The sequence below is a fragment of the Fringilla coelebs genome (assembly GCF_963513975.1).
Source record: "Fringilla coelebs genome assembly, chromosome: Z".
NCBI lineage: Eukaryota > Metazoa > Chordata > Aves > Passeriformes > Fringillidae > Fringilla > Fringilla coelebs.
The window spans coordinates 56,597,869-56,841,661 of NC_140031.1; the positions used below are offsets into that span (position 1 = coordinate 56,597,869).

General features: G+C 42.2%; 1 protein-coding gene across 2 annotated transcripts; it reads left to right on the forward strand.

Moving 5' to 3' along the window:
• Positions 1 to 112,519: 112,519 nt before the first annotated feature.
• On the forward strand, positions 112,520 to 239,315 carry LOC311165717 (paralemmin-1-like; the record flags this gene model as incomplete). 2 transcript variants are annotated; one of them, XM_084225971.1, is made up of 7 exons in its annotated part: positions 112,520 to 112,639; positions 161,828 to 161,908; positions 177,756 to 177,886; positions 223,004 to 223,118; positions 223,731 to 223,752; positions 231,825 to 231,926; positions 238,567 to 239,315. In XM_084225971.1, the coding sequence occupies exons 1-7, from the start codon at positions 112,595 to 112,597 to the stop codon at positions 239,313 to 239,315; spliced, it is 1,245 nt and encodes a 414-aa protein (XP_084082097.1). In that variant the 5' UTR covers positions 112,520 to 112,594. The 2 variants fall into 2 exon arrangements, with proteins under 2 accessions (XP_084082097.1, XP_084082098.1); XM_084225972.1 differs by lacking the exon at positions 231,825 to 231,926.
• Between the last annotated feature and the right edge of the window lie 4,478 nt (positions 239,316 to 243,793).

Consider the following 243,793-nt stretch of genomic DNA (forward strand, 5'->3'; position numbering starts at 1 on the left):
AGACTGCATGCTGATTGTAGCCAGGCTGAAATATCTCCTTCAGAAGCATGTGCAATCCTATCTAAACATTAGTCTCATTAGCCCTCTTGAACTGAGTTTTAGTGACTGAGCATCCCACTTTTTTCCAAATTCATGACTTCTGCTCATGACGGCTGGGGATACAGCTCAGGAGAAATCCGGTTCCCAATGACAGGTTACTCCCTGTCCCTCACGCTGCTGCCTGCCTGCAGAGCAGCACAGCAGCAGCAGAACCTGCTCTGGCTGCATCTCTTCCTTCAGAGGCTAAAGGGGAGGCAAAGGACGACAAACCTCCAGGTCTTGTCAGTCCAGGGCCTGAGCATCCTGCAGCAATCAGTGGCAGCTTTGGTTGGTTCAGTGCAAAGCTCTGGTGCAGGGCTGCAAGGTTCTGAGCAGGCAGCACTTGCCCTTTGTGGCTGAAGATGCTGTGGGCTGGAGTCCTGCCCTGACCTAGCTCTTCAGCCCAGCCACTGACCAGCCGTGGGAAACGGCACCTGAACCTTCACATGCAGGCATCGTTGTCCTGGCATTCTCGCAGGGACTGTGAACTTCCCTTGGTGTCAGATATGCGGTAGCATGATGTCCTTGAGTGCTACTGGTGTGAAAGTCAGCCCCTTTGAGCACGGAGTCTGTGCAGGCTCCCTGCTGTCAGCAGAGACAGAGGTCCCAAGGCGCAGTTCACAGCCTTGTGGGGTTCAGAGGAGCCACAGTTGCCTGCAGTGACCTATCCCTCTCCACGCCCTATCTAGGTAGCTACAGTCACTGCTTGGGCTGCACCCTTAACTTTGACATGACCCAAGTTTGTTGAGAACACTCCTGAGCAGCTCTGCCTGGCAGAGACAAGGTCTGTCTGTGAAGGGCTGCAATGCAGTTCCTGTTGTTAGCTGCTATCTAAGGCCTGAAATGCTGAGGGGAAGCCAGTTGACCGTAGCTGAGCAGGGAAATGTTCCCTGCTTCTACTCAGACACTTCCAGAACAACTCCAGGGTTAGGGTTAAGACACAAACACCACATAAATGCCACATGAACAGTCCAGCACAGCAGCTTTTGCCTTCAGGTGAGCTGTGTCTCTGCTTGCTGCTTCTGCCAGCCCTCAGGAGCAAACTTCCCTGCTCCTTATTGCTTGTTTGTGCTTTTTCCCTGCCCGTTCCTTGCAGGTCCCGCTCGGAGAGGTTCTTGCCAGTCAGGACTCCTCAGGCCAGGCAGGAAAGGCGGAGCGGCAGAACAGCACGGATAGAGTGCGCGGCGCCCGGGAGTTCAGGTGTGTGTTAAGCTTTTTCGCTTTCTCTGAGCAGGGCAGGGTCTTGCTGGGCTCCAGTAGGCCCAGTGACAAAGAACAGATTTGGCTTTCTCATCCTTTGACTTGCTCAGCACTGATGGGGGAAGGCAGCCCATGGCAGGTCTGGCAGCCGACCCACCGAGAGCATAGCTGCCACCAGGGACTCATTTCTTAAGACTTGACAAAGAGCATTCCAAACTAGAGCAGAGTGAAAGCAAGGGAGGTTCAGGCTGGGCTTAAGGGCAGCAAAGCATTGAACTGCAAAGGCAATGATGAGGCAGAACAAGCGCCTCAGAGAGCTTGTGCAGATTCCACCCTGGGAAATTTGGAAACCCCAGGTGGATAGAGCCTTGAGCAGCCAGTCCAGATGCTGACCCCAAGTGCTTGGAATTGAAGACTGGGCTAGAGGCTTCCTGGAGTCTCTGCCAACCTAAACCGTCCTTTGAGACTTGAATTGGAAAATCGTATGAACCTCCTCCCCAATCTGTAGCTTGCAGACTCTTTTCTTGTTTCACTAGTGAAAGCAAGAGGACTGGTGGGAGTATGGGAGTACCCATCTGGACTTCCCAAGTGTTTCTTAACATAAGAAAATCTTTTGCAAGTTCGGTATCCCGTGTAATCAGAAAGGAGCAGGCAGGAAGCTCTGTAATCAGCAGGCAGGAAGCTGTTAGGCTGAGAGTACCTGAGCTTTCTGGAAATGTTCTGTGGCTTCTGGAATCTTGTTTGACTTCCTCAGTGGTGACTTTTTCACCCGCACCGAGGACAAAGAGAGATGCTGGTCTAGGGAGGGAATTGCAGCATTGTCTTGAGGTGGAAGTAGAGGGCTATTGGAAGCCCCTGAGACGGCCTTATGTGGGACATGGTGTGTAGTGCTGGTTTTGCAAGGAGACCGTGTTGCAACTAAAGGCTTGTTTGTGTGTCTGCTTGTTGTAGACGGAAGGAGTTGGCTGCATTTGAGAGAAAGCGCCACTCCTCACTAGAGAGGGCGTCTGCAGTGGCGGCACAGACAGCGGAGGAATGGCAGCCTGAGAGCGATCTGCTGAAGGAAGCGCTTCCTCTGGCAGTGCCAAAGGTAGGCTCACCTTGCTCCTAGGCAGCACCTGTGGGAGAGGGTTTTGTCCTAGCAAGACCCCCCCAAATGCTGCTTCTGGCAGCAAGCTAAGAGCAAGACTGTGCTGCTGCTGCTGTTGGTGGTGGTGTTGTTGTTGTTCGTCTTGAAAAGTGGTGCCCCCGCCCCACTTCCAGGTTTACCGCCTGCAGCGGCCAGCCCGCAGAGGTCTGGAGAAACTGCTCCAGGAGTTCTCTCGCCAAGGGCACACAGTGTCGCAGGTGTGCAGAGAGAAGGCGGTGCTGACGCAAGAGAACGCTGCCCTGGAAGCCCGACTGGCAGCCGCCGAGCGGGACCTACGAGACCTTTCAGAGCAGCTGGCAGAGGCCAGGTAAAGGCAGGGAAGGATGAAAGTTTGATGAGAAAGGTTTGCAGATACGTTTGCTTAGCAGAAAGAGTTTTGAATGTAGAATCTGAAGAAGGAATAGATATGGAAGCAAGTATTAATGTAGATGAAAAGAATTGGTGAGCCAGTCTTACTGGCTTACTAAGAGGCAAAGGCTATAGAAGTTAGAAGGGTTTTTTATGACTTAGAACAAATGCTAGACTCACTTTGAGCCAGAAGGTATTTTTACCAAGCAGAAAAATAGCACAAGCAAACACGGTTGCTGATGTTGCAAGTAGAAAGAAGGTCTCAGAATTTTTCACTGCAAAAAACTGAAAGACAACTTCTAACTAAAACTGTAATATTCAAATATTTAGTGATTGGAAAATAGTAACATGAAGATAGTAATTCTAGTAGTTATGAAAAGCTGTAGATAAAAGTTAAAGTATAAATTAGGTTTACTGTATTAAAGTTCTCAACAAAGAAAAGTATATAATGCATTTGTGACTTAAACTGAGGGTCTCCAGGCTTGCTTGCATCTGGAGCTGACAGCTGTAAATACAAGCTCTGTTGCTCACTACTCTGAATTACTGTAACAACTTGGATGTAAGAAAAACTGCATTTTGAAGAACTGCTTAGAGTCTCTTCAGTAAAGGCAGGGAGGAGACCCTGGGCGGGACATTATTGAAGGTCTGGAATTACAAAGGTGCTGGGCATGTTGTCGGGGTTTACTGCCTGCTCTGTGCTCTCCAGATGTTTCTCAGACTGAGAAGCAAAGAGACATGAGCAAAAAGGAAAGGAGGCTGTGGTCTGAATGTTATTTTTCTGCCAGCTCAAGCTCTCAAAGCTCTTTTTGGGCACATGCTTTGGACCCCTTGTAGATTCCTGTGACAAGTGCAAAGCAAGCCAGCTTGGCACTGAAGTACCAGGGAAACCGTGCCGATGTTTGCTGAAACCAGAAGTTTCCCTCTGGTTTTAATTTCCCCTTGGGTGCATCCGACCATCAATCTATCCTTGCCAAGTAGTTTGACATGGGATTTCGGAATTCAAGGCTTTTCTAAGTGAATGGTTTGAGTAGGGCGCTGAGGCTTCAGGTGAAGCTGGAGGGTCATGCTGACATTCTTGAGACCCTTCAGAGCTCACTCTTGTGAAGTATGGTGTAGGACCGTGAAGTGCTTAGAAACAGCAGCAGCAGAAGGGAAAGGTCTTGTGACTTCTTGAGAGCGTCTGGGAATTCTTGCTGAGCACTGATTCTTGCCCAATTGTCCTCCCACCTCTGTAAGCTGTCAAGGTCCCTTTGGCTGCTGCTTCTTCCTTTTTAAAGAGTGCAAAGTTATTTGGGAACTGCTGGCTTAGTTGGCCAAATATAGAGCTACCAAGTGGTCTTGTTCATCAAATTCCAGTCATTGAAATGGCAGGAAATGGTGGCTACCCTGAGATAGTCCTTCTTCAGATAAAAACCTACTTCTGCTTTCCTACTCATGGTGCTGGAAGCCCGAGGTTTCACTGTATAATTTGTGAATTTCCTTTGTCCCTTTTACTCAGAGAGTGCCTGGCAAACAAAGTACCGATATGTTTGCTATGAATGGCATGAAACATTGACTAGTCTGCCAGGAGAGCACTGTTGTGTCCCCCTGCAGAGTGACTTGGAAGTGCTGATGAGCTCAGGGCTGTGAGCAGAGGCTGGGCTTTTGCTCCTTTGCAGATACTTGGGGGGTGCACCCATGTGTGATAGGTCAGGCAAGAGCAATGTGAGCTTTGGCTGCTGAGATCAAACTCAGTAAGGCTAAGTCACCTGGAGGGGCTTGCATTGCAATGTAAAGTGGCAAAATATTCCAGCTGTTTTTGAGTTTCTGTGCAAGCGGTTTTCCATACGAAGGTGTAGGGATCTTAAGCATATCTTACTGGAGAAACTGGCCCGATGTGCCAGGAACAATTGTTCTTCATGTTCACACCTTGTAGGTCAGAGAAGGAGAGCCTGCAAAGCAGCCTGCTGGAGGCCCAGCAGCACATATCGGAGCTGGAGATCGCCAGGAGCTGTGTGCAGGCCCAAGTGCTCACAGCCACGCAGGCCAAGGAGGCGATACTCGGTGAGAGCCTCGTGCGCTTTGTTGCTGCTGATGGCCCTGCCTAGTGCGGTCACTCCCAAGCCAGCTCTGTCCGCAGGGCTTCTGAGGAGTGAAGCAGCTGAGGGCAGGTCCCTCCTTGCCTGAAACTGAAAGGGCTTAAGGTCAGCAGATTGCTCTGCTTGTGGAGTCTCTGACGCTGGCTGTGTGTCCTGTTTGCAGAGGATGTGAGGGGCCTTCGTCGTGAGCTGCTAGCTGTAAGATCTCTCAGCCAGCAGCAATGCCAAGACATGGCTCAACAGCTCCGCTGGGCAGCTGAGCAGTGCGGGAAGGCTCTGAGACTCTGGCAATCTGCTCAGGAAGAGGAAAAAAGGCAGCTTGTGCAAAACTTGGTAAGAAACATAATGCACCTGAAGATTCCAGGCAAGTTTGGAGGGCTGGCTTAGCAGAAGAGCAGCCTGAGCATGTGACATTGCCCCAAGCATCAGCTGTGGGCTACACCTTGCTGAGCCAGGCAGCAGGGGGCTTCCAGGGTTCATACTTGAAGGCCTGTGAAGACCCAGAGGACAATGGTGGGACAGTATTTGCAGCCACAGGTTCAGGATGGGCATAAGCCAAGTTCCTCAGGAGGCTGGGTGGTCGCCACCTAAAGCAGGGCAGCGAAGGGGCAGGATCTTCCGCACAGCCTCGTGCCATGCAGCAGATGGCTGCTGACCTTACTGCTAACTGCAGCCCCAACCACTGTGTTCCTTGGTTTCTGTCCTTCCATGGTGGACTGAGGCCTCCCCTTTGAGCCTGAAGCAGATGCAACAGGGCCCATGTTGCTGGTATTTCAGCTGGTGGCCTGCCTTGGACTGGGTCATGGAGGTGCTGGCCGCGTCCTTGTCCTGCAGTCCATCTGCAGCTCTTCCTTGATCAAGGGGCAGGGGAACTTGGAGACCAGAGCCTCTGAGAAGAGGCAGAAATCTTGAGGAGAGAGGGGCTAGACGAGAGGTGGCCATCAGAGAAGGGGAGGGAGGTGGCATCTCCTTCCTCCACCGGCTGATGCTCCCTCTAACTTTTGGGTTACAACGGCATTGCTGGAGGGAAGCAAGTCACTACTAATGTGCCCTTTTCAGGTGGGGGCGTTGTTGGAGGGTTGAAGCTCCTCTTTATTTCTTTGTGGAGCGTGGCTGGGACTTCATGTGGGTGTGTCTCTTCCCCTCCTTAGGAGAAACAACTGGCACGGCAGCATTTGGAGGCACGCGAGCAGCTGGAGGAACGGGCAAAACTCCTGGCACAGGTACAGAGGGAGCAGGAGAAAAGGCTGCTTGAGATGAAGCAGGAAATTGCCTCCATGCAAGCTGAAGAAGAAAAGATACCAAGCAGAGCCAGTCAAGGGGCACAGAGTGTGGAAAGAGAGTTTGTGTACTGTTTTGGACTGCTCTGGTCTCCTTATGAGCACTGCTTCTCTGGACACTGTCTGCCTGGATGGGGTTGTCTCTTAGCTGGCCCTTCATAAATACGAGAATGAGAACAAAATGCTTTAGGAAAGCGTGAGCACATCAATCTTGGTTGTCAGAAGAGTGGTGTGGGGGAAGTGTAAAGCTGCCTTCTCTTCATTTGTGTGCAGCTCCTGCAGGGAGAGCAGCGTCAGAAGGCTGCTGTCTCAGACAGGGTGTAGCGGCTGCAGAGAGAGCTAAAGCAAAAGGAGCAGCTGGGGCAGGAGCTGAAGGAGGAGCGGGAGAATGGGCAGCTGAGGCTGACTAGCCAGCTAGCAGAGGCAAGGGCAGTGATGGGGGCACGAACTGGACTTGTCAGGCAAGGGGAGGCAAGGACTACGGCAGGCACTGGAAGCACAGAGCCTGGCAGGCTGCAGTGCTGAGCAGCATGAAGAACAGCTAGGATGGAAGGGTTAGAGCTGGGTAGAGAAGCAGAAGGAAGTGGCTGAATAGAAGTGCTTTTGGGACTGGAAAAAGAGGAAACCTGAGCGTGATGGCAGGTGCCAGTAAGATTTCTCTTGACCAAATATCAAGGACAAGCTGCAGGCAGAACTGCAGGAAGCTCAGAGGAAGATGAAGGCAATGGAGAAGAGGCACCAAGAAGAGATGGAAAGGATGCACAAGGTCCTGCTGCAGTACAGGCTGGCTGAACAAAAGCAGGTGAGTGAAAGAGCCAGGAGGCACTGCGGTCACGCAAGGAGTGGTCTCTGCCCTTGTTACCTTTGCCCTGCAGAGCAGCAGGTGGATGGGGGCAATGTCTCTGACCACCACGCTCTGTGGTCTCCGTGGCAGCTGCTCAGAAGGACACTTACTGGGCCACTGAATCTCAGCTGCTGCCCAGGGCAGCAGGGCTAGTGCTTTGGCCAGTGGGTCAGCAATCCTGTGAATGTATTTCTGCTGGCCTCTTAGAGCTCCCTTTGTTTTTGGAGGGGTTCATTAAGGTGAGCATGGGCACCCACAGAGATTCTGAACAACTTGTCCCTGTCCATGGGGAATGCAGTCCTCAGAACGGCATGAAATGTACAGCTGTCCCTTCCCTTTCACAGTCTCTACAACGTCTGGCTGTGACAAGCTGTAGTCTCTGACTGCTGTTTGGGTTTGACTTGAGGAGGAAGAGTTGACAGCTCAGCTTGCAGCCTAACACCAGTGTTGTTCCTAAGGGCTTGCCTTTGAAATGCTGTGTCTGGGGCATCTCTGCCAGGAACCTTTCTGACACAAACATATTTCTTGTCCCAGATGAACGCAGGATCTGCCATCAAAGCTGCTGCTGCAGCAGCATCCTCCGAAGCAGCCTCCTCTCCACAGCCGGAAAACGGGAGCATGAGCAGTTCAGCCCGCTCAAGCCAGGAGAGAGAGAAGCAGTTCCTGAAGCTGCTGAGTACGTCCTGGGGATTTCTTGTGCAATCGAGCAGTGTATTATAGTGTGTGTGCCTCAGCATGAGCTGTAGCACATGTTCCTCCTAATCTCGGTTGTCAGACAGACCTTTTGGACTCCCTAGAAAAGCCAGTGTTGTGCTTGGGGGCAGCCAGGGAGCACTTGGGGGCGTTCCTGTTAGCTTTGAGGCAAAAGCTGGAGTGGGTGGGTTTTGCCTGAGCTTCCTTGTGCAGTAAAGACAAAAGCAGGGATTGTTTTGCGAGCAGCACAAGGCAGCGACCTAGGCAATGACTCAGTGAAGGTGTGTGTGCTAGTCCGGCCAAACTGATCAGAGCAGTTTCTGATCCCTCGGCTTCCATGATTCCCTTTAGACTCCTGACTCATCACCAGTCATTGGAGACAGAATACTTCAGGGACATTGATTTCTGTGTGGCTGGTTTATTGCCAGTGTTGTTTTTATGACTGTTAGCACTTCTACTATTTCTTCTATGGTTTGATTTCATATGAATTCTACATTTCAGTTAGCCTGAGCTCCTTGAAGAGAACATCAGGCAATAGCACCAAGAAGAGAGGAAGAGGTTTTTTCAGTACCTCCTGCAAGTTAAAAATTTACAGGCTTAGAACAATCCCGAGGTATCAGAGAGGAAGAGGTGTTTTCCAAGTGCCCCAAAAGAAGAAAACCAGGACACTTTTGTTACAATCACTCTTTGATGTTTTAGTTGTGTGCTTAAGAAGATACATCAGAGACACACATCTGTGTGGTATGGTCAGATAAAAGTGCCCTGCAGGCAATTTTAAGGAGGAAGCCTGCAGCCCCTCTGCTGCATGTTCCTCCAGTACCAGGCACTTTGTCACTGCTAATGCCTGGCTGGAAAATATTCTAGGAATACTGAGCATTGGCCTCAATCCCTGCACAGATTCCTGCACTCTAGGAAAGCACACCAAGGCCTTAGTGACTCTGCAGTGGAACGGAGTTGTTTCTTACAACTAGGAAGAGCTGCCAGTGCAGTGCTGTCAGAGAATATGAGGTCAGGTTATTCAGAAGAGAGCCCAGTTTACTCAGTGTCTGCCATCAGCTGTAGGGACAAAAGGTGGATTGATGAACTCCTCCGTGGGGCTGAATTCAAAGACAATCATGTTCTGTCTTGAGTGGGGTCAACTGTAGCAGCGAGGGCGTTTACATGGTGGGTTCTGCTTCCTATTTCCCAATAAGCATCTCCTGTGGAAAACCCCCTTGGGTAAGCATTCAGGAAGGCAGGCAAGTCCACACACACCACACCCACCACAGCAAGCTCAGCACACAGAGCCAAGCGACAATAAATTGCTCAGAGCCCCTGAGAGCGGAGCTGGGTTTCAGATCTCCTGGAAGTCAGGATCTCTGTTTTAAAATTTGCTTCTTGCATTTTGTTTCTTTCAGGACGTGTGGTGAGTGTGGGAGATCCTGGGAAGAAGTACAACAGATGGAAACGTATTGGCAGTGGGTGAGTGCAGGCACTCTTACTTCTGCAGAACCATGGGCCAGGAATTTTGGTGGTGCAATAGCACATGGGCAGTCAGGCAAGCTGCAAGTATCTTCAGACCCTGGCTCCAGATTGTCCTGTCTCAGTGCAAAGGCAGTACAAAGCATCAAAGAGAACTGGATGCTGACAATGTCTTGGCTGTCTCAAGGAGCAGGACCTGGAAGCCCTCCTGTCCCTCCCAGATGTGGCACCAGTTTGCCTGTTTTCCCAGAAGACATGGGGTTTTTGTATGATTGAAAGTAATATGGCCAGACTCATGAAGGAAGAAAAACCTGAGAGAGAAGCTTCCCACCTGATAGCTGTCAGATAACAGCTCTCAGTAGACTTTCTAAGTTGTATTGTGCTGGAAACAAGATTCAGTGGCCAGGAAAATTAGAAAGGCTGTGTGGCGTTGCCAGAGCTTGGTAGGTAGGATCAAAAGAGAGCGGTGAGAAGGCCCAGCAGGACTGTGTGTCTCATTGCCTGGAAAGGCACGCCACAGGCACCGACAGAAGCAGGAAAAGGCAAAGAACAGCCCCACATGCATCATCTAGTGTGCACATTTGAGATTTGTAGCAGCCCTTGTTCTTCCTGTTGGAGCCAGCCTTTCTCTTGGACACTCTGCATGGCAGAGGGCTGCTGGGCTGCTGGGCCATTGGCTGAAGAGCAGACAAAGCCCGGTGTTTTAAAGGCACTGCAGGCAGCAGAGAGCTCCTGCCTGGGCTGTCTTTTGCTTCTCAGCACTGAACAACTTCTCTGTTCTTGCCACTGCTCTGTTTTCTAGGGGTTTTGGCAGTGTTTATAAGGCCTTCGACGCTGCCACAGGACAAGCGGTAAGTGCCCATGCAGATTTTGCAGCTCTTGAGTGCTTTCCCTTGGGATGAGATCTATGGCTGGACCTTTGGGCTGTCTGCAAAGGATTTGCTTCAAAGGCTGTTCTGCAGAAGCAGCCTGTCTAGAGGCTGTCTGCAAAATGCATTTTGGACAGACTTTGTCCTCCCTACCTACATGAACGAAGGCAAGGATGGCAGTGGTGCCTTTCAGAGAAGGACACCCTAGCTTGGACCTACTGCATAAATATGCATAGATAAGCTGATGGCAAGAGCTGTCATTCTGGTCCGATTCCTCTGAAGCCCAGGATCAGCCAACATGATGGATTTGTTTTTTCATCATGTGGTTCAGTTGGAAAATATAATGCAAGACCTAAAGAAGGAGAGATCTGGTGTGGAACAGTTTTGCCTTTCAGTCCTAGGGAACCTAGTTCATATAAACACACACACATATTGACACACACACACTGACACACACACCCATGCATAGATCAATGAGAAGAAGTTGATGAAGAGCCTGAAATAATACAACCTTATGTTGATCCTGTGTCGGTGACATTCCACTATGGAGATTCTATTTGTACTGAACCGACATGGAGGTGTCTTGGACAGTCCCACTGCTCATTGGGGCTAAACGTTCAGAGTCGTGAATTCTGGTTTCTGGCTCAGGGAAAATTCAGCTCCATCTTTCTGATAGTTCCTTCTCCACCTGCATTGCTGAGCTCAGGAACTGCACTTGGAGGGAGGGAGGTCCTGGAGGTGTCCGAAATGCCTAAGCCCTGTGCCTATAACCTGTGGCTCATCAACAGTTTACCACAGAAAGGGTTATTCTTTTTTAAACCCATTAATTAATTCCAAGTCTAAGCAATGTTCAAGATTGTTCTTTACAGTTGCAAAACCCAAACTGAAGAAGTTAGGATGTGCTAGGATTGTAACTTTACTTTGAGTTGCTTTGGAGTTCTTTTTTGGACAGCATTTTCCCTGTCATGTCTGCGTGTGTTTAATTTGGCACACAATTGAAATGGCAGCCGTCTCTGAAACGCTGGACAAAGCCCCTAGAAATGCTGATGTATTTCCAGTGGTTTCAATTTGTCTTCACATAAACAAAATTGCTTTTGGCTTGCACAACGTGTATAAATGATAATGATAGTGCTAAACACACAGTCTATTTGAGAAGTCAGTGGGTGCAGAGCGTGCTGTTAGTGCTTTGTGGTTGATGGTTTAGCGTCCCTTTTGACCGTGGTGACAAGGCATCCAGGCCCCTGAGTGCATGGATAAAGAGGCTCTGGTGATGTCTGTCCCTAACGGCTTTCAACATCATCGTAGGTGGCCGTAAAGCAACTTAATCTCCAGCACCAAGGCTGTGAGGACGTGGTAAAAGAAATCCTGGTCATGCGTGAAAATAAGAACCCCAATATTGTCACCTACTTCAAAAGGTAAGTAGTTCTGGCAGAAAATGGATCTTTCAATTAACATTAATCCACACTGGTACGAGGCATGGGAGGAGATTGCATTTTGTATCCATGAATGGTTCCTGACATAAAGAGCTTGAAGATTGATCTCAGCAACCAGGCTCTCTTTCTGAGCCAGCAGCCTGTATGTTCACTGGCTGCATGTTGTTTTACACTTTTGGGTTATGATTTTTGCAAGTGTCAGTGGAGAAGTGCTGAGAAAGCATCCCAGAGATGATTGCCCTTGCGCTGTTACCACTATTTTCCATTGCCTTGCATGCCAAAAGACTAGGCTAGGAGGCACATTGTTTGCCAGGTTTGAATTAGATTTTCCTGTTTGTGACTGTCCTTTCTGCCAAGTTTTCCAAAGGGTCTTGGCAGTGCTGAACACCCACCTGCCCTGAGTAAATGCTGTGAAAACTGTGTCTCCTTACTGCTGCAGGAGCAATGGTGCAATTTGTGTATGAAGATGATGAAGCAGCTGCTGGGATGTGTCTGCTTCCAGATTTATCTTTGTCCTCATAAATCTGCCTTTTTCCCCTGCTTGCCCCACAAGCTGTCTCCTTTTTGGCGGATGTGCCTTCCTCATTGAGGCGGCACAGTGGGCAGGCACTGGATAGCCTGGCTGGAGTGTGTCTTCATTTGATTCCGTCTTCATTTACCAGTGACCTGGAAACAAAACTCAGTTGTAGTCTTTTCTTCCATACGGAAATTTAAGTGTGCACATTCAGCTCCACACTGTTGCTTTCATCTTGCAGCTACCTTGTCAACCAGGCTGTCCTGCTGGTGTTGGAATATATGGATGGAGGCTCCTTAGCTGATGTGGTCAGCAAGAGAAGGATGGCTGTAGGACACATAGCAACAGTGTGTCGGGAGGTAAGGGGTCCCGCTTGTGCTTGGGATGGCTTGGACGGGCTGGTCCTTTGAGAGCGTTGCTAAGGGAGAGATTCCATGTTCAGAGCTTTCTTTCTGGGTTGTTCTTCTGCTTCAGAGAAGAAGGAGCATCCGCACTGAACTGCCTGCCAGTGCCCCTGCCCTTCCTCTAGTCTGTTCTTTACACTTATCTACCGTTGTTGAACTCCCTGTCTCTTTTTCATTTTTATTTTCTGTTCTGCCCTGTGCCTCTCCAAGCGTTTACCCAGAACCTTTCTGCATTGCCTTCTTTGTCTGTAAGCGCAAGGGGGCTGATGTGTGAGTTATAAAGCAGCGGCAAAGCCAAAGAGAGACTCATCTGTCACAGGTCTCCACAGGATGGCATGGCACCCACCATGGTGCTTTTTGCAGAAAACTGACAAATGAGCTACTTCCAAGTCTTCTCTTAAGGCACCTGTATAACCCCTGTCCTCCAGTCTCTCACCCAACAGTGGTCCCCTTGCTACCCAAGGCAGGGACTTTTTCTCTTTTGGCAAACCCTTGTTTGTCCTCCAGATGGGGAGAGTGCATCCGCTGCAGCAACGGTCATTGTGACTGGCTTTGCAGGGGACACTCTCAAGCAGTTTTTCCCCCTTAAAAGCTAATGTGCCTCCTTTGGAAAGATCTTGCTCTACTGGTATTGCAGCAGCCAGCTCTTCCTCTTGCCAGCACTCACTGCTCCTTTGAGATCTGTGAATCTTCAGGAGCAGCCTCCTTTTGCATATGATGCAATCAGATCATGCTAACTTTTGGCCTCCCGTTTCTTTTTTCTCTTGCAGTGCCTGCAAGGCCTGGCTTTCCTTCATGCCAACCAGGTGATCCACAGAGACATCAAAAGTGATAACATCCTTCTGGGCCGGGATGGCTCCGTCAAGTTGGGTGGGTATTCCCGGTCAGGTGCAGTGCTCTGGGGAGGCAGTGTGGGGCTGCTTGGGAGTGGCTGCCGGGTGCCCAGCAGTGGCGCTGGTGAGAGGGCAGGGAGCAATCTGCAAGTCCAGGGCACAGCTGTAAGGTGCTGAGTGGTCTGAGGAACAACAAGGTATCAAGAGTAACTTTGTTTTGTGTGTGTTCCTTCCACGGGGAGGAAAAGCCACTGTGGCAACCATGGATGGGTTGTTAAGTGGATAATTGCCCACGTCCTTGTCGGCAGCCTTGAGGCATGAGAGCACAGCTGCTTTTCCAGCCCCATTCAGCCCTGCCTTTTGGGACTGAGAGTGAGGAACCCTTTGCCTTGGTTTCCTACTTGAAGCAGTGTTTGTTTTTCTCCTCAGCTGATTTTGGCCTCTGTGCTGTGCTCAGCCCTGAGCAGAGTAAACGGAGGTCCATGGTCGGGACCAGCTGCTGGATGGCACCCGAGGTGGTGAGAGAAGAGCCACACGGCCCCAAAGTGGACACCTGGTCTCTTGGCATCGTGGGAATAGAAATGGCCAAGGGAGAGGCTCCTTATATTCGGGAAACCAGTGACAGGGTAAGGTGCAAATAGGCCCAGGTAGCCGTGTCCTTCTGGTCCCTGTCCATTAGACAAAATCCCATTCGCACAGCTTGAAGTGCTTCCACCAAGGCCCACTTCTAAAAATTTCCCTGGGGCTCACATCAGCTGTCAAGGCAAGACTTGGTGCAGCTTGGAATAGCTGTGGCTGCACAGGGACCTTTCTTTGTTTGGGAGAGAAGGCTCATCTCTAACCGTCTGCAAAGGCAAGAAATTGCCACTGCAGACTGCAGCTTAAAAGATGGGGTCTAGGTGAGCACTGAAGGCTATGGAAGAATCACGTAGAGTCTCATGTTTCCTTTTGCTTCAGGCTAACTACCTGATAGCCAAGCAAGGGGTGCCCAATCTGCACAAGCTCAGCCTGCCCCCTGGCTTGTGTGAATTTCTGGGCTGCTGCCTGCAGATGGATGCGGACAGGCGAGGCTCTGCCAAGGAACTTCTGCAGGTACAAGGCAAAGGGGCTGCAGGCCAAACAGCTGCTCCTGTCAGGGTTTGCTCAACGGCCAAACTCCAGGGAACCAGCTGGGCCCCCCACATGGAAACCTCCCTTCTGGGTGCTTTTCAAATGGAAACCAAGTAGGGTCCAAGGCTGCTTGAGGTTAGAAGGGACCAGTGAAGGTCATCTAGCCCAAAACCACAGCCACCAGCAAGGACATCTCCAAGCAGATCCAGTTGCTCAGAGTCCCTTCCAGCCGGACCTTGAATGTTGCCAGGCTTGGGGCTCCTCCCAGCTCTCTGGGCTGCCTATGCCAGTCTTCCAGCTCTCTCCTCATAAAGAGTTTCTTTCTTAGAGCCAATCTGAATTGAGTGTCTTTTAGCTTAAAAGCATTGTCCCTTGTCCTCTTGCAATTGGGCCTGCTACAAGATATGTCCCCATCTTTCTTAGAAGTCCCTACAACTATTGAGAGGTCTCCTTGGGGCTTGCTCTTCTCTCGGCTAAACAAGCACAACTATCACAGCTGTTCCTCAGAGGAGAGCTCCCACCTTCTGGTCATTTCTGTGGCCCTCTTTTGCTCTTGGCTGCAGTATTCATGTTTACCTAGTAGTAATGGAACTGAAGTATGGCAATGCTGGGGATGGGGGCTTGAGGAACACAATGAAAGCAATCCCTGCCAAGCGGTTTTAGATTGGTCTGTGAGAAGGCAGGGGCTGTGGGGGAGCTCACTGGGAGCATTGGAGTGCACCCAGCTTGTCCCTCCCAGCCCACTCTTAGGGGTTTCTGTCAGCCAAACAGGGACAGCTGTGCAGGATTTGTGCCAGCCCCATGTGCTGCCTGGCCCAGTCAAGTAGATGAGAATTGCTGTGGCTTTGCTGCCAGGTTTTGTGGCAGACAAGGAGCTGGTGACCGCACCGCTTCCTTGGCTGTGCCTGCTGTGAAGGAAGATGCCAGCCAGCACAGGATGGGGGCCTTACCAAGGCAGACACTGCTCTTCCTGCAAGCCAGAGCTGAGCACATCTGTGCCCTGCTGCTTGTGTCCTTGCTCCTGCCTCACTGCTGAAAACCTGCATGTCCAACGGTCCTGAGAAAACACGTGGGATCAATATTTTTCAGAGCTCTTGGGAGTCTCTTGAGGAAATACCTTATGCCCCACATCTCTCTAGGACACCCAAATAGCCCATGTCTCAAATAGCAAAGAGGAGTATAAGAATAAGTCTGTTGACTTTCCTGAAAGGAACAAATCCTTTGGACAGCAAGCAGCAATCCCACAGTGATATCAGGACCAAAATCCCAGATAGTGATGATGCCTTGAGGAATGGACTAGTGCATTTCTGGGCCATGTTTCCTGCAATAGCAGCATCCTGGACACGAAGGCAGATGTGCTGGTGGTGCCCTCATTCCGACGTCTGTGTATTTCTGGGTGCTAGAGGAATCCAGCTTGACCCTGTTAGGAACTCAGTTTGGAAAAGAATGGTTCCTTCTTCCTTTGTCTCTTTTCATTTAGTTTCTGTTATTTCTTCTTCCCTTTGGGCAGCATCCATTTCTCCAATTAGCGGAGCCTCTCTTAAGCCTCTTCAGGAAGAAAAGGAGATGACAAGGAGACCACTTCAGCACTTGGAGAACAGAGCCTCTGAGAGCAGGTAGAAATCCTGAGGAGAGAGGGGCCAGGAAACAGGCAGCCATCAGAGCAGGAAAGCAAGGTGGCATCTCCTTTTCTCCCACCTGCTGATCCTCCTTCTGAATTTCTGCTTAGGACAGCATTGCTGGAGGGCACAAATTCCCTACTGATTTGCACAGGTGGGCGGTGGTGCGAGGCGTGAAGCTTCCACTGATGATTGGGGGAGCTTGGCTGATTACTGGGACTTCATGTGGAAGTGTCTTCCTCCCCTCATCAGGAGCCAGAAGGGCAGCGTTTGGAGGCACAGCAGCCGGTTGCAGAAGGGGCAAACTTCCTGGCAGATGTACAGAAGGAGGATCAGGAGAAAAGACTGCTTGAGGTGAAGCAGGAAGTTGCCAGCATGTGAGCTGAACAAGAAAAGGTACGAAGCAGAGCCAGTCAAAAGGCAAAGGGTGTGAAAAGAGAGCTTGTGTGTTGTTTTTGACTCCTGTGCACTCCTTATGGGCAGTGTTTCTCTGGGCACTGTCTGTCTGGGTGGCCTTGTCTCTGAGCTGGCTCTTGGTAGAGAGTGCTGGAGAGACCTTGGTGCCAGGAGGGAAAGGACCGGTCAGGCGAGAGGCTACCAGAGAGCAGGTTTGAGGAAGGCAGGGATGGCCTTGCAGGCCCAAGGAGAATGGGAAAGCCAGAGCTTTGTCTCAGAAGGAGGGAGGTCCCACGGGAAGCCTCCTGCAGAGCCAGGCTAGAGCTGTGGGAGCAGGCTGGCTGTCAGGCTGCTGAGGAGGTGCCTGAATCTGCTGAGTACGAGCTGTGCATTCTTTGTCTGATCGAGCGTATGGTGTGTGTGCCTCAGCAGGAGCTGTAGCACATGTTCCTCCTCGTGGCTTTGGTGTTGGGAGAGACATTTTGGACTCCCTACAGAAACCAGTGTTGTGCTTGGATGCAGTCAGGGAGCACTTGGGGCATTCCTTTTGTCTTTGAGGCAAAAGCTGGGAGTGGGTGGGCTTTGCCTGAGCCTTCCTGCGCAGCAAAGACAAAAGCTGGGATTGTTTTGCGAGCAGCACAAGGCTGTGGCATAGCCAATGACTCAGTGAAGGTGTGTGTGCTTCTCTTGCCAAAATGATCAGAGCAGTTGGCTTCCATGATTGCCTTTAGATTCCAGACTTGTCACCAGTCATTGGAGTCAAAATGCTTCAGAGAAATTGATTGTCTATGGGACTGATTTAACCCTGGTGTTGTTTCTATGGCATTTTCGTACCTCCTTTATTCCTTCTCCAGACCACATGGGCCCTCTGCCACCTAAATCCCCACTCTGAGGCCTTTCCCATGAAAACGAAGGAAACGTGCTGCAAAGCAATGGAGGAAGCAGAAGAGATGACCAGGACCACTTCAGGATTACTTTCTGCAACAGCAGCTTGGAGCTGGACTCACAATAATAATCCTATTCCTTGTCAGCCAGGGCATAAGGATCTATATTTCCTTCTCAAGTGGCCATTCTTTCTTAAAGATGGAAAGTCCCTCCTAAGGGCATTCTAGTGTGGCTTGGAATTGCAATGGTCTCCTTCCTTTATCAGCTCCAACCAACACTGCCTTTGGAATGCTGCCCCTTGGCCATTGTTTGCCCAGCCGTGGACTTCTGGACAAGGAAGAAAGTACAATTGCGATTCCAGCCAAAACCCAGTGAAGAAAGAGCAGGGCAGCCTGTGAGAGACGGTCTGAAGTTTCCCTCCTTTGCCTCACAATCATCTCATGGACAGGCATTGGGACTCTGAGGAGCCTGATGGGAATTCTGGTCTTCCGGTGGTGGATGAACACCAAACATCCTGAGGTCCCTGAGCAGAGTTCTGGCCTGCCAAGGGATTGTTCACAGCTGCAGTGTCTACAGTGACTGCTCCTGGCAGGGCCTGTCAGCGGTCAAGGTGCCGCCATATTCTTGCATCTGCTTGGTGACAATAGCCCAGGAATTTTCCCACCTCTTGGCCTGGTTGGACTTTTCCAGGGTTACTTTTGGTGGTCCAAGAAAGATCCCTCATCTGCTTTTCAACCACCGTGACGGACGGACTGAGTTGGAAGAAGCCTCTCTCTCAGGGACTGAGACATGAGAGCCCTATACCAAGAAGCTCCCCACTGCCAAGGACCGAGACTGAAACCCCTAACACGAGGGAGGTGTGTGGGGGAGCCCACCTGACCAAAGCGAGATATTTGCCTGCTAGTGTAGCCATTGGACCAAGAAGCAAATGGTCCTCACCTACTGCTGAGAACATGGACTACTTGTTACATCTACTCTTTACTGTTTCTTTTTCCTCCTCAGCTATTTCAATAGACTTACTTCAAAATCTGTTTCCCTCCCCTCAGCAATGGACTATAATAGAACCTTGAGTTAACCAGAATCTTTGAGATCTCCCTTGGGAAGGGGAAAACAGTGGGCCTGTTAGCCAAAAGAGCGAGAAGAAAGCTGAGAAGGAGGAAGAAGGAGATTAGGAGCTCTCTCCTAGGCGTTAAGCAAGGAGACCAAGAGAAGTGATGAATTGAAGAAAGATAAAAAGAGAACTTTGCAGCTGGACAAAGTATTTCTAGAAAGTTAGTTGAAGTCACTGTATCTTTTTACGAATAGTGTTATGTTGATTTATTGTAGCCAATAGTTAGGGTAGAAGAAGTATAAATAATTGAAAAGTGTATAAAAGGTCAGCCATGTTTGATATTAAAGAGTTGCCATCTGAGACTGCTTGTGGTCTCTGCTTTGTGTCATGACTTCCTTGACAGTGACACACCCCAACGTGACTAGGCAAACTCCATCGGCTGGACTACAAGGACTTCGTCTTTCTGTGTTTGCTAGCTACATCCCCTCTCTTGTTTCTCTCTCCACCTTTTTTTATCTTTATTCCTCTCCCTTAATCCCTCTGTCACATTTGCTGTGCTTGTTCAATAAAGGTGCATTTATTTTGATTAATACTGAAATCCCAACTGTGTTGTGGTTTGCACTCTGAGATCAGTAAAACGAACCATCACAACTCCCCGCTCCTATGAGCGGATCATGACACAGCCCAAAGATCCTGTGCAGATTCAGGCTTCCAGCTGTGCACATCGATGCTTTGGGTTCCTGCTCAGTGTAGCCAGCACATCTGCCCTGTGACTGCTCCTGCCTCCCAGATGGCCATGGCTAACAGGTACGAGGCTCTGGAAGTGGAACGAAGAAGGTGGGCACGCCTGCTGGCAGTACAGGAGAGCAGAGAGGAAAGTGCCTGGCACGACGTGGCCAGAGAGGCAAAGCACCCGCTGTACCGGCTCTTTGTCAACAGATAAGGACTGGAGGGTGAGGCCACGCTCAGGGTTCTCTGAGGTTGAGTAATCATGAAAAGTGTCTGTGTGCTTCAGTGGCTTTGTCCCTCTTTCTGTGCCTTCTGTTGTCCCTGTGCTCTGCAGTGTCTGCCCAGAACTGTGTAGCTGTGTGGCACAGCTAAAGTGCAGGAGAGCTTCGTTTGTCTGCCCTTTGAGGTGGCGGCTCACAGCAGCTTTTCAATGTGCAAGCTCCATCTGGAGAGTGAGTTCCCTCCGTCTTTGGTACCGGAGGCCAGGGCCGGTCATCTGCAGTCACAGGTGGCACTTAGGGCTGCCCGGTGCCTCAGGCTGGTGTGATGCCAGCACAAACAACAGGAGACAGTGGCAGCTGCTTGTTTCCAAAGTCACATTCTTCAGGGACAATGTGCCATGTGTGTCCTTTCTCCAGGCCATACCCAGACGTGCTGCTGCCGCTGAAGTCAGCGAGGATTTGGTGGTTGGTTTCCATCCCAGCAGAACTGGTCACTTATGAAGCCAGCTGCAGATGGTGCCCTGCAGATCTCTGGGCTGCACGGCTGTGAGGGAACTGTCCCTTGTTGTTATTCTCCATCAGGGAAAGCCCTGCCGGCCAGGTTTGCGTCAACAGAGCAAACAGGGAGTGCGTCAGTCTCTTCCATCTGTGTCTGCTGAGAGCGGTGACCTTTGAAAATAAGCAACACAAAGCTTGTGTTGCTTCTGTTTATCTCCGTGTTTGGTAAGGCTGCTTGTTTCGTAAATCTGCCTGTAACACAGCAGGGGAAAAAGCCTCTCCAATCTACAGGTGCAATAAGCTGCCACTGATGTACAGAAAAACTGCCTTTTGTCTTTATGAGGAACACAAGAACTGGTTTAGCAGCGAGAGAAGGTGGAATGATTCTTGTCATCTTTCCTTCTGTCTCATCCAGGCAGATCTCTGTGGCTCACAGGTGTGCCCCTGACTAGCAGCAAACGGGGGAATCCCTGGTGCCATAGCCAGGTGGGGCCATGAGACGCCAGGACCGACTAGAAACATGGCTCTGGGTGGGCTCACCTGCAAAGTGTGGGCAGACTGTGTCTTGGAGGAAGGTGCCACAGGCAAATCCATCAGTTTTGCCCGTCTGGTGGCCAGGTCACAGAGGATGTTCTCCGGTTTGATGTCCCGGTGCAGGGCCCCACAGCTGCTGCAGTGATGCACAGCCTCAGCACCTGGAGGAACAGCCCCTGCACCACCTCCTCCGACATGGAGCCCCCATGCCAGAATGAAATTAACAAGGATCCTACGATCACTCAGGGCACTCCATCACCAACAAGAAGTTGTTAGGGAGCTCACACCAATCCAAGAGCTGAACAACACCATGGAACCCAGTGGACGCCTTGTCCAGCAGCTCCATCTCCCTGGGTATGTTCTATCGGGCTGCCAGAAGACCACAATGCCGTCAGTGGTGCTGATGCCGTGCCAGGGGTCTGGAACCCCTCACCCAGCCCAGCATGCTCTGAGCCCTCCGCCGAGCTCACGCCCGCTCTCCCTCCAGGCGTCCTGGCGGCTTCCACTCTGCCAGGTTTCGGCTGACCCCGCCGGTCCCGTGCCGCTTTCTGTCCCTGGCCCCGATCACTCACCAGCTCACCCTAAAGACGGATCCAATGCCACGACACGCTTGATGGCCACCGGCGAGCCAAGGGGAGCAGAGGGCTGAGCTCAGATCCCGCCCTGCTGAGCCCCGTCCTCCACTCCTCCGCCCTCCACCTCCTCCGCCCCCCGCCAGCTCCTCTGTGGTGTTACATTTTACTTAAATGGTATGGCTCTGTCTCACCTCTTGAAAATGCACAATTTATTCCAAGCCTGTGATTCCTCCCTTGAAGTATCATGCATCGGTAATCCCATTGGCTCAAGTCTTATTCCACTCCCAATTTGAATCTCCCTGTTAAGATGTGCGAGGGAGACGAGACATGCTCTTGGCCCTTTTTCTCCCTAGGCTCTCCGTCTCTCCTCCTCCCTTCCCCTTCCCCCCTTCTTTCTCAGAAACCATGCTGCTCCTGGAGGAGGCACCCCCAATAAACGCTCATCTCATAAGCACCCTCAGAAGCCGAGTGGAGTCTCCTTGCCTGCCTGCTGCTACCAGCGAACATACAGCTTAGGGGATGCCCCGGGGACTCCGCATGGATCCTCAAATGAACGGCAACACCGCTCTGCCCACCAGGGCCCCGTCCGCCGGCCACGTCCCTGACTAGACAGTGCTGCAGGCGCTGCGCAGCAGCAGAGAACCCAGCGGAATCGCTATTGCAGGGCCTCCTGCTCTTTCCCTGCGGGTAAGACACGGCTGTCAGCATTCGGGCCGGGGTCGGGAACGGTCCCCGACCTCGCCCCTGCCTCCCGCCAAGTGCCCCGGGCTGGGCATCCCCATCGGAACGGGGCACCCACAGCTCGGGGCAGGCGGCCGCTCTGCAGAGTGGGGGAGCTCGGTCCGGGGAAAGCGCTGCTGACTCCTCTATGGACTCGCTTCATCATTTCAGCAAGGCTGCTCCAGTCCACAGACCATGAAACAAAAAAGGAAAAAAAGGGGAAAATCCCCCACTTGCAAGAATGCCCACAGTGTGCAGTGAAAAGTGGAATAAAATGGACCCATGCACAAGTCCCAAAATTAGATGCAACTCAAATGGAAAAATAAGGACGGTTGCACGAGTTTGCACACTGTGAAAAAAAATGAGAATGAAAAAACACTTGCATGAGTTCTTGGACTGTAAAGTAAAACAGGGGGGAAAAAAGGGATTCCTGCAAAATCCACAGCCTGTACAAGAGGAAGGAATTAAAAGGCACACCTGCACGTGTTTGTTCTACAACTGCAGAGAACAAAAAAAAGGATGCCTGCACACACCGTGCTGGGCAAGAGACATCCCCTTTTTAGCTGCAGCTCTTGGCAGGAGCTGGACCAAACAATTGGCATCTTTATGCCATTTTTCTTTCAATATGCTGCCCCAAATAAAAAACCTTCTACTTACCCATCGGACCATTAACAACTCTGCAGGATCACACCTAAGAGAAAGCCCTGCCAAGCGCTCAATGGATTCATTCCATTATTTGATCAGTGCTGCTCGTGTCTGCAGGCCAGGAAACAAAAATGGAAGAAGAACCCACTTGCACAAGTTCCCAGACTGTGCCAGAAAAAGGGGGAAAAAGGCACACCCACAGCAATTGGCTGACTGTATAAGAAGAAGCCAAAAATGAGAGACAATCACACATGTCTGCAAACCCTACAATTGCAGAGGTGAAAACACCAGATGCCTGCATTTGGACACAGACCTTACAACATCAGGTGATAAAAAGGACTCCTTGGACAGAGCACACACTGTCCCAAAGCAGCACAAAACCCGCTTGCAGTGCATAACCCATGGCTCAAAGGATCCTAGAGTAACACAGAACAGGCACCAAGCCCACACACCCTGTACTTTGGCCACCAATGCTTCTGACTCAAACTAGTTCCCTAAATTGGAACGCCTCTCATTCCTGCCCATTTCCTGCATGGCTAACATCAACCAGCACATCCTAGGGTTCACTGAAGGAAAAACCCTGTTTTAGTGAGGAAAAATTGCCAACTAACAAATCACCCGTATGTTGTTTGCATGACACTGGAGCAGCGTTTGTGTTGTCTATATGGCAGGGACACTCCCTCTGCACGGGGCAGTGCCCATGTCCTGTGCATGGCAGTGGATGCCCCTGGAGCAGCCCTCACAGTGTGGGTGCAGCCATGGGTGCATTTGCCCGTTCTCTCCACTTCCACCAGCTCCCAAGGCAGCCCTTCTCTTGAAAAAGTTCTCTGTCCAACACTGAGCTCCTGGTGCCTTTGCAAAAGCCCACTCCCTTCAGCTTGTGGGAAAGTTGCAAGTTCAGATTCCTCTGTGGATTTGGCTTTGAAATCTCTGTCATGCCCATTTTGGATAGGTGCTGCACAGTACTGCATTTTTCAGCCATTTGCTGCACTCTCATTTCTGGCCTGCAGGAACTGAGAAAATTGATCCTGGTTTTCCCCAGATAATTTCGTCATTCTTTTCTGGGCCGCAGAGCTCACTGAACCACAAACCCCACGTCTGCTGCAGACAGTTGCAAGCACCAAACGGGGCAAACATTCCAAAGTGCAGGTTCCCTGCCATTCTCCTCCGTCATTTCCTTCTGGACCTCCTCAGACCATGCCTCAGGTGCCAGCCTGACGGGCGACAGGAGAAGGCCGCAGGTCAAGAACAGGAGCTCACCCAGTGGCTACAGGAAGCAGAGGAATTTGCAAGGCAGCTGAGTGCTGCAGATGGTGCAGGCCTGCCAAGCTGCCTGCTCTTGTCTTGCTGCTGAAAGCCTGAACTGCAGTGCTCTTGAGAACAACACTTGGGCCTGAATCCCGCTGGAATCAGCATTTCTTAGAGGGATTGGCATTTGTTGAGGAGTGGCTTACACTGCTCAACCTCTTGGCAGCTAACCTATGCCAGGTGTTAGAAAGGAGGAAGCTAAGTGAGTCTCTGGAGTTCCCTGTGGCAGCAAGCAGCATTCTCAGCTTTGGTTGGTTCAGTGCAAAGCTCTGGTGCAGAGCTGAGCTGCAAGGTTCTGAGCAGGCAGCACTAGCCCTTTTCAAGGGCTTGGAACTGAAGACTGGGCTAGAGGGTTCCTGCCAGCCTAAACCATCCTGGGATCCATATTATTGGATTGGAAAATTATACTTATCTCCTCCCCAGGGTATAACTTAATTACAAAATCGCAAGAGCTCCCTGATGCAGTGCTCAACTAAAAATCAAAAAAATAAAAGTAATTTTATGTGTGTAGCCCAGATATAGGCCCTGAAATCTCAGGTCATCTGCCAGACACATCTGCTTAAAATAATGTTAAGGCAAAACCAAAAAAAAAAAAAGAAAAAGTAATGGCTTGTATTAAATAGCTTGTGGTTCATCTACATTGCCATCATTGAAATTTGGGTGTCTGTAGTATTTGCTGTTGGGATTTGAATAGCCCCAATGCCTGTCACCAGATTCTGAATAGCTGCACTGCTTATGGCAGGGATTGGATTAGCTAGAGTTTAAGAGACCTTTGAGTAATTGCAGTGCATGTTGCAGGGACAGAAGAAGGCAAAATGCTTGTCACCAGAATTTGTGTAACTGCAGTCCCTCTCCTTTTCCTTCAAACTGTGCTTGTCTGTGGATTGAGGTAAACAGCAATCACTGCTCAACCCTAAACAAGATCTCAACCATACGGAAGCCCATGCTGATTCCCAGCAAAAGAAGCCACGCTTGTTTCAAGGGTAATTGAAAGGACATTTGAAATCTTTAAAAGTCTCAAATACTTCTGCAGTTAGCCTACAGGGCTTACAAAGGGAGGGAGGGAGGAAATGGCGGAAGGAAGTGGCGGAAGGAAGTGGCGGAAGTGGCGGAAGTGGCGGAAGTGGCGGAAGTGGCGGAAGTGGCGGAAGTGGCGGAGGGAGGGAGGGAGGGAGGGAGGGAGGGAGGGAGGGAGGGAGGGAGGGAGGGAGGGAAAGAGGGAGGGAAAGAGGGAGGGAAAGAGGGAGGGAGGGAAAGAGGGAGGGAGGGAAAGAGGGATTTGTCCTATAAATTGACTCCCGGAGGTGGATGTGAAAGGTGTAATTATGGGTAATTCCCACTGTGTAGTATCATATTTACAGGAAAATGGACCTGCACTAAATGAACCAGCCTAACCTTATGGAACTAATGAATGAGGTCCTCTTTGTGGATGAAAAATCTGATGTTGCAAGAAGAAGCAGAAAAGTTGCTGACAGACAAAAGGGTGTCAAACTGAGTAAAGTGATGCTTACAGCATCTACCAATTAGATTAGGAAAGAGATGCATGTTTGTCTCGTGGACAAAGTACAGTTTTGCTGCATACAGCACTCCAGGTGAGGCCTCGCCAGGGCTGAGTAGATGGGCAGGGTCACCTCCCTTGACCTCCTGGCAATGCTCTTCATAATGCACCACAGGATACCACAGGCCTGCTTGGCCAGTGATGCAAAAACCACAAGTATTACAACCTTAGTCGAAGCTCTACTGAGAATAAACATCACAACATACAACACATACAGCAAGAATGGTATTACATAATGAATGTCTGAGTACCCACTCTCAGAATCACTGAGAGAGAATGAAATATAATGATGACCAGAGCCTATTAAACTAATACAACAAGTGCTCATAACAAATTTGTTTTAACTTAACCCTTCAAACCCCACGATAGATACCAAAAGGGACTGTCGCGGTTTATCTCCCAACTAGCAACCAAGTATCATGCAGTTGCTCACTTACTCACTCCTACTTACTCACTCCTCCCCAGATTCCCCCATCTGGTGAGGAGATCTATGAAGAAAAAATAAACCACGTGAGTTGAGATAAGAACAATGTAAGAATTTAATCAAAGCATAATAGCAATAATAATAATAACAACAACAACATCAATAATAGCAATAATTAGGAGAGGGAAAGACAGACACAAAGATAAGCAAGTGATGCGCAATACAATTTTTCACCATCTGCTGATCAATGCCCATCCCCAAACCACAACCATCCCTCTTCTGGTATCTCCCCCCAGTTTATATACTGGGTCATCAAGTTCTACAGAATGGAACAGCTCCTTGGCCAATTCACATCAGCTGACTCAGCTGTGCTCATTCCCAGCTTTTTGTGCGGCTCTACGTTGGCAGGCCATGAGAAACTGAAAAGTCCTTGATTTAGAGTAAGCAGTACTTAGCTATAGCCAAAACATGCGTGTGTTACCAGCGTTATTCTGATACTAAATCCAAAATCACAGCACTCTGCCAGTCCTAAGAAGAAAGTGAAGTCTGTCCCAGCTTAATGAAGGACAATTGCCTTCTTCCCTTACACAGGACACATGTCAGAGACTGAAATATTATAGTTTATGACTTAAATATTATCATGAAAGACTTTCCCCTATTAAAGTAATACTGTGTTACAAAAACTGCAGAGAAAACCACCACACCCTGAACAGACCTTCTGACTGAGGCAGTGACCTGCTCGCTGATGGAGACAGGACGCAGTAAACTCAGGTCATGGAAAGAAGAATACATTCACACAGAACTCAAGCTGAACGCCTGCGGAGCGGAGAGCGCAGCCCCAGGGCTGTCAGCTGCCAACCCAGACAGGCCCTGGCCCCAAAGGCTGGGGGAGGAGAGGATTTGGGCGCTGCTGGAAAGCCTCTGGGGCGAGGCGGTGCCCGCCCATCCTCCGCCGGGCAGAGGAGATCCCCGAGGGCCCCTTCCCCCGGGCAGAGCTCGTTCACGGCCCGGGGGCGTCACGGCCCCTCCGAGCCCCCCAAAGGGGTCCCCGGACCCCGCCCCGAGCACCGCGGAGGATGGAACAGACCCTCGGTGTCACAAGGGACGGCGTCAAACCGGCCCCTGCCGGGGGCACCGGGACGTTCCCACCTGCCCGAAGTGCGGACGGACCCACGGAATTGTGAACTCTCCGGGTGTGGCGGCGACAGGGGACCCTCACCGCCGAGAGGATCAGACAGAGGGGAGCAACGAGATGTCTTTGGGACCCTCAGATGGGTGACATGCTTCCCCTAACCCCTGTCACTCTCCCCCTGTCCCCCCACCCCCCATGCACACCTCTTTTTCTATTTCTTTCTTTCTTTCCTCTTCCTTTCTCTTTGCTTCTTCTACTATTAAATAAAATACATTTATTTTTTGGCACCAACATCTAGCCTTGCTTGGTTTTAATTTGATTTTGGGGTATACTTTGAACCTGCAAAGTTCTTTCTGTTTTATACACAGAGACTTAATTTTTTTTTTTTTTTCTCTTCTGGGTTTAAAGAGGATTGCAACAACACATACAGCCAGGAGCAGGCTGATACAATCCCCACTTTAGATTAAAAACACATCAGTCAAAGCCTAGCAAAGAAAAGTGAGAACTGTGGGAAGTTGTAGATCCCCTGTGTCATGTGGAGGGCCAGATGCATGATGATTATGGTGAAGGAAATTGTAATCTTTGCTCTACACAGGAAGGAAAGTAACTCATACACAAAGGCAATGCTCTTGAGAACAAACGGAAAAGTTTTTGTGATTTTTCTCTCTTTTGGGAGGGAATGCGATATTTGTGTATTAATTTTTATTTTTGCATCCAAAAAAGAAATCTCGCAAACATTCCCACTCCTAGTTTATAAGTATTTTTTCATCTCATGTTTCTAAATTCTTACTTTTTTTCAGCCTGTGAGAATAAAGAACTCTTATCAATGTCATGTATCAATTAAAATGAAACATGCAGAGAATGTGGAAGCAGGAATAAAGGCCAACCAGTCCCTTTTCCTGAAGAACAGGGTTTAAAGAATGAGAATCAGGTCCAATCACACACAAAATAGGAGGAGGAGGGGCTGCATCATATTTTCCAAAGTGCTCTGTTTCACAGAATCATAAAGTCATAGAACTTCCTGATTTGGAAGGGACCCACTATGTCCAAAGTCCAGCCCATCAAAATCCATCTCCTGACCTGAACAGGACAACCCCAAGAATTATATCATGTGCCTGAGAGCACTGTCCAAATACTTCTTGAGCTCTGTCAGGCTAGGTGCCACAACCACTTCCCTGGGGAGTCTGTTCCAGTGCCCAACCACTTTTTGGGTAAAGAACCTTTCCCTGATACTCAGCTTACATGAGAACAAAAAATCCTCGAGGAGTCACATGGTACAGCATAGGAGAAAAAAGCAGATATGTCTTAATTTTAAAGCTGGGATCGGAGTTTTCTAATTCTTATTCTGGGAAGGAAGGAGGTGAAAAAAGAAAGTTCCTGCAGAAACATGTGTCTCCCTCAGAAAAGAAGCATGTGTCCACTTGCAAATATGTATATTTATCAGTGTCCAGAAATGACAAGAAGCAAGAAAAATCCCCAGCCATTACTTTTTATCTGCTGTGATCTGCTGTCTGGCTTGGGCTGGATGTTGCAGGGCTGGAAAAAGACCAAAGGCAAAATATATTTAAATGCAAGGTATTTTTAGAGACTGGAGCTGAACTCAGCATACCTTCCTAGCTTAACTTCAGATAGATGTATGACCAGATAGAAAGTGCAAACTGTTTTGATCTTACCTCCTCCTTCTATTCTCAATTCATAAGAAAAACTGTCTAACTCAAATCATCAGAACCCAAGATTATCAATGAGGCAAGTTTGTGCATGCAGGGTAATGTGGGGACCATCCTGTCACCATTTCTGTGATGTATTCACCATGGGATGTGGTGAGGGAGACACAGGGAGATGACTTTTCATCCATGGAGGGATCTGTTCAGCAGAGCAAAAGGTTAGGCAATAAATTCACAGAAAGGCACATCACCGCTTTAAGTTCCTGCTGCAGCACTTGGCAGGGCAGCACTGGGGCAGCCCTGGAGCTCCCATGGCTGTTTCAGTGCACTGAGTTGCTGGCACGAGCAATACCCTGGCAAGCCCTGCAGGCCCTGCTTCGCACCGTCCCTCTGCCAGTTGTGCCAGTTTCCAAGGGCTCTAGTTACAAAATGTATGTGACACGAAGAGTACTTTATCAAGAGGCAGGTATTTCTTCTCATGGTGGTTATTCAGTGTCCCCACTCCCTGATGTGAGGCTTAGTCCGTACATGCAAAGAGCAGAATATCCTCTCGCCTAGGAGCTGTGCTACTGGTGTCCAGCTCCCAAAATGCCCAAGTGCCTTGGTTCTGTCATTGATTTTGGTTATTCCACATCATACTTAACTCATTGACAAATTTCATAAGAAAGAGCTCATTTTAGTACACTTTCTATTTATGGATAACAATCAGAATTAGAAGATGTTGAAGTGTCCTCCTCAGAATTCAAGTGAAATGCTTTTTTTTAAACTTAAAAATGTTGCTATTGATACATTAAATGGATCTATAATAAAAATGAATAAAGACTCACTTGAAGGGAAATGTTCAGAATTAGTTTTTCTTCATTTGGGCAAGTCTGTATTTTTCTCCTTAAAAGAAATTTCTTTGTGTTTTAACTTTTAATGGTGATTTTAGACAAATGTTTTTGAACATTGTTCAATTGTTGAATTGTTGAGGTCAGAAAATATCTTTTTTGTCCTACTACCATAATGTGCATTTTGTTGTTCCTGTCTGAAATAAGGATTGTGTACATATGACAACTGATGTCATCACTAATATATCACACATCACACATCAGCAGAGCTTCCATTTTGATATCAAAAACTTATTTTCCTAAACTTTTACATTATTTTGCACTTGGACAATATACCAAACATAAACTCTTCTTCCAGTATGTGTCATGGAAAACTGCCCAAGGATTCCTACTTTTGTGTCATGCCATCAATACATGCCAATAGCTGAGTTTATGTAGTCAGTTCCTATGTATAGCAGACTGCATTCAATGACTTTGTAGAGATGAACTCAGATGAACTTATGGTTATCAGTTTCCTCAAAAATAAGATGAAATTAAATACTAACTACATTGGTGTCCAGCAAGATATTATTGTGGACCTGAACGCCTCTAATATGTGTTTTCCCTCAGCATCAGATCAGTCAAATAACATGCAATAAACTATCACCTAGGACACCATGCTACAGGAACAGAAGAAAACTTAATCCAAACCCTAACCTTTTTAGATGCCAGAGATTAAAATTTGCCATGATCACATAGTCTGCCTCACACAGTTGATTGTGTCACCCATTTTCATGGCTATATGTGATCCAGTGGAAGTAAGTTCTGTCCTTAGTAACTAATCTCATTTATATTTTCACAGTGGTGTTATATATGAGTGATTAATTCATGCTGTTAGTAAATATATGTATGTATAAAATATTACATTGATCCACCACATGTCCTTGACCACTCCGGCTGGGAGCATAGTCTCATTCCTATTCAAGCAGTTCCCGGAACATGCTAAAGATAACACCAAGTCTTTAGCTTATGAAAGGAGTCTCCCGGGCCATGAACGAAGCACCACCGAATACACCACCAAATACATGTGAAAGACAGCCATACAGACATGAGGCACACCTTTTGCATCCACATGGACTCAGCCATCCATGTGAAAAGAACATCCAGGAAGGACCAGAGGACTGTAGAAGCACCGGGAGTGACTCTTTGCATCCCTATGTTTGAACTCTACATATGAACAAACACAAGAGACATCCTGTGCTATGCAGGCCTCGGGGAGAATATAGGGTATATAAGCGGGCAGTACGAGACAATGGGGTGAACCTCCGGGGAAATGCTGGCACTCTGTCAGTCGGACCCAGGTTCACCCAGTGCCAAATTCCGGAGCTGACGCTGTCTTGGCTGTGGCGGATTTATTTTTCAATTTGTAATTAATAAATCTTTGTAAATTTTTTTTTTAATTTGGCTGCGAAGTCAATCATTTGTAACAGTGGTTTCTCAAGGACAGGAGAAGGGCATGTTCATCACATCATAGACCTTGTAGTGATTTCTGCTACATAAACAACAGAAAAGCATAGGTGCAGGGAAACCATTTTTAAAGTTTCTGATTTTCTGAAATGTTAGTGTAGGCGTTATCTGAAATGTACTGCCCTGGCAATAGCACTGTTCATTAGACAAATCTTATAAAGAGACCCATTTCAGATGTGTGAATCATTCTGTAGTGATTTTTTTTTTTTACATTTTTGTCTTTGTACAATCAGATATGAGACATGGGGTTAGGAACTAACTTGGGGTACAAATCCATTTCACCTTTAGGTGGAGTGTGCTGTTTTGAGTTATTTAGTCTGTAGCTTGCTCTCATAGATGAAGTGTGTTGTTTTAACTTGTTTAGTCCGTTAATTTGCTGTGTTCACAAAAGCCTGTGCTCGGAAAAAAAGCCTGTAGCTTGTAAAACTGCTTCAAACAAGGCGAAAGGAATATGAACTTCCAAGCTAAGGAGAGATAAGAGGGGCCTCTTGGACCTTGAAACAAGAAGTAAATCAAAACTGAGTCTCCCAAGATACCAGGGGGACAACCAGAGGGCAGCCTGCACGAGGACTGATAGGAACTAATTGTAATGTGAAACAGGCTGGTAAAGGAATATGCATAGACCTATTGCCAAACTTAATGCATATGCAACAGGTTTGGAGAAAAGGGGGGTCTCCGGGGGTGCACACATGCCTTGGGAAATTATTTGTGCCCAGTGCTATAATAAACATACCACTTTTGGACTTTAATTATTTGAAGAGGCTTTAGATAGTATTCACAGCTTTATTTTTTGCATTCTAATTTGTTTCTCAAGCAAACTTTGATATTTGTCTGGGAAATCAGAGTTTCAGAATGGAGCACAGTGGTTTCTGTTTTCATTTCTTCCAGTGTGCAGCTGATGGGCACTGAGGCAGCAATAGTTTGGCAAAGGTACTTACACACTGTGAGCTAGAAGTGTCTTGGGAAGGACCATCCCAGGCTCTGGGATCGGGCATGGTTAAGACACTTGACTGATGATTCTCACCTGTGAAAAATGGTCGGTCTTAAGACAAATTGCTGTAGTGCTTTCTGAGCAAAACACCCCTGGGAAAGAGGGCAGATTAAACAAAGCCACATGACTTCAAAGAATTTTTGATCTACAGGCTACCATCAGAAAAAACCTTAGAAGGAGGAAAACTCCCATTTATCATCAGCATGTCGCTGAAGTCTTGCTGCATTTTCAGCAGTGATGTCTGGACTCTAAACCCTCAATGTCTTTCAAAGCAGAGTACTGAAATGAGTTACAGTCTTGTCAATTTGTTGATTGCGATGCATTATGCATACACAGATTATGAGAATTCCTTTCTGTTTTCTCTTGAATCCTGCCTGCTCTTGAATCTAGTTGATAAATCAAAGACAGGACTTCCCTAAGGACCCTGGCACATTGTGGAACAACCAGAGTGCAGAAGCAAAAGTGCTGTATCATGATCCTCAGAGATTGTGCCTAATAAAGACAAAATGGAACAAATCTAGAGCATGATAGAAAAGTTATGCAATTGTCATAATTGTCATAATTAGCCCAAGCTAATGCTGTCAGTTCAGTTTATAGCATATTTTGTAATCTCACCCATAAACAGCCTTGTCTATCAGGCTGGGAAGTAGATTGCTGTCATTTTCTTATCTAGTGATAATTCTTATGGAGGAATTTTAGAAATAATTTTTTCATGTGTGTATTGTACAACGCAGTGCATTTTCATCCCCAAACAGCACAGTGGTAAGGTGATGGAAACAGATTGTTATCCATAGAAATATTTCTAAATTTACAGCTGACTAAGGCTCCTGTATTTTAGAGTGTTAACCATAAAATCAACTTGAAGACAAAACTACGTGTTTTTTCCCCTTTCCACTCAACAGAATAAATACTGGGTCAGCTGTCCTTGTGCTTTTTGTTCATTCTACTAGACCAAAGGGGAATAAAAAGGAACTTTAGTAACTATGAAAATTTTTGCATTAAGATATGGTAAAATCACACTGCTGGTGGGATTCTGATCTTTGACCAAAGATTTCATTTGCAGGATCTTCACCTTTCAAGGTAGAAGTTCTTCTGTGTCCCTCTCCAGACTGTAACATCCCCTACACAGCAAGATCTGCACTACTATTTTCTGCTGTTTAGGCCCTGGAGTTTCCAGGGGATTGATGGGTTAACAATGCAAAACACAGCATTGACATTAGCCAGGATACTGCTTTCCTTAAGTATAAAAATATAATGATATTGGGAATACCATAAGAGGTATCTGAGCCTAAACCCAAAGAAAACAGACAAAGAAACTGCAGCGATGCCCTGGTTTTTCCTTGCATACGGAGCCGAAAAATCTCAAATTCAAAGGTTTGAAGTTCCACTGTTTTGTGGACTAGGCTTTCATTTTTAATATCATCTCCCATGTCTGAAAGTAAATAGCGTTTTAAAAGTAATGCTGTGAGCAAAGAGATTCACATCGGCTTCTGCCTCATGCTGCCAGTGATACTGGTAAAGTCTGTACAACAGAGTCCTGACTCTTCTTGCCTCCAACACTTTGTCTGGCCCTAGCACAACAGTGTCCCAGGTAACCAAAAAAACATGTATTGTATTCCAGATCCATCCTACACCAATCTGCCAAAAACTGTTAATTTTACATCCAAGGGCCGGAAGAAGAACCGGGTGTCTTGCCCGGGTTCTTGAGGCAAGGAGTGAGTGCCAGAGTCCCTTTAAGAGTTTGGGAACACCCATGCAGAGCCTTTGTCTTATTCGTTCTCAGGGGTAAAGCTGGGGCAGCACAAAGCAGGAGAAGCAGGAGAAGCTCCTGTTTGTTTTTTGGTGTTTCCCCTCCCACCCCCACACCCCCCCCCCCACCCCTGTTGGAGCATTTGGCATCATCTTTTTGGCCACAGTTGCCATGGGGAACCCCTGTTCCTGGGGTGGGGGAGGACATTTTTAATCGGGTTGTTTTTTTTTTCTCCCACTTCTCCGGGGAAAAGGAAACAGCGCTGGTCCATACGGTCACCCCAGCTCGCCAGCAGTGCCTGGTCCATGCACAGAGCACACAGTCCGAGCTGCCCTGCCGGCTGGCTGGCGGCTGCTTTTGCTGAGGAGAAGGTGAAGTCACTCCACAAGTTATAGCCTCTGGCCCCGTTCCAGCCACCACTGCCAGAAGAGCTGCCACCCCACAACGGGGAAAGACCCTGTCAGGTGGCATGGAGCAAACAGATCAGCAGCATTTGCTGGTTTTGGACGCCAGGTTTCTTTTGCTTCTTGTTCCCTGTTGTCGTTTGGGGGAAGAAGGAATTTTGTAATCGTGGAAGTTCAGTTGCTATGTTGTTTCTTCTTCCTTTTGTTCTCTCTCCCCACTAGGTGCTCAGGAGAAGTACCTCCTAGCGTGCCTGGCCCGTGTGGTGTTTTGTGGGGCCGCCAGCTTGGGGAGGGCCTTCCCTCCATCTTGTGTTTTTGTTCCCGGGCAGTCGGAGGCACTCAATGCCCTTGTGTCTGGTGGTTATTACTGTTACTGCTTCCTGCTGCTGTTCCCTTTGTTATAGATGTATGGTTAATTCATGCTATAAGTAAATATGTGTATGTATAAAATATTACATGAATCCACTGCATGCCCTTGACCACTCCGGCTGGGAGCATAGTCCTATTTTTATTCAGTCAGACCACGCTAAAGATAATATCAAGTCCTTAGCTTAAGAATGAAACCTTCCCAGGCCATGAACCTCAGGCCATGAACGTTGTCTTCCTTGAGATGATTAAGCCTTTCAGGAGAAACGGTGTCAGGAACAGATTACATCAGTTATCCCGAGGCACCGGCACCACCCGAGTACATGTGAAAAACAGCTATACCGACATCGAGGCTTGCCTTTTGCATATGAAGAAACACAAGGGACATCCTATTATTCAGGCCTCAGGGAAAATATTTGGGATATAAGCAGACTCTACGAGATGGTCGGGGTGAACCACCAGGGAAACGCTGGTACTCTGTCAGTTGGATCCTGGTTCACCCAGCGCCAAATTTCGGAATTGACGCTGTCTTGTCTGTGGCGGATTTTTGATAATTTGTAATTAATATAATAAATCTTTGTCATTTTTTTTTAATTTGGCTGCATATTCAGTAATTTATAACACCTTTTCTGCTAAAGTGTTGTTCTTTCATTTATAGTTCCTCACATTCATCTCTCTTTATTGGTGAAAAGGGGAATGGCTAGACTTAAAAGGGGAGGTAACTTATTTTGAAGTGTCCACCCCATAAATTGTCTTAAGACAAAGACAAAAGGCTATTCTGCAGATGTGCAGCTGTGACTGCAGTTGTGCTTAATCCCTGAAATCCTTGATCATTGCCTTGAACAGGTTGTTGTTTACCTTAGTGACTGGGCATGGTTTTTTGGGTTTTGTTTGTTTTGTACTTTTTGCAGAAAGAATCTTTATCTGCGTGAATATAAGGGTATTAACTTAGAGTCAGAAGTACTCTTCAGTTACTGTTCCAAATTATTTTCTTAAATATCTCAGCAACAAGAAATATCTTCATCAAGGCGACAATCAACCATCACACAAAGGAAACACAGAGTGTAAATATCTCGTTAGTTTCAATTGGAACTGTACTGTACCAGAGTAGTCAAAGGATGCAAACCAGTCAGAGACTTCAATGGGTGCATAAGATGCGCAGGGAGCTATACTTAATAATAAAATTAAAATTACTTGGAGGTGTTTGCAAGACTCTTCAGAAACAGAAAAATTTGGATTGTGTCTCATGTTCATAATGGCTAACTCAGCTCTCAACCACTGCAAAACTTTAACAAGAACTTCCTATGCTAGTTTCTACACAGCAAGTCTGAAATTCAGACCATATATTAAAGTACTGTCAGAATCCCTCAAACATAATTTATATATAATTCCAGAAACAGATAGGAAAATGAGACATATCAGCATAGATTCCTCTTGATTTTAATGCAACTCTATGGAATACCCAAGTGTGCTCTTTTCCCAGACTGAACCTTTTTCAGTGAACTGCTTTTCAGTAAATATTTAATAATTTCTAATGCATACAGTACATAGAGTAGCTGCACAAAAATTAACTCTGCAGCTCCACTTCATTACATTTCCTGAGAAATACATAGCAGTTTACTTCAAATAACAATTTTTTATCTTTAACTTTCTTGGGTCCTAATATGTCCATGTAAATTCTAACTCTGAAGTGGTGTTGTGTGGCATAAAAATACTTCAGATCACTGCTATCAAACATGTTCATGCTATATTTGATGGTAGTGAATCTATGTGGTAGACACTGCAGTCGCTACACCTTCAGAGTTTTGAATCTTTATGAGCCACACTCATGACTGTCTTCAGCAAGATATTTCTTTTCCCTCAAGGAAGTCTGAGGGTTTTTTACTTTTGACTTAATGCTGTGACATGAACTGAGTTGAGCTATGTGAGTTGCAGAAAGCAGCACACAGCACAGGGCCAGGATAATTTGGAAGCAAGTTTTACAAAGGGTAGGTAGGAACAGTAGAAAGGCCCTGACTCCATCTCTGTGCTGAAAGGACATGACTATTCTTGCTGCCTCTCTCTGTGATCCTTGAGGGTCCTTCAGCAAAATTTTTGTTTTGCTTTGCATCAATGTTTGCTTTGCATCAATAGAGCAAACCAGAAAGAGGGTAAAGCAACTTTTTTGATGTCCAACACCAGAATAAACACCACGAAACTGCACCCTCTTGGCAAAGACAGTATAACCAGGAATGAGTAGAAAGTTTGGCGCATGTGCAATAGAACTGAACACCTGTAATTATTCTGAATAAAAATACTATCTTCTTTACTGCATCCTGTGGCAGCATGAACCTGAAGTCTTGCCACTTTTCACACAGGAGCAGGCTGGTGAAAACATATCCTACATTTATAAAAGTAGGATGTCAGTAAATGGCCAGCTATTGAGCTGTTCTCCTATTGACAAGATAGCTAGTACACTGCAGCTTGCTTGCATACATACTCACTAGGAATCCTGTATTTAAATTGCATTCCTGACCTGTCACCTCAGATACATTTTCCTCTTTTAGCACCAGAGCCAGAGCTGGCTTACACACAATGCTAAAACCCAGTCTACTCATAATGCCTCGTGTCTATGAAGGGAAGTCTGAAATGGCACTTCTCAGTACGTACACTTGTGTGTATTTTGGGCAGTGCATGTTCTTTCTTGTCATTCAATAGCTGAGAAACCTGAAGTATGAAAAAGGTAGCCCTCTTAGCTAGTACAAGTAACATATGCCTTGAAACAAATATATAATAATCTGCGGGAAATTGCTCACCCACATGCATAGAACACAGACGTTTCCCCACAGAAAGGAAAAGAAAAATGTGTCCCAGGAGCAAGATCCCAAGAAGAAATGATTGAGATTTGCAGTTATATACAGATTTAAGGTGTAACTATGATAACTGTTAAAAAGGCAAGAAATTCACCTTTCTGAAGAAGCTAAACCATTCTCCTTACTGTATCATGTGCACAGCCAGCCTTTATCAAAATCAAAGGGTAAAAAGAGGGCCTGGTTATCCTAAGAGGTATGAGTTAAATCTAGTTCTCTGCAAATTTCTTATATGAGTTGGGATAAATTACTGCTCCTTTTCTGTGGCCTTGCAAGAGGATCACATGATGATGATGATGATGATGATTAATATTAATATTAATATTAATATTAATATTAATATTAATATTAATTATATGCACATTAAATTATGCATTAAAGATGGAGGTACTTAGATAATCAGGCAGTATTTGCAATTTATGGACTATTGATTCCATACCATGTTTGAAGGAAGTATCTTAATTCTGTTGCAATAACTTTTAACTGACATGGAATGAAGATTGAGTATTGCCCTGATTAATTGTGTGAACTTACTTAGGTTGCACCACCAAAATGGAACAACCATTTTGTTTAAAATGAGATATAAAGTACATCAAACTTTGAAAGACAAAGATGTTTTGTCATTCTCTTTTAGGAGAAAAATTATTCTCAAAATGCTGTTTATTAGGCAATGTAAAGGTGTCCATTTGGATACACAAAAATTTAAAAGTCAGCTCCATTGCAACAACATATTCATTCAAATACTGGTTTAGGGAATGTTGCTACCTTAGTGCGTCATATATAACCATATTAGTTAAAAGTCAACCAATAAATGAATGCAGCTTTAAGTTACCATACAACTGCTGTTGTATAATTCTAGCAGGATTTTATTTTTCTCCCATTCTGCTAATTTTTTCTGGCACTTGCTTTAGGACTGCTATAGCAGGATGTTGATGGCAGCTTCTAGGATTCTCGGCCTGGCATGCCTTCCCAAAGATAAAGCTATGCTTTTAGGTCCTGTGTGAGCCATTCCTTTGCCAAAAATATCCAGTTAGAACATCATTGACAAGTCTAAATATGTGCTTATTCATCAGTACCTACACAGAATTGTTTCCTCACACTCCTGGAGTATGTGTGTATACAGGGCGAGCACAATATATATACCAGTGACTGCACTGAGATGGTTCCAGCACTGGCACATAGGAAGTACATATCTGTCACTGTGCTGAAGAAAGTGAGGAATGCCAAAGGCCTTATGTCTGGGCTGCTCAAAAACATATGGCCCAACCACCTTTGTTAGGGAGAAAGCCAATTGGGAGTGGAGGAGTAACAGAAGCTTTTGAACCTTCATTTCTTTCAGTCTAGTCTCCATGAAATGTCTCTAGGAAAAGTGCATTTGTTTAAACTCCAGGACAATGGAACAGTTGAACCAGTGGGAGACAGGCATGGTTGAAGAAATATTGCAGCCTTTAGCCTGGAGGAACAGTCTTGTTGACTGTAAGGTTTCCTTGTGACTTCAAAAGCAACGAATTTGCATAGGCTAGCAATACTTTACATAATCCTGCTTTGTGGCCAATAGCAGTGCCTGCACTAGATCTCCTTTTGAAATAACCTAATATTAAGCTAACAGCAGAAATCTGTTGTAGTCTCTAGGAAAGTGTGAAATGCCAGACTGCAAGCATTCAATTAATCTACATGAACACTGATCTCTGCATTGATGAGGAAACAAGATCATGAAAGCCGGGACAGTCTACTGTCTAGAAGCTAGAGGTACACAAATCTGTAAATAACAGTTCCAATTTTACTAGGGATCATAACTAATCATGAAAGTACAGCTTAGAATTGAAGTCAGGAGGATAAAAGTGTTTTGTTTGCACATTTGCACAGGGGGTGCTGAGCTGGTGACTGTGATCAGGTCCTTAAGCACAGGGTGTAGCTGAAATAAAAGCAATGGCCATGATGTTGGAGTTGAGTTATATGGAGTATGCTGTACAGAGGTAAATTGAGAAGACAAAGATGGTTTTTTTCTGGGAGATTTTCTGTTAGTTGAAATGTCTGACACCCAAATGTCCTCTGCCTTAGTCAGAATTACCAGGCGTCATGCAGACTCTGCTAAATGAAGATGTATGACAGTATTACAGAGGTGAACAGATCAACATCAAAAGTCTTTCCAGTACAAAAATCTATTTAACCTGTGTGTCTAACCTCAGCAAATGAACAGCTCTGACCACACACTTTCAAACACTTGAAATAAGTGTTGTAGCTGTGGGCTAACTGCTTTAAAAGTTCTTCAACTTTCAGAAAAAAATACGACAGGGAGCTGTAGGACAAAATAACAACTAGAAGAAAGAGGAATATATAAAAGAATCTTTTTCTTTTACTGCTAAGCAGTAAAGTATTGAAATTAACAGAAATTTATCCTAAGGAAGAGACTGTCCAGAGCGGGTGAGGTAGTCACCTCTGACTGGATGTGAGACTTTCTGTGGCTCATACTGTAACAGAAGTTCCTAAACTATACACCTGCATGTAAGGAACTAGAGTTACTCATACTCTAGAAACTCTATTAACAGTGTGATACAGTTTGAGATGTGGTCAGCTAAGTGTGGGCAATATTGAGGTCACAGGGGGCTTGTCTGATTTTGCAGACTGGGGCAGTAGCATGAAGAATCAGGAGAGGAGAGATTGTATATTCTCTGTTCACATAGTGGCAATTCTCCATCGAAATGCTGTGTCCAGTTCTTACAGCCAGTTGTGGTAGGATGTCAGAAAATGGGCTACAGATCAGAGAAGAGCTTAAAGAAGAGACACGTCAGTGAAAAGACTTGAGGAAGTAAATCTGCTTACGCAGAAGAGAGGATAAGTAGGTCAGCAAGAGGTTAATGAGTGACTGCAGCAACTTAATAACTCCTCTTAGGAGTTCTGAAAGCTATGAAAGAGAAGTCAAAACAAGAGAAGTTTTATATTGATTCAGTGATAGATAATGCATCGGATTGGCCTGGGAATGAGAAGTTACTGCAACATTATAAGCAGAGTTTCAGCACCAATACAGAAAATTCTAGCCTAATCCACTGCATTTTTTTTGCTACAGGTATTCTTACTGTCAAAAGCCAATTATGGAGATGAAAGAGGAAGCAAATTTGGCTACAATTTAAAAGTCTCTGAAGAGCAAGAGGCAGTGCAAGGCAGAGCAGGGGTAGGAGACATTTAGACTTAATGAGAGGCATAGGCAGTGGCACTCCAGCTCCAGGGCTGCCCCCAGACAGAAGCTGACTCTATTAGCAGCCTGACTCCCCATAGCACAGCTTGCAGAAAAAGCAGTGAAACAAGAAAGGCCACGTGGTTTGTCCTTTTCCTCCAGTCTTTCAGTAACTCAGTCGATGGACGTAAGCAAAATAACAGTCTTGGCATTTGTCCTTGCATGGTGCAAATCATGGCTGCTGACATTAGAGGAACTTTAATACATTCAAGTCTCCTTTCTGCATACATGTGTTAAGGGTATCTGATAATCACCAGTGTGAGACACAAGAGCTTAGTATAAGGTGAAATTAAAAGCATGCTTCTGAATGAGATAAGCTTGTGACTTCCAGTTTTTGTCATTCCAGTGAGAGCATCAGAGTTCAACCGTGCAGTAGTTGGGATCAACAAGGAGTTTGTGGTGAGACAATGAGCTGTAGCAAACATCCTCATGCAAGAGTTAGAAGGCCAGGGCTGGTGGACGAGCAGCTATGAGCCTCTCACCAAATGGTCTCTTTTTAAAAGAGATCCAGAAGAGGTAGTACTTAAATATACTATGCAGTAAGTTAAAAGGGCATGACTGTGCCATGAGCAAAGGTCTGTACCCAGTCTCTTTTTTCAAAAATGTGTCTACAGAAATGACCCCCCAATTTTTGTGATTTCTGCATCAACTATGCTCTGCAGAATTTACTTAAATTTTATCCTGGCAGTTCTGGTAGGGAAAACTTGCCCCTTTCCTTCTAGCAGACTGGAAATCAAACACACTTCTCAAGAAAATGTATTGCAACAAAAGTTCCTTTTTGAAATGGCCTTAAGTTTTACTACCAGGCATTCCAGAAAAAAAAGTCTTTTAATTTAGTTTTCATCTACATTTGCATTCTGTTGTAGCTCTTAATTTTTTGAAATCCATTTTCTCTATTTTTAGCTTTGATTTTTTCAAAACTAAGGAAATATCTACTTCTCTATCATTTTGCACTTTGAAGAAACAAAATAAGAGAACACAGGAACAGCCATTTCTTTCAAAAGTCCCTTCTTATTCTTCTTTAGGAATAAGTAAATAGAAGGAAGAACTTGAAAGGAAACAAAGTAAAAGGAAGCAAAAAGATGAGACTTTTTCAACTGTAAAAATTTATTTAAAGCACTCATTTTGAAGCACAAAAAGCCTCACATTTTTTACTTTTAAAGATGAAATATATTTTAAGAAGAAATAATAAATGTTTTCATTCTTGCCTGATATAAAATCCAAATTGCAAAGAGTCTGGGACATTTTTGAAAAATATTGTGGTAAAAAGCATATGCCAGTCCTGCTCTCTGTCAGTGGCAATAGCGGCATAAATACCTCTGAAGGCCAATAACATTTCTGTAAACTTATTATCTCCATGTCTTTCGATCCTGATGTATATATGACCCTAGTTCCTTCAGTTGTTTTCACAGATGTCCTTAACAGTAATTTACTTTTCTGGCTGGGGACCACCACTTATTTTTTTGTGGCACTGCTGGTCCCATTGTGTCAACAGTGCTTGTTTTTGAACTCTGCCACTTGCACTGACAGATACATTGAGTAAGAATGATATTTCAACATTCACTGAGAGCAACATTTGTGATGAGTGCAGATTTCTCTTAATCTTTATCATTCTTTTCTTCTGTCTCCCTTGGTTCTACTGTTGGAGAGGAAAAACTTGCTCTGACTGCCTACGAGTCTCATGTGCAGGAGCAAATTCCAGGATATTTGCTCTCATTTGTCTCTCTGTAGCTGCATGAGCTCATCTGCATAGTACAACCTGTGTTTGACAAAAGCAGAGTTTAAAAAACTTCTGTCAATATTTTTGATAAAATGTTGACGTGGTATTTTATTTGAAAAACAATTCCCTTTTTTCTGTGTCTGTTGAAATAAGAATAAATCTCTCTGATTAAAAGCCATTGGGGTGAAAACCTTTACTTTCTTGGAAGCATTTTACCAGTACTCAGCACTTTCCCAGTGCTTTCCCACTTGCTGAGATCCAACAAGAAGGAAGCCTTGTTTTGCACCTCCTGATAGTGTGCTGTAGGATATTTATCCCATGGTTGCCTGTGAGAAGTCAATGGGACTACTAATGTCACTCTAAGCAATCCAGCAATCCACATCATAAGGTGAAGTTGGGAAAGAAGTGGTGCTGTGCCATTAGTGTCTCCTGTCAGCACCTATAGGAACAAAACCCCTGTGTGGCCAGCACTGGACCTTGGGCACCAGCAGCCCAAAGGCAGAGGATGGTCCCTGGTGGTTCCTGCACCAGCTGAGGCTCAGCCACTCCAAATGAAAAGCCCAGCTCTGCTGTCAGTTGACAGAAACAACTTTTGAGGGTGCCAAAGGTTTATGTCTTGTCTTGAAACCTCATGATTGAGCAAACTTTCCAGCATGGAAGGGGTTTCTGTTGGTAACCATGGACATGTTTTTCAGCATTTATTTTTATTTATTTTTATCCTCCCCATGAAATGTCTTGCCTGAGGCTTTGTGCATCCCACTGCATCCACATCCATTGCAAGACAGAAAATAAAATATTTCTTCTTTACTTAGAGAGGATGGGAATTTTTTTTTGAAACAGGTCCAATCCTAATCTCCTTTCCACCCTTCTCCTTCATAAAAGGGACCAAAATATATCAAGTAATAAGAAATCCCTGTATGTGCAGAGGGGAAGGACAGAAACCCCCCCCATCCCACAGCTTCCTAAACACATAGCAAATAAAACCAGTTCCATTCAGTTACTGGTATCAAGCTGCCCATTACTCTTTGACTTGAATAAAACTGAAATGGATCAAAATCACCTTATTTCTCCGGCATCAGTATGGCACAGATGCCTTCAGATCCCTGTTGAGGGCAGAAGTTACATTCTCCCCATCATTTGAATAAATGGCAGCAGCCACTGTTCCTCAGAGCTAGATACAGTTAATTGCTAAGATTAGACTTTTCCAGACTGTGTTAATGCACACAGTTCTTTTTCATGAGATGTAGGTAAGAGCTGTATCTAGATCTTACTAAGCTAAGAGTAAGGTACAACATCTCTGTTTGAGGTCTACAATAATACAATGTTACTGTTGATTTTTTTCCAAATTTGCATGGTGCATTCCTGGGTCAGTTTTCCTCTTTTCTTTAGGTCCCTTCGCTTGAAAACTGCTTCAGGATCTCTTCAGTCTCATCTCTCTTCACTGTAGGGTGCTATCTAAGTCACTTCCTTGAGTCTATTCAATGTGCGCAGTTGATTAGGCAGTGCCCCAAAACAGCGCCTGGAATGAAGTCAGTTGTCAAATGTCCACTGTTTCACTGGGAGATATTATTTAAGAATTCAATTTAACTTTTTTTTGTAAGGAAGATTTTGCACCATACTATCATTTAAAAAGAAGAGGAGGCAGGGAAAATACAGCCTGCATTGTTTGTTACAAACAAAACTGCTTCTGAATGTAAAGTGCCTCCTAAGGTTTATCCTTAGATTCCTAGGCAGACACTGAATTTCGGAGATTATAGGAAATTGCACAGTCTAAGTTCATCTTTATTTAATAAAACTCTTAAGCATTGCTCACTTTTAAATCCAAGCCTGCTTACTTGCACACGGAATGTACTTTGTGTTACTGGAATTACAGTCAGAATTTACTTTGTATGAGCATGGGGCTGGAAGGTCTTTGAGCATACTTCTGCCATGCTCAGTGCAGAGGAGCTGCCTAACAGAGCCAGAAGAGTCTGGAAAATTCTGTGGAATGTAGCAAAGGGCCAGTTTTTTTAAACCTCAACCCATCACAGGCACATTATTTCTCTAAGTTGTGTTAATGCCTATCATTCATGTATTCAGTACTGTTCAAATCAATTTGAACCTAAAATGTTTTGGTTCTATGGTAACTTCTAGAAACTATCTCCTTAAAGGCCTGATAATGTCAGTGGAAAAAACGCACAATGTCTGTGTCTATAAATCCTTGGCTCCATCTCAGAATGCAGCCTCCTTAAATAGATGGAAAATGCCATATTTTTCACTCCAAGATTTTTCCATTACTTTTTCCCTCTACCCATGTCCATACCTTGTCTGTCATTAGGTGGACATAGATTTAAATGCAGAACAGAAGGGTGACCACGTAATGAAGGCTTTTAAGATTGAGTTAGACATGAGCACTCAAGTCAGAAATCTTTCCATTTTTTTAGCTGATTCTGCCTGGCAGCACGGAAATAGACCTCTAGCCTCCAAGATCCTTTTCTGAGCCCTCCCAAAGTGTAAATGCTATGCTTCTGTGTTGCCCCTCTCCATCAGAATTCATATATTTTTCTCCTGAGCAAAACAGTGTGTCCAATGAGCCACAGCCTCCTTCAGGAAAGTCTGCATGTTTTGCCTCCAGACTATCTCCAAAGAAATAATCTTTAAGCAAAGCAGGCGTTTGATGCTGTCATCTGTCTTGCAGAGAAAAAAAATCTATCCCTTGGCCTCACTAAAGCCACTGATCTTTGGTCTTTGCTGCCAACCACTGCATGCAGCCTTCTGTGTGATGACAGGTGACTGCCGACTCAGGGATGTAAATCCACAGGAAATTATGTAGGAAGAATGATGTGCTTGTGCCTCACAGTCCTTCTCATGTGCTAAAACAGGTGATTGTTTCCCCAACCCCTGCAACAGCTTGGGTTATATGCTAAATAGGTGTGGCTGGGTAAAGGATCCAATTTTCAGCAGTGCAGCATCACTGTAAAGTGGTGAGAAAGAAAGAAGCACTCACAGTCCACATAGCCAAGGGTGTGGGGTGTCTGATTTTGGACTTTAAATACATTCCCTGCCTAGGGAATTGAGTCATAGCATGGCAGTCTACTAATGAACAACGTAAGAAATCATGAATCTATGTGCCTGTGAAGATTGTGACCCCCTAATTTTCCTTTGGTCTTTGCTTTTAGACATGTGAATTGTCTAACCCCATGTCCTTCAGATGCTCAGACTCAAATTATGAAGGTCCCAGGTTACCTGTGGAATCCTGAGGCTCTCCCTTTTGCCCTGAATAAGACACATGGGGCAGTTTGCAGAGGTCTAGCATCAACTTCCATACTAATGCTTATGAAGGAAGTCTTGAGCCTTTTTTTCCCCTTTCTTGCCAGAGAAGGGATATAAAATACCTTCCCTCAGTTCTACATTCAGTTGAAAAAATCTTTTCTACACACTTCATCTCAAGCTGCACTGGTCTGAATTTCTGGAAACCATGGGCCTGATGTGAACCAGGGTGAAGGGTCAAAGGGCAGCCTTTGACCTTCAGTTCTTTTCCTGGTAGCCATAGGTGCACAGTAAAGGTCTGGTAAGGCAGCTGGACATTCAGCTTTTCAGAGAAATCTCATAGCTCTAGCACATTTCTTCTTCTTTGCTTTCCTTCATACAATCCCCATTCCTGCTCTTACTCAACATTTCGGGGCTGTTCACTCACTTCCCCTCCAGGCACATGCTGTGCTGTGCCCTCTGCTCACCCTGCTTCTGCCCCTCCTCTTCCCACAGCCTGTTTCAGTGGCATCACAACAGGCATTTTTGGCAAGAGTGCAACCAACAGAGCAACAAGGAGCATTCCAATTCTGCACAGTTCCCACGGTATTTTCTTGCTGGTGCCTCACCATGGATCCTTTCAGAGGCAGAGATGGTAGGCACAGGCAGTGCGGTGTGGGGCGAAGAGAGCAAATGGACACAAACATTGGACAGCAAGGAAGAGAGAGGATTGCAGCAGAGCAGGAGGATCCATCCATCCATCCATCCATCCATCCATCCATCCATCCATCCATCCATCCATCCATCCATCCATCCATCCATCCATCCATCCATCCATCCCACTGTACTTCCCAGTGCTGCCAACCCCTTCTTGTCTGGATTGTATGTTACTGCTAAGCCTCCTTGCAAGCCACAACTTGGTGACTTCAAAGAGACCATCCTGCTGCTTCCTTTCGTGAGGCGAGTCTGTGCCTAAACATTGATATTGCAATATAAGGTCTTCCTGAGTGTTCAGCTGGAAAGCAGTTCAATCAGAGACTCAGACAGGAGTCAATTTTATTTGGAAATGATACAAAAGGTTGTCCTTGCTTTTAAGCTTCTATAATGCACTCAGAAGGTTTCATTGATGGTGTAATTACTGTCCACACCAAAGAGTGAAAGCATCATAAAATCCTTGGGCAGTCCCCTGTCTCACCTCTCCAACCTTTCCAAAAAGTAACCAAGCACTTCTTGCAGCACAAAACCCCAAGAGGTATGTCATCCTTTCAAATCAGCCTTTGAAAGTGTGGGAAACAGCCAAAGATTGCTTAATATGCCTGTAGAACAAATCATTATCAAAACAGACAAACAGGAAATTCCTGTAAATGAAAAATGAACAGAAACAAGCAATATACGTATATGTCTCCTTTTGTGCTCATGATCAATATATGTGTAAACAGTATATGTTTAAACATGTGTATGTACATATCTGTTTCTATATCACAGCTTTGATTCATGAGCTTTCTGGCTGTCATCCCTCAAACTGTGTTTGAAAGACAAACTGCGTGTTTTTCATGTGTAGCATAGCAGCTTGAAAATTGATTTTTTTAAGCACTTTGAAAAGGGCAAAGAAAAAGTAAGAACAGAGTTCATCATGACTCAGCAGAAGGATACACAGAGCACCAGAGGTTTTGACGGAGCATGTTTGTGCCATGGTGCTGGTGTCCTTCCATGAGCTCTGAGAAGCTGGGAGGTCAAGGTTTGAATACCTTTAGAAGGGTTATCTTATTTGCTGTGTTCTGCAATTGTTTACATTTAGGATCTTTAACCTTTCTGTATAACTTTCTATCAGTTATGTTGGCAGTCATTCAAAAATGGAAAAAAAAATTATAAAGTACTGTATAAAAAAAGGTAGTTACTGAAAGCACAGCATGGTCAACTGATGTGCAGTGCTCCGGACCAAAAGATAGGTGCACCCCTTTTTGCCCTGCATGCTCCCCACATGGACAGGACTCAGTAAGGGAGTGTCTTTCTGCCAGAATATCTTGGAAGAGGTTGGGGAGGGGACATGGGCAGACCACGGAAGGTGTCTCTCTGGAGGCAGCGGGTGTCAATGTCAGAGGAGTTGAGACAGTTCATCACATCAACTTCTCCTATTCTAGGAAGACTGTTTGGCTGGAGTTATTCAGACTCTCTGTGTAGCTGGCCAAAATCTGTTTGTCTCAAGTCATCTGGAAGAGAAAGGTGATTTTACAAGCTTTGCAGTGTTTAATCAGATGGAGAAACAGCCTTGCTATTTCTCTCCAGGGAATTACTGCAAAAAGAATGTTGAATATGTGGACTGTAAGGAAGTAATGCTAATCACTAACCCAATGACTGTTATTATGAGGATTAAATAATAATTTTCTGTAAATTTGCTACAGATATTAATTATTGTTAATCAGTATAATTCTTAATACTGTAGTTCATTGTGAAATCTCTTGCAGGTTTTATACTATGAAAAGCTGTATTTAGCTTTGCTTTGAGAAGTTCTCAGTCACATGAATATTTTAGTATAGTTTCTTTTTGGTTCAGGGAGGTAGTGGCTTTACAAGTAAATGCATGAATGCTTGAATACCATACATGACCACTCTGATAGTGGGACTCATTAACAGTGGGCCTGGTTTCTCTTCAAATCTTAGTCAAATTTTTATCTGTTCATTACTATAAAAATATCCTGGATTGTGTTTTTCTCTCAGATGGCAGTGGCACTAGTTAGAAGGCTATACCTCAGTGATGATACACAAATTAAAATAATAAATTGCAAACACTACAGGACCTGGAAGAAACCATTACAGTCTATTAGTTGCAATTTAGAGTGCTAATGACATGCTTGCATCAGGCTTATTGGGAAGGACACTACTTGACTGCATTGACAGCCACAGTGCCTTAGCAGCACAGGTGGATGCTGTGAGCTCCTGTCCCAGACAGATCAAAGCCTCTGTTGGGCAGCACAGGCTACTGCAGGACTTTATTCCCTGCTGCAGGTGGCAACCAATCTCCTTATGGTGCTCTACTCACATTGGGCCCCAGAGAATTCGGTGTTGGATATTGAATGTCACCTCTGTTGTGGTGGGATGTTCCCACCACACCTCAAGTGGTGGGACTGCACAGGGACTGCTCGCAAGTTCCGTCTCTGCTGAAACTCCAGTGTTGCACAGAGGTGGACCAGCAGGAAAAACAAGTTCATGGAGGTTAAAAACATATTGGATGATTTTGGACCCTACAAGAAATGCAGCATCTTGCTCAAAAAATCCTTTTGGAGTGCCCAAAGACAAAAGGAAAGAGCAGGAGAATCAAAGACAGTCCAAGGCTGGGGGCAGAGTCCACAGGTGGATTGATACTCCCACCAGCTTCAGTTACAGTGGCAGCGGCTGCCCCTCCCAGCCCTCACAATTTAATCCCGAAGGATGAATGAGGTAAGTGACAAGCCTCTCCTGGAAGCACTGGTTTCCTGGTCTCCACATCAGCTTCTGTCTCCCCAGTCATAGGCTGGGAAGTTCTGGCCTTTACTCTCCCTTTCTTAACTAGGGGAGGCAGCAGGTGATACGCAAGTCACAGAAGGCTGAAGAAAGCCCACACAAAGCACAGCTTAGAGAGCTAGAGATGGGCAGGACATAAATCATCCTTGCAAAATGTGAAGGCATATATGCTACATAGTTTAGGGCTGTTACACAGGACAGACACATGTATTGCAGCACTTAAAAGCACTTCCTGGAGGAGACTGCGCTGGTACTATTTCTGCATGCAGTGGTCTGCTCACAGTGCAAACACAGTGCAGTATCTTGTCTCTGGCTGCCACTGCAGATCTGAAGTGCTTGAGCCTGGTGTAGCTACCCGCATGCTGTACCTGGGGCAGGAATTTTGTTAGAGTTTCAAAGAAAGCACTCCCTTTCTGCCCAGAGCAGCACTGAGGCATCCCTTCACATTCAATCCTCACAGCCTTCAGAGAGAAGGTTGAAATCAAAAAGAAGAATCCAAATAAACGAAGAAGCCGGGGAACTCCACCTCACAAAGCTTTTTCTGACACAGATGGGAGGAGATGCGCAGCATTTGCAGCTTGTGAACCTACAGGGAAACATTTACCTTGAGGGATGAGGGGCCTCCTTCTGCTGCTGGCTGCTGCGACAGCCTTTGGAAACGTGGTGAGGCAGAGCAGGACGTGGAATAGAGAAAAGCCTGTAGCACAGCATCGTTTCCACTGGGTGTCACTGTGACCACGAGGTTAGCAAAACTGAAGCAGTAAGCGTTTCTTAACATTCACAGCAGAAATATTCCGGCTTGTGGAGAATCACGGTCTTGGTAGCTTCTGATTTAGAAGTCAAGCCCTCAAGGGACTTATCCTATACTTCTTATATGCCTGCTGTTTGTCCATAGAACTGGGGGAAACAGCAGAATGATGAAGCACAGCACTGTTCTTGAACATGGCCTATGATTCAAGTGCTTCTTGTTGTTCTGCAGCCTTTTTAGAAAGTGCTGTGAGGCCCAGGGAGATCTTATAAATGCTGTGTCTCCTTTTTGGCCTCTGGGAGACGCATTCTATCTCTTAGTTACTGTGATTGTAATCAGGGGAAAATTCAATGTATCTAATATTTGCCAGTATTCTGGAGAGCTGACTTTTGCAACGTTCCAAGATTGTGAAAGCTTCTCGAGTGTTGTCTGAGACTGATTAAACCTGCTTAAATTCATGAAGGGGAAATGCTATGAAACTGTGATCCAAAGTGAGAAAGGGCATGGGACAAAAGCACTGGACTAGCAGGAGCCAACTTTGTGTATGAGGAGTAGGTCACCCTGGTGTCCCTAGCCACTTTTTTCATCACTGGTGTAGCATGCTGTATTTTCACCCATCAATGCTAGTTTTCACACCAAACAAAAACACCACCCCTAAAAATTTAATATATCACATGTGTTCCAGTGGGATTAACAGCATCAGCTCCTTGCTGCACAGCAGACCTCTGAGAGGTTTTCTACGCTGGTGTAAGAATTTCTTTTCCCCCCAAAATAAGGAGATTTTCCATGTCAAAATCTCACACGCCAATCAAGCTTGGTGCAGTTTTTGTGAGATAAGCTAAGAGGAGAGCTTGGTATGAGAACCCAGCTAAGATAGCAATCACTACTTTGAGAGATGGGATATAGTAATGTTTGCTTCTCTGTTCATTGCTCCAGCCAAGCCTCACTCCTGTGTCAGCCCTGTGTGTGCCAACATACAGCACCCTGGAATTGGGCTGCAGACCCCCAGTATCACTGTCTGGCCCTTTCCCGGGACCTGTGGCCCTGCAGCTACTGCAGCTGCGCTGTCCTTGCTGACTGCCCCCATCATTCGGCTACTGGAGTGGGAAGCCAAGGTGGGGGAGGAGTCCAGTGGCTTAAAAGTGGCTGAGAAAGAACAGAAATAGGCCAATAATGGACAGGAGTCATTTCAATGAAATTATGTTACTTGTTTTCAGGGTCAGTACTTAAATAATGGGCTGCGCACAGTGCTGTAAATCTCTACTTAAGTATAAGCATGTGGAAAGTATTTTGGGATAAATTAACTTCATAAATTATGGTTTCTCTGTTTTCACTCAGTCCTCCCTTTTCTTGATGATTACTGCTTCAGTTCTACCTCATTTCATGGGCTTTCTGTCTTGCCGCACAGAGGACATGACAGCAATGCATCTCAAAGGACTCAAATTCTTCTGCAAAAGGACTTTTGAGCTTCCCAAGTATCATCAAGAAGAGAAAGAGACCAAAAAGCTGTGCTCAGGCAGACACAAATGGCAATGTTGTAAGAGAAATAGCATATGGTAATGTCTTTCCAGAGGCTGGACTTGTGCTTTGCTCCTGCACCAGGGTGAGTGAGCAGGGAGCTGGATGTGTGTGTGGTGCTCCCAGGGAAGACCTCTGCACTTGACAATAAATGCAGCCTTCATTCTTTCATGGGCTTGAAAGAGTAAGTAGATGCACTTTTGTCTTTTGATCTAAGGTACAGCTCTGAAGTGCTTTGCCTTCAAGCTGCCACAAGGTCTCCAGCTGCCATTTTGCATCTGCATAATCTTTCCATTCTCCTCATCAGGGTGTTCAAAGGTGCAGCCACCTTTCCACAAATTTTGAGTATTTTGAAGGGTGTTGTCCTTATCTGCTTTTACAAAGAGTCTTTACTGTGATTCATTCTATACCAGGGCTTACAGTCCTGCTTCAAGATCTCCCACCTAGAACTGGTCTGAAAGATTTCTTGTCCCAAGAAAAATATCAAGATTTAAATGTTTATATTGTAAAGGAAGCCAGAAGAGCAGTTTTATTACTTAAGTGGTGTTCCAAGGGATATTAGCCCAGCTTTGATCCTCTCTTTTTACACCCTTTTCTCCTTTTTATCTTTTGTCTTTTTTTCCTTCTCTGTTAAATAAGGAATATATCACTTTGAATGATACAATAAAATTATCTGTAAGAAAGAACTTTGATTTTGTATATGCACATTTGATGTACTTTTGATGGTAAAGCATGCAAGTGGTGTAGAATGTACTCTTATGTCGATAAAGAGCTGTCTCCCTGAAAAAAAAAATAAAAGTTTTTAAAAATTAAAAGCTCAAACCCTTTCTAGCATGCACTTTGAGAATAGAGGCTAGCCTCAGTTTGTGTAGGAGCTGCCTTGCTGTCGAGCTGCGGCAGAACATGAAAGGAAATGTTGAATCTACCTTAGTTTGACGAAACCACTTTTTGTTTGTGACCAAGATGAAGGCTCAGCCTTCCTCCCATCAGAGACAGAGGACAGAAACGGATAGAAGGGAGAGTGAAGATGAGTTGTGGGATTTTCCCACTGCAGTCCCCAAGTGGCATATTTTTGTAGCCAGGATAAGTTAAAGACAGAATGTATCTGAAGACTGGGATGAATTTTTGAGGTTTTTCCTCTCAATAGTTTCACATTTTCCATGCGGAGAGACATGGTTGGAATATTTTCCTTTGGAGATTTTTGGGTCCTTGAAGTGGCCTCTTAAGTTTAAAGCAGATAAAAGACGGCATGAAAAAGAAGTGACTTACACTATTTCCTTTAATATGACAAATTAATTTTAATAACTAATTGAAGCATCAATGCTGTTTTTGACCAGTTCTGCCATATAAGGGTTTTGTCTATTAGCTTTTAATACCACATTATTCTACACTCTCAAGTATATTTCTGATTCTTTTTTGAAATACTGTATTTTTGATTCTTTTGTAAATGAGCCTCAGGCTTGGCATATGGACAATAACAAGGGGCGGAGAGACTGCTTCAAAAACATTTGCTTTTCTGAATGTTACATGTGATTTAACAACACTATACCTAGCACAACTATTGCGCCTATCAGGTGGCATTATTTTCACAGCAGTCACTGAACTATCTGTAGTAGCAGAAATGAAGGTCAGTTATTTTTCTCTGTTACCCCTGAATTTAATTTAGTTTATCAATCAGGTTTTTGAGACTCAAATAGCTGCCCTGCAAGTAAGAAAGGTGTCATGCGAAATTTTGGCCTCAAAGTTTATGCACTCAAGGTCCAAAGCCATCTGGTTTTGTCCCAATACATTTTTCCATTTTCATTTTTCAGCTGAAAGACCTGAACACCATATTTAAATCCAACAAAACATTTCTACATTATGTAGAAAGCTTTGCCACTTTTGCTGTCATGAACACAAACACCTCTGTACTAGAAAGCTTGATAACATGAAGATTTCCTCTTAAAACTGAAAGTTTTGTTTTCAAGTATCTACCTCTCATTGCATTAAGCATCAGCTATCTGCTGGATACAAACTTGACAGTTCCCTTGGGATGTGTCTCATTTGGTCTCTTTTCTCCAGGTGTGGGACTGACCTTTAAAACTACATGTCAAACTGTATCTTCCATCATTTTGCTATCGTAGGTATGAGGAAGGATTGAGAAAGGATCTGAATTTGTGTTCTTTCCTTTCTTCATTTAAGTGGCAATTTGTTGAAAACATGAGGGCAAGAGTTAAGGAGTGAAGAATAAGGGGTTTAAATTGCAATTTTTAACTGTTTGCTTTGGTTTTTTTTGATGCTGCTCTTTATTTACTTTCAGTGTAACTAGAGTACATGGGGCAAAAGAAGATTGTATTTGCTACTTTCTTCAATAAGATGCAATATCTCATTGACAAATATATCTGAGATTCCTAGTAAATTTTCCACAAAACCTTAGATAGTTCCTGCTTAGCAGGGTTTGAGGGAAAAAAAAGTAAAAACCCTTAAAAAGCAATAAAAAACATTTTTAGATTTATGGAAAAGTAAAACACACTAATTTTTTTAAAGTTAGGGAAAAAATATGCTACACAGCATTGGCACCCTCAGATGCCATGAGGGCTTTCAATCTGTTGAAGAGAATTGTTCTTAATTGCTTTATAGACATAACAAGGTTTCCCCCCTTTGTCTTATGTTGCATGCATATTCTTGTCAGTATCAGCATAGTCTCTTGTCTCCTTTAAGAGAGAAGACGAAAGCTGTACAAATTCATGGCCATGTCACTTTATACTGGTGACAAATGGACCTTTAAATGTACGACAGTCAGAAGAAATTGGCAGACTATTTGAAGACAAAAAGAGAAGGAGGTCAGGGTTAATTTAAACACAGAATTTAAGCTTCTAACCACATTTGGTCTCATCTTGAAAGAAATTATTTAATGTATTATTGCATGGAAATGGAAAGAGCTGGAAAAACCTTAAAAGTCATCTGACACAGCATTGAATTTCCAGCATATTTTTGAGCGTGTGTCTTGGAAAAAAAGGAAGGACCTACAATTCCAGCCCTGCTTTCCAGAAGGAAAAAGTATTTGCACAGAGGTTTGTTGCTGATGAATGAGAACTACCTCAGAAAAAATTTACTGTGTACAAATGCCTTGCATGTAGTAGAGTGAGAGGAGAATTCTTCAGTACATACAGCAAAACAAGCTTTTAATCTGCAGTGGGATATTGATGAGACAGCCAAGGCTGATTTTGTTATACATTGGCTGTGCCAGAACACCCAGTGAATTGGCATCTTGCACAATTCTTTCTCTTTTTGGCTGCTCATGACACTTACTTTCATCTTGGTTCATAATCATATGGTTACTATTCATCCAGTATTTTTCAGAGCCTGAAAGTGTGTTAAAAGCAGATACACAGTTGTGGAAAAATTCTCTAGGTTGTATTGGACTAGCTAACTTTGCTGGAGATTGAGGGTCTACACTCTTTGCTGGCTTAACAATGGTACTCAATACCTAAATCTTCCAAAAGCTTGAGGTCTCCTGTTTCCCACTCTCACATAGGAGGTGGTCAATCATTGACAAGTTATCTTTTAACTGACAATTTTTCCTCACAATTAAATATTGCAGAATTACGTGCACTACCTAATATTTCTGGAGGAGAAGAAGCATATATATATATATATGTGAAAAGACATGCATATTCCCTCTTTGCACCTTCTCTAATGCACAGAGCAGAGCACAGAGATCTGGAGCAGCTTTACAGTGACTGAACATTGCTGCCCAAATTGGTACCCTGCCATCCATTTCTGCTTACACCCTTTCTATTTGCAGCCATTTCTATATGGGCCTTCTTGTGTGTAGGAGGGTGTAGGAAACTTTTCCCACTTTTCTCCAGTTCAGCCGTGTTATACAGGCCAGTTCTGCAGGGAGGTGTCAAAGTACCACATAACCATGACTCAAAAACTCACTTAAGGCTCTGTCAATGTTTCTGGTAATTTTGCTCATTAATACACAGAAATTAAAGCCAGTAGGTTTGCTTGACTTAGTTTGTTGAAAATTTAGCCTAGACCTTGTAACTATGTAATGCCATTAAAACCTTAACAGCAGCATGCACTGAATTAAGCACATTTTCAGTGATGGCAAAGTTGTTAGTTAGATCTTTGTCTGCAGACTTGGGTTAAACTATGCAAACTTTAGGTTCCCCCTGAATTTTCTTATGATTTTGATATTTCTGCACTGTATAGCCCTAAATATCTTCTAATATTCTGTTTGAAGCTATATGTTTGCTGTCTGCCAAAGTACATCTAATGTCATATGAGTGAGTAGCTGCTAAAATTTCTTGACTAAAAAGTGACTTACAGCTAGATAGAACTCTTTTAGGAAGAGGAAACTTCATTAGCATTGGCCTTGTGTTTTGTCTGTGGCATAAAGTAAGTTTGAGCTTAGCCCCAGAGAGATACCGGTTTTAGGTATGGTAGCACACTGTCAATCTCCATGTATTAGTACGGAGGGATCACTAAGCTCTCTGGGTCTCAGAAGTGCCCTGTGTCACTATAATCCTGTCTTACTGGATGGGGTTTGCTGCCCAAATTACATCAGTACACAAACCTAGTCTTTACCACTACAGCTGTACTGGCAAAATGAGCATTTACCCTGCTGTGGAAGGCAGAATTTTAGAGGCTCTTTGGATATAGTTGCTGCTGAATGGGGAGTGGGAGAAATACTGAAAATCAGATACTAAAAACCTCAAGAGAGAAAGACACTTTTAGCTGATCTGCTTAATTGTTTTCTGGATATATTAAAAGCCATTCCCTGTTCACCAGATAGTCACCCCACAAAAAAAAAAAAAAAAAAAAAAAAAAAAAAAAAAAAAAGCATCCTTGTCCTTTCTTATTTAAATGTCAGTGCTTGGAATAAATATGCCAAGCACATTTTTCCATCAGTCTCTTCCAGTAAAATAAAACCAGGGCTGTGATTATTGATATTTTGGAAGTGGCAAATGGCAGAAAAAGTGACAGCAATGGTCCAAGAACATTTTAGCCTGATAAACAAGAAAGAAGTTTTACTTAAAGATCTTCTTTTACTTACATTATTAGTGATATAAATTGCATGACACAATGGAAGCCAAGAAGCCTGTTTCAGGTGCTTCTTGAGTTAGTCACAGATCAAAACATTTAGTTTTCGAGTTTTTTTCCAATTTTAAATTGAGGCTCTAGTGTCCTTTTTGTGAAGGTTGCTTCTTATTCTGACTGCCTTTCAACTACAGCATTATTTGCAAATTACTTAGTATAACCAATGCCTGACTCAGTCTGGCCTGGTAAACTGGGCAAAGCACACTCTGAGCATGATTAGCAAACACAGGGAGGCCTTGGGGTTTTTAATTTGAAAACATCAAGAACTGTAATCAAATCAAAACAGTGGATTTTTTTTTCATCCATTTGATACTATTATAAAACATAAACTATGAGACCGTGTTAGGATATATTTCTTTTGGAGCTCTCCAAGTAAGCAGCAGTCCAAGTAAGAAGTCTGCTTTGAGTAAGCAATCTTTTTAACAAGAATGCTCACCAAATTGTAATTGTGCAGTTTGTCTACACCTCCTAGAGTGCATAAACCATGGTGTTGGATACACAGAGGGCAAAAAACCACAAGTTTGTAAAATGTTAATTTGCATGAAGAAAGAGACTTCCTGATGTAGACTTCATCCACTTTGGCAAAAATATATAGTTTTTTTTTCACCGTATGCTGCTGAGAGCCTGCATTTTAATACCTCAGATGATGAAAAATTTCATCCTAAATTTATTGGTAAGAAATTCTCAGCAGTCAAAGATTTCATCTAATGATTGCCTTACTAACAGAATATTGTAATGCTACATCTCCTAGGACCATACCGTGATATTTTAGGCTTCTGAATCTTTGATCTGGTATTGTAATAACCAAACATTTGACATTTTTTTTTAAATACTAAAACTCTGAATAACATCACACTCTTTCCAATTAAGATGAATGCTTATGGAAAAATACAATTGTTATTGATATTGTGTATTTTAAACAGTAATTATTTAAGTTTCAGTTTTTTTAATGAAAGATTCAAAAATTGTATTTTTTAATTTTGAAGGCTCTTAAAACCTCACAAATTCCAAAAAACCTCATAAATTCCAAATTCTTAAAACCTCCACAAATTATTATTTTAACAATTAAGAAGAAATAGAAATCAGGAAGAAAAATGTTTTAAAATATTCTTGTTTAAAATTAATTTATTTTTTAAAATAATTAGTGGAATTAAACATTGGTAGATTTTATGGCAAAAGAGTCAACTACGCATCTACCTGCAACTCTCTTTATCTTGGTATTTCATGAGCATAACACACAAATAATTTAAAAGAATAGTACAGCCTTTTAATATCTAAACCAAAATTTTTATCTTGCAACATAATAGTAACAGATGCAATTCAGGTAAGGTGTGGATTTGGGGTAATAAATAAAATAAATTCAATAAACTCACTGTCCTATGTTAGTGTTAAATCTGGAAGAGTAATACTTTCACCTGCCACAATTTGCTTTACCTATCTTTGCATTTCTTCCCCAAGTCTGGTATACTCTACATGTTTCTGTAAACCCCTTCCAGTTGCATAGCCAGAGTCTCCACTTACTCTCTTTCTTTGGGATTAAGGAACCCTTATCCAGTTCAAAGGGGTCTGCAAGCCACATCTGTCAAGGAGTAATCCTGGCAGTGTCGAACAGGAGGTTGCATGGGTGGTAACCTGTGTGGACAGCCCTGCCTTCCCTGCCTTTCAACCTCATTTACCAGGTTAGCTTGCCTGAAATCAGTTTGCACACACTGGATCTGCTCCATCCATGAAGGCTCTCTGGTGTTTTCCTAGGTGGGTCTTACTCCATCTCCTTATATTAGATACACATCCAGTACAACTATTGCTGGATGAGTCAGCATTCCCTGAAACTTAAGAGTAAATGTCCACTCTGATGCATAGAGTAGTGGGTGACAGGCAGTACCTCTGTTGTTATGGATCAGCAGCAGGGAAGTGACTTCAGCTTTCACTGCATCCACAGCAGGATGGCCACAAACAGCTGGTGCAGTGCAACCCCTCTGCTATATGCAGTATGGCATGGGTGGGAAGAGAGGCAAAGGAGTGGGACTGGGCTGGGAATGCAGCACCAAACCCTGTTTCAGTTTCTGGAATATAGATTCACAGAATCACAGAATCATTCAGGTTGCAAAAGGGTTTTAAGATCATTGAGTCCAACTGTAAACATATACATTTTAATTTCAATGTTCTAATTATCCACCACTTTAACCTTGCTAAGACTCCAAGCATACAGTAGCTGCATCAACATGGAGAGTGCCGGAACGAGCGATTCTTGTCAGCCAACACATTGCACATGTCCTCATAGATGTAAAAAGCTGCACAACTACAAGGTCAGTGCGTGAGCTTGGAGTGTAAAACAGGCCATTAACAGAGAAGCACACCTGCTGAAGGATCATGTCTCTGTAAGGTACGTTTCAGTTAAGGGTATCAGACAGAAAACTCAAAACCCTCCTGCTCACAAAGTTTGTATAACCTGTACTGCTGAGAGGAAGTGAAAATGAGCAATTTTTGTGAGCTAATTTAGAGAAAAAGCTATTTAAGAATAATAATTAAATTAATATATGCTCTTTAAGGAAATCTATTTAATATATTTATAACTGTTTTGTCAGCCATATCAGTATTCGTTTTATGGTGGATTATCTACTGTGGGATAAAGAAAAACTTAAAGAAGAAACATTTAAAATGCAATTCCTTGCTTGATATTGTCCCACTAACTCTTCTTACTAGTAACTTTTCAGACAACCACTGCTAAAATATTTTATAGTGCACTGGCCGCAGAATTCTCCACGAGTGTTTAGCTTAAAACTGGATTTCATACTCCCCAGAGGTAAAACATGAGTGTCCTGTGCCTCAGACAGGCATCTGTATTATGTCATCAATAACACTTGAACTACCAATTCCCACAGAGGTAAAAGTAGACTCTTAACTAGATGCAATGTGAACAGTCCCACTGCAAGGCTGGGGATAGCCCACAGTGCAGAGTTAAACTCAATTTGCTTAGCAGCTGCCTTTTTGTGTATGTGTCATGATCCCTGCTTTTCCCACAGACAGAAAGAAATCTTTCCATCCTATCCCTCTATGCATCACTTCTGCCAGGAATTCTGGGCCTGTCTTATTTAATGATAATGGCCAATCAACCTGACATTTTATATTGGTATGAACAGTGAGTAAGCCTAACACTGCAATTTCCCCCCGCCCAAAGTTGTTTTCCAAAGCTCCTTTTCTAAAAAAACGGATTAATGACATTAGGTAATCCAATATTTTTTCTGCACACTGTTAATTTCTTTCACCCACTTATTTCAATTAAATGCAAGTCATTAGTGCAATTGCTCATTTTGTTGTAATGAGGTATGTATTGATTTATAATGGAGATTATTTTGTTTAAGATTAAATGCATTTTGGGATAAATGGTTAGAAATCCTGACAGTACACTAATCTTTGTCTCATTTAGGCAACATATTCCCTTTTTCTTTTCCATGGCCGCTATAAATGTCTAGAAACATACCATTGATGATTAACTACACCATCACAATTTGACAGTTGGATTTGCATGGCACTTTATCAAAGTGAGGGTCAGGATCAGGCTTAATTTTACAGCATTTTGAGTCAGCCCAAACAGAGGATTCCTCTGAAGTTGTTTTCAGTGCATTTGAAATGGCTTGATGTGAGAAACTCTTTCAACCCCGAGGTCTGATCCATGTGCAGAGCAAGGTGCTCCTTTAGCTTTATGGTGTGTTGCTGGTCTGCGCACATAGATCATGATGCCATGTTACCTAAAAAGACAGAAATATGGGAAAGCAGTTCTGTGTTTGCACAAGCACTTATCTCAGAACCTGGGGGGGAAGAGAAACCAGGGGAGTCTTGGAGTGCCTGCACACACAGACACTGGCATTCTGTCTTGTTTCTCAATGAGTCCATTTTCAAGGCAGATCCAAGAGCTGTAATTTCCATCTGGCAGGTCACAGTTGCTTTCCAGAGTAATTTTCAGGTCTATAGAACATGCTTGAAGGTTTTATTTGACAACATGTGACATGCTTGGTATGTATTTCAAAAATACCTTCCCAACAGCCAAAGCCAATAAAAATATTCACAATGACCTATAGCAAAATGTAGGTATGTAACAGAAGAGTTTGAAGAGAAATTCCCTTCTCAGTTATCTTGGGTCACAGGTTTTAAAATTGATAGGGGCAAGGAATGCAGTCTCCTGGACAATAACAGTAACAAAATCACAGTTTGAAAAGAGATTGAGTTGAAATCATCATACCCTTGGTGTGTCCCGGGAAATTTGCACCTAAAGAGAGCCAGGACATGAGATCTCTGCCAGGACCTCCATCCTAATGTAATAGAAGAAGCCCTAACTCAGAGAAATGTCTGCAGGCTGAACAGCACATTCTCATTCAGTGAAACATTTCCCAAGAGAAGCAGCCCTCCTCCCTAATTCCCACTACTCCCTGGCCCAGTACCTCTAGTCTGTCTTCAGACTGCAAGACACAGGTACTTCACATCAGACCAAACACAGCCCAGCTTCAGTGGAAAAACTCAGGCTTGGCTCCACCACAGGGCACAGAGGGGACCCATTACTCCAGAGCTCTGGAGAAATTCTTCCTCTCCAGTCAGCAAGGTAATTAGTTTTAACCAGCAATCCCACTCCTAAAATTACGTAGAATCCAAGTACATTTCAGAGGTGAAATTACTGTCAGCAATCAGCTATTATTTTTGCCATTTTGCATAAAAAGGAAGAGGAGGAACAAACTTCAATTTTTAGCCCAGTTCATCTTTGCTCCTCTCTCTTTATACAGGGAGCCTGCTACAAATTGCCTCTGGAATTAACTTTAAATCTTTCTTGAGTATCCACACAGAGAGCAAAATTTCTGCAAACCTGAGGAATATTATATCCTCTGAAACTGAAAAGAAAGACGGGAAAAGTGTGGTGGTGGTATTAAGGCTAAGGCAATCCTACTTGCCAGTGAATTTCCATCTCTGTGCAATTTCTGGCAGCTAAACTTCTGATTTTTCCTAGGCTCCACCTTAAGCCTCTAATAGTCAGTTTCACTCTCTGGCGCACTGCAAACTTCAGATGCAGCTTTAAAATCTCCTGCTCCTGGTGTCTGAGCTTTTCTAAGTTTCAGTGTGTCTCTACCAGAGGTCTTATGAACCGTTGTGGTTTATTAATAAGAAGGCACTTTCGAGCCAGAACTTCAATCTGGAGCTACATATCAACAGGAAAATTGTACTACCCTCTGTATTTGCAGAAGTATGAGTCATGAGAGATGTAGGTGACATCAGTCCTATGGAAACTTGGCTTTCACTTTCAGGAAAATACACATATGAAAAAAGTTGAAAGGTTTTCTTCACTTGCAAACCACAAAATTTTGTACATCTCTTTCTAAAATTTTCTTTTATTTCAAAATTACTATATTTAAGAATTTTCCTGTGGATAAGAGATAAAATATTTGCTGTTTTCTAAAAGACTAGAAGTATTATTTCAGTCTTAACTCTGCTCTTACTAAGAATGTTTTTTCACTAGATAAAAAATAAATAGAATTAATTTGCAGTCAGTCTTGTTTGCATTGTTTCGTGAGCAGAGCTTGGCAAATGGCTCTGAAATTTAATCATAGTTTGGTTATCTCTATAGCATTTAAACAAATCAGCTTCATCCTTTCTCCACCACCAAGAAAAGAGAAAGCAAAACAAGCAAAGTCACCTAAAGCTTTCTTGCCTTCCAAAGGGGTGTGTAATTCCAGAGTACTTAAGACACTGTAACCATAATTAACTGCTGGGCTTTTAAGAGAAGACTGCTAAAATGTCCTTAATAGAAAATATATGTATATACTTAGCATTTTTCTAGTCATGCTTTTCTACCTATACCATACCATATCATATTACTATATTATACTATACTATACTATACTATACTATACTATACTATACTATGCTATACTATGCTATACTATGCTATATTATACTATACTACACTGTGATAATAGTATGTAATTTTACAACTATTACTATAGAATACACCTCACAGTATGGCAGATTTAGTGCCTAGTAGTACAGATTTATGTAATTGGTGTTTAACTTATACAGAATCTCAAGCAGGCCAAACCCATTATCTTAAGCTCTTTTTGAGCTTAGTAATTGAGCCAATATTCAGTCAGTGCCAGATATATATGTGTCTGGCTGAACAGGCCATCTACTCTCATGCTGACACACATATTCAACAAGCCAAATTTCACTCCGAAGAAACCACTAGAAGCAGGTAGCTATTTATAAATTTTGAATTCCAGAAAGAGCTTTTATGATCATGCATCCAAATTTCCATGCAGCATAAGATGTTGTACCTAAGTAATTTCTCCATCATGTGTTGATTCATTTTTGAACTATATTAAATCTTTAGAAAGATACATAATGTAGTGACTTCTCTCAAAGGGATTAACAACAAGAAAAAAGACATGTTTCTTTCCAGATGTTGATATTTTCGCCAGATATTTTGGCATATAAGTACTGAATTCACAGTAGCAGTTTTAACTCTTTTCAACTTTTTTTTTGCTTTATGTTCCTGGACAATGTAAAAGCTTTCTACATGTAACTCAAGAGGGGGGAAATGTATATGTTTTATCTTTCCCCCTCTCCCATACTTTCCCCCACCCCGAAAAAAAGGAAAAAGAAAAAGAAAAAGAAAAAGGAAAAAGAAAAAGAAAAAGAAAAAGAAAAAGAAAAAGAAAAAGAAAAAGAAAAAGAAAAAGAAAAAGAAAAAGAAAAAGAAAAAGAAAAAGAAAAAGAAAAAAGAAAAAAGAAAAAAGAAAAGAAAAAGAAGAAAAAAGAAAAGAAAAGAAAAGAAAAGAAAAGAAAAGAAAAGAAAAGAAAAGAAAAGAAAAGAAAAGAAAAGAAAAGAAAAGAAAAGAAAAGAAAAGAAAAGAAAAGAAAAGAAAAGAAAAGAAAAGAAAAGAAAAGAAAAGAAAAGAAAAGAAGAGAAAAGAAAAGAAAAGAAAAGAAAAGAAAAGAAAAGAAAAGAAAAGAAAAGAAAAGAAAAGAAAAGAAAAGAAAAGAAAAGAAAAGAAAAGAAAAGAAAAGAAAAGAGAAAAGAAAAGGAAAGAAAAGGAAAGAAGAGAAAAGAAGAGAAAAGAAGAGAAAAGAAGAGAAAAGAAGAGAAAAGAAGAGAAAAGAAAAGAAAAGAAAAGAAAAGAAAAGAAAAGAAAAGAAAAGAAAAGAAAAGAAAAGAAAAGAAAAGAAAAGAAAAGAAAAGAAAAGAAAAGAAAAGAAAAGAAAAGAAAAGAAAAGAAAAGAAAAGAAAAGAAAAAGAAAGAGGGGAAACTAAAACCATTTAAAATAATTACTAATTTCCGATGGGTTTGCAGTCTGAAATGTGTGATAATGTGGAAAGTATTTGAAGTCATAAAATGGGGCCAGCTTCATAGTAGTTCAATTAAAGACACGTTATACACTATTCTATTTAATATAAGGACTTCTTCAACCTATGCAGACATATAAAATTCTGTGTAAATCACAAGTGTGATACTTTAAGTCAGTGCCAGTGAAAGCCATTACACTGACAGCTCTGGAAGTCCATAGCCTAAATTTACCTGGAACTCTGGTATAGTTTGGTCTAAGACCATGAGAACCACATCATTGAAGGAATTATAACCTGGGATCTGACATGTGACAGGCTACTGCCAGGAATACAAAAAGCTAAAATAATTTCCAAATAAGTAACTGGAGACCTGCTTCCTCTTCCTTACTGCAATTTCACTCACTTTCCTTTCTGGAAGCACATGGCAAATAGCAGCTATTCCTTTGAAGAAGGTCACATTTATGTATTTTCTCCCATTTTCTGTGCCTTTTTAGGTGTAAGACCCTTCTTGAGCACATAGCTAACCTTTTCCTGATCCCAGAGCCTTAAAAAATATGCTGTATCATACATACAGCACCTTCCTCCTCACTTAGGTATGAAGACCAGTAGCCTTCTAGGGAATAAATTCTGATTCTCTACAAAGAGACTCTGCACATGTCAAACATGACAACAACCATCCACAGCATCCACCTGTGCTTTTCTCTTCCTGAAAGTTATTCAATAAGAGAAAATTCCCTACATAGATTTCACCATTTTGCCACTAAGCCTGATCAGTCCAGATTCTCTGATGGGCAGTTTTCATCCACCTGTATTTAGGTCCCTAAAATCCAAAGGCCAGAATACCATGAGGGTTTTTACACCCTTTCTGTGAAAATCTGAGGAATTGGTTCTTCCCATCTTTTCTCTCCATGGGACACATCATCTAGAGTAGAAGACATGACACACCACTGGCCTGGGCAGAATTGATTTAGCAGTGTCAAAATATCTCCCCTTTCATGCTTTGTGACAATGTTAGGATGTTTCCTTATGGAACCTTTGGAAGGTTCAGTTTCAGGCTATAACTAATGAATGGATGTTTCCCAGACAGACTGCCTCAGAGGAGACAGTCTGCCTCAGAGGTCTCGCTGTTGGCAACACACCTGTGCTATGAAAGAAGCCTCACCAGAGTATCTGTGAGGCTTCCCTCAAACTTGAAGTGAAGTTGTGAGATGCACACAGATAGTTGAAAAACATGGTTTTTGAAAGCTGGTGGGGTTTCAGGGCAGATTGGAAGCTGTTCACGGTCCACAGAAACAGAAGATTTACCACAAGCAGAGAGTTTACATGTGACCTGAACTGGAAGTAGATGTTGCCTGGGAGGCTGCTGTGGTAAATGACCTTCCTCCTGTATTTGTTTTCACTCTTACTTAGGCTCCCACTGAATGACAGCAGAGTAGATGGACCCTCAGTCTGATATAGTCCAGGCTCTCCTGCACTCCTGTGTTATGACCTCTCCTGGAATTTAAAATCAGAGTAGGTGAGATGTAGGAAAGATAGAAGATTACATCAAAGAAGACACAAGTCCAAACTAGGCGCACGTACTTTAAAAACTAGACAAATATAATGCTCCTCTTTTCTTCACTGGTCTGTTTCAGCTTCCAATACTCAATATCCATGTGGCTTTTCTTTTGCCCAGTAAAGTTAGCTATCTCTGGATATCTTCAGCTACATACTAGTATCCAGATATATACATGTTTATAGGTAAGAAAGACACAGTCCAGTCCTGGGGAGGACCCTGAGTCCCAGCAGACCAGCAGTGCAAACCACATTGGTTTCTGTGACAGCACACCCTGCTCAAGGTCCTTCCCTTTGATGTGTCTTACGCATTTCGTAGGAAAAAGATAACTATTATGGTGATAATAATAATAACAATTTTCCTAGGGCAGGAAGCAAAATTTCTTAATATAAGGTAAAACTGAACTAAAAACTGGGGAAACACTGATACCTAGGGAAACAAAGCTTTCGTAGGAGGCCATGATGGGAAAAGAAATATGGAAATACCCGAAAAGATCCATATTTTCCATTTACTTCCTCCTGAGTTCTACTGGGCTTCTGTCTGGTTCCTTCTATTGCCCGAACTGAAGTGTGTTTTGACAGCTTTTAGAGAAGTTGATCCAACCAGTCCTACAATCTCACCTACCCAATAGCCTGAATCTAGCCAGTTCTGGGAGGCTGTATCTTAACAAAGGACAAATGACCTAGTCCTCCAAGGTCTTTTCCACATTTTATAATTCTACTGAACTTGTGAAAAAGAGATGCAGAAGAGAACAGAGATCACTGACTCTGGTGATGGAACTCACCACTATGCTAATGCCTGCAGACATCTGTCTTTGCAGTAGTACTCTTTTTGCTCTATAAAGGCCAACTTAGATGTGTGACAGCCAAACTGATGCCTGCGAGAGAACCAGGTTCTCATTTTTATATCTTATAATTTAGTACCCAGGAGTGGTGCTGCTGGAGTGGCTAACAAAATGGTTGCATGCTTCTGTACTGTGTTGACAGGCTCCCTGGGCTGGAAAACTCTTAGGAATCATCAAATCCTTTCCCTGCAGGTTATTTGTTCCTCTGATGACCACCCTCCCTCTGCTTCAGAGCTTTCCCTGCCCACCAGGGGACAGGTTGCACTGAACTAAGGATGGCTCTCAACACCTCTTCTGCAACTTAAAACACTGACATGACTTGTGCTATAACTCTTCAGTCTGGTCACTACACAAGAATTTAAAACAGCTTTACAACTTTTGGATATGCTCTTAGAAGTAAGTGAAAGTGAACTAGTCCTTTCCTTTTTACTTCATTTTTGCAAAAAAAAAAAAAAAAAAAAACAACCAAAAACCTGTATACTAAAGGAAGTCTGTCTGCAGGTTGTTCAGCTCAAAACCTTCCCCTACTCCTCCCCACTCCCCCACTATTTGTCTAAATCCCATAATCTCTTTGTGGAATTACTTCTACCACCACTAATTTCCAAGTTTCAAGGACAGTGTTTTTTTTATAATTGGACATCAGCCAAAACAACAAGTGTATCTAAGCCTCTCAACTGTGTTCCTATTGCCAGTTTTACTGCTGCTTAACCTCAAGGAATTCAGCTTTGCTTTGAAACAGTTCATTGTTTTGAGTACTACTTACTTCTAATTCCCTTTTATCATTTAAGGGAAGGCTCTGCCTGCTTTATAAAGCTGGTGAACAGCATAATTATAATGCATGAATGTATCTGATTTCCTAACTTACATCCACATTTTCATGATCATGACCAAAATTTTATAATGTCCAAATTTAAGGTGGCCAAAGTCCTTACATTTAACACCCTGTAAAGAATCTTAACTCAGAACTAAAACCACTTGAGGGAGTAGGTGTTTACAAGAGTAGGGTTGGGGTGCTGAGATCAGTGAAATCAGTAGGAGTTCTTGACATTATTGGCTGTTCAATTAGGCAGTGGACAGAAGCAAGCATTATTGCATGAAAACCTGCGTTTGTCATCAGGATGAGCAGTGTGAGATGTGCTCAGTGTGAGAGCTCTAAATTCCACTGCTTTTAGCATAAATGGGCAAAGGAAGACAAAGGAGATATTAATATCCCAATGCAGACACATTGAACTGTTTATCCAACTCAGAAAGCAAGGGCAACTGCACACAAAGATCCTTTCAGGGCTGTTTTGGTTTTTTTTCAAGCCATTATGTGTTGGTGCAATATGAAATCAGAGCGATTTCTCTGACAAATGTTGATAATGATCTCTAAACATTTCTTTCCAAAGTCAGTAGGGGGGAGACAGCCTAGAGCACCACGCCTTCAAGCCAGTTATTCCTCATGTACACCCGGTGTGAGATGAGACTTTCACTCCAATGTATCCCATGAAAAATCTCCTTGAACAAACTCATGGTGACATTAATATGATCAAAACTTGGGTGAAGCTCACAGAGGAATAATGCTCAGACACAGAAGCTTTCTGTCCCTCAAGGACAGCACGCCCTCAACATCAAGGAGTTCCCCCGGTAATACATTGCAGCAGTCCCGTGTCCTTGCTCCTCTTCAAGGCCTTGGCTTCAGTGGAAAACTTTGTGCTCAGGCAGCTGTTTGTGCTTACAGACTCATGACTGTACACACAGGGATCTGCCCAGGCATGTCTGTGATTTGATTGTGCTTTCTTGCCTGATGAAAAAGAGACACGTGTTTTCCTGATCACCTAGGAGAAACACTTATTACACCTGACACCGTCTCAGTGTTATGGTAACCATCTCCGTGGCATCTAAATGGCTTCTAAGATTAAAATCTTCCTCACTTCAGAGCTCCTAGAACAACATGCTCTTTTTCCTCATACTTTTACTCACTGTGCACTTCATTTCAAGCACTATAGCTCAGTGGAACAGGTCAGATCACAAGAAGATAGAACATGAGTTCATTTTTCTTTTAAAAAATGGGAGAAATTGCTTTCTTTTAGATGAGTAAAAAAAGTATCTATCTTTGAAAAATATGAGACTTTTCCACTTCCATTCCTCTTCCAAAATGCAGTATTGCTGTAATATTTTAAAGACTACACTTGTACTCTTTTACTGAACTCAAGTAAATAAAAAGGGAAAATTTGATTGTTTTATTAGTGACACCTGAGCAAACAGCTATTAATTCTTTGAACCAACAGCAGTGAAAGCTGACTGATTATGATTATTAAAATTAATATTAATTATGTGAGTCTCAAAATGCTCTTCTACCTTTTGCTTCTGTGTAATAAGCATATCCAAATATTCTGCAATCTTTTAATGTTAAAAAAATCTAATTCAACAGAAAGAGCGATTATTGTTCTGTGATTATTTCTAAAGTGTTGAGAAAAGAGGAATTGAAAAATAACATTTTTGTCCACATGCATACATTTTACAAAAGTGTTTGCCACTACTGTCTTGATTCAAGTATGATGAAATTAGTAGAGAGGGAGAATCCTGTAAGTGGCAGAACCAGGATGGGAATACAGGGTGAATGATTTTCCCTTGATGCTTCTGCTCCTAGAGGATAGCAGTGAAAGGAAGAAAAACACAAAGGTGGAAAAGTCTTGAGGGAAAAGACACCGTGCCCATTGGCTTGATGAACAAAATAAGGTCTCAGTATCAGATAATGCTGTGAAGTTCACCAATAGCATTAAGTTTGATCTTGTCTATAAATACGTACCTTTGGCTAACACCACTATTCCAACAATAATGACAAGAAGTCACCCAGCACAAAACAGGAATTGTTATTGTATCTCTGCCAACAGAAGGCACTTCTTGTTTGCTCACCTTGTTCTGTCTGAAGATATCCCTCTTTACCAGAAAAAACATCTCATGCCATGCCTTGCATTCCCAACAAGGAGCTGATTGTACAGCTAAGCAGGCCAATCACCTGAGACCAACTTCTAAGCACAAGAAATCCTTGCACAGGGCTGCTATGAAATGGCACCATGGACAGTCATGGTTAGTGACAGACTTGGGGCAAGGGGGAGTTGGGGAGGAGGGGATGCACAGTCAGATGGGCAGAAACAGCTCTATATGTTTTTCTCGAAAGTAAACTGATTGTGGTTCTAATTTAATTAGCTGATACTGGGGTTAATTCAAGTTTTAATTAGTAAAATGTTCAGACTAATTATAATTCATATTACCATGGAAGGCTGTTAATTGGTGTAATTAACAGTGTTATTAATGTCCCTGAATGCTATGGAAAATAGTTTCCATGACTAATGGGAGTAACCTCTCCTTGGAATTGCCAATCCATTATCTTCTGACTTCCCTTTCCACTGCCATGGCAGCATTGCCCAAGTTTGTTTGCTGGCATGACATCTTGCGGGCTGGATTACCTGACAGTGATGGGAGAACCAAAACCCTGCACAGGTGACTTTCCAGCTGGACACAGCACGGGCATGAAGAGGGCATTAGCAGGCAGTGACTTTGCCAGCACAATCGAAGGGCTGACCTAGTCCCATCCTCGCAGCAAGGCAGAACACTATCATTTTGTTTTTCTCCAGCTAAGACTCAGGTGTCCTATAAACTCCTGGAGATTTCTTTTCCCTGCAACTGTAGCTGGCTGTTGACCCACAATCTGCTTTCAAAATCATCCATGTAAGGCTCCCTTTAACTCAGGCGGTTGCATTCCCAGGGGTTTGCAATGATTTGGAAGCTGCGGATTTGCTGAGGCTCACAATGCCTGGAATATGCTTCCCCCTTGCTGTATTTAGTTCACTCCTTTCATAGAAGTGAAAGAATGTAGAAATATAAATAGCACTATCCCCCTGGGGAGTACTAGCACATGCAAAATGTATTCCTCAAACTAAATACTTAATTGATGATCTCTGTAGAAATTAACTAAAATATCCCAAAATACACATAAAATATCCCAAAATACAAGATGCAAACACAGAGAATGATTATTTTCTAAATACTGGTTTCAAATTCTAACAGAATTGTAGCCCTTGCTATCTTACTCAGGCTAAGTGTGAATGCTAGAGGATGAAGTAAATCCACAAATCTTTACATTTTTGCCCTTTTTAATACAGTCTTGATGACTTGAACAAGCCAATGAACAGAAGGGTGGAGTTTTTAAACTTTTTCTAGTTGAATCCTTGATCCTGAGTGTTATTCAATTCTTGCTACCAACAAACATTTGCACAATTACTTCTTAATAAATTTTTTATTTTAAAATCTGAGTCAAACTCTAAATGGACATTGCCGCAGTTTTGTAGTTTTCTACCTGGTGAATGAGCACCTTGGAGTTAGGATGAAATTAGATAAAACACAACCAGAAAGCATTCCAGTCTTCTGATTTGTAAGGTTTGCTCCAGAATCTTGGAAGATCAACTGGGTTAAAATCCGCAGCTTGACTGTATATCCCACAACAGGAAGAAAGAATCAAATTCCAAGCATACTGGTCATGGAAAATAAACCCTAAGATGTTCATTCTGCTAAAGAGTATCTGTGCAAAAACCCCAAACAGTGGGGTGGCATTTAACTTTAAAGTATCAGTGGGCAAGAAAATAATAAGCTAAATCTCTTTTTCTTGGGATTACCCAGTATTAACTGGAATGCAGTTTCTTATGGAGTTTCTTGTAAGAATACATTTTGTTCTTTGCATGTTTTCTCTTTCCCTTATTCCACTGCATTTGCTGTGAATAGTTTGGAGTATGTCAGCATTTCCACTATAAAAGCTCCGCTCTCCAAAATATATTTCTGGTGCCTAAGTGTGTGCTCCAGCTTAAGTATAGCCAGCAGATTTTCAAGATATGGGTGGAGATCTCTGTAGAGTGTGAATAAAAAAAAATAAAAAGAATAATAATAATGAAAAACCGTGGCTGTTTTCTCTGTTTAGTAAAAATAACTGAGAAATTTACAGAACACATTCCCTGCTAGTGTAAACCTGCAGATCTCTTCCAGTCTTAACCAGGAGGAGGCCTGACCCTGCATTGCTTAAGTTTTGTTGACTTGTATTATCAAAACTCCTGTTTCCCAGATAAGTTTCTACCGCTCCCAAATTAATTTGACTTGTTCAGAAGAATGTGCCCAGGTTCTGTAGGTTGTAGTTCCATAAAAGCTATGTTTTAATAGGACAAAAATCAGCCGTAAATTTGAATGATCTTTTAAATTAAAACACAGTTGTTTCCTGTGCAAACTTAGAGAATTGACTGGTTTTTACTGAAATAGAATTGAATTCTCCTCAAAGTGGCCATTTCACATTAAAATTTAATGTGTCTCAGAAATAATAGCTTAGATTCATCCTCACAGTTTTCATACTCTTCTTGTAGTGGGATGCTGGAGCCTTGTTAGAAAGACTGACAGAGTGTGAACAGAAACAGCAAAAAAAAAGCAAATAAAATAAACAAAGGGCTTCTTCAAAAATAATTATTCTAAACTGATAGAGTTTTCAATATAATTCCTACTCAAATTCTCATTTGTCAATCAAGACACCTTCTAGACTCCTAAGCTTTTTGGTTTGTTTCTTTATCTGATAAATAGCTCAAAAGCAAGTTTCATCCTTTTATATTGGACATACTGCTGAGATAACCATGCAGTGACAATAAACACAGTCCTCTTTGTGCACACTCCAGTGAGCATCTGGGATTCATCTGGAGTCTGTAGTTTGCATCAGGAGGTAGCAGTGGTCCCTCCACATGACTCTGGTTTGGCCAGCATTTTGTTTTCATTTAAGATGTACATGTCAACATCTGTAATTTCTTTAATCACCAGAAGAAGAATTCAATTACTATTTCATAAATGAACATTGACAAATAATTTTCTCTTGGGCACAGCAAGAAAAGGGGGGAAGTAAAGGCTGATGCATCTTCTTGCCTGTAGAACAAAGCAGAATAGCCTCTTAGAGGTTTGCCTCATAAACTATGCGTAAGGAGTTTGTGAATTGTGCTTCAGAGTCAGGGATGGTAACAGCCTTGCCACATGGCAGTGGTGACTAACAGTAGAGATTACAGCCTTAGGGCTGAAAAGCCTTCCACATATGCTTTGCAACTGTCCCGGGTTGTGATCATTGCTCTCTGCTTCTGGGTGAGTGGATGGGCTATAAACTAAACAGGAGGCCCATTAAATCATCACACATGTGTGCCGCAGATTAAAGTCACGAGCCCAAGTATTCACACAGTGGGAATCCTTTCTTGTGTCAATGCACAAAATCAAGAACATACCTGAATGCAGTAAAGAATTCTCAGGGCGAATGCTTCCCCGCTTTGTTATCTGTATATTTCTTGATATGGGAAGCTGCTTTGGCTTTAAGCTACAAAACCTACTGTGAGGCTTTCATATTCAGAATTGATGCTGCTGCTTTTCAGCAAGGAACTTTTCAAAGACTCAATGCTAATTAATTTCTGACTTATTCTCTGAATCAAACAAGTCCAAATGCTTGGTAGTACATATATCTTCACAGAGCATGAAGCACAGGAAAAAAAGGAAGTGGGGCTAGATTTTGTGTGAGGTTCCCTGATAACATTTTTAGCTTCACAATACTCTATTAGAAGAAAATTGCCATCTGGTTTTGAGGCATTTGGATTTATTTGGTTTCAGAGAAACATACAGATACTGAAGAAACATTCTCCCTGAGAATTCTATACTGCATTCAGGTATGTTCTCAATTTCATGCATTGACAGAAGTAGGAATTCCCACTGTGTGCCACAGGGCCTTTGGAGGTCAGCCTTTGGTGAGCTGCCCCTTGAATTTCTTGGTTCATTTTAATTTCTTTCTTTCTTTCTTTTTTTTTTTTTTTTTCTGAAGGATTGGGAAGTAGGCCACAGAAAAAGTGATGATTCAAGTGAAGCTCAAAGTGACTCCTGCTGCTGCTTCAGACAACACAATCCTTACCAGAGGCTGAAGGCATCAGCAGGTCAAGAGTTTCCTTCCCTTCTATTGCTGTGCAGTGCTGGGGACATTATATATACCAGTGCTGATCCTCCCAGCCAGGATGGACTTGGGATCAGTGTGGGAGTTTGCTGAGTTTTCCTAGCCCATATTGGTTTTGGAAAATGCCACGAGGCTTTTGGAGATCAGGATTTCTGTTCATCATTCTTTCTCTCATGAGTCCATGCTGAAAAGGATTAAAGATGGAGAAAAAAAAAGGAAGAACAAATAGGAAAAAAAAAGAGAAAAAAATTCAATAGTATTAAATTTATATTAATTTAACTAAAATGGGACTCTTGCTTGTCTTTTTTATTCTGAGGGAAGACCACTTCAGAGGCAGAATCACTGTGCCATTTCAGCACTAATACCACACCTCACCTTCAGGTGCTGTTGTACATGGAAACCATCCCAGTATTTTTCACAACACTTCATTTACCCAGTTGTCATTCCAGCAATGAAAAGATGCATTTTTGTTATTAGTTAAGCAAAAGCTCATAAACATGGTAAAATTACAATTATCTGTGTAATTCCCTGCCAATTCAGAAGTTTTGGGGAGTAACTTAAATGTTTCTTCTACTGCTTTGAGTCAACTGTATGTTCAAGGCTTGGCATACTATGGGGCTGAACAGCAAGCTTTTATTATTATCAGTATCAGATGCTCCTTCTGCTAAAATAATTGTAAATGAGAAACCGCAATATTGTACAATTTCTTTTGTATTCTGGAATGAATTACTTGCTTTGAAAAAGTGTACATGTAAAGAAATGAGTTATAAAATCAGGCTTTTTTTTTTTTCCTTATTTCCTTTTTTTTTTTTCCTTATTTGAATTAAAGGAGGAAATAGCTTTCTTTAGCAATAAGACATGTCCCCAGTTCACCATGCTCTTGGCGCATTGGCAATTGAATCACAATTAATTGAAGGAATAAACTTGTCCTTTGGACCATGGGGGTTTTGTGGGCAAATGGTAAAAGGCCTTCGGCATTGCAGGAAAAATTCTTCCAGTCTGAAATTTCTTGGGCACAGGTTGGGACCCTAAGAGATGTCACTGTCACCTGGGCATGGCTAAACCTTGCCCGTTAGGAGACAGGTGGGGGCAGGGAGCATGGTGACACCGTGAAATGGGAAAAGAGTAGACTTTTTAGAAGAGGGGGATATCAAAAAAGGCGCAAGGGTGTTCTGCCTTTTCTACTGTCAGAGTATTCTCCCCTGCAGGAAAGAACACAGTGTTTTCTTTTCACACTTTTTGCATCTGGCTGTCTTTAAAATAGAGTGTGGGCAAATTCTGTATCCATGAGAAGCCATCAGCACAATCAAAATCAAGGGCATATGATTTCTGTTACTGGCATGTGATAGCATTTAATATTTACCATTGTAGTTTGGAGCTGGATCTTATAAAGAATTAAAATTTTAAAGAGTTGAAGGTCAACAGACCAGCAGTAATTTTTAATGAGCTCATAGATTTAAAGAGAATTAATATTGAAAATAAGAAATTTTAAAATTACTTTCATGCATGGTTTCTCCATGCTGGAAAGAGGGAATATTTAGAAACAAGCATTTTCTTGACAGAACAATTGGCATTTTCTCTGCTCTTAAGCCTGAAACTGGAGGGGGATACAAGGTTTTGTCACCCCTTCTGAAGTCTCCTCTATTGCTCAGTCAGTTTCCAGAGAAATGAGTGTGAAACTAGAAATTCAGATTCAGGCTTCACAGGAGAATCTCATAAAGGGGAGCCAGGGGCGAAGAATAAACAAACTGTGAAAGGTACATTTTCTCACATAAGGAGCATTCATTCTGCTGACTCCAAAGCAACCAAACAAATTCATGGTGAAATCCAAGGGCTGGGTCTTAACCGCATAAAACCATTTTCTGGAGGTAATCAAGACAGGGCATTAGTAAATTTAAATTGCTGCCCATACTTAAAGCTATATATCCAAAATAATGTTTGCGTATTTGGAAAATATAAGACAAATCTTGAATTTTTAAATTTTGATAGCAGCTCTTTATTAGACAAAAAATATTGTGGATGTCTCAGGCTGAGCTCTCACCAAAACAATGCAAGGAGGGAGTGTTAGCAGGACAGTGTTAAAATCAAGTGTTTGATGTGGCAACATGTCTTTTCTACTGACTTCATATGGCTGGAGGAGTTTTGTCTGTATAAAGCAGTGGTGGGGAATCAGAAGATTAGCTGACAAATTGGATTTAATTATATTCTATCACAGGTTTTTTTAAATGGTTTTTCAAGAGACACAGAGTTATAACTCAGGGGAGCTGACTTCCACAATATTCACACACTAAATTGTACAGGAGTGGAAGCTAGTTTTGACAAAATCACAACAACATTTCCAGAATTAAAAGCTCGATAGGTTCTTTTGCTGGAAAGTTCAAACTTCAAGAGATAAAAAGGAGTCCCAGTCTTTCTGGATAAAAACTGCGAAGAGAAAAATCTTAAGAAAAATCTAAACATTGCAAATTTTCTGGATAAAAACTGCAAAGAGAAAAATCTTAAGAAAAATCTAAGCATTGCAAATTTAAATGACACTGGATTTTCAAAAACATACATTCAAAAGAAAGTTTTAAAAGAGGCCTATTTGTTTATTGCTGGTTTGATTTTTTTCCCAAGTTTTATCAACTTTTTTCAAGATTTTAATTCTCAGATGACTATATAAGCAATTCACCCTTGCCAGGATTAGGATCAAGGCTGTCTTTGCCCCATTTCCCTCCAACCAGGAGCAGTGCATTTTACCCTCTAAGTGTTTAGTGTCATTAGCCATGAGAAGCATTGCTAGCGTCTGCTCTGCAGATTGCTTGGTTTAAAAGACAATGATGTAATGCAGCAGAGAAAGAAACAGCTACTTTCCCTGCAGTAATTTTACCCCTTCTCTGTGAGAGGGCTACTTTTAAGAGATAATCTGTCCTCATCACCACCAGCACTGCTTTGTGCCTTTTTATTTTATTTGCCTTGATGTCCCACTCTAAAGGTTCATTCAATTTCAGGACTGGGACCAGTCAGCTCTCAAAGTGACATCTCAGCTATTCAGGAAATGGAGCCAGTTCAACATCTGGCTTTTATTTGAGAGTAGCTCTGCATCTGAATGGTGAGCTCAGAGAGTGGAGACAGCAGCAGGACTTTGATCTGCCACTGCTTAATTTTGCTTGGATTACTGAGGTCATCATTAATGTCAGGAGGAATATGACAGCAGCCTTACTCTATGGGCTTCCTGACTGAAATTCCTGCACCTTTACTGTTCTTGTTGGTCAAGAAGCTCATATGCAGACACTTGAAGCAGTTCCCCTAAGAGCTGCTGGCACAGTTAAATGGCTGAAATTAAGACTAGGAGCTACACTCTCTTCTTCCAAAGGCTTCTGTAGGCAGAGAGGTGAGGAGGTTGCTGGAACACCTGTCAGTGGGCTTGGGATCTGGCTTGTTTCTCACCCTGGTCCAGGTCTTCTCGATCCTGATGAATGCAAGTAAACCTCTCTTAAAATGGAGTGAATGAATGGTGCTTTGGGGCCACGCAGTTCTTTAGCTGGAATAAACTGTCTGCTTTCAGCACTAGCAAGGAACGATATCTGCGCTTAACATCTGTTGATGGTGAATATGTACAGCAAAAATGGTTTTCCCATGAGCCCTTTAAGCACTGGTACACTGCATTTTTTCCAGCATTCATGTAATCTAGTTGTCTACTGCTGCTCAATCACATTTAGAGGCTCTTGTCCCAAAAATTTAACTCTGGAGGGCTTTTTCTTCTTTGCTGAGTAGAAAGCAAACTGATAACCCAATTCTTCTTATTGTTACACTAGTTAGGTATTTTTATTTACTTAAGTAGCTCTGAAACATGCATATGTAGAAAACCTGAAAACTATCCGCTAGTCACAAAAAAAATGTTTGATCAAAATATAAACATGTATGCAATATACGTCTTTAATCACTGACCTGAGTGCTTCTAATTTAAAAATGGATGAGAAATGTCTATCTCAGGACAAGGAGACAGTCAAGGATGGTTGAGGATGCTGGCAGTACTGGTGACAGAACCATAGATTTATTTAGGCAGGAGAAGACCCTTCAAATCATCCAGTCCAGCAGTAAATGGGGTCTGGCCCAGACCTCTCAGTATCACAGAACTATCTCTGGCCACAGAGGAACATTTCCTGGACTGCAAGGAGGAGGAGGGGGCAATAGACAGCCCTTATCAGATCATAACAAGTCTTAGTCTGATGGTGTAACAGGGCCTGGAAGCTGAGCAGGATCCCTGACTTCCACTGGGTGACAGAGTGCAGCAGAACAGAGAATAGAAGAGCACAAGCAGCCCCTTGGTTTCGGGAACTATCAGCAGTCGTCATGCACAAACTTTCTTGTGTGGGCTGAAGGAGGGTGGATCCTTGCTTCCCTTTTTAGGCAGTGCTTCTGGTGCAGATAGAGCCAAGCCCTCCTTTTTATACTGGGATGTGATGCAATGCCAGCTGTTACCAAAAGCAAACACTGAGAGGCCAGGAAATTAATAGATAAAGCATTACAAATTTAAACAGTTAATTCATAAAAGCATTTTGCTTTTATTGAGTTGTTAAGAAACATAAGTTTTGTCACAGCATACATGGAACAATGGAAAGCAGGAAAGAATGGCTCATCAAATTACTAAGTTAAAGGGGAAAAAGGTTTTGGCCAAATTAATACATATTTATTTAGTTTATTGTTTAGATTTATTTAGGGGGTTAATAAAAACATCCATCCCAGTGCTCAAGGCACTTTTGCCCAATATTAAGGCGAAAAGAAATAAACACAGCTGTCCTCCTTAAAACTAAAATAAACCCATTATCAGTGTCCTGTTCTAACATCAGCTTAAAGTTGAGCTTGAGTGCTTAAAGTTGAGCACTTTTCTGGGTCTATGACAGAATTAGACTGCTGATTTTCTTGAACAATGCTTATCTATTTTAAAGCTATCCTGCTTTAAGTCACAGTCTTCATATATAATTTAAAAAATATATATTTGTTCATTATTATATCAGGCCTCAGATAAGGATTTTGCAGTATATATTGCCTTTGGAATTGTTTTCACCTGTTTCATTGATTTATTAATTTTTGCCCACAAAGGGGACAATAAACATCCCGTAGCTTGTTTCAACTTGCAACAAGCTCATGTTTGTGAATACACATCACCCAGGAAGAACTTGTTCAGTCACGTGGACCTAATCAAGAAACAGAACTAAATTTAACAAAAAAAAATGGAGCAGAGAGCAAAGACAGGTTGAGTCTTTCACTGGCAGGCAAATCAAAGAGGACTTTGGAACAGTTTCAGAAACTTTCCATTAAGAAACAGCAGCAAGTACAGAAAGGTTGTTCACCAACATCTTTTAAAAGCATTGTTGTAAAAATGGATAGCCATCATAAATAATGGGGAAAGGTTTGCACAAAGGGAAATTTAAGCAAAAATCTCACACCAAACTTTGCTGTGTGGAAACAGAGGTGAAACATTCAAGAATATCTCACTGTTGCAAACTTCCAGCTAACGTGATTTAGCAGCAGAGTAACTGTCTCACAGTGGCTGGGAGGTGCTGCCAGACATTCAGTACTTTATGTTTTTTCTTCATGCTATTGAGAGGGAATGGGTAGACAGAGACAGGGTTTATAAAAAGCAGACTTTGCTCCAAATATTTTGTTTAACCTTCACATAATATCCCCAACTTCAGGGATCCCTTCAGAATCAAGGGACAAGGAGAACATAGGATGGATATTTGCATTTAATTTAGCATATTAGTACATTTATTCTGGCTGAATTAGGCAACAGAAAAGTTTTCATTTGGATGCAACACAGCAATAACCACTGCTTTATAAAGGCAGTCAATCAGTGTGGTGTAAAACAATATTCCAGGCTTTTCAGAGCTGAGGTGACATTGTTATTTGTGACAGTTTTGTAGCTTGTCATACATAAGAAGAGGTATTTGGTTTTTCTATTGCCTCACAGCCCATGATGTTTGGCCACAGCAACCTGCTTTAGCACTTAGGCAAGCAAAGTCACCATAATCATAAGTGAAAAACAGTGGGTATTTCTGACCTGACACTGAACATTTTCTGTGAAAAAATAATTGAAATGACAGCAGCACTTCTATTTATTTTTTTTCTTGTGATTATTGCCTGTCCAGGAATAGCTAATTTATGGCACCCAAGTGAAAACAGATTGCTGGTGTGTTATTTTTTCATGAAAATGGTATCATTGTAATATTTTGAGAATGAAGCAAATATTAAATTGGGTCAATGAATTTCCCTCCAGAGGAGGAAAATCTCTTCTTATCCAGAAGCCAGTATCTGTGAGACAGGGGAGACAAGAGTGATTTGGGACAAAGGAAGGAGAGGGAAAAGTGAAGACAGTTCTCTGGCACTTCATAGCAGAAAGAGGAAGGAGCTGTGCTTTGTTGCAATTCTTCACCTTTCACCCCTTCCTTTTCAGGCCCCTCCTGCAGCAAGTGAAAGCTGTGCCCTGTTTATTTTTGCTGGTCTGATTTATAAGGAGGTGGCATATAGATATGTTCAAGCCAGAAGGAAGGGTTTGAGGCTTAGATGCACTGAGAAACCATATATGGTAACGGGTGAAGACTTTTCCAAGCCATTCTTAATATCTAATTTGTTCTCATTAGTAGTAATAGTACTTATCATCAGACAATAGATACATATAGTGTCACACTAGATATAGTATTGCATTTATATACAAATAGTATCAGACAAAGTCTTTTTACTTCTAGGGTTTGGGGAATGAGGAAGCCCTTGGGCTGTGAGGTGTTATGAGAGGAAATGCAGCAGGTGAGAAGGGCACCGGTATGTGATGTGAACCCACCACTGCAACACTCACATGGTAACTTAGACTAAACACTCCAGAACAGAAAAGGAGATGAAACTGACAGAGAGTCTTAAAATTATTTAACTTGGAGAAACATTTTCTATTTTGGGAATGAAGCTTTCAAGACTTGGCTGTAGCCTTTAAGTATAAACTATCGCAGAAGATTTTTTCCCCTCCAGTTTCTCATAGCTGCACTCATGTGCAGAGGCAGAGGATGGAAGGGGTAGTAATTAAAGAAAAATTGCACTAAATTTTCTCTTAGGAAGAAATTTGATTATAAAGTAATGAAATGAGCATTACCTCTGAGTGATTTCCTGACAAATTTTACAGGTTATCATTATTTCCTATGAAAATATTAGTGATTTTGTGCCTAAACCTATAATAGTTGGAAACTGGGAGACACACTTGCATGCATTTCTCTTGCAACTTCATAAGCCTGGGAAACTTCAAATTTATAAGGAGCTGCCTGCATATAATTTCAGTTTTTTTAACCTCCATGTGTTTGTTAGTAGGAGGAGGGGAGTGCATTCCCAGGGGCATCTTCCAATGTAACAAATAAAAGCAGAAAAGAGAAAAAAATAAGATGGACTCTTCTTGTAGTGTCTAGTGGTTTATGTTTTGCATGCATTGCATAGACTCATTCCACCCCCAGCCTTCAAATCACATCTCAGTTTACCTTCCCCTCCACCCACAAAGCCTAAAGACTGAAATTTTTAGTTCCCTTTATGACATTTTCCTGCATTGCTTGCTGATTTCTTTCCCTGTCTGATGCTTCCATCTTTACTTTGGATGTTATTCATTGAATGAATCTGGTAATCATTAAAATCAGATATCCGTTGTTGCAGGACCTGCATAGTGTGTGGTGAGAGCTGGCCTGCTTCAAGCAGTTGCTTCTGAGTGAGACAAGTGAAGACAGTGTGAAGGGAAAAGACATCCTAGTGGGTTCAACTAAAAGTGCATGATAGTTAAGAATATAGCTGAGGGTCATTTGGAAAATTATAGCAGAGCCAGGAACAGAATTCATGTTTCCTTATTCGTACTAAAAAACCCATACTTCCTTCTCCTTGTTAGCAATTTTCCCCAAGCTGTCTTGTAAAACAAATGAAATGTGTAATTAAAAAATGCTGGAGGAACTAGATGTTTAGATAATGTCCCCATGTTAATTTTTTTTCATTAAATGCAATAAGAAATATTAAATTATACAGAGGTCAATAACTTGTTCTTTACAGGCCTCTTCTATACCACTTCTTGAAACCACTTCTTTTGTATCCAGTACTTAGAAAGACGTAGTTACATGAATTTATACTTACATCAGAGAACACAAATTTGTGATTTACTTCCAGAACCCTTGAGTATCTTTCAAAATAGAAAAGCTTAGTAACAGACCTTCTTTATAGCCACTCAGTGTTTTCCACTTAAGAAAAACAAAAATTACTGATTTGATAGTGAGCTATGAGATTATTAATTTGGAAAGGCTGAGAAGGGATTATGCAGCAATTTTGACCTTTCATGTCATTCAGAGGATTTGCAAATGGAGCAAATGCTTACTTGCTGGCAAAGCAAGGACCTACCTCACTACATGTTTAAAGAAAACAGTTGCAGAATAAATATCAAGGATTTACACTAGACAGCCAATCCTCACTCAGCATCATAATGTAACTTGAGTTAACTAAGGCTGACTGCTTTCTTGGTATACTGAGCTGACATTTACAGTTCCCACTCCAGTACAGAAGCCTACATTTCCTGCTACATTATCCTCCTGCACCCATATAATCTGGTAAACTTTGCTTTTGTTTAAAGGTAAAGGTCTTCACCTGATCTGAAGACATTCTGTTGAAAGAAAGAACTAACATCATCCCTCTCAACAGGCTGTGCTAATTCAGACTGATGCCTTGGGAATTGGTAAAAATTTATTGCCAACCTAGTTAGATCAGCTTGACTTCTGGCAGGAGGGTAAATGCATATGTGTTTTTAATTAATCCCCTGCCTAAATCAAGGGAAAGGATATTGCATTTTTCAGCAGAATTGCTCCACGCAGTGCTGACTGCATATATTTAACAATTTTTACTCATGTAACTGAGAAAAGCCACTGGAAAGCTTCCAAAACACATTAAGTTTTTGCCTTGTTTGAACTCTCCTCCACCTGATACAGGGCTGGGGATCTTGAACTGGCAGCACCAGCAGGAGTTCAATACCTGCAGTCCTGGTAGAAGAGGCTTGTCCAATGAGGAATTTGCATTCAGGGAGCATGTTCCCCTCAATATGACCCTGGTGAAATCTATGCCTGAACATTAAACATCATGAATAATCCCATCTCTTCTTGTCAAAGACATCAAACATATGCTTAGTTTTCAAGTAAGTCCTTGGTAGGAAACTTTGGATGAGTTACACCAAGTCATTGAAATAGTTACCAGGTAAGTTCATTGCTCAATGATAGCAGAATGTATACATTACTTCCTTCTTTTTTTAGGTCTGGGTTTGTAGTCTAGAGATCAGTAAACACATTTGGCCTACAATTCCCCTTCCCCCCTCCCCCTTTTATTTCGTTTTCCTGTCCTACTTATTTTCTTTTGAAGGATTTGGTCAGATTTTGGTTTCTCCAACTTCCTGATCTGTTTAGGAATCAAATGGCTCTTTAAACATGAAGCCTTTCAGGCCTTTTGATTTGGCTAACCACAGAGGTCAGGTTTTCATTTATAATTTAAATTACTCCAGATGCTAGCACAAATGAGAATTGCAAAGAGATCAGTTTTGACATGCTCTTTAATACAACATGTGGTTACAATTTATAGTCAAAAGTCACCTTTCCCAGGATAGCTTGGATTTTGGAGGTCAGAGCAGGTGAGATATTTATTTCTTGGTTAAGACACTGAGAAGTGCTAAAGGCTGATTTTGCAGAGTATTATAGTATATAAATCTATAGATAGGAAGGAAAAGAAACATAGTCATTAAAAAAGCAATAGTCCTATAAGGATTATTTTCACAAGTTTCTCCACTGTTACTAAATAGATTTCCAGAAGAAGGATTAAAGGAAAGACAAGTTTGCCAGACTTTGTGTAAAAAAAGTCTTTGAGAATAGGAAAGGTGCTCCCAAAGGACAACAGAGATGCTTGAAATACCTTTTGTCAAGCAAAGGTCAGACTGAACTACCGAAGTTACTAAGTCCTCACAGTCTTTGCTTTATCATTTTACCTTTACTGAACATTGATAAATAATAGTTTCTGTACAGGAAACAGTCCTCTCACCTCAGTCAGCATTCACTGGATGAGCAAAGCATAAACCACTGACCAGACAGGCCTTCTCCCTGGCATTGCCCCTATCCCTTGCACATGGTGGGACAGATGCAATTGGAAAACAGTAATTTTTCTTTGCAAGGTTAACTCACTGATGCATCAACTCCTTGGACTGCGTAACTGCCCTCTTATACAGACTGATGAAAGATACTGGGAGGGAAAACCTTATGTTCAATAGGTGCCCAGAGAAGCACCTGGAAGGTGGATGCCCCTGGAAATGTTCAAGGCCACTCTGGGCAGAGCTTTGAGCAACTTGCACTAGTGGGAGGTGTTGCTGCCCATGTCAAGGGGTTGAATGAGATGATCTTTAAGGTGTGTTCTGACCCAAACCATTCTGTGGTTCTGTATGGAAAGACAGTACAGCATGTGGCAGCAGCAGCTGGGGTTTAGACTGACTTTATGTCTGTGAAAGCAAATATATGGGTGGTGGTGTTTGACAGCAGTGCTGCAGAGGGAAAAGCTTGTGTTAGATATCTCTCAATTTTCCAAAGCCAACATTTTATTAGTGTAGAAGATGCTGCATAAGACATTTTTTCATAAACACAACTCTTTGTGGCAACTCTTGTTTGACCACAACTCTTTGTAGCAATTCTCTTCTCCTTCAGAGCTTCCTCCTCCCTGTCCCCCCCAAGAAAAAAAAAACAAATATTCCTTACAGGAAGTGAAGTTCAGTATAAACATAGAGATTAATAGGCAAGATGATGATGTGGTTAAGTTAGAGGCAATGCACACCCTGTCATTTTTCAAAGTATTTTTCTGCCTTGTGCTGTATTGTTTTGCCTCAAGCAAGGAAGTCTTCACAAGAAGTGAAGAGAGAAATTACTGCAGATTACAATATTTTTAAAAAAAAAGTCAAACAAGAAAAACAAAACTTCTGTGTTGTCATCACAAGGATGATTACAAGAAGCTTCACCTAGTGAGACAATTCTCCCTCCCCATACTTCAATACTATTTCAGAAGTCAGGAACATACAGAAAAGTACCTCTTTGCTCTTTGCCATAGCTGGCATATTTAGAGGCATTATTTAGAGAGTGACATACTTAAGGCCGTCCACACTGTGATATACCAAAGATCTAACTTGTTCCTTATCCTGCTTCCAGCAGTAATTTTAGAGCAGATACCTGGGAAACAACATGTACAGGCCAAGAATATATGGCACTTCTCTTTAGCACTCTGTCAGCCCCCAGGTATTTCCACTTCAGGGAAATTCCTGCATTTGTATTTGTTTCTGTGTGTTTAGTTAACCTTAGTGGCCCCTGGGCCATATAAAGCTGCACTATGGCAGCATTCTCTGGCAAGGAGTTTAACAGATCAGTTGCCTGAATAATCATTTTGCATTGTTTTCAACATTGTTCCCACTCCTTGAATGTGAAACCCCTTTGTTGCAGAACTGGATGACAGTGAACTCAATCAATCCCTCTCAGGTACTCACAATTTAATAAGTAGATCCCTACAATAACCCCTATACTTTTTTCTTTTGCAGGTTGAGGCATCCCCACCTACTAAGCAGTTCCCAGTACAGAAACTATGTCTGCTCTTTTAATATCCTTGAGTTATCCTGCCTCACCTCCTTTACATCTGCTCTGAAATTACAGTACTGAAATTACACACAGTATTCTAAGGATGAGGAAAACACAGTTATTCAGTTATTCAGTGGCAGTATGACCTCCTCTGGTTTGTTCTTTGCTCCTTTTACCTTGCCTTTTTTTTTTTTTTTTTTTTTTTTTTTGGAACACTACTTCACACTGAGATGACTTTTTCTTGGCAGCATCAGTCAGAGTCCCAGCACGTCTCTCTGAAGAAGTCATCATCCACTCATTGTCCATTATTTTATGCAGAAAGCTCAGATATTTTCCCTTGTGGAACACCTTATGTAAGATTTCCCTACCCTGAATTTCATGTCAGTATCTCACTCAATCACTCAGATATTTCTGCAGCTCTTCACACGTGACTTTTCTAGCTGCTACCCTTAATGCCATCATCCCATAGCTCATCTCCTTTCCCAGATTTTTATGAATACACTGGGTAACACAGGTTCCTGCATGACTTCCAGCAGTTTGGCCTCCCATTTAATAACTCTTGCCAGAAGTTTCTCTTACAACATGGCTGCAGAGTTTCCTTGAAAATTTTGTAAAGATTGTGAAACAGTTGAACACATTTATATGAATACATGATGTCCCTCAGCTCACCCAGTTGTAATGAACTTTCTGGAGTTCAAATTATTTTAAGTATTCTTGCTGAGCCATAGTAATGAAAACAGAAATAAATTGGATTCCTAGCTGACAAAAGCTTTTGTGTTCCTGTTGTGTATGAAAATTCCCCTTTTGACAAAGTGTTTATAATTTCTGAAAAATTTTAAAACAAGCTGAATGGTACAGCGCTATTCAAATATAAAAATAAGTGGTCAGTCTTTACTACCAAGAATAAAAGATACAAAGATCTGGAGAGTTCATGGCACATCCATGGACTGAGCCTGTGTGCTGACATTGTTTTGGTTCTATTTTAATTTCCTTATTTTTCTGTAAGCTTTCACACACTTCTATCACAGTCTGTGATGTTTGCAATGAGGGCACAAAGCTCAGCTAACAAACCCAGACTCAGTAAATGCAACTTTGGATCATTTATATCAGAAAGGTGCCATAAAAATTACATAATCTGAGCTGAAAGTACTGTAGAACTCCTTCACAAATTACATCATCCTTCTCTGTAAATTTGTTCCAGACATAAAGCAAAGACAAAATAATTTCTAGGGCACCCCAAGGCTGATACTAATAAGGGAGATCAAATACAGTCAGCAGATCAAAACAGCATCTGGACTCGGTGGCTAATGGAACATTTCAGTATGGAGATATAATGCAACATAGTGCAGTAATGTTAGTTGATTTTTCACAGACCGATAGTTATACAGCTTTTTATTAAAGCTTTTTATACCCTGATCAACAGCTCCGAGTGCTGCTCCTGCTTGCAGACAAGGATCAGCCATGAATAAAATTGTTTTTAACATCTTCACTGAAGAAGTGCATTTTCAGAGGATACAAATAAAAGCTAAAATTGAAAATACTAATTTTGCTAAAGCCTTACTCTAACCATGCATGACACCACAACTCAGCTATTTCTGCTTCCAAAAATAGCTCTCTTGAAAGGTGAGGCTTTTCCTCTGGAATAAGAATCTATCAAGAATGATTTTAAAACCCCAAGCTTTTGTTTGCTTGGTCATTTGTCCTGTTGTGAGTCATGTCTCAGAGCAGCAGAGTCCAAGGCTCTGCCTGAACAACCACTGCTCAGAAAAGAAGTCTGATATGTGTTGCTGCCTATAATCCTCACTGCTTTACAGAGCAGTATCACTCCAAGTACTGCCTGCAGACAGCCGTGGCAGATGCTGTGGAGATGTTGTTTCCTGTTCTGTGACGATCCTGTGATGAAACACCACCAAGATGGACTTGTACCGTAATTTTCCTTTAGAAGAGCTGCTTGTTCAGGGGTACCTTCATCCCTTGAAGAAGTCATCTACCATTTATGCATGTTCATGCAACAGTTCAGTACTCCATACACTTCACACATCCTTTCTTTGCCCATATTTAGACCAGCAAGTTAGTGCCAACAGTACTCTACGCCAAGCCCTATGTTGGGTGGTGAAGAAGTGATGAGAAGAAAATTAAGAATTGTTGCTTTCCAGTATAAAATGCAATCCCATGAGCATTATTATCTCCAGAGATATTAATCTTGCAGAGATTTGCAGAGATTGCAAAAACTTCTGGTTTTTTAACATACCTGCAGATGTTTAAAAGTAGGACCTTAAGGTAATATATGAGGCTGCTGATTCTCTATTCTTTATTGATCTTACATAAATTTGGAATAAAAACTGTAAAGTGAAGAAGATGAGTTTCTTCTTGCTGAAGGGAAGGATTTTTAGACTGCTAAGTCTAAAGTGATTCAGCCAATAATACTTGTTTGCTGCAAGCAAAACAAAATGACCCTAAGGAATGTCTTTCTCAGCAACTGTCCCTTTATGATAATACTGGTGCTTTACAGTGAGACTGAGCCATGTGAGAGATATTATAAAAGGAATATTTTTCTCCATACAGCCCAGAAGGTGCTGTTCTTGAGTACAGAAAAGAGTGTCAGGCCTCAGGACAATTACTGCTCTCCTTCAGGATTTCATGGTGACCAGTTTTTCAAATGATTCTTAAACCTTATAATGAGGAGCGTTGTATTACCATGGGATTCTCAATGTGAATACAGCAGTTTAATTTCATATAGACCATAGGAAAGGGACACAGACAAGGCAGGGTGGGACAGCAGGGGCACAGGGTGTATCACTTCCAGGCAGTGTCCTTAGGGTAGTAGTGTAGCTCCACATCCTCTGTAAGAACTGCATCACACGGCCAGGATGAAGGATGAATGCTGCCCCGCACCAAACACACCCTCCTGGGTCTGACATGCACCTCTCTCTAATGGGATTATTTACCCCTTTTTAGGTAAGCATGAAGCAAAAGGAAAGCTCTGCTGCCCCAGAGCCTGAATTAATTTGCTTTCATACTCTAGCTACAGTGTAATGGGAAAATTCAGCACTTTGAAGAAGCTACTCAAAAAGAAATGCAAAGATCCCATGGCACTTTTTTAAAAGATGTATGTAGATAACCTGTGGTAATGAATTAGAGAAATATTAGCACTAATTGGAGCAGATTAGGAGAAGGCAGAGAAAGATGACACAAGGATGGAGTCATCCTTTCTTGCAAGGGATGGTTGTAAACTGAGATTTGTAAGCCTGGAAAGAGATGAACTGGGGGAAGCATGGTAAAGCATTCATGTGAAGCATGAAAGATTTGAAGAGTCACTTTTGGCTGAAGGATGCTGTGGATGATAAAGGGCTACTTACTACGGCATGTGTACAAGCTGGGGGCAGCAAAGTTCCAGGAGCGTTATGTCCAGCTCCAGAAATCTCTGAGCCTCAAATGACTGGAAACTGGGAGGAAGCATCTTCGATACAATTGCTCTTTTTATGCATACCTTCCTCCTTCAGGATCTGTTTTGGCCCACTAGGCAACAGCTCTTCAGTCTGGCACACCATACCATGGTGTGACTCCCTTGGGGCTGAGTAATCTGTCTAGATGACCTGACTGTCTTTTCCTCCATCAACTGCAGAATAAAGAATAGGAGTGGCAAGTAATAGTTGTGCTGCATTTAATGTTGCAGCTACAGGACACATAATATTTAATTATTTATTAGGTACTATGCCTTGTGGCTGTTGTTACATGCAAAGCTGTAGATAGAACTAAGTCTTATTTTACTGAAAATAGGTCAGGGAAACAGAATTTGACCTTTTAAATAATTGGATTCTATCTGTAATAATATTTTTTGCCACCAACATGTGTTTAAAGTGTAAAGAACAAAATGTGTCCTTGCAAATTGACTAATTTACAGTTAAAATTGACTGTCTTTATTTCACAATGCAATAATTTATTTCATAGAAGAAGAAGAACATATTTGTTGGAAATAAACACTGGTATATTGAGCTAAAGGGTCTACAGTGAAGATAATAGATTTTGTGTGGCTAATCTGAGACACCACAGATCATCGCTTCAAAAATATTCTGTCTGCCTCAAGTTACATGTTTCAATTCTGCATACCCTAAAATACTGTTTTGTCTGAAGGAGAAGGAGGAAGAGAAGGAGGAGAAGAAGACAGAACTTTATTTCCTTTGTGAAAGATGGACGCCAGACTATTTATACACAATAATAGTTCCTCCCCTCATTACAAAGCGTGTGTTGCACTAGCAACCACTTCAGAGAGACTGATGAACTAAAGCAATTAAACATACAGGCATTAGCAAATGCAGCTGACCAAAAAACCCCTCTACTATGCATTCAACTTCAGAATTCCAGTGTCAATGATGCTGAAGTAAACAGACGTAAAGATCACAAAAGTATCTTGCTTCTCAGAAGATAGGAAGTGATGGAATTCAGGAAAAACAAATGAATAAGTTTCTCTAGTAATTCACACCTTTTTTGTCTCTTTCATAGAATTGCATTTTTAGACATCACAGTATGTATGCTTTACTAAAAATTTCTTTAGTACTTACTAATGGAAGGAAAATCAAATAGTGAGATACTGTAGCAAAAAAAAATCTTCAGGTCACACCACAGGTAAGTAGCCCTGCAATGCATCAGACTACCCAGTTTTGCATCAGATGCTGATAGAAAGTAGGAAAGGAGCATAAGGACTTGGCTAATGGGATCATTCCTTGCTTACTTACATTTCCTGAGATATTTAAAGGGATTGCATACATTTAAAACTTGAGTCTCCTACTAACACTTACTTGTAGTTACTCCTAACTAAGGAGCCGTTGTGTTCAACAAGAAATTAGGTAACTGAAGTTTCTTTGATGTTTTGATGACCTAATGGAAAAGGACTGAGGATGGGAGGGCAAGACATCCTCTACAAAGTACTTGTACTAAATCTTGCTCTGAAGTGAAACAATGATGTACCTATATGTTGTAGCAGGGGCCTATCACCCTCTGCCATCACAAAAAAGAGAAACCCTTGATGCCAGAAAAAGATGGAGTCTCAGTTTTATAAAGTGTAAGAGAAATTTTAGGGGTCAGATGGCCAGAATGTGCCATCAAATGTCATCATCTGGAACATATAAATGATGGGGAAGGAAGCTTTTCACAAGTATGGCTGAAGAATCCATATAAAACACTGCCAAAAGGACAAGTAATAGCAAACCACTCTACCATAACATCAGCAGGCAATAGTGATGGAGTTCCTACTCTGGAACTCCTCACTGAATGGTGGTGAATTAATTTTAAAAAGCCTAAATTAGTGAAAGCAATATGAGCTAACACAAAACAGCAAAATATACCCAGAGAAACAAATAAACCTTTACCAGGTTACTTGCAAAGTCACGTTTACATCTGAGAAAGAGGCGTACATTCAGGGAAAGTTCTGCTTATCTGAGGATGAAACACCGGTCTCAGTAGATGCAGTGATTTACAATGCTCTATAGGAATGCTAATGTTCTGTCATTAAATAGATGACTCAGTAGAGAGGTTTCATTGGGTTGACCAAGAAGGCAGGGAGATACATAATAATACATTACATGACAAGAGCCAGAATAAAAAAATTAAGGGGAAAAACCTGTAGAGTGCCAAAAGTGCCTTCCTTGAGCTGGACTAGTACTGCTGATGTTTCAGTCACTTGGCTAGCCACCAAAAGAGCATTAACTCTTTTGAGGAACTGAACAGATTTTTGTTTGCTTTTTACTGCAGCCATTTATATTCTTATTATCTCCATTTGCCTTTAATCAGTCCTGACCGTAGAATATTTTTGTGACAGAATTTTACCTTAAAAACTAGGAAAGTTTTATACTTCCTTTTGTTGTTTGACACATTTCTGACACTGTTGGATGCTGTGCCCAGGGAGGACATGAGATGACTTCTCCAAATATTAACATACCTTCATAATGCTTTCTCACTGGATTTCAAAAAGATATTTCACCTTTGTCTTTTCAGAGGCTGTAGGAAGGAAATTGAGTCATTGAGTGAAATAAATGCCATGACAATCACCTGATGCAATTACACTGTTGAGCTGTGGGATTGGCTTTTCTTGTGAAGGCCATTTTTCAATGAGAAAAGCTTGCGATGAGATGTTGATATCAAATAACTGGGCCCTGACATAGCTGAAGGCTGGGCACTCAGTTTAGGCATAAAAAAAGAGGGTAAAAGCTAGTTCCCTTATCATTGGGATTAAATATGTATGAATGTACTGGGAGCCAAGGCAATGTATTTTTCACACCACACCTTCCACTTTAGATGATATGTGCACATTTACACAAGTTTCATAAGTTTTCAACATCTGCATTCAAAGTATAATTTATACAATTTTACATGCAAATTAAATCCTTCAGTTAGCAATCTGAAGTACTTTGGAAAAATGAAGGTTTTCTGATTTATTCTTTGAAGATTGAGGTAAAACTATCACTCCCCTTTCCCTTTCTTCTTACATTCCTTCCTCCTGCCCTATCAAACAATATTCAGGCAATAACAGAGCTGGATAGACACGACTTAGCTTGTGAAAATGTTGAAGCTATCATGAAAATGGAATAAAGTGTACCCTTTAAAGGAATTAGGGCTAGGTGGTCTGGCAAGAGAAATATTGCAGCAGTGCTCTGTCTGTAACAGATACAGTTGCTCTGCACAACTGCTGCTCCAGCAAAAGCCCTTGTGTACTTCAGCTGTTCTTACTTCATGCAATTATACTGGTGCAAATTCTGCTAACACGGCTTGCCAGCACAGACACTAGCTCTAGAAATGGTTTGATGAATATTAATCAAGTATATTAAATATATAAGTAAACAAGTATACTAACAAAACAGTTCTGATGTAGGCTTGTTAAGACCTGGCAATGCTTTAGGATGCTGATCCTCTGCTGACAACATGTTTTATTCATTACCATTCACATCAAACTTACTGACAGCTTGTTTGAATGCTGCCCTTGATAGGCTGCTGAGTCCCTTTTGTTGATCTTCACTGCCTCCCTTACGGAAGAGTTACCTGATCTGTAGCTGGAAAGTGGGACCAAGCACCCAGTAGCTTTGTGTTAGCTGCCCTGGACAGCACCAGAACATCTGCACAAATTGCAGCCTGGAAACTGAATTGGATGGCTAACCAACAGTCCATTTCGTATTGCAGAGGCCCCCTTACATTATTGACCAAATTAGATGGATTTAAGCTGGCATAGACACGTTTCCCCTTTCTGCTGAGGAGTCTTTGGATCCTGCAGAGGACATCCTTCAGCTGCACTTCATTCAGCATTTGTGCAGTGCCTGCTGGGCATAAAGGAAGTCTTTTATCTGTGGCCAGTCTGCTACTGAAATCCAATAGTGACAGTATCTTTTTCAAGGTAAAGGATGGCATGAGCTACATTTACCACGGCAGTGGAGTTTAGAGATGGTCACTATTCCCTTCCCTCCCTAGTGCTAGTATCTCCTCCTCTCCATTTCTCTCTCCTCCTCTTTTCTTATTTCTCTCCCTTCACAGCTTTCTGAAGCAAGGTACAGGTTAAGTTGCAGTTTGATAGTGAAATAAACACCTTCAGGCTGTATCTGCAATCCCTGCTGGATTTTGAGGAATATTGCATAATTTTTGTCTCACTGGGCTCAGTCTTCAGTTGAGTCACCAGTGGCACAAGGGAGTAATGTCTCTGTTGCAGGAACAAAACAACCTCTGTATACTGCCTGTAGGAAATTCAATTGGTGTCTGTCTGTCTGCTTCCCTTTCTTCGTGGGGACACTTCTCAGGCACTATAATTGGCTTAGCTGGGGAGATAAGTGACAATTGTGGATGGGAGGAGGGAAAACAGGAGGAGGAAATCTCTCTATTTTTTATCTGTCTATTGAGATGTCAGTGTCAGCCAAGAAGCACTTAAAAGAGATCTACTCTTATCTGTCAAGAACAAGGACACATGGAAAGATCTAGTCATGACAGGAAAAGCCAGTTACAAGGATGCACATGCCTAGGGCTTTCTGTAATGTTTCCTGATGAGAGGCTCACTGGCGTACTCAGGGCTGGATCACTGCTTTGGGAGACAACAAGAGGGAACTAATTCAAACCTTTGGGTTTTGACCAGCCACATGCGTCAGTTCATAGCCATAAACATTCGTCTCTTCTGGGATCTTTGCCCACATTAAGTCAGTGCAACTTCACTGATTCCCTTGATCTCAAAAGCAGGCATGCCTGTTTCCTATATGGCTTCCAGCATCACAGGCTGGTTTACATAGACTGGGCAAATTTGACCTAATATGGATTTGCCTGCTTTTCTTAAGAAAAGTGCCTCTATGTGTGAAGGAGGAAAATTTGGAGTCTAATTACATGCAGGTTGATTCAAATGGTACCAAGCCATACAAAAATGAGAGAACTACTGAAGCTCTGAGAGCCTCTGTGTTTCCTGGTTGTGTACAAAAGACACTGCAGCAAATTGTTTCAATTGGCATAATAAGATGAATGAATCATAAAGCAGACAAGCAGCAATTCATCCCTCCATGCAGCTTCTCCCTCTAATAGTATTGTAGTTACTCAACTCAGTAATTATACTTTTACTAGCATTTTGCTTGCAGTCAGGTTCCTGTGCTCTTACTGACCAAAGAGGATACACACATTCACAGGTTTATCCCAGAAAATAAAATGGTTTTGTAGCTCCACAGAATTTAATCCCAGGTGCAAAGATCAGAGTTCCTCTCACCAGAAACACATCTGTCAGTAGTCTCTGAACCAGGGTAACCTTGGAAATGAATGTTCAACTCATTTTCACAGGCCAGACCAGTGCAAATCCAGTTTAAATAGGCACAGGCTACAAGCCGCTCATCAAGAGAGCAGAATACAGCCAAACTTATTTTCAGTTTTTGCAGGACCTAAGTAGGCTTAGCAAAAAGTTTCTAGTCAGACACCAAAGCTTTCTTTGATATCTTTTTAACATTGGGCCTCGGTTGGTAGAGGCTTCACACAGAGGCACATTGTAAAAATGCCTTTCTCATTGCTGAGTTTCATTGCTTGACAGTGTAAATATAAAATGCTAAATTCTATAACACTGTTCCTCTTGCCTTCACAGCTATTTGTAGGAAAAAAACATCAGATTTAGGAATCATCTTCTGTGTCCAAAAGTAGGCAGTAGAAATTACAAAATTATACTTGGCTGCGTAGGCACTTTTTTCAAAGCATGTAAGTGTCAGGTGTTAGTGTTTGAGCTTCTGGATCATTCCTGATTACACTGTCTTGACACCAGTCAAGGGTAGCATTATCTAAGATCTGTTCTGAGTCACATGTGCAATGCTGAACTGCCTAGCTTACCTCACTGGCACTCTTTATTTGTAAATATTAGGGGATTAAGCAAAGTCAAACTCCAGCATCCATGTATTACTTTCTGATTTCAGAAAATTCCATATATTTCTAAAAGATCTGGAAATCATTAGAGTTCTTTTTTTTTTCATTATTAATGTAGAAAATAATTCTGAAGATTAACAAAAATATGGGTGTGTAGATAAAAAATATAGAGGAGAACAGAAAGAAGTTTCCAGCATCAGCAGTTAATGGCAACCCAAGATTTATTTCATGCCACAAGAGGACTGCTTCAGAAGACTGGTAAAAGCTTTGCAGCGCCATTAGCTAGTGGTGTGTTCCACTCTGGAAGACAGGGAAACACGAAGACACTCATGGTCAAAAAGGAAAAGTAAAAGTCAGAGGGTCCAAAAAAGTTGCATAGTTTTATTAGTAAATGATACACTTGGCATAGAAATTGGTATATGTTAGTAGTTAGTCCCTTATCTTTCAGTATAAACACATGGTGGTGGATTTTAAGGCAGATGGGAAGGGAAGGAGGGAGGGAGGGAGGGAGGGAGGGAGGGAGGAAGGAAGGAAGGAAGGAAGGAAGGAAGGAAGGAAGGAAGGAAGGAAGGAAGGAAGGAAGGAAGGAAGGAAGGAAGGAAGGAAGGAAGGAAGGAAGGAAGGAAGGAAGGAAGGAAGGAAGGAAGCTGAGGAGGTGTTTTAGGGTCCTGGAGGCACCATCTGGACTTCATGGAGGTACATTTTATAGATAACTTTGCCCATCCTAGAGCTAAGTTTCTCAGTTTCTCACTTTAAATGCAAATTATTTGTCATGCACAGTTTGTTCTTCTATACCTTTGTGAGAATGGGTCAGAGGGTTTCAGGGGTCTTTGGTGATCTCAATCCCAACTCTATTGGGTTGACCTTTAGTTGACAGTCTGTGCCTGCCTCTTGACCTTATTGCTGCAGCTGTGCTGTGCTGTGTTGCGCTTATCTCCAGAAGCCAGAACAAGGGTGTTTGACACAGAAAAATACTGCCCTACCTCTGTCTGGTCCCCTTCTCCAGCCACATTTTATTCTATTTTCACAGCATGTTCTTACTATCACTGCTTTGTTTAGCTCCAAGCTATCTGGCCATCAGTGTTTGGGACATATATGTTATCCACTTATCTCCTGGGCTTCTACAGCTAGATGCAAGCAGTCATATATGTTACACATCAAACTGAGTCGTTCTTCAAGTCTCTGGCCTCAACCAACCATAATAACATGTCTTGGCCCGTTTGTTATATCTAATTCAGGAAGTGAGAATTTTGTGTTCACTTCTCTACTTTTACTCTTCTGACCCTCATCTTAACTGATTTAATATCCCCAAACTTGGTTCTGATTTGAGCAAATTTTTTTTTTCATAGTATTTACTTTCACTGCTTTTCTCCATCAGTTGTTTTGGTTTCTTTTTCTATTTACTTGCCTTTAAAACCAATTTTTAAAAATAACTATACTTCAGTTCAGCTCTTTCTGGTCACCAGCTGCTGCTATTTGGTAGTTTATAGAGAAGGCATTTCCTAGAGATTATGTGTTTTCATTGAGAATGCTCTTGTGCTGATGGATTTCAAATGTGATTTTCTGAAATATTCGTTTAATTCTCTGTCTTTATGGAAGTGCCTTCCCATTCAATTAGCTGTCCATATTTAGAAAGCAATGTGCAGAATGGTGGGTTAGTGATCAAAACTAACTTGCTGAGGTTTGAATACTTACAATGTTTTTGGGTTTATTACAGTTACAGGACAAATGGCGCTTTGTAAGCCTCTCCAGTTACTGTCAGTTATCATCTGCAGATAACTAACTTCCTATCAGCTCTTCACTCAGTCACAGTTACTTTATCGAGCTGTTGATTTCCATATTACTTTTGGGGACTGATTAACAGGTATGCTTGTATCTTGCTATCCAATCCCCCGCCAAAATCCTGGTAGGATCTATCTATCTTCTGATGAAGATGGCTGGTATTATGTAATGAAGATGTGTGAATAAATCTTTTGCATCCATGACAACGTGTGCATCACTGCAACTGACCAGGCTGCAATGTGTCTGAATTTGTCTTATGACAGAGGTGAATTACAGACATGTTCAACATACTTCTAATCCTGTTTTTGGCATCCAGGAACAAAGTACCAACTGCAAATGCCAAATGTGTTGGCAAGTCCTCCTCACATGGATATGCATGTCTTAGTTTCAGCAGGACAGGGTTAATTTTTACAGTAGTTGGGAGGGGGGCATGGCCAGACCCTAATGTTATTTAATGCCACCTTGCATCATTGCCAGGGGGAAGGAAAAGGAACTCTTTCCCTTTTCTGAGAAGGGTGTCCTTTTCTAGTCTGGAGAAAAGGAAGGGTGGGGAAGAGCCCATCAATATTTGTCAAAGGCTATATGTGTTAGTGGTTTCTTTGTCTTATACCTTTTGTTATTGATGCTGTTGCTGTTATGATTTGTTTCCTTATCTCATTGCTGTTTCCACTAAATTCTTATCTCAGCCTATGATTTTCACCTTTTGTGTCTCAAATTCTCAATTCCATCCCACCAAAGTGGGAAGAGGGAGGGGAAGGTGGAAGGGAGTGAGAAGCAGTGTGGTTTGGACTCTCTTGGGAGAACTAAATTGGGAAGTACCCATCCTAAATCATGACAATCTATTAGACACTGTATGAGGAGTAAGTGGATATCCAACAGATGTCCAATTTTCTCCTCCTCAGCTGTACCACCTCCATGAATCTTCCTTTGAGGAGAAAGAAAACAAGTCTCAGTTTAATGGTCTTGGTTTCTGACAGTCATTTCATACTGGCATTCACAGCTTTCTCCTGCTTTTATTGTTTACAGTGCTTTGAACAACCACACTGACTTTGGAGAAGTGAATAAGCATGCTTTTTCCTCTGGATGCCCACGTAAGTTTTAGGTCAGCACCTGCATAAACAGGCAGTTGAGTAGAAACAGAATTGGAAAGAATTTATTTTAAAATATCAGAAAATAACAAGGAAAGGGCTTGAACAGTAAAAAGGCTTGAGTAAGAGAATGCAAGCAACAGAAGAAATAGAGAAGAGATTAAAGAAATTACCTGTGAGTGGGCATCAGCTATTAGAATTGCAGCAGTTTGCTCTGGCTTATGGGGAAAAAAGATGGGCCATATCTTTCTGGTGCAGCTGACTGCTTTGGGAGTGAGCACCACAAAGTACCACCGAATCACAAAATGGGTCAGGTTGGAAGGGATCATAACGCATCTTCCGGTCTAACCTGGGCCATTCTAGAGCAGATGGCACAAGATTGCATCCAGACATTTCTTAAGTCTCTCAAGTGAGGGAGTCTCCACAACCTTTTCCACAGCCTTTTCCAGTGCTCAGTAAAGAAATTTTTCTTCATGTTCCTGTTGAACTTCCTATGCATCAATTTCTGCCTTTTGTCCTATTGTTTGGTACCACTGAGAAGAGCCTCAATCCATCCTCTTGGCACTCTCCTTCCAGATACTTACAGACAGTGATTAGACCATATGCCAGACTTCTCAAGGCCTATCTTCCTCAGCTTTTCCTCATAAGACAGATGCTCTAGTCCCCTTATTGCCTCAAGGTTGTTCTTTTAAAATAACTAGAAAAGAAGTCTCTGGGGTGACCTGATTTGACCATACTGTGTCTTTTTAGTACCTAAAAGGAACTTGCAAGAAAGCTGGAGAGAAACTTTTTACAATGGTATGTAGTGAAAAAACAAGAAGAGGGAGGGTAGGTTTAGATTAGCTATAAGAACAAAATTTTTCCAACAGGGGTGCTGAAACACTGGTACAGATTGCCCAGAGTGGTGGTAGATGTTTCACCCCAGAAGCATTCAAGATTTGGCTGGACAGGGTTGTGAGCAGTCTGATCTATTTGGGGATGTTCCTGGTCATTTAGGGGGTTGGAATAAATGACCTTTCAATGTCCCTTCCAACACAATGTATTCTGTGATTCTGTGGTGTAGTGGAAAGTGTCCCTGGCCATGGCAGAGAGGTTGGAACTGGATGATCTTTAAGATCCCTTCCAACCCAAACCATTGTATAATTCTCATTATCTTTGTAACCCCCTGACGGACTTGCTCCAGGCGCTCCGTGTCTTTCTTGTACTGAGGAGCGCAGAGCTGGACACAGCATTCCAGGTGAGGCCGCACCAGGGCTGAGCAGAGGGGCAGGATCACCTGCCTCAGCCTGCTGGCACTGCTGTCCATGATGCAGCCCAGGATGTCCCTGGCCTTCTTGGCCACCAGGGCACCGCTGGCTCATGGAGAGCTTGTTGTCCAGCAGCACCCCCAGCTCCTTCTCCGCAGAGCTGCTTCCAGCAGGTCAGCCCCGGGCTGTGCCGTGCCTGGGGTTGTTCCTCCCCAGGTGCAGGACCCTGCCCTTGCCTTGGCTGAATTTCAGGAGGTTCCTCAGTGCCCGTCTCTCCAGGCTGCTGAGGTCCTTCTGAAGGGCTGCACAGCCCTCTGGGCTCTCGGCCGCTCCTCCCAGCTTCGTGCTGTCAGTGAAATTGCTGAGGAGGCCTCTGCCCCTTCAGCCAGGTCATTGTGGATAAATTAAACAAGACTGGGCCCTTGCAGGACACCATTGGTGACAGCCCTCCAGCTAGACTCCGTCACTGATCACAACCCTGTCGCAGGTAGGCATGTGGTGTTTCTCCTGCCGGTCAGTGATGAGGGTGCAAGGCAGCTGTGCCTCAGCTTCACCTGAACCATAGCGGCACAAGAGGAGGGGCTGGAATTCCTCACACCTAACTGACTATCAATGAGCTGGATTGGTTTACTGTGAAGATTTCAGGTGCAAGGTCTGCTCATTTTGTCATTGATATTGACTACTGCCACTGATCAAATAGATTGGTTTGTCCAGTCATGAGCTCAGAGAGACCTCCAAATAAGTATTCTGCTGTGGAGAGTATATTTCCAGAAGAGGACTTAATGTGTAACTTAATGAAATCCTAAAGACAGATTTAACAAATGACACTCAGCTTTTCTCACTCACTGCAGTAAAATGAGGGGGACCTGATCTTAATTTTCTTGCTGAGACTAGCCTGCAGAGCCTGAAATTCAAAGATACAATATCTGCTTTGTTACTCTATGAGCTTGCTGTAAAATATGCTGTAATCTTTGCCAGGGATATGTTGTGCATTCCCTGGAGGTTTTTCAGCACTGAGGAACACTTCAGACTGCTTAACAGTTTGTTCAGGCTTTGCCTTATAAGGTCTTTTAACTCCAGCACAAGCGCATGACAGCCCCTCCAAGTGTCAGGCTGTTGGGAACAGATCACAGCAACAGTTCCTTTGCTCAGAGAGCCACATTTATCCTGTCTATCCTACTGCCCTTCTAGCTCCTGTCCTGACAGGCAGCATAGAAATGGGGGCTTAGGGTAAAGGGTGGGAACGGAGGAATTTAACTCTGCCTGTGTGCATGTCCTTACAGAAAAGACTGAATGATTTTGAATAACTAAAGATCCTTTTGTTTTACACAGGCTTTGATTACAGCTGTGGTGCCCTGGGAAGACTGGTGGTCTACCACTTAACACACATTCTTTGGTGGTAAGGCGTGGGATCTGCTGCTCTTGGGAGACATCTTTCCTGCTGGTGAAGCTGAGAGCCATGAGTTAAAACTTACTCTCAGTTCATTCCCACTCTGCAATTTCAACAGTAGCAGCAACTCTATATCAAGGCAGCAGAAACATTTCTCTTCTATTCTCAGTGTGTCTGTGTCTAATTTTAGCAGCTCTGAAACATCAGCAGATAAGGCTAAAGTACTGAAACGGGGAATGCTAACCACTGAAAGCCAAACATGCTTTGCTTTGACTTAAAATATCCTCTGGTTGAGTTCTAAGTCATGGGAAACAGACACTGGGGGAAATTCAGGAGTACTTTCAGCCTCTCCTGTAGTTCCCATCAGCATTCCCATCACAGCTTGGTCACACTGCACATTGGCAGAAACCTCACTGGCCTTTTCTGTCCTCACTGTCCAAGTGTTTGGAGTTGCAGGAAAAATCAGCCCAATGTGGGGGCACCACAGGGGGCAAAAGAGACAGGAACAAACCGTGGACTTCCTTCACTCCAATCCCTTGTGAGAAGGCTATCCCATCTCCTACAGGCAAAATCCCACTCCTTAAGCTCCCTCCAAGAGAGCCTTCCACATTTCAAAAAACTACAAATGGTAGCAACTTTGACCAGACAGACTCAGTAGCTGAGTAAATCCAGGCTGCCTGGGGCAAATAATTCAAAAGAGGACCCATAGAGATAGGGTTGTGTGACTTCAGAGGATCTACCTTTGAAAGCAATCTGTTCAAAGGCTCTGAAACAGAACTGTAACCTGCTTTGAGGGCAAAAAATACCAAGACATCTGTAGCCAGCATTTGTCATCATACAGCACTTTATCTAGAATCAAAATATCACAACTTAATTAAACATTAAAACTGCAATAACCACAGTATCCATGGATCTTAAGTTGTCCAGAGTTAGGCTTTTCAGAAACAGGTAACAGAACTGCCTATGTTGTATGTTGAGCTCTGTATATTTATAGGGACATTCATATAAAAATTTAAGCTTCATCTGCTAATCTCCAAAAAACCTAACTTGTGATTTTTTTTTTTTTAAGTCCACATTTTAAGGACTTTTGAACCAACATTACAGTCCTATCTAATGTGGGCATTGCTGAAAGGTTTTTCCAGTTTCCTACTTGCAGCAATTTGACTGTCTGGCATTGTAGCAGCTGAAATTGCAGTTCACTCAAGGCAAACAAAATGCAAGCTAATACCTTACTGTGGAACTTTTAACACAAAAGCAACAGACTAAAATATAAGCTCTGCTTCCCTTAAATCATCATTTTAATTTGAAAATGCAAACCAGATCCCCGATTTAAAGGCATCCTCTGTTTTTCCTGACATTTTTACATGATTAACTCATTTTTCTCAGTGCACTCTTTGTTTCTCTTCAAAGTATCAAGAAAGTTCCTTTTGGTTTGCATCTTTTTTCCTCTCTGCCTCATTCCAGGAGACTGTAAGATACCCTTTGTTTCTTCAGCAGTGGATTTTCTGTGCTCTTTGGGAAAACTGTGCTCAGATCAATTGCAGAAATGATTCTCCCTACAAAATTTCACAGCTGGTACACTTTCATAATGAGATGAGACAGGCAGCCTAGAATACTGAATCAAAACTCTGATAGCTCGATAACAAGTGTAGTAAAAACAACAAAAAATGGCTATTAAAAAAGAAGCTTTTTTTTGGGAGTTGATTTGTGGAACTCCTTGCCGAATTACTGCCAAGAGTCAGAACTAACTATCAATCAGACACCAGAGGACTAGCATCTTAGGCTGATAACAAATGCAATGTGGTTTTTAACCAGTGCATTTTGAAAAGGAAATCAAGTCCAGAGTTACTTATCAAGCTGTGATAGTGAACTCCCAGGCAGAGCTTTATTATTTTGAAGGTACTAATATGAAGGACTTCAAATAATTTTTTCAACCAAAAATAAAAACACATCATATAATCTGTAAGTTTTTATGTATAATGAAATTTTACTAATCATCCTTCATTAGCAGCCACACAGCAACCAGTCCCAGTACTACAGAGTTCACATTAAAAGAACATGAAGATGACAAGACAAGAAGACAGGCAAAGAAACACCTTCTTAGAAGGATGGTTTGAAAGTTGTCAGGGCTTGACCAGTAATGACATCTACAGAACGTCTGCTTATTGATCTACTCTATGAAATAAATTCATTTAACGTGTTTAGGTTAGAGTTTGTTTTGCAAGTAGTGTTACCGACTCACAGATATTTTGGGGGAGAGGGAAGCAGGGAGGGGGTTGGAAGAGAAATGATGAAATTCCTAGACAGATTGATATGTGAAAACTCAAAATACAACTTTAAATATCCCTTCTTCCATATGGTCCCTGTTTTCTGAAAAGTGCCATCATCCTTAAATGGGACTCTCATGTCAACATGGAGATATGTGCTTTCAGTATAGTTGAACTGTGGTTTGGCAGCTAATAACATGTACAGTAAAAGATATATTGAAGATTTTGCTTGAAACAAACATGTCCAGGGCTCTTGTCACTTCATTGTCATTACACACCAGACACAAAATTGACATCTGGTGTGGACATGCATAGGTAGGTTTATGCTTACTTGAAGTACACTGAAACAGCTATAAAACCACACCATGACCACCTTTCTTGATTCTAGTGACAACCTGGGCACTAGAATCAAAAAACACCTTTGTCTTTTGACAACTCTCAACTGGAGTTTTATTATTTTATCAGTCTTTAAAAGGTATCAGTCTTTAAAAAGTATATTTTTCCACTATAGGAACAGTCTAAAATGTGGATAAAATTAATTTGTCTGAAAAGATCTCATGCATCCACTCTCTCCATACTTTTGTTGGGTGCCCAAGCTACAAATGTTGTAATGCCCATAAGGCTAGAAGACCAAATAAATTGGTCATTTAAAGAAATCAAGGAAAAAATGTAGTAATAGGAAGATGATTTTTCTTTTCTGTGAGCAAAGAATAGACAATCTTGTTGAGAAACATCATGAAGAAGAGATGCATTTTTTCCATTAGTTGTATCTGTTTGTCTCTTTACAATTTTATAAGGAAAGCAAAGTTCCTCCACCATCCTTACAAAAGATTCTCAGACTGTTGTGATGTGAAGAGTGGTCTGTGGCAGAAGCAAACCTCAGCTGAGGGATTTTTTCACTTCAATAATTGAACCTCCTAGGGGAAATCTGCAAGATTCTAATTCTGCACAAGAATAATTCAAGAAAAAGTAGTTTTATGTTGTTAAATTAACAACCTGACATGCTGCCTTCTTCTCCAGTTGTGCAGATGGCCCTGCTACATGGTTGCTATTATTTTAATGCATGATGGACAAATACATATAGCACAGAGCTACAATATGCTCTCTCACAGTAAGTGCCCTTCGTAAACCAGTTTCAGCCTCTTAGGGAGCCTTTTTGTTTTCATTCCTGACACACCTAGCAGTAACTAACCTGACTACCTGAGAACACTTCAGACCTGAGAGAGGGTTGAATTTATCATGAAGTTGAGGATATCTGCAGCCTTGCTCCACACATTATTCTCTGGTACAGGAGACATAAACCAGAGAAAGTTGGAGAAAGATGAAAAGCCTGCTTAAGTACTAAATTAAGACATAACTGGAAGTTTTCAAAGTTAAAGCATTCAACCTCTTCCCAAATACCTTTATTTAAAAGGGTGGGTGACTGCTTAGTTTTGAAACAATTATGTCTTGTATTCTCTTCCAGGTTTCAAAATTGAAATACATGCAAAAGCTTAAAATGTAGACATGTTGACAGGGAATTTCAAAGCAGTCTAGAGGTTTGAGAATCATTTTTAACTGAATTCAGTGGAAGACAATGTCAATCATTAAGACTTTGTAAATCAGCATTTAATTTCACCCTAGGAACTTCTGACTACTAGGTTTAATGAATACTATCTCTTCTGAATGCCACTTACCAAACAAGACCTTTGTACATTGGAGGTGCAAAATAAAGATGATTTACTAATTAGATGCACACCAGAGATACCAGTTTAATGATCATGTCATCTTGAGTTAGGCTTGTATGTGGTATGCAATAGAAGCATAGAAAGCTGTTCTATAGCATAGAACAGTTCTCCAGTTTGTACCTTACAGCATTAAAGCATAAAATAATGCCATTAGAGTGACACAAATAGGAAGTTAGTGGAATTTGCATCTTCCTTTGGAATTCTGATTAAGATTTTTTCAGCATCTGCTGTCTGTAGTACTAGTTTTGGAAAAGCATTAGAGGGAATAATATCTTCTGGTGATGACCCTGAGCAAGGAACCAGTGGGGATACCTTTCCTATGAAAGAGACTTGAGAGTGTGCTTGTGTGCTTGTGATTGTAGCACTGGAAGTGTGACCACAAAAAAGGAACAGCCTTAATGATCCTTGGGAGAAATCACTTTCACATGTGCAATGCAGGATGTTCACTTAATACCTACCTGTGTTCAAGGCAAAGTCTTGGCCCTTTGTTGGCTGCCTCGGGCTGTGAAAAGCTTAATGAATTCTTAACAAAAGAAGTCAGATGTACTAATTTGAATGTGGTGTAGACTGATCCAAAATTCACACTGAACTTTCAGCATGTGTCCAGAAAGTAGCCAGCTGTTTTTGTCTCTTCTTGGTGGCTCTGCCACTGTCTGAAGTGGAGGCCAAAAGGCCAGGAGATGATTTCTGTGTGGAAGGTGTCCAGTTTTTGTCAGGTCAGAGGACCAGAAATGGCATAGTGTCCAAAAATACATAATGTCATTTTGATTTTTGGTTTATTTTGGTTTTGGGTTTATTTTGGTTTTGGGTTTATTTTAGGTCTGGCACCATTGACTAGCAGGTTCAAAGGCTTCGTGACAGGTCTTAGGAGGATTTCAGAAAGATGGACTGTGATAAATAGACCTGACTCTAATCTGACTCACTCTTTCAAAGTACTGTTAAGGCCCTTTAACAGTAGGAGTTGAATCGATGCATTTAACTCCTCTTTACCACTGAGATAAAATCAAAATTTTAGTTCTTGTGTTCCCACAATGTACTGAAATTGAGGAAGACTGGTTTAAATGCCCACTGTTAAATTACAGCTTTGATGCAGATAAGCTGTAGAGACCTCTCTGGGCAGCCCCTTCACTGAGAAGGGAATGATGTCATAATTTTCCTAGCTATTTAACTTAGCTGAAAGCTTGCCATTAACAAAAGCTGCCCCCATAGACTGGAATGGACACCTCAAAACTTTTTTGGCATTGCAAATCCAGCGCCAATCCAATAACCCTTCTTCTAGGAGCTTAAGGATAGGAAACAAAACTGAGAATGGTCTAAAGGATCTGGTAACAAAAGGATGTTTAAAAACTAGGTATTAGATTATCTTCATATGTGGGGGAAAAAATAAAACAAAGATCCCAGTATCATCACAGCAGTAGTAAAAAACAAATATGCAGATTCTGGCCCCAGTTACATTATGGAACATTCATTTATTTTCACCTTTCTACAGCTTTTGTCTTTTGGGCTGCAGACAACTTATTTATTTTCTTTACAATCTCACTTCTGAAGTAAAATCCAGTGTACTAACCCAAACCTCAGCAGTAAATATTTTTGCGTTTTTTAAGAGAATATCATTTCAGCTATATGTGGAGAATGATCAGAAGGCACAAGAATAGAAATAAATACCACTAAAAGCAGTTTTCCTGTTGCAGTCTGAGTTGTTTGAAAAGAGAGAGAAATGCCAGAACCTACAGGAAGCAAGCTTTAGTTTTAAAATCTAAAGTGAAAAACTGTACACTTTTTCCTCTTTTTCTTGGCAGAATGAATAGCCAAGTCAGTTTAAAGGGACTGGAGAGGCAAGAGCCTCCTCTGTATCAGCATTACAGTTGTCAGGAACAATGAAACTCAGCACCACAAAATGTTTTCAATGGAGTGGATAACACAAGTCCTCCACACACAATTCTCAGCTCATTAACAGCTACAGAGAGATGCACAGCTAAGGGGTGGTGACCTATTTTGGTGGCATAATTTTGCTGATAGAATTGAAATTCAACAAAAATTCCCTTTTTAGTGAAGAGAGTTGTCCTATTCACGGATATGTCTCTATCCTGCCCTGCAATGCTGGCAGTATTACTTGTTCTCATCATTTCTCTCTCTGCCTCAGGTGGATGTTGAATGTCAAGGGAGGCACTGAGAATAGAAAGGGGAAGGTAAGGACAAATCAGAATTTTCTTTTTGTGTAATTCAGAGACTAAAGGAATTTGGGAAAAGTTGTCTTACATTCCTCCTCTGCACGTCATCCAATCCCACTCTGCTCCCCAGGAGCTATCACTGGGCCAGGGGCAGAATCACAGAACCAACTAGGCTGGAAAAGATCTTCGAGGTCGTCAAGTCCAACCTATTACCCTTTCAACTAGACCATGGCAGTGAGTGCCATGTCCAGTCTTTTCTTTAAGACCTTCAGGAAAGGTCTTCACCTCGCTGGGCAGTCCATTCCAATGCCCAATCACTCTTTCTGTGAAGAACTTGTTCCTAATGTCCAGCCTAAACCTCCTCTGGCACAGCTTAAGAGACTCTGTCCTCTCATCCTGTCTCTGGTTGCCTGGGAGAAGAGGCTGACCCCCACCTGGCTAAACCCTCCTTTCAGGGAGTGGCAGGGAGTGACAGGGTCTCCCCTGAGCCTCCTTTTCTTCAGGCTAAACACCCCCAGCTCCCTCAGCTGCCCCTCACTGGGCTTTTGTCCCAAGCCCTTCACCAGCCTTGCTGCCCTTCTCTGGACATCCCCCCTGAACTGGGGGCACAGCACAGCACACAGAGCTCAAGTTGTGGCCACACCAGTGCTGAGTACAGGGGAAGAACAACCTCTCTGGTCCTGCTGGCCACACTGTTCCTGATACAGACCAGCATGTCGTTGGCCTTCTTGGCTGTGTGAGCACACTGCTGATTCTTCAGTCTGCTGTCAAACAGTACCCCCAGGTCCTTTTCTGCCTGGGCACTCTCCAGCCACTCTGTCCCAGCCTGTAGCACTGCAGGGGGTTATTGTGGCCAAAATGTGGGACCTGGCACTTGGTCTTGTTAAATTTCATGTTGTTGGACTCAGCCCATCTACCCAGGTCCCTCTGCACAGCCCTCCTACTCTCCAGCAGATCAACATTCCTGTCCAACTCAATGGCACCTGCAAATTTGCTGATGGTGGGCTCCATTGCCTCACCCAGATCATCAATGAAGACATTAAACAGGACCAGCCCCTGCACAGACCCCTGAGGGACACCACTGGTGTCTGGCCCCAGCTGGATTCAGCACTGTTCACTGCCACCCTCTGAGCCCAGCCATCCAGCCAGTTCCTAACTCAGCAGAGTGCTCCTGTCCAAGCTGTGGGCTGCCAGCTTTTCCAGGAGTGTGCTGTCAAAGGCCTTGCTGAAGTCCAGGCAGACACATTCACAGCCTTCCCTGCATCCAGGTGGGTCAGCTGGTCACAAAAGGCAATCAGGTTGGTCAGGCAGGACCTGCCCCCCCCCAAACCCATGCTGGCTGGGTCTGATCTCCCGGCTGTCCTGTCGGTGCCATTTGATCACACTCACGATGATCTGCTCCATGACCTTGCAGGGCAGGTTAACTGCAAGGGCAGGCTGACAGGTCTGTAGTTTCCCAGATCCTGCAGCTGGGTAAGCAAGCTGCAGTACTAGCAGCCAGCACTGAAATCCCAAGAGGAGACAGACTGCTTCCTCCACATGGGAATCTTCAAACAACCCAGCTACCTGGCAAGGAAAAAATGGAGAAAAGATAAATGCATCCATAATTTCTTCTTCCTCCCTACTTCAAGGAAAATCACAGGAAACAGCATCTTCAGGGCTGCTCATCTGAGGCTTTGGCAGGGAACTGCTCTGTAGCTCACTTCTTAAGTTACTGCCAAGGACATTAGTAGCTGTCAAGTTACTGCAAGGTGTTGAATAAACCTCAGGCTACATGAGGCTGTTTTAGCACGGTAGTGGGACTGGCAGAACAACAGGTCTCAGGAAAACAATTGCTTCTAATCCCTCATTCCCGCCAAATCACCCACAAGCAGCTGTGGACAACAAACAACATTTGTCCAGATTTCTAGTCTGTGGAGTCTGTCAAGGGCCCCTACCACTCCCAGCATCTGCTGGTCTGTTGAGAGGAGGCGTCATGAAGCTTTCATGACTAAATGGAGATCTAGTCAAAATCTAGTCAGAGGACTTCTCAATGCAATATTCCTGTGGCTTCAGAATGAAACCAAGCAAACACGGAAAACTTCATAGACTTCATTTATTAATAATTTATGGCTTACCTGTTCATACGCCTGCTGTCTTGGGAAGGTTTAAAACAAAGCCCTGTGCTCTAGGTTTTATTTCTTAAACAATGCTATCTCCTGCTGTGGCTGTGTATGTTTCAACTCCATGTCTTGATAGCAACTGGCACACAGAGAAAAAAAGAAAAGGGGAGAAGAAATAATTTCAGTTACTCCAAGTTTGATTAAAAAGTTCTTTTCAATGAAGAAAGAATGATCTTAGTGTGCTTAGAAAACTGGACTCAGAGGTATAGGTTGAACCCTGGTTCTGCTCTCTTGTTCAACTTCAGATGTATAACTAATAGTTTCACCATCTGCATTTTCTAGGTATAAAGTGCTGTGATAGACAGAGGGCAGATTTCCAAGCCTTTGCTTGTCGTTTTGCACAGACTGGTTTTCCCACCACCACAAACTGCCTGGGGACTGTGCCCATGAAAACCCATGCAAGGGGGAATGGGGAATGAAGAAAGTGTACTGGTGGTAGCATCTGCTACTCCAAAGAAGGGTGAGGGCACATTTTTGGGTGCTCAACTTCTCACTTTCACCATCACAAGTAATGAGTGACAATGTATTGGGCACCTCCCTCCACCAGCCACACTGAGTGGGTGTGGAGGGCCTGGACAACACTCCCCATCATACAGCCACCACTTACTGCCTTCACGTGTCCAGGCAGGATGAAGACAACTGTCCTGGAGTGAAGACTCACTGGGATGAGGGTCTCTGCAGCTCACAACTCTGAGTTCCGAGAGGCCCAAGCGCAACCCTGGTGTTGTAAGCACTCCATATCCCCAGCAAGCTGTCTGGGTAGAGGCAAGAGAAGGACAGGAAGAGGTTTTTGTGTGGTGAGGAAGAAAGCTACAATTAAAACTGCAGATGGAGTAGTCTGTCCTGGAAATTTTGGATGGTGACACTGCCAGAAATTTTGAAGGTAATGTAGTGTGAGGCACACTGTTTGTGGAAGTCCAAAAAATGGGCATAGGTGATGAGCTCAGGTATCTAAAAGTTTAGATTACCTATTTATTCCTGAACTGTTTTAATATAGCCAGACTTTGGTAAGGAAGTTAAAGAAAGATTAATCAAACCTCAGAATTTTGACTTAGAAGAAAATAATATGGTTCAAACATTCCGTAGGCATGGATGCCTGACAATATTGAGGATGCCAGAGCAGTTAGTGCAGCACAATGCAATATGTTGGCATGTGGTAATTTTAAGAGCCAGAATTATCTCGTCTTAAACAATCTGAAATGCAAATATGAAGCCCGTTTTCCCTCCTTGCTCTGTGTTTTCCTGACAGCCACTGCCAGGATCCAACCAGTAACATGTCTCCTCACAAACACGTTGATGAATTTGCAATGGCTGAGGTGCTAATCCTGACCATCATGTGTATGCACATGCCTTCCTTATGCAGTCTTCAGGACAAACTCTGGTTTCTTAGACTAAATCAGTCTACCAACAGCCAGGAGAATAAAAAGTCAAAGGCTTCCTAAGGATAAGATTCCAGGCATCATGCAGAAGGGTTCTTATAAAAAGCAGCGCAATGGCAAAAAACAACCTGGTTGGGTTGATCAAAACCAAACACAGGTGATTTAAGCTAGAACCTTTCCTAATCCAGTTCAGCTGCATGGCAAGGACAAGAACCTGATTTTTACCACATAACTAAGCTGTCTCATTTAAGGTTCAGGCTGCACATAGCTCAGAGTACTTTTAGGATCTTCTCCAGCACTGAACACGGTCTACAGATTGTTTCCTACAGTCTTTTCCAAAGAAATGAAAATAAAAATCTGTTTTGCATGGAAATGGAATGCAATTCGCACATTATTAGGATTTAGCAGTTCTTGCTCTTTTAAAAATTCCTGTGAAAAGAACAGCTTTTGAACTGACATTTGAAGAAATAAAAGGGACTTTTTTTTTTCTTTCTTTCCATTTTTAGCTACAAAGTTTGAACAAAGTATATTAAACCTGCTCTTACCTACTCTTCTGGAATCTCCTTGCTCTTCCCTACACACTCCATTCTTTCTTATTTTACTAGTGTCTTTAAATTTTGGAAATATTATCCTGGTCTCCCGCCCTAAAAGTAAGAAAAAAAATTGTTTAGAATTTAACAAAATTTCTTAATGTTTGAATTTAAATCCCTTACTAACCTAGCAAAACATTCTGGAAACAAAATCTTAACCAACATGGATGAGAAATATGTTTAAAAATGGACTGTATAGATGCTTTGTTTTGTTTCATTTAAAGTGTTTTCACTAACTAAATGTCTGCTGGGGCTGTCTGCCTCAGACTCCATCATGGTGTAGTAAGTCACCTCAAAAGGGTCATTTCACCTGGGTGTGCTCTGTGAAATGCCTCAGTAAAGGATTTCAACCTCATTGCATCACAGGCTTCAAGCTGTATGAGAGAAAGCTATATGTAGGGAAAAGTTGAACTACATATAGAGAAACTAGTGGCTTTTACTATTGCATGACTTCCAGACTTTCCTCACTGCACGTCAAGAGCAAGAAACTGCTCTGCTGCAGCTGCAGACGCAGCCTCTATCATTCCTGTACCGTCACAAAGAGTCAACAGAGTCCATCCATGTTTCCTTCCAAATTAAACTGGAGGGGTGCACAGTCCTACAGCATGTTTCATTGGGACCAGGAAGGCTGCAGCATTTACTAGGGATGAACCCTGCTTATCTTCCACTGGCAACAACCATTGCAGTTAAAGAGGAGAGAGGATAAACAAGGTGGGGGGGAGGATACAGTGTTCAGCTCTGTGCCATAATTGAGATACTCACATCCATTTTTATATATGACTGTCTGGAATGCACTTAAATATATGCTTAAATGTCTTCTGAGTGGATGCCATGTGGAAGTAAAAGGGGACAGCCTGAAGTGATGCATACTACACACAACTTTGGCAACACATAATGTGACTCCAGGTTGTAGCGTGAATAGGCTGCCCATTCCAGCTCCAGTAAGTACTGGGGCATAACCCTTGTCTTTGCTGGATATAGCCTGTAGCAGAATTCTTCCCCTGGGCAAGGCTTAACAGCACAACATGAGAAGGGTATTGAAGGGATTTAATTGCATAGCTATCAAGCCTTAGTAGCAGTTGCCCATATATGTTCTCAGAGCACATGTGGGAGTAGAGATGTCTGGATCCTGTGTGATGGGATATTTCAAAACCAGCTGTAGTAATACAAGTAGCAATGCATGGACCTTTACATGGTAATAGAAAATAAAAAGGAGAGATTTTGAAGAAGAACAATAAGAGAAATAGATCAAACAGGCTAGAGAGCAGCTGCTATTCAATAAATTACTTAAAGCTGGAAGACGGAAAGAGTATCCCAGTATGTAGCCACAATTGTTGCATTTTCCTTAGCTGTGATCCCCCCCATTACCAACTAATACTGCCTCACTTGGGATATGGCAATAAAACTTTGCCTTTTGGCCACAGTGGCTACTGGAATTATATAATGTTCCATGAGTTTTCAGGCAACACAGGACCTTTTTTAGAGAGGTAAAGCTAAGCAAGAAGTCACTTTGACATGCTGTCACAAGACAAGGAGACTGTGCACCAGCAAGAAAATGGGTCCAGAAAGTGAAAACACTTGACAAAGCAGCTGCCTTGAAAAACAGCCTGCAGCAAGTAGCATGTCCTGGAACTGGAACTGGAATGGAGGTGGAGGATGCCTGACCAAGGAGACTGGCTTGTGGAAAAATAAAATGCCAGGCTAGGTGGCTTTTGAAAGGGCAGGCACATGGGAAACAGGGTGACTTCCAATTGCTTTCCTTCAAGATAATGGAGTTTCCCCATCTTAGCAGCAAGAGGTTATCACTTCAAAACTATACGCTGCAAAATGCACTTCTGTGGGGCAGGAGACATCCAGAAGTGCATTTTGCAGCATATAATGCTCATGGCAGGACAGCCCCACGATGTCACGGCCAGCCCGCACCCATCATCTGGTGTGGTGGCTGCCCTGGCTCAGAGACACCCCTCTACTGGAGCAGCCCCATGCTCAACCACACTGTGACACCCCATGGGACAGGACTGCGAGTGCGTGGGGGGGCTTCGTTGCTGTCTTTGAGAAAAGGAAGCAGACAATCAAAAAAAAAAAAAAAAAAAAAAGTGTGAGGAGTTTGCATGCAAAACCGAAGCCAAGCTTGAAATCTCAGGTACCCTTGTCATACTGGCTCAGGTGTCCCCTCACTTCCTCACCTGCCTCCTTCTCCTGTATTTATAACAGACTGTACACACAGCTTTATCACTTTCTGTCTGATATCATCAGACATGTATTGACATCAATGTCTGATGTCGATACATGCAATGCACGCAGGATGTGTGAACACCTTACTTCTCCCTCGCCACCCAGATGCTCTTCATCACTTCTTGTTAAGGGCTGCCCTGCAGCAGCATTTTGCAGCGTGCCATGTTACCACTGCACTCACAACTGTCTGTGCAATTCGCCCAGAGCCCGCGCTCTCCCTCCTCCTGGCAGCCCTGTCCTTTCCCTTATCCAAACCTGCTTCAGCGGGGGCTGCAGCCACCGCCTGCGTGTCTGCCGCAGCTCCCCTCCCTGCGCCATGTGCCGCCACCGTCCTTCCCTGCGCGCTGTGCTGCTCGCTAAGGACACGCTGTGGCACAGCTGTCTGCCTCCTCTGCTGCAGTCAGGCAGGTTTGTATTACTGTGCACGCTGCTGATGTCGAGCTCCTGTCGTGACCCAGCACCCCATAGGAGGAGCAAATGAGCTGAGACGTCAACGCAAAAAATTATAGCCATGCGAGCTATCCCTCTGCTCAGCTGCTTGGAGAGTGCCTACATGGTTTGTGTGACAGCACCAGCACACAGAAGCAGCACTGAAATGCAGTTAGCAATACAGCTGGGAGACAGGCAGCCAGGCAGGCACTGGTCCAGTGACTAAAATGATCGTACCGTGAGCCAGCCTGCAGTGCCTCCAAAAGTGGCTGACTGCTACACAGAAGCTCGGCTTTCTTTGCAATTACTCCAGTTTCCCCCCGGTGACTGCAGTGTGCGCTCCGTTTCGGTTTTGTTTGCCTTTTTGTTTCTCCCTCCCACCCACCGGTCTCCCTCTCTCTCCTCCCGTGTCCTTCTCTCCAGGATGGCGGAAGCAGAGTTGCACAAGGAAAGGCTCCAAGCCATAGCAGTAAGTCAGTTTCCTTTTACTTGCTCTTTTGTCCTTAGCCGTGGGTTGTTGGAGGAAAGGGGGGATTCCGGCACAGTGGCTGGGAAGCACACGGAGAGCCTGGCTTGTGCAAAGTTGTGTGTGGAATTCCCTGTTCGGGAAATGAGTGGTTAAAGTCTGCTTTGCGGGATTTGGCGGAGAAAGAGGGCTCTGAGGAAGAGCATTGAGCTGACATGTGCAGAAAGAAAAATGTGAATGCACAGTGGCATGTTTAAAAGATTGATGATAGAGAAGAAAAGAAGGAATAAATGGGGAGGAGAGGAGATTGCAGGAGAAAATCAGTACTCTGCTGAATACATATTTTTTCACAGTTGGAGGTTTTGCTTAGCTGATGAAGTCAAGCAAAATGATCTGCTGCAGGACGGCTTTTAGTGCAGAAAATAATTGTGATATTGCTAGTTTTAAGACAATTGAACACAGACAGTGCATTGTCAAAATTGTGTAATTGTTTGATCTATTGGCTAAACTGTCATCTCAGCTCCATAGCTGAGTACATGATTTCAGAAAATTTTCCTGCTGAGCTGCATTATGCCAGGAGTAAAATATAGGCAGGATTGAGCCCCATTTTGGTTAAAACTTTTGTTTTCACATTTAGTAGAGTATTTGAATTGAGCCATGAGCTCAGCTGGTGCAGACCTTGGAGGAATGTGTGTAGTGACACCTGGTGAGGAAGGGGCCTGGCTGTTTAGGATCCACCATCATCCTGGCATACAGAAACTGCCAGCTCATCTTCTAGCGTGTCACAGGCATCGTGTCAAAAGGCCTGTGTTTCTGTGGGCACTGCCAGTCGGACAGCCCCATACAGCCTGCCCTTGTTCAGGGGACACCCAGCTCTTCTTCTTGCCCATGGCTGAGATGTTGATGCAGCTGTGCCAGTCCCAGACGGATGGCACGGCCCGTGCTGGGGACCGCGCACCTGGAGGTCAGAAGGGAAACAGAAGATGGCAGAGCCCACATGGATTTCAGTTCTCTTCCTCAGTTCCCCCAGTGATCAACAGATGCTACATTTTTCTGTGGCTGGCACAGGTTACAGATTTCTTTTGTAGTGTAACAGGAATGGCTGCTGCTGCTTCTGCTGCTGCTGTTCCAAGACATTTTTCTTAAGTCCACTACTCTGCTGATAGGTCAATGGAAATTTAAAGCAACCAGATTTAAAAGAAATAGATTAGGGATTTTTCTCTCTAAAATATTGACTGTAAAAGAGCAAATTATATCATTTGTTAGGGGAGAGGGGAAGCTATCACCATTTAGTTTTCAGGCAGTGGATAGCAGATGCATATTTTTAAGCTGGCTCTCAGTTTTCTATCAACATAGGCATTGCCATGTCTCAAGTGGAAACACCAGGAATGTTCCCCCAGAGGCAAACCTCACCACAGCCTGTGATTTGGGACTCCTCTATGGCAGAGCTGTACTGCAGAGCTGCATAGCTCTGTGCTGTGCTGCAGTGCATAGCTCTGAAACACTTATGTCTCCACATTAAGAAAAAAAAGTTTACATTATTGTTGTTTCTTCCAACTGCTATGTAACAGATTACCAGACAACACTCATTTCCACATGATGTCATGAAAACTCTCACCAAAGTAGATCAAGTCCTCTGCTTCTTAGTGCCCTGCATCTCACACCAATGAGGCCATTATGGATTTAATATTATCACCTGGTGTATTGCAGCTTTTACAGTAGGTTTATGCTGGCATAATAGAAGGCCTTGAGAGTCTGGACCTTTAGACTGGCCCAGTCTGGACCTTTCTTTATATATTTCTTTTTTGGTTTCTATTTCTGGTAATTCATAAAACATAGTAAGCAATGTATGCAGTTAATTAGATTGAAAGAATTTTACTTCAGCATAAAAAATATTCAGCCTTACTTTAAGTGTTAGTGTGGGTCTACAAACCAACTTGTTTGCTTAGCACTCTGCAGAGCAACAGGTTTTCCATATAAGCTTGTTAGTTGGTTTTTCTCCTATGCTTGGTCTGCTGCAGATGTTTGTCAGAATGCAGAGGAGTTAATTTCTAGCTTTACTCCATCAGAATGAGTGACATGACACAAGTTAGGCGTTTCCTGCTGCCACTGGTTGGCTAAAATAAGGTCAGTTCTCAAATGTAGTATGGCCTTTCTCAGAAGAAGAAAGAAATGGCATTTCAGTTCAGCTTGGTGCTTTATCTGTTTGAACCTGCTGCAGTATGTCTCTGAGACGAACAGAAGCTTACTCCAGCATTCTGCAATCACACTGGTTGGATGCTCGACTTACAGAAAGAAATGCAGTCAACACTGGGTTCTCTACACACTTGTTCTCTGTACATTTGCTTCTATCACCATGGTAAATGAGTTTGCTGGGAAATTTGCAGAGTAAATTCTAAGTGTGCATCACTGAATTTGTAAAGAAAACAAATCCAAAACCAGAAATATGAACTTTAATACCAGAAAGCTGACTGGTTTTGAAGCATTTGATTTTATAATTTCTTACCTTGACTTATCAGAGTTTTAATATATGCTTCTCTGGCACAGAGCAAAGTGTCATAGGAAGAGTAAAAGAAGGAGTCTACTGTTAGGACATTATTCTAAACGTCAGTGAACGTGAGTTAGCCACTTGTTTTGTCTGCAGCAAATACATAGCCTTTCTGTGCACTCATGTTTTATCTGTAAACTGTGAATAATAGACTTTGCCCTTGTCTTAGAGTGGTGTTAGGGATGCATGCAAGATTGAGCTGTACTTGGATGCCATGGTTTATCAGGGCAAGAAATATCTAAACACATTTTTAAAATAGAATTTTTTATTCTAAAACCAGAGAAGCTTCAAATGTGTATGTTTTAATGTCATGGAAATGAAACATACACAGCTTAAGCTGTGACTTTCAGATCTTTCTGAAGTCCCTAAAATTCACACACTGACTATAGCAAGACTCAGAGCACTGTGCAAATCTGGTTTGAGAAGTAGGAAGATGTGAGACAAATACTAAGGAGGGGAACCCAGGTCTCCTTGCTTGGGAGGAAACAGAAACTAGCCCTTAACACTCTGTGTCCTGGGGAGGTTCTATGATGACTAGGAGCGATTGGTTTTCCAGTCCTTACTCAAGCAGAGGTCACGTCACATCTTCCAACTTGGATATCATGTGTGCTATAGACAGATACTGGTAAAGTTTTCTGCTATGACACACTGCTCTTAACATCTGCCTGAGCCTGAATCACCACAGCATCCCTCTGCTGCCCTACCAGCAATGGAACTCCTCATAGTCTAGCAAGATGCCTTCAGCAGGCACACAAGAGCTTGAAAGAGGAGGTCTGAAGCCATCTTCTCTCTGGGCTTGTTCCTGTATAGAGCACTTCAGTGTTTGTGTCTGCTTGTTCCCTGAAGGGGATCGGTAGCTAAAATTTTGGGTGAAAAAGGAATCATTTTTGTGGCTTTTAAAAATATGCTGGTTGCAAGTTGCTCAGAAGTTGGGAATGTAAATAGTCCCAGACTCAGTGGCCTGGGGACAGGTGAACTGACTTAATTTATCTTATTTTGGATAAATAACATGTGTGGCCCCAAAATTTGTTATAGGGCCCCTCTTCTACAACTGTAGAATATAGACAAGCATTTACAAAACCTAGGTATTTTCTGTCCCTGACCTAGCAATCACAAAGCTGGGAAGTGGGGTTTTGGGTATTGATTGGTGCATCTGGGATATGAATGCACATATGATACAGTGAACATGTGTTATCCATACATCAGGTGAATTAAATACAATCATTGGGGGCCAGCACTGAGGAGAAATTGTCAACTAAAGCAACAGCCAGTGCAGGATTTGGAGGGCATTTCCAGGTTCAAGAGATGTCCAACCTACAAATTCAAGTGGGGAGCTGCTATACTGATTCCTGAGGAGACAAAACCAACAGCAGTTATGGTCCCTTACTTACAAGTGCCCAGCTCAGAGAAGCAGTAACTCAATTAAAAGAATCACTGACATTCAATTAGCCACACCAAAGATATCTCCTGTCAAGAAAGACCATTCTTGCTTTTTCTATGAGATGATAAATTTGTTGAGCTGAATCCAATGTTGCTTAGATGCCATCAGGGGGCTGACCTACTATGGCAGGACAGTGGTGTTTAAAAATAGCCCCCTCCTGTATTAGTGTGGTCTGCCTTACATGGATTAAGGACTGGCTGTCTGACAGCTATCAAAAAGTTGCTATTTGTGAGGGAGACTGCTGTTCCTTGAGAGCAAAGGTGGGGGAGAACTTACAGGAAGCAGCCTTTCAAGATTTGAAGGCATTCCCCAGCTGTAATTTGATGTAAATGGAAATTGCTGGTGTGCAGTGGCAGAGGAGCTGGATAAACTACGTAAGAGAGCAAGTTGGATTATTTGGTAAACTGGATCTTCCATTTAAAGAAATACATACCACCTGTCTGCAGCTGGCATTAAGGGAGGCCAGTTTGGGTTTGTGCATCCAGATTTAAGGTAGTATGAGGCTAGCACCACAGAAGAGGGCTCTGCAGTCCGAGCAATGCTGCCTTTGACAAGGAACAAGAGCTAGTGTGGGAGGTAATTCAACAGGGACAAGGAGAGGGATCCTTGTCCTGCATGGGAGATTAGTTTCATACCAGTTAAACCTACACCAGGTGAGATTTTAGAGTCCTCCCAAACAGGAGCTATGGGGATTCAAGTTTACATATAGCACTGCACTGATTTTTCAGTAGGTGTTTGAGATTATTAATACAATAGCTGTTACTCCACAAAATGAAAACCCGTAACTAGGACATCATATCCAGGATCATTTTACTATAACACTGCTCCACAATTTTTGTGAGTCCTTCCAGAGATCATTGTCATGAAAATTAGAATGTGAGAAATTAGGTATTGAGAATCACCTAAAAAGATGTGGCAAATTGATTTAATCAACGCTTGCTATTGCTGTGATGGCTTAATACATTAGTTTCCAATGCCTTCATTTAGGAAGTAATGCTTTTGTCCTTTAAGTTAAGCATGGGATCAAATCTATCTTAATGCAGTTGTCTTCAGACCTAAAGACTGCAAGGAAAAACAAAAATGCAGCAAGGTATGGAAAAAAAAGTCAGCTGTGACTTTTCTCCTTGGAAAATAGGTGAGTGAGAAAAATCTGCAGAAGGAATGCATGTTGTGGAGAGAGAAGATAAGTAAATACTACTTATACGTTTGGCACAAGGGTTAGTAGGTATCTAAGGAAGGTAACAGTTGTGGACAAAACAAACACCAAAAAATGTTCTCCCTGTAATGAGTTGTTAAGCTGTAGAGCCCAATTCTCCAGGACGTGGTGAATGCTGAAGAGTGTACTTGGCCTTGAGAACAAACCAGGCAAGCTCATGGCAGTGGAATTCATAAAGGGCTTTCTCATTAGAAGCAATTTTTGAGCTGCAAATTGCTAGACGCTGGCAGAGAAGTTTTTTATCTGTTTGCCATGCTCCTTCTATTTGCCATGCTTATGCTTTAAGCACTATGAAGCATGGCCTAAATGTCCTGATGAAGTGCAGCTAACCTGTGTACTCAAACAATTCAAAGTCCTGGAGCAGCCAAATCTGGAAATTTTGACACTAAAGAAAGCCCCTGTTGCAATACTTTCTTGAATTCAAACTTATGTGAATGTTGCTATGTAGTTTAATCCATTTTTCCCTTTCCAATTTCCCCCTCATTATCTTATTTGCTCATCATGTTTATCATAGCTTACTCTTCATATTTATGGCTCTGATTATTCACAACCATTCCTCAGTGGTCCCAACATCCAATTACCTGAAACAGAAAAAAGCCTTCTGTAGCTCTCCTCTTTTCACATTCTGAGCTAAAAGACTTGAGGGCTAGTGAGACCTTATCATAATTCCAGAGTACACTGGTGAGGAAGACCTGGCAGAGTTGAGTCTGCATCCTGCTGCAAATATTTCCAGGGGTGGGTTTAGCAGGAATAAACTAGGGATTAGCAAAAACTAAATCTAAATTAGATCTTTATTGTGAACATGACACAGACCTGTGAGATTCCTGTGGACCTCAGTGCAAATCAGCCAGAGGAGAGAAATTACGTTTGCATTGCTGTAAAGGATGAAGAGAGGTTTCCCTGCACACAGATCTGCATGCAGCCCTACCCTGGACTGCAGCAATACCATGAGTCAGCTTCATGGCAGACCTTACACAGAGAAATACATGCAAGCAAAAGTTGAATCTTGCCTTTACTTCTGGAACATATAAAGCACTTGGAGGTCACATATGAAATGTTAGTCTTTACCCACACTAAGACAAAAATGAAGCAAAAATGCCTAAAATACCAAAAAACTAAAATTACCTTCTAAAAGTTTTTCTGCATTTTTGCTTTAGGAATGTTTGGATGACAGCAAGAGAAGCAAAAATATAAAGAAAAAAATATTTCTGTCAAAGTATCTGTGAAAACTAGGTAAAAAATTAGAGAAACAGAAACAGAAATTTCTAGACAGTTTCCAGACTTACCCAAACTCAACTGTTTAAATTTAGAATTGTTTCCACAGCACATTCCTAGCCCTTAACACATCACCAACATCTCTTGAGCACAGACAAGAAGCCTGAGATACTGGGTTTACTTTGTGCCTTTCAAATTATATTTTTAAAAATAAGCTGAAAATGGGTGAAAAGGTTTTGTGATTTTTGTCATTGTTCTTTTGAATTCTCTGTTTAAATAAAAAAGTTGTGAAAGACCTACATTTTTGGAAACTATTGAACAGCTCTAGCCTGGAGTGTAACTTTAAGGACAGATTTCCTATACCATGGTATTAGTTAGTCTGATGTCAGACTGTGGGATTTTCATGTTATGCTTAAAGTATTGGATAGCTGCATAGCTAGGTTAAAGGTGGGATTGGCATGAAAGGGGTTCCACACTTATATTCAGCCTCTCCTTGAGCAGTCCTGCTCTTTTCAGGAATCACTCCTTGTATCTATCTAACTGCTTCACAAATACTGTTTTATTCTTGCACAGAATAAAGTGTATCCTTCTTGCAAAGTAGTCACCAGCAAGATGGTTCACCTGCCAAGTGTATTTGGTAAAGTACTGGACTATGCACCTCTAGTAAATTATTAATTATTACCTTGCCCTCTCTCAAATGGCACAGGAGCATGTGTTGAGCCTGAGTGTGCTGAGGCACTGGTTGGACTGAGGATGCCTCTCACAAGCAGGACTCGGAGCCAAAGGGATGCTACACCTGCCTCTGGCCCTAATTTCCTAGAGTAGAAAAGCATTTTCTGTTGCAAATTCTGATCAGGAAAAGCCATGTGGTTGCAAGGGTTAACATCACCCAACAAGTCAGATGGCAGTGAAATGGGTATGGCCTATTGGCAATTGCTCACCAAACCTGTGTAGTTCTTGACACACAGATGCTTTTTGTTACTTAGCTGACTTCCAGTGAGGTTAGATGCTGGAGGCGCGTAAAGCTTTCTTCCTCTTTGCCAGAAAAAACAAATACTCTCTGTGTAAAAAAAAAAGGCCAGCGACCAATGCAGTTCGGAGAGCTCTTTTGGGAAGGAGACAGACCTGCCCTCGCCTATGAGTTGCTGCCCCTTCCAGACAGCACACAGCTCAGGTTGTTGGTTTAGGCAGTGCTCAGACTGTTTTAATTGGGCCGCCAGCATAATTTGTCAGGATCCAGAGACAACAGCAGGGTGGGGCTCAGACCCTCTGCAGTTCCTAATAATAGCAGTCACTGGCAATCAGCGGGATATTTGTTACAGCAGAGATGTGTTCAGATATTTCAAACAAATCACAAACCTTGAAAGAAGGCCCTCATTTTACCAGCAGATATAGAAGGTGCTTTCCAGTTTTCTGGGGCTATGTCATTGTCAGCTCCTCTGCTTCAGCCATGTTCCTTTGCCATGCAGAGTTGCAAGCAGCACTGCAGTAGAGGGAGGTAACTTGGCCAAGTGATGGCTGAGGAGACCCTTTTAAGAGGCTGAATATTGCAGACAGAAATTAGAAGCCAGGTTGCCGTGTGATTTATTGCTGGAGGAGGCAGCGCTGAGCAGCCCGTGGCGCTGGCTGCAGTCACCCAGCTGCGGGCTCGGTACGGCGCAGCAGCCGCAGGAGCGAGCGCGGGGCTGAGCCGGCTCGGAGCGGGTGCGAGCGCCTGGCCATTAATTAACCAGATGAGTGCCACTGCGGACTGACTGGCCTTTCCCAGAGGGAAAGGGTGTACAAGCACGTACACAAACCCTTCTTGTTAACCTCTCATGGAACAGCTCTGTTCTCCACCACGTGCCAGGTCCTTGGAAGAGCTCCTGCTGACAGCGACGGGTTTTTTAAGGATCCCTAGTCATCCAACTGTTTCCCATTTGGAACATAAAGCAAGCACTTGGTATCCAAGGTGTCACTAAATTTACGACAACTGCAGCACAGGGGACTGGGTTGTCTCATATGTTGGCGTTGGTACAAAGTTGCTATCTCGAATGTGTTGGCCAGTTCTGGCCATTCTGTGCAGATAGTATTTGAGAGTTAATCCCTTATCTCTTTTGAATCCTTAACTACATTGAAATAGAGAGTAAGGCTCAGTTGTTAGTCATGTATTTGCTCTTAATAAATATGAGCATATGCAAGCACTTGCTGCATGTCAGAGAAATAGGCTCCAGCAGAAGCTTGATTCAGCATTGAAAGCTGCGCTTAAGACTGCTCCTTGTGGTAAGGATGCCTGCTTTTTTAGGAATATACATAAACTCATCCCAGCATCACCAAGATCTCAGCAATTTGTTCTGGTTAAGGAAGTAACTTCTAATCAGACAGGAAAAGAACCTCTAGTTTTTAAAATAATAAAATCAAGAAGAGCCTAAATGTCACACTTTGAAGAACGGTGTCCCTGAATCAGTAAAACATGGAGACGTACCAGTTCTTTCTGCTAAACTTACCATTGTTATTGCTGAAGTTTCAAAATGTACAATATTTAGACTAAAATACGATATAGACTATAGGATATATACAAGATAGGACGCCTGAAACTCACCTGTGAAACAGAGACCTGTTCACACTTTTCATGCTTTAGCTTTAGAGGCAAACTTCCTGGTTTCTTGAGGAAAAATAATAGAAATGAAGTGATTTATGAGTATTCTTTTCCTTATCATGTGTGACATTGCTTATAATGCTGATTCAAGATTTTGGTGAGACTAATGTGTCACAGACCTCCTCCTCTGTGACTTTGTCTGTAATTCACAGTGTTCCAGAGTGTTCCAGAGGAGTTGTTCCAGAATCAATAAAGCTTACAACACAGGCAACTATTTACTTTTTTTTTTTAATTTTAATATAATACAATAATTCATACTTGTGAAAGCAAGGGGTGTTCAAAGATTATTCCACTTCTGAGAAGGAGCAGATGGAAAATCCTGCTGAACTGGAGAAAGCTGGTAGGAGTTTAATTTTACAACTCTGCTGCAAATCTCAGATCACTTCAGGGGTAAATTCCCTTCTAGATTTGGCCCCTCTATCTCTGCCTGCAAACTCACTGCCTATGAAGGCAGCCCTGAAACACAGATCTAAGGGAAAAAACAGTGGTATTTTGGTAGCCCAAGTATCTACAGCTACAATTTCTGCTTCATTTTGGTCTTTGACACTTAGGGCAAGCCACCATCCAGGCTTAGACCTATAAGCAAACAAAATAGTCTTTGGTCTCCATTAGTTTGAAAACACATGCTCATTGATAAAATAAATCCAGTTTACAGTGAAGTGAATAACAGTAACAACGTGACTCTGGGCAAGTCAAAGATGATGGGTGGAAAGGTGGTAAGGTGGTTATGTACTGTTACTATCTGTGTGGATTGGAGAGGGGTTTTACCAGGCTCCTCCATGTGCCACTGAAGTGAAAAAGTGAGTTTAAAAGGATACTGGCATATTACTGGCCTTTTCCACATGGTGTCTTCAATGCAAGCACCTAGTACTTACCAACAGCTGTACAGCAGTTCTGAAGAAAGAGTGATAGTGGATAATGCTGTGAACATTACTCAGCAGTCTGATGTCAGTCTCATCTATATTGGAAAAGGCATTGTGAATGTATATATGTGTGTATGTATATATATGTGTGTGTGGTGAAAGATTAGATAGATAGGTAGATAGATAGATAGATAGATAGATAGATAGATAGATAGATAGATAGACACGCACTCAAACATAGAAGTTTCATATATATTCTGGAATGCTGTTTGTTAGGCAGATGGAATGCTGTTTTGGTCAGACCCATGTTGGGTGTTAGTCTCCAAGAAATCCATGGGCACAACGGAGGAGAGTCCAAGAGAGTCAGGAATGATCAGAAGTGGAAGAAAATTACTGCTGAGGCAAGGCAGAGTTGTCTGGCCTGGTGAAGAAAATCCCAATGTGTAGCTGATCTTGTGTAAGGGTAGAAAAAACTCCTGTATTCCTTCTAGGGTGGATCACCAGTATCTTTGCCTGGTCTCAGATGTTGCTCAGTCAACCAGTGATAACTAATCTGCATATAAAGGGTTCTTCTGCAGCCAGTCACTTTCTTTGCAATGCCAAGCACACTTCTTCCCAGAGATTTGGCAGCTGATGTATGGATGCTTGCAGACCTAGAAGAGCAATTTAACCCAACTGCGGTGGCAGAAGTCTGAAGCTGGGTTGGTTTACTTTGCATTTTGAATAGGGTAAGTGTGTGAGTAATCAGGCACTGGAATTCAGATATGTTGGGTAACCTGATCATGTTTGAGGACATAAAATTACCTTTCTTCCTGTAGGAGAACCAGCAGTCCCTATTCTCTTCAGCAGGACCCTATTCTGCTTCTAATAAAGTTTATAGGAATTTTGCTGCTAGTTTCAGTGCTGAGCAGGAACAGACCCATAGTATCCCCATAAATATTCACACCATTTTTAACACTATCATCACAAAAAATTCCAGATCTGTGCTAAATCAGACCTATAAATCAGACTTTCCAGGAGGAAGTATAAGGTTGAGGATGAATACAGAAACCCAGCTTCACTATTTGTCTAACCTTGAGAGTTTCATGCTTTGCCATTTGCCAAATGCTCATATTCAGCAGTACAGAGGTACAGTTAGAAAGTGCCTAAACTCAACTATCCAAAGTTCAGCTTTTTATGGAAAAAAAAATAATACTGAATTTTAAACTCCATGTATTCATGTTCACCCACAGGAGAAAGCCAGTCTTGACAGCTTGGCTCTTGACTACTTCCCTTTTATGTTACCAAGAGTGCAGATGAACCTTTGCTGGAATAAGCTTCCCATGCTTTAACTGTGCTTTGCAAGGACCGCTTTTTCAGTACAATCTTTTTCAACAGTTTTTCCTCTTGTGAGAAATGTTACAAATGGGAGCAGGAGAGAGGGGGGTTTGGGATAAAGGAAAAAAAAATAGAGTAATTATAGTACCATCTCTTTTTTCTGTTCAGGCAGGAGGTAGAGAAAAAAAAATTTAAAAAGAGATATTTTCAGTTTCAGTGAAACCATGTTTGTGGTTTCTTTGTTAATCCTGGAAGGTGTGAAACTGAAGGCTCAGCAAGCTGAAATTTCCTTAATGGTATAGCCTAAAATCAAAGGAGATGAGAGCCCTACCCTTCAGCTTGTGGAAACAGAATTAAAGTATCAATACTGTGATTGAATTTCATTGTTTTTCTTTTTATCTAACCCAAATTGGCTTTGAGTTGCCTTTACAAAACAATGCAAAATTTTGCACTGAAACTTTGGAGCCAGTCTTTAGGAGACGTTTGGGGTCTGGAAAACAAATAGTACATAATCTGTAGGGCAAATAAATTGTCAAAGGCCTCCAGAAAGCTCAGCTTCAGGCAGATTTCTTTGACCTGTATGGGCAGAAAGCCTTGAAGCATGCATTAAGGTAAAGCAACAGGTTCTCAGGTTATAACGTCCTTGCAGATTTATCTTTCTCTATTCCTGTATTTTAAGACAGCTCACATCATAGTTAAGAAACTGATCAGAGAGACCCTTCACTGCTGATGTGCTGTTAATGTTGCACTCCATTTGTCTTGGTTTGAAAGACAGTGTCTGCTAAGGAAGGCAGGAGTTTCCCTTGGAATGGAGAATGTAACCCCCTTTCCCTGCGAATCGTTATAACTGTGAAGTTGAGTGTCTCTCAGGCCCAGCTGTGGCAGTAGGAGCAGCAGTTCGGTGCCGGTGCGGTGATGAAGCAGCCGAGCATCCCCCGCGCCGGCAGCAGCCCCGGGCAGAGCCCGCAGCCCGGCCCGGCCGCCGCTCTCCGCCCGCTGCAGTTCCGGGCGCGGCCGCCGGGGGCGCCGCTGCTGGCGGCGGGCGGGGCGGGGGCGGTGCCTCCCCCGCGCCTGCAGGGGGCGCTGCGGGCGGGGAGCGCGCGGCGATGGCGGCCGGGCCCGGACGGGAAGGGATGGGGGAGGAAGGGAGGGTCTGCTCCGCAAACCCCATGGCACCGATCCCGGTGCCCCGGGGGGCTCTGGGGAGCGCCGGGCTGGGATGGCAGGGATGAGCAAAAATCCCGGGGTGGTGGGCTAGATGTATCACACTCTGCAGCTGTAGCGGGAGGCGCAGGACGTCTGGGCAGGCAGGCGGTGCGGGCTGCGGCGTGACAGAAACTCGGAGCAGCGGCAGAGAAGCGGCGGGGACGAGGCGGCAGCGTCCTGGCTCTGAGCAGGGCAGGGAAACGTGGGCTCGGGAGCCTGGCTTCTTTCCCCTGAACCACCCGAGCAGATGGTGAAAAGTCCCTTTTTTTATTGAAGTAGGGTGCTAATATAGTCCCGGTGTAGCGGCTTCTGTGACGAACAGAGCTCACGGCAGAAGAGAAGCAGCAGAAGACAGAACCCCACAGTGCTGATGTGTGTCCCCACAGCAATCTCAGCCCCTCTCCCCTCCGAATGCTGACAGCACAAGAGAGATAGGGGATTTGCACCCAAATTTGTTTTCCCAGATCTCCACAGTATCTCTGTCCTCCATGAAACCCCAGGTAAAGAGAGAGTAGCCAGCTGCACCCCCTCCCCTGAGCTGTGACAGCTTTTGCCTCCCTTAAGTATCCCGTTATTGTCTCCTAACACGCATGGGGGACAATTCCCTAAGAGACAAAAAAACCCAAAAAACAACAAAAAAAACCTAAATCCCAACACCATTTCAAGCTGTTTTTCCTTTTTTAGCAAATTTTTTTATCTTACTAAAGCCCCACTTAAACCATGAACAGTAAGTAATTGGTTTGAGTGTGGATGTATTGCTGAAGCATTACATGTTTCCAGGTGCAATCCAGAATTGCAGATATTCAGTAATTAATAGAGAGTGAAGGTGGCAAAGCTGGTGACAGCCTCCTTCTGTGTTGCAGTAATTACCTCCTGAGTTTTACAGTGTTACAAGTATCACACGTGACTTTTAAACTCCACTCTACAGACCAGTTCTTCTCGCTTTAACAAACTAAACACAACATACTTTTGGGTACCTAGAAAAGCAGCAGTGGTTTTGGCTGGTCCAAGAGTTGGGGTTTTTTTACTGAAGTGAAGAGCATCACTTTCCAAAAAGTCACTTTGAAAGTGTCATTCAGGTTTCAAATTGTATTGTCTTTCAAAAGTTAATGTAGAGTATCTCATCTACAAAATGTTGGAAATATTTTCCTTGGCTAAAAGACATCAAAATATAATTATGATCATTTACAGCATATCTAAGTCATACACTGAAGTACCTACATCCGTACAAAGATGCACATCTGGCTTTTAGGTCTGCTAGGTATCCAAAACATGTCCTCATAGCAAGAAATCAGATTACTGGAATGGATGTACAACAGATATCAAGGGTAATGGAAACAAGCTGGTAACTTGCTACAAGATCAGTAGTTGAGTGAAGTTAGGATGAGCACAGCTGCCTCTGCACTTTACTGTGGTGTATGGCATCCATTAGCTCTCCATCTGACTCAAAAATATGTGCCAAAGAATAAACTCAGTAAACTCAGCATGAAGTCTAAACTTTTATTTCAGAAAGGAGGCAATACAGTCGTTTATTATTCTCCTTAGTGTCCTTACTCAGGCATCTTTTTCCAACCAACCACCATCACAAACTTGAGTTATTACTTTTTTTTTTCTGTTGTACTGACAAGGACTAGCTATTTACCCACTTTTTTCCTGACATATGAGTAAGAGCAATATTGTCGAAAGTATCCAGTAACTCTTTACTCACCTGAGACTTTTCAAAGCCTGCATTTTTCAGAAGATAAGTTGTTACATAATGCTTCATCTATTCAGAATACCGTTGTATTGATCTGAAAGACACTGTGAAACTTTAGTGCGTCTGACTTTCACATCTGCTAGAAATCCAAAGTAAATCTTCATTCTGACAGTTTCACAAGTGGCAAATTGAACAACAGCACACCGTGATAGGAAAAACTTACACTTGCTTACCCTTCTAACATTGATTGCATCCTTGGTCTTCACTTTTAAAACAATATTTATTTGCTTCAGCTTCTCCTTCTTTAGATAAAAGGAAGGAGAGAAACTAACTTTACTAACTAGTAAGGAATAAAAGGCATGTCATTGGAGGCAGCAGCATTGCTGAAAAAAAAATCAAACTTATCCCCCAATAGTTTTGGTTTGTCACAGTTACAGGTTTTCTTATGCCACTAGAACTTGTGGCCCCATCCTTCCCTACAAAATGTGGGTTGTGATACTGGCTGTGGTGGCCCAGAAGCAGTGTGAAAACCATCTACATCAAGTCTAAATGGTGCTTTGAAGATGGAACTTCAGGCCCAAGTGCTTCCCAGACCTTTATATTCTGTATCCAACAGCTGATGAAGCTTGATGCTGAAAAGGAGACAAACAAAATGCCATTAAACATCTCCTGAATAGTTTCAGAATAGTTTTCTTTCTGCTTTGGCAGTGGAGAAGATGACTCTCTATTGTTCATTACTGGCATTAGAGCAGTCTAGTCTACAGCTGAGGTCTACACCCCGTCATGCCAGCAAAACAGCAAACGTGCTCAGTGTCAGCTTCCAACAGAGCACAGAGCAGGGAAGATGAGAAATGAGCACAAAAAAGGTGAAATCATTTACCCAAGATATTCAGGAAGCTGAACCCTCTTTTCACTCATCCAGTGGCAGCCTCCACACTGAACCCTACGGCCCATGTCCATGTTAACTGCTGTGGTCAAAGGTTCCCACCCTACACTGAAAGACACAGTCCACAGACCTGCTACTGTTTAGGGTGCTGAAAGATCCTGTGTGGGCACAGCTGTCCTGTCTGCAGGATCCTCTGATCCTTTAGTGACCGAGATCTGCACCACCTCCACAGGCCAGCAAGGCCTTCAGCAGAGATGTTTCTGTAGAGCTTTCACGCATTTTGTTTAGTTGGCATCAATGGACTGAATCTTCCTACATGTGCTGCACTGCTGTTCCTCAGCCATGTCATATATGTTCTGTTTCTACAGCATGTGTAATCAATTAACCCATCAGTTTTCTTCCTTACTCCTACCGTGCATGCAAGCAGCCATACCAATAACACACTTTCAGAGATCCTTCAGAGGTGTCTGAGGACTAGAATTTGCATTAAATGTCTGCCTGGTGACTCCAGTACAGAGACACCTGGTGTGAAGAGGAAACCTCAATCCAGCCTGCTGACATGGCTTTTCTCCCTCTGGTTGATGTTCATAATCACAATAATCGTTGGCCTAGTCTAATTTGGTGGGCATAGGGGCAGGTTTTGTTAGTATCTCTGCAATAAGGGATAGAGTTAAGAAGCTGCTAAGTCCTCATAAGATATGTATTACAGCATTGGCTGTGACCTGCACATGTGTTGGAGCAGTCCCAAGTACAAGTACAGGCTTGGCAAAGGATAGATTGAGAGCAGTTTCTTGGAGAAGGACTTGGGGGTGCTGGTGGATCAGAGGCTTGACGTGACCTGTCAATGTGCACTCAGAGCCCAGAAAGCCAAATTGTCCTGGGGTACATACAAAGCACCGAGGCCAGCAAGGTGAGGGAGGGGATTCTGCCTCTCTGCTCCTCTCCGGTGAGACCCATCTGGAGTGCTGTGTCCAGCCCTGGGGCCCCAGCATAAGAAAGACATGAAATTGTTAGATCAAGTCCAGGGGAGGCCATGAAGAGGAATGGGAGACTGAAGCACCTCTCCCATGAAGATAGCTTGAGAGAATTGGGGGTGTTCAGCCTGGAAAAGAGAGTGATCCAGGGACACTTTATAGCACCTTCCAGTAGCTAAGGAGGGAAGAGAGATGGGGTGGGAGTTTTTACCTAGGTGTGTAGCGGTAGAACAAGAAGTTTAGCTTTAAACTGAAAAAGGGTAGGTTTAGGTTTGATACAAGGAATAGATTCTTTACTGTGAGGGTGGTGACACACCCACACAGGTTGCCCCCAGAAACAGTGGATACGCCATTCCTGGAGTGTTCAAGGCCAAGTTGGGTGAGCAGCCTGGTCTAGTGAAAGATGCCCTTGCACTTGGCAGAGGGGTTGGAACTACATCATCTAAAAGGTCCCTTCCAACCCAAACATTTCTGTGATTCTCTGAATACCATGTTTCTTTATTTCTAGGGTAGCAAAGCAAGAACATCCCCTCTCGGTGTAGCATGACCTAGGAAACTTGCCTTTCCATCTCTGCAGCAACAGCAGCTATGGATCTAGCTTGATTTCTCTCTTTTTCTGCTGACAGATTCAAAGGTACTGCCCCATGGCAAGTAATAACCCTTTGAAAGAAAAAAAATCATTTAAGCTGTGAGTAAAAAATGACTTTAGGAAGGAGAAGCAGAGGCAGAAATATTTTCAGCTGTATAGAACTGTTCTGTCCAAGTCATTACAAATGACATAACTGTGGCATATATTTTCAAAAATCTTAGCAGTGGAATGGATCATTTTTGCCTCTGACTTTCAAGCTGTGATCTTGGACAGGTGGTGGGAAATTTTGAGGGTTTTAAGGCTGTTAAGATTCAGAGAGGAAAACCAAAAAGGTGAAAGTGCTGGCACTAGTTTCCTAGCAATCCTCATGGCAAGAAGAGAGTGTTTTCAAACACCAACAATTATCAGGACTGCCAGCCAGCTTGCTGCTCAACAAGGATGCACCTTCACGACAAGCAAAGATAAAGCAAAGGTAAAAGAATCCTATTTCATTAGTATGTGTATCTTCTCTGAATGCCAATTTTTCAGCACAGGACAGCAGAAAAGATCGTTATAGCAGACTTTTACTTGGCAAATGTTGCATCAGAAAAGATTTTTTTTCTGTATCTATTTCTGTTACAGAGAATTTCTTATAAATGGAGGAGAGAAGTATTACTGCCACTCCCACTGAATATACCATGAGGGCCAAGACATGCTGTTAACAGTTTGTTTAGAAAAGTATTTCTAAACCGTCTTCCTTTTCAATGACTCCAGAGAGATGTAGTCTTTGACCTCAACTTGATATATCATCACCAACCACCAGAGATTTAGCTGTTTGCAGATGTGACTGGACTTGTGTGTTTTCATTATCAGAGTGACTTAATCAGATTTTTCTGCTTTTCTTCTTTACTTCTGACATTGTCATGTCTTTGAAGTGAGCATTGTAGTAATCCAGTGGTGTGCCCTAGCTTGGCAACTGACTGTAATGGAGACAAATAAAGTCATCTTCTGCAAGTGTTGGTTGATAGTTCAAGCCTTGTCATATTTGGATGACAATCAAGATCCAGCTCGATGCAGCACAAAAAAACACCCAGCAGCAATGTACAGTGGTCAAAAGATACCTTATCATGGAAAAATCCTTTGTTAACGCCATACATTCTTTAGGGTTTTTTTCCTTCCCCTTGATAAAAGAACTGAAGAGCTCGTATAGCTCCTGTTTCATCCTCTGTATGGCTGTACTTGGACATTTTTAACATCCTTACTGTTTGTCATGTTTCTTTTATTCACCCAATATCAATCTAATTGAAATTTTTCTGCAGAATGCAAATTTTTTACCAGATGTGCAGAATTTGGCGTTCAGCATACAATTGGAAAGGTCTAAATTAAAGATGCACCCTTGAAAATACAGACTCTCTTGTGCCCCAACTCCCTTACATTTCTGTATGGGATGGGTTATATTTTCATAATATATCTCTAAATGTAGTGAACGCATCTACATAAACTCCTGGTGGGTGGATCCCATCTGTTTCCACACTATAAGAAAATGTTTTAGAAACCTAAAGGAAAGGAAAGTTATAAATGTACCCATCCTTACACCCTATCCCAGCTTCTCATTTTCTTGTCCTCTTTGATGTCTGCCTGTGCAAATGCCAAGACTGAAATTCAGCTCTTCTCCTAAATCTTTCTTTAACTCAAAACTTAACTTTCTTGTTTCTCTTACCAGTGTTTGGAACTCTGTCTCTTAGTTTTCCTTTGGAAGAGGGTAAATAAGACACATTGGTTATGTACTTACTTGACATTAAACTTTTTACCTCCAGTAATTCAGTATCTTCAAACTACTCTGTTTCTGAAGAATCAGCTACAAGATCCAAGAACCATCCATAGCAATTACTAGATAAATCTTCCTCATCACGCTTTAAAGGAAATTATTCCAGAAGGAAATTCTTGGCAAGCTCACTATTTTATAAGTACTGCTTAACATTATAGGGAAAAAGAGAGGGGAGGGAAAGCTTTGTAGGAACTACTGTTTTTTCCACCTTTAGATTATAAAATGAGGTAGAAGACTTGTAAAAATGCTATGGACATTTGAAAAAGAAAATCATGTATATCTGAGCAAGAGTTAAGATTTAATTTGGATTCAGTCACTCCCTTGGCAACTCTATTGCTTTAAACTTATCATCCTTGTTTCCTGATGACAATGTGTTACTGACATCAGCTTAAGCTGATGGCAAAGATATTTAAAAAATAAAGTGTCATCTCACGGAAATGATCTGCCTGTGACACTGTTATGCACACCAAGGTGCCCAGCTGGAGCTGTGCAGTCATAACACTACCACTGCATAGGGGAACAAAAGGATCACAGTGCAGTAAAAGAGGGATGTTCATTCTTACCGGTTTGCATGGAAGAATATGGTTATATGCTGATTCCGTAATGGAGATATGGCTTGTAAAATACAGATAATAAAAAAACCCCATTGCAACATTTTAAATACTTTTAAAATTGCTTTACACAGTTCAATCATACTTCCACCTCTTCCCTGTATTCATAAGGATTCCTACATTCCTTCTGAAAAATGAAGGCTAAGATTCCCATTTAGTCATATAACTGTACAGCTAAGGTTTTAAAAAAAATTGGAAATACCGTGAAACTTGTTACAAAATCGCAAGAGTTGGCTAAACAGGGCTAGCCATAATGGTTTTGATATTCCTCCTGTGCATAGGCCACAGTGACATTTAAGACTTTTACTAGCAGATCTGCAGAGGATGTGATCTGCTTTAAGCAAGGAGAAGTTTAGATAAGTATCAGAAACTTACCCTTTGAGACCTAAACTGAGAGCAGATGCAAAGTTAAGATGGAGACCCTATAACTACAATTAACTGAAGACTCCTTGCATAGTGACCACACCTTAAAAAATAACTGTAACAGGATAAAATACAATTGAATTGCAGAATGATGGAGGGTACGTATGAGTAAAGATTGCTGTATGTTTTCAGGTGGAAATCTGATAGTTGCTATAGTTTTGTCTCCTTATCTGGGGCTTCTTGGTACTACTGTAGTGCTGATGGAAATACATATTACTCCTAAGCTTTATTGTTGCTTTAGAGTATGTCAGAATTTCAAGATGTAAAATAAAAAATTTGTTTCTCTTGCACGTCAACTAAATGGTGACAATAAGTTTGATCTTAAAAATTAGCAGTGCCTTGTTAAGCTAATATATCTGTCCTTTGCTCCCTGCTCCAATTTATCATCTTATAAAAGGTTAAATACACTTTTCTCTCTCACAATATTTATTTAACATTTAAAAAAATATACAGGAAGGTTTTCCAGATTTGCATCCATGACAATACCATGTGACATCTGCTTATTCAGGACGGGAGATGAAGTTAATATGAATAAACATTGTGTTTTCAACTGTCCCATAAAAAATCACATCTCTCCTTTCCAAAACCAGAACAAATTTTGGTCTAAATGCTCTTTGAGCTTGGAAACCTTGTTTCATTGCTTTTAGGGGGCCTCTAGAAAAGTACAATGTGCTGTCTGTAAGAAATTTTAGGTAACTGGGCAGTTCTGTTTTCTGGTTTTGAGAGTCCTCTGACCATTGCTGTAATGCAGAATGGTGAAATATAAAGACTGAGACAACTTCCACCCAGGCAGTGTTTTAAAGCTGTCCTGTAGAGTATGGTACCATCTTCAGTCTGCAGGATTTGATAGTAACAGGGCACAGCACAGAGACAGGCAGAAATTGTGGTATTTTGATTTATCCAAGATAAAAAGGAGGGAGATGGTCTAGCAGAAGTGCTCAGGTATGAATTTTACCTGAGGTGTCAATGGTCAAAGAGTCTAGGACTCCTTTGTTGGGCAACATATCACTCAAGTCAAAGAGGGCTGTGTTAGAGAGGCGTTATCTAACATTTCAAGTGAGTATTGCTATCCTCAGTGTTCCCCTCCCTGCCTGAGCTGGGTAGCACTAGGTCAGTGATATCAAGATGGTAGGTACACTGTGTTGGAAGGTGAGATTCACAACATTTGGAAATTGCTGAGCAGTAAGACCAACTCACCCTTGTGTGTATGCATTCATATCCAGCCCCACAAAGGTCTCATGGTTTTCTGTTCCTACTGAAAATGGTGGGTGCCAGCACTTAACTTCCTGGGTGGAATATAAGGTCATGTTGCTTAAAGGCTAGACTATTCTTATGAACTATCTGTCACATAAAATTTAAATGACTGACTGGCCATCTGTCCTGAGAATACTCAAAGGACAGCCTAAAAATCCTTTAAGAGAGCTTCTTTTGACTAGTTACTAGTACAGAGCCAAGGTGAGCTGCTCCTTTGTAAAAAGCCTCATTGTGCTAAATGCAAGAGATTGAGCACTTGTGCTGATTTGGACACAGCCTAGGTTTTAATAGCAGGGGAAAGCCACAGAAGTGGCTTGTGTGAGAATCTGCTTAGAGCATCCACTGTGTCCAGCGAAGCTGATCTCTGATGGGTCTGAAGATGGACATGCCAGTGGCCCAATTAGGGAGGTTGGTAACACCTCTGTGATGACATATTTAAGAAGGAAATCAAAACAGAAGGAGGTGAGTTTTTCCAGGGGTGGTGAGATGCCACATTGGGGCATCCCAGTGCAGCACATAGTGATGCACTGCTGCCGCCACCACTTTGGCACGGCCTGTGGTGAACTTTGCCTGCTTGGCCACCTCTAGCCAGCTGCCCTGGGGGCAGAAGGGGGTGGGGGAGTGGCGGTGAGCCACATGAAGAGAGGTGTTAAATAGCACCAGCAGCAGCAGGGAGGCCGTGTGGCCAGTGGCAGGAGCATGGTGAACGAGTCCCTGGCACAGAGCCTGGACGAGATTGACCTCTCAGCACTGCGAGACATTGCAGGAATCTTTGAACTGGTGAAACTTGCTGACAATGGTAGCAAAACCAGCAATTTTTTCTGAGAAAGGGGAGAAAGTGAGAACATGTGGAGAAAGACAGCGTGGCTGCTCGAAGATTCAGTGAAAAGAAAGAGGGGGAGGAGGTGCTCCAAACGTCAGAGTCAAAATTCTTCTGCAAGCCCTGATGAAGATGATAGTGGAACAAACTGTCCCTCTGTAATGCACGAAGTCCACAGGGAGTGCAGAAGTCCACTCACAGCCCATGGGAAAGGTGCCCACGCTAGAGTGAGTGGAGGCCAAAAAAAGCTGTATTCCACTGGGAGACCTGAAGACAGAAGGAGGGCCCCTGCTTCCAGAGACAGAGAAAAAGGGCCCTTGCTTCCAAATTAGAGTAATTTATTCTTGAAAAACTGCACCCTATTGAATGAGCGACCCACAACACAGCCATTCTGGGAAAACCATTTTGCCCATGGGAGGTACTCCCAGCATAGCAAAGAAAAGCCTTCTCTCCCTGAACAAACTAAAAAGATATCGGGTAAGGAACTGACCAACCCCCCCTTCCCCACGCCCTGTCTCCCTGTGCAGTGGGTGGGAAGAAGGGAGGTGCTGGGGGAAAAAGGTGTTTTAAAGGTTTATCTTACTCCTCATTATCCTCCTATGACTCTGTTATTAATAAATTTACTTTGTGCCTTTAAACTTGAGCCCATTTTGCTCTTAAAATGTTTTCTCCCAGTCCTTATCTCAGTTCATGATCCCTTTGGGTTTTTTCCCCTCCTCTGCTCAGCTGTAGCAGAGGAGAGTGAACAGTTTTCATGAGTGCCCAGCATCTGGCCAGTGTCAAACCATGACACCACTGCAAACTGTCTCTGGGCTGAGGAATCCTGCCATCAGCAACCTCTTCTAGCCACCTGTTAGCAAATAATAGTAGTTTTTGTCATCCCCATCATAGCACTTCTACAAGTACCAAAGACTTTTGCTAAGGTATCTGTGCTGGGCACAGAGGTCTTGGAAAGCCTGAGGGACTATCACAAGGGCTGACAGTCATGGCACAAAAATATGTAACATGCAGTTCAGAAAATTTGACTGTTCAGGGTTGTTTCTTTTTGTGTTGAACCAGTTAAGTCACTGCCATTCACAGCTGGCTGACTAGGTTTTAGAAACCACCATAAGAAAATATTAGCGGTGCACAAACAGCCAAGTGATCTGTCAGAAAGCAGAGAAAGGTTTCTGTAGATAAGTATGTAAAGAAGACAAAAATTTCTAATTGGTTGAGGGAAAAAATCAGTGCTTTCTGAGAATCTGGAAAAATGAAAAAATATTCTTTGCAGCTCCTTTTATTATTCTGTGCAGCTGCAGGAACAGGCTGTGTAATTTATGTGCGTTCTTGAACTGAAATGTGTGGTCTGGTGACTAGACATGGTAAGAGGACAAGGATTCCTCTCACTCCACAGGATTTCAAAAACTTTGCAGTGTCCTTTCAAAAATGAAGAAGAAACACTTCATCCAAAAAGTAAAAGTTCATATTTCTTTTTAATCTGATGAAATATTTTACTATTGAAATACTTTCTTTATTTCTGATTAATATTTGAGCAGACAGTGTCGATTAGATGAAACACAGACATGCCTTATGGAATAGCTTAAAAATTTAAATGTTAATTTTCACTTCCTGCAGTGGCCCCCCCACTTAAGTCATACTGTGTGTTCATTGTGTTCTGCTCTTCATTGTCAGCCCATCTTATAAACTGGACACAAAGGTAACTGGCCTACTGGGAAAGAACTATATGACTAAATGGAAAATTGGATTTGTGTGCTGCATATCACCCACAGATCATTTTGTTTTGCAAGTCTGCTGTAGCAGGTGTCTCCTAAGGGGGACACAGACTCTAAAACAGACTTTAAAAGTAGCATGTAGCTGCATATAACTATCTCATAGCTCAATGAGATCCATCAAGTCTGGTGAAGATGTCACTCATCATGACTCTGGCCAGCCATGAGCAATGATGGGTCAGAATGGCATAGGAACTCCACAAGGAACAGTGTTTCATGTACCAGTGACATTGTAGGTCCAAAACTGTCCCTTTCCAATGTAATTTTGCTTTCCTGATAGACAGGAACTGGCAGTTGCTAAAAAAGCATGGCAGGCAGGAAAGAGAATTCAGCCTTTTATGAATCCCAGATCATAATCAAGATAAAATTGGCTAATTTTTAATAGGATTCGACTGGAATGCTAATAGAGGAAAGCTCAATTATTTTAAGTCTGGAGTATTCATTAAGAAATAGCAAACTTGCCATTTTATGGTTTCTGAGGGACTGATGTCTGAAAATGTATTTAGAGGATCTCATCTGCATTTTGGCTAGCCAGAAGCTGTGCAGTGTATGCCCACACCCTGCCACGGCTGGAGCTGCTGACACACATGGTGTCAGACGGTGATCTCCAGCTTGTTTCAGAAGACTTCTGCAAGACACCAGGAGCAGGCACCTGTTGGCTGGCCAGCTGTTCTTTTCTCTTAATCACCTTGGGTGATTGAACATGCTATGCAAACACTCAAAAGGGACAGTGAGGAGAGGGAAACAGCAAGCCCCTTTTGTACACTGGAAAGCCATGCCTTGGACAGTGGTGTGCTGTAAAGGAGACGCCAATATTGCTTAGGTACTGACTGAAGATCATATTCTCTGTGCTCATATGGCACTGTAGGAGAGTTAAACCTTTTAAAATCATAATTAGAAAAACTTAATGCAGGTTAGGATCTTTGTAGCTGAACCAAAGTGGAGAAAATTTGTACACAAGTAGTAGGTCCAGCAGACCCACATAGAGACACGAGGACTGGATTAAGATCAGCAATTTCAAGAATACCTCATGCTTTTATATCATGTTCCACAAATGCAACTGAAGTGTGTAGGAGTGGAGATGTACAGTCAGGAGCTCCAGGCCCCAGCTGAAGCTGTGAGGAGGTGACAACTGCCACTGCTCTGGACAGTGTTTTGCTAGAGCCTCCCCAGATGGTAGAACAAAAACCCATCTTCTCCATTTGAACCAAGGTGGCTGACTTTCCACAGAAAAAGACACCTCACAGCAGACACAACTGCAGACCAAAGAAGGCATTTGCAAGCAGCAGGAAAGCAGTAATTGCTGCAACAGTGAAGTCCTTTGGAAAGCAGATATGTGCCTGTAGTTACATTCACATAGGTTTTAAGTGATCATTGCTTTGGAAGGTGAAAACTGAGGTTCCAGACAAAATGTATCTGGGATAGTCTGTATTTACTGCAAAAATTTTTATAAAATCTTCTGAAAATTTTCCCTTGTAAAAATTAAACTCTTTTGTAGATGACATCTATTCCCATATAACAAGTTGAAAAGAGAAAAGGGAGATGATACACTTTATAATAACTAAGATAGCTATATGTAGGAAAGAAATTTGTATTTTTCTGTGGGGATGCTGTCAGTATAAAATGTGTATAAAATGGAATTCAAATGATTGCTGGAGAATTTGTGGATCCACCATCGCTTTTCATGACTGCTTTTAGCCAACATAATGTGGACTCCCCCAAATAACAAAACTTAGCAGGAGAATAGGAAGTGGGCAAATTAAAGTGTTAATTTGACTGGAAATATCTGGAAAACAGAAGATAGTGTTCCACAGACTTGTCTTTTGATTGATTGTTGGAAATTATTTGCAAAGTTCAACCAGTGCAGGAAGCTTGATACAGAAGATGAAAAAAATACCCTGTCTTTGCAGTAGTTGCACTCATTTGTTGTCATTTTTGAGATCTGGGACTTAGGCTGAATAGCAGAAAGAGCTTTGTGGTTTTCATGATGTATAGGGAAATGTGTTTCATGCACAGATGTTAGACATCTTCTTTCCATTATATCCGTGGTCTGTCAACCTACAGTCTTGTTCAAGCCTTTCTGATTCCAAATGGCTGTCCCTGATCACAGAATCGTAGGACTAATAAGAATGGAAGGAACCACTGGAGGTCCTCTAGCCCAAACTCCCTGCTCAAGCAGGGTCCACTAGAGCAAATTGCACAGGATTGCATCCAGACAGTACTTGAGTATTTCCAGTGTGGGAGACTCAACAACCTCTCTGGGCAACCTGTTCCAGTTCTCAGTCACCCACACAGTAAAGGAGTTATTCTGCATGTTCAGGTGGCTTCCTCTTTCTGCTGCTTGCCCTATTGCGCAGCATCACTGAGCAGAGCCTGGCTCCATCCTCTTGGCATCCTGCCCTCAGGTATTTATAGATGTTGGTCCCTTCTGTGTTGTCTCTTCTCCAAGCAGAAGAGGACTCATTCCCTTTTCATTTCCACTTAAGAGAAATGCTCCAGTCCTCTTGCCATCTTTGTAACTTTGTGCTGGACTCACTCCAGGAGCATCACATCTCTATGTAATAACTCTGTTTAGGTCATCTATACATCCCCTCATACAGAAGCCTCCCGCTCTGTGTCAGTAAATTCCTAGCAACAGAGAAATTAAGAGATTAAAGAAGTCTCTTTTTATGTTTTCATTTGTGAAGCAACTAAAAAGAAGGGTCTGGGGTTTTTACTATTCCAGAATCAATTAATATAGGTTAAAAAGTCTATTTTCAGGGAAGTGTTCAAGGCCTGCTCTGGTGAAAAGTACAAGGTCTACCTGCAAAGTTTTGCTGTCACATACTGTGCTGTACAAACAGCTGTAGTGGTGTGTGAAAGGCACAGAGGTAAAAGCCTTCAAGCTCATCTTTAAGTATGTAATTTAGAAGCACATCTTTAACTTCTTGTTGGAAGATAAACCCTGATGGGCTTAGTGGGGCATAGAGATGGATATCCTGCTTTTGGAAATGACTAGAAAGCAGTTGTTTATCTTTGGAGTAAAACATGAGCTTCCCTTGGCCCTACAACATTCTAAGTTAGGTTTTGGGTTTGTGCCGCATCTACAACACGTGCCGGTGACAGTAATCCCAAAGCTGCATCTCCGTCTGGGCCCTTCCAGCAGAGATGGCAACGGCTCAGCTGCCTTAAGGAAACCCTTAGCTGACCTTAATGTGGGGAATGTATGTTCCTTGGAATAAACAGTTTGCAAAAGGAGGCTGCTAATAGCAAAACCTCAAAGGCTCTTGCACAACTTCAGAAGGAAGAACTGGTGCTTTTGATTTTTCCCGGCTTTGAGTCTTCTGGGAGAAATTCAACAAAGAAGCTGTTGACATCTACACTTGGAGTGCCTCATGATATACTCCTGGTGGGAAAAAATTACATTCTTGGTTTCATAGTCACTTCTAGAACCTTTTTATAGTTGGTAGAGTTTATCATACGTGATCCTAGTTAGAAGGGCACTACTGTATCACATCAGGAATAGAGCTAAGGTCTTAATAGCTTAAAGGAGGAGCCTCCAGCCTTCAGTCTGATGCAGGAGTTTAAAATGCTCTTCTTCCTCCATTGCACAAGCAATGACTTTTGTGTCTAAGGCATAGTTACTGTTCACTGTTACTATTTTTCATTTGTCATCTCGGACAACAAATGCAAGCACAGGGGGCTTGCTTTTGGCTTTGGTGCCACTGTATTTTATGGACCATGCCACCATTTCATGCAGTGGCCAGACACCTGTCTCAGGGAGATGAGGGACTGACACAAATGCACAAGAGCTTCCTCAAGTGAGGCACAAACAGCAGGGTACTTTTTATTAAAAGCCTTTGAACTCATAATCATTCCGTCTTATCACAGTAGATTTCAATTATAATCACAGGAAGAAGGAAATGAGAAATAGAGGTATTGACATGAACGTGTGGGCCAAGAAAAGTGGGAGAAAGCTGTAATGATATAATTGTGTGCAGTCTTCAGGAGGCTCATACAATAATTCATCAGGTGGGAAAGGAAGGAAGAGTCGAAAAACTGTATAGAGCCAGGTTTGAGACCATGAGCTTAAGAAAATGACAGGCAGAGTGGGCTCAAGCCCACTGATGTTAAAAGGTTAAAGCTTGTCAGTAGTTCTAGCTTGCCTTGCAGCCAGCTTAATACTTTCATCTTTGCTTTCAATTTCCTGCCTGAAATGATTCTGTTCTGTCCTCAAAATCAGATTTTGGGGTGTTACTTCAAGACTTTTGCCTGTGAATCCTTTGAAAGCAGAGCAGCAGAGTCTGCCTACCGTATTACGCATGACAGCCTGTCTCAGGACGCACAAGGCTGCAGGGAACTAATGGATTTTTTATGATCATTTTTATGGGCATCAGAGAAAAGGGCCATTCAGTCCATCCAGTCTGTTGTACCATCCTGATAGTAACAAAAGCATTACGGCATTTCCCCAGTGCCCTACCTTCTAGGGGAATACAGTGCAGCTGTAAACCAGCTGTGCTTCATTTGCACTCTGCAACAGAGCCCTTTTGTCTGTTTTAACTGCTATTTACCATCTTCTCTTTCACCATTCCTGTCTTCTCCTTCTGCCCCTACGTTTGGCTCTTCATAGCAAAGTGGTTGCTGAAAGACAGGTTATCTGTTTGAAATGTAGTATTTTCTGGGCTTAGCATCTATTCTGATAATATTAGATCTAAGCCAACTTTCCCTATTTGTGATATGAAGGAAAATGAAGAATGACTCCTGTTGAGTAAGTACAAAAGGATGGCACGTTGCTGTCCTGGCTGCCATTTCATGGGAAATAATGGATTTTTCACAGAGCTTTAAGCACTTGGCAGAGGCCCTGATCTGCTGACATACTGAAGCAAGCTTGCCACTCAGCCATGGCTGCTTTGTAGACATCACATTTAAAATTATTTCTATTTCTTGGTCCTTGAAAAGAGATGTTCCAGTTGTAGTCTCTCCAGTGTGTCTTGAGTGTTGCAGGGTAAAAAGCAAATTTGAAAATCCACATTTCCCATTTTATCTCTAAATTGAGGACAAGGCTGAGTCAGACTGCAGGCACCTTTCCTAAGGCAAAATACTGAAATGAAAGTACAGCACCTCATTCTTCAAATCCAGGTGAGAAAGTTTACTGTGAGCACCTCCATCAACACCATTGAGAACATGGGCAGCATCAGGCTGCTCATCTTACTTTAGTCCAGCATAATTTCACGAAATTCCGGTGTCATCCTTGCTTACAAAAAAACTCCACAGGATTTTATCCGAGCACTAATGTAGCAGAAGCAAGTAGACCATTTCTAATGCATGGATGAAAAGAAGAAAGACACATGCTACTTTTATTTATTCCCTGCTCCCCTAACTCAGTGCACAGGGCGTTGCATGTATCCAACATCTAAGCAGAATGAATCAATTTCTTAATAACTTTTCAAGTATACCAGTATGATCACAAAGATTTTGTGCAGCTCAAATTTCTGCGCTGCAGCTGTGGCAAACAATGAAGTGACATATTTTGCAGTGGTTTACGTCACTTTTCCTGTGACCTGTGCAATTTTGGCAGACATAGACGTAGTGTTACCGGGTGCCAAGGGACTGCTGTTTCAACTGTTTTGATTTTTAAAAGTCAATGTCTCATTTTTGGCGAAACAAATGGTGGGCTGGCAGTGGTATTTTGGATATTAGTGCCATCCAGTGTCCCACAAAGAATGCTGTAATACCATTCAGCGTCCTCAAGGAACACTAACACATTGCATTTTCAGCCAAAGTAGGGCCATGATGAAAATAAATGATAGAAAAAGTAAAAGCCTTGAGTTTTAGAGCTCCATATTTTATTATTATTTTACGTACTGTGAGTACAGGTCCATTTGCATAAAAGGGATGCAGTCATTAGTTGTGTTTAGTTCAATTCAGAGGTCTCTGAGCAAAGGTGGGTATTCAGAAGTCAGCATAGCTATTTTCTATTGCTGAGTCAGTCATTCTTCTCAGCATTTAAAGCAGATTATCAGGGATTAATACTGCTCATATGAAAAAGGGAAAAAAGAGCTGATATTACTGTGGGGTATAGGTGGACAGTAGTTCTGCAATTTAGCAAAAGGATTTGACATCTGCATATTGGTTCATAAACACATAAACATCCATGTGACTGTAGGAAATGAGGCAAAATTTATTAGACCTGTTCATACTGCTGGGGACAAAACAAGAAAACATACGGGCAAGACCTTATTCCGGTAAAAGGAGAAGGAAGGAAAAGGAAGTGGTAAACTTCAGGCTACACAGGACCCCTGAGCTGTGTTACTGAGATAAATACAGAAAAGGAATTATAGTTTAAATAAAGGAATTCTAGCATGGGCCAGTAGGAAAATTGACAGGTGCTGTGAAATCTGCCATGTCGTGATCAGTTCTTCATTTACTGTTCTTGCATGCTGCTCTTCAAGGGCAATGTGTCTTTGTCCATGGTCATTTTTCTTCAATTAGTAAGGTTTATTAGGGAAAGGGGTTGCCTGAAGACTAGGAGGAAGTATAGACTAAGGAAAAGTCTTATTTTGAGATGTGAGTCATGAAGCAGATGTTTGTAATCCATGAGTATTTGACAGTCTTCTTTGTCTATACTGACTCTTTTGTTCTTGAAATTGTTTTAATGTTCACCATCTTACCATTTGCAAAACTTGAAGGCCCTCAAACACAAAAAAACCCCATAAAATAGACATCTACTAAGATGAGCAGAGCAGGACCTGGATTTTTTTTTGCCTAAGGAAATTTTTATTTGAGATTGCTGCTGAAAATTGCAGCTCACAAAATGACTTCCAGGAGGAATGTGAGCCACATGATCTATAGAATAACCATCTCTGACCACAGCTAGTTACAGGAAAACAAACAGCCATCTTCCAGTAAAGTACATACTTGAGGCATAAACCCTGGCAACAGAATTAGTGTGATATGCATGGCCTGAGAGTCTAGCCTGATCCCTTAATTGTCTCATGCAAACAGCTTAAATTGTTGGTAGCAAACAGAAAACATGCATTGCAGAGACCTTTTCCTCATACTGGCTTGGATGTGGTCATTCTTGTGACATTAATATGAATAGACTGATTCACCATTTGTATCCCTGCCTAGAAGATGGTATCTTTATCAAAACATATTTCCAGTTCTCAGAAGAGTGCTCAAAAATAGTAGAAGTGATAAACCAACAGCAGGAAGCAGACTCTATGAATCACCAGTTACTCCAACCTATTTAATTACATTGGTTTCTAAAAAATAATAATGTGGGGAAGGACTCAGAAGAAATTATACTTTTTTTTTCTGGATGTATTATATTTGTTAGCATAAAACCTTACAATGCAAGGATCAGCTTAGCATCATGCAGCTCCCAAGGCAGACCAGAAGAGAAATCATGACTACAGGAATCAGAATTTCTTTTAAACAGAATTTTAGGAGACCGCATGCAGCCAGTGATTCCCCTTCTTAGCCCAAATTCTCTGTGGTGTTGATACCTCAGGATATTTTCCTTCAGCCATGCTGGTCTATGATGAAAAGATTTCAGCATGGTCCTCAGCAGCTCTTTCACTGTTTGCAACTTCCCCATACAAGAATAACTTGTGCAAAAAAAGAAGACAATCCTCAATCTCTTACTTCTTTGCCTTCAATTGAGGACAGCCTGGCAAGGTATTATCTAGAACTAAATGACCAGCTGTGCTATGCTGCTCCTGCTCCAGGGAAGGGACATGGGATCCAGCTGTTGCTACCAGCTGTTATGCCAGAAAAATTTCCTGAAAGACTGGAGCAAAGGTGATTTATAAAAAATAATTTCTCTGGATTCTCCCTTGGCTATCTGCCATTGAAGTAGAAGTTCCTGAAGAAAAGGAGTAGATTATAGGGAGCAAACTATATATTCTGTGGGTGGCAAACAAGATTCTATTGTGTTCCAGCTGCCTGTTACTCTTCTACATAGCTGTTAGAGACAAATTACTGACTTACTAGGTGCTTTGCAGAGTTATGATGAATAAGTACCTTTTCTTTATAAGTAAGGGCTGTGACAACCATGTCTAGCAAGTTCTGGATGAAGAGGTCCTGTAAGGGAGCCTGTGTGGCTGTGTGGAATTGCTTTGGCAGAAAGAAATGTACAAGAAAAGGTCTTGCTTTTTTTTATGCTTACCACAGTACAGAACAGATCTGGGGCCTGGAGGCACCTGGTGGAAAAATGCTGGTTTCCTAGCCTTTGGTTGAAAATCTTCCTTCTCTGACCTGTAACTTTTATTCTGGCATTTGGTGTTTTTTCCCAAAAAGTGCTTCATCCATTGTGGTTTTGAATGCTTTTGCTCACCACAAGGGTGAGCAGGCTTATGTAAGTCACAGAACCACAAACCAGATTTTGTGCAGAGATACCTCCAGAAGGAGCTCCTTGATACTGTGATGCTTTCTATGACATCTGGCAAAAGTAGACTCAAAGCTATTTTTCTCTTCAGATTCTTCCTTCAGGTGGTACAAGCCTAAATTGCAAATTGCATTTTGCCTGCATAGCACAATAATTAAGGAGAATATGATGATTTGTGTTTTGTTTTCACTAGCAAAAGCTACATAGAAGACAGTTTGAGTTTGGATTGTTTGGAGGGTGGCAAGAGGTTGAGTGTCCTTCTTCCCACCAAACCAAGACATAGAAAATGTAGCCATCTGGAGACAAAACACTTTATCCTCTAGTGGAACCCAGCACTTTGTCACTTCAGACATGAGTAATGAAAGAGCTTGTAACGTTACTGATTGTTACCAGCACATCCTATCCCCCACTCTGCTCATGGGAGTCTTATAATCAGAGTCCTGGAATGGCTTGGGTTGGAAGGGACCTTAAAGACTATCTCATCCCAACCACCATGCCAGGGACACTTTTCACCAGAGCAGGTTGCTCAGAGCCCCATCCAGCCTGACCTTGAACACTCCCAGTGATGGGACATCCAGAACTTCAATACAATCTCTCACAGTAAAGAATTTCTTTCTAACATCCAATCTAAAGCTGCTCTCTTTTGGTTTGAAGCCATTCCCCCTTGTCCTGTCTCTACATGCTCTTGTCAAAAGTCCCTCTCCATATTTCTTGTAGGATTCTATCAGGTACTGGTGGGTTGAAATTAGGTCACGCTGCAGCCTCCTCTTTTCCAAGCTGAGCAATCTGAATTCCCTCAGCTTTTTCCTATAGGAGAGGTGCTCCATCCATCTCAACATCCTGGTGGCCTCCTCTGGACACAGTCTATCAGCTCCATGTCCTTCCTGTGCTGGGACCCCAAAGCTAGATGCAGTGTTCCAGGTGGAGCAGAATCCCCTCCCTCCCTGCTGCCCACGCTGCTTTGGATGCAGCCCAGGACACATTTGGCTGTCTGGGCTGGGAGTGCCCATGGCTGGGTCATGTCCAACCTCTCACCCAGCAACACCCTTCAGTCCTGCTCACAGGCTGCTCTTGATCCATTCATCCCCCAGCTTTTGTTGATACTGGGAGTTTCCTGACCAACATGCAGCACTTTCAATGTGGTCATGTTAAACCTCACGAGATTCCCACGGGCCCCCTTTTTGAGCTTATCAAGGTCCCTCTGGATGGCATCCGGACCTCCAGATGTGCACCTTGTAAGCTCTTGTAGGCTATCTGCTATGCAAAAAGGGGACACAGGTCTCCTGTTTCCCATCCCTGCTTGGCAACAGGCAGTTGTGCATTTGATTTTCAGGAGACTGTGGAGAGCACAGGTAGAGTGGCTTGTACTGATCAGTAGCACCACCCCTTCAGGCTACATCTTTCACTTCACAGAGCAACCTGCTTGGCTGTGAATTCACTGTGATCTGTCTACAGGTTGGAGCACTTCTGTCAATTCATCCTTGCTTGACTGGAGGGATACCTAGGAAATACCCAGCATTTCAGGGACAGGAGCTTCAATAGCATCACTACTAGCTGGCTTGCTGTGATCTGATTGTAGCGGCACTGTGCATGCTATGTCAAGCAAAACTCAGCTTGCTGTAAGACCTTAGTGTTGTGCCCTCTTTTCTTTGTAGTATGTATCAAATCTTGCAGCTTGTCATCTTTAACATTTTAGTTGCTCTGATGGGGAAGATCTGTTATTTCTAGGGGCTGTGCAGAGTAGTGATTTTGCAGGCAAGCTGACCCTTGTCAAAAGTAGATTACAGATTATTTCAGTGGTACAGGAGACAGATGCTTGCCAGATCAGTGATGTAGGCTGTAAAATTTATTCTGATGCGCTGGAAGAGCATGAACTGGGGATGTGCACATAGTGACTTCATTCTGTTCATATTGGAGGTAATAGGTGAAGCCATTTGAAAATCCCAGTGATAATATTCTCAAAGTTTTCTTTAGCAGTTATACTGAGAGCTTGATAGTGTGTCAAACTCAAGTCCTTCAATAGAAAAAAGAAAAAAAGGAAACTTGAATCATTTGAGTAAGTTATGAATCCTGAGTAGCCCTTTGTGGAAAATCATTTGTCCCTACTAAGAAACTTTCAGTGAGAAAGCATATTGAATTTGTGTGTTCATCTATAGCACAGTTAAATACAATTAATGCTTAATGACAAACACTATGTGCTCTTCCTTGAGCTTCTATTGTGCTTTACTCACATAGTGAAATGTGACAGGAGGCAAAGTTGAGTTAAGTTCCATTTGTTCCTTCCTGGAGGAGCATGGCACTACATCTGTACAAGATACCTGTCAGAGGATCTGAGATACAAAAACTCACAAAATGCTGTCCGGGCCGGCTGTTGTCTGTCTCTGCCCAGACAAGGGTGAGATGGGTTCGCTCTGATCAGGCTTCAAAGGACGAGACTGGACTCTCAGGTTTGGTCTTCAAGGTTGTTTATTATTTCTTATCTACAAAGTTTTCTCTCTGCCCACCCGGGATCTGACCAGCAAGGCAGCCAAAGGCACTCTGACTGCCCACAGGGCAGTCACGTCTTTTTATAACAAAAACAAAGTAAATCTTATTTACCTTTTGCCCCCAGTACTTATCATTCTTATTAGCAAGTGTACCTTCACCAAGAACCTATCAAAAAATATCTGCATCACACAGAAAATGGAAGACATGAAGAAGGAAGAAGAACCACGAGGCAGGCCCAAATTCCTCCATCTTGTCTCCACAACCCCCTATACCAAAATCTTAAATCCTGTGTTTTGCCCTGTAATTACACTATCTCTATACCCTTTAAACCCCAGTGATTCTCATATCCCCATATACAAGTGGTACATCCCTAGAAGGGTCAAAGTCAAGCCACCAGGTACTTTTGGCAACATTCCAAGGCTCCCGAGCCCCCCAAGGGCTCTCTCGGTAGCTCTGGACATCTGGAGCGATGTGCTGAGTTCCTACAAAATGCAAGTTTTCAATATGTCCAGACTCAGGCTTTGGGAATCTATATAGTTTGCACAGAATTCCTGTGCACAGTGCTTACATCTGTCTGTGAGACTGTTTCGCTGATAACATAACAATCCCAGGCAGGAATCAGTCGCTCTTTCTATTGGATTTTGTGCAATTACAGAAGAGAGGGACTATATTTTCCACAAAAAGCTTGCAGTCTAAATAAAGTTTCCTGTCTCTGGTGGTGGACCAGTTGGAAGCTCAGTCAAGATTCAGTGGGTTGTGTTGTCTCTGCTGTGGACTGAGAGATTAAGAGAGACCACCAAACAAACAGCAGTGATCATCAGGAGTGGTCAAGGATGGAGATTCTTTTTTTGTTAAATGATCTTACAAAAAATGAATATTTTAATGCTTTATATGGTTTCTGGAGCCAAATCATGGTTTGCCAAGCTGTGAGCAAAAACTAAAATATCTTTCTGACCAGACTTTACTGAGCCTTCCAAGTCCTTTCTTCATTTGAACTACTTGGTCCCCTCCTGTTGGTCCCCCTGTTAGGGGGACTTGCAGCCAAATGTGGTGCTGACTTGAGCTGTGGGAAATGTATTTTGTATAGAAGTCAGCAGCTACTGTCTCTGCAGTATGGCTGGTCCACTAACACTGAGGCCAAGAAAAACTTCTCTTTAATTCTTTATAGTGAGGGATACCTGATTGCATATCACATAAGCACTAATGCACAGAGAAGAGGGATTTTTCAACCCCTCTTCTGTACCAGGAAACAAATTGCCAGCACTCCTCCTAGACTCTCCTGCCATCCCTAGAAAAGTCTTGGGTATATCTTTTCCTATTGGACTTTGTGTATTTGCTTTACAGGCTCTTCTGCAGGTCCCTGCAAAGACAAGTGATACAGTTGTGTGTGGCACCATACCCAAGCCTGTAATTGTGTCCCCCTTGGGCTCTGCAGTGGTCCAGTTTTTCAGGTAGTAGCACAACAATTAAAGTGAAAACAGATTTGTGTGGAAGATGTAAGTAGTTTTCTTTAAAAAGGAAGGCCAGTAGTTTTCTTTAAAAAGTGAAGAAAGGCTTAAAAAGCTAATTGTAGCTTGGTTTGAAACAAATAAAAATAGGAGGTTTGGTTTTCACTTTACTCTGGAGAATTCCTTCACAAGCTAGGTGGGGAGCTGTTGGTCCTTTACCTCTCTCCTTTTTCCTTTACTTCTAGGTAAAAAAAGAGACACTATAATCACTCTATCAATGCAATACAGAGTCTCTGACCACCTTTGCCAGTAACATGTCCAGAAGTTGCATGTCTCTGTTCATAAGCTGGCAGGGCAAAGGCAGCATCACCTTAGAAACCATGGAGCAGTCTGATTATCAAGGGCAGAACCCATTAATCATAATTTATAGAACAAGACAGCTTTTTACTTCCAGATTTATTATGGAGAGAGTGTAGAGAATGGTTGTTGATACAGTTCAGCACAAGCATGGAGCAAATATTCTGTTGAATTCTCACAATGTAACCTTACACTGTGGCATGAGAGGCAGGTGCTTCAATTTAAGTGGTGCATTGCATCACTTTTGGCCAATATACTTGAGCATCTTTTGCCTTTTGAGCACTTTTCTTAAGGTCTTTCCATATAAACAGAAAGAGATCTCACTTCTGGATGCCTTCCAGGTAGAAGAGAATCTACAGGCCAGGGTGGTGGTGTACACTCCTTGGAATCTGCAGCTCTGCTCCAAGCTGTCATGGCTTCTATCATGGTTTCAACAGTGCAGCTAGCTTGGAAATTGAGACCTTTGTTTTTCTACAAGCTTCTGCAGGAAATCAGAGTTTACAAACCATAACAACTTGTTGTATTTTTCACCTTAATCCAGTTGCTGAGGAAAGGGAAACATTTATTTCACATAAACATGAAGGAAATAAGATTCTTTAACAGGGACACCTACAGGGATGTGCACAGCAACGTGTTGAAGACTGCAGCACATGATGACAATTCACTGACTTTATATTGTCTGAATCCCTGGAGTTTACTAAGCTACCCATTTTAAAAAGACAAAGCTTTAAGGAAGTGCACTAAGCCTTCTGAAGCAGCCTCAGAGAAGGATCTGACCTTCCTTAAGGAAGAAGGATCTGACCTTCATGTGTGCAAAATTATGTGTTCTCCTATGTCCGGATGGAGTGATGGTAGAAGAAGGAAGGAATATGATTTTTGAGAAGGGATATGTCTGCAGTTGCATCCTCTCCCTCCTCTAGCTTCATAGAAGGAATTGCTGCAGAGATGCATTTTCAAGAATGCAACACTGTTCAAGAAGAGCAACACTGACAGAAATGCTCCATGGAAGGAGGAGCATGGTTTCAAAATCTATTGTTATAGAATAGTCAGGCCTCTTTTATGCAGAGGTCTGCAGAACGCCCAGATAAAGACAGAGGAGTTGCACAGGAGTAGTTAAACAGGACCTGCATGACATCCTGTAGATGTCATTCAGTAGAAGAGCCACATTACTCTGACTGGAGGAGGCAGGCAGGAAGAGGCAGGAATCAAACCACATCCCTGAAGCTTCTGTTAGCTGCATGGTTTGGTTTTGTTTGGGTTTTTGGGTGCACTCATTGCTGCTTAATAAGATGTTCAAATGGCTTACAGTTTTATAAACCTGTCAGGTGTGTGTGTCAGGTAAGTGTGAAATTCCTCTAAACTATACAGGCTTTGCTGTTTCAGATCTCCACAAACCATGAACACCTGCACAAACTACACAGCAGGGCATATGGGTCACTGAGATGACCTTGGAGCTGTGAATTCCCAGATACACTTCACAGCAGGGATGCAAATCACAGAGAAATGCAGGCAGTTTTCTGAAGGGGGCAAACCTTTGATGGCACTGCAGAAATTTGCCCTCTCTACATGGATTTGCGTTGTGGAGCCAGGCATTGAGGCAGTAAGATCCAGGCTGAGTTTTCCTGTTGCTCTGCCCAGGGTGTCCCCCATCAGTACATCAGACTGACACTGTGTACTCCTCTGCATCCTGCCAGTGGCCTGGAGTTATGAACGTCCTACCTTGAGGATCTCCAGCTAATCTGCTCCTGGAGAGCAGTCAGGCACTTGTCACAGGTTTTGTGTGCTTACCAGTTCCTCCTTACTTGATGTGACCAGATGATGATGAAAAGCTATATTGGGGGTCTCTTTGTATTGCCAGGATCAGGGTGGTCTTTGCCTTTGATGGTGAAGGGAGAAGGCCAGCAGATGAATTTGTTAGGCAATAAGTAGTTTAATGTCCCAGCTGTTCCTGTTCGCACAGAGAGCATTGGGATGCCTGACCTAAAGGAATAACATAGCAGTAATTCTTCCCACATACTGCTAAGATTCAGTGTTGAGACATGTGATCTTACACCTGTCAGATTAAATAAGCTTTCCAGAAGTAAGCTGGCTGGAAATGAAGCCAGTTCTTTTATGTGTTACAGAGGCGAGATGCCAAGGTCAAGGCTGGGTAGGATTTTTAGCATACCTGGATCACAGCATGCTTTTCTACCAAGCATATGGATGTATCTACTCTCCCAGTCATGATCAAGTTCTTCATTTATGGTCAATAGTGTCTCTGTGTTCTCTGTTGGAGTAATGCGACTCCGCTGACTGGCTGGAGAGGAGGCAGAAATGGCATGTCCAACAGCTCCACCATTCTCTGTGACAGCCAGAGAGTTACCTCCTAAGTGAAGAGGGACATTCGTGCCCTCTCAGACCTGTGTGGGTCTTCACAAGGTGCAGATGTATAAGATCTCCAGAGCTGGTCAAAAAGCAAGAGGAACCCAACCCTCTACAGCTGCTTCAGGAAGAAAAGAAAACTTAGCCAGAATGGTGGTTTTTGAACTGGTGTGTTGTCTCATTAGCATCACCAGTTTGGAAGAGTACTGGCAGATAGAAGGTGGCAAGTCTCAGACTTTGAATTGCATCACACTGTGCTCATAAGGGAGGTTCTCTTCCTCTTTCCTTTCTCTGTAAAAGCAGGCATGAATGTAGAATTATATACTTCCTGAATGTAGAAGTTAGGACTCAAAGTAGTGGTGGCACCAACACCTGCCACATATGTTAGCAGATCTCTGAGCATCAGACAATGTAAGTATCCTTAGCTAATGACCTAGACTGGACAAAAGCTTAAAGACAGGGGTTTGAGCTAATAATTTTATCTCACAAACGAGAAGTGCTTTTCAGCAGCAGAGGATCCCTGCCAAGCATAGCCCTGTGACATGAGGAGATTGGGTGGGATGCCACACAGGTCAGTGCGGAAAGCCTCAGGGCCAGCAGGCAAGCTGCCACACGCAAGGCAAAGGGAGGAAGCCTCAGTAAGAATATTTTGATGTGAGGCACTGAGACTCTGAAACAATTTGCTAATCCAGCCAGAATGTAAGGACTAAAACACAAAGCCCAGCTCTATGTATTAATTCCTTCATTTGGGTCTTTTCTACCAGTGCTCTGAAAATAACAAGGAAAAAGCTGGATATGATTCAAGTACCAGAATTAGCACTGGTAGCCCTGTGGATCCTGGCAATTGCTCTGTGCTAACCAGCCAGACCAGTTTGTTCCCTTTCCACTGCAGAAAATACAATTTCCTCTTCCCACTTCATATGCTATGTCTTGGGAAAGTTTTATATTTCTTGAGGTGGACGTGCCTGTCATATCCGCAATTAAAATGTATAAAGAGGGAAAACAAATTCTGCTGGAATCCCAGTCTTGGTAATTCTAATCTAAGTTCTTACCAGGTGAAAAATAATGCATGGAGATCCTCATCAGACATTTGCTTAGGGGGAAACCAGCATAAGCAATCATAGCTTCAGCTTGGATACCTTAGAATTGTTGTGATTTATTTTTCATTTCTAGATAAGCTTTGTATAGGAATTTCTCTGTATACTCAGCTGTGATCAGAAATGTTTCCACCTTTGCACTGAGCCTTTACAACAGCCTCATTGGCAGTATAAAGAGGTGTTTTAGGAGTGTATGGGGCATGAGGGTAAACAAGAGACTTTTATTTGGAGCTGTGGAAATGTGATTAAATTATGCCCACAGACCAAATCCTGGCTTTCTTCTTTTCAGCAGCAGACAGTGAAAGACATTCAATGGCATGGATTTAAACCAAAGCCAGTTAGTAGCAACATGAGAGTAGGGAAAGTTAATGAACTGATTTTCTACAAATGGTCTACTCAGGCTAAAGAAAATCCCTATTGTATACTTTTGTGAATGAGAATGTAAAGTCTGCTTAACATTCCTTACCCAAAATATATTTTTAAGAAAAAGTGAAAATAATCAAGCACAGAGAAAAAGTGCTTGATTAAAAAGTAGCTTATTTGAGAATTTTGCTGGTTGTTTAGAGAAAATAGAAGTTTCAGAATTTCTTCTGTGTGAATCATTCAGATTTTTTTTCTAGATTATCTAGAAAATTCACCTTATTTTTAGGAAGAAAGGCAATTTGCTAGATGAAGACTGAATTTTTCATTTAGCTCAGGCTGCAGTAGAAGAAGTAAGTGCTGGAAAGCTTCACGTATCATCTTGGAGGGTTAGCTGTAGTAGGCACTAGGTAATGAAGTGTAGTTGCCTGTCATTTATAACTGCTATTAGGGACTATCCAGAAAAATGGATAAATCATTTCATGATTTATAATAACAGCTCTATACAGTTTTTTGAGCACTTTTCAGAAATAATTGGTGTTGCAGAGAAGGTTGCTTCTGTACTCAGGTGACCCTAAGCTCTCACCCATTTTCAGGGTTGGTGTAAAAACTTCAAAGTTCTGGAAGACATGCTGATGTGAAATTAATAGAGAGTAGGAATCTGTCATTTTTGTGGTAACTTGTTGCTTCATTGTCACATCTCACAGAAAAGATCCTCAGACCCCAATGACCGTGGTCACCTCCCAGCAGCCATTAAAGAGCCTGACACTCACTATCAAATTGTAAATGCGTAGGAAAGTGAGACTTTTGTTTTCTGTCAGCAACTGAAGGGAAGCAACATCTGTGGGTGTCAGTCCATGATCACTTCAGAAGTGGGAAGTAAATATGGAAATCCACTAAAACTTTTCATACTTCAAGGACTCATTATGGTGTTGGCCCAGTCAAAAATGCCCATGGATTGCATTAGACCTGAAGCTGCTTCCATTGACCCAGTAGCGTTCAGTGAAAGGAAGATTTGCATATCATATCTGAGTTGCATGAAAACGCAATGAAATGTGTTCCATCAAAGTGGGGATTTCCCTATGGGATACCAGAGGAACCATGTTTTGTCCTCAAATAATTTTACTTCACTATCTCAATGAGACATTTTTCCATTGCGTCCCCTTTCAAAATTGCTAATGAGGGAATTTTTGAAAAGGAAATTCCTTCCCGTGTTCATCAGTTTTTGGTAAGGGCTGTTGTTCTGGGAGCAGTGCCATCCTTTTATTTGTTGTTGGAGATGCATGGTGATTTTAATTAAGCAGTCATTGTCTATGTGCAGTGTGGTGGTTGCCTTCAGTGACCAGAGAGCTATAATTACAAGCACACAGGACAGCTGAAATTTTTGCTGCAGCCCTTTAGAGATTTGTGGGAATTACTGTCTTCACCAAAGATGATCCCTTCTCCTGCTGGACAGTACTGACTTGGGTAGTCATTGGCAGTGGGTTTGTGGCAGTCAGGAAATGTTCTTCATTCAGAAGCCCTGTGCCGCAGTTAGTGTTACAGGGCTACAAACTCCTCCTCTGATATCCCAAACAGACTGGGTGACCAGTTCAGGTGTCCTGCTCGAACACTGTGTTGAAGGCAATACACATGTGGAAGCAGAGCTAGTCTATTTGCTTTAGCAGGTCAGCACAGGAGAACCCCTTCCTTTGATACAGTGCAAGAGCAGCCTAACTCATAGATGAAATGGACCAAATGAATTTTATAAGAACTGTTATTCTGCATGCAGGTGACAAAAATCATCAATAAAGGGGGCTGCAGAGCAGAAATACTTGTTCCTTTCCTGGGAGAGCATTTAGGTTGGTTGCTGGGACCCACGTCTCTCTACCTCTGTCAAACCACCCTTGCCTTGTGCATAAGCAAATAATTTCTCAGACCCTCACTGGTAGAGAAAAGAGATGCAAAGTTTCAGTGAAAGCCAGTGTATTCCTACCTGACAACAGGTTATTTCTTCACCTTGAGGGTCACCTTATTGCAAGTAATGCTGCCTTACCTTTAGCAGTGGCCTGTTCAATATGTGAGAAACGAAGCATTTCCATAACTTTCCAGGAACTCTTCTAGTTACTCCATTACTCGGTTCTGACTCAGTGAATTAAGTTTATTCTGTCTCCAATACAAACATGCCAAGTCATTTTGTGCATGCTGTGGCAAGCTGTCTGGGTAATGGGAGTCAACCCTTGTGACCAAAATCTCCATTTTATACCAGTTTCACAAGAGAGGAGGTGGAGGGTATAGCTGATCATGAATTGTTCACCTTGTCTCCAATCTCAGCTTTGCTTCCTGCTGTGTATACAACTGTGGAAAGAACAGGCATGAGGAAGGGAGTTAAACCCAGCCATTAACTTTTAGGTGGATTTCACTTGCTCCCCTCAGGCATTTATCTGCTGCACCTGTGCAATTGGGAACTCCTGTTGTTTATTCCTCGATAACCCATCTGCTTCTTGCTTGGAGTAATGGAAATGGGCACAGCTTTATCATAAAATATGTGGGTATGTGGAAGATAACGAAAATCATTGCAGCAACAGGCTGTACACCAGCTATCCCTGTATCCCATCTAGAACTTGCCAACATACAACTTGCTTCAATTAGGTATCAAGGAGGTCCAGTAAGGTGGGCTACCAAGGTCTTAGACACCTAGGACACTTGAAATAATGACTCTGTTTTCAGAAATATGCCTTCTGCACAGAAGAAGTGTCAGTGAAGAAGGGTGTCAGTCTCTTAGATGCTATGTGGAAGCAGAGAGTGCAGTTCTCAAGTTCAGAAGCTGTAGTCCAGTATACACGTGCAGGGAAGTTTTCCCTCGTTCATGTTTCAAAGGAAACAAAGCTTAGGGGGGTGGCCATGGGATTTCAGGGAACTGGGGCAGAGAGGGTCTTGCAGGAGAATGCCTAAGGGAGTAAAGCCAGTAGCTCACTTTTATGTCTTGTTGATAGTGTAATGGCAGAGAAAAAAAATTGATCTCAAGACAAGCATAGGCTTGATTCTGCTTGGAGCATGGTACGAGAGAGCTGCAGGAAGAGTCATTTCCCATGATTGGAAACAACATATATTTCTCCCAGTGCTCAAAACAGGAGACCAGGCAAGCCCTCAGCTTGCAATTACAGAGTCTGCATGGCTACCCATAACAACAGGATTTTCACTAAGAATAGTCATGCAAGACAATTGGCAGCAAGTAATGAAAATGGGCACTGATGATCCAAAAGGAGCAGACATCTTGCCACCATCCTTTGAGGTGTGTTTATTCTGATGTAAGAGTGTCTCTGCTTCAGTTCTGCATCCTGCCTGTTCTGGTGCTGTCATTTGTGCTGCCTGCTGTTCACAACAGCAGGTAACATTCAGAACTGGGGTCTGCAAAGTGCTGCCAGTACTGGGCTGTATCATTACAGCTGCTAGGGATAGTTGGTCTCAGGAGAGTTTCCTGCTTTCAAACACAAGAGGAAAATAAAGAGGTGGCCTGACATGAATGAAGAAGGAACTGGTGGGGGGGGGAAGGGGGTGGGGGGGCTAGAAATAAGGTGGGGAAACAGAAGAGAAAAATAAAAAGAAGAGAGAAAAGTAGCCTGTCTCTCTCAATATTTTCTTTCCTGTGAACCATTGCTCTGAACAGCAAAAGAGGAAATAAATATACAGATTTGACTTAATTTATGAGAGACATGTAGTCACCACAGTGAAAATGGTCATTTAAACTACCACCCTATGAAAATTTCAGTTTCCCTGAGGAGTGGATTTTTGGGATTATGAGAACTGCAGGTTGAAATTTTTTACAGAATCCAGAGTGCTCCACCAGAATTCTGGGTGTCTCTGAAATGGCAACAGAAAAATGAGAGATCAGGAGCTCTTTTGCTCGTGTTTTTTTTTCCCTCACTTCCTGCCCTAAAAATATCTGAGTTTTAAATACAGGGAAAATAATATCTACCAAATGGGCAGAGAAGAGAAAATAGTTACTTGCTGAAGAAATAATGTAATTCTTTGATTAGAGTTTTTTGTAACTGTTTTCATTGCTTTGAAGCAGACTATAGTTCTCCTCCAGTTGTGCCATTTTTGGGTGCATTTATTTTGCATTGTCACAACAGGCAAACATGGTCACAACATTTGTATTGTCACAACCTCTGTGTCAAGCTGGACACTTGCTCGGCATGCAGGATGATTTTAATGGGAAAGCTCTGAAACTACTGATGGTAGCTCCTCCAGTGATGTGCCACCCTTCTCCTCAAGGCTCACATGACCTCTGTTGGATTTTCTGTTGAGTTGGGGATGTTTTCTTTTATCCCAGCATGTTCTTTTGGATACTTGTACCATGAGCCTTAGCCTGACATCAATTTTAGGCATGTATTTTCACAGTGAGGTCAATCAAATAGTGCTTAGCTTCTGTGCTGCTTCATGGTGTGCTTTCTCCACAGGTCTGAGCTGGCTTTAGAGCAAAGAAATCAGATGATTCTGCCAGTGCAAGTAGATCAAAGGGCTTTACCAGCTCTTTACTGCCCCAAGGATTGGTAGAGGTGCATGTTTCTCCACAGACGGTTATGGCTTGGTGGGCTGAGTAATCTCTGAATCACTTCCCATACTCTGCAGGCAGATTTCTAAACAAGAACAAAAATTGTTTTGTAATGAAAAAAATGAAGTATTCTCTGACTGCAGTATCACAGGGATTAGTTTTGGTATGATCTGTTTTCTTCACGATCTTATACTTGCTTTGGGTTTGAGTTTTTTGTAGTTGGTGGCACTGGTTTGTGGTTGTTGGAGTTGTTTTGACTGGAAGAGTTTGACAAGTGTGATACTAAGCTCTAGGTTGTTTTGATTAACATAACACACTATTCAGACAAAAAAGTCAGTAGTTGATAAGATTAGCAATGAAAGAAAGACAAAAGCATACAAAAACTTAACAGAAGGTCTTAAAATCATATGTGGTTCAGGGGCTTCGTGAACCAGATGTATTTCAGTTTCTTTAGTAACTGTCCTCACAATATTCCTTCTCTTTGATGCTCCCCAGGCTCCCCTGGGACATCCATCACATTCTAGAACCCTGATCCTGAGGCATGGATTTCCACAGCAGACCATTGCATTGGCTTCAAACCTGCCCCATCCCATTTCACTAGATGGCCTTTTTTTCCTTTCTGTGGAAAACAGAGTGAGCAGAGATGTCCGCTGGCTATTTCCATGATTTTACAGGTCTCTATTTGATCCTCCAAATTCCTCTTGTTCTTCCAAGTGCAAGGATTCTTACTGAGTATCTTATATTTGGTTTTTAGCAATAGGAGGAGGCCACTGACCAATTTCAGTACTAAGAATTTCATCCTTTCCAAATCTAGTTTCTCGGAAATAAATTTATGGCTTGCATGTTGCACATGCATGTATGAATGCTTGAATACAAATATCATTTTCCACAATGTGAGTCACCTTCCTGTTTGACCTAAGTTCTTTTCCCATCCTGTAGATCTGAGTAAAAAAAAAAAAAAACCAAGTATTTTAACTTTCTCATTTTCCTTGTAATTTGGTGAAGGGAGAGATGCAAAGGTTAAATCCTGTTTTGCTCATTAATATCTCAAATATTCAGAGTGCCCTGAAACTACCTCCCAAATGGAGCTCCTCTACCATTTTGGAACGGTAACTATCTGTGACGACTGTCTGTATTCTTACCAAAGCAAAATAGATAGATACACCTCAGAAAGACACAAAAGTTTTCCTTTCAACATGCCACAATCACAATAAAACTAATTCCAGTATTTTCCACCTCTCTTCAATCCAGTTTCTAGAGTAAACTTTTTTGTTTAAAGCAAGCACTTTATTTTCTTGGTACTGGGACGGTTAGAAATTTGTAATTTAGCAGGAATACTTGGAAAAAAGTTTTCTGTAAGTAGATGAACAAAGTAATGAGGAAGATTTATTGGCTTACTCATTGAAAAGTGCCTTAACAAATGCTCCAGTTAAGCAAGTGCTTCAAATCCCCCATTCTCATTAAAGTACTGAATTAGAGGACTGTTTAGGTGGAGGATGGCATGATGTCTAAAATCCTTGACATGATGGTTTTGGTAGGATTTTTGTCATCCATTCCAGTCTTCTATTGTTCCAAAACCTACTTACATAAACCAGGTACACATATAGTGTATGGGTGACTGGGTTAAACCTAAATGGAATGTGATATAGTGACCTGAAGGTAAAATGTCCTGATAGCTGATTTGCACAGTCTTTAGGGGAAAAAAAAAAAAGAGTAGTTTAGTTTTCATATTCCTCAGCCACAAAATCAGAGGGTAAAGGCATACACACTCAGGCAGTCTGAATGCCAGTGAAATGGAAACGTGAGCAATATTCCAATTTAACTCCACAGAAATCCACTAGTTGGTAAGTAGTTCAGGTATTTTAGTGCCTGCTGTGTTGCTGCCTACAGGGAAAATACTCTAAGTGCTTTCCCTTTCTCAAAAAGAAAAGGAGTTTTCATCTATCTTTTATAAGGCTTTCTTGTTGCATCCATTATACAGCATGACACAACCAGCCAAAGGATCTATTGTGGTGGTTTCTATTACAGGTTTTAGTGGCACAGTTTTTTTGGATGGTAGAATACGTACATATATACATGTGTGTGTATATATCTATGTCTGTGTGTGCCTACAAACTTAGATATAAACATATGTGTGTATATATATATATATATAGATGCACTTATCAATCTAGATCACTTAGCAGTGAAGATGTATGTCCCTTATGCTGGCCTATGGAGTGTCAAATGTGGGGTGTTAATGCCTACATATATGAAATACAATATTTTTTCACCTGGCCAGTTTGACATAAAAGGGCAGAATTATCCTTATTCTAAGAATATTAGGCCATTAACTGGGACAGCTTTTGGAACTACTTTATTCTTGTCCGTGTCTGCCCAGCTATTTGAGGACAAAATAAAAAACAAATTCTGGTTTTCAGACTCCATGTATGCTGTTAGTATCACAGAATGAAAAAAAGGCAAGAAATGTCCCTGAATAATATTGGAGTTTAAACCCCATAACCATCTAATACCCTATTCACTTCAAGAATGGAAAGGGCTAATGCAGAGTGGAGGATAGGAGTGATGATCCACAGATCATAGCTCTATATCAGAAGGATTTTTAAAGGTGTACAAAAATTCTGTATGCCCGTATGTGCATAAATGAAAACTGTCTTCTGTGTGTGGAGACCAGTGCAATGCCAAGGTTTGTGACACTTTAGTTACTGGAAATTCTGATTTTCCTACTCTATAACAACTTCAGCAGATCTGTTAGAGCACGAGGAGGGCCAACAAGATGATTAGAGGGACGGAGCACCTCTCCTAGGAAAAGGCTGAGAGGACTGGGATTTCTCAGCTTGAAAAAGAGAAGGCGTGACCTGATTGCAGCCTACCCATACCTGAAGGGACCCTACAAGAAACATGGAGAGGGACTTTTGACAAGAGCATGTAGAGACTCGTGTAGGAACAGGACAAGGGGAAATGGCTTCAAACTGAAAGAAAGTAGCTTTAGATTAGATGTTAGGAAAAAAATCTTTACTGCGAGGGTGGTGAGGTACTAGAACAGGTTGCCTGAAAGTTTTGGATGCCCTGGGAGTGTTCAAGGTCAGGCTGGATAGGGCCCTGAGCAACTGGTTCTGGTGAAAGGTGACCCTTGGCAGGTTGGTTGGAGCAGGATGGTCTTTTGGGCCCCTTCCAATGCAGACTATTCCATGATTCTAGGATTCTATGCTATGAGGATATATTTGTTCAGCAGTAGTCTTACATATTGCAGACAATGGGGACTGTGTGTGTAAATGTAGGTATACATGAATAATCAGCATGTAAGAGTGTGAAAAACATTACAGAATAGCTTGGTGTATGCAACATTTAGCTACTCTGCTTGTTCTGGGTTCCTTATTCCAGCCTTTCCATCACCTTTCTGACATCTAGCTCTTCAGCAGAAGTGGTCCAGGCAGTTTTCTACCTCCATGTTTTCCTTTGGTTTTAGTGAGCTTGACATTAACTAATAATTTTTTTTAAGTTTCCTGATCTTCCTTGTAAATGTAATGTTTTCCTCCCAAAATGCCTTGTTTGATGTCCAACATAAGGATGATTAATTCTGCATAGGCAGAATCTTATCATATACTCTTAAGGATGAGGCAGGAAGGCTTGAAATCCCTGGAAAGCAGAGAATTCCCAGAGCATCAGTGGGGCACCTAGAAATAAGTAAGAAAAACTATTTTGTGGATTTAACGAATCCCCAAATGTCTTTAAACCCAACCTTACAGCTACTGAAATATTTAAATAACAACAACAAAAAAAAATGGTTTTGCAGGTAAGAAATAAAAACCATTGTTCCAGTAAAAACAGAGGCTGACTGCCTTAATTTATTACTCAGTATTTCTGTCTTGGCTACAAAATCTAAAATGAGAAAAGACCTTGAGGAGAGGGAACCTTGTCCAGGATAGGGATGGATGGATGGATGGATGGATGGATGGATGGATGGATGGATGGATGGATGGATGGATGGATGGATGGAGAGAAATGCACCCAAGACAGTGCAGAAGGCTGACAAAAGCAAACAGTTTACCTGCTTAAGAGGAAGGTGTTGCAGGGGAAAAAGCAAGTCATTCTCCTCTTGAAACACCTGAGAGAGTCTGCTGCCTGCTGAAGGGGACAGCCTGGGCACAGGCAAGTGGCAATGAACAGGGCTGTAGCAGATCAGCTGTGGAAAGGACGGTGCTGTCCTTGGCACCACTTGGTCACTCCAGCTTCAGGGACCTGGTAAGGGCCAGCTGCTGGCATGTGCTGGTGACCTGAATGTTAAACACAGACAGCTGGAGGTTACCAATCCCATTTACTTTGTATGTAAATCCCATGCAATCTCGCTGAAACATCTTCCCCCCATTGAGCCCAGGGAAAGCCTTACCACCAACCCTGCTGGGGAAAAACGAGGTCTGCAGACTGCTCTCTTCCTCCATGATGCCACCCCTGCTTTTGTGACACCTTGCTGTCACACAATTGCACCACACTATCCATGGTTTTGGCCTCAGTGTGTCAAATGCAAAATCATATCTTTGTCCCTTTAACTTCTCTCTTAGCTGTTATGCCTGTTTTCTCCCCTCCTCTGGGACTGTACACTGTTGCTGCTCCGGCTGCTGGGAGCAAGCGAGGAGAATTTCTCCTACTGGCAAGTAACCAGCCAGTCTGGGGCTGGCATCTTCCCAGGACGCTGCTTTTTGCATACCAGCAGGCAGAGGAGCAGGTGAAATGGGACTGGTGACATCTGTACAGATGTGTTTGACTGCTTACATGCTGTTACGAATCTGCTACCCTTAAAGCCTCCGTTTCTCTGACGAGATATCTCTCTCTCTCTCTCTTCCCCCCTCTCTCCCTCTCTCTCTCTCTCCCTCTCTCTTTCTCTCAAAATTATTTTTCCAAGGAGAAAAGGAAAAGGCAGACAGAAATAGAAGGCAAGAGACAACAGCTTGAGGACCAGATACTTCAGCTGCAGCATTTCAAGGTAAGGGACTGATGCCAGAAATGATGGATTGACTAAATCTGTTCATTATTAGACATGCAGATCACACGTCTGAAAGCTGGGTAAAGCCCACTCTGACATGAAGCAGCTTTCACTGCCGGAGCCTATCTCTTGCAGTGATCATGTCCTGCCTGCTTTTCATTCCGTGTGCTTCATGCACAGGACCATGTTGTTTAAACGGTTTAGGAGCATGGAGTCGGGAGGGTGTGAGTGCAGGCAGCACAACAGTGCTGTTATTATTAAATGCTGTTATTTATTATACATAATGATGAGACACCAATCGCTGTGGCTTGGGTGTGCACTGCATGGCTTCAGCCAGCACTTTCTGCCTGCAGAGCTGCGTTGGATTTCTCTGGTGCCTGTCATTAGGTTTTGTGTGTGTGTGCTGCAGAAGGAGTGTTAGTTAGCATGCATCTGTGTATGTGTGTGAAGATTTCATTGTAGGATGAAGTTATTAGGTGTGCATGGCATAATAAAATGGGCATGTATGTACATGCAGGGAGGGTGTTGATGCATATGTGTGTATCTACATGGAGAGGCGCCTTGATATTTAACAGGGTGCTGAGAAATCCCAGTCCCTGCTGGTCTCCATGACAGCTGCAGATAGCATCATTTGAAAGCCATCCTTGCTGTTTCTATTGCTTATCCCTTCTGTAAGGAGCATATTTGTGCATAGCAAAGATAAGAACAAAAACATACATGTGATCTTCTTGTATCTGGTGAGAATTTGTGGGTCAGATCTCGCTATATTAGTTCAGTAGGGGAGCCTGAGGAATTTCAGTCATTAAAATATCTGAGAAAGATGATTAGAACTGGACAGTTTATCCTCAGAGCAAGTGAGCTGAGCTGTGTTTCTAAAATTAAGATATTTAGGTTGCTTGTGGAATAAGTGTGTGTGTGTGCGTGTGTGTGAGTGTGTGTGTGTTTGAACAGTGCACCTGCATCAGGAGGTGCATGTGAATATCTCTGTGCACACATGCACTGGTAGACCACACTGCAAGTTATGCTACAGGCAGGATATTTCTCCTGCCTCTCCAAGATGCTGCAGTCATGTTCTGCAATTTATTCTTCCTTTTCTGGTAAAAACAATACAGTTAACTCCAAGTAATTGACATCAGCCTACACAAATTCCCCAATCAAGTTTACCACCAGTCTGTGGATGTCAAACATTGGTGTTTCCAGTCAAAGATGTGATTGCATTTCTGTTGGGCAACAGGAATTGCCATTTTGTTCAGGTTTCCATTGAGTACAGGCAGGGGAGAATTTCTTCAGATAACTATAGGGTGCTGCAGCAGAGCAGTACAGTACTGTTCCAGTACCTTCATGATGCTGTATTTTTTTCCTTTTTGCTAGCAAGCTGATGACTCTTTTTAGCATGTTAACTGTTTCCAAGCTAACTGCATTATGATTCTTTGTGAAATTCTTTAAGTGGAGGCTTTTGGATAGACAGCTCTGTCAATTTTCTGCTTCATCTGTTTTACTTTGATATAGCTGTTGGTATGTTTTATCATCATGCATAGGAAAAGTAAAACCCCTCAAGGTGGTGCAGTGGGATCAGCCCCTCAGCTGATGCAGACTGGCACTGACTTCAGCCCTGCTATGTTGATTGCCACCAGAGGAGGTTTGGTTTTGCTGCATGGATTTTTTTCAGAGGCACACATGGAAAATAGCTGTGTCCCTTTTTTTTTTAACCCACAGGCTGTAGAAAGAGCAGTAATCATGCAGGAAGCTAATGGGAGATCAGGGCATAGAAATTTAATGGCAGAGATATTTAAAATGGCAGCTTTTTCAGCTAAAATCACAGCCAGACTTAAGGTCTGTAATGCTGTGTGTGAGGGTGAGCATCAGGATATGATAAAATCTACACTACCTCTCCATTCAGCGTCATCACTTGTCACCAGAGGAAAACTGTGCTGCTTTCACAGGAGTGGTCATGGTGACTGATGCTCTGTGAGCTGCCTGTACCACCAAGCACCTGTGTGCTGGGAGACCTGAATGAGGTGACAGCAGAGGTCTGACTGGGATTGCAGATTTCATCCTCATTGCTGCTAGAACCTTTCTAAAATTAAAATAATAAACATGTTTAAAAATGGAGATAGAGGCACTGGCTGGTAGTGTTTCTGTTTCTCTTTGGAGACAGATGAAGAAAACTGCATTTTTGTTTCATACATCATTCAGTGTTCCGGTTGCTTAGTGAAGTGCTGACCAACATTTTATTTCGCCTGCCAGCTTGATTTGCTCATTTGCAAAACTGTGTATCCCCCTGCCACCTCTCCAGCGCTCTCCCTCACCTCACCCTGCTTGTCCTCAGCCTCTCCAAGGCAGGGCCTCCAAGTCTGATATGAATAGAGTCCCCCAGTCTGATATGGCTCCCCAGTCTGACACACCAGACCAAAATAAGTGCATCTATTTTCCCTTGGAGCGCTAAGTAGAACATGATTCATTTCCTAAATTATGTGGATTTCATCTAATCCTGTGCATACATCCAGGTTAAAAGACCAGGCTTTCCTAGGAAGCCCCTGTATTTACTCAAAATGCTGTGAGGCTGTTGTTGTCCATATAGAGTGTAGGGATTTCATATCAGTGTTCATTAAAATCTGCTGTGAAGAAACCTTTGAAAATGAAATCTGGGTTAATCCTGTGTCTGCAGTAACTGGGTTGATCCCACAAGCATAACAGCTTGAATTCACACAAAGACATTCATGCCAGTATTCAGTGGGTTTGCCTCATTTTTGCACAATGTCAGAGTAATTTTCTTTTTAAAATGCACTGTGTAAAATAGCATGTTTGGTTACCTAATAAAGGTTCTGGAAGCCACAGGGTTTATGTTAATTTCAGAAAATTTTATTCACACAGGAAAAATATCTAATAGAAATAATTTATTGCAAATGTTTTTGCTGATTACCTGCAATTTTCAAGTTGCTGATGCCAATTAGACCCCTGACAAAATGACTTTACTACAAGTTCATTTGTTTTTCCCTTGTTATTTATCTGGCTGAAAATAAGGCAGCAGCAGGTGCTGTCCCACTGCTTTAGGCAGGGCAACCCAGCAAACGCTAGACCCAGTAAAAGTCAGCACTGAACGTGAACAAGGCTTTGGCAACACACGTTACAAGGGCTCCTGAGTATGAGGCCAGTGCTGAGGACATCAGAACAAAAGTGTAGCTCAGCTATTAATGGTCCATGTGAGATTCAGAGTTAATCAAGTGAAACCTTTCAAATGTGAAAATCTGGATTAGGAGAGAGTCTAGGATCGTATAGGCTCTAAAAGCTGAATTCCCTTTTGCTAACAGTGAAACCATATCCTCTCTTCTGTGAATCACTGCAAAGTAAGGACATTGGTGGGCACAGACTGACTGTGTAGTACCTTGGGGCTCTCTGTTGAAGGCAGGAGGTGTATTTGTCTATATTACAATCAGGTGCCTTCATTGGAAAGGCCCTAGGGGTTGGAACAGGTATAAAGATGCTTTGAAGCCCCATTCTCTGAGATTGAACATGGTCTTTTGCTCTAATAAAAGTCAATTTACAACAGCTCCCCTAAACTCACATCTACTCCAGTCCTTAATATGAAAATAATATTTTTTCTTCCATATAACACAAGGTTGGCAGATAGAGTTGTAATTTTGTTGTTGTTTTTTAACAATAGATAGAGTTTAAACTTCATGCCTCAGCAGTTTCTTGGCCATGTGCCTACGAAAGGGGCGTCCTTGTCCATGGGAACTGGAGGTGTTACCAGCTTGTATCATTTAAAGTCAGAGAAGTGGTCAAAATTCACCTTACACCAAACATATTTTGTGCAGTATCCATCAAAATTATTTGGTTTGTGGAGAAAGACTGACATTTATTTTGATTGATTAGTTGAACTGGGGAATACAACCTACAAGCAACCACTCTTTTTAAGAACTTGTTCAGCTAGGCAGCAGATGGGCAGACCTGTTTTAACAGAGATGTTTACTATTTTGAATAAACTCCAGAATAGCAGTATTTCTTCCAAAACCTGACTGCCTTTGTAATCAGTTGAATAGAATTTCTGTTATTTTTTACTGTTTGGTGGCCAATGGTAATAAAATTAACAAAATAAACAAAACCTCCTAATTGAATGAAAAATTACTTCTATGCTGTTACTTTAAGTATTACAGTTACAATAAATCCATTTTCCACAGTTATATCAGTTCTGGAATAGTGTAAATATTAGGGACCTATTTCTTTTAACATCTGCTTCTTAGAGACTGCAGTTCATAAGCACAATCTAAAACATAATTACCTCTTTACTCTCAAGAAAAGGAAAGCCTTTTCACATTCTTATAGAGATTTTGTTAGGGTACGGTTTTAGCTGAAACTATCTTATCTATAAATAAATTTTAATTTTATGGTTCCAGTCATATCGCTGTCCCAAATTTATCTATTGTTAAAAGAATTGCTGTCAGAAAATATAAATAGATATGTCTGTCTCTCTCTTGATATATGTACAATATTGTGGAAAAAAAGAAGTAACCTTTGCAAATGAAGGAACTTTGTTATTTCTTTATAGCGAATCCCTTCATGGTTTTTAAGTAAATTAATCGTTAAAACAAATTGCAAGTCAGCCAAGCACACAAAAAAATGTTTGGTGGTGTCACACAGTCTCCATTCCCTACACGGTCAGTGCAATATTCTCCAAAACCTAGTTCAGAGGTAAGGATGTCATGCAGAACATTGTTAAATGCCTTGCACAAGCCCAGGAAGATGATCTCTGTTGCCCTTCCCTTATCCACCAATGATTTATGGCTTCATCATAGAAGGCCACCAAATCTGCCAGGCATGACTTGTCCTTAATGAGGCCATGTTAGGTGTCACGAATAATCTTGTTTTTCACGTGGCTTAGCATCGTTTCCAGAAGGATCCTGCTCCATGGTTTGCCAGGCACTGAGGTAGATGGGACTGATTGGCCTGTCCTTATTCAGGTCTTCCTTTTTTCACTTTTTAAAAGCCGAGGGTATGTTCCCACTTTTCCAGTCACTGGCAACTACCAGTCTTCCATAATTTCTCAAGTAAAGTGAATAACAACTTAGCCCCCCTCTTCAACCAGCCCTGTCATCAGGTCCCATGGACTTGTGCACTTCAGATTCCTTAGATGGTCTTGAGCTTGATGTTCTACTTATAATGAGTGGTTCTACATTCTCCCAGTCCCTGCCTTTGCCTTCTGCATCTCAGGCATTCTGTTTGGAGCACTTGCTGGTGAAGGCTGAGGCAAAAAAGTCATGAAGTACCTCAGCCTTCTCCATGTCCCAGGTAACCGGTCTCCTTTTTCTTTCTGGAGAGACTGAAAATTTTCCCTAGTCTTCTGTTTATCACCAGCATATCTCTAGAAGCCTTATTTGTTGCCTTTGATGTCTCTGGCCATATTTAAGCCCATCGGGGCATTAGCTTTCCTGACTTGATCCCTGGTTGCTTATATTCCTTACCTGGAGGAATTGCTTTCACCACTTGTCCTTGCTCTCACCCTCCATAGGCTTTCTTTTCATGTCTGAGTTTGTCCAGAAGATCCCTGTTCATCCACACAGACCTCCTGGTATATTTGCCAGGCTTTCTCTTCATAGGGATAACCATTCCTGAACTTGGGGAAGGTGATCCTTTAATACAAGCTAGCATTTCTGGGCACCTCTTCCCTGCAGGGTTTTATTCTATGGTACTCAGCCGAGTGGATCCCTGAGGAGACCAAAGGCTGCTCTCCTGAAGTCCAGGGTAGTGAGCTTTATGTACATCTTCCCTAAGGATCTCAAATTCCATTTCATGGTCCTTGCAGTTGAGGCTGCCCTCGAGCTTCACGTTTCCCACCACCCCTTACTGGTGAGCCTAAGATCCAGCATAGCCCCTCCTCTCCTTGGCTGCTCTATCACTTGTAGAAGGAAGCTATCATCACGGCATTCTAGGAACCTCCTGGATTGGTTATGTCCTGCTGTTGTTCCTCCAAAAGGTGTTGGGGTCGTTGAAGTCCCCCCATGAGGAACAGGGCTTGTGAGCATAAATTCATTTTTAACTGTCTGTAAAGAGCCTTATCAGAACTTTTGGGACATGGAGAGGTTAAGAACTAATTCAGAGAGAAATTTCCACTTTGAGAGCGCAAGGGACACTGATCCCTCTTTGTCCCATTCTGTGTATTAGCACCTTTGGGCTGATGCCCACCTTATCCTGAGAAGTTTGTCTCCCACTAGGATTTAAAATGAGAATCGAGAGGCTCTCTTCTGGATCATAAAACTAAGTAATATCCCCCATTAAAATATTTCTGTAATAAGAAAATAGAATTTAAAAAATAGAATAGTTTATCCAGGCCAGCTACACAAATTGTTCACCACAGAGAAATAAGAGCTTTACTCCTTTAACTCGTGTTCCTTACCTGCTTGCATGCCATTGAAACACAGCTATAATTATTTTGGTATGATCCCTCTATGAGTTGTGCTGTTATTTAAGAAAAATATTATGTGTGAGTTGTGCTTTGAACTGGGGCAGGCTTCTCCCGGGATAATCATGTAAATAAACATATCGTACAGGCAGGACTTCCTTGAAATGCATCAAAATTAGCAGTCAGGTTTCAAGCAGTAACAAGGTCCTTTGAGCACCTCATGACTACTCCAGGAGACTTTGTTTTAGGCAGCCTGTGTCAATGTAGCTCAAGGAAGCTTAGGGCTCTCTGCAACCACAGCCCCTCCCGATGGCCTGAAACATGTTCAAAACCAAATTCACATCACATTAATCCAGCTCTTTTAAATAATGGATATAAGAAATTTTAAGACTAGAAAAGAAAGGAATCTCTGAAATATAACTTTTCTTTTTTCTTCTTTTGACTGATGTGTGAGTGTAAGAAGGAGTGATAAACTGAAGCCAAGGAGAGACTGAATATAAAGGGAAATTATTCTTTTGGAGGATAATAATGCAAAACAACTTAGGCTCTGTAGTAATGATAAATTGCAAAGCTTATTTGTTTTGAGGGGAGAGGTTTGACAATTTTTAAAATCTCAGATTGTTAACTATTCTAAAAAGATTTATCTTATTATTCATTTTTACTTCTCTCACCACTACACTTTGCTTCCTTTGTAAACATGGAGTGAGTACCTGCAGGGAAAACCAAAGCATACCTAAATTTCTGGCACCAGGACGTAAAATTGTGGTCACTCTTTTCATGTCTGTATCTTTAAGAGGGGTTCTTATTCAGTCTTCAGTCCAACCCCCTGAAGGCCAGAAACTTCAGCCAGCTTGCCACTGTTTTTCATTCCAACTCCAAAATTCCATGGGAATCAGATATGTTCTCATGGAGTTAAAAAGCAATTTATGTGCCATCAGGAGCAGGTTTATCCCATGCACATCTTCATCCCAATACATTTGGATTCTTGACCAGGACAGAATCCCATGCCCTACCCCCAGGACACTTGCTGCTCCCAAGCTGGGACATGTGGGACCCCATTGTTGCATCCCCTTTTGCAAGCTATGTCCCTGATGGTATCCGCCTGCCAGGGCAGCCCAGTCTCCTCATCCCTCCCCTCACCTCTGCTGCAGCCACTGGCACTTGTGTATAGTTTATTCTCATTATGGTGCTTAACCTTGCCACAAGTGAAATATTAAACAATTGAACAGAGCCATCATTATCATCCTGCAATGAAAAAGTCTGAAATTTTACATAGATGTCCTGAAGAGAGACACAGAAAAAGAAACCCTCACTCTCCAACATAAAACACAACTCTCAAAGGAGTATCTTTCTGTTACTTCAAGAAGAACTTTCTGATAGACTGGATGTTTAGAAAATACATGTAGAAAAGAAGCTATGCTTGACTTAACTGTCGTCTTAGTGTTTATTGTGTTCCATCTCAATGTCACCTCTTTAACGAATGTTAGAAAGACTTACCTGGTATTGGACCATACCTGTGATCCCTGCCAGTGAAACTAATCTGTACAGGCCAGTGGTCTGTAGCTGATGAATGATCTGAATGAGAGAGACACAAACTTTGTGTCTGCTCTTGAAGAGTCTTGACAATGTCTCTTGCTGTGGTGGGTTTCCTTGAAGCTAGAAGAGCTTAGGTTTTAATTTGTCTTCATCTCTGACTGGAAACAACTGTCTGCTTGATTTACAAAGTTAAATAAATGGGACCTGAACAATTTAAAAGCAATGTACTCAGGAAGTTTACACAGGTGATTTTGCTAATGAATGGGAAGCTTGCTCAGAGGACATAAGCCGATTGTTGCTTTTTTCCCAAAAAATCATTCCTAATTGGGCCTCTGTCTGTACAGCTGCAATTTCTGTTCCTGTGAGGTTTTCAAACAGACAAAGCATGAGACTTTCATGAAGAAGCCATCTACAGCTATCATCATACTCATCCCTCGGGTCATTTGCCACAGACATGCCTTCTCCTTGCATCTCCAGCTCCGGCTGCACGTGGCTCACACTGACGACGTACCTTGTCATGAGGGCACCCAGCTGAGATGCAGCCCTTCCCAAAGTGAGCACAAATCATGCCAGCTATCTCTAGTCTTCCTTCACCTGTTTCTGCAGTCATGTGGCACTGTGTTACATGTTCTTGTCTGCTCTGTTGCTGTGCTGATGTGTGCTTTGAGAAAAAGCAGTGGCTACGTAAATACTCAGAAGAGCTGAAGGGCAGTCAAATGAACCTGCTACAGCAAGCAAACAAGGGAGAAAGATCATCTCTGCGAAGTCTTTTGGCTGCCATGATTTCTGCCAGGGCTTATAATAGTGTCCATTTTTTATTTATATTTCCTTATTTACTTGCTTCTTTTCTTATTTATTTTCTAATCTCCTCATAAGTGCCCCTGTTATACCCACAACCTGGTGGCTCACTGGTGCTGTAGCAAAATTCTTTTACTCCGGGAGCTGTAGAGAAGGAGGAGACGTGCTTTTTGGGGACAGGCAGAGCAGCAGTTCTTTTGGTGAGCCAGCTGCCTTGGAGATCCTGGCCTCAGGGGTCCACTGCAGTAAGGATTTTATGAAAAGGAGAAACTCAGGCAAATTACCCATACTTGTGTGGCTGAGAAGAAATTTAGAAAGAGGTTATGCCATCAGTCTCCAATTCCTGGTCACAAAAGGTTGTCAATTACAGTGGTCAGGTCTAAAAATTATGGAAAAAGTCAAGTTAATGTTTTTTAATGTTCTGTGTGATGAATACATATTAACTGACTGTTGTACAACCTTTGCTACCCTTGGAATAAATGTAACTTCCTTAAAAAAATTTTTTAGACATCACTTCCTTAAGATACTTCTAAGAAATGTTTTGTTCATTTCCTGAACAAAGAATAACAACAACAAACTGGCAACTCTACAGGATAATGTTTAATCTTCTTTTTAAACATGCTGTTTGCTCTTGAGCTGGCTAAGCTTCACCAGCTAGGATACTTTTTGGGGTTTTTTTCTTGCATCATACATATGAAAACTATGACAATGTGATTCAAGTAAAGACTACAATAAAGCTGCAAGTTTTTCAGCTTGGCTTAATTCCCTAATCTGGGCAATGCTTGAATCATATCCATCTATCATGCAGACATGCTCCTTGGGCTAAAGCAAGTGTCTTAGATAACTGGAAAGGCAACAAAAGGTTTTGCTACTATATAAAACTAGATCATACCAGCAAGCTGGAAATGTCTGTTCCAGGGACAGTCATACCATACAAGGCCACATCCATCTTGCAGCATAGCAGAGTAGAATCTCTTGTGTTTGCTGAGGACCACACCTCTCCTTTGTTCTGCAAGAGGATTCTCTCACACTGAAAACCCATGTAGCAAAACTCTGCATCAGTCTGAGCAGAGGCAGGTTTTTTCACTTGCCCAGTGGAAAATTAAGTACTGCAGCATCATTCAGGAATACATTCTGGGAGGCTGCTTATTTCCAGATAGACTTACCTGTCATACAGCTTGTGTCTATAGCCCCTCTCTGTATTTGCATGTTTATGCACAAATGGTTAAGGGCATCTAACATTAACATGCCTACTCACACTACAGCCATGTGAGTAATATTTTTTTTTCCTTTTCTTTGAAAGGCAAGGGAAGGCCTGCTGGCAAAGGAACAAGTCTTTCTAGAATCTCAGTACCTCATGTCCCAGTGACCTCTTTGCTAATGCTGGCAGCAGTGCTGTGCATCAGCAGGCCAGACCCAGACATGCTGGGTGGCCTGTACAAGCTGGGTTAGAGCCAGGTGGATGCTCGAGAAGTGGCACCAGAATACAACAGCAAGAAATGCTGTGTTTGGAGAGGAAAAAGGGTAGACAGGACAAAAAAGGAATGCCAAAGCGTTTTTGACAGCGGTCATTCTTGCACTTGTTGCACTTGTTTCCCTTACAAACTCAATTTTATCAGGCCAGGCAGATGCTTGGGAGCATGCACAAACAGAACAGGCTTTGCTGCTCTGGGAGGCTTTCCCTCTTGAACAAGGCTTTCCCTGATCCACTGGGTGACAGGGGGGCTCCAGGTAGCTGCCAAACAGCAAAGTCAGACTCATTGCTGCCTCCAGAGCTCTAGATCTGCCTAAAAACCTCACTCTTTTTGTACCAAGGTAACGTTTTGCAGTGCAGAGAAGAAATCTGAAATGCAGCCAGTTATGCTAGCATCCCAATGGGAGAGTTTGGGGATAACATCTGACTCACAGATGTGACACGCAAAAAATGTTCATTGCACTCTTTTAGTAGGCATGGGTTGGTTATATATGCATTTGAAGAACCAACCTTTTGTGTTCATGTTTTTCCATGGTACAAATACTGAACAGATAGAGGGAGAAAATATTTTCATATAATAAATAACTTCAGTTCTAAAATGTTAATGCCTCATGGTCTTCAAGCCTCAAAATGCAAAGACTTTTGGCAAAACTTCAATTTGGCAAAGGCTTCAGTAAAAGTGACTTTCATTTCAGTGGAATTACACCAGGGATCATTAGTAGCTGTTTTCTAGGGCAGTGAAGACCATAATTACCAGGAATAGTCCATATCCAGAAGTGTTTCACAAGAGCAGGCACATTTACTGGAGGAGGCTCTCTTGGGTCAACTTTTGACCTTTGTTTCTTCTCAGGGTTATCATCTTCCTTGAACTCAGGAGACAGAGGAGTGCGCCACTTCAGCAAGCACTGCTGTTAAGGAAAGATAGTACTGATTGCCCCTAAACATGCAAGTACAAAAAACACACAAAGTTTGTTTAAGGGACTACCTCAAAAGGGAGCAGCACAGCAAGGACTGGGGCTTTTCTCTTGTCATAAAAAGTCATGACAAGTCTGGCAGATGCATCTGGGCCTCAGGTTAAGACACTGTCACACTGTATGTAGGATGGCAAATTATTATTCTTATGAAAAAAGTTTATGGAAGTTGTTTCAAAATTGGTAAGACGGATGGTTAGAACTAATCAATGCAAAAAACAGGGAGTGAAGAGGTGGCATGGAGTAGGCATAATGATTTATGAAAATTATGCTAAAAGGTTTACTTGCTGTAATAAAATGTCCTCTGATACTTAAACTTTTGATGCAACATTAAAGCAAAATGCAGCACTGACAGTAAAGATTTTCTTTGCATATACAGTATTAATTCTACTGTGTGCATCTGAGAAGCTATGCATTATTTCCTTACTAGCACTAAATGTGAACAACTTAGAGCCCTTAGGCTTCCCTGTCCTGAAGCATGCAAGTGGAATAAATGTAAGCATGTAATAAATGTTAGCATGTAAGATTGCAGTGCACCACTTTTATGGCCATCACTGTGTCTGCTGCATTTAGATATTTGGCACAATTTCTTTCTGTCCTGTCCAACAGTTGTTCACTTATTTATGTCCTCACTATGGTCTGTTCACATAACTGTGACCTGTTTTTTTCGGTTTTTGCATGGTGCTGATGTCAGTTGGTTTTTCTGTGCTTGAACAAACTACACAAAGTGAAGCTGCAAGTTATTTCTACAGTTCTCAATTCTGTGCAAACAAAATCACCTGAGAGCACTGGCAACCTAGAGGATCTCATACCCAGTGCCCTTTCCACTTCAGTAACAGAAAGCCTTTTTAATGACATAATCTAATTTCTGATGAAGGATTTAGCCCTGAAGAAATTGTTCTCTTGCAGTGAATGAAGGAATACTTATACCAGACAGTATATAGCATAGCTGCTGCCCTGTCAGTGAGGGGGTTCTTTCTGAAAGTACAGCATATTCACTGTATTCACAGGAGTCACAATATTTGCAATACTCACAATAGTCACATATTCCAGTATGGCAATGAGCAGTACAAATACCTGTATTTTTACAGTAGTGTATGTCGCCACTCTCAGAACTCTTTATCATTTGGACAATATCTAATCATACAGCACAACTGTAGTGCGTAAAAAAGCTTTAAAATGCAGAGAAGAGTTAAAGCTCATGGCAGACAATGAAGGAGAAGCAATGCTGAAATGCTATCTTGTGGCTGGTTTAATCACAGGCTGTTAAGCAAATGCACAATATTGTTGAACAGGGGTAACTCGTACAAGTATATATTTTTGGGTTGCATCCTCATGCAAACCTTATTTTAGCACACTTGGGAAACATCCCCTGTTCTTCCTGGGGTAAGATTTTGAAAGATTTTTTTAAGAAGCATAAACCAAATTTCATAGCTATGGAGGACAGATGGCAGCAAACTCTCTTTTGTTTCCAGTCTTCATCTGGCTCTGGTTTGCAGCTGTCTGGGTTGCTTTGATGTGGGCTGTCTGATATCCAGGAGCTGTGCCTGAGTACCCAGCTCAGCTCTACCACCACCTCACTACCCACCCTTGGTTTCATCATATGTACCAAGGCCTTTCCTACGTGTTTGTGATGAAAATGCCTCCTTGGGAAATGTTTGCTTAAAGCAGGTGAGATATTCTTCCATCCCTGCTTCACTCCAATTATCTGGCTGAGGAGGAGGAAATGCTTCCTGCACAGCAGATGTGTGACCAACATCCCCTGGTGTATGCCTGCCTTTTAGCCTGTTGTGTCTGCAGTGAGTGCATAAATACACCTAACCTCAGGAGCTTGGTAAATAGACTCTCTGCAGTTTAAGAAATATATTTATAAATGTTTCCATTTCTCAGTCATCTTGTCTGAATTCCTCAGCATAGTCTTTAACAAATGTCTTAATTTTCATCTTAAAAAGGAGAGCCAGAAACATCAAAGCTTTCAGTTTTCCTGTTTCAGATAAAATATGCTGACATTTCACCCAAGAGGGAGGATTTTTAGTAGATCATAGCATTCTTGTCTCTAAATATGTCTTTTTAAAAGCCCATTGATGCTTTCCAGTTTCAAATTCTTGCTATTAATAGGTTAAAAAAAAGAAAAACGCTATGGGGGTGAAAGAAACCGGGTGATTTTGTAGCTTAAGTGTTTCATATAAACAAAGACCAAAACAAAAGCTGTACAAAATACCTTACTTTTAGTGTACAGCAGTTGTACTGAAGGGACTGGCTTCTCCCTGTGTGAGCATCAGCATGGAGACTCTGTAAAAGGACATTGAGAGAAGCCTCAATGTTATCTGTCCTCCTGGAGAAGGAGAGGAGTGACTGTTAACTTAATGTCTTCAGTGCCAGCGCTGCCCAAGCAGCACTTTGTCAAAGCCTTTAGTTAGTTATTTATTTTTGCTGGAGCCATATCTGAACCAGGTTTAGAGCAGAGAAGGCTGCCTTCATCTTTAGAATTTTGTCTTTAGAAACTTAGGGGTTTTTTCCAACTGAGTGTCATTCAAGATTTCAGGTTCAAGACCACAGCTGAGTAAGATGCATGCACGTAGTTCCTCATGCAGCTGGTTCACATTTGAAAGATAAGGCAGCAGTTTGCTAGAGAGCAGTCAGCCCTCACTAGGCTTTGCACTGGATCTAGCCCAGCAGGTACCCACTGAGCTGTGCTATTGAGACTTCAAAGGCCAAAGCACACGTTGTTAGAAGTTTAGCCCCTCAAGACCTGTAAATCCATCTTTGTCTCACTTTGTTTCTTTGTGCATGTGATGACTTGAGAGTTCTCTGCTGAGGGGACATTTCTATAGCATGGTGAGTTTGAATGAAGTGATGAAAATTCTGGCTGGTAATCAGGTCAGCTGAGCACAAAAATTTCACTACCAGCACATGAAATGCGGCAGAAAGCACTAATAGATGGTAGTGCCAGGACAAGGAGCAGCAAACTGCCGAAACTGCAGCTGGAGATAGCCACTCATACTGTTTTGGCATCTAACAGTTTGGAAGCCATGAGCAAAGCTGAGTTGGTCAAGGTAAAGTATGTCGGCAATAGTTAGACCAGTATCAGCAGGTCTAACTATTGAACATGGCTGCATGGGACAAGAGCATGAGACCTTTTCTGTTATGCAGAAGTCCTAATTCACATGGAAATCACTTTAAATCCACCTAGACATCCTGTCATGTTAAAACCAGTGAAAGCTTGAGTAATTTATAAAGTATAATTTGTGTGTGCGTTTGGTGTTGCTTTATGTCTGCTGCCTTACTAAAATCTAATTGCCTGGCATCAAATAGGTCATGGAGAGGCAAAAGTACTTTGTGCATAGATACTATGTCTATATTTATACAGACACTCAAAAACTAGCAAGAAAGCCTTGTCTGTCATGTCAAAAATGTTTCTATTTTGGGCAAGGTTTGAAGCTTGCTGTTGGTGGTAAATGTTTTCCCTTTATACGTAGTTTGCACAAGTCAGGTTCTATTCCAGCATCAAACATGGCATTCAGGAGACACATACAGCATGTTTGAGCTGCCTCTGAAATCCAGTTTCTGTGAGCTGATGATTTCCTGATTAATTCCTCTTTGCAGAAGAGGAGCTTGTTCCTTGAACTAGCATTGCCAATCATTTTGCAAATTCAAAACCAAGGCTCCCCTTTACTGATCAATGCAAGGGAAAGTTTGGTTAGTCCTCTGGGTGACCATTTTTTCCACCAGCTCAATTTCCTTCTTGCCAAAGGGCAAAGTCCTTTTTAGCTTTGGGCTCCTGGTGTTCCTCATCCTATCTGCTGCATTCCTCTGTCATATTTAGACCAGACAAGGAACATAGGCAAGTATGCTGTGTAAAGCATGGCTTTCAACCAGTCCACCTCCACTGGTGAATTACCCTGGATAAGCTGCAGCTGCATTAAACAGGAACCAGGTGAGGTTGTAGCCACATTTTCAGTGTAGAAAGCACAACAAAAGTCCCAGGAATAATTCTGTTGGGTGAAGGATATTGATGCTTTTTGCAACAGTATTGCTGTGTCCTGGCAACCCTTTCACAATTTCTGGAACACTTTTGTTCATTTGTTCTACTTTGTGTATGCCCAAGAGATGATTTGCGTGCTCATGTTTATGTATAGATGTGTCTGTCTGTTGGTCTGTAAATATATGGAAACACATCTGTTGTATAAATAGAAAACATCTTTGATTGATTTAACAGAAGACTAATTTTATATTCCATGAAAAACATTACATTTAGAGCACACTGATCTTTTGTTTTTAAAGCTTTAAGAAGTTTATGACTTTAGTCCTTCTAGCACATGCTTTATTAGTCAAAAGAAAGTCACTTCGGTTCAAAAATTTCAATTCTTGCAGGACTTGCTAATTTGCTGATTTTAAATTCTTGGTTTTATTAGGAACTAAGAAGAACTTCATATTAAGGCATTGATGGTAAATAAACTGTATACTGTGAAACCAACACTGCTCAATGTGAAAGACCTGACATCTAAATAAACAGCTGATTGTTTGGCTGTTATCAACGGTCTGAAGCAGTAAGCAGAAATTCAGTGGGGACAAGCTAATATTCATAAACAAAGACAGCTTCTTCTCAATCTTCAGATAGTTGTTGTTCAGGCTATACCTAAGATATGGGTTTTTTTTACATTGCAGTCAAAAGCTCTTCGGGAAAAATGGCTGCTACAGGGAATTCCTGCTGGCTCTGCAGAAGAGGAAGAAGCCAGAAGGAAGCAGTCAGAAGAGGATGAGCTGAAGGTGAAAAAGCTGGAAGAAAACATACACAGGTAGGGACAGCTTCCTTTAGCTTTGCCTAAGAACAGTCACTCCTATGAAGGCTGGAGCTGCCCAGGCAAGACTGTAAAAGGCAGTCACACATACAGCCAAATACACCCAACATTTGTCTCCTAGATGTCCATGTTGTTCAAGATAGTCATTGTGTTATCTTTGTGTTTAATGTACTTTCATGGATTTCTTTCATGAGGTAGCTCAACAGAGGGCCAAGTTCCCCCTTCAGATGCATGTGTATGACTGGATCAACACCCAAGAGATTCTCCATTCCTTTACACCTCCTACAGCCAAAATGAGTTCAAAGAGGGAGAGCATCCTTTTGCACTCACTTCACTGGTGCAAATGACTTTTTGAAATGCACCAGCAGATGCCACCAGCAGATCAAATACTTACTGCTTTCAGAAGCAAGGTTTGGGTGTTAGAGTGATTTCCTTTTATCAGTTTCCCATTGCAGTCTGAGTTGACATTTGTCTTCTTTTTTGTTTTTTTTCCTTGTTTCGTTAGAAACTAAGGGCTCTAAAGGAATAAAAAGCTCATAATGAAAGTGATTTTAATCCTCACAGGGGAAATTCCAGAGCTGCTTCTGCCATTTAGGTTATGTAAATTTAGAGTTTTTTCAGCTGGCAAAAGCTGGTGAAACTTGGCAACACAAGTTTTACAAATACGTTAGCTGAGGCTACAACAGAGAAAGAGGAATAGGACCAGCAGTCCAAGGGTTGAGGTATTAACTTCATAGCTGATGAACTCAATTTGCCTTATGGCAGGTTTCATGTGAAATTTCTTGGAGAAGTCAATGAGAATGTTTCTTTGGGGATACACACAAGCAGACCTACCCTAAGCCTGGACAATGCTAAATAACTACTATGTGGAAGGCATTGATGAGTATGAATGTAAGGGTTACCTCATGCTACTGGTCTTTGTCCTGTGATTCATGTTAATTGAAACTGGTCTGAGAATGTGTATTATTCTTTGACATTTGTGGCAACATATGGCAAGAAAACTTTTCAGATTTCATATGATATCTGATGCTTTACTTCATAAATTAATACTGTATATGGAAAGAATACATGGACTGTGCTTCAGAAATACATATTGTAATACATATTTCATCTAGTGCTGAAAGTTGCTAAGAGCCTTGACCCCACCTAGCAAAACATGTCACAGAGAGTGGCTAATTTCAGCTGTACGAGTTCTACCACTGAAGGCAGTGAAACCTCTTTGTTTAAGTGATTCAAAGTGTAGGACTGTGAAGGACTGTGTAAAACCTTTGCTCCTATGGTTTGCTTTTTTGCTTCCTTAACTACAGTAATGAAATCAAAAATTTGAATATTTGAAAGTAACAGAACTCTCTTCTTCTGTGACCACTTATCTGTCAAATGACAGGCTAGCTGCTTTCTCCTGAGTTGAGGTGACATTTGTGTGACAGCCTCACTAACACACTTAACTTCCCTATTGTCTTTCTAAGGGAATTCCGAAGCCAGTAAAAAAGTAATTTAATTTAAATGAGAAAATATTACATCTGAACTGTAGAGATTAGACAGCAGAGGTTGAGGTCATTAGTCTAATTACTATTTACATCCATGACAACACGGCATATCTAGAGCCCATCAAAATAGGCTAAGAAGGCAAATGGCTGTAGAAGGGGCAAGAAGAGAGATGATGTCAAGCACATTATCCTGAGGAATTAAGTAGAATGGACTCATCCTGAAAGTATTTTTCTTACTGTCTGTGCCCTACATTTTCCCTCCACATTCCCAGGAGAGAATCAAGGGGAGGATTACAGGGGGATTGTTCATCTGTTCCTGTTTGCAGGGAACCAATGGCACTCTGCACTGTAAAGGGGAGCCCTGTAAAAAAGCCCAAACCCACTCAACAAAGGGGACAGAGGACAGACTAAGCTGGTTCATGAGGAGGATAGAAAATTACTTCAAGATCAGCCCTAAGACTGATTCCACAGGACCGTAAAACCACTGTGCCACACATCTTGCGTATTCATTAGTGTCACACAGCATCATACGTGCAGGCACAGAGCATCTGCAGAATCAATATGTCTGAGAAAAAGTATTGGGATACACATACTGGAAAAAATATATTTAAACACATAATATATTATTAAAAATATATCCTTTGCATTTCCTCTCAGATCAGAGTGAGACTTAATTGTGAGGAACAATGCCCAGCACCTGCTGGCAGCCAGTATCCATGACCCTGCTTTTAGAATGGGAAGTCATCCCTTTTCTCTTGCAGCAGAGCACCCCGTCATCATGACAGAGAGCACCATTTCTTCTACACACACTGAAGCACTCAAAAAGGTTCCTTTCTCATACCCCTGCTTTTACTACATGAACTGCTGTGGTACAAGAGAAGCGTCTGTTGTTATTTGCAGGCCAGCTGTACCAGTAAGTCTGAGATCTCAGTGAACTGTGGCTCTTAGAACAGAAAACTGAGTGTTTGAGGCCAGACTAGCATTCCTAAATGAGGATGTAGCCTCATGTAGGTGGGCTCATGTAGCTGGCGGGCTCATGAGGATGTGTGCTGACCAGAAAAGAGCAATACCTTTTGGAGAAACAGTAAGGCTAGCACTGAGTTTGTGGATGGTCTTTAAGGGCTTTCACATCACACAAATTCTTTGGTTGGATATTGCTCTTTCTAGATCAGTTTTAAGTGATTTTTCACTGAAATAATTGGTTTTGCAAGATGTAAACATGCTTCTTATGCTTATTCTTAAGGCAGTGTAACCAGTTCTCCTTTGTGTGGGAAGTGTTTCATTTCAACCAAGGCAGTAAAAATGCATGAGTACAGACTGCTTCTTATTTATTAGACTTCTGTGTTATTTTATCATGATACAGGAAATAATATACTTCAGCTTGTAGCTTGCAAGGATATGTGCATGACTCAGCTTAGACATGAGTAAGTGTAATGATTTAATGAGCTTCCTTGTCTGCAAAGGCATTTTGAAGACGAATGCCTGCATTACTCAGCATTTTTGTGCACTTCATGTTAAGCAGTAGGAAAAAAAAACAGCATCAAAAAAAGAGGAATAAAGCAGAACAAATAAAGCAATGCAAATAATTTAATGCTATAATAATGCTGCTAGTTAACATCAGGAGGGCATAGAAGTACACAATGTATATATAAGTTAAAAAACAAGCAGTGCAAGATTAGGACAAGATCCAGGCATATGAATGGTGTAACTGTGGATTACAGGCAGAACAGTGATTGGACAGTTGGGATTAGTTTAATATGTTTAGAACTCTTGTAACCAAGAATGCAAAGTGAAAATCAAGAGGTCAGAAGAGCTGAATGATTTTGGTCCTGGATTTCCAGCACTCCTGATTGCCTGACTTCAATCTTCAGAAAAACACAAGATGCCCCATGTAAAAGTCCTTTGTCTCTTGCATTTCTTTTAAAAAAGTGGTTGGTCCAATGGACTTAATGGAACTTAAGAAGATGGAACCCTTTATTCAACATTCATGGAGTCTTTAGTGGACTGGATGTCTGTCAGTAGTGGAAAAATGTTGTTAAATGTTTGAAACTTGGCTGGAAGATGGATATCTTGTCACACAAACTTTAAAGTTATTTAGTTTTTATGTTTGTATAAAGATCTTGAATGAGTGGTAGAGGATGGCAGATATTTCTGAGTGTCTTTCCCATTGTTACAAAGTACAAAAGTGATCTCCTGTTTTTTGCAGCCACCTCAGATTTGAGTAAATTATAGTAAAGGAGTCAAAAATGAATTAAAAGCATTTCCCTTCCCTTTAACTTATTCTCCAAATTACAGACCTGAAACATATTATTTGTGATTGCATTGATAGAGATTCCCAGTGACTTCCACAGACATACTTATGATAGTATGTTGTAAGTGAAACAAATACTGCAATGTGTTGCGTGCCTCCCACGGTTTGGGGTTTTTTACCAGATTATGATCTGGGTGTTTTGCAGCAGTAAATGGAAAATTGGCATTTGACATCTGTATATTATACAGGTAGTATTGAAAAAACTGAGCAGCCCACCCAAAGCCTGCTACTCTTCACAGCATTTCAAATGCTCCGAAAATTATTTTGTTATATTAGATTAAATTATAGCTCATAGCTCATGACCTGTGTTTACTACAAAAGATGAAGGGGTTTTGTTGCTCTGAAGCTTTTGGGTAGCATGGAAACAAGAAATACTCTTTATCTCCCTGCTTGATGGTGAGCACTTGCATGAAGTACCAGGACTGGACTTATTGTGGTTCCTGAAGTAAAGAAAAACAGTGAAATAAATGTTCAGCAAAGTGGCATATCCCTCCAGAAATCAACAGTGCATTTGTTCATCTTGTATGAGGAGGTGCCCAACAAATCCAAGGAGTGACAAATTATTATTTTAGCCATTTTGGACATGTGGACCAGGCAGACAGTTTAAACCAGTGGATTCTGGATCCCCAAAAGGTACCTGCAAGAGCCACTTGTGGCACTTTGGCACTGTGACAGCTCTTGCAGGTGAGGCAGTGCAGGACAGAGGCCAAGGAGTAAGCGTATCCCTTGCTCTTTGCTCAGGACTATCCAGCTGTCAGCACATCCAAGATCCTTGTGCTTGAAAAAGCTCTTTGGGGCTGTGAAATGCTTCACCTTTCTGCATGCTGGTGATAAGCCTTGTGCTGTATCACCTCTAGGAGAAAACTTTTCCATGGTGGTCCAGCACAGAGGGAGAGCTCCAGTGTTAAGGACGGGAAGGTCTGGGCTCTGGCCCATCGGGCATGAGCTCTTTCCTGGGGCAAGCACACCGTGATGGTTGTTGCTATCTTGCTGATGTGGGCTGGTAGAAAATGTATGCCAAAAATCCCTCTCTCCCAGCAACTCCCATCTCAGAGTGCTGAACTGAAAGATGCCTAATGAAACGAAGCACAGCTTCCAAGAAAAGCACTTAACCTGAGAGACCAAAATAGATGCTGACTGTAAGCTTACACGACGCAAAATAGATCCTGAATGTAAGCTGGATATAAGCTTAACACCTCTCCCAAGCAAAAGGTGCCTTGGTTGTGCACTCTCTTGTTCTACTGTGCTTGGTCTCTGTCTGCTTACCAGTATTAGACATAAGTCCAAATCTAAATGGAAGCAGGTATGCAAACATACAGCAAAATATGGTAGAATTTCTTCAAATTTGGCAGAAACACCATCTTCTACCATTACTGCAAGTGAATCTTACAGGTAAATGCTTAGATTTGAGTTCAGTTGTAGAAGTTGGGATGGGCCATGAGAGGAAAACCCTCCCCAAGCTGATTTGATATGCAGAAAATAAAAGCTTCTTAATACATCTTATTAATAGACTGAGTGCTTCACAGATCTGTGATGCTAGATGGGGTCTGTTCTAATATCTCTTCTCACTGAAGAGTCCAGCAAGTACAGATTCATGGTTCCACTGAGGTAGTTGCAGCTGCTGCAACTTTAGCATTTTCTCTCCTTCAGGCATCCGTTGTTTCATTTCTTTCTGATGCCCGTGTTTGTTTCCTGTATCTTCTTTCCATGATAAAAGCCTAGTATGTTTCAGACTGGGAACTGTGAATCTAACTTGGTCTATGTTGCACTGTCACTTAAAGTCTTTGCATAACAGAGAGAGAGAGAGAGACAACTTAAGACAGATGCAACTGCACTCCTTCAAGAGAAGGATCATCAGCTGTCAAAACCAGCTGCCCAGACCTCCCCTGGAGCAGACAGTGTAAGCTGGGACCAAACATGCCATAAACCTCTCTTTGCCAGGTCTCAGCCATTTCCCTTCAGTCTTAACCTCCAGAAAGGTATGAGCAGTTCCTGAAATTATGCTAGTGCAGAGAACAGTGTGTCTTACTTTGCAACTTCACATTGATGGCAGATGGAGAAAATTATCAGGAGCATTGTTTATTCAGCATTTTTGGCTTTTACCTAGAACACCAGATGCAGCTGTAGGCAAGCCTTCAGTCTACTTCCATATGCTTCCCATCTGACCAGTTCTGTTGGGTGAGCTCTGTAAGAGTGAACTAGCAAGAATGTCTCCTCATGGCCATGCAGTGTCTTCAAATTTTGCTCACCTTGTGAGGGAATATCAAGTTTTCTGCACAGGAGTAGCTGTTCATCCCCGAGCCTTCTGTCTAGCTCTCCACTAAGATTGATCAACACCAGTTCTCATGTGCTGCAGGTCTGCAGATTCCAATTTCAGCAATCTGTCGGAACAGTCGTTTCCAAAAGAGCATAACCTTCATGTGCCATTGTGCTCTTGATGGGGTTTATTTATTGTATGTGATACATTTCTTAAAAAAACAGAGTCCAAAACAAACCCAGACAAAAAGGTTAAAAACCAGGAAATTACAGGTTTTCAAAGGAACCTGCTCTGCAGTGTGATTAGAGAATTTCTCAGAACTTTCATGATGATGTAAGAAGAGCAATGAGCTAGGGGGGGCTGGGTGGCAATGGATTTGAAGTTTTTTCATATGGTGTAATATATTCAGATGTAAAAAAGAAACAAGCCAACACTTAAAAAAAAGAAACAAGCCAACACTAAAAATAATAACACAGCTTACTACTTCAGTTCTGAAATCCGACTCAAAATAGCAGAATGATATGCCAGTGCCTTAACAGTTGCTTAAATGGTGGTGTTCTGTGTTTAATAGTAGCAATCTCTGGCTCTTCCACAACTCCTAGCCATTGCTAGCTTGTAATAACTTAATTATTCCTCTGCATCTTACAGAATGGAGAAGAGGATAGACTCTTCAATTGAAATACAGACTCCCTCCTCATCACCTCTGTCTGCTCTCCTTACATATGTGTACCAAATATGTGTACCATGTATGGACCTTGATAAAGACACCCATTTGCCTAATTTGAGAGACAGATATAAAGAAATCCCAAAACTCTGCCTGTACATAGCAAAATATTTTCCTCCTCTAGTGCTTCTGACATTTCACCCATGTCAGTGTGCTGTAGATTTAGGGACATATTCCTTGAGAATAGAAGCAGGTTGTCAAGGTGTCGTGGCTTCAGCTAGGGTGGAGGTAATTTCTTCTCATGTTGTTTCATCTCCAGCTGGGCTTAAAAACACTACACAGGATGCTTCTTTTAGGCAAGATAACGCCTGTAAAGTGCCATCAGTTTCTGTATGAGTTAATACCAGCTCACATGCTTCACCCTCTTGTGAAAGGGGCAGTACCTCTAGGCCAGGTTCAGCAAGAAAAATACAATTTCAGTAACTGCAGCCTTTCAATAAAATGGACACTTTGTGCAAGGCTGGGTTTCTGCTGCCATACTAGATGAGACATAGTGAAATATTATCAAACTAAAAATTCCTGAGTCTCCTTGGCTTTAACACTTCATAGTTAAAAAGTGTACACCTCTTAATGTGATGGGGCTAGCCAGGTGGAGAAATCTCTTCCTTATGCATGTATTATCTTATGTATTGAATCACCACTGATGCAAAGCCATCTAGGATCCTCACACCTCATTTAAGCCTAGTAGAACTGACAGGGGTTTCCTGAAGCAGTGAACTATATTATAACATGAAGTGTGGGAAACCGTTGAACTTCATTACGTCCAAATTAAATATTAATCACGATCCAAATGGGATAGTTGCATGGAGTAAAACAAAATTGACTTGAGTCCATTCCTTTCCTTGTTATGCTTACTTTTATTGGTGCTGTCTGGTCCATTTGCTTTCCTTGTATTTCAGCCCTAACACAGGGTAGTGCAGGTGAAACAGCTCCTTACCTACAGTTGGTTCATACAGCCCTTGGTAGATGGCAAAAAATAAAATTGTGGAAATTCTATAACAGGAAGACAAGTTTGTGTGAAGGTAACCTATATGTGTACAGTCTTTAAAGACATGACAAACCAGGAGTGTATTTAGAAAGAGAAGGCAGAGAGTTAGGCAACAGCATGAATTTGTTTTATTGCTTTACAGGATCATTAGCCTCTCTCCAAATTAAATCAGAGGACTTCTCTCTTCCCTGCCAAACCCCTCTTTATGTGCTGGACACAGAGGTCAGAACATGCAGTGTGTGTGTGTCTGAGGTGAGGACATGCAGTGTACACGCACAGATGCTCACACACGGGGTCACAGCAAAGACACAGCTGCAGTTCTAGTCCTCAATATTCCCTTCTCCCAGAGGGCCAGGTTCATCCTGTTGAGATCTAGGAGCTTAAATAAGTCACCTACACTGAATCACCATCTCATTTGCGTCCCCCGCCCCCATGCTGTCTGTGAGGGAACAACATCACCTCTGTGGCCTCTGTAAGCCTCCCTCCCACTCTCTCTCTCTCTCTTGCACTCTCTCTCTCTTGACTTCAGGCGCCTCAGTTAAGTGCCCCAAGGGCAATGTGTGGAATTTAAGCCTTGATGTTTCTTCCTGCGCAGGCACCCTTTGCTGGGCCTCTGGGCACTACCGTGATGCAAATGTTCATCAGTAAGGATCACTTACATGTCTGGTGCATCCTCTGTTTATCCCCCCGGGCTCTGCCCTGTCACCCTTGCTGGTCTCCAGCACTAACACGTTCTTCTGCAGGGCCGGGCTAGCGCTGCGCAGGTGGAGGGGGGCAAGGTGCAGTGTCTGGAGCCACCCAGCGGGCATTGGTAGTCCGAGCCTCGATTTTAGAAAATCTGCAGTCTGAAAAGCATGTCGCCTTCCCTGAAAGGTATTTTAACTTCTGCAGTACGCGAATCCTAAGGCAAAAAGTAAAGCAAATCCCCGTCCTGGTTCAGTGAAGGCGAGCGAAGAGTGGATGTGCAGTACGGAATCCTGATTGATAAGAAAGGGACACGTGTAATGAATTTCATTGAGAATTTACCGTTAAAGAAAAAACTCCCAAGGCATGTTCAGGCATGTTCAGGAACAGACAGTAATCTGCTTGCACATGTATCATGGTCTCACTTTAAAAAGCAAACCAGCTGTAACAGAGATGCTCAGTGCATTCAGAAAAAACTATAGACATCCAAGAATACAGCTGATGTGGTCAAAGTAACAGTAAGGGACATTCAGAGGGCTTGGACCAGCATGTTACAAAGGCAAAACATGCTCATTGCCGTGTACAAACACAAGGTTGTAGGCTGAAATGGTATATGGCTCTGTAGGGTAAGAGACTGAGGAACCAGGCCCCAGCACCAGATTGTTATAAGAAGTCAAAGTACAGAACTGACTTGGTATGACACGTGCACAGGGGCAGCAAAGCCTAAGAGGGAGAGATAGGGACTAATAAGGGGAGGCAGCAAGAGACTTTATACAGCATACTCACATGGATTAAAATAATTTAAAAGTGAGACTTGCGTGGCATCTGCTGTGACCTGTTGAAGCCACAAGGAAAAAAGGACTTAACAAAGATGTCAGGAGTACTTTCAAGCAACAGAGGAGGGGAAGAGAAGGAGGAAAGAAGGAAAACTCAAAAATTTTGCAAAACCAACAACATAAAATATTAGTTCAAGGTCAGCTTTACCAGGTATTTCCATGTAATCAATACCCAGAGCTGCAATTAGGACTCCTGAACAAAGCATGTTGTGTGCTGCAAAGTTTGGTCAGCAAGGTCAAGCAACTGCAGTATTGGATTCTTATTTTAGAACATCATTAATGCCTTAGAAAGAATACTTGAAGTGAAAGTAATTTCTAGTTTACTAGGCATTGGAGTCAGACTTGGACAATGTTCATGCTTCTTTTTAGAAGTCCTTCAGCCAGTGAAGACTACCTGATATGCAAGGAGTCATAGCTTTGAGACAGTGGAAGACTGGTATATACTGAAACTGGTCCTCCTCGGGGCTACCCATGCAAAAGAATCTGTGGACAAGGATCTCATATGCTCGAGGTGCCAGTAACATATCTCTTCTCAGGCTTAAATGCAGATCTGTTCTCCCTTCTCCGTATCTGTCAGTCTACCTCAGGACAAATTCACCTCAATACAGTACCAGAGTCCTAAGAAGGCAAGTAAATTCAAAAACAAAGTACTGGTCAAGGAAAAGACTATCTGAAACAGATGAAGCTGATTCTGAATAACTGGATCACTGGTGAAACTTCAAAATGCTGTAAAAACATTTTTAGATTGTAAATGGTCTGAAAGACCTGGCAGAGCAACACCAGGTTAATGCTATCCCATTTCCAGGAAAATGCTTTTAGTCTTCTGCATGAAAGTTTGTTAAATTATACAAACTCTATACTAGAACATTTTTACTAATGCAGCTAAACAAGCAAAGCTTCGCTTTGTGGACTGATGTTTTTACCAGCAAAAAGTATGGACACTTAAATGCAGTGACTTCTGTAGGCAGAGGTAATTGTAGCCATGTACTTACCTCTCTACTAGAATACATACTGAAATAAAATGTTTTTAATAATTACCTACCCTCTAGGCAAACCAGCACATCAGTGGGAAGGTTTGCAGTCATTGCTAGTGGAGACAGTCATGGGAACCAAGTCTTTGCATCCTGCATTTGTCTAGACAATGTAGGCAATGGGAATTGCCTCAAGGAAAGAAATCAGCCATGAGAGGATGAAGTGCAGAATTATCCCTGGGTTAAACTCTTACCTCTGTCAAAGGCTTCTTGCATTATTTGAAGCAGGGTACTTCAGCAGTTCTTCCACATCTCATATTCCAGCATTCATTTGTGCAATTATCTCTCTCACACATTTAGAATGATGTGAGCTCAGCTCTTTGGTACAGGAATTGCTTCTCATTGTATGAAGAGAACTTCATTGCTCTCTCTTAGAATACCAAGGGAATTTTTGCTTTTCAGAATTCTTCATGTTTTTCTCTTATTTTGCAGTGGCAGCAAAGATAGAGTGCTTCTGAACACATGGTTTGAGGTGCCTCAGGGCCATGGTGTGACACACCTTCATAAATTAAATAGCTTTTGTTGGTAATTCCTAAAGGAGTTTTATTTTTTAATTCAGCTGTCGAAATCCAGTTCCCAAATGATGAATCTCTTTAACATGATGGTGGTTTTCTTATCTTTGCCCATTAACCGCAGGGCTTGTTTTATTTCTTCTTTTTTTCTCCTTCTGTCACTCTCTATATGCAGTGAGTCAGGAATCCAGGATTCCTACTGGATCTCCATGGGGGAGGTTGCATCTCCCCACCCCGCGCTGTGCACAGTAGTGCATACTCTTTGCTGCAAAGACATTATATGCATGTCATCAAGGTAAGCAACGACAAGAAAAGGATGTGGGGACCAGAAGCAGGGACTAGAGCATAGGTTTTCCAAGTGTGAGTGATCTCTCAGGTAGATAAGTCTATAACCAACTGGTAAACTCAAATTGTAGCATAGGTCTTTAACACCAGAGGAAACATTCATTGTCTACAAACAGGTACCAGAGAGAGAAAGCAATTCCAGCTTGGACCATGACACCTTGGATTGTAGCTCAGGGAAAATGTCCTAAATGGTGGAGTAATTGCTGGGCTGTTTAAAGAACTTTTTGTTTGTAGGAAACCCATTTGGGTTTCCTACAAACAAAACAGAACCTTAACTGCGCAAAGTATGAATAGACAGATATTCCATGCAATCTTGGATTACTGGCAATACATAGGCATATGGTAAGGGAGCATGTAACAAACATGTCAAATAAGAGACCAGGGAAAATAACTCATAATTAAATCTTGGAGCCCTAGGACATGTATTAGAAGTTTTCAATTCAGTTTTAATCTTGTGCATTTTAAAAAACATACTTAGAAAACTGTAAATACTGTTTCCTGGTATGAGTCCCTCTTTTGCCTCATTTCTGCTCTTTCTATGTGAGAGTACTCATTAATCAGGACAGTGAATTTCACACAAGTGATCCTCCCAAGAATCCACATTGCAATCAGGATGTGGGTGGGCAGTCTGGTTTGCAGGAAGATGCTTTTCTGTAGGTCCATTAGATAAAGGAGCAGTCTTAGTAATCCAGGTAAGGTTTGTTGAGACTTTCAGTTGAAGACAAAGATCTTAGTTCCAAAAGAATAGAAGGGCAATACAAAATACTACTAAATTATAGCAAAAGGCTAAGGGTTTTCTGACTTGTCTAATGACCTCCAAACTTTGTGACTTGCCACACCTGGGATAAGCCCAGATAGGCAGAAGGTTCCTAAATTTAGAAATGCATTCCAGGCATCAGCAGTTGCAAAGCAACAATGTGACACCAACAGAACAGGGCACGTAAATCTCATCTTGCTTGCAGCATCCAGGTGGGGAAACCAGAGTAATCTGTTCACCCTCCAAATGTCATTCCAGAGGGGTTGTATGGGGTTGTACCATTTGGTCCTGCAAGGACAGCCCAGCTCACAGCCCAGCGACAAGACATCGCTTCTGATGCAGGGAAGCGGTTCATAATTGTTGACCTGGCAGTCCAGTTTTGATGCCATAGGATTTCAGCTGAGAAAATAAATAAAAGGAAAAAGAACATCATTCTGACTTTAGGAAATGTTGCAGCAGGAGAAAACAGTGAAGAGACCACAGGATTTACATGTGTACCCTGTCTATGCCCCAGAACATGCAAGGGAAACCCCTCATGCCTTTGAGCCCCTACCCTGTCAGTGTCAGCTTTTGGGGAGAGCTGTGGAGAACTCCAAGGTGTCACCATGCCAAGAACATGATGATCCTCAGCTCTGTTTCCTTCTTGTGAAATTTTTGTACTTTTGCTTAGGCACAATCTAAAATTTCTGCCTGCCAAAGGCTGGAAGTAACCACCACATCAGATGTAACTTGTTATGTCACACATATGGTCAATGAAAGCCTGTTTTAAGGCGATGGGCAATGTTTTGTAATCTTCCAGGCAGGCAGCAGTGGTCAACTCTCCCTTTATCATCTTTCAGACAAGTAATTTCAGGAGCAACCACCCTACATTCTGAACCCCCAAGTCATTCTCTGCTCTTTGCCTCTTAAAAACAGCTTTACAAATGCAAATCATTAATTATATTGATGCTATGTCGTGGAAAAATCATCCTATTTTCCTGCACCTGTTAGGGCTCTCGGGGAGATCCTTTCATGCATGTGTAGCATCAGAGGTCAGGTAAAGAGTCCAGCTTGGTCTGGGCAGCAGTTGCTGAAAACAGTGTAGATTACCTGGAAGAATGAATTGAAAACAGGTTTCAGTAATTTAAGTCTTCTTTGCATAAACAAGTTTCATGAACTTTTCTTCTTACCAGCTATTATTTCCCTAAATGTTTGTAGTACATTGTTTCTACCCAGAGACCTTCAATTATCTGGGATTGGTACAGTCAAAATGATACCACCTAAGGCAATACAAAACCTCAGGTGTAGCAGAGAGATGCTGTGCTACACCGGTTTGTTAAATGCTTTTATTTAAAATTTACAATGTATGAACAGAAAATCAGACCAATGTCCACCATGTAAACTCTTCATCCATGGCTCAACTTTTTCCTCTCTATAGAATGGGAATGTAATAGCTAACAAACGCTTTGATAACCTGCAAACAATTAGCAGAACACATGAGGGCCACATCCCGATGTCCTGGCTTACAGTGTCCAAGGCTGCTGTGGATCTGAGGACCAAACAGATTTCTTGCCCTCAGTATAAGTTGCTATACATTACTTTATAGGTACTCCTTCTACTCTTCAGGCATTTCAAAGGAGAATGGAACATCCACAATTGCTCCCTCTTGAATGCAAACGGAGGCCGGGAGAATGCACTGTGGTTCTTCATGACTTTCAGGAAGTGAAAACTCCTGCTTAAATGGGATGTGTGATGCGTGAAGACATTTAATGAACAGGATGACTATGACAGGTGGCTCCTTGGCGGAGCTGTGCTTTGTCAGGCCCTCCACCAAGCACCACCAGAATTCCCTTAGGCACCAGGTTGGCTTTATATGGCACTGGAGTGCTGTTGGGTTTGCACAGTTAGATCACAAATTTGATTGCTTCAGTGGAGCTGTTCTTGACTTGCCTCAATTGCAGACAAGAAAATACAGCTTTTCTTTTGGATGATTACTAGATCATTACTAGTGGCTGTGAAACATGACTCAAGCAAAGCAGGGTGTCTGATATTCCTTCCTTATTTCCGGTGCTTATTTTGTCATATGAAATGTCTGTAGGGCAAAGTTGCCAATTACCTATCCTGAAAATGTCGTTTTTCTTGTTAAGAGTGCTGGTATTTAATAATTTCCCAGCTTCATTAGGTGGCTTGTCTTACCACTTACTGCATCAGTACAGACTGCATCGTACTGGCATCTTGAATAAGATGAGTAATACATTGATATTTTTCCATCTTAGCAGCCCCCGCTGAGCCACCTCATCTCCCAAAAGAGAAGACATTTGAAAAACCTGATGCAATGACCCAGCATTTCTGAAAGGTGATTCCTTCCTCATTAGTCTTTGCTTTACCTGCTGCTGAGGAGAAAAGGATTCAGTGCAATAAGGGAAAGAAATACTGATAGCTTGTGTTTGGTTAGAGAAGAGGTAGATTGTCTTTCGTGATCTCTGACTGTACTGCTTGTTGCTTTGGAAGATATATAGATATCTGAAAGTACTGTGCATGAACAAAGCAAAAAATGGGTTGCAAGTGGGCTTTCAAATTCCTTTCTCTGAATATGAATAACCTTCATTCAAAAGACAGTCATTATGGAGGTGACATATACTACAGATATCTGAAATTTTTCATTCAAAAATTAAATATGTTACATTTTTTGTTGGCACAAAAATGATATAGATTCTCAGAAGCTGTAGTAGCCTGTAATACACTGATTTTGCCCCTAGATATTTGGGACAAGTTAACTATAATCCAAATCTATGTTGGATTAATCTGATTTTTTTTTTTTACTGAAGCCTTTCTAGATAGTAACTAGACACCAAAACAGGGCATGAAACATCTTTGTTTTACCAAATTTTCTTGTTTTATGATTTTACTGGTGAAAAGTTCATGCTGTTCTGTGTACTGAGAACAATTTGTAATGCTGAATAATTATGAAGGAATGATTTTTTTTCACCTGAACCACATGTATTTTGAAAATGGTCCCATCTTATGTAATTCTTTGAAGGATTTTCTTTCCTTCATAGGAAAGTGCCTTCCAAACAAACAGTAGTGTTTTGTGTCTACCATGGGAGGAATGCTTTCTGGGAAATAGCCCAGAGTGTACAAAATGTGTTAATGTGTCTCTTTGCCCCAGGGATGCTGAATCATGTGCTTGTGCGAGTATTCTGAGGGTGTGCATAATGAGGGAGAAATCCATTTCCTCCAGCTTTTTCTGGAGAACAAGAGTCTGGTTTTTGCTGGATGAAAACTTTAATAAAGGACTGGGGACTGTGGCAGGCAGAGAAGATAGCTTCCCAATGAGAATCAAGGTGAAGTGGTAAAGCATCATCTTCAAAATCACCAAAAGTACTCCAGCAGCTCTCATTGCTGTTCTGTTAATTTTCATTTTTTTTAATAAAGTAGCTCCTCTCTAATGGTTAGCTGAACTTCTCATTTCATACAGGGTATATTGTTTGTGAGAAATATTAGCCTAAGGACCATGCACCAGTTATTCATTTGGTGATAGAATATTAATTGTGCCTCTTCTCCCCCATCAGCTAGAGCAAATGAAAAGGGGAGCCAACAGAGAGGCATTCCTTTTCTGCTGCACCTAGGTGGATTTTGTTGGTAGGATGACTAGTAAGGATTTAAAGCTGTCATGGCTATTAAAGTTGCTGGAGTCTAACAGCTTTCTTTCTCTTAAATACTATTCACGCAGCTTTCTTTCTCTTAAATACTATTCATATCGATCTTTTCCTCCTGCCAAGCCTCTAGTTTTATTTAATTGTTTTATTCTTAAGAGTTTGGTAACTTCTTCAACATGGCAAAGAGTTTCCAGGAAACAACAATTTTCTGGAGATTCCTCTCCTGTCACGTCTCAGTAAAGTGACCTGCCTTACAGGCAGTCTTCAAGGCAGGCAGCCAGGTCTATAAGCAACATTTGGGTTCCCGCTCTCCTCTTTTGTCACCAAATTCCCTTTTAACTCTGAACAGCAATGTGACATGTCTCCATGATGAAACCCTCCCTCTCCTCTGCACTCATGAGTGGTATGGTCCTCACTATCTGCTTCTCTCTAGGGCAGTGACTGGAATGCTCTTGCCACTCCAGCACAGAGGGAACTGTGGAGTACCAGAAACTTTTCCAGGCTTTTGCCCTAGTTTCTTTGCCTCCTTTATCCCAGGGGTTGCACATGGGAGGACTGGCAAACGCACAAGCAGGAGTTTTACTCAGTGGTGTCATGGACCCCTGTCAGCTGTGCCATCCATGCTCACTGAGCAGGGGCCTTGATGGTCCTCAAGCATCGCTCAGCCTGTGACCACGGCTGGAGGGGGTTGGACAGCACAGGTCAATCCTACTAACCCAGAAACAATGGGTTATAGCATGATGGTGGGATTATTTAATTCTGGATAGAATCAGGAAATGTCAAAATTATACCTTCTGTTTCAGCACAGGTTCTCCTCTGAGTCTCCCTGCTTCTCTCTTTTTCCTCATTATCCTTCTAGGAAGACGATTTTTTTTTTAAATTAAGTGGGAGTGTAGACTTGCAGAAGAGAGGGATAATCTTTGTTCTTTGTGTCCCACATTGATTATCATTCTTGTAGCTTCACTGTTTGCTTATCTAAAAAGAAGCTGTGATTTGACTGAGGGAAGAATAGCTTTTGCATAATAATTTTCTCCTAACCAAAAAGCATCTAGGTTACCCTAATGATACTGGAAAAATTCTAGGACTCAATCACCACTCTCAGATTTTAACTAGTAGCATCCCCTGACAAGTTCAGCAGAAGAGACACAAGAGCAAATAATTTAAAAACTATACTTATTTTAAAAAGACTGTTAATCATGTTAACCTCACCCTGCACAGGGAAGCAAATCTTTGGAGCATTAGTACTTCTTCCAGCTAACTGTTCAGAATGAGAAACTTCTGCAGAGTGGTTAGTCTGTGGTGAGACCCCACAAAATAAAAAGGTTGGGGACTAGGATGACTATGAAATTACTAAGTCTATGACTTACAAATGGAAAAGTAAATTAAAAATAATGGATTTGGGGTAGGCAGATTTCAATAATCTCAAGACTTTATAACTGAAAGCTTTGATCGCTAGAGGATTTACACAGAGTGAATGACCATAAAAGCACAAACTGGCCAGGGAAAAGATAGGAGGCAAAGGATCAGACTCACTGTACTAAATCACTGGCTTTTCCCTGGCATTATGCGAAGAGAAAAGGTCACAGAAAATGGAAATCGGTTCAGAGTGCTAAGCATAACTTGAAAGAGTTGCAAAAGCAGGTGAGAACTAAAGTGAAAAAGGCAGAGACATAATGTGATGTGTACCATAACAGGAAATTATTTTGTGGTAGTGTTACTGGTAGGGAGAAAGCAAAGGAAAATGCTTATCTCCTATTTCACAGAGAGGAGAGATGGTAGATGACACTAAGAGTCTTGTTTTGTTCTTCAGTCTTCACTGGAAAGGTATGCTGGCCCTGGGCAAGAAGTGCACTTGCACCAGGTACATATCTGGAGCAGAATCAGGAAAAGTTGAGGAATACTGGGGCAAATCGGACTGGTTTCAGATCATCTGAGCATGGTGAGATCCATCCCCAAACTGGACATCTGGCTGAACCGTCTCAGAGTCCTGCCCCTTTGAGGTCTTGAAAGGAGATGTTCATAGGAAAAGCAAATGCCGTGCTTAACTTTACCAAGGGGGCAGAGAAAAGAGGAGTTAAGGAGTGCCAACCTAGTTGCATTCCTTAGAGGAGTACATGTGGTTGTCTAGGAGAATACACAGTGATTCATAAACAACTTGAATTTATGAAATAAAGCCTGCCAAGGTACTCAGCTTTCTTGACAGGCGTCTAGCAGACCATGGCAGCTGAGGATGCCATTTACCTTAACTGTAAGGGATCTTTGATACTTTTATAATTCAGCAGGTAGAAATATGATTTGGACAAAACTTGTCTAAGACAGAGACAATACTGGTAAGAAACTGTTTAGTCAAAATTGAAGCAAAAGCTTTTGATGGACTCTATGCTGGTTCTTAGTCTATTCCATCTTCTTATAATACTGTAGGTGATGAGAAGGTTTATGAGTAGATGCTCTATTTATTGAATTTGAGGACAACATCAAACATTGGGGCACATGGTGAAGAACGGTACGGTAATTGCAAATTGGAGATGGTCCTAAAATGCAATAGAAGGAAGTTGCAAAATTTTACCTTTGGGCAGGCGTAGCCAACTGTACAGACAGCCAAGTGTGGCTGTCAGCCCAGTTCTCTGAAAAGCATGAGGGAACTAGGATGAATAAGAAGCTGGACATGAGTCAAGGATTTTGGGCTGTGAAGACATTTTGCTATGTAGATAATGAAACATAAAAGAATAGTCTCCTGATGATTAGCAAGGCCTCACTTAGATTAACGTGCAGATGAAAGTACAATTGCACTGAAAGTACAGTTCAGACTACCAGAAAATCAGGAGGAGAATATGGAAGTGGTTGGGGTATATGGTCTGCAAGGAAAGAGTGCTCAGTCTAGTGCAGAGAGTAGGTCTTCAAAAACTTCATCAGCCACTGCAATGGGAAGGAATAACGGGTTCTTTGTGTTCACGGTAGAAGGGACAAAAACTACCAGAATTAAGTATTGGCAATGGAAATTCATTAGAGAAATCCTTCCAGCAATCAGTACAGTGAAGCACTGGAGAGGCCATGGAGGGCCTATCATTTCAGGTCTGTGAGATGAGGTCAGAGACAATCAGCAGGAGCAATGTTAGTTCAGCCAACGCAGTCTGCAATCAAGGACCTTCCTGGACCCCTCCCCCTGGGCCACTGGTGTTTAGCACTTTCTTCCAGCCAGTCAGAGACTTATCTTCCTCTTTCTGATAACAAAGATCCACAACTGGCAGAAGAAAACTATTTTGGGAAAAGAAAGTTGAACAAGGATGTGATAATGTCTTCAACTATTTCAAAAATAGCTATAAAGATGAAGGAAATGCATTTCAAACACAAGAGAAATGGGATTAAAATGCCAGAAGGCCAGACCCTTAAGAAAATAATCAAGTATTTCTCCTGCAGACCTTTTTCAAGAGTGAGCATGTTGAAGCACTGGAGTAGATTGTCAATTGTGACAGGAGATCTCTGTTCCTGGACAGTTTTAGGATGAAGCTTGACCAGTTTATTGAGATACTTGATGTAAGAGGGAGGGCTGCGCTATTTTATGTTTCTGTAATTCTCTTGGAGAAGGGAAGTACTAAGTATATATAGAAATGAAACAGAGAAGTGAAATCAGAAACTGCTTTTCACTAGAGCAAGTGACAGATTGTGAAACCCAAACCAAGAAATTAAAAATGTGGGCATGGGGGAACCCCAAATTTTTTGCATTATGAACAGTCATCTTGTTGCACTTGTAAACACATACAGTGGTGGATTTTGGAAAATACCACGTAGAGTCCCCAGAGATTCACAGACCAAGTTAGTGCTTGGGACAGGCTGTTGGCTCTTGCAGTGTATAACAAAGCCAGCTTCTTGCATTTTAGGTAAGGAAGAAACTTTCCTATACGCAAGTCAACACTGAATTTTTGGTCTGTTTCCATGAAATATCCAGAAACAGCTAATGCCAGGCACAGAACTGGATGGGCTACCATTGCAAAGCAGCCAGCCAGCTCCCGGTACAACTGCTTGAAATCATGATGGAGTTTTCTTTCCACTCCCCCTCTTCTCACTAGCTGGCAAAATATTTCTGTGTTTGAGTCACTAGTTTCAGAGTTCTTTTTTGAAGGCATAAATATATCTTCTGGTTTGAATTCAGAGTTTCAGTTTTGCTCTCCAAATAATTTAACACTGTTTCACTAGTCCGAAATAGACTCTGGATTTTCATGCTTTGTCATTAGAGTCAGAATAGACATCTGTGAAGAGGAACAGAAGGCATAAATTTTAGATTCTGCACACCCTAGAGAACAGTATTATGGGAAGCTGAAGCTATAAAAGAAGCTGTAGCATAAAGTGATGACTTGAATGGCTCATAACTAGAAATTTCTATCATAGACAAAATTCTGAGACTGAAATTTCAGCACAGCCTCAAAGACAGAGAAAAAATACATATATCAAAAATATTATGAAAGAGAGGAATTAATATTATTTGTCTGACCTGCTGGAAACATTTATTTTGTTAAGACTAAAACATTCTCAACACTGACACTGTAACGCTTTCATCTGTTTTTATCTATTAAATGGTAATGTAAAAAGCAAATGTTTCTGCTTCATGGAAACAAAATATTGAGATAATTTCCTGTCGGATTATCATGGAATAGATAAAGTCCTGTAAATATTTTACATTTAATTAAGTCAGTGTTCTCCAAAGGAGTAATACTTCTCAGGGAAATCATCAACCATATGCCATAATTTTTGATTGTTCTTTAACCCCCACAAATGTCAAAATGGTATATATTTCTAAGCAAAGACAGAAAAATAGTCTATCATCAGAGAAATAAAAAGTCATTCCAAGGGTGAAACAAAGCAACTGCTCAGTACTGCATATAAATGCTTCATAATTGCTTAACAGTTATTTACCACATTGTATCTACAAGGAGAATCAAACAGAAAAATAGTCTATCATCAGAGAAATAAAAAGTCATTCCAAGGGTGAAACAAAGCAACTGCTCAGTACTGCATATAAATGCTTCATAATTGCTTAACAGTTATTTACCACATTGTATCTACAAGGAGAATCAAACATGTATATTTTCTTTCACAGCAGTTGCTCAATACAAATGAGTTTTAAGAGTATTGTACTTCCCTTCAGTAGTTTGTTATATCTCTTGATTTCATATCTTCCAGATTTCTGCTAAGAATTGCCAAAAGCATATTACAATTTCTGCTATTGATAAGCATGTTAAACATCGAAGGCAACAGGGAACTCATTAAGCTACCTTCCTAACCTATAAAATATCACTAATCTTGTCCCAGAGAAACCTGTGGTGCCCTTCCTTCACCCTGCTTTGTGCTGTCACAGCAGCCCTGCCACAGCACCCTGCTGTACCCATCCTCTACACGTGCAGCACCAGGTGATCCTGCCCTGGGGCCCTTCATTGGTACAGAAAGCACAGCAACCTCGTGGAAAGGGACCCCAGAGGCATCACTACTGGGGCCAGGAGGGGAGTCCTGCCCTCTCCCTGCTGTCACTGTTGCCAGGGACCACGATGCTTCTTTGCTGGTCTGTTCCCTCTCCTTTTAGCAATAGTGTAGCTGTGATGATCCCATCAATCATCAGTTCCAGCATGGAGATGTGAAACTGCCTTCTCTGCTCCTCTTCCTTCTTGCCCTTATTTATCCTCTCACTAGGCTGCCTTCCAGTCCACAAACACGTGTTTGGCATTTCCAGTTTGGTGTTGTGACAGTGCTGTGGTCCCCAGAAGCACACAGCATCACTCAGCAGCCACTCAAGCATGGTGAGGCTTCGTTCCTCCAGAGAAGTCATCCTCCATTGGATTGGTCTTCAGCAATGACTTCTGCTTCTTGTTCTGTCCTGTCTCAAGAGCAGAACATAGAATAGCTTTCCTGCCATGTTTCATGTTAAGCATGAGGAGAAGCAGTGTGAGAATGTGTAGTGTCCCAGACAGGAAAAGAGGAGGTGCTGATTTTCAAGGTTGTGTCCCACAGTCTGCAATCCAGCAGGCAAACCGAGGATGGCATTAGGCATTTACTCTGCTGGGATGGTGGGGGCTATCTCTAGAGGCTCCCATCCTATGTGTTATCAGGTCACCTTTCCTGTGAGTACCACTGCCTGATGCCCTCTTACGTGTCATTGTTTATTTCTGCATAGTGGTTTTCAATCTAAATGCATCACTCTCCATCCCTGCTCATTTTAAGTCAAGAATAACAAAATCCTAGAGCATTTCTTGTATGAGATACCAGGTTTCTCACTACAGCCCCTTCTGAGGACAAGTGGAAAGGGCCAGCATCAGCCTGACTGCTTCCCAATGGAAATGTAATCATAAGGTCAAAGTATTTGTTTTTTGCATGATTTTTTTAGTTTGGCTTTTTTTTTTTTAACACGAGACACTGAACTGTCCAAAATAGAAATAGTTAACTAAAATTCAGAGGCTTATATGACCGAGTTTTCGTGAAATAATGTCAAGATCCCATCCCAGAGAGTGGACAGCTGTTTACAGCCATGAGGAATTATCCCTGGGAAAGCTCGATTTTACCACAGAATATTACTTTTACATCCCTCTCTTCCTCAGCCAGAACTGGAAACAGGCTGTATATTGTATCTATTTTTGAATGTGGGACACGCAGGTCAGCTCCTGGTCAGTGTGGCGTGGGAAAGGCTGCAGTGATGTGCTGAGCATCCAGACTCACCAAAAGCCACTTCAGCTCCCTCCCTGAGGGAGAGTGCAGTGCCCTGCTGACACAGCCCACTGCCTGGCAGCCAGCAGAGACAGCGCCAGCGTGCAGTGCTGCACATGGCCCCAGGTCAAGAGGAAGCATCAGCACAGGTTTCTGCCAGGCTTAGACATATTTGAAATGCATTCCTTAATTTAAAATGTTTTTAATGAGCTAAGACAACATGAGTAGTCCACAACTAAAACTGACTGTATTAAGGTGCTTCCTTAAGCCATCCAGAATCACATCCTCCTTTAAAAATACTATACTCAAAATAAAAGTCTGGTGGAAATCAGGGACGAGAATATCAACAAGCATTGCAGTGAACTGTGTTCAGCAGAGCTCTTCTTGGCAGACCACAAGAAATGTGTTATATTTGATTTATCCCTTTAAAATTCTCATTCATAAACGTTTCCTTCCATCTGCTGGGGAATCACCATGACCCCACAATGCGTCAGCCCTGCAGCAGGCTATGGTTTCACATCACCACTGTAACTTTCTTCTTAATGTCTCTGTCTTAACATGAGCTCTCTGCTTGCTGTGCATCATATTGAGGGCTCTTGTCCCTCCCAGACCAGGGCTGTCTCGTAGATGACTGTGACCACTGGAGAGTTAACTCCCAGAAGGCACAGATTGCCAGCTCATGGGCTAACTCCACATCTGGAACAGCTTCTTCCCTATTGTAACATTTACAGCTGGAAGGGTCGTTGTCCTATTTTAGACTGTGTGATTAGCTGATTTGATGGGAGCTATTATAGCTTCCTTTTCACCATAGGATGCCAATGGATGATCTGTCTAGTTGTTTTTAAACCAAGGAGATGTAGGTGAGAACTGGAACTACAACAGATGCAAAAATTGCCATTTTCATTGCATTTTCCACGGCATCCTGCGAGAAGTCATCCCAGGTGAAGTTCTGCTGATGCTACACTCAGTGGAAATGTTTTATTTTTGTAACTTGCAGAAGTCATAAGGATGATCTGCTAGGTGGATAGTAAAGAAAGCTCTACTGACCTTGTCATGCATATTCACCTGCACCACAAAGTGAGGACTTAGTGTCTTCTCTTCAGTTTGGCGAAGCACAAAGGTAGCTGGCATCTCATTAAGATTACAGAAGATGCCATTAGTTTATCAAGTAATTTATATTTTCATATTTCCAAAGTATCCACAAAGAGGTGCTTCAGGGAAGGAACCAATGGAAAGTGAAGCCACAGACTTTCTCTTTTTGCCATATTTTAAAGGAAAATGTCTTCTTTGACAGGCAAACCTAATGTATGCGTGGACTGCAGGAGAAAACTTTGGATGGATACACGTTCAAGGTTATTTGTTGAATAGTGCAAATATACATCCCCAAAGACCACATTTTATGCATTCTTTGTTTCTGGAGTGGTGCAGAGTGGTGGAGTGTTTCTGCAAGGTGGCTTGCATTTATTTATCTTACAGTAAATAATAGCAAAAGAAGTAATAAGAATACATCTTTATCTGGAATAAAAAATAATTTTCTTAAAATTACAGTAGCAATGCCAGAGAAGTCTGTATTCCTAAAATCTGCCACCAAGCTTTTATGTCCATGGGTGTCCATTTATTGAGGGTTCATGTCATATATATATGATAACAGTATGCCAGACAGTTATATTCAGGAATTGTGGGCATTCAGTCTCCTAAAGAAGCAGAAAACTTTTATCTGCTTAAGACACTGACAGATTGCCTGGAAGATTTTATGGAATAAAACCTTTTGAGTGAAAAAAATAAAAAAGTGAAAGAAGAAGAAAATAATTTTGAGGAAAAAAAAAATCTGGATTTTATTTACATGCAAATATTGCTAGTGTTATATCCTAGTTTCCAGTCTTTAATCTTGAAATAAAATATATCTGTCCTTGACTGAAATAATCCAAAGACTGGCAATGTTTCAAAAGATACATTCTTGATGTAAATGTTTGAATAGAACATGAAGTACTAGAAAGTTGCTTTCATGTCACAAATGCTACCATCATAACAAGGCTATAACAGTGAATCCCTATGTGAGGAAAACCTCCATAAGAAATTTTTGGTGCCTCCCTATGTTGCCTTAGGTTTTGAAATATCACCCTGATGTTATTTTAAAGAGTGATGTAGCCTTTTTGTATGAGTTGGCACACCTGAAAATCTCACATCTGTATAGCATGCTCCCTAGACTGAGGGTGCTGTAAGGAGCAGGAAATGAGAACTTTAATTCAAGCCAAGCCATTGTTTTCCATAATATTAAAAAGGGTACAGCAAAATAATCTGCTAAATTCAATGGACAGAAAAATATGGACTTTTTTGGACTCTGAGGTGTTATATTTTAACACGTAACTTTACAGTTTCAAAATACCTTGTTTTTCTAAAAAATCATGGTAATTTTGGAAGTGAAAGTGCAGGTAATCATTATTTTAAAAGAATAGAATCTATTAAATAAAACAAGCGTTTTTAAATGAACTATAGCTAAAAAGCTGTATTTTGTCTCTCTCCTAAAAAGCTTTCTATTTTTTTTTATTCAATGCCCACCAGTTTCCTCCTACCCTAGGCACTGGCACTTGCCTGCATCTAATCCCTAGTACTCTGGTTTAGACCTAGACACGGGAACCCAGTGTTCAGCTTGGTCTGGTCTTTCTCCTGTAGGCTGAAACAATGGCTGCTGCCACATTCAGTAACATTGAACTCACATAGGCTGTTGTATTGTTACAGCATTTGGGAATCTTTTTAAAATCTGGGGCCTAGAAAATTATTTCTGTCCTTAAATTAGCTGTGGATAAATTAGCCCTTGAAAATAAATTCTTCCGAATATGCTACCCAAAGTCCATCTGATCAAAGAAAAGGAAAACAAAAATGAAAATAAAAACAAAAACAAAAAACCACAAACAAAAAGACCACAGGAAAGACAGTACAGTGCACAAAGCACTGAGCTGGGAAATAGCTAGGAAAATAGACAGGCATCCATTTTCCATCTGCAATTTGATGTACTTGCACTCAACTATTTGTCAGGATGAAAAATACGCGGACTTTTTATGCAAACCCAAAACTTTGTTGCTAAGGTAAACCAAATCTTACCAATCTAATTACTGACTTGTTTTTAGTTATTAATATATTATTATTTAATTTTTAAATATTAATATATTATAATAATTAATATTATTACTTATTAATAATATTAAATATTATAGGAGGAGAAAGAGAAACCATATTACATTAAAAGTCTGCAGAGTAATAGCTACAACTGTTATGTCTCCTAGCAGCTGCCCTTTTCTCTGGTATTAGATTTACTCTTCCACAACCTCTCTGGATCCATCGCAGATGTAGTTAAAATATATGTCAAGTTATGAGCATGTCAAACTCTTCATCAAGGTAAATATTATTTTCCTTGTGAGGGTATCTGATTGTGAGGGTTTCTTCCCTTTTCTAGGGGGAATGTGATGTAGACATTTCTGGTTTACTTTTCCTCAATTTGGAGTCCATTTGGAGCAATTATTATTTTTCTAACAGCCTTTATACCTTGGTCTTTCTTCATGAGTCTGTAATTCCATGTCAAATCTGCTATATATGTATTGCATGTGTTAGATATAATCATGGAAGCACAGAATAATTTGAGTTGAAAGGGACCTTTGAAATTCATCCAGTCCAACCCTGTCAGCCTGACTTCTTAAGATTTTCTAAGCCTTCTGATGCTTACATTCTCGTAGCAAACTTTCTCACATACTTTCTTAATAACCTATTGTTTTGCATTCTTTTATGGAGGATGAGAAATTTGCTGGTTTGTCCAGTGTCATTGGAGAGGTGGCACTGTCACCCTCCAATCCACTGTCACTTTTGGAAAACTATAAATGTTGGAGTCAGAAAATAAACTTCCCTTTTTCTTCACCTTGAGAGCAGCAGTGTGTGCGCTTGCGTTGTTTTGTGTCCTGTAGTGACATCAACCCCCTGCAATAAGCAATGACATCTTCAGCTTAGGTCAGATTGCTCAGAGCTCCATCCAGCCTAGCTTTGAACACTTAGAATGATGAGGCATCCACAGATTCTCTTGGAAATCTATTCCAGTTTCTCTCTATACACACCATAACAAAAAATTCTTCCTTATATCTATAATAAATCTACCCTCTTCTAGTTTGGCCCCTGTCTTATGGATATGAGCCCAACTTTGAAAAAAAGGTCTGTCCCCATCTTTCTGACAAACCTCCCTTAGGAGCTAGAAGGCAGGGTCCACCAAGAGCCTTTTCTTTTCCAGGCTGAACAATCATAGCTCTCTCAGCTCTTCCTCATAGGACTGATGTTCCATACCACTGATGATTTCCGTGGCCCTCCACTGGGCTTGCTCCAGCAGGTACACATCCTTCTGAAGCTGCAGCCCAGAGAGCTGGCTGTGGAGCTCAGGTGCAGAGGAACAGTTACCTGCCTTGACCTGCAGGCCATGCTTCTTTTGACACTCGTTCTTTGCTCTCCTTGCTGCTCCTAGAGCTGTTTTATCCAGCTCTAGGTCCTTATCTGACCTTTGTGAACGTGTTCATTGCCAGTGTCATCGTTCCACCCCATCCTCCTGCTCACAGTACACTGCATATCTCTTTCCAGGCTTCAGCTGTGGCATCAAGCCCGTGTTCCTCTGCGTGGAATGACTACAGTGGCTTCATATGCATTTCCTTCCACAGAACAAACTGCTTGGCACTGCTGTCTATACATCACAGCTACACCATACAGCTATACAGACATGTGCAGAAGACAAAGGGGGCAAGTGCAGAGGGACCATGACAATTCCTGAAGTCCTTAAAAGCTATTACAAAGCTTGGCATCTGTTACTAGCAATGGTGCTACTGTATTTACTGGGTGGCACTGATACAGAGCTAATTAGATTTTATTTCTCCTGTCTATAGCCTATGTAGACACATACAAACTTATTGAAATAGCAAAGGTTTCCAGCTGTGCATGCTTATTTGCACTGGGACTAATAATTTCATACTTAAAACTAATTTGGTGTCCTAAAATTTACAGATCAAGGTTTCGGTGGCAATTCAGGAGAATGTGGAATAGTTTGTCATTATTACAATTACCAAGCTCCAGATGTATAGCTCTTCCAGAGACAAACTGTTGAACATGTAGAGTTCTCCACTGAGGAAGGTCCAAGCAGATCAAACAATTTTTCAAGAGATGAGAAAGTGAATGTATTCAGTCAGCTGAAGACAGAAAAACTGGTAGACCATGTGCTCACCCGGCTCCCAATATGTCACAAGATAAAACTAATGTTTACTAGGTGAGGATCTTCCAGTCCTTTCTTTCCATTTTTCTGAGGTACTTCTGATGCAACAGGACAAATTTGCCATAAACACTTGTGCTGATGCTAAAAGTGGAAAACGGTGCTGCAGAGGCAGGAATCACATGCTGGCACCTGAAATGTTGAAATACCATCCTGTGCTCACATTCTCCAGCATTACACCTTGGGTTGAGCAATCATAGTTTGTACCTGGACAGTGTGACAATGGTTGTGGATTTTGGAGTCAGGCATGGATTCAGGTATGTTCAAGAGCTCTCTGAGCAGCCGCAAAAAGCTATCAAAAATCCCAGATATTTATTGTTGCTCTCACAACCTGGCAGCCTCATGTGGGATGTAGAGGAGTGGGTGGGCAGTGCAGCTGTTCATGTGTTCATCCCCAGCAGCCAGCCTGGTCTGCTTGGAGGCAAAGCACCAGGACAGGACTTAGTAGGCATGACACTCTGCATTGCAGCAGCTTCCCTCCCAGGACTGCCAGTGCAGTATCATATAAAATACAAGCATCAGTTCTCTGAGAACTTAAAATTATTTTAGCACATCACTTTCCCATTTCCTTGACTCTCAGTAGTTTTTGGTCAGGGAAGACACCCCATAATAGTGAGCACCCTATATCTCATGGCTCCTGGCAAGGTTTTCTCAGCGCCCCAGTTGCTGTGGTGCCCTCCAGCTGAGTAGTTCCCCTTGTCATCCCCCACTGTGCAGCTGAGGACAGAATTCAGTGAAAAGTTGCACACCATTTTGCCCTTCCACTGCCACTGGATTTCTAACTTCCCATAAAAAGCTCCCACATGCCAAGCTCCCTGACCTCTGCCACATCCTTTCTGCTGTCATTCTCTCCTCTCCTGCAGAGGTTTTTCTCCTTTCACCTTGCAGTGAAGAATATTGTTGAAGTATTCGTGTGCATACCTGGCTGACAGCTGGCACGTGAAGTGTTCTGTTGGGGACAAGCAGAACAAAATGCCATGGAAAAAGCTGAGTTGTTACAATGCCTGAGCTCGCTAGATGGCCTCATACACTGCAGAGAAGCTCTTCCTCCAGCACTCCCCTCTTGGAAATTCTGTTATGCATGCTGCAGTAGGGACATTTTAAATACTTTTTCCCCTTCTTTTTCTTTTTCTATCTGGACCTGGATCCCTCTTTTTGATTCTTTGCTGGTGTGGTAGACCTTTTTCTGTCCCCTGGGCCATGGCAGCCAGTTTGTAGAGCAATTTCCAATTATCAAAGCAAGCCACACAGCATGCAGCAGGAATGGGAAGCAGAAAAGAAAGCTAGTATGTGACCTTCATAATAATAATATACCGTAATAGTACAAGGGGGTGCAGGAGCACAAGCATTAAGTTTAACATTTGGGGCCTTTCTGCAGTGCTCCCTGCATCCATGAATGTATATTTAGCATGTCTGTCTAAAGGTTTGTAGTATTACACATATTAGGGAAAAAAACTCTGCTAAACAAGCATTTCCTACACGATGATGTGTGACTCCACAGAATCTTGTTGTGGGAAGAGCGTGAGGGAGGGGTAAGGGAAAATGAGAAAAGATAAATAGGTGTGCAAAAGGCACTGGATATTTAGCAACCTGTAAGAAAAAGTTGCATTTTTCTGCAGTATTCTCTTGGTCTCTGTGGCCACAGTTTTTGAGAACACTGCTATCAAGCAGGTATTTACAACAGTACTGATTTCAGCGGTGGCAGTTGGAAACAGAAAGAAAAGAAGGGCTCAAACTCACAGTCAGATCAGCCGATTGCATCACCTAGATGAGCCATGATAATGGACTATGGCCCACCAGCAGCCCTCTGCCAATGCAGGTAAAGCACAGCTTCAGCCACTTTCACTGGGATATTTAGTGACCATATTCATCTGCTGGTTCTTGGCTGAGAGGCTGGCTGGACAAGATCCAACAGCTGGATTTATTTTTGTGTGACAATTACCTATCCATGACTACCTACCTATCATGTGCACAGACATGATAAAACGAACGTAGCTCTTCCCACCTTTTGCTGGTGTGCTGTTGGCAAAAACCATTCTCATCCTTTGTCCTGCATATTTTTTCTACTTAATGTATGATGTTTGCAATTGTATTGACCTGTCCAAAAGCAGTAGGAGCCCTCTGCTGTCTCTCCTACCAGACTGTAGTACCAAGAAAACAGTGGCAAGGCAGTCTGCCTGGTACCTTTGAAAACAGTTTCTACTTTCTGTCTCAACGACACCCACCTGACACAGTCATAGACAGAATGATAGTGAGAGCTGTGCTTGTGCTTCAGGACTGGGCAGGAGCCATCCTCTGCAACACCTCTGAGCTCTTTGGAACAACCACCTACATGAGGGCAAGCACATTGTCCTGTCACGTTTAGGTTCAAATGTCAAGCCATCCAAAAGTAGCCTGAATCAGGCAGCTCCACTTTCAGCTTCTAAACTGGGCTTTGTGTCTTTTACAAAATAATCTGTGCAGAACTTTTTGAACTCAGCATAAAGTCATTCACTTGTTTCCCAGCAGTTTTTTTTTAAGGACTTCTTGGAATTGAGACTTTGGTACTTCCCAAAGGTATGTCAGTGAAGAAGACAGAAGCACATAAATGAAGAAGGGCTTTCTATAAAGAGGATTTCTTGATCTTGATGCTATAAGTTTCAGACACAAAGCAGGAGGCACCCAGTGGGGTGATGAGCAGAGACCAGAACAGTTCTATAGCCAGAAGGCCACAAGACCACCCAGTGTGGATTTGTATCACAAGGGAGTACCCAGAGATGCCTAAAGGCACAGCTGTGTTGAGCACGAAGTGGCATCTTTACATGGCCTTACTTGCCAGTCTTAAAATAGCATAAGGTGGAAAGTATCAGCAGTCCTGTACCAATATCAGAAAATGTCTCTTTGTAACTGATTGCAGTAGCTGGCATGAAAATGAGAAGCAGGCAGGAAAAAAAAAAGTGAAGGAGGGTGGAGTGAAATGGTGATGTAGATGTTCCACACCACAAATGAGGCAAAATTTGTTAGGGGGGGCATGACCAGAAAACCCACAGCTCCTTCAGGGACTGTCGTGCTGACAGGAGCTTGCATGCTGCCTGCAGAGTGTATACCAAGGCAGCTGCCAACAGCAGACCTGAAAACTGTAGGCAGAGCCAGGGAGCTCAGCCACAACTGAGGCCAATTACAAATGAGGGAGAAATAATTTAGACAGTTGGAGGGGTCCATCTGGCACTTAATGACTAACCAGCCAGCCCTTTGGCCAGTCATCTTGACAGCCTGCACTTCCAACTGCCCTTGTCTGGTGGTAGGCATAATGCAGTCAGTAGCATTCCAGCACCCAGAATATTGTTGTTGTTCTCAGTTTTTATGCCATGTTTCAAATAAGGCCTTTTTAGTTTGATTTTATTTTCAGTCTATCCATTCCAAAGCAATTTTCCTAATTTTGAGCTGTCACATTAATGCGATTACTTTTTAAGTATTGAGTTAGAGATACACTTCAATGTTGGCTTACATCCAAGTGTTCATCTATTCAAAGCATTGGAACTGCATACACACCTACATTTTGATACCTCTTGTTTAAATTCAAGGCTTTGAGTACTGCTCTTTCATCTACTGCCTGATTGCTTCAACTGTAAATGTTCATAGATGAAGAATGTTCAAACAATAAATCTGGAAAAGTTCATAACTATACACCAATTGGCATGGATATCACAGGAGACAAACTTTCAAGAGCACCTTTACCACTTTTAAGCTGTTTTTGTACATCTCAGATGGCACCTACAGATATCTCCTGCAACCATAACTTCCCATATCCTGAGTGTGTGCATGCTTGCTTGTGTGAAGTAAACTGGGAAATGGGCCCCAGCCTTCCCAATACTATGAACATCTGTGAAGTCTTTGCCCCTGATTTCATGTTTTAGACAAAGCAAATTAAAATGATGTGTCAGTGCTGTAAAGAACATTTTTGCAATGGTCTCATATTTATTATTACCCATTCTTACAAGAACTTACTTTATTTGAGTGCCTTGTTCAAATACCAACATAAAAACCATAGTAGGCACAGAAAATAGATAAGGAGGTCGGTCAATGTACATGTAAGACCAAGAATGTTCATGGTTTTGCCAAAACTCAGCAGAGGTTTTCTCCTGTCCAGGATCCCTGAGCATTAGGAAGAAAATGAAACTCAAAACCAGACAAAATTAACCACTTATACCTCAGGAAATCCCTGCAAAATTTTAGCCTCTTTCCTCAAGTTACATTGCAGAAATTTCCAGAGATATTACATGGACCATCTTCCCTTGCTACCCATCCCTCAATACCATCATTCCAGGCAAAGAGATGGTTTTCACAGTCAAGGAGACCTGTGTGAGGTTCATCCTAGTCCTGGGATTCACAGAAACCACAGGAAGTGTCCTAGCTTCTCATGACCAGCTAGCCCTGGGATCACAGCCAGGAGCCCATCAGGCTATACTTGGCTTTCTTCAGCTTGCTGCAGAAAGGATGATGAACCAACTACAAAGTAATTTATTAGGAAGTAGGGGGTTACCACACTGGTAGGTACTTAGAGGTTCTCCTCTTTGATATTTACCCTTAGATAGGCATTCCTGTGCCATCTCCCTGCTATGATCAGCTTGAGGTCAGCCATCAAAACATGGACCCTAGCATGGTTTCAGAAACTCTCTTAAAAATAAGGATTTATAACCCTTTTAAAACCCGTCCCGTTCTACAGATGCTGTACTGGCTGCTTTTTGTGCCACTGAACCAGATCAGCTCAGATGTCTGCATTATCCTGATTCTGAACTCTGCAGCTCTTGGGAAGTCTGGGGTCAAGAATTTCACCCCTCTGAGACCCACGCAGGCAGGAAGTCATCAGCTGACTCCTACCACAAACATGCAGCACAAAGTCAAGGCAAACTTTTCAGCATTCCACTGTTAAAACTGTACTTCATTCCAAGTTTTCATGAACCAGCAAGGGGGAACTAGAAAAGCATTGCCACATTATTAAACAAGATCTCCTTTTTTTTTTTTATTTGAGCTGCAGCACTGTGAAGGTTCAGATAGCAATGACTCAGGTCTGGCTGATATTAGGTAATGTGGAGCAAAGGGCTGGAAAAGGGAGCCTCAAGTAATATCAAAGCAATTATTCCCACTCATTTCTTCATTCACACAGCTCTGTAGCTGGGTCTGTTCACCACTATAGTTCAGCAATAACATCACACTTCCAGGGACCCCTCTGCAGATTTATAGATGCTGTCCAAGAACAAACTCAATCTTATAATCTGTCCACAGCACAGAAAGTTGTCTTAGACTGTACATGAAATCCAAAGATGTGCTCATGATTACCTGAGCAGTTGGGATGGCCTAGGAACTGGTAAGCTTGATTTCCAGTTAAGACTGAAACAGCACCCAAAGGAGTGCAGCATCCAGATCTTTTGTCCTTCATGCTGCTGGTAGGTACTTGTGAGAGGCATCTGAAATAAAAAAATTAATCATGAAATTCAGAGAGTTAAATAATGAGATACAGGCGTTGTGTGTAGAAGGCCTGGATAGTTATAGCTCTTCTCTAGTGGTGTGGTGGCGTTAGATCATTGCAGATGAAATCCTGTATCCTTGGAAAGTGAAAGCCAGGCTCTGTGTGACAGAGATAAAACTGGAGCCATTCCTGTTTAGCGTATAGTCAGTATTTCCGCAGCTCTCTATATAGATCCCAGGATGCTGTGGACTTGCTGCTTTCACCTATTCACCCACCTTCTCCTTCTCCAGGGGTGGTAAGCGATGTCTTGAGCTGGAATTCATTCATCATTTTATGGTATGATTTCATTCTTGCCCAGCTGAGAACAGCCAATGGGAAAAGAAACTGTGCTTTGCACATTGAGATGGAGTTACTGCCACAGGTCCACCTTCTCTGAACTTGTATGCCAGAAATTAGTGCTGGGAGTCTGTGAAAGGAATGGCACAGACCTCTCCATGTGCCCAAGAGGACTGGGGGCCGCCCCTGCCGGTAGTAGCAGCACCACCCACCAGCCCAGTGAACGCTCAAAGAAAATGACAAGAACAATAGCAGGAAATGTCTAAGGGTGGAAACAACAAACCAAACACAGCCCAAGTTTCTGGGGGCTTCCTGATTGGCTTGATTTGCCTCAGCAGGAGCACTTTGGATAACCTTGGAGCTACCCCACCAGGGCAAAACCTCTCCCCAGTGAAACCATGTTTGTTCCAGTGGCTTTCTGGGACATGGGGTTGTTTGCTGCCCAGCACTAATTAATAAATAAGCACAACATAAAAGCCCTAAGGTAGATCAGATGGAGGAAGCAGGATCAGGACGCTGCAGTCATCATGCTCAGGGTGGCAGCAGCTTGATGCATCTCTCAGTGCTCCCAGGGTAAAGTCCGTCCATTCCCATGGGGCATGTTCCTTGCCTCGCGTCAGCCTTCACCCTGGAAAAATGAACTGTGAGTTCCTGTAAGTGAATGACAACGGAGGACAGATTTGCAAAGCCCAGATCCAAGAAATTGTTTGTAACAAGAAACAAACAAAACAAGTTACAGCTCCTACTGGGTGTTCCCCTTCCTGCTGCTCTTTTTCTTTCCCTATTGGCAAGCAGTGCAGGGGAATGGATTTTCCCTGTGTATTTCTGAGGGTTGTGTAATATGGGGAATTTTTAAAGGGACCTAATGAAGTTCAGTGCCTGTCACATACTGACTGTCAGCTGCACATACCATCTAGCTTCTTTGTCAAGGACTGCTGAGGGCATTTACAGGTTGAGGCAATTGTGACTAAAGCACAGCACAAAAGGCAAGGAAAAATATGTTCAAAAATGTCAAAGGGAGGCAGATGGGATCCTTGTCAGTTGCAGCTTTTTATGGTAGTTGTGCTTTAATAGCCACAGGAGAGCAGAATAATCCCACCATTATAAAGCTTTGATTGGGTTTTCATGAATTTTCTGGGGTTCATTTTTATTTTTAGTACTGTTCTCAGACTAAATTCAGTAAACCACATGGTGTGCCTCAGGTCAGAATGCTGGATGGTGGGCAATGCTTTTTGCACGGAGTAAGCTTGTAAGCACCATTTTCCTTGAAACAGCCCTTTTAAGTCGCCACAACAGGAAGCAAATTGATAATCCCTTGTTTGCACCAGAAGTCTATTACAAAGTCCATGCAGTTCTTAGCAGCAAATATAAGTCAAGTCAAACCAAAATTATGGAAATCTCACAGTGAATATAATTAATAATACTAGCTAAGGCATCTACTAGGGATAAGCACGGATTGAAGTACAATTAGGCTCTACTGTATTGGCAAAATGTATTGGATCAAGATGGTGGAATGGAGGCAATATTATTTGCTGGAGACTACAGCAAGTATACAAATAGACAGCTATGGCCCATGATTGCTGTTTTTGCCAACCCTGCTTTTCTAGTTAATAACTGCAACATCTTTTCATTGCCATGTGAAAGACCCACTTGCATGTGCTTCTATACTGGTAAATGTTAAACATGGTGGGGGCAGGGAGGGATTCCAAATAGCCCAAAATGGGAATTCTGCTTGGAGTGTAGTAGTGGTTCCCAGCAATAGAGGACATGCTGCCACTGACTTTGGATGGAGGCAGCTCTGTCTAAAGAGAAAAAAAAAGACTCAGGAGAGTCTGAGTGGAAATAACCTTTGCAGGAACCTAAGGAAGAAAAGAAGGAGGGGAAGGGAGAGAAAGAGGGGGGGGCGCAGGAAGGGAAGGAGCCTGTACCAGGGAAAAGTTTGTCTTTCGCTCTAGGTGTGCTCTTGAGTTCTGCCAGGCACAACTCTTGTACTATGGCCTTTGGCCCTGCCCTTCGTTGCAGCAGCCCATGGGTGGCTGAGAAGCACGACTCTGCAAGAACTGCTGTGCATGACCCTTGCCAGCTCCCTGCAAAGAACAGATGGGGGCACAGACAGCACCTCCCCAGGTCTCACAGGCAGACAAAATAGATAGTTGTGGAAAAAGCTGCGGAGACCTGAGGTCCAGACAGAAGATAACATACCATCTCCAGCCTCAGCTAACAATGTTTCCTTTAAAACCAGTCTCCCATGTGTTTTGCTTTTCAATGCACCACTGCCTGCACTCTGAGCTTGCAGAAGCATTTTATGGCATTTCTGCTGTAGCCCCTTCAGAAAAATGTCTCTAAGCACCACATCTACATGTCTTTTGAACTCTGCCAGGAACAGTGCGTGCACCACTTCTGTGGTCAGCTTGTTCCAATGCTTGGCAGCCCTTTCAGTGAAGAATATTTTCCCTAATATCCTATCTAAATATCCTCTGACACAATATGAGGACATTTCCTCTTGCCTTGTAGCTTGTTACCTGGGAGAAGAGACTGATCGCCAGTCTAACATCCTTTCAGGTGGTTGTATAGAGCAGTAAGATCTTCCCTGAGCCTCCTTCTAGAGTCTTCCCCAGCCTTGCTGTCCTTCTCTGAACTGCTCCAGCAACTCGATGTCTTTCTTGGAGTGAGTGGGCTCAAAACTCAGCACAGGGCTTGAGGTGTTGCCTCACCGGTGCCAAGGAGAGGGGGAGACCCACTGCCCTGGACCTGTTGGCCAGGATGGCATTAACAGTGTTGGCTCTCTGGGCACACTATTGGCTCATGTTCAGATGGCTATTGACCAGGTGGGTTCGCATGGGTGGTTGACCAGCACCCCCAGTTCATTTTCTGCAGGGCATGTTTGCCATGCTCATGTCCTGTCCTGAGCACCCCATGAGCCTTAGCAGCTCATTTCTCATCTGACACTAAATCAGAGACAAAAGGCATATTCCCAGTTTGTACATGGGAGGCTGAAATCTCTTCAGAGAAAATACTGTAAGTCTTGTTTTTTGGTTAATTTCCCTTCACTTAAAAAGCTGATGGAGAGTTTCCAGGCCTCCTGCCTTTCCTGCTAAATGCTTCTAGGTAACTCAGTGTGCATCTCCAGTATGTCAGTATGTACAGAATTGGCAGAAAAACATCCTCCTTCCTTGGCAGCTTGCAGTGTGGGTACTGCGTAAGGTCATGCATTGATTTTTGTAGTACATCTGCACTAACCTTGGGTAACTGCAGCAGCTAGCACTGGTGCGTGATGGAAGAATGAGCACTCAGCCGTCATCCCCCAATTGCTCTCCCTCTATTTCTTGGATCTCTCCCAAGATATAAATAACACAATTCACTGTACAGCTGAACTGCTGGCATCTGTTGCTAAACCTAAACGAATTTCATGTGCATAGCTGCTACAAGCCAACAAGCTGTTTTTCACAGGGCTGGCCACACCTGTGCTGCTGTTTAAGTTTCCGAGTGCGTGCTGCTGTGTACAGGGACTTTGTGCTGGGGATAATTGTGCGTGCAACCCTCCTTCACCCAGACCCCATCTTGCAACAAAAGAAAATGTAATGACCAAAAGCCACACTGGTGTGGTAGTCCCTTGCACTCTTGTGTGTTCTCAGATATCCCAGGACATCTGTCCTGGTGCTCGTGCTGCCAATTTTACTTTAAGCCATGTGAAAGCAAGCAGGTTTCTGCAGGATTCAGTGTCTTTCCTGAGTCGTTGTACCTTCACCTTTCAATTGCAAAGTACAGCATATATCCTCTCTCAAATGGCTATTTTATCTTCCTTGCCTTTCTCCTGCCATCCCAGTTAGTACCAAACAATTAACTACAGATGATGCGCCTCTGTACTTGCAGCGTAAGTCCTGTCTGTTTTCTAATATGACAACCTGTCTGTCTAGACACAAAGATCTGCATGTCTGGTTCTGTGCAGGCCAAGCATTTTATATCAGTTGTGGCTCTTACTTCGTTTGCCTTAATAATTTGGACACTGGCCTGTGAAGCTCCAGAGGCTGGAAGCTTGGATCTGGGAGGAAAGAAGAAAATAAGAGTAGTGGTAAAGAGGAGAGAGAAAACTCAGCTTCACCAGGAAGAGCCTAAATAACCATTTTTATCTTACCTGTCTGGCCCAAGAAACCAGAAAATTGGTGCCATTTCTTTTAAATACAAGTGGTCCAGAGGCTAGATGATTCAGGAGCCAGATGCTACCAGGGCAGGTTAAGGTACCAGGGTGTTTACTTGACTGATAAGGGACTTGGTCAGGTCTGCCAGGTTCTGTCTGGAGCCTGGTCAGGAACACAAACAGGAGCTTCCTGATCCAAACGCTGTTATAAGCACACAGAAAAAATAAGTAGACTCTGCTCTTTCACCTCTTTGATCACTGGCCACTGGACAGGGTTCATAAGAGGGTTTTTTTTAAACTTTTTTCCCCCTCTGTTCCCAAAGGAGGTTCAAGCCATGTACTCCTCTGCTCTAAGGACAAGCATCCAAGGCACAGTGATTCACTGATTTCCGGTCAGTGATCTGCCATCTCCGGAGTCAGTGGGAAGTTTTTAAGGTTGCAGTCTCAGCCAGGCTGGTGACATCTCCCATTTGAAGAATACTGGAAGAACTGGGCTTAGAAAGATTTACACTGGTAAAAGTCCAAAAACAAGTGTGGGCTGTAAGTGCCATGAAAGCAAAAAGTTATGTGTTACAGTGATATGAGAAAATCATACCAGGCTGAGGTAACATTTTAAGAGGAGAAAAAGCAGCTCATGAAAAAGTAGTTTCAGTTAGAGGAAGAGTCACACCAGAGTGCTGAAGGTTCCCATATTTGAGAGATTTAATGCTGTATCAGGCAAACCTGATAAGCAAAAGTTAATATGCAAGCATTGTTGATTTGGCAAGGAAAGGGGCTCAACTGTATAACTTCTTCAATTCCAGGTGAAAATGCATTACATAAAGTCTTCTACATCCAGAGCAAGCAACATTGTAGTAGTTAAATCCAAGTAGTGGGTGTGTGTAATGGATGTGTTTTCCACCTCATCCTGCTTAGCTCAAGAAGTCCTGTGGCCAATGCTTGACTTGGTCGCCTTGGTTTGTCTTGCGTGGATTAACCTCATCCTACACTAGGCAGATGCAAATATCATCATACTGCTCTCTCTGTGTATGTGTGCATACACATTTACTTCAGACAGCAAAGGGAATTGTGGAGTTTTACTTCTCTTCTCAAGTCCCTCAGGTGGTACTGGGATGTAGATTTTCCAGGTGGAGGGCATTGTTTCTCTTCTCATGTGTTCAGCAAAATTGATGCGGACTGCCAGAGCAACTCATTCAGCATCATGCCTGAATCTCATATCCAAGCCCTGGTTGGCAATGAGGGATTCCCAGTTTTTCAAGTCATGGAGGTTTTGCCTTTTCAAAGATGTTAATTAAGTTTGCTGCTCTTGAATTTCAGCTGCACTCAGTAAACAACAGTCTGTTCAAAATAGTAAGATGTGCCCTGCCAGCTTTCCTCTTTGAAAGTGAGCTGTTCAAAAAAGGATGAGCACTGCAAAAAGACTAAACTAAGAGGCAATGAATTACTCAACTCTGAAATCCCATTTCGGCCTGCAACAGACCTGAAATCAAGCAGGTTTTTGCCATCAGCACTAGCTGTGTGTTGATACAGAGTGACATCCACAAATGGTCCTATTGGCTTCAGCAGCAACTGCTGCTGTTTGCTAAGAAAACCAAGCCAAAATGGAAAATAAACCAAAGATTATTCAGTGATTTTCCCCCTCCCCTACAGCAGACAAAGGGTACTGTTCACAGCTGTGGCATGTAGATTTCAGCTCCAGTTTCATAGGCATGCTGGCTCACAGACACGTTGCTGGTGCTTCACAGTTGGTGCAGGTAATAGGAAGTTTGTCAAGGGCTGAGGTGCTGGACTAGGATCCACTTATGTTGGTTTAAGAGACTCACATATATTTCGGGGCACCCTTTTCCCTTGCAAGTTCATTTTCCAAGGTTGTTCTGAACCTGGGTAAGCTAACAGGTACCCTGCTGCCCCTAAAAGAAATGGGAATGAGAGGCCTATGGAGCAGAACATTTTTGCGAGTGAACTTTTGCAGAAGGTACTGTACTTCCAGGACAATGAATCTTACATGTAAAGTTTCAGTTTCTGGTTTTGCTGTGTGGTCAAAAGATACCTGAAAGCAAAATCCAAAGGTACAGAGAGAATGTAGAGATCAGTTTCATCCCTTCAGGCAAGAGCAGTTATCCCTAAACTTGGCGTTTAATTCTCTGTTCAGTAAATGTCAGGGTTTGTTGCAGTGTTCTGCTTGTGAATCTGCTGGCTGCTGGCTGTAACACCTCATGATGTTCAGCTCTGAGGTGTGATACTAATTACAGTCTTATTTGTGGCTTTTATATCAAGTTGATTTATGGTATCAGTCAAGCAATAGCAAAATAATAATTTAAAGTTGAACCATCCCCCACTCCACATATGCATCCGTCACCTTTTCCCTTCAAGTGTTTACTGTGATTAGGTCTTTCCTGTTTTTCTCTTAAGTTCTGAATACTTGTATACTTTCCTTTTTAGTTCTGATGAATGTTTTTTTTTACACTGATATGCCAGTGTGTATGCTGCAGACATAATTTTTATTACGTTTCTGCTTTCACTGCAGAAATCGCATGAGTATTCTCAGGTACAACTCCAAATGCACAGGCTGAAGACACTGGTCCATAAACCTGCAGCTGATCTCCCTGTTTATAATGCTGTTACCCTCCTACCCTGAAAAACAAAACACTGCTAAGCCAAATGTAGATGTCCCTAGAAGGCTGTGTCTGCTAGAGTTAATTACCTGGATAGAGGAGGCTGTTTTCTTCAGGCATAGTTCTGCTGACTTAGGATTTGTGTGTTCAAACCAGTGTGACTGTGCATCAGCATCGACATTCACTCTGTGAATGCCCCACAGAACCATGCTCAGGGTCTCTTGAAGGGTCAAGAAAAGGCATCTCAGGCCAGAACTTCTGCTTTTAAGCAAAGAGGAAAATGATTGGCCAGGTTTGTGGGTTTCAACATCTCAGTGTGGGAAACAGAAGAAACAGAGGAAATCCTTCACCTGAGAAGGTGCATTCAGCACCTTCAGAGCACAAAGCAGAGTCCTTACCCAAGCACAATGTTTGCTGGACACTGAGTGCTAAATGTAAATGCACATGTACACATACCACAGTTCCAAACCTCGCCTTTTGCCTCTTCACCTCTTAGATCTCCCTGCTTAACTCCCCTTATTGTCACCTAAAATACAGTATTCTGTCCTACCTAACACCTCTTGTGGTCCATATCCCTGCATCTCTTCAGGAGAATTCATATGCTGCTTCTGCCTCTGGTCTTCTCAAAGGCTGCCCTGCCTGCCTTGTCCACACCCAGTTAGGTCAAAATCCCATCAAACACACAGACCAGGCTTCCTTTATCAGTCTGGGACATCTCCTTCCCCTGCAGTACTGTAACGTTCTGGTCTGAATTTTGTAGGTCTTGGCAGCAACAGAGTCTAAAAGAGAAGGCCTGTAAGTAGCCTTATAATATGTTTTTCCCCCATCATTCAGGAGTTTCAAGACCCAGCTGGAAGAAGCCATGATCATCATGGCCTGACCACAGCTGGCTCTGCTTTGAGCAGGAGGTTGGGCTAGAGACCTCCCAAACTCGTTTACAGCCTTTATTATCCTAGAAGCCTGTAGTCTTACTAGCTGAGGAATCTGGGTCGCCCACATGACAACAAAATGCTGTCCAAAAGACAGCATCCTTTCAGCTGTTTGTGGTTCCTTCCTCTTCAAAGCAGGGCAGCACAGTTAACAAGAGAGGAAAAGTCACTTAGCTTCCTGGCTTATGCAAACAGCCCCCCTGAAAATCCTCTTACACTCTTGGAGGCTTATGGCAGCCATCCATTAGAGAAAGCTGTGGGGCAGACAAGCAGCAAGGCAGGTTTGGCTTTCTGAGTGACAAGATTTCCCATTTGTTTCTGTGATATCTGGGGAAATAGGACTCTAATAAAATCACTGAAACAAAACATGGCTTGCCCATGCCACAGCAGCCCCAGACTCTCTGACCCAATTTTCTTCTTATAGAAACAGTTTAGCAAATCTCAGTTATCAGGCAGCTGCCTGGGCCAATGAAGCAGAAGTACTAACAGTCTGTTTTATCTTCTGCCTTATCTGAATCTGCATTTTTTTTTCTTAATTTTCTTCCCTAAAATGCTTCAGACGTTGCAGTTGTTTGTGTAACTGGCCATCTTTCAAAGGCCAGCCGAAAATCTGCTAAGAAATCTGCTAAGGAACAAGGGAATTACAGGGTTTCCTTGCCAGGTGTCAAATGACAATTAAGGCATATCCTTTTTAAACTGGACTAGAAGAAAAGGACATTCTTTGATATTTAACGGGTTTATACAGGAAGACTGTAAGGTCTTTGTATATATATGTATGTGCAACATGTGCACTCTGAATTAATTTATTACTCTTTAAGCCATTATACAACATATTGCTCAAAACAGATGTGATACTAGTGCATTTATTTTTCAGACCAAATTCACGTGACTCTTTATGTGTTGCTATCAAAAAATCAGGCACTTCTCCTTACCTATGAGCAATTCTGATCATAGGAAACTCTCTAAAAAAGTAAATCCTGCAAAGCAACTTTCAGTTTGCATGATTGAAATTTTTTGCATTACGGACCATATATAAAAAGACAGCCAAAATAAGTGGTGAGGACCCTATGTTCAAATTTTTCAGGGAGCTCTGTGGTACCCAAGTGGTTTACTAAGAATGTATCCAACAGTTGACTTAGAAACTCTGACCCTGAATATTTATGTTACCTCAGCTGAGGTGGTTCAACCCTTAGAGAGCACAAATTAGTGAGATATAAATTTAGCAACAATCTAAAAAGCAACCTCCTGTGGATACCAATGTCTGGTTTATTCTCATGGATGATCTGTATCTTTCCTTCAATTTTTCTGCATTCTATAGAGAGGCTGGATGACTCTCAGTCTACCTGTACTGATTTCATTGAGGAAAAGGCAATTTGCCTTGATAGGATAAATTTTATGCATTCTTCAGTGTTACACAGAAGTTCTTTGCTTCTAACAGCTTCATCCATATTTCTAAATCTTGGTAGCTTGGTCTACATCTTTTTCCTCTTCAGCAAGTTGTTGTCAGTATCACTTCTAAAAGAAAGTAAAGAAGGGATTCAGGAGAAACAAACAAACAAAACCAAAAAACCTGAGAACAAAAATCAAAACAACTAGATGTCTTGTCTAAACAAAGTACCATAATGTCTCTGCCCAACTCATTTTAATGGTCAGGGTAGGCTGGCACAAAGGAAACAGAAGGGAAGTGAACCAGGAGGGGGAACACCAAAAGAGCAAGCAGTCAGAAAGTAAGAAAACATAGATCAAATCAGTTGCTATCTGTGCATGTCCAAGTGCACATGTGAGTGTGTTAAAAGCAAACTTTCTCTGCAAGACCAATTAATGACCTTCTGCAATCTGAGCTGGTGTACAAAAAATTAGTGAATAATGATGACCCCAGATTACATGGAGTTTACTTGCTTATAACCATGCATCAAGTGAGTTGCCTCATACACTCAGTTTTCATTTATAAACTACTAAGTAATGTCCACTTCATTTGAAAAAAAAGGGCTTCTTTCCTCTCCCTGTATTTTATTGTTGCTGACTTCTGCACACTCCCATTTTTCAGTTTTTTTCCACATAAAATAGCAAGCAAAATGTACTAGTTTACAGAATATGCATCCTGAAAATGCTGCTTAGTGATTCACTGGGGAAGAAGTGAAATATACCAGTAAACCCTGACTTACCCAACCACACGATTTGTTTTCACCAGTCAGCACAGCAGAATATTTCAAATGTCTTTATCAGCAAGGTACAAATGTATGTTAATCTACAAATCATTCCAAGGGATGGAGAAGGAAAAGAGGGCACCTAGCTGGGGATTCCTAAGTTCTTTAATTCATCAAGTGTGGCAAATGCCTGACCTGAGTGACAAGTTAATTTTTCACTTCACCACATATTTTTAAAAAATCAAGATTAAAAAGTCAATAGAGGATATTTTCAAAAATTTCTTCCTGAATTACAACATGAGGGGGAATAGTCATCCTGGATCAAACAAAAGCAGCAGAACAAAATACTTAGTTACTTTTTTTTGATCTTTTATGTTTTTTATTATTTTGGAAGAAAGATTAAATGGATTGAAGCAGTACTTGCCAACAGTTCATTTTTAAATTATTGCAACTAAGCCATTTCAACTTAGTGATTGGGGGGGTTACCTTTAATGGCAGTACAACAAATCACCATGAATCTGAGACTATTAAGTACTCGCACACTTTAGGAGAATAAAATCTGCCTTTTCCCATCTGCAACAACTTGAGCCTCTAATACCTTTCCCTCCCTCTAATGAAAAGCATTATCAGGAAGTGCCACAAATCTTTCATCATCATACAATTAAAAAGTGAGAAAAAATTTCCCAGGCGGGTACCTAAAGTTAGACCCCTGCATCTATATTTAAGCACAAGAATTTCATAAGGAACTCAGCCTGTCATTTCTGTCAAAGAAGCAATTCCTTTTTCTCTCCTCCGTACATCATCTTCTCCATGCTCTCTGCCTTGTGATTGAACAAGCATTAGTGGAGTCCTGAGCTGATCAAGGCTGGAAAAGAGCAAAAATGTGTCCTTTAGTGTGGATCAGTGTCCTGAGCCTTCATTTGAAAAGTGGTGGCAGAAAGGCAGGAGCAAGCAGCCATGGGTAAGGAAAGTGCTGGGTGATGCTGGTATGTCACATTCAAGGAAATATGGTTCAACAAGCTCTGAGCAACTGCAGATCTTTTGGTAGACAAAGGAAGTTTTAAGTAACTATCCCCGTCCAAATGTATTCATTGAGGCTTCATTTATATTTTTTTTTTTCAAAAGTGAGCAAGCAAGAACAGTGGCACACATAAAAGGAGGAGAGCAGGGGGAAAGAGGGAATATTCCTGCATCTGCCTAAATCATGTCAATTAAAGGAGGTTTGAGTTAAAGTAATGGAGAATCTAAGCTCTATAAAAGTGTGTTCCAAATCATAATCAACTCATCTTAAGGTGTGAGTCTCAGCCGCTAAGTCTTGACAAGAGAAATGAGAGTGCTGAGTGTTTACTGCCTAGCAGAGTAAGTTTATTTTCTAAACTGTCTATGTATTTTATTACCCAAAGTCTCTGGGGACCCCAGTGTCTTCCAGTAACAGTAGAAAGAACAGATAGCTACCCCAAAGGAGAGTGGGCAAAATATGGGTTCAAGAGAAACTCCTACCTCAACTGGTTGGCTGAAATTTTCCAACAACTATTTGCAGTTTCATTGTCTGGAGTATGGAAACATTAGAAGACACTTATTCCTCTAAATACTACAGCATATTCATAGTTATATCCTGCACTGTGATTTCTAAAATGAAAGTAAAAACCAGAGATGTTATGGGAATTGGAGTGAAGGAATAGTGAAGTATATTTTTAGTTCATCTGTATGTGCTTTTGCAGAAGTGGGTAAGATAATCACTGTTTTTCCTGTAAATAGATCTGTTTGTTTTACAAGTAATTAATGGGCCCTTCATGTGTTAGGAAATCAGTTGTGAATAGTAAGAGACAAAGTTGTTTCTGATGACATTTGAAATGCCAGTAAATATCTAGGAAACTCTCTCTCTCATTGAACTAATTTTTGCATTTTATTTTTGTGTGTATGTGCATGTCTGTATGTCTTCCACAGACTGGAACAAGAAATTCAGAAATTAGAAAGTGAAGAATCACAAATATCTGCCAAAGAACAAATAATTTTGGAGAAACTAAAGGAGACTGAGAAATCCTTTGACAACTTGCAAAAGGTATTAAAAAAAAATACTCCTGGGCACAGATTGAAAGCAAAGTGTACTCTTAGCTCCATTTGGAAGCAGTAGTTATAATTCATGAACGTAAGGAAAGATTGAGGGCAGTTGCAGAGCACCTAGCTTAAACAAGTATGAGCAAGACTAGAAAAGACACAGTGGCATCAGGTCTATTCTGGTTGGGTTTTTTGGGTTTTCCTTTGCATACCAGCTTTTTTTGAAGGGGGATTTCAGAGGTTATCTCCCTGTCAGCAGGGAAACCACGTGAGGTTTAAGGGGGCTTTCAGCCCTGCTTCAAGATATCAGCAGGATCCTGAGAGTATTTAAAACTTCCCTGCTCTCATGGCAACCAGAGATAGTAGCATTTGCTGCAGATGCTGCTTCAAAACATTACAGCCTGCAACAGAAAGCAGAGCTCTTCATATAGTTGTACCATGTCCCCCTCCTCCAGTCTGTGATGGCACCTAAATCCAAGGAATAGCAATCACAAATACCCATTTAAAATTTCCAAAGAACCATAAAAGCAAGCCTAGCATAAAAATCAAGATGTAAAGCAAGTTAAACCTGAAATATTAAAGGTTTAACCAAACATCCTATTTTTTCCCTTCACAGAGTTTCTCCCACCAGGATGGTGGTAAGTGCCTTTTTATTGTTGTATAGCTTTGGGTTTAACACGAGTTGTTACTATAGCTTTGTTGCAAAGGTTTAAAGAGTGGGTTTCTTTGCTTCATTGTGTGTTTCTGATTTCTTGCTAGAGCCATTACCTTTTTCTTTGGTATTTCTATAATGCAAGCACAAACGTCACTGTTGTGGTAAAACAGTATTACTTTGGCAGAGTTCCACCTCTTCTTATGCTCACACAAAGGGAAAGAACAGCATGAATAACTTAAAGCAGATATCATACAATTTCTCTGTTACTGACCCCTTTCAGCACGTGATAGCTCTGCACTGCAGACTCCTTCTCACCTCTTGTGTGGTCAGTCTTCTCCATTGTATGTGCTCATGCTCTGTTCATAACCAGCTAAATTCTGTGAGGACTATTCCTAGTACAGAGGAACAACTATTAAAAACAGATTATTTCACTGATGAACAATATTCTCCACATGATGATTCTTGCAGAAGGAAAACCTCACTTGGTCGGATGAGGATGTAGTAATCCCTAGTTTATTAACTCAGTGTCATGCAAAGTGCAATCCATACAAAGTGTGAGCTATAAATTTAGGTGTCTGTGTGAACAAATAATGTGCATGGTTTCCAGGAAGCTGGAGAGACCCTTGTAGTGCCACCCCAGGATCCTTAGGACCCTGGAAGGATGTCATGCTAAGGCATCTGCAGATAAATATGAGCACCAGATACTCATTTTCAGTACATGTCTTTGAACTGACAAAATACAGCTGCTGTCAACTGTACTGTGAATGTAGATGAGGAACATGTAGGATGATCCCAACATGAAAACAATGGGATACAATGGAAATTACTATGTAGTATTTGAGTTGACTTGGAGCTGTGTTTTCCAGGTGATTAACATTACTTACTAAAGAGGGCTTTTTTTTAAGTCAAAGACCTAGTTCAGAAATTTTCACTCCTGCTAGCAATATAATTCAAGGTTTTTGTTAAATGCTATTGTCCAAAAAAAAAAAAAATCCCAGAGAGTATGTTCCATTGTAATAACTTAAGTCTTCCTTCTCTCTGAAGGATTTGAATTTGGGTATCACAAAGTGGTAATTGCAAATATTTTGTACCTATGCAGGGTTACACCAGGGTCATTAGTAAGATTGTTAAATAGGAGCAGTGCCTGCAGGAATTAGCAACCAAAGTGCTCAGGAGCTTCTATGACTCCTGCAAGGTGCAGCCTGCATCTTCATGGGTCTTGTAATAGCAAAGGAACCAAAGGAAGCCCTAGCTAACAATTATGAAGTGGTAGTTTCCCTGAAGGTCTGTAGCAATGTAGTGTTCCATTAGGTTCAAAAGGAGCCCTCATGATCTCCAGATTTTGTCTGCTTCCAGAAGATCCCTTCCTGACAGACATAGCCAGAATTAAGGACACCTTGTAATTTCTGAAAGGTAACAAATAACTGCAAAAATCTGCCAGAGTGAAGAGAGCAATTTGTGCAAGCAAATAGAGCAGGGAGTTACATCTAAGTGAACCAGTGTCCCTCTCCTCTCCTCTCCTCTCCTCTCCTCTCCTCTCCTCTCCTCTCCTCTCCTCTCCTCTCCTCTCCTCTCCTCTCCTCTCCTCTCCTCTCCTCTCCTCTCCTCTCCTCTCCTCTCCTCTCCTCTCCTCTCCTCTCCTCTCCTCTCCTCTCCTCTCCTCTCCTCTCCTCTCCTCTCCTCTCCTCTCCTCTCCTCTCCTCTCCTCTCCTCTCCTCTCCTCTCCTCTCCTCTCCTCTCCTCTCCTCTCCTCTCCTCTCCTCTCCTCTCCTCTCCTCTCCTCTCCTCTCCTCTCCTCTCCTCTCCTCTCCTCAGGAAAAAGGTAGGAGCCACTGGATAACCCAGGAAGGCTGTGTAAAACACAGACACAAACCAACACTGACCTGTTTGGGCAATTTCTTCAGTTGCTGCCACATCATGAAAGACTCCCAAATCCATACATGTCATGTTTGTTTGTCCCTTTATTGTAAATGCAGTGACAGTACAAACATTTTTTTAATCTCACCATTGTGTTCCTGTGTATAATTTTGTGGTGACAGATATTTTGAGCGTGCAGGAAGCACTGCTAGAGGATGTTCAGAGCCCAGAGAGGTCCAAGCAAAGGCTATAAGGGAAGGGAAGAAGTGATGGTGAACACCAGTGACTGATCAGATGACGCTCTGTGTCCTTCCTGGCTTTCATAGAAAAAAAAGCTGTGTTTGGCAGTGAGAACCTCTGAGCTTGAACTCATCCAGGCACAATTAACACAAATTCTATGTTTTCCAGGGTAGAAACACACTGCCTTCATAAATCACTGTGTAAGAGAAAGTAGAGCAGAAATGCTGAGGCTGGGAGTTGTGGCCCCATCACCTTCAGTTGTGACTGCCAGCTCTGTGGGGGCTTGCAGCTGACAAGCTCTCCATTAAACAAGGTCTGAGATGATGTTAGGCATTACATCATTTGTTGGTGCTCAGGTCTGCAGTCAAAAGCAGGCGTGCTGCAGTGCTATGCTGCATGCACATGATGAGCAAATGGAAAGGAGAGAGCTCTTGCTCCATGTATGTATGTTTATTTCTCAATGTATACATAAAATAAAAGGCACATGAAGATCTGATGTAACTCCCTTGCCTACTGAATTTACCTTAGAGGTAAATGCATCCTCTGCAATATTTGGCTGTTTGTATGCAAACTATTTATTACTACTTCAGCCAACATACAGAAGCCACAATTACAGTAATTGGACAGTTTGCACAAGCCTCTGTTTGAATTTTGTATGTATTAGCATATATTTGGCCAAGAAGTGGTCTAGGAAACCTGACCAGAATTATTTAGTAACCAGAATGTTGTTTAGAGACTCTTCTGGTTTTATGTCCTCTGATCTTGACAAGCTGTGCAGCCCAAGAGCAAAACAGACCAGTGTACCCTCAGAGGAGTCAAGTACAGCTCTTTGAAGAGTTCTTTCCACATGTCCTGTAAAAATTCGTCAGCAATTGACTTTCAGTTGTAGGCTTTTGATAACTTTTAAATTCAGTCTCCATCAAGAGCTGCCACAATTACAGCTCCTCTGGCTACCTGAGTAAAAACCATTTATCACCACCCTTGGAGTGCAACACATGAGTCAATTTCCTACCCATCTTACACATGAGTCTTGGCCAGGAGAATAGTGTGGGAAGCAGTGTCAAAAGCTTTGCTGAAGTCTAAATAAACATCATCCACTGCTGTCCCCATGTCAATAGAAGATGGTATTATGTTGTAGAAGGTGATTCGTTTAGTCTGTTGTGATTTGTCCTCGGTAAATCCATTATGGCTTTTCCCAATCATCTGCTTCCTTTTGTTTGTAATGGTTTCTAGGAGGAGGCATTCTGTCACTTACCATGGAGACAAAGCATTGTGCCTCCTTTTGGACCCTTTTCCTGGGTCCTCTTTTGGTCCATTCCTGTGGTATGACATTTTTGCCTCTTCTAGTCATCAGGGACATCCACTGAACTCTGTATCTTTCAAATATTATAGACAGTCTCCTTACAAAAATGTCAGCCATTTTCTTAACACTCTTGGATGTGGATTTATGGACAAAAAAGGAGAAATCTGCCTTGTTACCGTTGTTAGTGACTAGCTTCCCTGCACTACTTGAACAGTGGTCTTGTGTCTTTCCTTCTGCTTACTGCTCACAAATACTGAGGAACCCTTTCTTCTTGACATTTTTGCCAGCTTTAGTCCTAGCTGATCCTTACCTTTCCTGACTGCATCTCTGCATCCTCCTAGCAAGGTGCTTGCAGTGCCCAGTGGCTGACTGCCTTTCCCCAATCAGTATGTTCCCTTTTCTGCTTTTAATTACACTAACAGTTCATTGTTAAGGCAGGGAAGTCTTTTCTTTACATTTCTTCCTTTGCCTTTGTAAAGAGTAAACCATTCTTGTGCTTTCAGCAGGCACTTTCAAATTACCCCAGCACTCACAAATTCCTTTGACTTTCTTGGATGCTTCCACTGGAATCTCTCACAGCTAGGCTCTCAGCATATTAAAGTTATCTCTTCCGAAATTTAAGGTCTTTGTCCTACTACTGGTCTTCAGTGTTCTAAGCAGGACCTTAAACTCCACAAAGTTTTCTCACTATATCCAAGGTGTCATTGGTTACCAGTGTAAGTCAAATAAAGCTTCTTGACTTGCAAGCAGTAAATCTAGCAATGTGCTGCTCCTAGTCAGCATGTTCAGCATCCATAGGAACAAGGAGTCCCTAAGATATTCCACAAACCTGATGGAGGGCATCAGGTGCACAGCTGTTTTTTTTTTTTCCCAACAAATGTAATTTTGGGTAATTGAAGTCACCCATGAAGACTGGGCTCAGGTGGCCCAAGACTCCACTGAGCAGCCGCAGTAAGGTTTTGTTGGCTCCATCATCCTGACAGGGAGGCCAGTGCATAGCACCCTCCTTAGTGATGACCCCTCTAATCATGATCCTAAGGCATTAGTTAAATAGAACTGGCATGGTCTCCACAGCTCTCCTCTAGACATGCAGATATCTCTGCCACATGAAGTACAACTCCACCTCCTCTTCTTCCTTTCTTATCTTTCTGAAAATATCATGTTTGTGGCCATCCGTTGTGGTCTCCTCATCATGTGAGTTTTCCCACCTAGTTTCTGTGATTCTTCTGGCATCTCTTACACTGGGCACAAGGCTCTAGTTCCTCCTGCTTGTTGCCCATATTACATACATTGGTATACATGCACTTGAGATGGCTGCCCTTAGGCTTCTTGTCTTCAGAAAGGGTTGGGCAGCATTTCTTACTGCTCTGATAGATGCACTCACCCACCAAAAGCCTTCATTGATGTTCTTACAAACATGGTGGGAGGGCCAAAATCACTGTTCTTCCTGATGCAGTCCCATGCAGCCCCAGAGAGCTTTGTAGGTGGAACAGTCCTGGCCTGGGAGTCAGTATTTGCAGAAGATCTGCCACTAATTTTAGTGGTATGGGACTTTTTTTAAAGAGAACTGTCCCTTGGAAAATTAATCCATCTGACATTTGATCACAAGCCTCTGTGTGGGAACTATTCAGAGCAGGTCTGAAGGTTTAGCTTTGTGTGAGCACCCTTGAAGGATCACCTTGCCCCATATGTTTTGCCAAGCACTTGTCTGTCTGTTAATCCAGAAGAGTGCCATACTCCGAAAATTAATTTTGTTGCAAGTAGTAAAAAAGACACTAGTTTTATGTCATCCTTAGATATTAATAACTTATCAAAGATTTAAATTTAGATATTGAGTGCAGTCTGTTTAAATGTTATTTATGTTCTGTCTTCTCACGTGAGCAGAATTCTAATTTGCATCTCATCCATTCCTTGCAAAATTAGCCTCATATCCTTTTAAAGGTGCTAAATGAAAGAGACCTTGTTGCCAGTGAGATAAAGGGAAATGAGCATATTTGCTTTGTTTGGAGGCTGGGTGGGGAAGGCAGCAACACAAGACAGGAGCTGGCAGAATCAACCAACCCCATCTTGTAATCAAATACCCTATTTCTAACATGTGGCACCACCACTAGCTTCAGAAGGAACTATATGAGAATTGCATCGCCCTCCCAGCATTCCCTGCTCATGACAAGGACAGATTGGAGCCCTGAAGCTAATTTTAAAAATATTTTATTATAATTAACATACAGAGTAGTTTCTAAACTAGCAGCATCTGACACTTAGCCTAGTATGGTCTCCTAAAGCAGGAGGCAAGGGGAAAAAAACCCAAAACAACAGCTTACTAAGGTCCACAGATATCTACCACATCAAAGTGAGAGTTTCACCATCAAGCTGTACAGCTGATTTTCCCTACTGCTAGATATCAGCGATGCTCAGTTCCCCCTATAAGTACTGGGTTAAAAATAAATATTTGCAAAGAATTTTGCCTCCTGCAGTGTCTTGCATGAGAACTATACCCTAGCCATGCCTATTGATCCTCATGAACTGCAAAAGAAGTAAGGATGATTAGTTAAGCAGTTCAAGCCTGCATTGATTATGACATGTAACACATGTGACACATCTGTCACTCAGTCACTGGATGCGTGTGTACTGAAACCACTGTTCCAAAAGGACACTCTGTGGGATGAATAATTACTAAGTTTGTGCTATTTCTAGAACACAAAGTGCCTTCTTTCCCTGGACCAGAAACACAGTCTCTACTTCTTTGTTCTGAGAAATTACTTCAGTTTTCACTAATGGCCTAGTCATTTGCTGGTGATATTTCCCAGAGCAACAGCACCAAGCATTGTACCAATTTCTCATTAGAGGCAAGTGACCCTGCAAAAGAAAGCAGCTGTTGCTGGCCAGTGCTCAGTCAGCTGTGTGTCTTAAACAATTATTTTTCCTAGATTCTACTGCTAAAAATACAGAACTTTGAGATACAGTATGTATTGAAATTATATAAGTCCATTTGCCAAGTCTGCCACTTGTCCTCTGAAATATAAAATAAAATACCATTTGCCTGGGCAGGCTTGGGGATTTTTTCCAATTCATCTGATACAAACTGAACTCATTTATATACTAAATTTGGGAGGGTTTTAAATGAATTTGCACTGTACCTCCGTGCCTTACTTTTCTGACACTGGAAAGGAGGAAAGAGGACTCCTTACCTGAGTTACCTACAGTGGTCTGCAGAGCAATGGAGTTTCATCCTGGGGTCTTATTTTTCTTTATCCAGTAGCAATGGTGGCCACCACTGACTGCTATGGGAGTAAACCATTTCACTAATATCAGGCCAAATTTTCCTGCCAAAAATCTTTGGGATTAGAGGGGGCACATAATGTCCTTCCTGAGGACACTGCCAGGCGTAGGTATTTTTTCTGGGATGGGTGTTATCTCATAGGGAATGTGATGAAAGTATCTCCCTCTACCAGATGCAGTCAAACAGGTTACAACAGAACTTTTCATTTTCTCTCTCTTTTCACCAGTTCCCTTTTATGGTCTGCACTGGTCAGCCTCTCTCCCCTGCTTATAGCAACAAGAGGCTTCAAGGAAGGGAGATTTTGCCTCCTACCCTAACACACGGACCAGGCAGTACCAAGGGCTTGACAAATCTTTAATTGAACTGGCAAAATACCCTTGGAGGAAAAAAAATGGTCTGCTTCACACCAAATAGGATTTTATATTTGAACATAAATTTAATCATCTCCATACAGAGCTGAAAACATTTCCAGTTGATAGGAAAGAATGTGACTTTTTTTTTTCTTTTCTATTTTTTTCTTTTTTGTTTTTTGTTTTGGTCTGGTGCCTGAACTTTAAAACTTTAAATCAGTTATTTGCACGTCTCCTCTGAGCTCTGCTCTTAGCTAAGCCACTGAATTCAAGCAGAACAATAAATGCTAATTATATTTTACCCAGCCACAAAATATCTCCAAGGAAATACTTTTAAATATATTAACATGTCTTCTAAAGTACATATTTTGCTTATGGTAAGCAGCCATAATCTCAAATGTAAAACAAGTCAATAATTTAAGATAGCTTTCTACTAATTCAGGGTTTATTAATGAACGATGGCATTGCAGCGCTGGCAGGAGCATAATGCTTACAGAAAACTAAAACAGGTACCCCATCAATAACTATATCAGATTTGATTATTAGCTAAAGTTCAGCTTTAAGAACAAAAAGCCAAATTCTGATTCATTAATATTGGAAACAACTGGTACAAAAGAGCTGGTTTCTTATCCTATTCAGTCAACACTAGCATTTTTAGGCTTTTATATCTCTATTTGAAATGTCATGTATTCTGGGTATCGCATTGGGTTTGTTCCTTACCTTTCCCACCCCACTCCCCATTTTAAAGCTCACCAACTTGATAAATCCAGAACCTCCTGACAAATAATTTTATGTGTTCATCTGACATAAGGTTTGAGTCATCTGGACCCATTCCCTCCTGCCTCAGCTAGTCTATTGAACACCAATCACAGGACAGTGACTTTGCACTTTGTTTGCTTTGATCCAATTATCTAGTACAAAGCTCCAGTGACTATTGTCAGGGCTGACAACACTCTGCTGTCTAAGCAATGAAGCCACTGGGGCTTGTAGCACAAATCTAACTGTTTCCTGTTCTCTGACACCAGATGCAGTAAATTACATTTACTCCCAGATCCCTGAACTCCCAACCCTCTATTCACGAACAGCAGAGCCAGTTCCTGGGTGGGACGGATCAACCAGAGTAGCTGGTAAGTCTCAAGGAACAAAGTATTATAATACCAATCCAATAGCCATGAACTCCTTTTGTTATATTACTTTAATGAGTCTGGTGTCCTGATATCATTTAAATGCCAGGAAATACTGATTGATGTGTATTGTAAATAAGTCAAGGCTCTTTGAACTGCAGTGAGTACTCTCAAAACAAGGTAGCTGAACTATATACAAGTACCATAGGAAACGCCCTTTTTTTTTTTTAATATGGAAGCATTCAGTTCTTTCTATCTCTGCTGGTACCAATACATAGTATTTAGGCCAAGGTTTTGTGTCCTCTTTTGTACCCATGCAACTCCAGATAGGTACTCACAAGACCACATACATTCTTCAAATATTTATGTCATTTTTACTTCTTGCATACCATTCTTTCTTCTTGGGAAAAGGTGGACTTGTTTGGAGCTTGGAGTCATACAGAGAATTTTCTAACACTTATTTTTCAGGTTATGTGTGTGTCTTAAATGTAACAAGACTGTTAGAAGCTGTACATTTTTATTGTTTTCAAAATTCTTGTTTTCTAAACAATGTACTCCCTATGTCAAGACCAAATTGCTGGTGGCTACCTAAGAGGTGTCCCAAGAAAAGGGATAAAAGGTGGCTTACTTGAGAAATAGATTAACCAGCATAGCAAAGCAATGTCTGCAGCTAAGGCACTGTGCACAGCTATGAAATGTGTAATTTTTTCCATAAGTTCTGTTGCAAGCCATTCCAAAATCTTCCCTTCCACCAGTGCTTACCCTGATATGTCTTTAAAGCAAGCTTCTCTGTGTGTTTTGTGCCATTTTGTCAACAACAAAAAGTAATAATTTCTTTCATATTTTGGATGACTCAGGAGCCTTGTTAATGTAGTCCTTGATAAATGTACCGTGTGTGTGCAATAGGTGTTCTTAAAGGTCGGCTGTAACCATCCATCTTAAAAGAGGCTCAAAGTGTAAGTAGATTTTTTTTTTTAAAGAAAAGCCTCTGAATCCACAAAACAGACAGAATCTAGATCCTTCTGTTGGCACGTTGCTATCTTGTCCTGAAGTGCTGCATCATGTTTCACTGTAATTGAAGCTTCTGCAGAAACTTGTACTTGTGAATACTGGCTGTCATCTTCAAGTACTGCTTTCAGTTCCAACTCTATTGTCACGTAGTTTTATATTCTATTAGTAGTTCACATTTTGCAGTAAATATGCTTTGGTTAAATAAAGACATTTTAACATCAGTGTTAGTTCATTTTGCAACTACTTTGACAAGCTGGGCTGCTAGGTTTTCTCACAGAGAAAAAACATTATGCACACAGGCAGATAAGCAAGATTCTGTTATTCACTTCTCTCATGGCACTGCCTTTTACTGGTGAACAGCTTTCTAAGATATTCACATATGTTTATGCATTTACTTAGCCAAGTAGCTTTAACGTGGCCCCTGGGTTGATCATAAACCACATGTTATGCCAATATCTAAAAACACTGCAGTAAAATCACAGTAGAAGACATGAAAAAAATGTTGACAGAGTCAAAAGCTTAAGCAAATTAGCCAGAGTTAAAATAGAAAAGGATCACTCCTGTTAACTTTCTAGGACAGCATCCTCGAAGTGATAGAACTTGTTGCCTGAAGTGTCCCTAATATAAAAGACATTTTTACATCATACTACTCCATACCATCAATAAAAATATGTATCTTGCAACTCTTCTTAAATATAGAGCCATGGAATTTTAGATTTGGGTTGGAAGGGACTTTAAAGATTATCTAGTTCCACCTGCCCTGCCATGGGTAGGGATGCCATTTACTAGATCAGGTTTCTTAGAGCACCATCCAGCCTGGCCTTCAAAAACTTGCAGGGATGGGGCATCCACAGCTTCTCTGGCCAATGTGTTCCATGCCTCACCACCCACTGAGTATTTAAATCTGCCCTCTTTCAGTTTAAAACCATTGCCCTTTGTCCTGTCTGTATCTTTATACAGTACCCTTATAAAGTCCCTCTCCCTCATTTTTATAAGCCTCCTAATGGTACTGGAAGGCTGCAATAAGATCTCCACAAAATCTTCTGCTCTCCAAGCTGGACAATTCCAGCCCTCTCAGTCTGTCTTCATGAGAGAGGTGCTCTATCCCTCTGATCATCTTCATGGCTCTCCTCTGAATCTGCTCCAAAAATGTTCATGTCTGCCTTGTGCTGAGAGTCCAGACCTGGGTGCAGTACTCCAGGTGGATAGAGTAAGGGCAGAGTAGAGGGGGATGATCTCCTCCTTCAAGCTGCTGGCCACACTTCTTTTGATGCAGCCCAGGATACAACTGGCTCTCTGGGCTGCAAGTGCACACTGGTGCCTGATATCCAACTTTTCATACATGAGAATCCCCAAGTCCTTCTCCTCAGGGCTGCTCTCAATGACTCCGTCTCCAGCCTGTCCTCACGTTTGGAATTGCCTCGATCCAGGTGCATCTCCTTGCACTTGCACTTGCTGAACTTCATAAGATTCTCTTGAGCCCACTTCTCTGGTTTGTCCAGGTCCCCCTGGATGGTATCCCTCCCTTCCTTTGTGTCAGCTGCCCTGCTCAGCTTTGTGCCATCTGCAGATTTGCTGAGGGTGCCCTGGATCTCACTGCCTGTGTCATTAATAAAGATGCTGAAGAGCACAAGTCCCAGGAGAGAGCCCTGAAGAAAACCACTCATCACTGGCCTTCACCTGGACACAGAGCCATTGACCACAGCTCTCTGGCACCAGCCAGCCTGCCAATTCATTATCTACCAAATAGTCCATCCATCAAATCTGTGTCTCTCCGATTTGGAGACAAGGAGGTTGTGGGGGACCATATCAAAGGCCTTACAGAAGTCTGGACAGATGACATCTGTTGGTCTTCCCTTGGTGACCTTTGCCATTATTCCATCACAGAAGGCCCCCAGATTAGTCAAGCGTGATTTTCCATTGGTAAAGACATGATAGCTCCTCCAGATAACCTTCTTATCTTTTATGTGCCTTAGCATATCGTCTGGGACCATCTGCTCCATGATGTTCCTCGGCACAAAGGTGAAGTTCACTGGTCTGTAGTTTCCCAGTTCTTCATTTCTCCCCTTTTAAAAAATGTGGGCAGTGTTGCCCTTTTTCAGTCAGTGGGGACTTCTCTTGACTGCACTGACTTTTCAAATGTGATGGAGAGTAGCTTGGCAACAGCATAGAATTAAAGAATCATTGACTAGTTTGGGTTGGAAGGGAACTTAAAGATCATCTCATTCCCTCAACCCATCTGCTAGGGGCAGGGATACCTCCCCTTAGACCAGATTGCTCAGAGATCCATCCAGCCTGGCCTTGAAAATCAGCCAGTTCCCTCAGGACTCTGGGATGCATGTCATGGACTTGTGGCTATTCAGCTTCCTCAAGGGATCCCAGACATGTTCTTCACTTGCAATGGGAGGGTATTCCCTTCCCTCACACCCACCCAGAGAATCAGGTATTCAGAGAATTGGGAAGCCTGGCTCCAGTGGAGACCGAGGCAAAAGAACTTGTTTATTTCCTACACACTGGGAGAGAGAGCTCCTGCATGCTAAGAAAAGTGGTCTCAAAGCCTTGTCAGCTCTGGTCAGCCCCTCAATCCTTAGGGACAATATCCCGGGGGATCTCATTCACCAACTCCTTGAACAGTTGAAAGTTCTCTCTTGTAAAGTTCAGGAGTTTGTCTTTGCTCCTTGCCAGCATCATGCTCCTCAAGGTCACAAACTCAAATATGGCCAGGTCCACATGATTTAACTATCAGATTTTTGTTATCTGCTTTGGAATTCATTCCAACTGTACGAGCCTTCTTTTAATGCACAATACTGACCTAAATTTGTGCATCAAAGCAGGGAGGGTCTGACAGATGGCATGCTCTTCTGCACTGCAAATACATGACACTCAACTATGTCACATTAAAATCACCAGTCTGTAATGAAAAGCCATGCACCAAATAATATTTTCAATTTTCAAAGAAAAAGAAGCACAGGAGCTCTAGGGGAGCTCAAGGTGCTACTTCTCTCTAAGAAGGTAACAGGCAGCCCGTTGATGGGCAGGTGGTGCCCTCTCTTTGGAGTTGTGATGCTCAGGACAAATCAGGAACTTCTGCCCATCAGAGATGGTTTTCTGAATGTGCTGCCTCACAGTTCAGCTTAGCTTCAGCTGGCCACTCAGAAACATGCCAGTTTTAGGATCTTCGTCACAGACAAGCCAGCCTCTATTTTTGCCTTTGTAATGTTGAAAGTTATTGAACAATATCTGCCTGAGCAGCCCTGGTGAGGTCAAGTGATGTGCAGAGCCCACTCACCCAAGCCCTAGGGACCAAGTCAATAAACAAAATTCTTCTTCCTTTCTTCTTCCCTCTCAAGAAACTACACCTAGAAGGTTCTGGAGTGTTGGTGTTGTTACCTACATCTCTTTGTCAATTATCACTATAAATTGGATTAGAGGCTTCAGAGCAGAGGCATTTGAATAAGCCATAAAGGGCACTTGAGCACCAGTTCCTGGGCTGGGACAATCCAGAGCAAGAGATCCATGCTAGCTGCTCTCTGAGCTTCAATATGGCACTGTCTGCCGCAGTTTCTCAGACTAATTCCTTTGTAGCTTAATTGTTACCAGCCCTGGGGCAACAGTTTTTTAATTCCAGCCTTAATTTCCTGTTTCCAACCATGCTGTCTGCCTTGCAGTCTCCAGCTGCACATCTCAGGGCAGAGCTCAGCTCTCAGCCTTGCAGCTCCCTTCTGGCTGCCCAGGCTGCTGTGGGATGTCCAGGCATGAAAACACCAGCACAGGAGGGATATCAAAAAATGCAAGCCCTACTTTAGTGTGGAAATGGGCATCCTGTGCCCAGGATTGTAACAGCTACGGGCACAACTGGTCCACAAACGTCCTGAAGCAGTGGTAAAACACAGTCCTTAGGGGTAGTCTGCTAGGTTGCAATGGTCGAGGGGAGTGTGCTGCTTCTGCAGCTCACTTTAGCTTTCAGCAATGCGTCACTCTCAAGAGGCAGAAAAGCTCCTTCACCCACTGGCATCTCTGTGCCCTGGCTCTATGCAGGTGTTTCTGTCCTTTACCTAACCAGTTCCTGCTGGGCTGGCTGAGGTCTGAGCAGATGTACATAGCGTGTAGACAGACAGACCCAACCATTTCGCCCACCAGACTGCACTCGTAGGGGACAAAGGAGAACATGTCATGAACACCATGCACATGCTCACCAACACATTCATTTTCTATCTAGCTCTATAGGCAGTGTAACGATGCATGTCATGATAAATTTCCTATTGATGATTAAATACTTTGCTTTAAGGTTACAGGAAAACTAGTTCTACTATGTGTGAATAAAAAGACTGAGAAAATATATTCAAGTAACAGTAATTCTTATGTTAATTATTTTTTTTTAAATACAAACATACCAAGCTACATTGATTGTTGGGGCAAGGATATTCTGTACTCACTTGAAAGTAAATCAGGAAAAAAAATGCAAACATTCCAGTTTGTGGTATTCCGAGGTAAGGTAAATCATGTTTATACCATTGAGGTCTGTTGATGAAAGTGATCACAGTAAGTTTCACAAACACTTGTCACTGCCTGTGGTAATTTGCAATTGTCTTGTGGATGTCTGTCCAGGAGCCAAATGTCTTCATATGCATACAAGGAATGCTAAACAAATGAACACTTTGGAAAGTCTGAGATGCCTTTGCACATTTTTTCTTTGAAAAGCTGTCTAGTGGTATGTCATCATATCTCAGAATGGGTTTTGGAGCAGAGTAGACTGCTTGTCTATTCCTACTGTGTGGTCTACACTTTTCATCTCATTACTACATCCTTAACTGCTAGAAAACCTCCTTTGCTATTCTAAAGCAACAGCCCTCACACATGTTTTTATCTGTTGTTTCATGACTCTTTGAAAATCAGTTCATTATTTTTTCTTCAACTTTCACTGGTGCTTAATGTTTAATTCACACAAACAAGGGGGCACATTTGGGTATTTTGTACATTTTCTGAACCTGGAAACAGAGGTCACAGTTGTTGTCTCGGTGTGAAAGCTAAGAGAGCTGCCCTGCCACACACCTGTGGGAGAGATTGTCCTATTCCCGTGTGATTTTGTTTTCCCACAGGCAGAACAGAGATAAACAATATTTCTTCACCCTTCTAAAATGTTTTGAGTGCTACAAATGGAAGAGTTAATCAAGAACAAGTATTGATAATTAAATGGTCTGGGTGTTGCAGCAAACAAAACTTGTTACCAACTTACTGGCAGTTTGATGGCAGAAAAGAGAGTAGAGGGGTTCTCTCTGAATTTTGAGGCAAGTTCAGAATAAAAGTTAGAGGGCAGCCTGCATGCTATCACCTCCCCTTGTCTAAATTACACCTAACATCTTGGTGCTCCTAGTTGACCAAAGACAGCTCCATGTGACGTGAGCTGGAAGAGAAGGTCCTGTTTGCCGCAGATATGCCTCCACCTGCATAAAAAGCCGTAGTGTAACAGTGCCCACAGTGTTGCACCCCACCTCTAACTTAGAACGCTTAGCCCTTTAGAAGCAGGAGGCAGGAAAAAGGGGCACCATAGTTTTCTTTGTCTGTTTGGCAATTAACCATTCACTGGCTTTTTTTGTTGTAACATGCACTTCCTCTCTTGTTTTCATTCAAGCTTTGTGCACCATGGAAATTAATGTGGAGAAAGACAAACAGACAGGAGAGACCAAGATTGTCTCTGCTTCACCTGTTGGCCCAGATGAGGCCCATCAAAGAGGATTCAAAGTCTATGATGATGGTTCCAAGGTAGTCTATGAGGTTCACTCTGGTGGCACAGTGGTAGAAAATGGAGTGCATAAATTAAGCTCAAAGGACGTAGATGAACTTATGCAAAAAGCTGGACAATCAAGTGTAAAAGGAGGGTATGAAACAATGACTGTATCAGACAAAAATGTGGTAGCCGATGGAAACCTTAGCCATATGAAGGAGCAAATGCTCTTCAAGGAGGCAAAGCTAGAAATGGTACACAAATCCGGCAAAGGACGTGCTGTGAACCCTCAGCCACAAGACAAACCCTGTGGTGGTGAAACCCCAGAGCCCAGTGCAGATCAGCCGGTGACAATGATATTTATGGGCTACCAGAACATCGATGATGAAGAGGAGACAAAGAAAGTGCTGGGCTATGATGAGACCATCAAGGCAGAGCTTGTGCTGATTGATGAAGACGACGAGAAGTCACTGCGGGAGAAGACAGTGACTGATGTTTCCACCATGGATGGGAACGCTGCAGAGCTGGTCTCTGGCAGGCCCCTGTCGGACACGACAGAGCCCTCCTCTCCCGAGGGGAAGGAAGAGAGCCTGCCCTTGGAAGCTGCCCCAGGTACACAAAAGAAAAAGCGCTGTCAATGCTGTATTGTCATGTGAACACCTCCTCCTTCCCTGCTCCAGGCAGCTCCTGCTCCATCACTTACCTAGACCTCACTGTACTTCTAACTGCAATACTGTGAACTGGAAGTGAATGCCTCCATTGCCTTGCAGTTGGGTTGCTTTTCTTTCTAGTTCTTCCGGAAGAGGAACGCATGGTTATTTTCCCATCAGGCATACTATTTGGTGTTGGGGAGGGGCTGGGGGCTTTTGGCTTCTCTTTTTCTTTGTGTTGTTTGTGATGGTGTTTTGTTTTGTTTTGTTTTGTTTTCCTTAATATTACAGAGTGAGAGATAAATGAGAAATGGAACGTATGTTTGCATATTTATTTGATTTTTATATATATATTTTATATATATATAATGAAAACAGTTTTTACATTTTTTCTTTAAGTATCTGGCAGGCTTGATCAGATTCCTAGGATTTTGTGGGAGTCTGAATTTCACAGCCACCAGATATGAGAGCCTTAAAAAAATGTTACTTCTCCTTTTTAAAAAAATCACATTAAGCATTATTTTATGTATTACATTTTTTATTTCTTGGGGGAAGGCTCAGATCACTTTACTGTTTTGATTTGCTAAAAATCAGACAAGTCTTTCCCAAAAAATTGCATAATTTTGGGTTTTAGTAACTTTCAAGTTTAGTTTGCAGTGTCAGAAAAACCCATTAACCATTTCCGCTAATTGGTGATACCAGAAGTGGACCTTAATTATTCTTTCTAGAAAATGTATGAATGATCATTTTGCCTTATATAAATCTTCCAGATTACAGTATTGTATACGCACTTCATCTCCCCAAATAACAGTTGGAATTGACATTAAAAAGATGCAGCTGTTACACCAAAAGAAACGGAGTCACTCGTCAGAGTTTCTTTCTGTAACTCTGCCAATGTTTATTCATGAAATTTTCCTGCCGAACTCCAGTAGAAGAGGGATGCTGCTTTCTATTTCCCTAGAACAAATGAACTTTTCTGACAGTCTGACCCTGTTCCTACTGGATTCAGTGGCGAAATTCTCAGTGCTGGGAATGGGAACAGGGCCAGAGTTTTCTTTTGTAGTTAATACAGAAGTGTAATTTCTCACAGAGTGTACCTCCAGTGCACCTACATAATGACAGGCAATTGGGTCTGATGCTGCCCTGCTTGTCCAGGTAAAACTCCTGTGGAGGCCCACTGGAGTTTTGTCAGAGCAGCTGTTTTGGGAGATCCTGTAGCCACAAGACTAATATTTTCAAAAACTGCTGGTGGTTTTGGATGCCTCATTTTCTCACATGGGGCACTAAAAGATGCCTGATTTCCAGTGCATTTTTCTTCATCTGACCTCTGAAAATCAGGCCTCTTAAAAACAACTAAAGATGAAAATGTAAAAATGTGAAGGCATCCAAAATCAATAGGTCTTTCTTTTTTTTTCTTGTTCCTTGATTCTTCTAAATGAGAAAGCAGCTAGCTTTTTCATGGCAAGTTATTATGAACCTGATTCTTGTATCACACTGGTTTGGCTTAAGTTTAACTTCACTTGTAGTGAAGTTACTCTGGAATTATAACTACATGAGTGAGATTAAAAATCAGGTTTTATATTTTCTGATAGTGTGAACAAGTGCTGAAGATTATTTTGAAGTGTCTTTGAAACTATCAAACTTTAAAAATCAACAACAGCAACCGAAAAAAAAGTAAAAAAAAAAAAAAAAAAAGAAAAAAAAAAGAAAACAGCAAAAGCCTCTTTTCAGTCTGAGGTGGTTCCTATGATATTTCTCTTCTTTCTTGGATGGTGCTTTTACTGCATTAATTGTTAGTCCAGAGCATCTGATGGAACACAGTTCTTGCTCTGTACTCTTTTCTTTCTGTGCCAGTAAAAAAAGACACTTGTTCACCACTTGTTGTGGTAATACAAGGCACACTGAAAACCTACACATACAAAAAAGCAGAAGGTAATTCCCATGTTAGGTCACTCAGCTGTCATTATGGAACTGATCAATGAAACTTCTCACCACTGCCCAGGTGACTGTCAGACAAAAAAATCCAAACAAGTAGTAAAAAAGCAAGAGTAATGAAAGACAGTCTCACCTCTTTGACACCTGCACAAATTTTGCTGACCTCCATATCAGCTGGAGTGGCAGAAATGAATAGACTTTCACATGCTCCCTTTGCCTCCCCTGGGGGCTTTTTGTTGGGAGAAGGACCAAACTCACCCAGAGAAGCTCTGCACATCATTCTTTGACTCAGGCTTAGGCGGTTCAGTTTTATCACAGAGCGGAAGGGCCACAGAGCCTCATACTGCAACAAAAGGTCTGGTGGCTGTTGGTTAAAAACTAGCAGCTTGTGTGTGGTTTTGGCTGAGTTGTGTGGGGTTCAGGGTTTTTTTTAGTTGTTGTTGGTGGTGGTTGGGTGTTTTGTTTTTTTCCCTTTCTCCCTTTTCCCAGAAATGCTAAACATTTACAATTCTAAACATTTCTTAAAACAAGACCCTAAGTTTCCATCCCAATATGGCAGGTGAGGCTGTCCCCAGGCACGTTTAGGAGCCCTGCAACACAAAGGGTGAAGCCCTTTCTCTCTTGCATCTACCTGTGAATGATGGGGGAGCTCGGCACACTTTGCTATGGGTCTGTCACTCTGGGGCCTGCTCACCCCACCAGGAATACTCAGAAACAGATCTCCCAGCCAGCTCCTCCTGGCCTGGCCAGTCATCTTGTTGCTCACCACCTTTTCCTCTTTGGGTCTGATGCCACCTTCACAGCCACCCTGGCCTCATGGTGTCTTCACAGCCTAATCTTTTTCCCCCTCCACTCTTATCCCCATATGAGCATTTTTTTTCAAAACCTCCTGCTTGGGAAATTTAGGGTGTCATACTAATCTAACCCATTCTGTCCCTGCATCTCTTGAGCCATGTGCTCCCCTGTCGGATGACCTTCTGGTTCAGCACCAACTCAGCATTTTGGGGATGACTCCCTTAGCAGCCAGCTTTGGGAGATGTTTGCTGACGCTGGGACCAGAACATGTCTGAGACCACTGCACCATCTGAGGCACAGCACGGTGGGGAGATGGTGGCACACCATCCAGAAGTCCAGAAGTGGCCCTTTAGTGGTTAGAAGTAGAGCACAAGCCTTAAACCTCAAACCTCTCAAATACCTACTGCTCAGTACTTGTAGCTAACATTGAGTGCCTAGGAAGGCCAGTCATTTTTATGTGTTCACATTAACTCCATGGTTAACAGGCCCCAGGAGGTCCAGGAAAGCTAAAGGTTCACCTGCATGGGGTTAGTCTTTACAGGTCAAAGGCAGTTCCCCATCTGAGGTCAGGAAAAACATGAAATGGGAGCTAATGGGTCTGGAATCACAGGGCCTTAGCTGAAACACACTTACTCCAATCATCCTCCTCCACAAGGACAGCAGCACGCCTGGACATTGCCTTGTCCTTCTAGCCATTAGCCTGCACCAAGTTACGGGGGAATTCAGATGCATTCCAGGCTGAGGAATGTAAACTGGTTTTCCAGGGATGGTTTGGGCTTTGAAAGGGTTGGTTTTCCCCTTACCCTTGGATAGGAGGCTGCCTGTGAAAATACATGCACAATCAGGCACAAGGAAAATGGCCTGCTCTGTGGTCAAGCAGAGAGAGATTTTTGTAAGGATCATTATGGGATGGGGTTTTTTATATTGTTTTAACCAAAATCCCTGTCTGTTTAACTTATGCCATCACATGTACATTTTCAGTTTCAGCATGAGGGGATATGAAAAAGTAGAGTCAGACACTGGTTCAGTAATAGCATTTTGCCACAACAAACTGCTCGCCTTAACTTTTGTAAGAAAAACAAAGAAAAACCTCTTTTCAGTGTATTTTTTCCTAGATTGGGAAAAAAGTAACCTAGGAAACTTTTTTATATTTTGTATTTTCTAAGTTTCTATAAACCCACTCTCCATGTCGTCCCTTGTTTGCATTCAGGGACCATTTCTTTTGCAAACCACTGCATTTTACTACCATTCTTTCTTTTTTTTTTCCCTTTTTTTAAACAGAAAAAAAAATACAAATCAAAAACCACAGCATTATGATTAGTGGCTAGGCAATCTCTTTCAATTACTAGAATATCAATACAGAAAGAAAAGAATTACAGGGTTGTTTTCTTTTTTTAATTTCTTGTGGCTGATGTACTGTATGGTATATGTTTACAGAACTCCTCTGGTCTGCCTTTGTGATGTTATCTAAATGAATGACAAAGTAGGTATGATGTGCCATTTGACAGTTTGCCTTAGCACTCTTGGGTTTCCTTCTTCTTTTTTGTATCTTTTATTTCCTTGTTTTTTTGTTTTTTTTTTTTTCAAAAAGTGCAGGCTGTATTCCAAAGCTGTATAAACACAACATTATCTTTCAATCCCCAGCAAGAGAAGTGTGCATATGCCCTTCTCCGAGAAGTGTACCTCTACCAGTGCAGTTTGAGACTTCAGTCTGCAGACAAAAACGTGCATGCCTAATTCTGCTGAGTGTAGAC